Consider the following 267,099-nt stretch of genomic DNA (forward strand, 5'->3'; position numbering starts at 1 on the left):
ATCCAAACATGTACAAGAATCATCATATGGTGAGTGTCCGCCTTTTATTTCCAATATCATTCAAGCAGTTAACTTATCAACGTCTGAGGTCTATCTTGCCTGTGACCAAATAAACCAATGACCAATAACATGTTTGAGGGCCTAAATCTGTGTGATTGTGATCAGACACCTGTAACTACCTTAAAATATTGTTAACATTTGTTTGCACTCACGGCTAGTTAAAAGGCAGGAGAAGTGTGGTTTTCTGTAGATACAGTACGTTCTTTGGTGTAACAGAACTAGACACGGGAAAAGATCCAGCCCTCTCCGTCCATTATTTCATATTGGCAGCCTAAAAAAGAACAGGGTAGGATACAATTGCAGAAAAGTTACTTAACCAAGGAAATATGCATACAATTTATTATTTAAGAACTATTCATGAACCATTTGTTCAACAGTCCCATTTGGGCTGTGCACAGGAACGCAGACAGCTTTCCCAGAGCCCAGGAGGGGGGGACAGCTGGTACTGCTGTCCCAGGCCCCACCAGTCAAGGGGCCAGGTCTCCCTGCTGGCCACTTAAGGCCAAGTCCCCGCTGGCGCTGAGCGCGCTCATGCTTGGAGAGCGCTCCAACCATGAGCGCCAGGTGTCCTATTGTATGCGGGTGCGGGGGAGGGGGGAAAGGGGGAGGGAGCGGGGGGAAGGGGGAGGGAGCAGAGGGAGGGGGGGCATTACGGGCCAGCTGAGCGCGCGGCAAGTATACATTTTTTGTTTATGTAAGCGCACGAGCGCCGCGCGCACTGCGTGAGCAGGGACTTACATATATCTATATATGTACGTCTCCTCCGCAAGCGCCGCCCACTCAGCGCTAGCGGGGACTTAGCCTTACACTCTCTGCAAGCAAGCCCGACCCTCCCCTTTCTTATCTGCTGGTCCCTCCCCTTTCTTGGCTGCCGCTTTCCTCCTGCAGGACAGAAGTGTCCTCTGAGTTGCTCAGCCCCGCCCATCTGTCCCTCTCTTCTCCAGCTTCTTTGCCGGGCCTCTGCGGGCCTGCTGGGTTCCACCTTGCGCTGGCCATGCTGCTCCAGCAGGCCCATCCAAGGGCCCCAGGTAAGCCCACATGCCCCAAGCCCCCCTTATAACACTCTGCCAGGCACCTTACTCTCCCCATTGGGGGAGGCGCTTATGTGTGTGTGTGTGTGTGTGTGGTCTTATGTGTGTGTGTGCTTATTTGTGTGTGTATGTGTGTGTGTGTAGGGGGGCTTATTTGTGTGTTTGTGTGTGTGTAGGGGGCTTGTGTGTTTGTAGGGGGCTTGTGTGTGTAAGGGACTTGTGTGTGTTTGTGTGGAGGGGGGCTTCTATGTGTGTGGAGGGGGGCTTGTGTTTGTGTGTGTGTAGGTGGGCTTTTGTGTGTGTGTGTGTGTGTGTGTAGGGGGGCTTATTTGTGTGGTTGTGTGTGTGCAGGGGGCTTGTGTGTGTGTGTGTGTTTGTATGAAAGGGGCTTCTGTTTGTGTGTGTGTGCGGAGGGGTGCTTGTGTTTGTTTGTGTGTAGGGGGCTTGTGTGTGTAGGTTGGCTTGTGTGTGTGTGTGTGTGTGTGTGTGTGTGTGTAGAGGGGGTATTATTTGTGTGTGTGTTTTTATTGGGGAGGGGGGTTATTGAGAGTGAGGAAGGGGCAAGAAATACATGGGGAGAGGGACAGGTTGGGGGAGGTGTGAGGGTGTGTGAGAGGGGGGAAGGGTGATGTGGGGGTGTAAGAGGGGGTGAGAGCAAGGAGGTTTGAGAGAAGGGGGGGTTCTGACAAGGCCGCCGACATGTGGGTGGGGGACCCCGATGGAAACTTTAGTCCTGGGCCCTGGGAAAGCTGTCTGCGGCCCTGGCCCCACCCCACAACCCACCCCCAATCTCAGCAGCCTTGCGAGACCCCCACTCTATCTCTCAAACTCCCATCTCTCCCTCCCTCCCTCCCTCCCTCTCTTCTCTCATCCCCTTTTCCACGCCATACACCTCTCTCCCATGCCCGTACCTCTCTCTCAGCTCTCACTGGTGCCCCCACGTCTCTCCCCCGCATACAAATAATAATCCTTCTCCCCATACACATAATGACCCACTCCCCCATATACTTAATACCCCCCTCCCCATATACTTAATACCCCCCTCCCCATACACATAATACTCTCCTCCCCAATATACATAATATCCCCCTCCGCATAAAATAAATACACACAACCTCCACATCACTCACACTCACACACAACAAACCTCTGTGCCTTGCCAGACAGCCCCCCCTCCCCCCCAACTTCTAGCGCCTTCACCGGAGGCCAGACTCAGCCAGGAAGAGAGCCCTGCTGCAGGGGGGGAAAGCTGGGGCCTGACAGCCGGACGTGTATATTAGTCTTGCTGCCGAGCTTGCGGCAGTTGGGACCCGGCAGCTGACCCAGCCCAGGACAATTGTTCTGGTTCTCCCCTCTGTTGGCGGCTCTGGCTGTGGAAAGGATATTATAAAGCATGGAAAATATTGAAAATGATAGAGTTTAGACACGCATAATGGTCTGTGAAGTGCTTATGTTTCAAAAGCTGGACGTCGACAAGTCAGTCGTGCTATAGCATAACGAGTAGAGATAGAGAGACGAAACGCGTCAGAGTTCGCTCTGTGGCAGATTTTTTTGTGTACTAATAAACTAACCTTTATTTTTATTGCGTGGTGATCTATTCATACCCCGGCGGCAGCAGTGAACCGCCTTTCTACTCTCTATCTCTACTCGTTATACCTTCGGCTAGAGCACGCTGACTTCCTCTTCCGGTTTAAGGTTCACCGACGTCATCTCTGACCGGAGTCCCAGCGAGTCAAGACCGTGAGTGCTTGTTCTATTTTTGCTCCCTTCCCCTACCTCGGCAGTGAGGATCCTTATCCGTGGGTGACACTAGGTGTAGGAGGGCAGTGGCGGAGGGTAGCGGTATACTTAGCCTGTGGTTCCTCAGTTCAGGGGACACGGTGGTATTACTGCTATCTATTCCTCCTTACCACATCTAGCCCCTACCCGTAGATAGTCACGTGGCACGGCTCTAGAGGTGTGTCTTTCTATACGACATTATTCATTAAGGGACTTTAAACGGAAGAGTGTTTCATTTTATTTTAGTGTGCAATATGCTTCTGGACTTTGTGTAGGACTTGCCTGTATCCAATTGGTAGCACCAGTTTTTTCTCGAAGTGATTCTAGGACATTTGCGGTGCTATAGCATAAGACCTTTCCCTGTGCTGGAAGACACATTACAGCTGCAAGTTGTCTCTTGGCATTAACACTGCCTAGTAAGTAAATTAATATTAAAATATACTAAAATACTGTAAATAGTAAATGTGGGCCTTATGTAAGCTGAACTGTTTAATCTTTACTCATATATTGGCTAGGACTTACTCCTGTTCACTATTTGTTTGTTATCACTGGCTGTTCTCTATGAACACTCTTTGTTTAATTCTATTTGTGTTCTCTTTCAGGAAAAATCTTTGTTGTGCTTCAGTTGGCCTTAGGAATTGTGGCTGTGATCACTTCAACTGCATTCAATGAGATTTATCAAGCTACATTGGATTGGTTCAGTGGATTCTGCTTTATTATGATCTGCATCCTTTCCTTCTTCAGTCTTATTCTCATCAGGTAACCACCGGGGCTGTATAGAATCTGTAATATATATGTAGCCCCTTTTCCCCCGTGTCTAGGGAAACTATGTGTAGTGCTTACCTGATTGGCTCACAGGAGGCCTGATCCTCCACTGCAGGAAGCCTGGGGTGTACCTGATACTATCTGGTGACAGCACCTCCACCTGGGAGGGATCCCAGTGCAATTGAATAGCCCCTTCCCAGGAACACACAGCAAGAAATAATTACTATATACACACAGTGATATAATAACTGATCTTTACTGGTAACATTTACTGATAACACAAAATCATACAGGCCGCGCACGGCTGTACCCAAACAGTGCCCCCACTGTCCAACCACCACCATATACACACCCCAGTGAGGTTCCCCCAAAGTACTTAGGTGTCCTTGGCACCTTACCGTCCACAGAGCTGATCCCACCCCGAAGTGTGCTGTAGCACTACACACAGAATGTGTATGTGGTCGTTGGTGCACATGTTGAGATGGATACCTGCTGGGCACTCCAGCACCCGGGTACCGCCGACTGATGACAGGACCCATCTGATCCAACGAAGACATCCGCCTCTGGTTGGGGTGAACTCCCCTTTGAGGAGTGTCTCACCTTTGAGAGTCTCTCACTTGTGGTGGTGTCCTGGTCACAGACCACAGGCCGCACGTCACTGCATGGTATCTTTGCTGTGTCCCTGACACTATTGGGCTAATGGGGAAATGTCCCTATCTGAGGGGCCTTTCCCTGAAGCATCCACAAGCTAATGGTGAGTCGGGGCCTAGCTGGGGCCTGAAGGGGGAGTAGGCCTAGTCACCTGAGACACTACCCTACCCTCTTCTGTCCAGTTCCCGACTGAAGCATGGCTGCCAGTGCTCCAAATATATCTCTTTCTGTCAGGGGAATCCTCGCAGCCCTATTGGCTGTTCAGTGCCCATGTGCTTGCAGCCCCAGTGGCAGTTCCCCTGCGGATACTAACAGAACATGGCCACCGCTTCTACCTGCCACTGCGCATGCGCCCGGTACTCGTAATGGCCACCGCAACCCTCCTACCGCGCTGCACATGCACGAGAATTGTGCTGCGCATGCCCAATGACAAAATGGCAGCGCCCTGCACTCGGGCCGCCCCGGAGCCTCCGGAGCACCGGAGCGCTCCCTGCACTGCCCGCATCCCACTGCAACCTCCCTGACAAGCCGGCAGTTCCCCCGCCTAGACCAGAGGTAAGCAGGGAACCATGGGGACCAGAGGGGACCCAGTGGGACCTGGCTACATATATCAAAATCCTTATTGTTCTGTGATTACAGCTACATTTACAATTGATTAAAAAACATAAATACCTGTAATAATAGTTTTAGCTTTTTTAAATGTATAGTCATTCTCTTTTGCACAGACATTTGTAACTATAGCCAGGGAGATCTGATTAACTGTTTTGTGTAATAAACCTATAATTTCCCCATATGTAAGCCTTTTCCTAATTGGTCAGAAATATACAAGGTTAAACCTATTGTTTAATGAAAGCACCGGGAAGTGGCATTCTATGGAAAAACAATATATATAGGTATAGCCTGGCCTTCCGGCAGCTATTTCTTTTTCTGGGCCTTTCCTCTGCCAGTCCTGTTAGTACAGGCCACTGGGGGCACGTTGCTTCATCAAACAAACAACCATAGAACATAAAGGTAAACTACCTGGTGCAAGGGAGAAAAACACAGCATAAATACACAAATAATCAGCAAGGATTATATAAAGCCCCCTGTAATTGCACTCTTGATAGGTGACATTGTAAGGAAAATGTCATCTCACAGGAGGCCACTAAATAGCCTATTCCCTAGATAGGGTAAGCCGCAAAGGTCACACTCAAATGAAAATAAAGAATATTTTAATAAACAATATAAAAACTGACGAGACACCATAAAAATGCATAAAAATGCATGGACTAAAATCCCCAAATGTGTGGAGGTACGAAAATGGGCTGAGAACTAACTGTGTCCAAAGCCACACGTGTAAACTGACAGCAACTGTGCAATCCCACACAAAATGTGTGTGAGTGTATGCAAACTATATAATATATGATACACAGCAGTAAAGGATGGTAAGTGCTGAGAATGAACTCAGTATACTATGTATACTTTGTAACTGAAAGGAATCGGCGTTCTTCACGCTCCCCACACAGAGCACTCTCTCCCCGCAGGGAGCCCCTGGACACACAAAACAATCCTGCCTTACCGGCTTCCACGGCTCCTCGCCCCTGCTGCCGTCGCGGGATCACTCCCCTCGGCAATTCCTCTGCACAGCGCCGCGCGCGCCCACGCCCTCCTGCACACACACCTGCACCATCCACTGGCTCGGCTCACGCGCGTACACGAGTTACGGAGCACGCTCAGTCTGCACACTCTTCTTCCCGTCCCCTGGACCTCAGGCTCCGCCCCCGCACACTGCACGGGCATACTCAGGTTACCAACAAGACTCACCTGGCCTGTTATGCCTGCACCAATCTGCAGTGTCTCCCTGTAGCTCTTCCTGTCCCGCCTCCATTCCTAATTGGACCGTCCTGCTTTATCTAGCTCCACTCTGCTCTCAGTCTTTGCTCGACATAGTCTCTGTATGGAAGTACTTCTGGATTCTCTCAGTGTTTTCACAGGTTCTGACGCAGCTTGTACGACTACCCCCTCTGGCTCTCAATCTCGGCACTCCTTGGACAACGCTCACTCTGGTAACCCCTTGAACATGGCTTGGACTACGACCTATCTCCACTCTCCACTCCCTGACTTCGGCAAGGCATCCTTCACTCTATCTCTACAACCGGTACCGGCAAGTATTGTCTACCTTACTACACCTGGCCTGACAACGCTTCATACCACACTCTGGACACGCTCCCTTTGCTGCGGGTGCGTGTATTACCACTTCCCCCTTCAGCTCAGGGGACGGGTCTGGTCTGCGGGCAGCACCGGCGTAACAGTAACCTCCGTGAGGTAATATACAACCTGATACTGGGTGTCCTGCGTGTAACGTGCCGACAGCTGAAGCCCTGGAAAGTATCCGGAGCTATTCGTGCCTCCTACCACAAGCCACGTGGATGTCAGTGTAATGACGTCACGCGTACCCCGACGAACGTTTCGCGCGTCACAGCGCGCTTTCTCAAGGGGGAGGAGTAAATGCATAGTATGGTCAGACCTTAAATACCCTCCCTGAAGGGGAGAGGCGGATAACACATGCCTGAAAACATGTAGAGAAGCATCGTAGGGAAACACATAAAAAGGTAGATTTGTAGGCGGTCACTGCGTAGATAGGAACTCAGCCAGAGATGAGAGTTAAAATCAGCCTGATTTAGACATGGTGCTGGACATCACAGAGAGACTCCTATCCTCTGACGCGTTTCGTCCCGTGTAGGAACGATAACACAAAACAGCATATGATCATTCTAATAATAATAAAAATAAAATGAATTTCCTTCAAATGAAACAAGAAAGCGCAGAAGAAGACCACCTCCGATGCCTGCAGCCCACTGGAACTGCCCCCGCAGTCTCTTATTCCATATGCTGTGGAGCTGCTTCCCTGGGCTCAACTCTTTTAAATGGAGCTGAACTCTATGTCAGCCCTGGGAAGCAGCTCTACAGCATGTTGAATAAGTGCTATAAAGAGAGTTTCACTAACGGTTAATAAAGGAAAACATTGACGCTATCTGCAAATATTGCTACTAAAGGCCAATGGTAAAGCAGTGAAACGCGTTTTTTTACCGCTGAGATACATTGGTGATAATTTTACATTATTCATGCTATTCACTGAAGTTCGAAACCCGCCTCACTTACCCAATGGTTGCACTAAGCCTATCTTAACTATATATAATGGCTACAATATACAGCCAAGATAACACAAAACAACCTTGAGTGTAGTAGGTGATACAAATGAAAAAACATAAACATTTTATTATATTTTACCATAAAACCCCTTAGTAGCCAAACTGGCCACTACAGTAGGCAGCGTCAACCCATACCTAGCTTGATAAAGTACCTGCTGTTACGAAACGCGTAGGAGAGCACTATACCTCCTTTTTAATATGTTTTCTTAATAAACTACTTTTCATTCCTATTTTTTGACGCCGACGCCCTTTGGCTGCGCACTGCTCTCTTGTTGTTCAATACCTAGCTGGGTCTTTAGGTCTTCTAATGAGTTAATACAGTCTCTGCTCTAACATCCCTAACATGAAACGAATATGACTCTCCTATAATGGCATATAAACCATGGCATTACCATGGGGGTGAGCCATATTAAAATTGTAAAATATTGTTTAACAGTTTTTCATGGTTTAGTTATATTTATTGCTAGAGGTTGTGTTTAATGTTAACTCCTTTGGTCCTACTTGGGCCCACAAGGCATAGACTGTATAGTATAGGTAGCCCCTCTGGCATCACAGGTGGTAACACAATGCTGCCAGAGGATACTGTCATGATTATTATTACATTACCCCGTGGTACAAAAGTCCGATATTTGGGTGAAGATTGTTATCGTTAATGGAAGAAATTTCAAAGACTACTGCAGATCTCCTTCATTATTTCCAAACAATCCCATTATTTGCTTATTCTAATATACCTATTATTATCACTGATTTAAAAACTGTCAGTGAATCCTGGTTAAGGTCAGAGAAATTCTTCATCTCATTGGTATTATATTCTCTCCACTCCAGTGTTGCAGCCTGCAAGCAATACTCAAGAATTGATTACACCGGGATGCCCACGAATAATTGACCAGCATGAAGGACCTATATTTCATGTTATGTTATCATCAACGTGCTCTCTCTGGTTTAGTTAGTTAGTCTATTTTGTAAAACATATTTGCATTTTAAATATGTTGCACACTCTTGCAGCATGAGGATCTTTATGAATGGACCAAATCCATGCTATCTAATACCCCCTTTCCTAGGCCAGTGCAAGGGTATTCCGTGCCCTAGGCCAGGGTTGAACAAACTGGGGGGCGCAAGATTTTTCAGGGGGGGCATGGCAGTCACAGGGCCCCGCACTTCCCAGAGGCATTTCAATTAAATATCAGTGGAGCGTGCGAGGCCTCTGTAACTTCCCTTACCTTGGATTCCAGCGGCATGTCGTTACCATGGCAACTTGACGTCACATGACCCGCAGTGTCATTTGACACAGAGCTAATGTAAGGGGGGGTGAACAGGGGGGGCGGCAGCAGGGAGGGGACACAGGGGGAAAAGTTTGCGCACCACTGTCCTGGGCAAAGCTTCAGCCTTGCCCCCCCACCCCCACCAATTAACTTTCAGAATAAAAATTCTAACTGAACAATTCCTGACACTTTCTCTCCCCCACTTGCCCAACACTCTCCACCACTCTCCCGACACTCTCTCCCCCATTCTCCCTGACACTCTCTCTCCCCCATGTTCTCTCTCCCAACTCTCCCCTATGCTCTCTCTCCCCCACTCTCTCAACACTCAAGAGTGCATCCCTGACACTCTCCCCAATTCTCCCTGACAAAATTCTCTCCCCCATATTCTCTTGCCAATGCTCACTCTCCCCACTCTCTATCCTCCCCACTGACATTCTTTTCCACCACTGACACTCTCTCCCCTCCCCACCCCCACTGACACTCTCTCTCCCACCCACAGGCACTCTCTTCCCCCCACTGACACTCTCCACCCACTGATACAATCTCTCTACTCCCACTGACACATACCAGAACAGAAGAGATGTACTGTGACAATCGCCCCTCTTTTGTAGCGCTGACGTCTGTCTGGGTTAATTATACAAATAACAGGATCATACAAAGTATTACGTTGCTTAACCCAGGCTTCTGCCTGCTTTATTTTCATCCCAGTTAGGGACTGCAGCTTTAACATGTGTAGACAGGAGGCACTCAGCTATTAACCTTCAGCGGTTTACTCATATCAGTGTTATAATATTTCACACACTGTTACTTGTAGAAACATAAATAAATCATATAAACAAAATCCTATCCCATTCAGGGATCTAACTACACAGCAGAATCAGCCTCTCTAACTTCTGCTGGGCCAATTAACCTGGTTCCCTTGCTTAAAACAATGTCCTCTCATTTAGGGTCACAAGATACAGCATACAGTCTTTAGACACAGCAATAAACATTTGTTTGTCTTATCTGTTCGTGGTGGGAACTCGGTCCCCAGTGTCCAGGCAAATCTTCTGGTACTGCGATACTTGAAGGGGGCGTCCTCCCCGAACTGGATGCAGGGGAGCAGCGACACCCCCAGCCTCCAGGCTCTAAAAAGAGAGACTGAAAAGCAAACCTCTCTGCTCTAAATACCTGTTCTAGTGATTAGGAGAGCAGGTGAGGGAGAACTAGACACATTGTAAACTGTGGTCTGGATTTTCCATCCACCAGCCTGAGTAAATGTGAAGCTGTGGAATGGATCATTTTGCACTATTCCTGCACTTTCTGACCTAAAATGGGGCAGAAACCTGCCTAACATCTTTGGAGTACGTCACAATACACATACACACACACATACACACAACAGGACAGAACAGAACACAGACACACAGGACTCATTTCTCTCCAGTCCATTCTGCTTCCTCCTTTCCTTGGCCTTTCCCCCAGGCACCTGACTGGCTGCTTTACCCAGCACCAGCCAATTAGGATGGAGGAAACTGCCCAGCCCCCTGACAACGGCCCTGCTTTTTCCCTGCTTGGGTAATCCCCAACCCGGTTAGGAAACGGCATTAGGCAAATTAGACAGCTGCCGTCACTCACCTTTTTTCCACTCTAGGTGGCCACCTAGTTCGCCTAATGGTTAAAACGGTCCTGCCATGAACATCCACACCCCTTAACCTTAATACAGTAGACCCAGTTGTGTGACTGGATGCTTGTTTGTCCTTATTTGGTATCTCATTCTGTTTGTATGATACACATAGCTCTGTACCCCCCCCCACCCCCCTGTGGAATATGTTGGTGCTTTACAAATAAAGAAATGAAAAGTTCAGTCCGCGCTCTGGCTCTTTAAACTTGGAGTGTTGGTCCCTCTCAGTTCTTTTGCTGCTTCTGTGTTTATGAGGTGTCTCCCCCACCTCCAAATGTGGTCTCCACCGGAACCCCGATGGTGATACCAATATCAGCAAAACAAGAAAAAACACAAAAGCGCACCAAGATGAGAGATAGATATTGTATTAGCAACAAATAATAAAATTAGTAACTTACATATAAAATTTCTTTAATGATCCCCGATTCTGGTGTCTATCACAGGAGTAGGGCATCACATAGGACGTATGAAGGGTAATCTCAGTTCTGAGAGATCAGACCCGCGCGCTGGGGCTGTCTCTGTTCACTCTCCTGTCCTCCACGTGTGGTAGCGTTTTTGATAGCATAGAAACGATCGGAAATAAGCAGGAACGGTACACTTGAGTGTGTACTGGTGGTGGGTAGTGGTGTTTTCTTGTTTTGCTTTACAAATAAACAATGATAAAAAAAATATATTCACAGTATTGTTTATACGGTGTAAAATATCAAATGAATGTACTTTAATAAATAACATTAAAGGAGGATGGATCTAGCCTTATGTTTTTTTCCCGCCTTTGTGCATCAGTGATCACACTATAATGGAAGTAGAGGCTGAGAAGCTCTATTACTGGGGTTTGGAGTCTTAAAACATTTTGTGCTTTGGTTTTGCAAAACCCCGTTGGTTGAGCCTTTCTTGAGTGTTGACTTGTATTTCGTTTGGATATGAAAATTAATTCCGGAGTTCTACTGGGACATCCAAAAGTTAACATTTCAAACCAGAAAACCATGTCCACTATTTACATAAGCTCACCTACAGTATATACTAATCATAGAGGCTGTGGTTGCTGCTTAAAGCTGCCGATTAACATTATTTTTGTGATGGCTTCTATTGTTTTACTTATTCTATTCTCTTTGAAAAACGTTACTTGACAGAGCAGAGTGTAACAAAAAAGGCTCTTGCTTAGTTACTGTGGTACCTCAGTTACAGAATGTCGGCATGATATACATACAGTATGTAGCCTGAGTAACCTTCCCCCGGAAGAACTGGGTTAAAAAATACAATCAATTTCCTGCAGCTCTGGGCAAGGAGCAGCCATGGACAGCCGTAGCGGCTGAATTGCCACTCTGAATTTCTGCAGGTATTGGTCACCAACAATCCCCTGTTGTGGGGATATTTGTAAGATAACCTAAAAAAGAAAAGGCAGCACAGAAAACACCCAAATCACATTTTACAGATTTAATAATAAACCAATATCAGTGAGTAAAAAAATGCACTCAGAAGCAGTGCATGTGAAATTCGCATACTGTATACAAAAGCAGTCTTAAGTCACATGGTGAGCCAGACTGCATACAGCGTATAGCAAGTCCTAGAACTTTGCTACAGGTGGTGTGACATCACAATGTCACAAAGCATTGAAGCAAATGCTGCCAACAAATCACTTAACAGTTTCAGACTGGGCAATCTGATGGTAGTAACCCAACCCCCACCCCTGCTAATGTGGTAAGCCACACCCCTCCCGCTTTTGCAAATTAGGTGCGTAGGCCCAAATTCACTAGGCCCTGCCACCTCACTACCTCCTTCCAGGGAACAGGTGTTAACACAGGTTCTAAACCAGGTAAATATAAAGATACAGCACACATACATTTGTATAAGCAGTGTATTATTACATTTATTCCATCATAAATAAGTTCGCACAACATTTTGGGGGGAGAGACCTTTCATCGGGTGTCAATAATACAGTAACAAAACAAATAAATAAATAGACATGTGCAGTAGGCGCATCTCAGAAACTGGATGGACATCATTCTTAATTGGATAACTAACCACGTGATTGAATGTAGTACTAAACTAGACATAATATTTATCGTGGGGGGACCTGTTGGTAGACAAGTTACAATAATCCAGACTGGAAAGGCAAAAGTAATGCAGTGGAGTTTTAGCAGTAGGATGGCGCCGGAAATGGAGGATCTTGACAGATCTTGTGTGTGTGTGTATATGATGCATGTGTGGGTGTATGGTGTATGCATAGATATGAGGCATGTGTAGGTTTATGGTGTATGTGTATATATGTATACAGGCAAACCCCGCATTAACATACGCAATGGGACCGGAGCATGTATGTAAAGTGAAAATGTACTTAAAGTGAAGCACTCCCTTTTTCCCACTTATCGATGCATGTACTGTACTGCAATTGTCATATACGTGCATAACTGATGTAAATAACGCATGTGTAATAGGCTTTATAGTCTCCCCGCTTGTGCACAGCTTCGGTACATGTAGGGAGCCAGTATTGCTGTTCAGGACGTGCTGACAGGCGCATGCGCGAGCTGCCGTTTGCCTATTGAGCGAAATGTACTTACTCGCGTGTGTACTTAAAGTGAGTGTCCTTAAAGCGGGGTATGCCTGTACATGATTCATGAATGTATCTACAATGTATCTACACATCATACAACTGTATGATGTGTAGATACAGTGGCGAGAAAAAGTTTGTGAATCGCAATGATAATTATGGAAATTCCATAGTATTTCCCTGATAACCTTCTTAATTCAAAACCAGTCTATTCTTAAATATCCAATAGAGTTTATATTAACCAATTCCATGTCTTTTGAAAGAAAATTATGTATGAATTAGACAAACATTGAGTAATTAAGAGTCATGGTTATGGTATGTTAAAAAGTACGTGAACCCCTGGGATTATCAGAAAAATTAAAGGGGATAATTAGAATCAGGTGTTTAAATAATTAGGTAGATCTTCAGGTGTGAGTTTGGGAGGCCCCACCCTATAGAAATATCAGAAATTTTGTGAGTTTGGTCTTTATCCTACATATGTGTGGAAACACGTCAAGCCTCGATCATAAGAAATCTCTGAGGATCTTAGTAAAGTAGTTATTGATGCTCATCAGTCTAAAAAGGATTATAAAACCATTTCTAAGGACTTACTGTAGGGCTCCACCCATTGTCCACCAATCCACTGTCAGACAAATGGAGACATTTCAAGACCACAGTCACTGTACCCAGGAGCGGTCGTTCTAACAAAGTCTCTCCAAGAACAAACCAGTAAATCATCCAAAAATAAGTTCACTGTTGAGAGTGTCACAAGTGTTTACTGTACGGTGACTCTGTGACTGTTTTGTTTGTGAAGTGATAAGAGAGCAATCTTGTAGTATCTCTGAACTGCTTTCAAATATTTTTGTATATCTTTCGAATTAACTTCTGTTGTTGCAAGTTTCAGCAATGGCCACTTGTGTGTTTGGTTTCTATTTTAGTCTAATGATAGAGCTGTTACATAATAGCAGTGGCTGGCTGATCTACAACTGCTGTCAGCCAGACACACTCTGTTATTGTTGCATCTGCTCACTACTACTAAACAATGTACCTGGTAACTGCCTAACTGGCACTATACAATGTATATTGTGGCTCTTCAAGTACATTCCTATGATCAGGACTAAGGCTGCATCCATAGGGGGGAAAGCAGTGCTGAGCAGCGCTGTCGCTGAGGCTCGCCTGCTGAAGCCTGAGGATTTCATGGACAAGCAGGCGAGCCAGCGTGCGCGATCGGGAGGCGGGGGGAGGCATGGCAGTGACGTCGCTGGGCCAATAGCCCGCGACGCACCGACGTCTCAAAATAGGCAATAGGCAATAAAAATGAGCAATACATAACTCCCCCAAAACCATCACACTACACCTCAAATACACTTCCACCACCACAAATAATTTAAAGTGTTACCCTCAGGGGTCCTTGGTCCCCTGATACTAGAAAAATATGGAATTAACAGAAAAACCCAATGTAGAAAATGTGTACAAAATGCGGTTAATCTCATCAAAAAGGTACTAGGTTTAATTAGAGCCCACAGACATTACTTAATACATTTTAGATTTAATATAACGAAAAGTGAACAGTGCTTGTTACAGAAAAGAAAGGTTACACAAACATACAATATTTATATTCATTAACTAAAATGGAATTAAACAGTGACCTATATGTTACCAATGAACCGAGGAGAAACTAGAAGGGGAGAGTGGGGAAGCTGCTCCCGGCAAATCCTGATGGGGGCATTAAATCCCCCGTGGCACTTGTGTAGCAGTGCTGATTGAGCTGTCAGTCAGCGCTGCACCCGGTCACAGCATGCCCGATCCTGCTTCATTACCACGACATCATGATCAGATGCTGTCATCCGCTGCAGCGCTGACTGACAGGTGTGTTAATGTAGTATCGGTCGGTGAGGAGGGAGGAGGAGGTAAAGCAGGGAGCAGACAGCAGACTCTGCTCGACCCTCCTCTCCATTATGTCAGGGGGAGGGTAGGAGTGGCTGTGAACTATGGGGTGTGTGTCAGAGTACTGTGGGTCAGTATGCTGTGTGTCTGTGCTGTGTGTGTCAGTATGCTGTGTGTCATGTGTAAGTATGCTTTGTCTGTGTTGTGTCACTGTATGCTATGTGTAAGTATGCTCTGTGTCTGTGCTGTGTGTGTAAGTATTGTGTGGCTGTGCTATGTGTGTAAGTATACTGTGTCTGTGCTGTGTCAGTGTGTGTAAGTATACTGTCTGGGGTGTGTGCAAGTGTGCTGTGTGTCAGTGTGCTATGCTTAGTGTATAGCTGTGTCAGTGTGCTGGGAGTGTTCTCATCTTAGATTAATTTAAATTTTTGGTTCTTTAACCCATGCTGTGCTGATGTAACGGACGTGCTCGCCACAAACGGGGACCGGACCGAGGGGCTTAGGTAGGGATGTGAATAAACCGACCTTAGACCACGAAGCCGGTTCTGGATTGCGCAGTTCGTAGTCAATCGTAGCCTGTTCAGGGTTGAAGAAGGCAGGGTAATCCATGGAGAAGCCGGGGTCAGAGTTGGAGACGTCAGAGTAGTCGATATCCAGGCTGGGGTTCGGCAACTGGTAGGTGGGTGTGAAGCACTTCAGCGCAGCAGCTGAAGCATGGGAATGGCCTCTGCGCGAGGAGCGGGAGCAGCCCATGATTAAGGTCTCTGCATGGGGTGAATGTAGCAGCTCTCGGGAACAAGGCAAGACTTGCACTGGGGATCCAGCGCTTCAGTACAGGAACCAGGAAGCAGACCTCTGCCTGGGGTGAATGCAGCAAGTCTCAGGAACAAGGCAAGACAAGCACTGGGGATCCAGCGCTTCAGTACAGGAACCAGGAAGCAGACCTCTGCCTGGGATGAATGCAGCAGGTCTCAGGAACAAGGTTAAGGCAGGAGTGTCTATGGCAAACACAGTTACATCCAAGGGAATCTTGGTTTATGCTCAGCAATGAGGGAAAGGGAGAGCCCAGTATAAGAAGAGCAGATAGCCAATCCCAAGACGGGTGTGTAGGAATTCCTCCAATGCCAGAGCAGGGAGACAGAGCTGCAGTGATTGCAAGCACAGGTGATAGTGCTTGCAAATCCAAGGGAAGGTCTGTCTGAGAGCTCACCAACTCTGCAAAAGTGAGCTCCAGCCAAAACCAGGAACAGATTCCTTACAGCTGAAAAGCTGTGTAATACAGCAGGCATACGCTTATTGGGGTCCATTGGTAAAATGGATAAGATGTCAAGTTTGCTCATTTACATATCATTACCCAGAATCCCTGGGTGCAATGGAAGCACTATTTGCTAAGAGATAATGGGGAACAACAGAATTGCAGACCTGTCTGAGACATGCAAATGCACCACAAGTGGTATTTTTATTTACAGTACATTTTGGTACTCAAACTAATCCTTTTTCAACTCAAAACATTGCCTCGTGTCAAAGGACAGGCTAACCTTTTGTGGATATATCATATCTCCGACTCATCAATCTTTGGTGACATTTATGATGTTACTAGAGAATGATTTGAATAAAATACCTTATAGCTCTCTCCCTGTAACCACTAGAACAATGCTACCCACATCATCACATTCGGATGAGGTTGCCGAAGGCATAGAAATCTGTTTTGACAGGGCCACTTCTAATTTTGAGAGGGAAACACCATCTCTGATATATGCAACACAGACACATACCCTCTTCACATTTAATATTGTTTCACATGCGTAATTTTGCCTGTCACATATCTATATATTATATCATTTTGAATAGCTTCAGATGTAATTATCTTACATTATGTAAATCTGCAACAATATGAATAGTGTCCTTTCTGACCCCTCTGTCTGCTGGCCAGAGACAGGCCCAGAAATATACAACCTGTGTTTGAAACCCGCATTGACAGTTCTGGGGCAGATCTGTCAAGTCAGCTCTATGTCAACATACTTCTCCTTTTTATTGTTTTATTGGCTCATAAACACATACACTGTGACACCCAGGATACCCCTACAGGGGACAGGGAAAAATAGTTATTTATACAATGAAAGTTAACCCATCGGTTGCTGTATTGTACACACAACTTAATCTCTTCATGGTGCTTATCGTGACAGGGGAAGATGACACGTGTATAAATGTAAAAATATGACAATGGTCTATAAAATAGCATATATTTGTAAGGAAGTTTAAATGTGAAGTCAAAAGTAATCATATATGAGTAAATGTACATATAGTTTTATTTCATGGCTAAATAGTTTTCACTCTTGTCTGCTTGTCAAGGGAAGAGATTCAGACAAATAATGATTACTTTAAAAATAATGAAATATATTTATATGACTGTGCAGGCATTAAGCAATTTTGTGTTGGGGCAGGTATCTCACTACATGAATGGACTAAGTGTAAAGCCTTTCTTTGAGACCAGATGGGTTTAGTGTGTCTAAATATCCACTGAGCCTTCTTTCGTGGAAGTTTATGATCAAGATTACCCTGTGATAGTGTTTGTGAGAGGATCAAAGCTGTTAATTTTGAATGGACTTCACATGTTCTATGACACACCGGCATAGTTGCCCGATTGTCTTGCCAACATATTTGAGTCCATATATACATTTTAACAGGTACACAACCCCAGTTTTTTTACAGTTTTTATTTATTTATTATTTATTTATTTTTTTACAGTTTTTGAAGTGTCTAATAGTGAATTGCTTAGTATCATCAAGGTTATTAAATGATCTACTAGGTTCTGTGAAGGGACTGGCCTTACAGGTATTGCAGGTATTACAGGTATTGCATTTAGAAGATCCCAATGTACGTGTCATTTTTTGTTGTTTTGTATTGGAAGTGTTCTTTTGTAATTTAGTCCTTTAAATTGCAAGGCCATGGAAAAATTAACCGCCATCCTTAACCAAACCATCCCAAAATGTCATAAGATTTGGGATCCCTGGATTAACGCCTCTTAATAACAAGAACAAGTCCAAAGGTAGAACCCAGGAGAAGCGACACCCCGACATCAGAAGGAAATGCCCCCTCCACCCAGATCTAGTATTGACGCCCATGATGTAAAAAGGGATTATGATGTAAATCCCCCAAATTCCTTAACCGAATGTTGATATCCATACTGTACATCTATCCAATTACTGTATTGACTCTCCCCCACCCCTCCCCATCTCTTCATTCTGTAACACCCCCTCCCCCCAGATAAAACAGTACAAAAATGTAAGTTTATAAATTACAGGGCCATCTACTAGCAATTGATGGTTTAGGTCCACTTTCAAATTCTGATCAGCAAAATGTAAGTTCCAATATTTGTTTGATTTCGAGCCACCATTTTTATAAGTTCCAATGCATCCTATATCATTTGATTCCTGTTTAGGATGGTTTTTAGCCAGAAGAGATTCTATGTAGTTTGAATTCTTCAGTGTTCGAACAATTTCTCTGTAGACTTACACCCAGGACATACTTGAAAACGAGAGGTAACTCTCAATGTACTACTTCCTGGTAAAACATTTTTATAAATAAATAAATAAAATAAATATTGACCTTTTGAAATATCTGAATCTATAAATGTTGGTTGTTTGTTCTGAGCCAATAATAAATTGTTGGTAGCCATCTTCTTCCTAAATATAATGGTATTAATGCCACCATTCTTATCTTCACAGTACTTATTTTTAAATTCGGAAAGGTTATATTATCATTACTTATTTCAGATGTTAACCTCAAATTAAGAGAATTACAATTTAGAGTCTAAACAAATTCTTTGAGGAGATAGACTAAGCCATTCCAAATCAACAGAATGTTGTCAATAAATCTAAACCATACTATTGAACACAACCTGATCCTCCAACCAACCCAGGTACAAGTTGGCATTTGTTTGGGCACATGCTATGCCCATGTCTGTTCCTTGGGTTTGGTGTTAGGACTTTGCACTTAAGGTAAAATAATTGTGTGTCAATAAAAATTATAGTAACTGCAATACAAAATCACTATGTTTGTCAAGTTGTAAGCTTTGATTTTGTAGGAAATATTGACATGCTTTGGTACGATGAGTGCAGTATGAATAATACTAGTATACAAATATGCAACATCTAGGCTTGCCAGATAAATATTTTTTATCAATAGATATTCAATTTCATCTTTTCACATTTTCTTTTGGGTCTTTCATATACTATAGGACAACAAGCTGATGGCTTGAATTTTCTTTCACATAGTTTTGAGTCTTTCGAATGACAATGATGCCATCTTACTCAAATCACATCTAGTTCTTTATGTAGGTGATCATTTTTCAAGATATTGAGTGACAAACTCTACAAACAGTTCTCTCAATGGAGCGAAACATAGGTAGGGCAAACTATTATCTTTGTAACGGCTTCAGTCCTAGGTTTAGTTGGAACTGGCCCTTATGTAGCTGCTACAGCACATCTTTGTTCCTGGAAAACTTATTTCTGGACTTGGTAATTGGCTACACCAGTTCCAGGGCTTTAAATAGCAATCTGTTCCTGTGCCTTGTTCCTGTTCTCCTGGATTCCCCGTTGTCGACTCCAGCCTGTGACTCCAACTTTGCACCCCTGCCGCCTGTATAGACCCCAGCCTATTATCCTGACCTTGCTTCTTTGCAGCTATCCTTGACCTGCATGCCTGCATCCTGACTAGGATTTACTCTAACAAGACTGTCCCCTAGCTCTGGTCGGTGATTATATACCCCTACCTCAGCTCTGCAGGTCCGCTTCCTACCGGAGACGACCACCGTTATATTGTTATAGCCAGGGCTACCAAAAGATTTCCTGGTGTCCAGGATTAGAGCCCTTGCGATTCCCCCCCCCCCCTCACACCTCCTTGCTCTTCCCCTCTTCCACCCCCCCCTTTCCCCATGTATTTCTCTCCAGTCTCTGTCACTCTTCCCCCCTCTCGCTCTACCACCTGCCTCCTCTCTATCTTCCTCACTCCCACTCTTACACAACCCTCTCCTCTCACACTCTCCCCCCATTTACTATCACTCAATTACCCCCTCTTACTCAATCCCACTCCCTCATTCCCCCCCTCATCACACTCATTCCCTCCTCCCCCCTAGCCACACACACACAAACGTTTCCCCATCACACATATACACACACCTTTCCCCCTCACACACACATAATCCTCCCCCAATACCCACACAATCCCCTCCACAATATACACACAATAATACCCACCCACACAACACACACACACAATAATATCCACTAACACAATACACACACAATAACACCCGCCCAAAATACACACAATAACACCCTCCACAATACACACAATAAACCCCCACCCCCAAATAGAAACAACACACATTTACTTTGGTGTGGGTGGTACCCCGGGTTTCCCCAGCTGCTTCAGGCCTCTCTCCGACACCATGGCTCTGCCTCCTGCTGGTGCATGCCGGAAGCTGGGCCCAGATTTCGGCAGGAGAAAGAGGCACGCCCGGCAGGTGGCCCGGCATGGGAGAAATGCCCGCAACAGCTAGGGAGATCCGGGTCTGGTGGCTGTCAGGGCCTCCTGCAGCCTCTGTGCCCAGGGACACTTTCCCCGGCTCTGCCCCCGTTAGCAGCCCTGGTTGTAGCAGTGACATTGCAGACATGTGCGAAACGGAGACAGCAGCAGACAGCGTATGCAACTATGTTTACTCAGTATCAAACTCTACTGTCTGAGAAGTGTTTACATATTCTCTAGTACAGCAATCCGTTTTAACAACGTAATATTCGTTGACTCAGTATTATAGCAGCAATACTACATTCTCCCCTTTTTTCCCTTCTTATCTGTATATGTGAAGCATGTGACGATGTATAATTCTACATTCTTACCTAAGCTGGCAATTGTTTGGTGCTCCTGTTATAAATGTGCCAATATCCTGATTGTGTGCCTAACATAATGCCCACTTCAGTCAGTGTAACTCAGCAGCTACAATCTATTCTTATATTACTAAGGTAACATTATCTATAGTTACAGTTTACAGCTCAAAATGCTGTAAATATTGTCAACAAATTATTACAAACAGGAAAGTGTTGCAAATATCTTGCACTGCTGGGGAGGTGGGCTAAAGCCTGCTATAGAAATCAAAGGATGCTTTAAAACTCATCATAAATTTCATTAAACTATTTTTTTTAAATGCAGTAAGTATGATCTAATACTACAGAACAGATTTATAGTTATAGAAAAAAAACATACAATGTCACATATTTTGCTGGTTTAACTGGATAGCTGTGGAGAGACAAGGATTCTATTTTGAGACTGCTTGGCTGGAATTTAGACCACTCTCTACTGTTAGCTTTAGCCCTGATCATAGGAATATCCCAGAAGAGTCACAAGGTACATTGTATAGTGCCAGTTGGTATTAGTTAGCAGATGCAACAACACAGTGTGTCTGGCTGTCTGCAGTTATAGATCAGCCATCCACTGCTATTATGTAACAGCTCTATTATTAGACTGAAATAAAAACATTGAGGACTGTTTTGACTGGTATAGAGGAGCCGGATTAAAAAGTAATAAAGATTATATATGCTATTTCAATTTGTTTCTCAGTTTAAACTGAGTTTTTTTTAAATCACGTTTTCACAAATTTGTTGCAGTAAATAAGATTTAAAACAAGTTTTGCCGGTTTCACAATAGTCGTCAATATTCACACTTTTACACTTATCACAAAAACATTACCAGATCCTGCAACATTTCCAACATGAAAGAGAAGCTTCCAAGCAAATGATACCTCCTCAGGAGACTCTGGAACACGTGCAATCTACTATATACCAAGATCACATGACCAATATTTGTTACAAAATGCAAATACAATGATTGTTTATACATACAAACATACATACATACATATATATATATATATATATATATATATATATATATATATATATACATACATATATATACATATATATATATATATATATATATATATATATATATATATATATATATATATATATATATATATAGAGGTATCAGTACCGTGTTAGCCGAGCTTCAATAATCAAAAAATAAATAGATGATACCGTTCTGTGGCTAACGAAATGCTTTTATTTGTGCGAGCTTTCGAGATACACTGATCTCTTCTTCCGGCGATGTTACAATGAATGAAGCAAGGATAACTTAAAAACAGTGTCTCTTGGAATGTTATCTGTGCTTCTCCTTCCCCCGGTGTGGATGTGTTTTATAGAGGTGTCAAAGGGTAACTGAAAGCAAGTGAAGAAAGAGTGTGTATGTGTATCAGTGTGAATAAAAATGAATGGAGAGCCCACAGTATAAACAGTGCTCTACACAAGGTGTGTATGGAGTGAGAGGGATATAAATGGTGTGGGTGGGTGTGGAAATGTGAGAGTTTGTAGCACAACTAAAAGTGTGTGTGGATACTATGTGGTCCCTATTGGTGTATATGGATGGAAAAATAAGGAGTATTAGTATGTGTGAGAGACAGCTGTGTGTGCATACATATAGCACAGTATGTACAGACATGGCCTTTAGCGCTCATGGGAAGAGAGTTCGCTAGTGTCAGTAATGACTCATAAAATTTCGATCTCTGTTTAGGCCACTGCTAAGTGTCCCGAACAGTTGCATAAATTTGTATTCATGCAACCGTCTCTCTTTCGGGGTTTTAAGATTACCTTTGAGTATGGCAACCCTCAGATCGTTCATCTTATGGCCAGAGTCAGAGAAATGTTCGCCAACAGGACTGTCTCTTGTTCCGCGTGTGATGCTGTGGCGATGCAGGTTCATTCTCTTGTTTAGCCCCTGTCCTGTCTCACCTATGTAGTAGCAGCCCCCTGGGCATTTCATGCACATGATGAGGTACACGACATTGCTGGAGGAACAGGTGAACCCTCCTCTGATTTTGTATTCCCGATTCTTGTGTGGTGTTTGTATTGTGTCCGCTGTGTAGAGCATTGCGCAGGTTTTGCATCTTGGGTCCTGGCATGGTTTTGTCCCGCATTCAGTTGTACTGCTGAATACTTTACTCCTCACCATAATATTCTTGAGATTATGGGGTTGTCTGTATGATAATAAGGGTGCTTCAGGGAAGACCTGTTGCAGTCTTGTATCTTCCTGGAGGATGGGTTGTAGTTTCCTGGCATTCTTGCGTAGGTCTCCTAGGTGTGGGTTATATGTGACCACCAAAGGAACCCTGTCGCTTGTCTCCTTCTGTTTGTATTCAAGGAGATCACTTCTTGGTATTCTGGTGGCTTTGTGAATTTGCTGGTCTACAATTCTGTGGTTATACACTGGCGACACACTTTATTCGAGCTCGGCTAGTCCCACGAATTCGGGTATACCCGGGTGTATTGAGGTTTGTGACTGTTTTCTGCCCGAGTGCATTGAGGTATTTTCCAGGCAGGGATTGAAGCATTTTATTCCCACTGGCTGCAATACTGCACAGTATATATATATATACTGCATTACAATTCATGAATTTATGCCATCTGGTAGACACGCGAAGCATTGCAGCCTATTAAATCCTAATCATTATCATTTAACAGATCAGCCGCCCGTCAGCCAGGCATGAACCCAGGCTGGGAAGGCAAACGCAACGGGGCTTGTCAGAGGTGAGGAGCGGCGCATTCCAGGTATCTGCCAGGCACATACTGGGTATTTGCTCGAATAAAGTGTGTCGGTGCAGTATCCACGGTTTATATAGTCTGATCTCAAGGCTTTAATCCGCTGGTCTCTGTCTGCTGTGTCGGAGCATATCCGGTTGTATCGTATGGCTTGACTGTAGATGGTTGCATGTTTGGTGTGTGTCGGGTGGAAGCTGTTGTCCCTCAAATAGCTGGCTCTGTCTGTAGGTTTGCGGTATACAGAAGTCTGTAGTTGGTTGTTCTTTATAGTAATGGTGGTGTCTAGAAAATGTACTTCATCCGGGGAATGGGTGAGTTTGAGGTTGATGGTCGGGTGGAAAGTATTGAAGTTGTCATAGAACTGTAGGAGGTCCTGTTCGCCAGAGGTCCAAATCAGGAGGATGTCATCGATGTAGCGAAGGTATGTAAGGGGTTTCAAGTGACAGGTGGACAGAAAGTCACTTTCCAGTTTTGCGCAGAACAGATTGGCATACTCCCTACAGGAACACTACTAGCAACTATGGATGTAGAGTCACTTTATACAAACATCCCCCACGAGGATGGGATTTCAGCCTGCAGATACTTTCTGGGATCGCAGGAGCCACTAACAGAGACAGTGACTAAATGCATTGAATTTATTCTGACCCATAACTACTTTACATTTGGAAATGACACATACCTCCAGACAACCGGGACCGCTATGGGTACTCGGATGGCGCCACAGTATGCCAATCTGTTCTGCGCAAAACTGGAAAGTGACTTTCTGTCCACCTGTCACTTGAAACCCCTTACATACCTTCGCTACATCGATGACATCCTCCTGATTTGGACCTCTGGCGAACAGGACCTCCTACAGTTCTATGACAACTTCAATACTTTCCACCCGACCATCAACCTCAAACTCACCCATTCCCCGGATGAAGTACATTTTCTAGACACCACCATTACTATAAAGAACAACCAACTACAGACTTCTGTATAAGTTATCCTTGCTTCATTCATTGTAACATCGCCGGAAGAAGAGATCAGTGTATCTCGAAAGCTCGCACAAATAAAAGCATTTCGTTAGCCACAGAACGGTATCATCTATTTATTTTTTTATATATATATATATATATATGTACTGTATATATATATATATGTATGTTTGTATGTACAAACAATCATTGTATTTGCATACTATATATATATATACATACATACACACACACACACACACACACACACACACACAATTAACGTGGTATTAAAATCACCAATAACCAGCTGATAATTATCAGAGAAGTTGGCAATCTCCCAGATGCTTTAATTAGCTGAAGGTTCTGAGCTTGAACCACTAGCAGAGATAGGTACAAAAGGTGCAGCTAAAATGATTAGGTACCGGACATTTTTAAAAAATGGTACCGTACCTGATCAATACAATAGGTACAACTGGAATGTATGTGTAGCCAGGTCCCCCCTTGCGCACTCACCCCCCTCCTTCTGTCACGCGAGCCGCGAGTTGTTTAGGGTTGCCGGGGACGTGGTCGGGCCGGTTGCCGGGGACGCGAGCGGGCCGGTTGCCGGGGACGCGATCGGGCCGGTTGCCGAGGCCGCGTTCGCGTTGCTGGGGTCTCGGCGGTACGCGGAGCAGGGCACCGCCATTGTAAGATGCGCTGCGCATGTGCAGGGTGCAGGAGCACCGGGAGGACTCCAGGGAGATCGCGCATGCGCGAGAGGGGGGAGGAAAAAGCCCGCAAAGCCCTAGCCTATCAGGGAAGGCTCTTGAAGAGGACTACAAGTCCCATGAGCCTCAGCAGCACCCCCTGTGACGCCAGGGAGCCAATAGGGCTGCAGAAGCTCCCTGCTTGCAGAGAATGGATACAATTCGCGGGGTTATTGCAGAGGGCAGTTGGTGACTGGAGCAGCTAGGGGAAGGAGGTAGGGTGCAGGTGTCAGTGACTCTATGCACTAGGCCAGTAATCCCCTAGGCCCCAGATAGCCCTGAATCATCCTAGCTGAGTATTGTAGGGACAGGCCCTAGGTTAGGGACCCTGCCCCATTATCTATTTGCTAGTAGTGAATCAAGACTATTGAGCGGTGGCTGAGAGAGAGTTGGACTGTTTCCAGAAGGGGATCGCCCCTGTGGGATCCTCCAGTAGTGGATCCGGATATCGTGCCAGAGATCGCCTGGATCCTTTGAGAAGTTCGCTGCAGGTCCGAGTACTGGAGTGCTCGGCAGGTAACCCATATCCACACGTGCACCAACAAGGCCTATCATCAGACATAGTGGCTGCGCAGTCACACACACACACTTGTATGTGCTTTGGGAGTGCGAGACATTTGGGTTGGGTTTACTGGACACGGGGTGGGATCACTCTGTAAAGGTGTAGCGTCTGCCGTGAAGCATAAGGTGGTAGCGTCCGCCGTGACGCATAAAGTGTGGACACCCGCCGTGGTGCAAAATAGCGTAAGCGTCCTGCGTGACGCGGTAAGTGTCTCCTCTAGAGAGGGACACAGGTTATATAAGATGATGTTGTTATATGTTGGCACTGCATGCTAGTAAATGGTATTAGTTAATATATGTCATTGCGTATTGGTTATTTGTATATGTCCTGCGAGGAACTACTCCCCCTCTGGTGGGAGCCATCGCAGGTGGAGGCGCTGCACTGAGTACCGTAATACTAGTAATATAAGTGCCCCAGGTTCCCCGTGGCAGAAGCTCAGCTCTCCTGCGAGCCAACAGGTAAAGCACTACACACTGGGTAACGCTGTATGTTCTACTCACCCCGATATATATACATATGCGATTGGGTGGGGTGGAATACCTGTTACATTTGGAGGCGCTGCTGAAATTCAGACCTGGGGTGCCCTATTCAAAACAGTATCACCAAAGATCAACACCATGGTAATTCCCTCACGTCAAGAGGTCCACGCGTGGGCTACCACTGTTCGTGAACCACCTAGACACATTGTGGCCGTAGGGAACGTCCCAGCGTTAGTGGCGGAACCTGACATCCGGGACTCACTGAGAAAGCTCTTAGGGCCAGCTATAGTATGGTGCCGTGGCAGGGTGTTCGACTCTACTCATCATAGGAGTGCACTACTATTCACTGTGGGGAGGGACATATGCCTCGAGACGGCCCCGCACACCCTAGCAGCCCACGAGTGCCCGCCCGAAGGATACCCCCTTATATACTCGGACTTAATTATCACCTCTATGCCGACGACACACAAATATACTTTTCAACACCTGACCTTACACCTGCTGTACAAACCAAAGTTTCTGAATGTCTCTCTGCTATATCATCCTGGATGGCCCTCCGACGCCTTAAACTCAACATGGCTAAAACAGAGCTCCTCATACTTCCTCCCAAACCTGGCCCTACTACCTCCTTCCACATTACTGTTGGAACTACAATCATTCACCCAGTAGCCCAAGCACGCTGCCTAGGGGTCACATTCGACTCCTCTCTCACATTCGCCCCTCACATTCAAAACATTTCTAAAACTTGTCGCTTTTTCCTCCGCAATATAACTAAGATACGCCCTTTCCTCTGTTGCTCGACTGCTAAAACTCTGACTCAGGCCCTCATTCTCTCCCGTCTTGATTACTGTAACCTCCTGCTGTCCGGCCTTCCTGCCTCTCACCTGTCTCCCCTACAATCTATCCTAAATGCTGCTGCCAGAATCACTCTACTCTTTCCTAGATCTGTCTCAGCATCTCCCCTCATGAAATCCCTCTCCTGGCTTCCGATCAAATCCCGCATCTCACACTCAATTCTTCTCCTCACTTTTAAAGCTTTACATTCTTCTGCCCCTCCTTACATCTCATCCCTAATTTCTCGGTATGCACCATCCAGACTCTTGCGTTCTTCTCAAGGATGTCTTCTTTCTACCCCCTTTGTATCTAAAGCCCTCTCCCGCCTTAAACCTTTTTCACTGACTGCCCCACACCTCTGGAATGCCCTTCCCCTCAGTACCCGACTAGCACCCTCTCTATCCACCTTTAAGACCCACCTTAAGACACACTTGCTTAATGAAGCATATGAATAGCACTGTGGATATTCTAAACATGATACATAAAGCTTGGCCCCCTGCAGACGCACTTACCAGAACTCCCTCCTACTGTCTCTGTACGTTCTCCCTACCTACCAATTAGACTGTAAGCTCCTTGGGGCAGGGACTCCTCTTCCGAAATGTTACTTTTATGTCTAAAGCACTTATTCCCATGATCTGTTATTTATATTATCTGTTATTTATTTGATTACCACATGTATTACTACTGTGAAGCGCTATGTACACTAATGGCGCTATATAAATAAAGACATACAATACAATACAATACTTACCAGTGATAAGGGAAATGTTTTCTCTGAACGCCTTCCCCCAGGATCCAGGCGAACCGTCCACCAGTACTTGGACACCACTGGCACCAAGGTCCAGTACTCCAAACCGGGTGGACCGTCCCCAACCCAAAGTCTCCTTTACCCCAAGCGCCCTCCTGGAAGCCAATAGTTGGGCTGACAGTCCTCCCTCTCCACCCGACACCGTACCCCACGAGACAAACCCCAGGCCTATCAGAGAGAGAGCAACGAACGAAGGTTCCATAATGGGGGTGACGCTACCCCAATTCGTAGAAGCCCTCACCATGGCATCCCAGTCTCAAGGCTACCGGAAACTTAAGGCCTTCTTGGGAGTACTTCCAATACCCCAGGGGGAGGAAAGAATAGACCTTTGGAGGGAGAATGCAATAAAAGTAGTAGAGGAGTGGTCTTGTACTGATACTGTAAAGCGGCAGCGTATCATGGAGTGTCTCAGACCTCCTGCGTCTACCATGTTATCCATCCACAGGGAGCAACACCCAGAGTTGACGGCGTTGGAAATGGTGGCGTTCCTGTTGGAAGCGTACGGACTAGCAGAAGACGAAGAAGCGCTCTTGACGAAGTACTACAATCTCTACTAGCAGGAGGGGGAAGACTTGTCGGTTTTTATCCACCGCCGCAGCAAAATAATGGACGGGGGCCCCTGTAAGTTCACTGAATTGCTGCGCCAAGTGAAAATGCAGGAAGCTCATGTTATGCTACACTCTACCGCTAAACCTAAGAACCCCTCCGCCTCCAAGGGAAAGGGTTCTATGGAAAAGAAGGAAGAGTCTGCTGCCCCGTCCAAGGGGTACAAGCCACGGACCCCCGACAAACCGCCTTACCCAGCCACGGGACGCCCGGAGCACCGCGAGGTTGTGTGCTATAACTGCGGAAAGAAGGGTCACATCCTCCGTAACTGTCCAGAAAGAGAAGGTCACTCCGAGGAGCACCCTCCTGATAGAGGGAAATCAGCCCGATCAATGGTCAGCAGTGTACTCATGACCGAACCTGACACCGAACCCCCTCACACGGACCCCAGTGATGATGCCTCCAACCGGGCAGCCTATAGCCCCGTGGGCCCCGCAGCCATCGTGCGGGTGCTAATAGAAGGGATCTATGCGTCGGCCTTGCTGGACACGGGATCACAAGTGACCATCATATACCGTCCGTTCTATGACCAGCACCTCCGACACTGCCCCCTGAGGACAGCCGATCATATGAAAGTAAGGGGGTTGAGTAATGAAGACTACCCCATCGAGGGAGTTGTAAGGGTGCAAGTGGAAATAACACAACTGAACACTGGCAAGAGACACCCCATGCATATAACTGCCTTGGTCTGTCCGAAGCCACAAGATCAGTATAAGTACCCGATCATCTTGGGCACCAACGCTGATATAGTACAAGAGGTGATCCGAACGTATCTGAAAGAGACCAACGAGTTGTCACTAGCCACCTCTCCCCTAGATCCAGTTCTACGAGAAGAGTGTCAACGGGTATATGCCCTGGAACGACACAGAGATCTCTACAACCGTCAAAGTGGACTGACAACCATATTACCAGGGGGAGTGCAAAAGATGGCCGTCTGGTGTTGTTATCCCGAACGAGATGAGAGCGACCAGCTGTTTTCTCTGGAGAGTACGCCTGAAGAAGAAGAGGTACAGAGAGGGTATAGGGTATTACCTGAAGTGAGGGAATGGACGGCCAAGATCCCTCTACGAACCCACGTGTATGTGCAGAACCTCTCCCCCTTTCCAATGGAATTTGATGCCAACCAGAAGTTGGGTGGCATATATCCGGTCAGTCCTGTAGACGCAACGTCTCAGGTGAATGCGGCAGCAGTGAGTGAATGGTTGGCCGGGCTGGACTTCAACTTCAGCGAGTCGACGTTGCCCGCCGAATGGAAAGAATGACTGATCACCCGGTTGAATAAACGATGGAATGTATTCTCCACGAGTGAGATGGATGTGGGTTGTAGTCGCAGCGCCCAACATACCATTCGACTGAGTGATGCCACCCCGTTCCGGGAACGCTCTCGTCGCATCGCCCCGCGGGATGTGGACGACGTGAGGAACGCCATACAAGACATGGAAACCACTGGGATTTTGACAGAATCTCGAGGGCCCTACACTTCCCCCATAGTGGTGGTGCGGAAAAAGAACGGATCCGTGCGACTGTGTGTAGACTATCAAACTCTGAACAATCGTACGATACCGGATCAGTACACCCTACCGCGCATTGAAGAGATCCTGAATGCTCTGAATGGAAGCCAATGGTTCAGCGTGCTCGATCTACGATCCGGATACTATCAGGTTCCTATGAATGCAGAGGATCAAGAGAAGACAGCCTTCGTCTGCCCCCTTGGGTTCTACCAATTCACACGCATGCCCCAAGGTATATGCGGGGCCCCTGCTACCTTCCAGCGACTGATGGAGAAGACAATCGGGGACCTGAGCCCCCGGGAGTGTCTTGTATACCTGGACGACATCATTGTCTTCGGGAGAAGTCTGGAGGAGCATGAAGAAAGACTGTTTAAAGTAATAGACCATCTCGAGAAGGAGGGATTGAAGTTGTCCCTAGACAAGTGCCGGTTCTGTCAACCCTCGGTGACCTACGTGGGGCACATCGTGTCGGCTCAAGGGATCGCCACCGACCCAGCCAAGGTGGAAGCGGTTGTGAACTGGCCGCGCCCCGAGAATGTCACCGAACTACGATCCTTCCTGGGGTTCAGTGGGTATTACCGTCGCTTCGTAGAAGGGTACTCTAGTAGAGCGAAACCCCTAAACAATCTGTTGAAGATATACCCCAATGAAACCGGAAGAAAGGCGGTATCCGCCCGCCAACCGTTTGGTGATAAATGGACGTCTGAGTGCGATCAAGCCTTCCTGAAGTTGAAGAAGTGTCTGACCGAAGCGCCGGTGCTTGCGTATGCAGATCCCGAACAACCATATGTTCTGCATGTGGATGCCAGTCTCAATGGACTGGGTGCCGTCCTGCACCAGAAACATCCGGAGGGCCTTCGGCCTGTCGCCTACATTAGTCGCAATCTGACCCCCAGCGAACAACGGTATCCCGTTCACAAATTGGAGTTTCTGGCCCTCAAGTGGGCGATCACCGAGAAGCTTCACGACTACCTTTATGGGGTAGCTTGAGGTAAGGACGGATAACAATCCCCTCACGTACATCAATACGTCGGCCAAATTAGATGCAGCAGGACACCGATGGCTGGCCGCCCTCAACAATTACAACTTCTCCATGAAGTACAAGCCGGGACACCTGAATGTCGGAGCGGACGCCCTCTCCCGACGACCCGGGCTAAGTGCTATTCCAGATGACGAGGAATGGGAAGAACTGCCCGGGCCCGCCGTGCGAGCTATGTGTAGCATGGCCGCCATCATCGACGACCAAGTGGCGTTCTCAGAATTAAGAGTGGTCGATTCATTGGGATGTCGGTCGCAGGCTATCCCAGCCGCCTACTGTGACCCAAAGGGGATGAACATCACGCATGACAAGGTGTTGCGGTGGAAAGATCTAGTGAACTATCAACTACAAGATCCTGTTGTGAGTACCATCAGACAAACCATCGCAAAGAAGAACCCAGCCCTTCTGAAGCGTGCACCAAATGACTTAGTGGCTTTGCTCATGCGTGAATGGGACAAATTCGAGATAGACAACTGCTTACTCTATCGGGTGGTGCCCTACCACAACCACCCAGATAGGCGACAACTGATCCTCCCTAAGAACTTGCAATACATGGTGTTGAAGTCCCTGCATGACGAGCATGGACATCTCGGTATAGAGAAGACCTTTGGGTTGGTCAGAGACCGCTTTTTCTGGCCCAAAATGCGAGAGGCCGTAGAACGCAACTGTCGCGACTGTACTAGGTGTATCCAGCGCAAGACTCTGCCCACCAGAGCAGCGCCTATGGGCCATCTAAAAAGTTCTGGCCCCATGGACCTGGTGTGTATGGATTTTCTATGCATTGAGCCTGATAGTCGAGGAATATCCAACGTGCTGGTCATCACAGACCATTACACCCGGTATGCCCAGGCCTTCCCCACTAAAGACCAGAAAGCCATCACAGTGGCAAAAATATTATGGGAAAAGTATTTTGTGCACTACGGCCTTCCCAACCGCCTTCATTCCGATCAAGGGCGGGACTTTGAGAGCATATTGATCAGAGAACTGCTCAAAATGCTGAACATTGCAAAATCACGAACGACCCCGTATCATCCTGAAGGTGATGCGCTGCCAGAACGATTCAATCGAACCTTACTGGACATGCTCGGGACTCTACAGAGCGCGCAAAAATCTGAATGGAGTCGACATGTGGAGGGCCTAGTACATGCGTATAATTGCACCAGACACGAGTCAACAGGATTCTTCCCATACTTCCTCATGTTTGGGCGAGAGGCCAGACTGCCAGTGGATGTTAGAGTCTCGACGGATGGGATACATAATGCTACTCATTTCAAATACATACAAAGACTTAAAGACAGTTTACAGCAGGCCTATCAACAAGCTGAAAAGTCCACAGCTAAGCTGAATGCAGGAAACAAACGGCGATATGATCATAAGGTCAAATATCGGGAACTTCGTCCTGGGGATGCTGTGTTGCTTCGCAATCTCGGAGTCCCGGGAAAACACAAATTGGCCGACCGATGGAGAGACGGCGTGTATGAAATCGAATCCCAGATGCCTGGCCTCCCGGTCTATCGCATCAAAGACACTGACAGCCGGGTAAAGGTATGGCACCGCAATCATCTTCTCCCCATTCCACAAGTGGAAGATGAAGAGACAGAGATATTGGCCACACCTCTCAACGGTGAGCCCGACTTATCAGAGTTGAGTCAAGAGACTGTTAATAACGAGACTCACTCTGAAACTCCTGAAGATCCTATGGAAGGACCCTCTCAAAGGACTGCTCCACAGAAGGGGCATCTCCCGGAGGAGCTAGGGGTAAAGGGCCCCGTAGGCCAACGCCTACTAAGGTGGCACCAACAGGCCAGCCTTTGGATCCACAGAGCCAGAGCTTTGTGCCTCACAGAGACTGTACAGAGACAATTCTCCCCTCAAGGGAAGAGGCTGAGCCTCAGGACTGTGTTTACTACTCCCCCGAGGGAGTTGCAGAAGAACAGCTCCATAGGAGCCAAAGAGTCAGGTACCCTCCAAATCGGGTAACCTATGATCAAGTTGGGGCACCCCATTATGAGGCTCAGCAGTGGGCTCGCAGCAAAGTACAGTCAGTTATTGTGATGTTCAGTGAAATGTACAATCTGATGTAGAGCTGAATATAGTGAAATCACAGTTGGTTGTTGAAATTTTCATTATATAATTATGTTACGTCATTTTCATTATATAACTTTTGAATATAGTTGTATTGCATGGTGTCCCAAGCGAGGACGTTGGGGATTTTACCAGGGGGAGGATGTAGCCATGTCCCCCCTTGCGCACTCACCCCCCTCCTTCTGTCACGCGAGCCACGAGTTGTTTAGGGTTGCCGGGGACGCGAGCGGGCCGGTTGCCGGGGACACGATCGGGCCGGTTGCCGAGGCCGCGTTCGCGTTGCTGGGGTCTCGGCGGTACGCGGAGCAGGGCGCCACCATTGTAAGATGCGCTGCGCATGCGCAGGGTGCAGGAGCGCCGGGAGGACTCCAGGGAGATCGCGCATGCGCGAGAGGGGGGAGGAAAAAGCCCGTGAAGCCCTAGCCTATCAGGGAAGGCTCTTGAAGAGGACTACAAGTCCCATGAGCCTCAGCAGTACCCCCTGTGACGCCAGGGAGCCAATAGGGCTGCAGGAGCTCCCTGCTTGCAGAGAATGGATACAATTCGCTGGGTTTTTGCAGAGGGCAGTTGGTGACTGGAGCAGCTAGGGGAAGGAGGTAGGGTGCAGGAGTCAGTGACTCTATGCACTAGGCCAGTAATCCCCTAGGCACCAGATAGCCCTGAGTCATCCTAGCTGAGTATTGTAGGGACAGGCCCTAGGTTAGGGACCCTGCCCCATTATCTATTTGCTAGTAGTGAATCAAGACTATTGAGCGGTGGCTGAGAGAGAGTTGGACTGTTTCCAGAAGGGGATCGCCCCTGTGGGATCCTCCAGTAGTGGATCCGGATATCGTGCCAGAGATCGCCTGGATCCTTTGAGAAGTTCGCTGCAGGTCCGAGTACTGGAGTGCTCGGCAGGTAACCCATATCCACACGTGCACCAACAAGGCCTATCATCAGACATAGTGGCTGCGCAGTCACACACACACACTTGTATGTGCTTTGGGAGTGCGAGACATTTGGGTTGGGTTTACTGGACACGGGGTGGGATCACTCTGTAAAGGTGTAGCGTCTGCCGTGACGCATAAGGTGGTAGCGTCCGCCGTGACGCATAAAGTGTGGACACCCGCCGTGGTGCAAAATAGCGTAAGCATCCTGCATGACGCGGTAAGTGTCTCCTCTAGAGAGGGACACAGGTTATATAAGATGATGTTGTTATATGTTGGCACTGCATGCTAGTAAATGGTATTAGTTAATATATGTCATTGCGTATTGGTTATTTGTATATGTCCTGCGAGGAACTACTCCCCCTCTGGTGGGAGCCATCGCAGGTGGAGGCGCTGCACTGAGTACCGTAATACTAGTAATATCAGTGCCCCAGGTTCCCCGTGGCGGAAGCTCAGCTCTCCTGCGAGCCAACAGGTAAAGCACTACACACTGGGTAACGCTGCATGTTCTACTCACCCCGATATATATACATATGCGATTGGGTGGGGTGGAATACCTGTTACATATGCATTACCAATCATAACCAGAACCTGGTCACCCCCCAGCCTGCACCTAATACCCTTGAACATAATTTAAATACCTTATATGTTGTTTGTTGAACAGTAAATTAGATGATAGTGGGCAGCAGAAACCACACAGAAACAAAATGGCAGATATGGGAAATGTCTGTGTAACTATACGTTATAGTTCCTTTAAAGAACTGGAACTTTACCATATTTATTTATAATATGTTTTGCCAGGAAGTAATACATTGGGAGTTACCTCTCGTTTTCAAGTATGTCCTGGGCACTGAGTTATTATAACAATACATGGTTACATTAAATGAACACGGTTATACCGTAGATTATATTTAAAGACATTTCATGAACATTAAAACATAATATATCTTATAAGCATATGTAACACTTAGAGGAGACCAGATTAAAATGTGAGACAGCTTTAGTCTTGAAAGAATTTAGACCAGTGGCGGCTTTGAGAGTCTCGGGTAAATTGTTCCAGTTTCGGTAAGAGGAGGAGTGGCAGATACTTTGTTGAGCCTTGGGACCATGAACAGTCTTTTGGAGTCAGATCTCAGATGATAAGTTCATGTGGAAGGGGTGAGGAGCTTGGTCAGATAGATGGGTAGCTTGCCCAGAAAGTATTTGAAGGATAGACAGGAAAAGGGAATTTTGTGTCTAGACTCAACTGATAGCCAATTTTAGCATTTTGTTGTGATGTGTGTTGTAGTTACATTGTAGGAGAAAGCTGTACATTGAGTTGTAGAGGGTGTCTAGTTTGCTATGGTGGGTTTGGGGTGCTGTATCATATACTATGTTCCCATAGTCGATAATTGGCATTAGCGTCTGCTGTGCGATGCGTTTTCTGACCAGCAGACTCAAGGAGCATTTTTTCTATAAAGTACACCTAGTTTGGCATAGGTTTGGATATCAGGGTATGTATGTATGTATGTCTTTATTTATATAGAGCCATTAATGTACCTAGCACTTCACAGCAGTAATACACGTGACAATCATATAAATAACAAATAATCCAAATAACACATAAAGGGAAGAAGTGCTTCAGATGTAAAAGTAACACTTAGGAAAAGGAGTCCCTGCTCCGAAGAGCTTACAATCTAATTGGTTGGTAGGAAGAACGTACAGAGACAGTAGGAGGGCTTTCTGGTACGTCCGTCTGCAAGGGGCCAAGGTTAAGAATATCAATGTGCAACCCAAATTTTAAATGGGAGTCAAACCATATGTCCAGACAGATAGGGAAAATGCTGCACTCCTTAAATTATAACCAAATAGATACAGTTACCGGTGCTCCAATGTTTGTACGAAAGCCTGTGATCAGTCCTGGATAGATGATAAACGGAACAAAGGGCACAACGGATTTAAAATATCCAAACTCATTTGTTGGCTCAATAAATGAGTTTGGATATTCTAAATCCATTGTGCCCTTTGTTCCTTTTATCAGTCAAACCATATGCCCAGATATTTAAAACTAGTGATAGGGGCTAGAATGGTATTAAACTGTATTTGTAGTCTACATATGTAGTGTCCTGCAGCCAAAGGGCATTCCCTCCGCAACCTGACACCACAAAGCAAAGCATGTGGTATGTTTTAACCCATTGAATCATCTATAACCCCCTGTTTAAAAGAATCACCCCGACCCTGTCTGTATTATTGATTTCTGGTATGTTTAGAATAGCAAACTTGATTAGTTAATTGTGTGCTTTTAATTGTCCAGCTTGTAACAGGCAGATGTATTGGGGGGAGGTCACATAACTGTTTAGATGTATAAATTTGAAAGCAGTTAAGGGACAGCATAGCAGGGTAGCATAGCATCTTAAGAGTGTTGCATTTTAAAGTGAGAATCTTTAAGAGAATATGTAGTTAAACTTTAGTTGGACTGGAGACTGGATCCTACTGCAAACTCTTCTAGATTAGGCCAGGTCCCCACCACAGCACAGCCCCTCTGAGGCAGGACCCAGTGGCTGTGTCACGTGCTCGGTGGGCAGCCAAAGGAAGGGCAGATATGCCCTGCCATGGCCGCGCCCCCCATCATGACCCCCGCCCCCACGCATCCCATAACTCATCTACAGACCGCAGATCGCGGCTGTAATGTGTGCACATGCCGCCAGGCCACCAGGCGCACATGCAGCAGAGAGCACTGGGGCCGTAGCCTAAGTCAGGAGAATGTGAGCTCAGGCACACTATTATCCCACACCTGTTAGCCTGCTCATTAACCCCCCTGTACACTTTATTTACTGCAGCCTTTCCCAACAGTTGTCTGCACACAACTGCCCTCTCCAATCACCCCCAAACCCCTCTGCAATCCCTGAACAGACCCTAGCATTGCAAATGCAGCACACTTTCCGTGGCGAGTAATAGGTACATATCTGCTATCTACTCAATGCCCCCCGCCCCCCCAACTTGGTTAAAAGCTTCATACAAAGTTACCTACATTTGTGATAATAAACCTTCTACTTATCTCAACTCTGTTCTTTATTGTGACCCCATGGAAATGTTACTCTCACTCTATCCAATACAAACTCTCCCTCCTGGTCCACACATAATATCATCATACCCCTGGACTACTCAAAAGCTTTGCGTTATCTACCGAATGTTGGTGGAGAACTCTGAAAACCAGCACACCAACCACCGCTCATTCTATAGGCAAACATCACAAATTTACAACTTGCAAACTTCTCAAAATTTATTTATACTGTTACTCTATCAACCTTTAAGACCCAACTCAAAACACCACCTGCTGAAGGAAGCATATGAGTAGCTCTATGAGTGATAGTTTTACAATGTATACATAAACCTTGGCCCCTTCAGACGCACTTACCAGAACGCCCTCCTACTGTCCTCTGTACGTTTTTCCTACCAACCAATTAGATTGTAAGCTCTTCGGAGCAGGGACCTCCCTTTCCAAATGTTACTGTTATGTCTGAAGCACTTCTCCCTTAATGTGTTTTTTTATATTATTTTTTATCTATATGATTGTCATGTGTATTACTGCTGTGAAGTGCTATGTATATTAATGGCATTATATAAATAAAGACATACATACATACGCGCTTTAGCAGGTAATATTGAATTTAACCCAGGTCCCCTGTTTTCAACAATGTCCCATAATCATGAGAATACCCCTTTCAAATTCCAAAAATAACTATCTGTCGCCCATATAAATATTCATAGTCTATTGCCCAAACTGGATGAACTAAGGGCATGGTGCCTTATGCATAAGCCCAAAGCCATCATTCTCACAGAAACATGGCTAACTCCTAAAACCCTTAATGCAAATATCGCCATTCAGGCATACCCTATTTCTAGGGTGACCATTCGTCCCATTTTTGCCGGGACAGTCCCGGTTTTTGCTGGGCTGTCCCGGTTGTCCGTCCATCCCGGGAATGTCCCGGTTTTTCTCCCTGCTGCGCGGGGGAGTCGGCGACGATACGTGGGGGGAGTGAGCGGCGTCGGCGTTGGCGCTGAGGAGGAGGAGGATGCGGCAGCCGGGTAGTATTTTTTTCATGTTAGAATGCCGGGTGGGGGGGGGGGGGAGGGGTGAGCTTGAGCTTAGAGAGAAGAAGCAGGGGATTGGTTGGAGGTCAGAGGATCTCGGGGGTGGGGCTTAGTACCGGGTGGAGTGAGATGCTTCTCAGTGAGAGAGAGGTATGTGTGTGTGTCCTGTCTGTATCCTGTATGTGTTTGTGTGCTGTCTGTCTGTGTGTGTGTGTCCTGTCTGTATCCTGTATGTGTTTGTGTGCTGTCTGTCTGTCTGTGTGTGTGTGTCCTGTCTGTATCCTGTATGTGTTTGTGTGCTGTCTGTCTGTGTGTGTGCTATCTGTCTATGTGTGTGTCTCTTGTCTGTCTGTGTGTGTCTCTTGTCTGTCTGTGTGTGTCTCTTGTCTGTCTGTGTGTGTGTCATAGGAGGAGCTGAGGGGAAGGTATGAGGAGGAGAAGATATGAGGAGGGGGAGATATGAGGAGCTGAGGGGAAGGTATGAGGAGGGGGGAGATATGAGGAGCTGAGGGGAAGGTATGAGGAGGGGAGATATGACGAGCTGAGGGGAAGGTATGAGGAGGGGGAGATATGACGAGCTGAGGGGAAGGTATGAGGAGGGGGAGATATGAGGGGGAAGGTATGAGGAGCTGAGGGGAAGGTATGAGGAGGGGAGGGAAAGGTATGAGGGGAGGGGCAGGTATGAGGAGTGGAGGGGTATGAGGAAGGATGGGGCAGGGATGGGGCAGGGATGGGGCAGGAATGGGGAGGATGGGGCAGGAATGGGGAGGAATGGGGCAGGAATGGGGAGGGATGGGGCAGGAATGGGGAAGGATGGGGAAGGTATGAGGAGGGATGGGGAAGGTATGAGGAGGGGAGATATAAGGAGGGGAGAGAGGTTAGGTATGAGGAAAGGATGGGGAGGGAGAGGTATGAGGAGAGGAGGTATATGGGGAGGTATGAGGGGAGGAGAAGAGGGGGAGGTATAAGGAGAGGGGGAAGTATGAGGGGGCAGATATGAGGAGAGGAGGGGGCTTTGTGTGTTTGTCACTGTGTGTGTGTCACTGTGTGTGCACGTATATTGGGGAGGGAGGTTGTGTGGGGAGGGGAGAAAATACATGGGGGTGGGGGTGTAAGAGAGAGGGGGGAAGGAATGGGTGACTAGGGAGTGTGAGGTTGCGTGAGAGTGAGGAGGTGTGTGAGAAGGGAGGGTTCTCGCAAGGCCGCCGAAATGTGGGTAGAGGGCCCCGGTGAAAACGTTCTTCCTGGGCCCCAGGAAAGCTGTCTGTGGCCCTGCATGGCAGTGATGTCACTGACTGCCACGAGGAGAGCAAGAGACCCTATTTTGCAAAGTGTAAGGTCAGGAAGGTCACATTTTTAAAAGTCTTAATTTTAATTAATGCCTACATTTTTTTATTTAATTTATGTCAATTAATTATTTATTTAATTTTAATTTGTTAATTATTTTAATTTTAATTAATGTCTTCATTATTTATATACACACAAACACACACTGCAGGGCCCACCTCCTATACACACAGACAGATACTGCAGCCCCCACCAACGGGACACATTATGGTGCAGAGGCATCACGTGATGCCACATTGTCATGGCAACATGTCACCGCCTGACGTCAGTGTCTCGTTGTCATGGCACTGGGGTGCGTCACGTGATGTAATTTGTTTTATAAATAAAAAAAATTTGTGTACCCAGTTTTTCATTTTGAAAATCTGGTCACCCTATCTATTTCTATTTAAGACTAGCTGAGAGACCCGGCGTTGCCCGGGATGTAAATGCGTAATAGCAGAGGGGGGGGGGAAAGGGGAGCAGAGGGGGGGGGGGAAAGGGAAGCGGAGGGGGGGGGAAAGGGGAGCGGAGGGGGGGGAAAGGGGAGCGGAGGGAAAGGGGAGCGGAGGGGGGGGGAAGGGGGAGCGGAGGGGGGGGGAAGGGGGAGCGGAGGTGGGGGGAAGGGGGAGCGGAGGGGGGGGGAAGGGGGAGCGGAGGGGGGGGGGAGGGGGAGCGGAGGGGGGGGGAAGGGGGAGCGGAGGGGGGGGAAGGGGGAGCGGAGGGGGGGGAAGGGGGAGCGGAGGGGGGGAAGGGGGAGCGGAGGGGGGGGAGGGGGAGCGGAGGGGGGGAAGGGGGAGCGGAGGGGGGGAAGGGGGAGCGGAGGGGGGGGAGGGGGAGCAGAGGGGGGAAGGGGGAGCGGAGGGGGGGAAGGGGGAGCGGAGGGGGGGGAAGGGGGAGCGGAGGGGGGGGAAGGTGGAGCGGAGGGGGGGAAGGGGGAGCGGAGAGGGGGGAAGGGGGAGCGGAGGGGGGGGAAGGGGGAGCGGAGGGGGGGAAGGGGGAGCGGAGGGGGGGAAGGGGAGCAGAGGGGAGGAAGGGGGAGTGGGGGGGAAAGGGGAGGGGGGAGAAGGGGGGAAAGGGGAGGGAGGAAAAGGGAGGGGGGAAAGGGGAGTGGGGGGGGAAGGGGAGTGGGGGGGGAAAGGGGAGTGGGGGGAAAAGGGGAGTGGGGGGGAAGGGGAGTGGGGGGGGAAGGGGAGTGGGGGGGGAAAGGGGAGTGGGGGGGAAAGGGGAGTGGGAGGGGAAGGGAGTGTGGGGAGAAGGGGAGTGGGGGGGAAGGGGAGTGGGGGGAAGGGGAGGGGGGAAGGGGAGTGGGGGGGAAAGGGGAGTGGGGGGGGAAAGGGGAGTGGGGGGGGAAGGGGAGTGGGGGGGGGGGTGGGGGAGAAGGGGAGGGAAGGGGAGTGGGGGGGAAGGGGAGTGGTGGGGGAATGGGAGTGGGGGGGAAAGGGGAGTGGGGGGGAAAAGGGAGTGGGGGGGGAAGGGGAGTGGGGGGGGAAGGGGAGCGGGGGGGAAGGGCAGTGGGGGGGAGTGGGGGGGGGGAAGGGGAGCGGGGGGAAGGGCAGTGGTGGGGGAGTGGGGGGGGAAAGGGGAGTGGGGGGGGTGGAGAGCAGGGGGCATATGTATTGTCATAATTTATGTATCTGCATGCCCTCTCCCCCCCGTCCGAGCGTCCGTTCCCCCGCTGTCTCGGCGGCTGGCCGCTCCTCCTTCTTGGTTCCCCGATGGCTTGGGGCTCGCTCTTCGCTCCCCCATTCCCGTGACTCAGGGCTCGCTCCCCCGTTCCCCGTGACTCGGGGCTCGCTCCCCCGTTCCCCGTGACTCGGGGCTCGTTCCCCTGTTCCCCGTGACTCGGGGCTCGCTCCCCCGTTCCCCGTGACTCGGGGCTCGCTCCCCTGTGATGCGCTCCCCCGTTCCCTGTGACGCGCTCCCCTGTTCCCCGTGACGCGCTCCCCCGTTCCCCGTGATACGCTCCCCCGTTCCCCGTGATGCGCTCCCCCCCTGCGATCGCTTTGTCCCCCGATGTGTCGGACTGAGGCGCGTGCAGGCGGCGGCAGGAAGCACGTGCATGTGTGGGCCTGGGGCCTGGCCTGTGTGGGCCTGTGGCGTGAGGCTGAAATGGGTGAGTTACTGGGGCCATCAGTTGAGGCGGGACGCGCAGTTGTGTGACTTACCTGGGCGGGCGGTGTGTGTGTGTGTCGGGAGTGACGGCCACCGGGAGGGGGGAAGGTGCGAGGCCTGTAGTGACGGCCACCGGGAGGGGGGAAGGTGAGCTGCGGTCCAGGTGACGGGGGAGAGTGACGGCCACCGGGAGGGGGGAAGGTGAGCTGCAAGGGGGCCTCAAGCAGTGGTGTGAGTGTGTGAGGCCAATGAGAGGTGTGCGGGGGCGGCCGGTGATTGTGTGAGGCCAATGAGAGGTGTACGGGGGCGGGCGGGCCAAGGGACCAATGAGATTGCCGCTAGGGACAGGGAACACAGTACAGACAGAGAAACATACAATGCTTTCAGAAATATATAGTAAGATAGGTCAAAGAGAGGAGGAGGGGTGTTATTTTATATTGAAGACACCTTACAATTTATGCTGCTAAATTGCCCCCCAAGCCCACCCTCTTTTGAAATCCTAGTTGGCAAAATGTGCCTCCTATTTTCTAAGCCCAATACTATTGCTGGCATTTACCGCCCTCCTAAAGCCCCACTATAATCCCTGACTGAAATCACCCAGTTTCTTGGCTCAATTTCCTCTCTGAGTGAGAAGAGTGAGCTGTTAGTTCTTGAGCTTGACCAGTACAATTGGCTTGACCCTAAAAACAACTAAATCCAGGTACAACTAAGTCACTTAACCTAACCCAACTAATTTCCCAACCCCATTCACAAACCTGAAATCTCACAACCATTCCTTGCTAGACTGGATTCTCTCCTCTAGTCCCAGCAGAACCAATCCTCTGGTATCCTACCTGACATTTTCAGTGACCACGCAATAGTGTACTGTGTAAGAAAAATCAGACCACCCCAATGAAGCCCTAAAGTTCTCATCACGAGAGCATTTAGAAACTTTAACCCACAACAGTTTCTGGCTGATCTTACCAACTCCCCTTAATCGTCTTAATTCCTGACCCCGATTCTGCGCTCAATTATTTCCAATCAGAGTTCTTAAAACTCTGTGATACCCATGCTGAAGAGAAGATTACAGAAGTGATCTTCAAATTAAAACTAAGCAGCTAATGTGGACCTTAACTACTGCAATCAAAGTTCCTATGGCTTAGGCTAAGGCCCCGCTTCCTGCGTCAGTGCACTGCAGACAGGCGGGGCGCTGACAGACACAGACCGCGATATGCGGTCTGTAGGGAGCGGGACCCGGAGGGGGAGGTGGGCGGGAGTGGGAGGTTTGAGTGGGAGGGGGGGCATGGCTTGAGCGGAAGGACCCGCTACTCCCCCCCCTCCCTCCCTCCACGGGCTCGGGCTGGCACTCATACACACACGCAGACACACACGCAGACACACACACACTCAGGCACACACACACAGACACACACACAGACAGAGGCAGGCACTCACACACTCAGACACAAACACGCAGGCACTCTCTCACACACACACACACGCATGCAAGCAGGCACTCAAACTCATACACACACACACACACACACAGGGGCAGGCACCCACGCACTCAGGCACACACATACACAAACACAGGTAGGCACTCAGACACACACATACACACACACAGACAGGCACTCACACTGCTTTCCCCCCACAATCCTCCCCGCTCCCCGAAGCCTCTCCTCCTCCCGAAGCCTCCCCTCCTCATTGGCTCACAGCCACACCACGTGACGCGTCAATGCTAGGGATCACCATTCTCTTGTAACCCGTAGCGGCTGACGCGTCACAGCATGTAGTGAGCTGTGCAGCCAGGGGGGACCGGGACCGGCTCGGGAGGATTCCCCTGCTGGTGGGGAACTCGCGTGTGGCCGCCCGCGCTGCTGGGCGCACCAGGTCCCAGGCCTTAGTGTCCCAGCCATTGCCAAACCGCTTGCCTCCCTAATCAACTCTATTCTGTCTGCAGTCCATATCCCTTAGACCTGGAAAACTGCCAGAGTTGTCCCGATCTTCAAAAGTGGGGACAAAAGCAGTGTCTCAAACTACAGGCAAATCTCTCTCCTCCCAATACTATCCAAAGGCAGGGGAAATGTGTTCATTCCAATTGAGCGATTACTATACCAAGAACAATTTCCCTAGTCAATTCCAATCTGGCTTTCGCGAAACACTCCGCAATAACTACCCAACTAAAAGTTTGCATTGAAATCCAGTGTGCAATGGAACTGGGACAACTTACTGGTGCAATATTCCTAGATTTTGCAAAGGCTTTTGATACTGTTGATCATGCTATCTTGCTAAACACACTTCAATGCTCTAGAATAGGGAAACATGCTTTAAACTGGTGTAGCAGGGTTCCCCCTGGGCCCCCCTTACCTCCGCTAAGCGGGGGGTCCCCGCACTGTGCCGGGGAGCTGCGGGGGTGAACGAGTCGCCGGGGGCTCCTGGCGGCATCTACTGTCAGGCGACGCCATCTTGTATGCATCCGCACATGCGTGGAAGCTCCAGGAGTTAAGGCGGCCATATTGGGGTTGGCGCTGGTGTTTGTGCATGCGTGGGAGCATGCGCAGAGGTTCACGCGAAGCAGCGGCCATTACAGATTGTCAGGATCGCCTAGACCTCCTGCTTAGCCATAGTTCTTCTTTGTCCACTGGGTGTGCTGCTGTCTTCTGTTTCCTCTGGGTTCCTCTGTCTGCCTGTCTGTCTTCTTGTTGCTTCTGTCTCTGTCCTTTATAGCTCTGCTTCCTGTCTGTTGTTTTTGCCTTTGCTTCAAGTCAGACTCCTATCACATGCCTCTGTCTTTGATCCTGATCTGTTATGTACCTGTACCTGTATTATAGTCTGTTCACAGTAAAGGCCCTTGCTAGTAATCTGGCTTGTCCCTGTTTGTTCCTTGCTCCCCGGTCTCAGTCCCTGCTCCCCGGTCTCAGTCCCTGCTCCCCGGTTTCAGTCCCTGCTCCCCGGTCTCAGTCCCTGCTCCCCGGTCTCAGTCCCTGCTCCCGGACCTGTCCTGCCCCGCCTGTCCTGTTCCAGTCTCCTTGTTGCCGACCTCTGCTTGTTACCTGACTTCGCTACCTGCCGCCTGCCTCGGACCCCTGCTTGTTACCTGACTTCGCTACCTGCCGCCTGCCTCGGACCCCTGCTTGTGACCCCTACTACGCTCGTGCTGTTCCGGCCACCGAGATCCTACCCGCCACAGGAGTCTCCCGTGACAGAAAGCAAAGGCCACTTCTGGATCTCGCTGGAACAGATTCTTCTTCTGCCTGCACCCTTTCCTGCCTGCTGCAGCAGACCACATCCGCATGGTTGAAGATAAGTACTTTCGTTTCTTTTTTGGAAATCCAAGTTGGGATTTTGAAAGGGTTTTTGTTGTTGCTGCTAAGTGTTCTGCAAGAATTATTGCGTTCATAACGAAAAAACATTTTTGCTGAGACTAGAACTGTTGCTGCAGAGACTAGTGCACTTTTCTTTGTGATTTTTCTTTTGTGCAGTGCCTGGGTTAACCCTTGCAGTACCTGGTGCCACCTTTTAGATTCTGACTTTTCATTCCCTGGACAAGGCTTGTCTCTGCATCACTGGTTGGACCACTGCTGTTCACAGGGTTCCCATTTCAAAAGACAAGAGTGCTTCTATTATTTTGTTACTGCATACTGTGATTTTTCCTGCAATCTGTTGTTTTTCATATGATTGGTTCTAAGATTTCAGGTTTACCTGCAAGTTCCCCTAAAGTTTGTTTCTCTGCAACATATGATATCCCTACGCCTGATATCAAAGGTTTCAGAGTTAACTGCAGGGTTCTCTGTCTGATATTCCTATGTCCGATGTCAAAAGTTTCAGATCTAACTACAAGTTTTCGCTGTAATAGTTTCCTACTGTCTATGATATTTCTATGCCTGGTTTCTAAAGATTCAGATGTAACTGCAGGTTCTCTCGGTCTGTATGATATCCCTACGCCTGATTTCTAAAGTTTCAGATATAACTACAGGTTTCTCTGTCTATGTTTTTTCCATGCATTTATAAATCTCTGTGACTGATGCTAAAGTCTCAAAAGGTCAGCTCTCCTATCTTGTGTCTCTCTGTGTCTAATATTCCTGTTGTTCATTCTAATGCGTTAACAAAACTCCTTCCCAGGTTTTAAGCCCGCCCCTCCCCACCACCCTAGTTTGCAAGTGCCTCATTCTGCTGGATATAGACCCACTGTGGTCTTTCTCCCTCCTAATAGAGATAAATGAGAATCTTAATCCTAATAGAGGTATATTAGTATTTTATCTGGTAGTGTTAGGACTTGCGAACAGGTGTCTGCCTTGACGTGGCTCGCAAGCTTACAACGCTTTGGCCAAAGAGTTAAACTAAATGACCCTATTTCAAGAGAATATATAAGTATTTTACTGTGTATTTCTGTCATGTTGGATGTAGCATTGGGCTTCTCTGTCGTCTATTGTTCATTCTAATGCTTCTGTTTTAAAAACACATTTCCTCTTTACTGGTTTCTTGGAAAGTGTGGTTTCCCCATGTCTGAAATTATGGCTCCCACTCAAACAGTCTTGAGCAGTAAATGTGAACTCAGTACCACTGATTCTTCAGAACTTCTCAAAGCAAGGAAGAAGAAGAAGAAGAAAAAGAAGGGAGGCATTACTGTGGAAGTTGCAGAAGGAATTAAGAATGAAAATTTAACCTCAGAGTCTTTATTTGATGAAAGAGATATGCTGCAGCTTAAGGCAACTCACAGACGTATCCCAAGAATAGTGGAAGAGAAGAAAGATGCCCCTACTCAGATGCTTCAAGCTGCACAGAAAGCGATTGATTGTCTTTATGGACGTTTAGATAAAGAGCAAGAAACTAATTCTGCACTACAGAGCTGTCTATCCTCAGCAATTGCTAAGTGTGTTCTCCAGGAAAAAGAAAAGCACCAGTTGGAGAGTGACCTGGATGTCATGTCAGGTGAGCTGGAGAAGGCATATGCTGATGCTGATGAAAATCGGCGCCTCGCTTCTAAAAGTAACGAATTCCTGGAAAGTTCTATGAAGGAAATTGACAGGCTAAATACAGAGCTTAAAGTCTCCCAGGAGGACATTTGTTACTTCAAAAAAGAGATGGAAGTCGATCGGGAGGAGAGATGCTACTTGAAAACAGAGATACGTTCGATGAGAGACGCCTCCGAAGAGTTAAATAGTAGGTTTGAAACTATAAACCAAATGAGTAAGAACTTCTCTGTCCAAGCCAGTGAAGGAGATAAAAGACTCCATGAATCAGAAGAGGAGAACAGACTATTGATAGAAGAAAAGTCAAGGATGCAATTAGCGCTGGAAAAAGCAGAGGGTGACTGGGAAAAAGAAAAATATCAGTTGGAGAATGACAGGTTGATCTTGTCAGGTAAGCTGGAGAAGGCCTACGCTGATTCTGCCCAGTACCAGACTTTCATGGCTCAAGTTGACGCAGCACTGGAAGCATCTCAGAAAGAGGTTCACAGGCTTACTACAGAGCTGGAAGCCTCTAAGGAGAAGAGTTGCCACTTCAACACAGAACTATGTTCATTGAGAGAAATCTTCGAAGGGTTAAATATCAGTTTTGAAACTGTAACCCAAGAGTGCAAGAATCTCTATGTCCAAGTCAGTGAAGGAGATAAGAAACTCCATAAATTAGGAGAGGAGAAGAAACAGTTGGCCCAGGAAAAGTTAGATGTGCAGACAGCACTGCAGAATGCAGAGAGAGTGCTGCAAGAAGAACGTGTCTCCCTGGAGCGGCGCACACAAGCAGAAAATATGCTGCAGAGTCAGCTGTGAGAACTGCGTACACATCTGCAGGACACCAAGGAGAAATGGGTGAATGCTGAAGAAAAGCAGCGAGTTCTGCAGGAAGAAAGTTTCCAGACTGCCTACAAAATAAAGATGCTGCAAGATTATTTGAGTACCCAGTGTGTCCCCAAAGAACAGCATGAGGAGCTGAAGGCCACACTGAGCATAACCAGAGCCTCGCTGGAGGAAGAGCTAAAGCTAGCAGCTGAACACACATCTCAGCAACTCACAGCGCTACAGGCGCAGATCGCTGAGCTCAAGACACAGCTTGCCAAAAAGGAGAAGAGAGAGAAGGTGTCCGTCTGTCAAGTGGCTGGCCTGACACAGCGCTATGAGGTCAAAATGGCCGATGCCTGCAAATTATTGGACCACACAGCCCGTGATAAGGTCCGGCTGCAGCTGGAGCTGGACAATGCCCGGGAGGAGTACCGGCAGCTGCAGATCAGAAATGAAGAAGATTTAAGCTTTACTCTGAGTCAGCTGGGAGATATGGAGTCGCGACTCAACTCCAAAGAAGCCGAACTGACAACTGCATTGAATGTGAAAAGAAGTGCAGAAGGACAGCTTCAAGAGCTGAAAAATCAAATAGCTGGTCTTACTGAGATTTTAGGTGATACCACGAAACTGCAGTCACAAAAGGAGACCATGGAGCGTGAATTCTGTGTCCCCACTGACTCATGTAGAAAGGCTGCACCCGTCTTTGATGCCCACGTTTCTGATGTCTCTGCCCCTGCATTTGGGTTGAACGCACCCATTCGGAGGTTCCTTGCAGCACCCAATGTACCTGTGGAGTACCCTCTGCTCGCTGACAAACCACCAGAGGTGGGTCACCTTGAGTCCTCTTTTCATCAAGGCCTCGAGGAAGAGCCTGGAGGATCGTCCGGAGAACGCTCTTGAGAGGGGGGAGTAATGTCAGGATCGCCTAGACCTCCTGCTTAGCCATAGTTCTTCTTTGTCCACTGGGTGTGCTGCTGTCTTCTGTTTCCTCTGGGTTCCTCTGTCTGCCTGTCTGTCTTCTTGTTGCTCCTGTCTCTGTCCTTTATAGCTCTGCTTCCTGTCTGTTGTTTTTGCCTTTGCTTCAAGTCAGACTTCTATCACATGCCTCTGTCTTTGATCCTGATCTGTTATTTACCTGTACCTGTATTATAGTCTGTTCACAGTAAAGGCCCTTGCTAGTAATCTGGCTTGTCCCTGTTTGTTCCTTGCTCCCCGGTCTCAGTCCCTGCTCCCCGGTCTCAGTCCCTGCTCCCCGGTCTCAGTCCCTGCTCCCCGGTCTCAGTCCCTGCTCCCCAGTCTCAGTCCCTGCTCCCGGACCTGTCCTGCCCCGCCTGTCCTGTTCCAGTCTCCTCGTTGCCGACCTCTGCTTGTTACCTGACTTCGCTACCTGCCGCCTGCCTCGGACCCCTGCTTGTTACCTGACTTCGCTACCTGCCACCTGCTTCGGACCCCTGCTTGTGACCCCTACTACGCTTGTGCTGTTCCAGCCACCGAGATCCTACCCGCCACAGGAGTCTCCCATGACACAGGTTCATGCATGCGTGATAGAGCTTGCGGCGGCCATTACAATGTCACACATGCACAGTTGTGATCGCGCACGCGGCCCCAATAGAAAAGAGGTCTGCAAAGGACTATAACACCCAGCAGCCACTGGGGCTGCTAAACCACCGGATGCCAGGGAGCCGATAGGCTTAGAGACTTCCCTGCAGACTGTTGGGCATTACACCAGGCTAGTGAATCAGAGCTGGGAGCAGGTTAGGGAAGGGTGTGGGTAGGGAGCTGTAGCCCCTTCACTAGGCCAGGTTACCCCCCTAGGCTCCAGATAGGCCCTGAGTCATATTCTAGATTGTGGCTGCTGCAGGGAAGGCCCCTTCAGTTACGGACCTTTACCCTTTATTAGTGTGTAAGTTCAGGGACATAGTTCATCTGCTGTGCAGCCCTGATTATCGTGTCTGGACGCAGACCATCACTCAAGATAGAGACTATCTTCCTGGTGGGATTTTCTGGCGGGATGCCACCCCACGCGGAGGCGGAGTAATCGTGGATCAAACTTTCGGATCGATCAACCAAGTACAGAATCTGCGCGTCTGGGTGTGGACAAATCCGGCAGGTACTATCAAGTCACCAAGTGCACCAACTACACACTCCTCATATTAATGGGCAGCACTGTTCCACACTTGGGTGGGGCTGTGGGACTTTTGAGACACTTGGGTGCTTGGTGGTGGGGTTGAGGCCCAGTGAGGCCAGGTTAAAGGGTGACACTACTGTGATGCTATAGATGTTATATTGTGATGTGTTATAATCTAGTTGCATATAGTAAACTGTTTTATCCATACCCTGGTGTAAGTACTTACTGTATGTGGTTCCTGTGTCAGGGGTTATTCTACACACTAGAATCCCTGCACAGGTGTAGGCACTGTAAGCAGTACGTTCCAGGATATACCCCAGGCTCCCACTGAGCCTAACAGGTAATGCACCATACACCTGGTAACATATTTACATTTTCCCACATGGTCCCTATCTGCGATTGTGGGGGTTGGGGGAGAATATGTGTTACACTGGTTTAATTCCTACCTATCATGTAGATCCCAATATGGGTCTATCTGAGGCTCTAACTCCAACCACTTGAATATCACCTGTGGTGTCCCACAAGGTTCTGGGCCCCCTAGTCTTCTCAGTCTTTATTAATGATTTACCTACAGCTTGTAAGGGAGCCACAATAAACATGTATGCAGATGACACAGTCCTATATGCACACAGCCATAGCCTTTCTGACCTTAAACACGTACTTCAATATGATTTTTTTGAGACTTGAAAATTGGATTTCCCAAAACAAACTTTTTTTTAGCTCTGACAAGACTTTAATAATGGTATTTGGGACCGGCTAAATTTCCAAAGCTACCAATGACAGAGCTTCAGATCAGAACCAGCTCTAATACCATCCTAGCTCCTGTTACTAGTTTTAAATATCTGGGCATATGGTTTGACTCCCATTTAACATTTGGGATGCACATTGATACCCTGACATCCAAAACCTATGCCAAACTAGATGTACTTTATAGGAACAAATCCTCCCTAAGCCCGCTGGTCAGAAAGCGCATCGCACAGCAGACGCAAATGCCAATTATCGACTATGGGGACATAGTATATGGCAGCAGTGCGCAAACTGGGGGGCGCAACCCCCAGGGGGGGCGCGAGACTGCTGACGGGGGGTGCGGGGTTTACAGAGACCCCGCACGCTTCCCGAAGGCACTTAAATTAAGTGCCGGGGGAGCTGCAGGGCCTCTGTAAACCTAACTTACCGTGGCTCCGGCGGCTTACTCCCTGCGTCGCCATGGCAACGCGGCATCAAAATGCTATGGCAACGTGACGTCATTACGCCGGAGCGCGGGTAAGTTGGGGTTGGGGGGGGCGCGGGAGTGACGGGACAGCCGGCAGGGGGGCGCAGGGAAAAAAGTTTGCGCCCCCCTGGTATATGGTACAGCACCCCAAACTCACCTTGGCAAACTAGACACCCTCTATAATTCAATATGCTGCTTTGTCCTCCAATGTAACTACAACACACATCAATGCGAAATGCTCAAAGAACTAGATTGGTCATCACTTGAGTCTAGGCGCAAAGTTCATCTTTCCTGTCTTTCCTTCAAATACATTCTGGGCAAGCTACCCGCCTATTTGAACAAGCTCCTCACCCCTACCACATACAGCACTTATCACCTGAGATCTGACACCAAACGATTGTTCGCAGTCCCAAGGATCAACAAAGTATCCGACCGCTCCTCCTTCTCTTACCGTGCATCCCACACATGGAACAATCTATCTGAGACTCTCAAAGCTGCCACCAGTCTAAGTTCTTTCAAAACTAAAGCTGTCTCAAATTTTAATCTGGTCTGTAACTGTTACATACGCCTAAAAGATAAAATATATTAAACTGCTCATGCAATATCTTTATACATAATGTATAACCCTCTTCACTTAATGTAATCTTGTATTTGTAACCATGAATCTGTTACAACTCTGTGCCCAATACATACTTGAAAATGAGAGGTAACTCTCAATATATTACTACTTCCTGGTAAAAGATAATAAATAAAATAAATAAATAAAGGGCATTACCCTTGACCCCTCGTCCAAGACTGAGGAAAGGAGAAGAGTACAGGAAGTTTTGTGCAAGGACAGGAAGGGATAGGATGTGCAGGAACAGAGCTAATTTACACTGTATGTCTATGTACTGTATGTCTTTGTACTGAAGTAAATAAAATAGAGATAGTTAATACTACTGTGTACCAACTCATCATTGTACATACACACACGGCAGCACAACAGGACAATATGGAAGTGCATAGAGATTTTAAATTATATAGGAGTGGCAAAAATTTCAATTTGTTTTCCGACTTAAATAATTCCTTCTACATGTATACCATTAGGGGGAGGAAGGGATTTATTATATTTACTCCCCAATGAAAAAGTCCTTCCACTTACTGTACTTTCCACAAGTGAGAAACAAAAAGCAGAACTGCATGCCTGTTGCAATCAAGTTTCCCAAACCTTTGTGTCATTCTTCCTGTAGAGTTTTCCATTATAAGATCATGAAAATAGTGGCACATCTGATCTGCTGACAAATGTCTCCTATTGTACGTGCATCTCCTGAACATCTTGTAAAGACAATCACTTATTTAGCTGCAGCTGAAATATGGCTGTTCAAAGGATCAATACTGTATTTCCAAGGACCAAACTCATGGCAGAGATGTTTAAGGGGTTACATCTGGCGATTGGTGCCTTTTTTCTTTTAACAAAAACCTGACATCTATAAATAAGTATTTGAAAAATATATTTTAAGTTAGTTTATAAACATGATGAGCTACAGTAAGACTTAGGACGGTTTTGATTTCCTCTGGCTACTCCCTATTGTCTGATGTCACTGTGTGTTCAGCAAGGCCTTGCAACTGTCACCCTCCCCATATCTTTATTGGCTGACAGATAAGGACAGGGTGGCATAAGAGTAAAGAAAACAAATGTTTGGCAAATACTCTTCAGAGGCTCATGTAATTTGGAATTAATTTCCAGAGCAACAAAAGGAGAGCAAAACCTTTGTTTATTGCACAGTTAGAATAGATTAAAGACGTTTGTAAGATTCTTAAATTGTTTACAAAACGTCTCGTGGCCATACTACATGGTATAACACCTTTAATTTTTCTTACGGGAATCCCTTTGCAGCTACCTTAAGTTTATTGGGTCCAGTCATACCCATGGATGGCCCAATCCCTGCTGAGATGTTCTGAGCAGAGAGGCAGAAATGGTAAGATGAAGAAGATTCTCCAGGAGACATGTTTGAGATCAAGTCAATACCATCCACAACCCGATCCAAGTTCACTATTTGAATATCCCAGCTCTATAGACTAATGAGGACTTCTACTGTATGTTCATTTGGACTGGCCTATCCACCCTTGTTCATTACTGCTAATACTATATACCACAATAGATTTCAACCACACTATCTTGAAAAAGAAAGTATTGTCTATGTATAATCTTAATTTAGTGTGCGCTATGGTACCGACTAATATCCATAACGAGGGGCATTGAAGATACCATATACCCTTAACCATGGTGATGGTGAGGACCTGGATTGAGCCTGTAGTTGCAGGAGTCCAGGTTGGCAGCTCTTTCTACGACACTGGGCTGCTGATGGTGGTGAAGAATAATTATAATCACACTAACTCCTCTTCTAACAGCTCCAGTGAGGATGCACTACAGAAAGCCATCTCAAACTTCTACATCAGCTACAACCTGATTATGGGGTTAACCCCTCTGCTGTCTGCGTATATTCTAGCAAAAATTGGTGACAAAAAGAACAGGAAGATCCCTATATGTGTGCCTCTGAGTGGGTACCTGATATCCAGGTTGCTTCTGCTTTTCGTGATTCTTCTGGACTGGCCAATAGAGGTGATGTACGGCTCTGCTGCCTTGAATGGTTTAACTGGTTGGTTCACAACTTACTGGTCCGGTGTCATGGTCTGGGTATCACTGGGCTGCTCTGACAAAAGAAGGTCTCTACAACTCATTATCATTGAACTGGTTCATGGGTTGGCTGGTTTCATTGGCAGCTTGGCATCTGGTCATATCTTCATCCATTTAAAAATTGCACACCATCAGGGTGCTGTTCTGGTCTCCTGTAGCATTACCTGCTATGCCTTCTGCCTCCTGTATAGCATTTTTGTTTTGAGAATACCTAATTCAGAAGAAGTCATCAGGGAAAATCTACATGAACCCATCAACTCAGAGTATACAGAACACAGCAGATTGTTTGGTGACAAGTCTGATAAAAACTCAACAGTCAACACATCTGATGCTCACATACCTCCATCCAATGTTATCATTATTCTGTTTGCCAGCGCAATCCTATACAATATTGCTTCTACTGCAGCTGAAGATGTGATTAATGTGTATGTGCTAAAGAAACCTTTAAGCTGGGGTCCAGTGGATATTGGTTACGGCAATGCTGCCGGCTACATGATTTACATCACCAGCTTCCTAGGGGTTTATGTTTTCTCCAAGTGTTTGGGTGATATAACCATGATCATTATTGGAATGGTGTCATTCTGCGCTGGGATTCTGATAATGGCCTTTGTGCGCTGGACTTTCCTGTACTTCATTGGTAAGTAAATACAAATCAATAATTCAGTAAGCAGTCATTTAATACTATACTGTGTATTTAGTTTTGTGAGTGAAAAACACACCTTTGCATTAATAACAACTTTTTTTTCATACAGAGATTTTCTCCCAATGCACTTCACAATTACAGTAATGTGCACGTTACACAGCACTGTCAATAGGATTTCTACAGACACAGTTCCTGCCCAGATGAGTTTACAATCAATGTTTTTGCTGCCTGAGGCGCAGGGAGATAAATTGACCTGCCCAAGGTCACAAGACACAGCTACAGGGAATTGAACCAGGTTCCCCTGATTCAAACCCAGGATTTTTTAATATAATCAGTGGCTTTACTCACTGAGCCACTCCTTCTCCCTATTAAACACAGTTATTAAACACCGTTATTAAACACCGTTATTAAACACCGTTATTAAACACCGTTTTTAAACACCGTCTTTAAACACCGTCTTTAAACATTTTAAACAAATAGGTAAAAAAAATTAAAAATAAACTATCCGGCGTCACATATGCTGATCTAGTAGATCTTAAAGGTTATTAATTAAACATTACTCTTTGTTTTCACCCCTCCCTGTAACACCTTGCTGTCTCTTGTCCCCTCTTTCCCACCTAACTCTCTCCATCATGCCCTGCTCCTCATTGCACTCTCTCCTCCCCACTCTTTGCACTCCCTGCCTTACTGTATCTGCTCCTCTCTGTGCACACTACACTCCCTCCTCTCCTATTAACTCATCTGTCTCCTCCTCTTCTTGCTTCTCTCTCTCTCTCTCTCTCCTTCCCTACTTTGCCGTTTCTCTTCCCCTCCTTGTTGTCTTCCTCTCTGTCTCTTTCTGACTCCTCCTCTCCTTGCTTGTCTCCCCTCCCCTCATTACTGTCAATCTTTCTGTCTCCTCCCCACTTGCTCCTGTCCTTGAAGATAGATAGATAGATAGATAGATAGATAGATAGATAGATAGATAGATAGATAGATAGATAGATAGATAGATCTTTCAGAATGTTTGTCTGTGTGTCTGTGTGGCAAGTCAGCCACTAGGTTTTGTACCTTGTAGGCTATATATCTGGCACGTGACATCATACTTGTGACATCATAATGAATTGCAGGCATCCTTATCCATATATATACTGTATAGATTTACCAGAAGAAAAAGCAGTAACTGAGAAGGAATTTGCAAAGTAATTCAACAAGTACACAGACATAATTTTTACTGTATAGATTTATTGTGCAAACAAACTGAAGTTTTCAAATGAACTGTATAATGTGTAGTGTGCCATGCATTTTTCATATTATATTACTTAAAGTATATCACTTTCTTGTTTACTGTTAACATTAGTTAGCATTTGAATAGCTTTGGATTTATATTAAAGTCTTAAATAAAACCTGTATTTATTCTTCTATGACATGAGATACAACAAACAAGGAATAAATCACATCTTTAAAGCCTGAAAGGGATCCATTACAAAACCCCCAGTTGCAACAGGAAACTTTAGGATATATGTTTTCAGGGCCACATTTGGGCATTTTTATGACTTTAGTTACATTTTTTTAAATATCCAAACCATATCCCCCAAAAATGTGTTTCTTCCAAACCAAAACACTAAAATGCTAAAGAACCAAAACGGCATACAAAACCAAAACACCTGTGTAGCCCTCTTACCCCTTTATGGGAAGAGTCTACGGGTGCTGATATTACCTGTTGGCTCACAGAGACCTGAGCCTCCGCCACTGAGAGCCTTGGGTACACCTGAGCTACTAGATGACATCGCCTCCACCTGTACGGGCTCCTTATTGTTGGGGATAACCCCGTGCAGGAACAAATAATAGTACCACACAACATATAACAATAACCTTTACTAATATGATATGCAAGCAGTCCTATACTGTAACAGGGTTAACAATATGAAAAACCCCTTCCCCCTAGAGGTACTAGGGCTCCTGCACCCGGGTATTGCAGAATATACAGGGAACCGTCCGGTCCAATGTCGTCATCCGCCACCGCGTGGGGTAAATTCCGGCGTGGATAACATCACCATATGTATAGTTTCTGTGTCCTTTGTGGCATTCTGACTCCGGAACCCACCTTGCAGGGCTGTGCTGCGTAGCACTGTGTCCCTGACTACCAAATAGGTAATGGGGCAGCATCCCTACCTAAGGGCCTGTCCCTAAAGCAATCACTGCTCTACTAGTGAGTTGGGGCCTAACTGGAGCCTGGGGGACACAGTCTGGCCTCGCCCAGAGGAGTACCACGCCCTGGACACTACTTGACCCTTTGTTGTCCCTCTTCCAACTGGCCTGCTCCTCACAGTGCGCAAAATGTATCTCTCCCTGTGCAAGGGAATCCGGCCGCGCTATTGGCTCCCTGACATCATGTGTTCTTCGCCCCTATGCATTATGGGGCATGTAGTTCCCCATGCAGAGCCTATCAGCAATGGCCGCCACTTCTCCCGATCCCAGCGGAGGTAGGGAACGGACAGAGGAACCCAGGCCACACCTGTAACACACTTGCCCCCCCCCCCCCCAATCACAGATAGGGACCATGTGGGGAAATCTACATGCATTATCAGGTGTGGTGCATTACCTGTCAGGCTCACAGGATGCCTGAGCCTCTGCTAATGGGAACCTGGGGTGTATCCTGGAACTTACAGCGCCTCCACCTGTGCAGGATCCTAGAGTGTAGAATAACCCTGACACAGGAACCACATACAGTAACCACTTGCACCAGAGTATGGATAAAACAGTTTACTATATGCACACAGAAGCATATAACAATATAACCATATGACAATAATGTCACCCTGTAACACTGGGCCTCACAGGGCCATAACCCCACACCTTATTCCCCAACCCGGTGTCCCAAGAGTCCCAAGCCCACCCAAGTGTGTGACAGCGCAGACCACTAGTTTGAGTAGGTGGTTGGTGCACGTGTTGTGAAGAAGGTACCTGCCAGATGTGTCCACACCTGGGAGCGCTGAAAGGAATACAGAGTGGATCCGCTGATCCCATGATGAATCCACCTCCGCGTGGGGTGGTATCCCTCCTGATGGTCCCCACCTTGAAGATAGTCTCTATCTCGAGTGGTGTCTGATCCCAGATACGATGATCAGGGCTGCGCAGCAGTTGAACTGTGTCCCTGAACTTAGCAAAAAACTAAAGGGGGCATGACCTTGTAGCAACCACAATCTGGGTTATAGGATACGGGGACTAACTGGGGCCTACGGGGGTAACCTGGCCCAGTGCAGGGGCTATACACCAATTATTTTTAGAGCCAAAACCAGTACACCAGTAAAAGTGCCCACCCGTACCCGTAAAGTGCCCACCATAATCTGGTGTGCTGATGTTTCTCTTTTTGCGCTTCGATATGCTTCCTGATGCTGACTAACCTCCAACACCAACTAAAGTATATGACCATGCTCCCCACTTTGAAATATGATGCTGGCACTCTGTGGTTTTACTCGTTTCCCTCAATACATCGAGAATCCCCCAAAAATATATATATTTATTTTTACTTTTTTGTCTACAGTATATCACAATACAGTATAATTTGTTTTGCTGTTAAAGGTATTTATAATAAAATATGTTCAGATAATTAAAACATTTCCTCCTACATTTTCCATTTAATTACATTAATAATGACTTTTTTTCCTTATAACTATTTCTTATTTCTAGCTCGGGCTGTGATGATGTTCTCTCTAATCCCAGCACCAGCCATCAGGTCTGTGATATCCAAACATATTCACAGGTCAGCGTATGGTGAGTGACAGCTTTCCATTTTGTATCTTAGCTAAGAAATTAATTTAACAAAACCCTCTGTACCTTAAAATCACAGGAGACACTGCTGCTAAAAAAAGCTTTCAGGTGTAGACAATAAAATGTGACTACCATGTAAATACAAGATCATTACAAGTGACATCCCCAGTGCCCATTGGGGTGCGAGTCATTGAAATATACTTTGCATATCTCATTAACATATCTAGCCTCTCTTTGACTGAGTTATCACTCCTGTTGGGCCACAGCCCTCGTTCATACATTACCAAATAGCTATGTTATTTTCTCACTCTTTACTCACTCATACCGATCAGTCCTTATAACCACATCTTGTTTAATATTCCGTTCCTGCTTTCTATATTCCTTTCCAGGCAAAGTCTTTGTCGTGCTTCAGCTGGCCATAGACATTGCGGGCGTGAGTTTTTCAGCAGGATTCAATAAAGTATATCAAGCTACACTAGATTGGTTCAGTGGATTCTGTTTCATTTTGTGTTGCATCTTTGGTTTACTCAGCATTATTCCTGTCAGGTAAGCACAGAGATGGTGTGTAACACCAGTGTACAGCAGAATAACATTTCTTATTTGTAAACAGCAAAAACATGCAAATTGTTTCTAGAAAACAATAATTAAGTAATAATCCCCTCAGAACAGGGCATTACTGGCAATAATGCCCTGTTCTGAGGGGATTATTACTATTATAGGCTAAATGTAGGCTTTTTTTTAATTTTTCATAAAAAAGATACATTTTTGAAGTCATTGATTTTTATCAGTGTATATACCTGTGTAGGAAAAAGAAGTAAAGTAGAAGATGAGAAGGCTGAGGGGCTTGAGAGAGAGGTTTAGGGGGGGAAGAGAGGTGTGAGGGGGAGAGAGGTGAAGGAGGGGGGTGGGAGAGAGGTGAAGGAGGGGGGAAAGAGAGAAGTGGTGAGGGATAAGAGAGAGGTGAGGGGGGAAGAGTGAGGTGAGGGGGTGAAGAGTGAGGTGAGGGGGGGAAGAGTGAGGTGAGGGGGGAAGAGAGTGAAGGGGGGAAGAGAGGTGAGGGGGGGAAGAGGTGAGGGGGGAAGAGAGGTGAGGGGGGGAAGAGAGGTGGAGGAGGGGGGAAAGAGAAGTGGTGGTGGGGGAAGAGAGGTGAGGGGGGGGAAGAGAGGTGAGGGGGGAAGAGAGAGGTGAGGGGGGAGAGAGGTGAGGGGGGAGTGAGGGGGGGAGAAAGAGGTGAGGGGGAGAGAGAGGTGAGGGAGAAAGAGAGAGGTGAGGGCGAGAGAGAGAGGTGAGGGGGGGAGAGTGAGGTGAGGGAGGAGAGAGAGGTGAGGGGGGAGAGAGAGAGAGGTGAGGGGGAGAGAGAGGTGAGGGAGGGAGAGAGAGGTGAGGGGGAGATAGAGAGGTGAGGGGGGAGACAGAGAGGTGAGGGGGGAGAAAAGGGATGAGGGGGAGAATTGGGGGGAATGGAGGGGGAGAGGTGGATGGAGGGGGGATGTGGGAGAGAAGTGGGGGGACTGTGATATTAACTACAACTAAATCAAAAGAAATACAAATTACCTTACAGTAGCACAGGCAATAGATGTGGTTAGAAACATTACTTTGTTGCAAGCAACAAAGTTACCAGTTGGGACACACAGCTTCTGACAGCACTAGCAGCTGTGTGAGAAAGGGGGAGAGAGGGGGGAGAGGCTGCCTGTTCAGTGTGCTCAGTGAGGAGGAGCAGAGGTGCTGCAGTTGACATTTAAACTTGCCAGGTTTTTTCTCAGCGGGAGCCCCTGCATCTCTGCTTTGAGGTGAGTTGGCAAGTTGTCAAAAATTCCGGCCATTACTGAATGAATAATGCCCGGAATTTTGACCAATCAGAGGGCAGGGATTTCAGTAATGCCCAGAATTTTACTGCTTTAGCCTATAATAAATGGTATAGACTCTCTGTTTCACAAAAAAAAACATGGATAGAATTGTACGTGATATCGAATAAAATAATTGTTGCTACTGCAGATGTCTAAATGTACTGTATGTGCTGTATGTACTGTATGTACTGTATGTACTGTATGTACACACGTTGAAGAGGCTTAAAATAGTAGAAATAAAACTTTTAAAACTAGCATGCTTCTCTAGGAGAAAAATATGACAGATGGGATCAGCCTCACTCTGGTGTCCAACAAGAAGTCACAACGTTATTGGCTTTCTATTAGGCCATATCAGATTTGTACTAATTTATCTGCAACTAACCTGGAGTTTGGAGAGTGGATCAATTGAAGTTAAGGAAAAGAAAAATGGAGTAGATTACATTGCTTAAATAAGTATCTTTTTCAAATGCTGGTCATACTCTCTTGATCCCTATTTGTACTCTGCCCATAAAAACTATTTAATATGATGCAAAACAAGAAGGACAAATATTATTAACTGCTGTACTTTTCATAAAGATAAAGACCTTAAGATTGTTCAGTAAGGCTGCCTCATAATATGCACGTTCTGCAGTTCTAAATGTATGTTATTGTTCATTGATGCTTTACCATGTCATTTCTCTCTCGTCTTCAGTATTGCAGTCTGGAAGCAATGGGTACCAGAAAGGCACCAGAGACCGCAGGATGCTCAAGAATGAATAAACAGCCAAAAAGACATATCATCTGATTTTGTCATCAATGTCTTCTGTAGTGTTTCAGGTAGAGAAGGGCAAAATCTCTGCCGGTTTCCAATTCCTGCCTCGGATCGTCCGTTTCCTTTTAGCCGCGGATTTTTTTGGATTAGTCTCTAAATGGTAGATTCATTTTCTCTATTACTGAAAATCCAGCCGACGGATTCGATAGCCGATCCAGAAAACCGGATTCCACAAACAGAGCTCCAATCTGGCAGCAGGAGTATGCAGTACATTGGGGTACAGCCTAAAGTATAAGCTGGTGGTATGGGCTGCTGCTCTAGTATTATAGATCACACACACATTTATACATTATTTACTTAATAAAGCTTGTAGCTTAACCATTAACCTGTGACTGACTGGACAGCCCCTGTCTGTGTGTGTCCAGTCCACTACGTGGGCTGAGGTCTGGGCTCCTTTACTGTTTGCAGTGCTGGTGGTGGATGGGTGGGTGGCTGGAAAGTGGGACTCAGGAAGGAGAACTGTGCTTCTTCCACCTGTCAGTGCCAGACAAGTATATTGTAGCAGATCCTCTGAGTCTTTCTGACCATTGGCTAGCTATTAGCAAGCCCAGTATAGCTCTAGCATATATGAAGCGAACTTAACAAATAATACCAATATGTCTAAGAGTAATGCCAGCGAGTTGTTGGAAGAAACGTTTTGAAAAGTTAAATCAGTAAATGGTGGTGCTGTTGGTACACAAGTAGAGTGACTGATTCAGTCTCTCTCGTCTCTTACAGACAGGTGCCGCTCGGTAGGATTCACACAGCGTGAGTCCCATTCAAACGCAGGGATCCCCGCTGTGTATTGTATTGTATGTCTTTATTTATATAGCGCCATAAATGTACATAGCGCTTCACAGTAGTAATACATATCATATAAATAACAAATAATATAAATAACAGATCATGGGAATAAGTGCTTCAGACATACTGTAAAAGTAACATTAAGGAAGGAGTCCCTGCTCCGAGGAGCTTACAATCTAATTGGTACAGTAGGTAGGGGGAACGTACAGAGACAGTAGGAGGAAATTCTAGTAAGTGCGTCTGCAGGGGGCCAAGCTTTATGTATCATGTGTCCATGATTATCCAGTGCTATTCATATGCTTCTTTAAGCAGATGTGTCTTAAGGTGGGTCTTAAAGGTGGATAGCGAGGGGTCTAGTCGGGTATTGAGGGGAAGGGCATTCCAGAGGTGTGGGGCAGAAAGTGAGAAAGGTTTAAGGCGGGAGAGAGCTTTAGATACAAAGGGGGTAGAAAGAAAACATCCTTGAGAAGAACGCAAGAGTCGGGATGGTGCATAGCGAGAAATTAGGGCTGAGATGTGAGGAGGGGCAGAAGAATGTAAAGCTTTAAAAGTGAGCAGGAGAATTGAGTGTGAGATACATGATTTAATCAAAAGCCAGGAGAGGGATTTCAGGAGGGGAGATGCGGAGACAGATTTAGGAAAGAGTAGAGTGATTCTGGCAGCAGCGTTTAGGATAGATTGTAGGGGAGACAGGTGAGAGGTAGGAAGGCCGGACAGCAGGAGGTTGCAGTAATCGAGACGTGAGAGAATGAGGGCCTGAGTCAGAGTTTTAGCAGTTGAGTAACAGAGGAAAGGGCGTATCTTAGTGATATTGCGGAGGAAAAAGCGACAAGTTTTAGAAACGTTTTGAATATGAGAGGAGAATGAGAGGAATCAAGTGTAACCCCTAGGCAGTGTGCTTGGGCTACTGGGTGAATTATCGTATTTCCAATAGCAATGTGGAAGGAGGTAGTAGGGCCAGGTTTGGGAGGAAGTATAAGGAGCTCTGTTTTTGCCATGTTAAGTTTCAGTCGGCGGATGGCCATCCAGGATGATATTGCAGAGAGGCATTCAGAAACTTTCGTCTGAATAGCCGGTGTAAGGTCAGGGGTTGAAAGGTAAATTTGTGTGTTGTCAGCATAGAGGTGATATTTAAACCCAAAAGATGTGATTAGGTCACCTAGAGTGAGTGTGTAAAGAGAAAAGAGAAGGGGTCCCAGGACAGAGCCCTGGGGTACCCCCACAGAGAGATCAATAGAGGTGGAGGAGGTGTTAGCAGAAGAGACACTGAAAGTACGCTGGGAGAGGTAAGAGGAGATCCAGGATAAAGCTTTGTTCCGAATGCCAAGAGTATGGAGAATGTGAAGGAGAAGAGGGTGGTCCACGGTGTTGAATGCTGCAGAGAGGTCGAGTAATATGAGCAGAGTGTAATGACCTCTGTCTTTGGCAGCATGGAGGTCGTCAGTTATTTTAGTGAGGGCTGTTTCAGTAGAGTGAGCAGTGCGGAAACCAGATTGTAGAGGGTCTAGGACAGAATAGGTGTTGAGAAAGTGTAGCAATTGAGAGAATACAAGACGTTCAAGGAGTTTGGAGGCAAAAGGCAGGAGGGAGACAGGTCGATAGTTAGAAGGACAGGTAGGGTCAAGCTTGCTGTTTTTGAGTAATGGTATAACGGTTGCATGCTTGAAGGATGATGGAAAGGTACCAGAGTAGAGGGAAGAGTTAAAGATCTGTGTGAGCATAGGGATTATAGAAGGAGCAAGAGGTTTTAGGAGATGGGAGGGAATGGGGTCAAGTGGGCAAGTGGTAGAGGGAGAAGAGGAGATCAGCAGTGACACATCCTCCTCCGAGATAGCGGAAAAGGAGTCAAGAAAGGCAGTTGGGAAGCATTGTGGGATGGGAGGAGGCAACAGATGAGATGTTCTGCCGTATGGATTCCACCTTTTCTTTAAAAAAAGTCAGCAAAGTCCTGAGGTGAGATGGAGGAAGAAGAGGAGGCAGCTGAGGGTGGTCTGAGTAGAGTCAAAGACAGAAAAGAGACGACGTGGGTTAGACTTGTGTGTGTTGATTAGTGATGAAAAGTAGGTTAGTTTAGCCTGAGAGATTGCAGAGTTGAAACAAGATAGCATAAATTTGCAGTGAAGGAAGTCTGCGAGAGTGTGAGATTTCCTCCAGAGGCGTTCAGAGGAACGAGTGGAGGAACGCAGCATGCGTGTGTGGTAGTTTAGCCAGGGTCTGGGGTTAGAAGGGCGAGGACGGCAGAGAGAAAGCGGGGCATGAAGATCAAGAGAGGAAGATAAGGCAGAGTTGTAGTTCCTGACCAGGTTGTCAGGGTCTGAAGCAGAACTGAGAGAGGAGAGGGAGGAGCGTAGAGTGGAATCAAGAGCTGGTAGGTTAATAGAGCGCAGGTTTCTGCAAAAACGAGGGCGAGATGGAGATGGAGATGGAGAGAAGCGAGAGAGAGAAAATGAGATGAGGTGATGGTCAGAGAGAGGAAAAGGGGAAATGGAGAAATCGGAGAGAGAGAAGTTTTTAGTGAAAACCAGGTCTAGGTAGTGTCCATCCTTGTGGGTGCTGGCTTCAGTCCACTGTTGAAGGCCAAAAGAAGAGGTTAGAGAAAGAAAACGGGAAGCCCAAGGGAGAGAGGGGTCATCAATGTGGCAATTGAAGTCCCCATGGAGAAGAACAGGCGATAGATGACCGCCACATGGACCGGGAGAGGAGAGAAGATCTGGACAGTGTGAGCCTCAAAGGAGGGAAAAGCAAGAGATGGAGGAATAGGAAAGGTTCCGTAGCGGCAGAGAGAGGAGAGCAGGAGCCCCACGCCTCCACCCCTGCCATCAGGGCGCGGAGTGTGGGAGAAGGAAAGGCCACCATAAGAGAGGGCAGCTGTGTTACTTCCTGATGGGCCATTAAGTCACCCTAACTGCACTGCACGGTGCGGCTTAGGTTTAATTGCGGGGAGCGCTAGGCTGAAGCGACAGAATTGGGGACTGCATCTGTAACTCCGCTTTGGAGCTATAACTAATACATCTTAAACACAAACAATTCTGTGCTCAACTTAAAGTGCCAGATAAAATGTTAGTGAAAAGTTCACAAGTCTTCTAAGGCCGGGTTCCTTGGCTCTTCTGGGTCCTTCCAAGAGACCTCAAAATATATTAAAGACAGGAAAAAAACACAATACGGCCTTCTTTAGAAAAATTAAAAAATATACTGTATTGTGAGCCACAATAGCCCCAATTCTCACTTACATCTTAAGTCAAATCAATGCAGCATCTGAGAGGTATAGACAGGAGAAAAATCTGTATACTGTAGTCACCACCAGAACAGCTTATTGGTGAGTCAGACATTCCAGGGGAGTAGAACTCCTATGGAGTGCTGCAGTGGTTGGCACACGGCGGAGCTCCAGGCGCTTGCGTCCACATATGTTCCACTGTTCTTTTCCGGATTTTTTTGTAGCGTCTGATGTCACTGGTGACACTTTGCAACAGACTTGCGTCTCCTCGCACCTCCTCAGAAAGGAAAACAGCTCCCGTGTCATGTAAGCCAATAGGAAATCACAAGGGATGAACTTGAGGCTTCCTGTAGGCCCACAGGCCTGACAGAACTTTTAAACCCGGCAGCACCTACGGAGGTAAGTATCTCGTGAAGCAGGGGGTCCCTGGAGCTGAAATCAACGTGCTTCAGCTGCGGAGACTTCCTGCTTCAAGCCTATTTAAGGGCTTAATATGAACTGAACTGGTAGAGAGAACCCTGAGCAAAAAAAAGTAACTTTTTTATGGGAGATTATACAGTACTTGCAATTTAGCAGTTTGTTTGCCAAATAACACACAGCTTTACACTTGTAGCCCTCTTTCCCCTTTACTAAAGAGACTACCAGTACTGCCGTTACCTGTGGGCTCATAGAAGGCCGAATTCTCAGCCACTGGGAGCTCGGGGTGATCGGATGTCCACTTCGGTGCAGCGCCTCCATCTGATAGGGATCCGGATGCAGCAGGATAAGCCCATTCCAGGAACAGTACCAGTAATACACACACGTCTGTGTATATAATAACAACCTTTACTACACACCATCAACAGTAGCCTGTACCACACAGTATAACAACCCCCAACTCTGTACCACCAATGCGTGTCCCCAAAGTACATTAGGTGCTAGGCACCAATACCCTGATGTCCTTTTCCCCAGTGTCCGGGCCCACCCAAGAGTGTAGGGAGTAGCGCTGCCCCGTGGGTTGTTGGTGCACTTTGTGGGGTACCTGCCGAGTACACCAGTATTCGGTGCAGCGATGGGGATCCGCTGATCCAGCAACATCAGCGTCCGTGATGGCGTCGCCTCTGCTTTGGGTGGTCACCGGTAGGAGGGTCCCACCTTTTAAGATTCTCTGTACGTAGCTGGTCTAGTCACAGGCCGCGAATCACCGCGCAGCATCTTTACTGTGTCCCTGATACTAAACAGTAAGAAGGGGGAAGTGTCCATATCTAAGGTGCCTTCCTTGAAGCAACCACAAACTACACATGAGCCGGGGCCTAGCTGGGGCCTAAGGGAACAAACTAGGCCTAGCCTCAGAGCCACAGGCTCCTGAGACACTACCTACTTGTCTGGCTCCCTTCTCCAACTGGCATGGTCCCAAACTCAACTTTAAACAAAAATGTGGAGACACCAGTGCACAAAAAAGAAGCACACCAGAGATATCTGGGATATATGCTAATTTAGATTTGCAAAGCATACTGTATATCCCAGGTATCTCAGGTGTACTCTTTTTCTGTGCACAGGTGTCTCTCCACATATTGTTTAAAGGTGAGTTTGGGGTGGTATGTACTATATAGTCATTGGGACTCTAGTAAAACAGGACTCCATCCCTCCATCTTTCAGCACCTGGAGGGGAGTAATGCCACCGACAGACAAGGTGAGTCATGTTATTTGAAGGCAACACGAGGCAGTTCTAACTTAACATGGCGTTAAGCCTATATAGAGTGGCCATTTGTTTTTGCATATGTAACAGTTTCTCCCCCCAACCCCCCCCCCCCCCCAATAGCAGATAGGGACAGGTGTGGGAAATCTATATGCATTACCAGGTGTGGTGCTTTAACTGTCAGGCTCACAGGAGGCCTGGACCTCCACCAGTTGAGAGCCTGGGGTGTATCCTCTGGAACAATACTCACAATATACAGTGCCTCCACCTGTGCAGGATTCTAGTGTGTAGAATGACCCCTGACACAGGACACACATATAGTAACCACATACACCAGGTTATGGTTAAACAGTTTACTACATGCAGATAAGAACAACATATACATTAGCAACAACAACCTTAGTGTCACCCCTGTAACACCGGGCCTCATTGGCCGTAACCCCACAATATATATTCCAGAGTCCCAAGTGTCCCAGGAGTCCCCCTCCCACCCAGGTGTGGGACAGCGCTGCCCACTAAGATGAGATGAGGGTTGGTGCACTTGGTGTATGATGCAGGTACCTGCCGGGTGTGTCCACATCCGGGCGCGCAGATGAGCTGGACTTGAGATCCCTTGATCCAGAAGGGTGATTCCTCCGTCATGATCTGCCTCTGCGTGGGATGGCTCCGCATGGAGTGATCCACCTTTGCAATGTCTCTTATCTCTGCTAGTCAGCAGAGAGTGATTCACCTTTAACAACCATGGCCAGGATATACACACTTCCTGGCTGAACCCTCACTGTAATGCTGCTAATGCCACTGTAATGCCCTTTCCCTATCTTAGGGGGCGTCCCTGTAGCAGCCACAAGCTGAGGGTGAGTTGGGCCTAGCTGGGGCCTAAGGGGAGACTTCTGGCCTAGTGCAGAGGCTACTTGCCTCCCTGCACATATACACCCTCCCCTCTCTGTGTCCCAGCTCCAACTGATTTCCTGGGCTAGTGCGCAACAATGTATCCCTTCAGGGGAAGCTGTAAGCCCTATTGGCTGCTTTGGCATCACATGCCCCTATCGCTGCTGGGAGTTGTAGTCCCCCATGGGCCTCTTTCTCATTGGGGCTGCGTGCGCTATGTATACTGCGCATGAGCAGCTGTGGGACATCCCTGCAGTATGGAGCGCCAGGTCTGTCACTTCTCACTCTTAGTAATGGCCGCCGCATCGCTTCTGCGCATGCGCGAGCCTCCGCGCATGCGCGAGCACATCCATGCAGAGGGAGCCGCCAGCCAGCCCGTCGCCACCCACAACTACCCCTGCCACGGTGAAGGTAAGGGAGAGGGAGACAGGGATGTGGGGAGCCAGAGGGGATCTGGCTACACATATAATTAGCTTTGTGGATATGCATTGACCTGAGAGAAATTATTTTGATAACGTGTCGTTATTGGCACTAAATTAACAGACATTGTTGGATCTGGACCTATGTTGCTTATTGAACAGTAAATTAGATGACAGTGGGCATCAGAAACCACACGGAATCAAAATGGCAGATATGGGAAATGTCTGTGTAACTATATGTAGCCTTTATACCCCTGGGGTACTGCAACTACGCGTGCTGCTATCACCTGTGAGGCTAACAAGAGGCCTGAGCCTCCGCCACTGGGAGCCTGGGGTGTACTTATACATGGTGCAGCGCCTCCACTGGCGAGTGATCCCAACGTGGTGGGAGTGTTCCCTCACCAGAACCAACATACACAGTAAATACACTCACAGTTGAATAAGAACAGTATTTACTAAGCATAATAATAATAACCTCTTTACGTAGACATCAGTGCATCATTTCCCTTGTTCATCATGGTACCACCCCACATGTCAATCATGCAATATTCTCAGTCCGTTCTGTAGCAATGTGCTTGGGCACTTAACCCCTGAGTGTCCACAAAAAATAGTGTACGTGTGAGATATGGCGCTTCCCTGTGTTGGGGCCCGGTGGTGCACTTAATATACCTCCTTGGTCATAGTCCTGACCAGGATAATCCTCAGTAATTAGCAACTCTGCAACGTGGTTCCGCGGTGCGACACGCTGCTCTTTGAAGGAATGATTCCACCGTCTGACTCCTCTGGGGAGGGATCCCCAGCGGATGATCCTTTGAGAACAGTCTGTGCTATTCAGTTCAGATCTCCTTTCAGCTATCAAGCTGCACTGGCATTCAGGCAATCTCTCTCTATTGCTACAGTGGAAAGAGTCCCTGTCATAAGGCCTTTCCCTATATCAAGCACATAGAACACTTCTACCGTGGCTCAGGGAACTAACTGGGCCCTGGGGGATTACCTCTGGCCTAGTCCCTGGAGCACTGCTCCGTGGACACAATCTGCACCTTCAGGTTCCTGGTCTTGACTCCCCATTTCCTGTCCCAGCAGGCAGTAGTCTTTCCTCCCTTCAGAAGCAATCCAGACATCCCATTGGCAACCGAGTGTCACTTGGCAGCTTCTCCCTAAGCATCATGGGAGTTGTAGTTTCTTTGCTGCCTGATTAATATTGGGACCTCGTGCGCATAGGACACTGCGCATGCGCAACTCTAATGGCCACCACGGTGTGCCCTTCGCATGCCTTACCAGCAAGGACCCCTATCTTGCAATCGCCACTTCTGCGCATGCGTGGCTTTTCACGCTTGTGCGCGCACACACAACATGGCGGCGCCCTGCGGAGGAAGCCGCCGGCGACACCATCGCCCTGCCAGCACATCCCCACATATTGAGGGTAAGGAGGGTTAAAACAGGGGCGCGGGGGGACCGGAGGGGACTTGGCTACATCTACGTTATAGTTATTTTAAAGAGAGATAAAACGTTACTATATAGAAGTGCATAGATATTTTAGATAAATTAGAACAGAAATTTAAATTTTCCTCCACTAAAATAATTCACTCTACAAGTATACCACTAGGAGGAGTGAGGGATTTACATATAGTCCATTCGGAAAAGTTCCTTCCATTTACATACCACAAGTGAGAAAAATAAGACAGAACTGCATCTGGCTTTTTCAAACAGTTTCACAATCCTTTGTGTCATTCTTCCTGCAGAGATTTCCGTTCTTAAGATCATGAAAATAATGGCACATCTGATCTACTGGCAAATGTCTCCTATTGTACGTGCATCTCCTGAACATCTGGAAGTGAGTACTTTGATTTGATTATAAATACAATCGTTAAATGTAGCTACAGCTGACACTTTAAGACGTTCCTGCATAAAGTTGCAATGCTTCCTAGGATCAAACTCACACAGTGACATCTGGGTGATTAGTGCCTTTCTTTTAACCAAAATCATATTTTTAAGTTAGTTTGTAAACACTATCACCTAAAACTTGGGAGGGCTTTGATTTCCTCTGGCTACAAACTATTGTCTGATGCTAGTGTGTTTTCATGTATTTACTGTACAAAGTCAGAGCACACACTATCCCCTTCCCTTATTTTTTACTGGCCGTCCGACAAGAACAGGGAGGGATAAGGTGCAACAAAACACATGACTCTACTCTTCAGAAGCACTTAAGAAATCCAAGTGTGAAAGAAAGAAAGAAAGGAGCCCTATTTTTGTTTCTTTGGAAGAGTATATTAAGGAAGTTTATTAGATACTTAATTTTTTTTACAAAAGATTGTATTTTTGGTCAGTTATGTGGGATTGCATCTTTAGTCATTTTTTAAGGATCCATTTTCAGCCAACTTAAGTTTATTGGGTCCAATCTTACCCATAGATGTCCCCCTCCATCCTGAGATGTTCTGAGCAGAGGGGCAGAAAGGGTAAGAGAAGAAGCTTCACCAGGAGACTTGATTGAGATCAAGTCAATACCGTCCACTACCCAACCTACGTTCATTACGACTGGTCTGTCTACCCTTGTTCATTACTGCTAATATTATATATCCCAATATGTTTGAACCACACTATCTGGAAAAAGACAGAACTTTCTCCCCATAATCTTCATTAAGTGCACGCTATCTAAGGTACTGACCGATATCCATATCAATGGGCATTGAAGACACCATATACCCTTAACCATGGTGATGGTGAGGACCTGGATTGAGCCTGTAGTTGCAGGAGTCCAGGTTGGCAGCTCTTTCTACGACACTGGGCTGCTGATGGTGGTGAAGAATAATTATAATCACACTAACTCCTCTTCTAACAGCTCCAGTGAGGATGCACTACAGAAAGCCATCTCAAACTTCTATATCATCTACAACCTGATTATGGGGTTAACCCCTTTGCTGTCTGCATATATTCTGGCAAACATTGGTGACAAAAAGAACAGGAAGATCCCTATATGTGTGCCTCTCGGTGGGTACCTGATATCCAGGTTGGTTCTGCTTTTTGTGATTCTTCTGGACTGGCCAATAGAGGTGATGTATGGCTCTGCTGCCTTGAATGGCTTAACTGGTTGGTTCACAACTTACTGGGCTGGTGTCATGGTCTGGGCATCACTGGGCTGCTCTGAGAAGAGAAGGTCTCTTCAACTCATTATCGTTGAACTGGTTTATGGGTTGGCTGGGTTCATTGGCAGCTTGGTGTCTGGTCATATCTTCATTCCTTCAAAAATTACACACCATCCGGGTGCTGTTCTGGTCTCCTTTAGCATTGGCTGCTATGCCTTCTGCCTCCTGTACAGCATTTTTGTTTTGAAAATATCTAATTCAGAAGAAACATGCACTAGTCCAAGTAAAGATGAACACAAAGCAATCAGGGAAAACCTACATGAACCCATCAACTCAGAGTATACAGAACACAGCAGATTGTTAGGTGACAAGCCTGATGGAAGCTCAGCAGTCAACACATATGATGTTCATACAACCATACCTTCATCCAATGTTATCATCATTATTCTGTTTGCCAGCGCTGTCCTGTACAATGTTGCTTCTAATGCAGCTGAAGATGTGATTACTGTGTATGTGCTAAAGAAACCTTTAAGCTGGGGTCCAGTGGATATTGGTTACGGCAACGCTGCCGGCTACATGATTTACATCACCAGCTTACTAGGGGTTTATGTTTTCTCCAAGTGTTGTGGGGATCTATCCATGATCATTATTGGAATGGTGTCATTCTGCGCTGGGATTCTGATAATGGCCTTTGTGCGCTGGACTTTCCTGTACTACATTGGTAAGTAAATACAAATCAATTATTCAGTAAGCATGCTCTGCATTTGATACCGTATATTAGTGTATTTTTGTGAAAAATAAGCACAATTTTGCATTGAACACCAGCTATAAACATTGTAAACTAATAAGTTAAATCAATTGAAGTAAATGTATCAGAAGATAAAGCAATAACTGGGATGGAATTTCCAATTAGTCATTTAATAAGCAGACAAACAATTCTTACTTTATGCACTTGTGCAAAGAAACTGTCGTTTGCCAATATATACAGTATGTACAGTATGGTGTTCCATGCTTTTTGCATTTTATCTTACTTATAGTGTATCCTTTTATTATTTATTGTTAATATTAGTTAGTTAGAAATCAAAAGCTATTCTAGTGCTAAGTCTCAAATAAAATCTGTCTGTATCCTTCTCTGACATGAGATACAACAAACCAGAAACAAATCATGTGACTGAATTATAGAGAGTAAAAAAAAAAACATACTGTTTTTCATTTTTTAAAATGTAATGTGGGTGAGTGCTGGAACTCTAGTTGATATATAGTGGGAAAATGTTGCACACCAATAATCAAAAATAAATATAAGATAATGATACCGGTGCTCTCTAACTCAATGAGGGAAGGCTCGCTGCAATCCAGGTTCAGGATAAACAAAAAAAGAAGGGTAGAGGCGTCACGGATTTTATAAATGCAATAATTTGTTGAAGCCAAAATAAAGTGTCCAACGTTTCAGCTGTCACAGCAGCCTTAGTCAAGGAGTGGCACTCCTCCACAGCCAAAACGTTGGACACTTTATTTGGCTTCAATAAATTTATTGCATTTAGAAAATCCGTGGAGTCTCTACTCTTCCTTATTTGTATGGAAGATATATGCATACGTGTGTTATTATCCAAATGGCAACTAACATTCAAAAATAAATAATAAAAAAAAACACATAACTGTCCAATACATTTTTATATACAAGAATGTGTATGCAGTCTTTATTTTCCCCATCATATACTCATTTCCCCCAATAGCAACCTGCTTGTGAATCTTTAGACTCAATGTAATTAACAATTACAATGGATCATATGTACAAACACATTTACTTTGCGGATATAAACAGAGTTTATCAGTCTATTCAATAAAGACTGGCAGCAGAACTGGTTTCATACACGGAAAGTTTTGGAACATAAATTATACCAATTTTTAAAGTTCAATTTTCTGTTAAGGGAAAAAAGAAAAAAAAAAGGAAAACCGCAGCACACCAGGTTATATCAAAACATCCTTCTCTTGTATTACTGATGAGTTACATTACAATATGGTGTTCCAGTATATTCTGAAGTTCCAATTCCAATGGGACCCAAACATTGAAAATTGAAACACCAACAGCAGGAGTATGCAAACCGCGAATTTGATCTAATCACGTTAGTAGCGTGAGGAATACAATAATAGTAATACGTAACAATATTTTTTTCTTACTGATGGAGCCAGACTTGCTGTCCTCGTGGCCGCAGAGAAAAATGCGGAGACCTTCCGGGCCCGTCTGTTGCCTTTCAGCGACCACAAAGTCAGCAAGTCTTGTGGCCCGGAAGGATTAATGCTGCAAGTCTTGCGGCCCGGAAGGCTCCCTCAGGGCTGGAGATCTGTGGCCGCACTGCAGCCGCATTGGCACAGTGAAAATCGCAGCACATTGGACAGGGAATCTGGCTACGTCTGTATAGAGGGTTGACAGTGTATGCAGTTTTGCAGGCGTAACGAGTCTCACAGAGCAAACAATCTTATTCTGGTGTCTAAGGCACAGGGAAATACAGAGCCAACACTGGGCATGAACCATGCTCCCTTGCTTTAAAGTCAGTGTAACTGTTTTCAGAGTCAGTGCCTTTACTTACTGAGCCATGCCAGCAGCCACACAAACATCAATATAATCTAATGTTCACATATCAAAGGTTATCAGGATGATCAATTATGAAGCCTGCGTGATCACTATTTGTTGGGTCATGCAAGGCTATATATATGTTTGTTCGTTGATTTTATTAGTTGCCTCCGTTATTACGTGAGCATTTGTTGATCTTTATGTTTGTATTTCTCATGCTACTAACACAATATGAGGTGTCTGCTGGGTCTCAGTTCAGATATTTTAACATTGGAATTCCGGGCCGTGATTTGGATACTCGCAGCCTTCGTGTTTGTGTTTCCATTTTGTCACTTTTGTGCTGTATCTCTTGCACACGGTTTAGCGGTGGTGGGTTTTATAAGGTGAGTGCCTTTGTGTCAGCTGCACCCTGAGGAAGGTCCCGATGGCACTGAAACATTGGAAGGTACTGACTCCTCTTTGTGTAATGTAACATATCAATAATACAAGTGGACGATTTTTTAACAAAATCTGGTGTGCTGCTGTTTCCGTTTACGTGCCATAACATGCTTCGTGGTGCTGACTAACTCAACACCAATTAAAGTACATGGTCATGCACCCCACTTTGAAATATGATGCTGGCACCCTGTGGTTTTGCTTGGCTGCCTTTATACAGAGAAACCCAATACTGTATAATTTATTTTGCATTAAATGGTATTTATAATCAAATGTGTTCTGATTATTAAAACAGTTCCACCTACAGTTTACATTTAATTACATTAATAATTACTTTTTTTCCTTAACTGTTTATTATTTCTAGCTCGGGCTGTGATGATGTTCTCTTTTATCCCAACACCAGCCATCAGGTCTGTGATATCCAAACATATTCACGGGTCATCTTATGGTGAGTGACAGCTTTTCATTTAGCATCCTATTAGATCAGCTAAAGCATCAACATTAACAAACTCTCTGTACTATACCTTAAACTCACAGGAGATACTGCTGCTAAAATGAGATTTCAGGTGTAGACAACAAAATGTGACTACAGTACCATGTAAATACAAGTTCTGAACATCAGAATTTTCCCATTACGTATTTTCATATACCGACTTCCACACAAGGGAGATGCAACTACAATTATTACAAGCGTCTAAAGATCTTGATTTTAATGAAATGCAATGTTGACCCAAAACATACTGTAGGCTGTTGTAACTGTGCTTATAAAGAAAGGAAATACAACACAATAAAGAAGCGCTCTAAAAATATGTGATATATATCTTAGTCTAAACTAAATAGATTAGTGATAGGGAGCTGCTTGAAGAAAAAGAACAGTTCCCAGTTCTTTGATTGGAGAGTCTATTCAGGGGTATCAGCGCACCTCCAAGAAATGAAGCAGAGAAAAGCAAAAGATGGTGAAGTACAGTATGTCTTAGCAATTCCATGTATACATAGACTGGTGAGATATGCACTTACTTCTAAGTGCCTGTACTCAGGCATGTAAAGGTTTCTTTTGTAGCTTGATAATCGGGTATAGATGAGCAGAAACCTTGCAGTCAAATTTATGTATAAAAACACATGCAGGTTTACACGGAGTAAATGGTAAAGGGACACTAGTTGCAGGCGCGCGGACTCTGTCTCCTGACAGCGACTTTCGCCGTTCCAGCCGGCGTCTTTCATCACTTCCGGTGGTCCTCTGCGCTCTCAGAAACTGGTCCCCACGGCAACCCTACGCGTTTCGATGGGGCGAAAGTGGGGTCACCGCCCCTGTTCAAACATTAGCAAATAGCAATATTGTTTTTTCACTCTTGTATTGTTTCACACTCTTTTCTCACTCGTACTGACCAGTCCTTATAACCACACCTTGTTTAATTGAAGCTTTCTATATTCCTTTCCAGGCAAAGTCTTTGTCGTGCTTCAGCTGGCCATAGACATTCTGAGCGTGAGTTTTTCAGCAGGATTCAATAAAGTATATCAAGCTACACTAGATTGGTTCAGTGGATTCTGTTTCATTTTGTGTTGCATCATTGGTTTACTCAGCATTATTCCTGTCAGGTAAGCACAGAGATGGTGTGTAACACCAGTGTACAGCAGAATAACATTTCTTATTGGTAAACAGCAAAAACATGCATGTTATTTTATTGCAGACATAATAAATTGTGTACACAGTGTTAGTTTCACAAGAATATCTGCGACAAAGACACAGGGAAGCTATGTAGGTGATACAGCTTACAAAATAGATGCAACTGCAGCTGTTTACAGTATATGTACAGTTGCAAGAAAAAGTTTGTGAACCCCAATGATAAGTATGTAGATACCACAGTCTAACCTTCTTGAATAAAAACCAGCCTTTTCTTACATTTTCAATAGGGTTTATAATAACCAATTCCATGTCTTTTGAAGAAAAAAAAAAGTTATATAAATTAGACAAACAATAAGTAATTAAGAGTCATTGTATGTGTAAATAATTCGGTAGATCTTCAGGTGTTAGTTTGGGAGGTCCCACCCTATATCAAGATCAGAAACTTAGTGAGCTTAGTTTACGCCATACAGGTGTGGGGAAACACGTCATGCTACGATAAAAATAAATCTCTGAGAATCTCAGAAAAGCAATTATTTATGCTCATCAGTCTCAAAAGGGTCCCAAAAACCATTTCTAAAGATTTGAGGCTCCACCAATCCACTGTCAGACAAATGGAGAAAGTTCAAGACCACAGTCACTCTACCTATGAGCGGTCATCCTACCAAAATCTCTCAAAGAACAAACCGGCAAATCTTCCAAGAAGTTACAAAGAACCCCAGAGTAACATCCAAGGATCTGCCGGCCACTTTCGCCTTGGCTAATGTGAGTGTTCATGACTCAACTATCAGAAAATGACTGAACAAAAATGGTGTTCATGGAAGGATAGCCAGGAGAAAACCACTGTTCTCTAAAAACCATTGCTGCCTCTCTGAAGTTCGCCAAAGAGCACATAGATGATCTACAAGACTTCTGGAATAATGTTCTCTGGACAGACGAGTCAAAGGTAGAACTTTTTGGCCTCAATGAGAAATGTTATGTTTGGCGAAAATTAAAACTGCGTTCGAACAGCAGAACCTCATTCCAACCATCAAGCATGCTTGTGGGAGTGTGATGGTTTGGGGCTGCTTTGCTGTCTCAGGACCTGGACGGCTTGCCATCATTGACACAGCCATAAATTCTGCATTGTATCAGAAGATTCTAGAGGAGAATGTCAGGCCATCCGTCCGTGAGCTGAAGCTGAAGTGAAAGTGGGTCATGCAGCAAGACAATGATCCTAAACATACAAGCAGATCTACAAAAGAATATCTATAGAAGAATAAATTCTGTGTTTTTAGAATGGCTTGTCAAAGTCTGGACCTAAACCTCATCGAAATATTGTGGCAGGACGTGAAGTGAGCTGTCCATGCAAGGAAGCCCTCAAATGTCACTGAATTAAAGCAGTTCTGTAAGGAAGAATAGGCCAAAATTCCTCAAACCGATGTGAGATACTGACCAGCAGTTACAGGAAATGCTTAGTTGAAGTCATTGCTGCTTAACGAGGGTGCCAGCAGGTACTGAATCTAAAAGGTTAACATCCTTTTTTACATATGGATATTGAATGTTGAATCATTTGTGGATAAATAAATGTTGAAAAAGTATCCTGTTTTTGTGTAATTTGTTTAATCACATTATCTTTATCTATTATTAGGACTTAGGACTTAGATTAAGATCTAATAATAATATTAATAATAATAGCATGTTTTTGTATAGCGCTGCTAGTTATACATAGCGCTTTACAGAGACATTTTGCAGGCACAGGTCCCTGCCCCATGGAGCTTACAATCTATATTTTTGGTGCCTGAGGCACACGGAGATAAAGTGACTTGCCCAAGGTCACAAGGAGCCGACACCAGGAAGAAGGAGCAGAGCCACAGAGGGTTTGATTACTGTCTTCATTTGCTTTTCCCATTAACCTTTCATTGACTGTTGTGGACTCCTGGTGCCTCTTTGCAAGCTGCTTTCTTGCAAGCTGTGTTCAGCCTTTACTGTACCATTGCCCACAGTTTCTTGTGGTACTTGAACTACTGGCATTGACTTGAGTGGATTCTTGCTGCCCTGCTATTAGCTGTTTAGCTGTATTTAGCCTACACTGTATGTTTGCTATCTATTTTCAGGGGTGTCTGATTTGACCAGTTATAGGGGAAGGGAGGCTTAGGGAAGTACCTCTTGGTCTTTTGGACCAGGGGGAATGGGCCAGATGAAGAGGTAGTCCCTCGAAATGTTGCTCCCCCTAGCATACTTTCCGTTCTCCGTTTTGTGTATATTCCTTGTGTATATTCATGTTTTTTCCCCTTTTGGTGGAATCCATACGTCAGAACATCTCCTCTGTCTCTTCCTCCCATCCTACACCTCTTCCTAACTCTCCTCCTTCCTTCCTTGACTCTTTTTCCACTGTCTCAGAGGAGGATGTGTCGCTGTTGATCGCCTCTTCTCCCTCTACCACTTGCCCTCTTGACCCCATTCCCTCCCATCTCCTAAAACCTCTTGCTCCTACTATAATCCCTATGCTCACACATATTTTTAACTCCTCCCTCTGCTCTGGAACCTTTCCATCCTCCTTCAAACATGCAACAGTCATACCATTACGCAAAAACAGCAAGCTTGACCCTCCCTGTCTTTCTAACTATCGACCTGTCTCCCTCCTGCCTTTTACCTCTAAACTCCTTGAACGTCTTGTATTCTCTCGCTTGCTCCATTTTCTCAACACCTATTCTCTCCTAGACCCTCTACAATCTGGCTTCCGCACTGCTCACTCCACGGAAACAGCCCTCACTAAAATAACTGATGACCTCCATGCTACCAAAGACAGAGGTCATTACATTCTGCTCATATTACTCGACCTCTCTGCAGCATTTGACACTGTGGACCACCCTCTTCTCCTTCACATTCTCCATACTCCTGCTATTCGGAACAAAGCTCTATCCTGGATCTCATCCTACCTCTCCCATCGTACTTTCAGTGTCTCTTCTGCTAACACCTCCTCCACCTCTATTGATCTCTCTGTGGGGGTACTCCAGGGCTCTGTCCTGGGACCTCTTCTCTTTTCTCTGTACACACTCTCTCTAGGTGACCTAATAACATCTTTTGGGTTTAATTATCGCCTCTATGCTGATGACACACAAATATACTTTTCAACACCCGACCTTACACCTGCTGTACAAACCAAAGTTTCTGAATGTCTCTCTGCTATATCATCCTGGATGGCCCTCCGCCGCCTTAAACTCAACATCGCTAAAACAGAGCTCCTCATACTTCCTCCCAAACCTGGACCTACTACCTCCTTCCACATTACTGTTGGAACTACGATCGTACACCCAGTAGCCCAAGCACGCTGCCTAGGGGTCACACTCGACTCCTCTCTCACATTCGCCCCTCACATTCAAAACATTTCTAAAACCTGTCGATTTTTCCTCCACAATATAACTAAGATACGCCCTTTCCTCTGTTGCTCGACTGCTAAAACTCTGACTCAGGCCCTCATTCTCTCCCGTCTTGATTACTGTAACTTCCTGCTGTCCGGCCTTCCTGCCTCTCACCTGTCTCCCCTACAATCTATCCTAAACGCTGCTGCCAGAATCACTCTACTCTTTCCTAGATCTGTCTCAGCATCTCCCCTCATGAAATCCCTCTCCTGGCATCCGATCAAATCCCGCATCTCACACTCCATTCTTCTCCTCACTTTTAAAGCTTTACACTCTTCTGCCCCTCCTCACATCTCGTTATGCACCATCCAGACTCTTGCGTTCTTCTCAAGGATGTCTTCTTTCTACCCCCTTTGTATCTAAAGCCCTCTCCCGCCTTAAACCATTTTCACTGACTGCCCCACACCTCGGGAATGCCCTTCCCCTCAGTACCCGACTAGCACCCTCTCTATCCACCTTTAAGTCCCACCTTAAGACACACTTGCTTAAAGAAGCATATGAATAGCACTGTGAATATTCTGAACACACGATACATAAAGCTTGGCCCCCTGCAGACGCACTTACCAGTACTCCCTCCTACTGTCTCTGTACGTTCTCCCTACCTACCAATTAGACTGTAAGCTCTGCGGGGTAGGGACTCCTCTTCCTTAATGTTACTTTTATGTCTAAAGCACTTCTTCCCATGCTCTGTTATTTATTTGATTACCACATGTATTACTACTGTGGAGCGCTATGTACATTAATGGCGCTATATAAATAAAGACATACAATACAATACAATAGAACACCAAGTCAGTGGCAGATTCATCAAGCGCCTTGACTGGCTAGTGCACCCGATCTGGCATTCCAGTCAATAGGAGTTAACGCCAAATTGAGGGCACTTGATGAATCTACCACATAGCGGGGACTAAAAATAAAAACAGAAATGTTCCTTTGCAGCAAGTAGATATTCAGGATGGTTCAAATTAAATGCAGGCTTCAAAAACAACAACAAAAGAATACACACACACACATATATATACTTCAGTATTAGGTGATACCTTTTTTATTTGGACTAACAATTTATGTCATAGGACAAGCTTTCAAGAGTTCTCCTCTCTTCCTCATGTCAGCAATACTGGTTTACGAAGAAATCTATGGCTAAAACAGAGGTTTGGAGAGCAGAAAAAAACAGAGATTTAGATAAGGTAGGTGAGAAAGGGATGTTTGAAGAAAGTGACAAGTAACAGCATGGAGGGGGAAGGGGATGCTCTGGGGGGGGGAGTTGTGGATAAGAACATTGGCAGAGAAGCAGACAGGATCATTACAAACAATTGTGATAGTGTGTGAGAAACCCCATATCTGCATTAAGTCCTCTTGTTTTGGTGTCAAACAGTCTTATCATTCTGAGTTCAAATGTATTCCGTTCTTGGGTGTGTTTAAACATTCCATTGAAAACATTTGTGCAACGCCTCCAGTGATAGCAGGCTACAGGGTTACTGGAGACAGTGCCCACCATGACAGTCTTCTCTTGAATACCCCTACCCAGTAGACTGTAGGCTCAGGCAGGGGTATATAAAACAGGATCCTTTATTGGCAGCCACTGCAGTAGTTATTACAGTGAATGCATAAGGTTTTATGATAGGTCCCAGACCTCTGGATGGTACCGGCCTTCTCACAGTCTAGAGGCCTGGCACTCTGTTCAGATCTTTGGCTGCAGTCAGGCCCAGGAGGGAGAGAGTGACCTGGACTGCATGTCTCTACCTCAGGAGTGGGAGACCTGGACAGAATATAATTTAGAACACTTCCTCCCTAAGGCACAGAAGGGGAGGACACAAGGTCTGCACCATGATTGGCTACACACAGACCCAGTTCATCTCCACCCTTGTCGCTCAGAGAAGCAGCATGGTGGGGGGGGGGGGGGGCGGGTAAACTCCACAGGATAGCCTGTAGCTACTAGGACTTATGTGACAGGAGGCAGAAAGTATAACCTGGAGCAGCCATGGCAACACATCCATACATACATATACACTGTACACACATACATATATACATATACACTGTACACACATACATACATATACACTGTACACACATACATACATACATACAGATACACTGTACATACATACATACATATACACTGTACACACATACATACATATACACTGCACACACATACATACATATACACTGCACACACATACATACATATACACTGTACACACATACATACATATACACTGTACACACATACATACATATACACTGTACACACATACATACATACATACAGATACACTGTACATACATATACACTGTACATACAGCAGCGGCAGCTCTTATTCGAGCAAAAGCCGCTGGCTGTATGTGGCTGGGAAGCGGGTAGCCGCGGCGCGTGGCGGCGCACTGTGACGTCACAGTCACATGCGCGCCCGGCTTCCCCGTCTTCCCCGGCTTCCCCAGGCTTCCCCGACACCCCTGGAGATGACATTAAGGTAAGCGGGGGTTCGGGGAAGCAGAGTGGCAGAGCAGAAGGGGTACAGGGGTCCGGAAGCATGTGTAAATTGCGCGCGATGGAGGAGGGGGGGTGAGTGGGGGAACGCGGCGGCGCGCGTGCATTACTGGCGGCAGCTGGGGCAGATCCCGGCATGCCGCCGGTATTTAGTTCAATAAGATATGTCGCTACTGTACATACATACATATACACTGTACACACATACATACATATACACTGCACACACATACATACATATACACTGTACACACATACATACATATACACTGTACACACATACATATATACATATACATACAGATACACTGTACACACATACATACATATACATATACACTGTACACACATACATACATACATATACACTGTACACACATACATACATATACACTGTACACACATACATACATACATACATATACACTGTACACACATACATACATACATATACACTGTACACACATACATACATACATATACACAGTACACACATACATACACATACATATACACTGTACACACATACATACATACATATACACTGTACATACATACATACATATACACTGTACACACATACATACATACATATACACTGCACACACATACATACATATACACTGTACACATATACATACATATACACTGTACACACATACATATATACATATACATACAGATACACTGTACACACATACATACATATACATATACACTGTACACACATACATACATACATATACACTGTACACACATACATACATATACACTGTACACACATACATACATATACACTGTACACACATACATACATACATACATATACACTGTACACACATACATACATATACACTGTACACACATACATACATACATACATATACACAGTACACACATACATACACATACACACTGTACACACATACATACATACATATACACTGTACACACATACATATACACTGTACACACATACATACATATACACTGTACACACATACATACATACATATACACTGTACACACATACATACATACATATACACTGTACATACATACATACATATACACTGTACACACATACATATACACTGTACACACATACATACATATACACTGTACACACATACATACATACATATACACTGTACACACATACATACATACATATACACTGTACACACATACATACATATACACTGTACACACATACATACATACATATACACTGTACATACATACATACATAAACACACTGTGGGGCCTGTATGAAAATAGGTTTGACTAAAACTGTTGAGAACTGTATACTGTATTTCCAGCTTAGTAATCTATTTCCTCCACACCAGGTGCAGTGTAGCCATCTGAGGTCTATTTTTGTCATATACAGTACTGTAGGTGGAAAATGCATTGAGTTCCATTGGTATTCATTTGTCTTCTACCCCTCCTGGAACAGCACAAACATGCCTTGTCATCACTGTTGCAAAAACATCAAGAGGAAAAAAAGACGGGCATCGGCTTTTGCTGTCCCAGGAAAAGCAGATTCCATAGAAATTAGCGATGCATATCAAGGCTCCCAGTGTCATAAATGACACCAAAACAGAAGAAAATAATGATATGTTAATTATTATAATACATTGCATTTAGCAAAGTTTTAGTAGTGTTAAAGGCTATATTTTATATCGTATTTAGGCCCATGGTTACCAAGCAGCCTTCTGCAATAGGACCAGAAAGGGTCTAACGGCAAAGGACTACTAAGTAAATGTGGCCCTTAATGTTTTCATCTGGAGCAGTCAGTGGTCAACGTGTCATTATAAAGGAAGTGGTGAGATTTTGCTGGAATGCAGAAAAGGGCAAGACATTTGTAAACATAAAACCACAGAGGGGAATGTTTTTTTTGTAAAATAGATTTGGTTTATTTAAAAAAAAATAAAAAAAAAAAAAAAAAATGGAGTTTTATGTCAGGCTAAACTAAACCGTGGAAATTATGCTAATCTATGAGAGCAATATGGCCGATGGGTTCAGCCTCACTCTGGTGGCCAATAAGAAGTCACAACGTTATTGGCTTTCTATTGGGTGACCTCACAGCCATATGGATTTGCAGTAATTTACTGGAACAATTGCCTTGTTAAGCTGCAACTGCTGCACCCCTGGAGCTTGGAGTCCTGTGGTTCAAATAAAGTTTAATATAAAGTAAAAGTTGACCGGCTCAGATTGCTGAAACAAGTACTTGTGGAAACTACTGAACACACTCGCTTGATCCCTATTTGTACTCTAACCCTAAAACAGAGTCCAACATAGCACAAAGCAAAACAAGAAGGGACAATATTGTTCACTCCTTTACTCTAGGTATTTTCCAAAACGATATAACGGGCTAAGACTTTTGAGCAAGGCTGCATCATAATATAAACGTGCTGTAGATCCAAATGTGTTTTGTTGTTGATGCCTGCTTTAAAAAATTCAAAGCATTTATTTTCTCTTCAGTTCATTGTGACTATTTTCTCTTCAGTTCATTGTGACTATTTTCTCTTGTCTTCAGTATTGCAGCTTGCAAGCAGTGTTCAGGAAGGTATCAGAATCTGCGGGATGCTCAAGAATGAACAGCCTAAAGGACATATTACAGTATATACTGTATAATCTGACTTTGTCATCCATATCTGCTGTAGTGTTTTAAGTCATTTACATATTTAACGAGACAAACTTTTAGTGAAATATGCCGTGCAGTTTCAGTATGTGTAGTTATACTTAAATTCTTTTTTTTAAAAATTGTTTTCTCATTGTACGACATGAAATGTTATGTGTATATCTACCTGAAGTGCAATAATAAAAACAAAAGAAAAGTTATACTTCCTGTTAATAAAGCACATGCAATCGGTTGAAAATAAATTTTACTAAGAGACATTCACATACCTGATTAAAGCAGCAATACTACATTCCCGACTTTTTTCTCCTTCGTAAATGTAAAGCATGTGACAATATATAATTCTACATTCTAACCTAAGCTGGCAATTGTTTGCTGCTCCTGTTATACATCTGTAAACATCCTGATTGTGTGCCTAACAAAATGGCCGCCTTTCAGTTTCAATCCATCCTTCAGTCAGTATAACTCAGCAGCTACAGTACAATGTTTCCAGATATTACTAAGTATTCTGTAGCCACAGGGTTATACAGTATGCTACTGTAGATATAAGTATGGCCAGATAGCTGAACTCATCCTCCTTTGATAGTACAACAAGTCCTTTTGTCTTTTCTTATCTGAATTGAGGTAGTTACAGAAATGAAAAGGTTCTTGTGGGTGTAGTTGTGTGGGTAGAGAGTGCTTCTCTATGTGAAGTGCTTCTGTATCAAGGGACAGTCAAACGGATTGCTTTGCAAGGGAGTAGGTAAAAATGGTAGTACTCACTCAGCCTGCATGGGATGAAAAGGAAGTATGTCACAATTGTCACACAGGAATAGCCTGAGGACCAAACTACCTGTGAATACAGACAGGGGAGTATGGAAACTTGACACCCTCTACAATTCAATATGCCGTTTTGTTCTCCAATGCAACTACAACACACATCACTGCGAAATGCTCAAAGAACTAGATTGGTCATCACTTGAGTCTAGGCGCAAAGTTCATCTCTCCTGTCTTGCCTTCAAATACTTTCTGGGCAAGCTACCCGTCTATCTGAACAAGCTCCTCACCCCTAACACATGCAGCACTTATCATCTGAGATCTGACTCCAAAAAATTGTTCATAGTCCCAAGGTTCAGCAAAGTATCCGGTCGTTCCTCCTTCTCTTACCGTGCACCCCAAAACTGGAACAATCTACCGGAGACTCTCACAGGCGCCACCCGTCAAAGTTCTTTCAAAACTAAAGCTGTTTAACCTTTTGATCTGGTCTGTAACTGTTACATACGCCTATAATATTTATTATATCTAGCTGTGCATGCTATGTCTTGTATATAATGTATACCCTGATCACTTAAGTAACTGTATTTGTAACCATGTATTATTTGTCATCTTAACTCTATGCCCAGGACATACTTGAAAACGATAGGTAACTCTCAATGTATTACTTCCTGGTAAAACATTTGATAAATAAATAAATTTAAGGTAATAGCCCTAATAGCTTAATAGGTACAGTCTTAAAAATGAGAATTCACGCGGCTCACCATTGTTTTTGTTTCTTTGCATTTTTTTCCTACCCGTTAGTAATCTTTTTACCCCTTCTAATGCTGTTTTTATTTCTAAATCTGATGCTTTGTTCATGCGAGATAGGAGTTTGCAACATGGTGGTTAGAATGGCACTCTCCCCAGTGCAGGCTAAAGGTTACCATGGTATCAGAATCTGTAGATTAAACAGCAATACTACATACTCTGCCCCCCCCATTCTTATTGTTATATGTACAACATGTGACCATGTATAATTCTACATTCTCCTGTTATAAATATGGCAAAATCCTGATTGTGTGACTAACATAATGGCCGACTTCAGTCTGTGTAACTCAGCAGCTACAATGTATAATTGCAAGGTAATATTATGTATTGTTTATTTAACTGTTAACAGCTCAAACTGCTGGGAACATTGGCAACAAATTATGACAAACAGGAAGTATGTTACAAAGATCTTGCACTGCTTGTGAGGTGGGCTAGAACCTGCTATAGAAATCAAGGGATGCTCAATATATTAAAATTCATTAAGAAAGGCTTTTTTAAGAGTTAAATAATAGTATTTTTTTAGTCACTATTATCTAATACTACAGAACTAATTTATTTTAAAAAATTCACATGGTTTGTCACTTTAAGAACTGACACTTGATAAACTTGAAGTAGTAGGAAACCCTCTTCACCCAGAATCTTGCCTTGTTTGACAGTCTTGTGATTTCATGTCAATAAATTAAAAATCAGTGGGGAAAAAGTAAGTGTCACTTACAGTTATGTAGTTATTCTGGATCCAGCATTGGTCAGTTCCAGTAGCACAACCAAGGGGGGTGCAAGGGTGCATGTGTACCCCCCAAGAAGTTCATATATTGGAGCAGGGCGGCAGAGGAAGACGATGGCACATGGGAGGTCCCCTCCCACCTCTATAGGGAGTTGCAGTCCAACTCTTAATGCAATGCACCCACTTACCCCCTTCTACAGTCATTGTCCCTCTCTCTCTGACACCTCTCCTGCACCCACTTACTCCCTCTTCTGCAGCCACTGCCCCTTTCTCTCTGCCCTCTGCCCCCTCTCCTTCAACTGTGTCCCCATCTGTCTCTCTCACTCATGCAACCACTTCCCCTCTACCCCTCTATTATAACTTCCCGAATCCAGTGCCATTCTTTCTTTTCCCACTGCCCCTCTCTTCCTCCTCCCACTCTGTGTCTCTCCATTCTGCAACCACTGTCCTCTGTCTCTGCACCCTCTCGCTCATGCACCCAGTGCCCCTCTCTGCCTGCCCCCTGCAGCAACTGCCCCCTATACCCACAGCCCTCTTTCTCACTCCTGTGCCCACTGCCCCTCTCTATCTGCTCCCTGCACCGACTGCCCCTCTCCCTGCACCCCCTTCCCCTGTCTCTCTTCTGCACCCACAGCCCCCCACCTCTCTCTCTCCCTGCCTCCTCATCAACTAACCTCTCTAGGCCATACACACACAAATATTTTATTTTTATTAGATATAAATATAATTGAAAAAATAAATGGATAACAACAAATTAAAATAAATATTTTAAATCTGTATAACAAGATAGACAGTGTTACGCCGGTGCTGCCCGCAGACCAGACTTGTCCCCTGAGCTGAAGGGGGAAGTGGTAATACACGCACCCGTAGCAAAGGGAGCGTGTCCGGCGTGTAGTATAAAGTGTTGCCAGGCCAGGTGTAGTAAGGTAGACAATACTTGCCGGTACCGGTTGTAGAGATAGAATGAAGAATGCCTTGCCGAGGTCAAGGAGTGGAGAGCGGAGATAGGTTGTAGTCCAAGCCGGGTTCGAGGGGTATCAGAGTGAGCGTTGTCCAAGGAGTGCCGAGATCGAGAGCCAGAGGGGGTAGTCGTACGAGCCGTGTCAGAACCTGTGAAAACACTAAGAGAATCCAGAAGTACTTCCATGCAGAGACTATGTCGAGCAAAGACTGAGAGCAGAGAGGAGCTAGATAAAGCAGGAAGGTCCAATTAGGAATGGAGGCGGGACAGGAAGAGCTACAGGGAGACACTGCAGATTGGTGCAGGCATAACAGGCCAGGTGAGACTTGTTGGTAACCTGAGTATGCCCGTGCGGCTTGCGGGGGCGGAGCCTGACGTCCGGGGGACGGGAAGAAGAGTGTGCAGAACGAGCGCGCTCCGTAACGCGTGTATGCGTGTGGACCGAGCCAGTGGATGGTGCAGGTGTGCGCGCGGGAGGGCGTGGGCGCGCCCGGCACTGAGTGGAGGAATCGCCAAAGGAAGTGAGTGCTCTGTGTGGGGAGCGCGGAGAACGCCGATTCCTGACAGTACCCCCCTCTTCAGGAACGGCCTCAGGACGGTCCATGAACGGTTTCTCTGGAAACTTTTTCCTGAAGGACTTAAGAAGGGCCGGGGCATGAATGTCCTTTAAAGGTACCCAGGATCTCTCTTCAGGGCCAAAGCCCTTCCACTGCACCAAGAACTGGAGCTGGCCCCTGGATAAGCGAGAATCCAAAAGAGAGTGAACTTCATATTCCTCGTTATTTTGGACAGTAATGGGGTCCGGGTTATGAGCCTGATCCGGAAAGAAGTGACTGGTGATGAATGGTTTTAAGAGGGACACATGAAAGACATTGGGAATCTTCATACTGTGTGCTAGTTGGAGCCGGAAAGCCACAGGATTGATTTGTTCACAAATAGGGAAGGGACCCAGGAACTTAGGTGCCAATTTTAGAGATGGTACCTTGAGGCGAATATTCTTAGAGGAGAGCCATACCAAATCCCCTGGCTTGTAACTGGGCGCCGAACAACGACGACGATCGGCCTGTAGTTTTGATCTGCGGGAGGAGTCGAGAAGGGTAGACTGAATCCTAGACCATGCGGTTTGGAGGGCAGAAATGCGTTCATCTACGGCTGGAACTCCAGAAGGGATGTTGGAGATGGGTAGGCAGGGGGGGTGGAACCCATAATTTATAAAGAAGGGCGACTCCCGGGTGGCTTCGTTTTTTGCAGAATTGACAGCGTACTCCGCCCAAGGAAGGAGTTGAGCCCAATCATCCTGGGAATCGGATATGAAACATCTCAGGTATTTCTCCAGGGATTGATTGATTCTCTCTGTTTGTCCATTGGACTGTGGATGATAAGCGTAAGAGAAAGAAGAAGAGATGCCCAATCTCTTCGTGAAAGCTCTCCAAAATTTGGATACGAACTGAGAACCTCTGTCAGAAACAATGGACGAAGGGATCCCATGAATCCGGAAAATCTGCTCCGTATAGATATCAGCAAGGGCGGGGGATGTGGGTAATCCCTTAAATGGAATAAAATGGGACATCTTTGAGAACCTGTCCACGACCACCAAGATAGTGTTCATTCCTCTGGACCTGGGCAACTCCACGATGAAGTCCATCGAAATGTGGGACCAGGGGCGGTCGGGAACTGGAAGAGGTAACAGAAAACCCTGAGGCTTTTGACGGAGAGTCTTGCTTTGAGCGCACGTGGGACAGGTGCGGGTAAACTCCAGAATATCTTGAGACATCCTTGGCCACCAGAAATTCCGACGAATGAGATCAGTAGTCTTCTTAAAACCTGGATGACCTGCAGATATAGAGGAGTGACCCCATGACAGGACCTCTGGAACAAATTTGGAAGGTACGAAGAGTTTGTTGTCGGGAACGACCAAGTCCTTGGGAATGCGTCTCTGGGAGTGCAAAATCTTGTCGAGATTCTTGAAAGTAGACGTGGCGAGAATCCTCTCTTGTGGAAGGATGGTCTCCAAAGGTTCCTCTGGTCTCTCTTCAGAAGAATGTATTCGGGAGAGTGCGTCTGCCTTTACGTTCTTGGTCCCGGGGATATAAGAAAGGTGAAAATCGAACCGAGAAAAAAAAAGAGCCCAACGAGCCTGTCGTGGACCAAGGCGTTGAGCGTTTTCTATGTAAAGAAGGTTCTTGTGGTCCGTGAGAATAGTAAACGGCTCTTCCGACCCCTCCAGCAGGTGTCTCCACTCTTGAAGAGCCATCTTCACGGCCAGAGGTTCCCTGTTACCCACGTCATAGTTCCTCTCGGCAGATGAGAATTTCTTGGAAAAATATGCACAGGGATGTAACTTATCTTGAGGCGTGGGTCTCTGAGAATGCAGCGCTGGGGCTGTTCTATCAGAAGCGTCGACCTCCAGGACGAAATTAAGTTCAATGTTGGGATGACGGAGAATAGGTGCAGATATAAAAGCTTCCTTGAGTGTCTTGAAGGCGGAGATGGCCTCGGATGACCAAGCAGAAGGATCAGCTCTTTTTTTGGTGAGCGCAGTGAGAGGTGCCACAATGGTAGAAAAACTCTGTATAAACTTACGATAGTAATTAGCGAACCCTAAAAAACGTTGTTTGGCCTTGAGAGTATTGGGTCTTGGCCATTCAGTGACTGCTTGAAGTTTACCGGCATCCATCATAAAACCTTCATCGGAAATGATGTACCCCAGGAACGGAGTAGAGGTCTGACGAAAGGTGCCCTTCTCCAGTTTGGTGTACAAATGGTGTTCACGGAGACGGGAAAGGACGTAGGAGGTATGGCGTATATGGTCCTGGAGATCTTTGGAAAAAATCAGGATATCATCCAAGTATGTTTGCGAAGGTACCCGGGCGCTATCTCTCTTTGTTATATCTAATGTGCAGAAGTATAAAAAGAATGGTGTAATACTGCCTGTAAATGGTTTTCGGGTGGTATCCTCTTGTGACTCGAAACCCCAGCAGGATCTATCCAGGACCCTTATAGTTAATGAATACAAAAAAGATGGGGGAGCACAATGGTCGGAAACAGGCAGTGTTATATAACTAATAGTTACTTTTTTTCTAAGGTGAAGCAAATGTAACCTGAGTAGGTGTGGTAGCTCAGGTGTCTAATGTCTAATTGGGAGGGTGGACACACATGAGTGTATGTGTGTTGGTGTAAAAGTGGAATAAAGGTATATAAGACTTACACGGCCTTGTGTAAGCCCAGTCGCATCAGAGTTTCTTTAGGAGTCCCGTGTGCTTCTGATGAGGCTTTTCTTCTTGCGATGCTGGTTCTTCTTCTTGTTTTGCAGTCCACTTCCTTCTTTGGTTCACAGTGCCGCTCCAGGGGAAATTTCCTCTCGTGTAAACAAAAAGGAGGATAGGGTTAACACATATAATTGTACACACGTCAATGAGGGGGGGGGGATGGTGTGTTTATAAACCACCAAGATTTGTATTATATAATATAGTTTAGCACTCACACGGGCTAGTGTGAGTGTAATCCTATCTTGGTATCTTGTTCTAAAGAAGTTGCCCAAATCAATATCAGGTAATGAAAGGGTAGGGTATGAAGGTATTAATTCTCTACAGAGGAGGCAGAGGTGAAGTTGCAGCTCTCCATCCGGACGCGGAAGAGAGAGACCCCCTACAACTATACACCACACTGCCTACCCCTTGCATTCACTTTCCACAGAATCGTTTGTATTCTGAGTTTGTTTCTGTTTTTATTTTTTATTAAAGATAGTTTTTACCCCCCAGACATTAGTGTCTTTTATTTGTTAAACCCCATCTTCACCATCGGTGACTACTGGAACAAAAGAACAAGATACCGCTAGAAGTGTGTACTCACACTGGCCCGTGTGAGTATTGTGATATATTTATTATTAATACCTTCATACCCTACCCTTTCATTACCTGATATTGATTTGGGCAACTTCTTTAGAACAAGATACCAAGATAGGATTACACTCACACTAGCCCGTGTGAGTGCTAAACTATATTATATAATACAAATCTTGGTGGTTTATAAACACACCATCCCCCCCCCCCTCATTGACGTGTGTACAATTATATGTGTTAACCCTATCCTCCTTTTTGTTTACACGAGAGGAAATTTCCCCTGGAGCGGCACTGTGAACCAAAGAAGGAAGTGGACTGCAAAACAAGAAGAAGAACCAGCATCGCAAGAAGAAAAGCCTCATCAGAAGCACACGGGACTCCTAAAGAAACTCTGATGCGACTGGGCTTACACAAGGCCGTGTAAGTCTTATATACCTTTATTCCACTTTTACACCAACACACATACACTCATGTGTGTCCACCCTCCCAATTAGACATTAGACACCTGAGCTACCACACCTACTCAGGTTACATTTGCTTCACCTTAGAAAAAAAGTAACTATTAGTTATATAACACTGCCTGTTTCCGACCATTGTGCTCCCCCATCTTTTTTGTATCATCCAAGTATACTATAACAAAAATATTGAGTACCTTACGAAAGACGTCGTTGATGAAATCCTGGAAGACAGCGGAAGCATTACATAAGCCGAAGGGCATTACAAGATACTCGTAGTGTCCGCAACGCGTGTTGAAGGCCGTCTTCCATTCATCCCCCTTCCTGATGCGGACCAAGTTATAGGCACCACGGAGATCCAACTTGGAAAAAATCTTGGCCCCCTGTAATTTATCGAACAGTTCGGTAATAAGGGGGAGGGGGTAACGATTTTTAACAGTTATGCGGTTCAAACCCCTGTAATCGATGCAAGGCCTCAACGACCCGTCCTTTTTCTTGACGAAGAAAAACCAAGCCCTGCTGGGGAAGTGGAGTGACGAATAAAGCCTTTCTTGAGATTCTCCTGGATATATTCATCCATAGCATGAGATTCTGGTAACGACAAGGGGTAGGTCTTGGACTTGGGTAGGGAGTAACCTGGAACCAGATCGATCGGACAATCGTAAGTCCTGTGTGGCGGCAAAAGGTCTGACTGTACCTTATTGAAAACGTCCCGGAATTGGTGGTAAACAGAAGGTAGAATAACCTCAGGAACAGAGGTATTGGCCAGCAGTCGAGGCGGAAGTATGGCCGGTGGAGATGGCTCCTCTGACCTTGACCTCCAAGTAATAGGGTCTTGGGATGTCCAGTTGATGAGAAGATTGTGCTTCTGCCACCAAGGTAAGCCGAGAGTGACTGGAGTTCCGGGAGCGTGGATTACATCAAAGGCCAAGGTCTCCTTGTGGGAGTGAGAGGAAAGGGTGATGGGGCAAGTCTCCAAGGAAATGTATGCCGGGGTGAGCGGACGGTCGTCGATCCCAACCAAGGCAACGGGAGACTTCTTCCTAACGAGTGGAATCTGGTTCTGTTTAGAGAAGGTTTGGTCCATTAAATTTCCTCCCACGCGGGAGTTAATAAATGCCGCAGTGGAGGTGCGGAAGGTAGGACCTGAGAGAGAAACGGGAATGGTCAATTTTTTGGGAAGTTCCTTCCTGGAAAGGGGACAAGGAGATTTAGCACCCAGGGAGTGCCCCTTCGTACTCACTGGGTTCGGTCGTTTCCCGGGCGTAGTGGACATTCGCGGACCAGATGCTCGGAGGATCCGCAGTAATAACATAATCCACCGGCTTGGCGAGCTTGCTGTATCGGTGTCCAGGAACGCTTGACTCCAAGTTGCATCGGCTCAGGAGCCTCCAGAGCGGGTAGCGGGGAGACGGCAGGTCCTGGGGTTGGAGAGAATCTGGGAGAAGGAGCACGGAAGGGCATAAATCGGGGAAGCTGGCGCTGGACGCGGCGTACCTGAAGGCGCTGATCCACTCGATTCGCTTGGGAGATGAGTTCCTCCAGAAGCCCTGGCCTGGGTTGTGAGGCGAGCTCGTCCTTCACAGAATCCGTTAAGCCTCGCCAGAAGACGGAGACCAAAGCCTCCTGGCCCCATCGTGTCTCAGCTGCTATGGTCCTGAACTCCAAGGCGTACTGGGCCACGGAATGACGTCCCTGTGAAAGCTCAAGCAAAGAGTCAGAGGCAGTTTCTTGGCGTGCCGGGGTATCGAAGACCTGTCGAAAGTCTCGTCTAAAGGCCGCGTAGTCGCGGGTGATATCGGGACGTAGTTCCCAAATTGGGGAGGCCCATGCCAGCGCTTTCCCTGTAAGCAGGCTGTAGACATACGCCACTTTCTTGCGACCAGTGGAATACTGCTGCGGAGCCATCTCAACTGGATCTCGCATTGATTGAGGAAACCGCAGCAGGCATGCGGATCCCCCGCATGCGGTTTAGGTGCCTGGATCTTCGGGCCCGAGGTCGCAGCGGATACTGGTTCTGGCGACAGTGGCGGTGCGGCAACAGGTGGTGCCTGAAATTAAATGTCCTGTACCTGTTGAGTGAGAAGAGCCATTTGGTCCGTTAGGGCCTGGACTTGTTGATACATGGCCGTCATCATGGAGGCCATGTCAGTCTGGTCTGCGTCTTGTGGGCTCGACATAATGTTACGCCGGTGCTGCCCGCAGACCAGACTCGTCCCCTGAGCTGAAGGGGGAAGTGGTAATACACGCACCTGCAGCAAAGGGAGCAAGTCCGGAGTGTGGTATAAAGTGTTGCCAGGCCAAGTGTAGTAATGTAGACAATACTTGCCGGTACCGGTTGTAGAGATAGAGTGAAGAATGCCTTGCCGAGGTCAAGGAGTGGAGAGCGGAGATAGGTTGTAGTCCAAGCCGGGTTCGAGGGGTATCAGAGTGAGCGTTGTCCAAGGAGTGCCGAGATCGAGAGCCAGAGGGGGTAGTCGTACGAGCCGTGTCAGAACCTGTGAAAACACTAAGAGAATCCTGAAGTACTTCCATGCAGAGACTATGTCGAGCAAAGACTGAGAGCAGAGAGGAGCTAGATAAAGCAGGAAGGTCCAATTAGGAACGGACGCGGGACAGGAAGCGCTACAGGGAGACACTGCAGATTGGTGCAGGCATAACAGGCCAGGTGAGACTTGTTGGGAAAACAAAAAAAGGGACTTGCGCTCATATGTGGTCTGTGATAGAATTAGTGACTTATGAATAAAATATACAATACAACCTTAATGGGTGAGGTTTTGTGCTGCTGGTCAGTGGGAATGGCTCAAACACCAGGCTACATGGAAACAAAAAAAGAACAGCGCAAAAAAACCATTGTGTAGTATAATAAAATAATTATTTATAGTGTAAGGGTGAGTATTGCACGTACATCAACAAAAAGGGTTAATAGCATGACATGTTAGGGACATGTTACCACTCGGCAGGCACAGCAGGATACAGACACCGGTTACTGGACGTCCTCCCTCAGAATGCTGGTATCCGGTTTCGGAGTAAGCAGCTCAGCGTTGGGGAACCTTCCCGCGCCTTCACGGAGCCCTCAGCAGTTATTCTCAAGGGTTGATCGCCACGCTTCTTCCGGGTTGGTCCACGCCGGAATTGGATCCTTAACGTCAAACCTGTCGCAGTATGTGGATTTTTTCTAGAAACCGTGGTGATGACATCACCACAGTTTCTAGAAAAAATCCACATACTGCGACAGGTTTGACGTTAAGGATCCAATTCCGGCGTGGACCAACCCGGAAGAAGCGTGGCGATCAACCTTTGAGAATAACTGCTGAGGGCTCCGTGAAGGCGCGGGAAGGTTCCCCAACGCTGAGCTGCTTACTCCGAAACCGGATACCAGCATTCTGAGGGAGGACGTCCAGTAACTGGTGTCTGTATCCTGCTGTGCCTGCCGAGTGGTAACATGTCCCTAACATGTCATGCTATTAACCCTTTTTGTTGATGTACGTGCAATACTCACCCTTACACTATAAATAATTATTTTATTATACTACACAATGGTTTTTTTGCGCTGTTCTTTTTTTGTTTCCATGGAGACTTGTTGGGAACCTGAGTATGCCCGTGCGGCTTGCGGGGGCGGAGCCTGAGGTCCGGGGTGTCAGGAATCTGCGTTCTCCACGCTCCTCACACAGAGCACTCCCTCCCCGCAGGGAGCCCCTGGACACACAAAACAATCCTGCCTTACCGGCCTCCACGGCTCCCAGCCCCTGCCGCCGTCGCGGGATCACTCCCCTTGGCGATTCCTCTGTACATCGCCGCGCGCGCCCACGCCCTCCTGCACGTACACCTGCACCATCCACTGGTTCGGTTCACGCGCGTACACGAGTTACGGAGCAAGCTCAGTTTGCACACTCTTCTTCCCGTCCCCCGGACCTCAGGCTCCGCCCCCGCACACTGCACGAGCATACTCAGGTTACCAACAAGACTCACCTGGCCTGTTATGCCTGCACCAATCTGCAGTGTCTCCCTGTAGCTCTTCCTGTCTATTAAAAATCGTTACTCCCTTCCCCTTATTACCGAACTGTTCGATAAATTACAGGGGGCCAAGATTTTTTCCAAGTTGGATTTGCGTAGTGCCTATAACCTGGTGCACATCAGGAAGGGGGATGAATGGAAGACGGCCTTCAACACGCGTAGTGGACACTACGAATATCTGGTAATGCCTTTCGGCTTATGTAATGCTCCCGCTGTCTTCCAGGATTTCATCAACGACGTCTTTCGTAAGGTACTCAATATTTTTGTTATTGTATACTTGGATGATATCCTGATTTTTTCCAAAGATCTCCAGGACCACATACGCCACACCTCCTACGTCCTTTCCCATCTCCGGGAACACCATTTGTACGCCAAACTGGAGAAGTGCACCTTTCATACGACCTCTACTCCGTTCCTGGGGTACATCATTTCCGATGAGGGGTTTATGATGGACTCCGGTAAACTTCAAGCAGTCACTGAATGGCCAAGACCCAACTCTCTCAAGGCCATACAACGTTTTTTAGGGTTCGCTAATTATTATCGTAAGTTTATACGGAGTTTTTCCACCATTGTGGGACCCCTTGCTGCGCTCACCAAAAAAGGAGCTGATCCTTCTGCTTGGTCATCCGAGGCCATCTCCGCCTTCGAGACACTCAAGGAAGCCTTTATATCCGCACTTATTCTCCGTCATCCCGACATTGAACTTCCCTTCGTCCTGGAGGTCGACGCTTCTGATTGCGGCGCTGGTGCCGTTCTTTCTCAGAGACCCACGCCCCAAGATAAGTTACATCCCTGTGCATATTTTTCCAAGAAATTCTCGTCTGCCGAGAGGAACTATGACGTGGGTAACAGGGAACCTCTGGCCGTGAAGATGGCTCTTCAAGAGTGGAGACACCTGCTGGAGGGGTCGAAAGAGCCGTTTACTATCCTCACGGACCACAAGAACCTTCTTTACATAGAGAACACTCGACGCCTTGGTCCACGACAGGCTCGTTGGGCCCTTTTTTTTTCCCGATTCGATTTTCACCTTTCCTATATCCCCGGGACCAAGAACGTTAAGGCAGACGCACTCTCCCGAATACATTCTTCTGAAGAGAGGCCAGAGGAATCTTTGGAGACTATCCTTCCGCATGAGAGGATTCTCGCCACGTCTTCTTTTAAGAATCTCAACAAGATTTTGCACTCCCAGAGACGCATTCCCAAGGACTTGGTCGTTCCCGACAATAAACTCTTTGTGCCTTCCAAATTTGTTCCAGAGGTCCTGTCTTGGGGTCACTCCTCTATATCTGCAGGTCATCCAGGTTTTAAGAAGACTACTGATCTCATTCGTCGGAATTTCTGGTGGCCAAGGATGTCTCAAGATATTCTGGAGTTTACCCGCGCCTGTCCCACGTGCGCTCAAAGCAAGACTCTCCGTCAAAAGCCTCAGGGTTTTCTGTTACCCCTTCCAGTTCCCGACCGCCCCTGGTCCCACATTTCGATGGACTTCATCGTGGAGTTGCCCAGGTCCAGAGGAATGAACACTATCTTGGTGGTCGTGGACAGGTTCTCAAAGATGTCCCATTTCATTCCACTTAAAGGATTACCCACCTCCCCAGCCCTTGCTGATATCTATACGGAGCAGATTTTCCGGATTCATGGGATCCCTTCGTCCATTGTTTCTGACAGAGGTTCTCAGTTCGTATCCAAATTTTGGAGAGCTTTCACGAAGAGATTGGGCATCTCTTCTTCTTTCTCTTCCGCCTATCATCCTCAGTCCAATGGACAAACGGAGAGAATCAATCAATCCCTGGAGAAGTACCTGAGATGTTTCATATCCGATTTCCAGGATGATTGGGCTCAACTCCTCTCTTGGGCAGGGTATGCCGTCAATTCTGCCAAAAACGAAGCCACCCGGGAGTCGCCCTTCTTTATAAATTATGGGTTCCACCCTCCCTATCTTCCCATCCCCAACATTCCTTCTGGAGTACCAGCCAAAGATGAACGCATTTCTTCCCTCCAAACCGCATGGTCCAGGATTCAGTCTACCCTTCTCAACTCCTCCCGCAGATCGAAACTACAGGCCGATCGTCGTCGTCGTTTGGCGCCCAGTTACAAACCAGGGGACTTGGTATGGCTCTCCTCTAAGAATATCCACCTCAAGGTACCATCTCCTAAACTGGCACCCAAGTTCCTGGGTCCTTTCCCTATTTGTGAACAAATCAATCCCGTGGCATTCCGGCTCCAACTACCACCCAGTATGAAGATTCCCAATGTTTTTCATGTGTCCCTCTTAAAACTATTTATCTCCAGTCACTTCTTTCCGGATCAGACTCGTAAACCGGATCCCATTACTGTACAAAATAACGAGGAATACGAGGTTCACTCTCTTTTGGATTCTCGCCTATCCAGGGGTCAGCTCCAGTTCTTGGTGCAGTGGAAGGGCTTTGGCCCTGAAGAGAGATCCTGGGTTTCTTCAAAGGACATTCATGCCCCGGCTCTTCTAAAGTCCTACAGGAAAAAGTTTCCAGAGAAACCGATCTTGGACCGTCCTGAGGCCGTGTCCATGAAGAGGGGGGTACTGTCAGGAATCGGCGTTCTCCACGCTCCTCACACAGAGCACTCCCTCCCCGCAGGGAGCCCCTGGACACACAAAACATTCCTGCCTTACCGGCCTCCACGGCTCCCCGCCCCTGTCGCCGTCGCGGGATCACTCCCCTCGGCGATTCCTCTGTACATCGCCGCGCGCCCACGCCCTCCTGCACGCACACCTGCACCATCCACTGGTTCGGTTCACGCGCGTACACGAGTTACGGAGCAAGATCAGTTTGCACACTCTTCTTCCCGCCCCCCGGACCTCAGGCTCCGCCCCCGCACACTGCACGAGCATACTCAGGTTACCAACAAGACTCACCTGGCCTGTTATGCCTGCACCAATCTGCAGTGTCTCCCTGTAGCTCTTCCTGTCCCGCCTCCGTTCCTAATTGGACCTTCCTGCTTTATCTAGCTCCTCTCTGCTCTCAGTCTTTGCTCGCCATAATCTCTGTATGGAAGTACCCTCTCTGGCTCTCGATCTCGGCACTCCTTGGACAACGCTCACTCTGGTAACCCCTTGAACACGGCTTGGACTACGACCTATCTCCACTCTCCACTCCCTGACCTTGGCAAGGCATTCATCACTCTATCTCTACAACCGGTACCGGCAAGTATTGTCTACCTTACTACACCTGGCCCGGCAACGCTTCATACCACACTCCGGACACGCTCCCTTTGCTGCGGGTGCGTGTATTACCACTTCCCCCTTCAGCTCAGGGGACGGGTCTGGTCTGCGGGCAGCACCGGCGTAACACGGGGGACGGGAAGAACAGTGTGCAGAACGAGCACGCTCCGTAACGCGAGTACGCGCGTGGACCGAGCCAGTGGATGGTGCAGGTGTGCGCGCGGGAGGGCGCGGGAGGGCGCGGGCGCGGGAGGGCGCGGGCGCGCCCGGCGCTGAGCGGAGGAATCGCCGAAGGAAGTGAGTGCTCTGTGTGGGGAGCGCGGAGAACGCAGATTCCTGACAGACAGTGGGCGCTAACAATGGAGTGCCAATCTTAGAGAAAGGTGTACTGATAGACTAAGAATATACAAAGATGGGGATGATACCAGTGGATACCAGTCCTGATAGGAGGATATAAACAGTAGTGACAAACACAGAACTATACAAATCTGGAGGACATCAAATACAGTTCTGCATATATAAAAAAATCAAATAGGCAAATAATCAAATATATTCAAAAAATCTGAGTGTCTGTTATTTGCAGATAAAGATAGGTCAACAATGCATATAAAAATCCATATAACAATTCATAAATGAAGCATCCAGGTCATGAGGTAGCTGCAGCTCCTAGAAAGGAAGTCCTCCACTTCCTGGTATGCAAAAGAAAATATCTAGGAAAGGAAAGCAAGAATACAAAACACACTTAGGTCGCACTACATACAAACAGTTTATTGCAATATGACACAAATATAACACTACGCAATATAAAACAGAATCAAAGCTTATCTGTTTAGAGTGCTGGGGACCTTGGAGGGTCTGTGTGGAATGGTGTGTCCTCCCAGAAATGAACGCTACTTGCTACAATGCCACAGGCTGGACTGGCTGCACAGCTATGGATTCTCACTCAAGACAAACTTGGATCCCACGCATTTTGCAAAACACAGTTGCTTCATATATATATGAAACTGCCGGTTCTGAGCCAGTTGACAGGGAAAATTTGTACCCATCTCTCAGGCTTCTCATGTGGCATATTCCCCCTGTTCGCTGCGATTTGACGAGTTGGCGGTGAGTTTTCCAGGGTAGCGAGTTGTCCCTCACATTTTAGTACAAAACAGAATGTACTGTACATTATTTTACATTGCATTGACTGCTGATTGTTGCAGGGGACAACTCCTTGTAGTCGACCCAAATACAGTTTCGCATACATGATATTTTCTGCAATTAAAGCAGGGACAGATAAGAAGGCAACTATATGAGATCTATGACAATATCACTGACAAGTATGAATACTTCAAAAATTCACCAAACCCTCGTTGTTTGAATAATTCTGTATGACATAATCTGACTGTGAATGATTGCTTAATTAGAACACCATGTTCCGGATCGAAAGGAGGTTTCTGGTCACTGCACTCATCTTTTGCGGTTATGTTTGATCGCGGCAACTTTAAACGGCGAAAGATCGGGACCAGCACATTGAATAATCATACTTCCCGAGCCAGTCCCTCCAATGTGTCACCACCTGCTTACCAGCTTTAGCCTGGTTCCATATTGACATGCATGCGCAAAAATGCTATTACACGCATAGGCTTTTCAACCAGGCTTCACAGCCAGCGACACGCATGCGCAGCACACTGCTACTGTATGTGCGATTATTAATATTGAATATTCTCTTACACGCAAAGACATCCCAGAGCCAGCAAGTTCGAAGCAGAAAAATAAAAGAACATTGTAAATTTTGTATTATTAATTTTTACTTTATTATCGTGTGCTAATAAAACATTCCATTCTCTAAAAATACTTTTTGCTGTGTTCACGTTTTTACTCTTTATATTTCAATTAAATACACTTGAAATACATACAGTACTGTACATCTGTGTGATATCGGATCGTGTGCACATGAACGGGAATAAGTGACAGGTTGCATTGCAGTTAGATTTCTGTTGCACCTGCACTAGGCCAGAGGCACCCTGTTAGGCCACAGCTAGGCCCCAACTCCCCTTTCAGCTTGTGGTTGCTGCAGGGACAGGCCCAGTAGATAGGGACACTGCCCTTGTAGCACCAGTGATAGGGATTCTGCCAGTACGCGGCTGCGCTGGCTTTAGCTGATCCGGGACCAGATCACCCATCTAACCTAAGAGACATTCTGCATGATGGTACAATCCACGTGGGACCCACCCACCGTAGAGGCAGAGGCTTTGCGGGTACATCCCTGGATCCGGGGATCTCATTATTGCAACATCAGCGCACCCGGGTGTGGGACCCCCTGGCAGGTACCTCATCTATTCACGTGAACCAACCATACACTTTAGTGGGCAGCGCTGTACCACACGTTTGGGTGGGACTAGTTACTCGTGGACACCAGGGTGTTTGGGTGCCCGACGGCCCCTAGGTACTTTGGGGATTGTGTATCCAGTGTGGGGCACAAAAGGGGTTGGAGGGTTCGGTCGTGCGTGACCAGGTGGTGGTGGTGTATATATATGTATGGCTCTGTGTAGTAAAACTGTTATATTTACCTAACATGTGTTTTATTGCATGGGGTTCCTGTACGGGGTTATCTTACATAGTAGGATCCCATACAGGTGGAGGTGCTACCGATTGTCAACTCAGGTGCACCCCAGGCTCCCAGCAGCAGAGGCTCAGACATCCTGTGAGCCACAGGTATCGCACCACACACACCGTACCCACACATCTCCCAGGAGGTGGGAGAAAGTGCACTACAGTACATGTATATATCTGTGTTTTATATTAATGTATGGTTGTGTAGCAGGGTACTTCCCCCTTACCTCCGTAGGGAGCCAGTTATGTGACTCGGGGGAATCAGGGAAAGTTGCGGTGGCCATCTTGTGGTTGGCGCCACGTGTTAGGTATGGGCTATTTGTAGTGTGGCGGCGGCCATGTTGTGGTTGGTGCCGCCGGAATGGGAGGGCCTAAGTCCAGGATTTCCTCCACGGGTCTGTGGACCGTTTGTGACAGTTGCAGGTCTCAGAGTTCTGAGACCTGTGTGACAGTTGAACTGGAGCCTGCAGGAGTGAGGAAGTGTAAAGGGAGCAGGAAAACTCCTGGACTAGGCCTAAGATGTACACCCCTAGGCCCCAGGCAGTCCCCTCACTGTAGTGAAGTGTACAGGGCCAGCCATATCATTAGGGTTCTCCCCGTAGTGAGGGATCGCAGCAGAGCAGGATCCAAGCGGCAGAGGAGTTCTTCAGCAGCAGCAGCAGCAGCAGCAGCAGCAGCAGCAGCAGCAGCAGCAGCAGCAGCCTCGTGCAGCATCCAGGTGTGAGGCGTGAGGGGCTGCTGTTGGAGACCATGCTCCGTGAGAACCCGTTGCTGACCGCAGCTTGTCTGGGGTACTTACTGGTTAGGCCCCAACTAGGAAGGTACCTGTGCACCAACGTAAGCCAGGAGGGTAGCGCTGCCCTCATACACACATTGAGAAGGGTTGTATGCTGGACACCAGGGTATAGGTGCCCAAGCACCCCATTGGGGCTAGCTACCCCAGGGCGTTCTACTGTTATTATTGTTGTTATTGTGTATTGTGTATTGTGGGAACTACTGTGGGACCACAGAAGTAAAAGAGTTATTATATAATCCTATTGTGTTTTATTATTGAGGTATACCATAAATGTACGTGTTCCTATGAAGAGCCACCTTGCTCTCCAGGATCCTAAAAGGTGGAGGCACTGCACCAGAGAGAGAGAGAGAGAGAGAGAACACACCATCACCCCAGGCTCCCCATGAGCGGCGGCTCAGGCCTCCTGTAAGTTAAACAGGTAGCACCAGTATCGTAATTACCACTATTTCCCATAAGGACATGGAGAGGTTGTTACAGTTAGATAGGATGAATTGTATTGTATTGTTTTGTTAGGCCTGTAATAAGTACAAATCTTTTAAGGAAGTATTATTAGTACGACCGTGTAATTGTTATATTTTGTTTGCTGTTCTAATAAATTCCTTTTTATTTGATTGAAGCCGTGTCTATCGTGTCTATAACTCTCATAAGACAGGGAATACATGTGTAAATGTGTATCCTATTAGAATACATATCTACACATCCATTTCCTTAAGTAATAGTTTTGCCAGAATTATTTTATTAATTCTTGTAAGCCAGCAATACTTTTATAGATAGCTGACTAATAAATACATCTGTATTTCTATTTCTGGATAGGGCTAAATTGATAGTTTTTCTAGTTAATTTGTGTATGCTAGAGATACTCATATATAGATGGCTATGTTATAAATGCATCTATATTTATATTTCTGGATAAGGCTAAACATTAATCGGTAACACTGGGCATATATGCAGATGGTAAAGATGTGTGTCAGGAACTTTGTAGTTATTAAACAAAACAGTCTTTATTCATACTATTGTCAGGTACAACTCTTCCTCAGCTGCATAATTGCAATCCTGAGAATGCACATCGCTTTAACATTGAATGGGTTTCTTTCATTCATGTCGTGGTTAAGCATGCATCTTGTGATATTCTCAATCCCTATCTTTCCAGGGCTCCAACAGGAGATCCACTTCCTTGCTGTGGTAGGATAGGGGGTCATAACTCTGTATCCAACCCAGCTCACCTCACATACTGTACTGGGGTAGTAGGGGGTGATTCCTAATACGTGTGTAACCCTTTTACCATACTCACCCTTACGTGAGATTGGGGGTTTGCTCCTTGCTGGTTACCCTTAGGTGGTTTTAGGCTGTGACCTGTTGGTGAACAGGAGGGCTGAGGGCTCCGCGGTGGTGTGGGAAGAGCCAGGACAGGAACAGGAGGGACAGATTACCTTGATCTTTCTTTGGTACAGCGCCTCCAGCCAGTGAGGATCCCCTGTAGATCTTCAGGGGTTGGACCCCCACTGACACTCCTTCATCCAGAGACAGGAACACACACACACAGCATGTCTTTTCAGTTGCTTTATTCACAGGCAGCTCCAATACAGAGAAACAGGATTCACAGGTGTCTCATTCCTCCTCTGCCTACTTCTCTCCATATTCTCTCACTCTGAGCTCTGCCTAAACAGCCTGATATCTCTTCCCTCCCCATCCAGAAATGGGGGGAAGGGAGAGACGGTTTTCTCTGCTATCTTCTCTCTAACTCTCCTTCAACTAACTAACTCACTGACAATTTAGGAGGATGTCCCAATTTGAATATCTTTGGGGAGTGTCTCTGACTGACGCATAGCAAGCCAGAGCCGGACACAGATTGACCTACACACATCAGGGGGCGTTCCAACCAATATCCATCCCTCAGATTGACATCCTCAGAGTTGCTAGGCCTGCCCTTGAATACTGATACATTATTCAAGGCTGAAATACACACACAGGCCTAAGAAAGGAATTAACCTTTCCCCTGCCTGCACTAACAGATCTGACAGAGGAAAGGCCCAGAAAAAGTAACTGCCGGGAGGCTATGTTACATGTGTAAGGCCATTCAATGTTAAAGCGATGTGCATGTTTAGTCTTTCAGGATCCTACTTAAGGTACTCCAACATCCTCACTTCTGATGATCCTGACTGCAGATTAGTCTCAGTTCCACAGATAGAGCCACCCTTCAAGGACACAGATCTCCCTTGTTGAAGCCTGTACTTCTCCAGCTTCCTTTACTTGGGGCCTGACTTTAACGGACACGTGCCTGATCTGGAAAACAATAAAGGGGACTCCTACCCCAACTTAACTATTTACAATTCAGATCCTTCCCTAATCTCTCCTCCCAGGATATGACAGTTGGAATTCTTTTTATCTGCTATAGATCACCTCTCTCTCACCCCGTCTCTATGCAGAAAAGGGGCAGAGCTAAACCCCTGCCTGGTTATTGGCAAGCACCTTATCAAGAGGCAGTTGTTTAGTATCGAGCTCATTTAACCCATATAGTATCTCCAACATGGGGTGTTTACACATATAATACGTTTTTTAACTAATTATTTGGAATGAGACTAACTGTTATGAAATGTTCTCTCACTTGAATATTTCTTCTACATTGATTGATATTACTAGATATTGATGCAGCCAGATTTACGGTTTGCGCTGCTGGATTCTGACCGCACCACCCGGCAGTGGGAAATCTCTCTCCGTCAGGGTTTCATGCCCCTTTTCAAATAACTTCCTATAGCATATCCCAAAAACTATTTCTATTAGTGGTACTTCTAATGTCTTCTAATGGATGTCAATAATTCAAATCACCCATAATAATGAAACATGACCCAGTTTTGCTGCCTTCTCCATTTGCAAAAGTAGTTTGACTTCCTCAATCTCACACATATTTGGTGGTTTATAAACTATAGAATACACACGAGAAAAATAACCCCTAGCGATGCACTCTCCTTCCACTGATATTGAAAATAAATACATTTTAATTACATGTCCAAGAAAAACACTCAAAGATACTTATACTTTAAAACCATCAATAATGAGCGCCTATGTGTTTTACCATATATGTACAACAGACGACAGAGAAGCCCAATGCTACATCCAACATGACAAAAATACACAGTAAAATACTTATATATTCTCTTGAAAAAGGGTCATTTTGTTTAACCCTTTGGCCAAAGCATTGTAATCTTGCGAGCCACGACAAGGCAGACCCTGTTCGCAAGTCCTAACACTACCAGATAAAATACTAGTATACCTCTATTAGTAAGCTTACAATGCTTTGGCCAAAGGGTTAAACTAAATGACCCTTTTTCAAGAGGATATATAAGTATTTTACTGTGTATTTTTGTCATGTTGGATGTAGCATTGGGCTTCTCTGTCGTCTGTTGTATACATATGCCACGCTCAATAGCACTCTTTTTTGACACTTATATACATATATATATTTTGTGGGGGCTCAGGGGTTCTCAAAAAGAGCTTGCTGGGGTTTTGTGCTTTGTTTACCATATATGAAAAGAAAATATATATGTAGCGCAGTTTTAACCACCCTATGGGAGATATGGCGGCTACTGTGTGTGTGCTTTACCTGTAGCTCACAGGAGGCCTGAACCTCCGCTGCTGGGAGCCTGGGATGTGCCTGATCTGTCTGGTGACAGCGACTCCACCTGTGCGGGATCTTACAATGTTGGATAACCCCATCACAGGACCCAATGCAATAATACACACACAGCTAAAGATAACAGTTTACTGCATGCATATGAAAAAGGAACAAAAATATAACACCCAAACCAAATAAGCCACGCACGGCCGTAACACCAGTTTCTTCCAACACAATGTCCACACGGATGAGATATCCCCACCCAAAGTACTGATATGCCCCATGGTACCTAACCACCCTAGTGTCCACAAGAGTTGGTGCACTTGTGGTGTAGGTGTGATACCTGCCAGTACTCCAGCACCCGGTAGCGCCGATTGAAGATAAAGGGGCCATCCGGTCCCATTGCCATCAGCGATGAGCCCGCCTCCCCGTGGGGTGGTGTCCAGCTGGAGGGTCCCACCATCAAAGAGTCTCTTATCTGTGGGGTTATCTGGTCCCAGACCACCGGATTTCCAGTTCGCTGCCGCATCCTGGCTGTCTCTCACACTTGGCACTACAGGGGCAGTGTCCCTATCTAATGGCCTGTCCATGCAGAAACCCCAAGCTTAAGGGAGTCGAGGACTGGCTGGGGCCTATGGGGGTCTCTGGCCTAGTGCAGGGGTCACAGACACCCCTACACCCACACACCCTACCCTTTCCTTGTCCCAGCTCCGGGTGCTGATTAGAGTGCGAAATGTAACAATCTCTGTGCAGGGGAAAAGGCTGCAACCCTATTGGCTGTCTTGACTCACATGCCCGGCAGCCCCTGTGCATCCTGGGGCTTGCAGTTCCTGTCTAGCACCTCTCTGTACTGGCCGTAGCTGTGACACTATTCTGCCCATGCGCGAACGGTACAGCACATGCGCACACATTATCAAGATGGCGGCACCCCGCTGACGTCATTACCCAACAGCCATTTCATTCCTGAGACGGAACTTCTTTGGGGTAGACGGGTCACTGCAAACGTCAACTACTTAACTTTCGTTGCCATGGAAACCTCCAAACAATTCGTCAGCGGGATGTCAGTAACGCAAATAATCCTGTAAATTAATTGACCAGTCGAGTTTTATCCCACCTATTTCAGCAATGCCCATCACAAAATTTGCTCATATTTAGCCATTCTACTGTAACAAGCTCCCCAAACCACAGTTTGTGCTATTGTTTTTGATGTTATACGATCTGTTAGTTGCACTGCTCACCCCTCCTACCATGACTCATAACCATTTCTAGTTTCTGTCTATTCCAGTACTTCTGGTCAAAGTGCAAGTAGCAGTTCTTGGCATGAAAATATGTTTTGCTTTTTTTTTCATATAATGTGCTTACAAAACAGTACATACCAAAGCACTGACACAAATTAGAAGTCACATATTGAGAAATGCAATTAATACAACAGAAGGGATAACAACAAGTATATGCAGTATACTGCATATTATTGCTTGTAAATTGAACTACTGAGGAGATATATATTGGTGAAAAGCAGGGTTGCAGACCTGTGACTGCTCACAAGTGATATTTGAATAAATATTTGTAAATAGGTATTCCGGTTTTTAATGTTTTATTTTTATTTTAATTTTATTAAAAAAAAACAAAAAAAAAAAACAGGTAAAGTTGGGGTTATAGAATATTTGTATTGTCGTGCTGAATTGACTGCACTAATGGACATTAATCATAGTTTGTCAATGAAAGGTCTTGGTGCTCTTGAACAACAAGTACTGTGGTGAATCATCCTATGATTTAACCATTTTCCATACTCTCTCTAGAGCAGGGGTGCGCAAACTGGGGGGCGGGAGCGGTTGCATAGGTCCCGCGCTCTTCCCAGGGCATTTAAATTACATGCCGGGGGATTGCGTGAGGCCTCTGCAACACTCTACTTACCGTGGTTCAGATGCTCTGACACGTCACCATGGCAATGTGGCGTCAAATGATGCCACGGGATCATGTGGCGTCAAATGACGCCATGGGTCACGTGACCTCAGAGCGTCATGTGACGCAGCTACCAGGTAGGAGAGGGGGGGGGGCAGCACGAGCTCCAGAGCAGGCAGACAGGGGACGCAGCAGGAAAAAAAGTTTGCGCGCCCCTGCTCTAGAGTACACCACAGTACTTGGTCCTTTATATTTTATTTCCCATTCGCTACAATTGGTATGGGTTTTCACGAATCTGTCCCAAAGATTTTATGCATCCACTACTCTAAAAAGTAAGTTCTCCCGTTCCCCACGGGCCTAGCTAAAGCACCCACGCGCCTGCTTTCATTTTTTTATTTATACCTTGAATGTTTGAAAATGTTTAACGTATCTTCCTTCTCAATGTTTAAATTGTAGTTCTTGAATCTTCGCTTACAAACTCCAAATACAGTTTCTGGTTTCCATAGGCTATACCTTGCATTTATTTGTTACCTCAGCTCAGTATTGGCCAACTAGAGTCCTCAAGTGCCAACACCCGCTCAGGTTTTAAGGATATCCCTGCTTCTGCACAAGTGGCTCAATCGTTGACCACGTTACCTGTGCTGAAGCGATATCCTTAAAACCGGACCTGTTGCTGGCCCTTGAGGACTGGAGTTGGCCACCCATATCTTGGCTAATAAACCAGTGTTGGAACGTTTATTCTCTCCCCTCATTCTCAGCAACTTGTTACCATGCAGTATCAGATAAGCCCATGGCATTGAATCTGCTATATACTCCCACACTTACACTTAGCAGTCCATTTCCATGTTGCTGATCTGGGGCTAGGAAACAAAAGCATCCAACAAAGCTACATAATAAATGAGGTTGAAAAAATAAAAAAAAAAAGAGACATACGTCCATCAAGTTCAACCTATACTAAATTTAGGCAGGTTCAGGTACTTATCCTATATCCGTACTTACAATATATTGATCCAGATGAAGGCAAAAAAAAAAAAAAAACAGTGAAATATCATCCAATGATATCTCATAAGGGGAAAAATAACGACAATCAGATTACTCCCTGGATCAACATCCTTCCCATGGTTACTTATTTGGTATATCCCTGTATACCTTTCCATAAAGATGTCCAACTTTTTTTGAAGATAACTATTGTATCTGCCACCTCAGTCTCCATGGGTAATGAATTCCACATTTTAACTGCCCTTACTGTAAAGAATCCTTTCCTTTGTTGCTGGTGAAATCTCCTTTCCGCCAACCTTAAGGGATGCCCCTGTGTCCTCTGCACTGGAGGTAGGACTGAATTACTTGAAAACTGCAGACTATAAGTTTTCCCCAAAAGGGATCTCACCCAGCCCCCAGCACCACCAATGAATACATGAAGGCAGAGAGGGCTCAGTAAGGATGGAAGGTTGTACATATTATTGCTGTACACTTGCTTCATGTGCACACTAGACTAACAGTGGAGCTGCTAGTAGCTAGTGCTGCTTCAGGTATTTTTGCTGCAAAATTACTCATGGATAGGCATGCATAATGAGGAAAAATAACAAGCCGCTTTTAATATATTTTTTTTTAATTAAAAAAGTCAAAGATATTTATTTCAATTTATTTTTGTACTGACTTTCAAAAACATTAACAAAAAACATCTCAGTCAGGTGTTCCCTTTGATACACTTCATGTAAGGCCCCAATGTAAACGCAACATTTCCCCTCAAACCTGGCTCCATGTGCAGATACAATACGCTGCATTTTTAACTTCGAACTAAAAAATAATAACATTTGAGGAGGGAGTATTCCATGCCACGTTTACCAATACAGTTCATGCGAACATCATGGTCCCCCTATGAAGACACACAGGGAAAACTTGGACTGCACACAAAACGCTCAGAAAGTCTCCACTAACATATAGGCAGAGCGGCAAAAATTACGTCACCTGCAATTTATTTAGAAAAAGAAGGAGAAATATTGTATATAAACCAAGTATTTCTGGAAAGAAAAAAACAACTTCAAGGAATGCTGTATCATGTGAGATATTGCAATGGCACCGAACATGTTTTCTTAAATCATTAACTGTCCTTTTCTCTTAGTGTTTTGAAAGCCAAAAGTGTGGCTCATCCAGATGCCAGTGGTTGGTGGGTGTGTTTTCCACTACAAACTTAGGCCTCGCTTCACAGCTCCGTTAGAACGCTTGTTCATGGTGGAATAAAGCAGTCCATCAACAAAGTGAATATAGTCAGAGAAATGAAAAAGCCAAGTGTGGGAACGAGGGAGGGGATACATTTGGCGTCTTTTCGATGCATTGCATTATAACAAATGTAAGTGAAGATTCTTCAACTTGTCAATCACACAGCATGGTGCACTGTGCATTGGCAGCATCGGTAAACTTGTACTTGGTGAAGTCTCGGTGCAAAGGAACGCTCACTTGGGTTCCTGTTTGTCTTGCAGCAGTGGTATTATGGACTCCCACGCTGTAAGGCACTATTGAGGAAGAGGAAAAATAAAAAATATATTTTTACAAAGAATTATGAATACAAACTTCTGCTAAAATTTGGTGTTGAGTTAGTGTCTGCCATCATATCTAACTATATATTTATATGTATCCATATATATACACACACTGTATATAATGCGATTGTACCCAAACAATACAAAGCTGAAACCTTGAGAAGGCTCTAAGTGGTTGAATGTTACATCTTTTAGTAGTGAGGGAATAGGAACAGAGCTGGCACTTAGGGGCAGGGGCTGGCTCGAAAATTTTAGCCCATGGAGTAAGCCCAACCAACTGGCTCAGGAACCAGGCACCCCACATATCAAACATAGATGCACGCTAAACGCATGTACAATAAGCAAGCTCTGTACACATGCAAACGCCCAATAAACAAACACCAGACATACATACCATATACATATGTACGCAAATCAGAAACGCGTAACACACGCTAACATACCAAATAAACAAATCAGATGCACACACACACACACACACACAAAATTGCGCTCAAAGTCTCCAAGGTAAATAGCGGTTAAATGAAGAAACATCTATATAAAAATATATTTATGGTTACCGTGAGACAATGCAGTCTTGTTAATACCACGGATTTTAAAATGAGTCACTAGTCCAACAAAGTAAAGGTGGTTAGTGCATTAAGAAGCAGAATGGGGACCAATGAAGTCCTGCTGCTCAGATAGTGTTTTGATGTCACTGGGAGATTTGTCTAGAAGATCAGAAGCGTTTTTGTGCAATAAGTAATTTATTGGATTAAAAATGGAAGCTCACTGTTAGGACCAGTATGTCAGGCCAGAGTCTGCACTCATGTTAAGCTTCCATTTTGTATGGTCATAACTAGTTAAGATTCTGTAGTCAGCCTTTTTGCTGAAATATAATTCATAAATGCACTCAGTTTCTCTGCTAAATTGCATTTCATTCTTCCTGGCCAGGATATTACTCGATACTTTTGTGTGGTCAATTTCCTGGTGTTTTAGTAGAATATAATAGAATGGTTCTCTGCAAGAAGCAAGGTAGTGAAAAAGTTGCTAAGACTCAAGGTCTCTTTTGATAACAGACAATGAATAAGCTATGTATTTAGACAATTGCTTGTATTGAGAAAAGACACGTCTCAAAAGTCACGCCACTAATATGTCCTGCCCCTAAATCACGCCTCTAATCAAAGCTACGCCCAAGACACACCTAGTATACGCCCAGGACACGCCTATGATACGCCTCTAACCAATATCTTTTTTTATTCTGTATAAAAACCATTACCCTATGAGTAATAAATTGAGACAAAGGATTTGAAACCTGGCGTGCGTTACGTTTCATTTTGTTCGTCTCCCAGGCCTGAAAAGTTCATCAAAAATCGGAGATAACAGTGGCAGGGCGTGAAAAATTTCTCCGGGAAAGTCTGCTGCACAATGGTGCAGATTGTGTATCCAGTCACAAGGCTTCAGTTTTCTTGGCAGAGGAAAGGCTCCTCTCAGTTCTGAAGCATAGGCGAGGAAATTAGGTCTTCCTTCACTCACAATGTTTTTTTATTGTAAAAGAGCATGCAAAGGTTTCTAACCAAGAAACGCATGTAAAAGGTGTCTAACCTTTACATCTACTTTAACAATGAAGTGTGAGTTTATTTTCTAATCCTTTGTGTACCCAATTAATCAATCCCTTATTCTGCAATCAGAAGTGGTTTTGCACTTTTATCTTCTAAATATACATGCACCCTCCCACCCCCAAATATACACACACCCTTGCCATACACGTGCATCATCATATACACACACATCCCAGATGCATGCATCATGTACACGCAGAGCCATGGGCCAGGCCGGCCCGCATTTACAGCAAAGCAGCGGTCCGCGTTCCTGCAAATAGGACCGGCCCGGGGGGCATTTTCCCCATTGCCCAGCCCGCTTTGGGGATTACTCAGAGACAATAGTGCAGATTGGGCACCATCTCTGTGAAATTCCCATTCAAGTGTGTGCGCTGTCATGACCCAATTGCCACTATTGCACTTTAATGAATAACCCCCTTAGTTTTAAACCTCAAAAGTACTCTGGAACAAAATTAAACAATGGTAGTGCAATGTGGAGCATTTAAATCTAGGGGATTGTCACCTTCTTTACAAAAATCAGCAAGAAGTGTGTTGAAATATATATTTTTAAGATTGTTTCTCAATATGATCTGCAGACATGGCAAGGGTGGGATTTCCTCTGGCTACTCCCTTTTGTGTGGTGCCACGTAGGGAAGATAATGACATTGTTTAGTTGATTCGGGTTTTTTTTGCAAACCAACAGGGATTCCTCAATTTCAAAAGCATATTATATTTGTGCTTAACGTTTGTTTGGATTCTTCCCAATCTATACAATATTTTGTTGGTCTACCAATTGTCTGTGAGTAAACCATGTATGCGAGATAGATATCAATATCTATCTCATCAGCCCTCTTCCATCCACTGCTGGACCGAGGCTTCAATGTTTTCCAGGTACAGTGGTTGCAAACACACAAACACTATCTGCTGCACTGATACTCAACCCCTGGATAAGACAGCATACTAGAAAAAAATAAAAATAACCTAAGAAATACCTTTCCTTACCACTAACTTTATAATCATCCATATTTATTTGTAAACTAGCTGATATACCCGGCGTTGCCCGGGATTAAAAATAAAAGTGTGTGAGAATGTGTGTCTGTATGAGTAAGTGTGAGTCTGTATGAGTAAGTGTGTGTGTCTGTATGAGGGAGAGTGTGTGCCTATATGAAAGTGTGTGCGAGAAAGTATGTGTGTGTGTGTCTGCATGAGGGAGAGTGTGTGTGCCTTTATCAAAGCATAGTAACCCCAAAGTCTGTTGGGATGTCTCCCTCCCCCTCCCCCAAAGTCTGCCTGCTATAGATCCTGTGTTTGGAAGTGCCCGGTTGGGTTTTGCCCCTGCTATGGTTTCACTCTGCGGTTGGAGCTTGGCCACGTTTGGCTGATTCTTCTGACTTACAGAACCGGTTTTGGGAGTTGTGGGGACCTGGCACAGGTGTGGGGAATCTGATCTGTAACTTACAGTCTCATAGTGTTACTCTGAGCATGCAAATACCAACCTGTGCTACAGCAAGTCAAGGTTAACACCTCACTGCTCTGCCTGTTGCTGCTCTGCCTGTTGTTGCTCTGCCTGTTGTTCAGACACACTACTATTCTGCCTGCAGTGTCATCTCAGGCGTGCCCAGCTGAAGGAAGAGGCACAGGGGTTCTGTGCATCCCAGTGCCCCCTGTCTGTGTGCTGGCTTACAGTGACAGCCTGCAACAGTCATCCAGGGTGAGATGGGGAGGAGGGGGGCACCCTAGCCACAGCCTCTTCTGTGCAGTTTTTTTTTTTTAATTATAATGTTTTATTAATAACAGAGGATAACTAACAAACAAAACAAATATTCTATTCTGCTCACCCATTACATAAGTAGGATATAAATCAAGGTGCAATAGAGGAAAATTACATATGCATAGTTTAACAAATTGGTCCCAAAGGGATCAAGAAAAAGACCCTCCAATTGCATGCACTCTATGATAGTGTATGGTTGATAAAGGTAAGTAATAGGAGTAAATAATATGGCTCTTACCGGATAAGTAGTGTCTTGATAAAATCAAAAATAATAAAACTTTATTACATCAAAATTCATATATGTGACAATGTGAGAAAAGAATATAAAACATTTGTTTTAAAATCCCGTAGAGGAGCAGCAGTATGGGGTTTCTTAATACCGAAAATTAGTAGGCAATTAAAGTTTATATATTTTTAACCTAATAGGTTAGATTAAGTATCTAACTTAACATATGATTAAGTATTTAACTTAACATTTGAGCTTTATTGCTATCTGGTATAAAGAATATACAATTGAGTCACTTTGATCTTGGCACCAATACAGTGCCAATATTATCCTGAACTGCAACTAAGGATATTCCCAGATTCCAATAGGATATAACAGTTGTCTGCTGATGTCGCAGTAGTATTGGGATATAACCTATTAGGTTAAAAATATATAAACTTTAATTGCCTACTAATTTTCGGTATTAAGAAACCCCATACTGCTGCTCCTCTACGGGATTTTAAAACAAATGTTTTATATTCTTTTCTCACATTGTCACATATATGAATTTTGATGTAATAAAGTTTTATTATTTTTGATTTTATCAAGACCCTACTTATCCGGTAAGAGCCATATTTACTCCTATTACTTACCTTTATCAACCATACACTATCATAGAGTGCATGCAATTGGAGGGTCTTTTTCTTGATCCCTTTGGGACCAATTTGTTAAACTATGCATTAATAACAGAGGAGTCAGTTTATGCAGATGCCATGTCCAGCACCGAGGAGCAAGGCGAGAGCTCCCCCGGAGAGAGGTAAGACCCTTGGGAGGGAGCAAGGCACCTTTGTATAGGGGGACCCTGACCTACATCTGTGTAAACTGTTATATTTTAATATTACTGCAGGGTGGAGCGTAGCAGCTGTTATAGATCCTCACACCGCTGTTTAACAGGGAGACGACCTGCTGGGGTCTGCGCAGAGAGCTTACACATATTTACCAAATCCATTGGCTGCAAAACTGAAGGTCCCCCCCCAAAAAACAGCACCTGATTTGTAGGGGAAACACCCCAGTGCTTCATTGTTTCCCTTTTCTTGGATAAATCAGGTGTTGTTTTTTTGGCCTCAGTTTTCCAGCAGGCAACATACTCGTCCCCTGATGGATTCTAAACAGAGGCAAATTAGTGACTGAGAAACACCCACCAGTAACCTCCTCATGCCTGTGTGTGTACAGTTTGAATGTGTGCATGCCTGTGTGTGTACAGTTTGAATGTGTGCATGCCTATGTGTGTACAGTTTGAATGTGTGCATGCCTGTGTGTGTACAGTTTGAATGTGTGCATGCCTGTGTGTGTACAGTTTGAATGTGTGCATGTCTGTGTGTGTACAGTTTGAATGTGTGCATGCCTGTGTGTGTATGGTCAGGTCAGCAGCGGGATCACACTTCCCCCTCCCTGGGATAGCTACTCACAGCAGGGGGGTCTGGTCCAGACCAGACGGTAGCGAGGTGGAATTGGATCCTGTAGTGTCTGGGGGAGAGAGGGGATCCAGTGCAGTGGTATCACGAACAGGGGAAGCGGCAGATGGAGGCGTTGCTGTGGCAGTTGGATATGTGAGGTCATAGAACCACGCAGGTCAATAAGAGGAAAGGGGAGGTGGGGCCGGGCCACGGACCAATCTGATTGTCCAGAGGTTGAGTGACAGATCAACGGACCAATCAGATTGCCCATAAGCACAGCAAACAAACAACGTTTTCAGCAAACAAACAACGTTTTAATTTTTATAGATATAAAGTACTACAGTAGATAAGAAAAATATTATTGTTAGATGTGATAGTTGGTAAAGGGCTGCTCTGCCATCTGCTGGACATCTACAGCAATATTCAAAGTAATAGCCAATTCAATAATTAAACTAATCCTAAAAAAACAAAGTAAAAAAAAAACCTGACCATTGAATGCTTCCAAAGCAAAATCTAGCACAGCAACCAGACACACTGATGTATGCATTTCAATGGTTCGGTTACCATACAGAATTGTTGTTCATACAGCAATATGGAAGCACCATTCTCCTTCACCTTCTCATAGTACTGGCTGTTCTTCTCGGCCATCCCCATGAGCAGCTGTCGGAAGTCCTGCCTCTTGTTATTCTGCCACCTCTCCATGTCTGCCTTCAAGTCAGCATTGAAGCACTCCACCTTGTCCTGGCATTTCTCTACCTCTGTTGGGACCTGCGAGGCAAGATTAGTGCAGTCAAACAGATAAACAAAAGCAGCTATGTAGATGCAGGTACACTGGTCAAATCTTAATGCCGGTACAGTATAGATATACAGAACACCCCTACTTCTTTCTATTTACAAACTCACTCATTTTTTTTCCATTTTATTTACACATACAGTTTAACATTCTTTGTTTAGCTAAAGGTGGTTAAAAAATTTTTTATTAAGAAAGGTTTTGCCATATGTTTTAGAGCCTAAATATTGTATTCATTTTCCAAAAATATGGCTCAGAAAGCTTTGCCCGATTGTGTAATAAACTGAACTCTTGTTTTTGTGACGTTCGCCACATTACCACACATTTACAAACTAAAATTCTTTGTGTCTTGCCTAATTGGATCCAGGAAAAGTGAAAAAAAATAATAAAAAATAATAATGGGGGACATAAAAAAAAAAATGCATTGAACAGAGGTAATTAAATACTAAGGGACATATTTACTAAGTGTTGCTATTGCACAACACACCTTCCAGAGCAAGAAGACCCTGTGTGGCCCATTAACTTAAATGATGCTGGAAGGTGTTGTATGGAACAGCACTGTTTGTTAAGGCCCATATTTACTAATCAGTGTTAATCCATAAACCACTACATGGTCCATTAGCCAACTCAAAAGCTGAACACGATCTGTCCGGCAGGCAGGCGAAGACTTCGACCTCTCCCGTGCGAGTCACCAGCGATGTCCCGATCACTACATTGCTCTGAGGAGGGGGTCCACATGATCGCAATGTGTCAGAGGGGTACACTGCACAAAGATTAGGTATTCTGCCTTATTGCTGCCCCATTAGAGGAACTGAAGGATATTTTTGGGAATAAGCGGTACGCTTCTTGACCCAGATAGTATGTTCCTTGGCATTTACCAAGGCACAATGATTTTAAAGCCTAGTTTAGAAACATTAGCCCTTTGAATAAACACTGTGCACTGTCAAACAGAGACGTTTTTCCATTTATAGACACACGTTTCCTCTTTTTTTTTTTAATTTATTTTTAGTAAATCCGTCCCACACAGGACTTGATTGAATTGTAAATCGGTTTAATCTTGGAAATGTTTGCATACATTACAACCCTGTCATTTACTGTGGCTCATATTGCCCGTACATCTTGTATATACAAATTATATTTTCTCCATATAGTTACATAGATGAGGTTGAAAAAAGACATGCGTCCATCAAGTTCAACCTATGCTAAATGTAGACAACAGATACTTTATCCTATATCTATACTTACTTATTGATCCAGAGGAAGGCAAACAAAAAATCCCAGTGACATATCATCCAATGATATCTCATAAGGGAAAAATAAATTCCTTCCTGACTCCAATAATCGGCAATCAGATTACTCCCTGGATCAACATCCTTCCCATGTATACTTATTTGGTATATCCCTGTATACCTTTCCTTCTAAAAAGATGTCCAACTTCTTTTGAACAAATCTATTGTATCTGGCATCACAGTCTCTATTGGTAATAAATTCCACATTTTAACTGCCCTTACTGTCAAGAATTGTTGAAATAATATTGCTGAAATGAACATACTGTTGAAATGGACTGGGGGTGTCTCTGGAGAAGGATTGATGGCGATGTTCTGCTTCCATTTTGTCTGTTATGTCTTTAGGCTGCGTTTATAGTACTGGCTACAGCAACGCTACCCGTGACGTCACACGTCGCTGTAGTAAAAACGTGCACACTGGTGTGCCTTGTTGGCGGCAAGGGGCTCTGTGATTGGCTGCTGCGGCTGTCTCTGTAAATCTCAAATTCTTTCGACTACAGCTATTTTGGCAACTGTGACGTCACACGTCGCCATCGCGCCCACTATGGCCGGTCGCTACTGACTAGATTGAGTTGCTTTGCGGCTGCAAGCCGTCGCTGAAGCCAGTACTATAAACACAGCCTAAGTGTCCATTTTGTGTGTAAGAATGTGTGTGTGGTGTGAGCGAGATTTACTCACAGTAGAATTACAACTGTGCCAGTAGTAACGCCCACATTCCTGGTATCAAGAAGTACTTGATTCCTATAGAGAGCTGTTTTAATCCAGTTTTAACCAGGTTTTAATGATCTGTAAGATAATTGGTAGACTAGGACAGAAAAGAATCCTGATCATGTGGAACAAAAAGAAACACCCTAATTAAAACATAATTTTTATTAAGTAACTTTAAAATAAACTGTTCGGGAACCACATAGACAGAACACAAACTGTACTAAAAACAATTAAAAGAACCGAAGAGGTATGGGGCTGAAGTGCTAGTATTACAGTGTTATATATATCTGTTTACTAGACTTAGTGTATCACACAAATGGTCTGGGTATAACTACTAGACTAGAGTGTATCCTGAATAGACAAAGTATAGACTAGATACATTTCTGTATATACACCTTTAGGCTAAATAGTGGATGGAGGTAAGCACTCAACTTGTTGCCTAAATGTATAGTCTCACTACGGCAAACCAAGGGGTGCTAATGAATCCTAAACGAACCTAACCCAGCTGGGTAAGGTTCCTAGGATTGCCAATTATAAGTCCAAATTAAAATGTATAAATCCCCACCATTAGGCTGTAAGTGTACTGTCTACAGCTCAAAAGCTACGGGAGCTGCCCAGGTTAGTATAACTCTGACAGCCCCACACACGCTGATATTAGCCAAAGGAACAGATTATAACCAACAGGATTAGTGTACCCTGAAAGTCTGAGTACTGTTGCTGCCCATGGACGCAGTCTACGAAGCACTCAGACTGGAGCATGGTGACGTCAGACGTACCCTACGTACGTTTCACCGTAACTGGCTTCGTCGGGGGTGGGTTCCAAGAGCTCCTTTAACGTTTTTATGCGCAAGCGTTGCCATAGTTACAAAACGCTTGCGCTCTGGTTATGATTCCTCTCCAATCATAGCGCTTCTAATGGTGACGCTCCCCCATGAGGGAGGGGGGAGAAAGAGAGGGTCGGAGGGAAGAACCTCCTATATGTAACTAGGACAGCCTCTCTGCGCTGGATAGTTAAACTCAAGGTGAGTGTAGTGCTGACATAAGGATTCCTAATAAATTGATCAAACCGAGTTGTGTGGATTTATTTAACCGCTGCTGATGTTTATTTCCCCTTAGGAACAGCATTATACATGAGCCATGTACAAAGGGGAGTAAGTTATATAGGTATGTTTAGCCCACTACAGTAAAATAAATCCCAGGAATAGGATTCATATTTACTCCTGAGTTAAGTTGATGGGGTGTTCAGAGAAGGAGGTGTTAATCAGATCATTCTCAATCCTGCACTATATCTGTCTATATGCTGTGTGTAGCTTAGATAGGGAGACATACAAAAGGAGTAGCAATGGGGTCATAGAAATGGAGTATTTAAAAACACTTCATTTAACCCATCAGGGGTTAAGGTGGATAATGTAAATATCCATCTAGACTCCTTTTGGAGTAATTTTTTGTCCCAATCCCAACCTCTAATGGTGGGTAGGACCCTATAAATTCCCTGAAATGTCAGTGAGTTGGTATTCCCCTGGTGATGTTCCCTGACGTGTCTAGAGACTGCAGTTTCCAAACATTTTTTGATACACTGGCGACACACTTTATTCGAGCTCGGCTAGTCCCACGAATTCGGGTATACCCGGGTATATTGAGGTTTGTGACTGTTTTCTGCCCGAGTGCATTGAGTTATTTTCCATGCAGGGATTGAAGCATTTTATTCCCGCTGGCTGCAATACTGCACAGTATATATATATATACTGCATTACAATTCATGAATTTATGCCATCTGGTAGACACGCGAAGCATTGCAGCCTATTAAATCCTAATCATTATCATTTAACAGATCAGCCGCCCGTCAGCCAGGCATGAACCCAGGCTGGGAAGGCAAACGCAACGGGGCTTGTCAGAGGTGAGGAGCGGCGCATTCCAGGTATCTGCCAGGTACATACTGGGTATTTGCTCGAATAAAGTGTGTCGGTGCAGTAGAGCCTACATGCTCCAGTATGCGGCGGCGAAATTCCCTGCCAGTTTTGCCCACATACTGGATGCCACAGCAGCAGGTGATCAGATAAATTAGTTTAGTTGTTTTACAGTTGAAAAAACCTTTTATGTGATATTCTTTACCATTATTCGAAAAGGTTTTGCTGGTTTTGATAAATTGACAGGCCTTGCAGGACCCGCATTTGTGGGTTCCTTGTGGTTTGGGTGGAAGCCATGTTGTTTGAAATTCATTTTTAGGTTTGGTGAAGTGGCAGTGGACCAGGACATCTTTGAGATTCCTGAATCGTCTGCTCACCATGGATGGCTCGTTATTTAACGCTTCTTGTACATCTGGGTCCTGGAGTAATATATGCCAGTGTTTGTTGTATATATCCTTTATTTTATTCCATTGTGCACTGTATGTGCCTATGAACCGTACGAGTTTTTTATCATCAATCTTGTTTTTGCACTGTAAGAGTGATTCTCTTGGAGTCATGAGTGCTCTATGATAGGCCTTCTTGATCGTTTTGCGGCTATAGCCCCGTTGGTTGGTTTAGAATAAGGGAATAGTTATTATATTCTGCCTAGTAACCTATGTATATAAAGCCTGCTTGGGCCCTCACCTGGCAGAGAGTCTTATTGACTTTTGAATGTGTATGATCATACAATATGCTGTAGGCAATAAACTACTCATTATCTAAGAACCTGAGTTTGATCTTGTATATTTGGGTGTGCAAACGATGACAGAATCTTTTCCTTTGTTGCTGGTGAAATCTCTTTTCCTCCAAACTTAAGGGATGACCCCGAGTCCTCTGTACAGTCTATGGGATAGTTATTTTGAAACCTCCTTGTATTGTCCCTGAATATATTTGTATATAGTTATCATATCCCCTCTAGACGTCTCTTTTCTAATGTAAATAAATCTAATTTAGATAGCCTCTCCTCATAAGTTAGATTGTCCATCCCCTTTATTAATTTGGTGGCTCTTCTTTGCACTGTCTCTCTAGTTCCATTATGTCTTTTCTAAGGAGTGGTGTCCAAAATTGTACTCCATATTCAAGGTGTGGTCTTACTAATTCTTTATAAAGGGGCATCCTTATGTTTACTTTCCTTCCATCCATTGCCTGTTTAATGCAAGATATCTTGTTTGACTTTGCAGCTACTGCATGACTTTGGGCACTCCTAAATCCTTCTCCATCAAGTAATTCACAATTTATCCCCATTTATTCTTGCATCCCAAATGCAAACCTCATCTGCCATTTACCTGCCCAAGTTTCAAGTCTCTCTAAGTCCTTCTGGAGAAAAATTACACCCTCCTCTGATTCTAGTACCTTACGCAATTTTGTATCATCAGCAAAGATGGAGACGTTGCTCTCGATGCCAACCTCAAGATCATTAATAAATAAGTTAAAAAGCAGGGGTCCCAGTACCGATTAATGTGGTACTCCACTCACAACCTTAGCCCAACCTGAAAAAGTTCAATTTATGACAACCCTCTGTTGTCTGTCCTTTAACCAGTTTTCAATCAAGGTCCATATATTTTTACTGAGTCCAATTTGCTTTATTTTGTACACCAACCTCGTGTGGTACCGTATCAAAAGCCTTTGCAAAAGTAGACCCCATCAACTGCATTACCCTGGTCTAAATTCCTACTTACCTCCTCAAAGAAACAAATAAGGTTAGTTTGGCATGATCTATCCTTCATAAATCTATTACTAATAATTTTGTTTTCCATTAGGTATTCCTGAATATAATCCCATATTAAACCTTAAAGTAGCTTTCACACTATTGAAGTCAGTCTTACAGGTCTGTAATTCCCCAGTTGTGATCTAGCTCCCTTTTTAAATATATGCACCACATCTGCTTTACGCCAATTTTGTGGTACTGAGCCTGTGGAAATGGAGTCCTTGAATATTAAATGTAATGGTTTGGCTATTACTGAACTTAACTCCTTAAGAACTCTTGGATGTATGTCAGTCATCGGGGCCAGGTGCCTTGTTTACTTTAATTTTATCAAGCCGCCCATGAACTTCTTCCTCAGTTAACCAATTGTTCATTAATATGGAGGTTGTGGCTTCCTCCTGCGGCACTACTATTGAACTTGATTCTTCCCTGGTAAACACAGAGGCAAATAATTTGTTTACTACCCCTGCTTTTCCCTTATCTCCAATAATCTGCCTGCCCATCTCACTCTGAAAGGGTCCTATATTTTCTTCTCTCATTTTTTGCTATTAAGGTACTTAAATAACTTTTTAGGGTTGATCTTACTTTCTATTGCAATCCTTTTTTCATTATCCATTTTTGCTAATTTGATTGCCCTTTTGCAATTTTTGTTTCATTCCTTATAATTCTGAAACGATGTCTCTGTCCCTTCTGACAAAGAATCTAAACGTCTGCCTCTTCTTTTCCATTTCCTCTCCTACCTGTTTATTTAGCCACATTGTTTTTGACTTATTTCTTTTGTACTTATTACCCAAGGGTATACACTGATAAGTGTGCTTTCCAAACAATGTTTTAAAGACTGACCATTTATCTCCCACATGTTTTCCTGCAAAAACATTATATTCCTTGTAGATTAGTCCTCTGCCTTTCTAAAGTTTAAGGTCTTTGTTGAATCCAAGTAATCTGTTTTTTGATATTTTAAATAAATTGAGACCATATTATGATCACTGATACCCAAATGTTCCAGGACTTGAATATTTGTTATTACTTCTACATTGTTTGATATGACCAAATCCAGTATTGCCCCTCTCCTGGCTGGTTACTAAATAATTTGGGTCATGTAATTGTCTTTAAGTACCCCCAAAAACCTGTTTCCTTTTGTTGTAACGCTAATCTCATTGCCCCAGTCTATGTCTGGATAATTAAAATCCCCCATTATGCAAACATGACCTAGTTTTGATGCCTTCTCCATTTGCAAAAGTATTTTAGCTTCCTCAATCTCACAGATATTTGGTGGTTTATAGCATATTCCCACAAACATTTTCTTTGTACTTTTACCTCCACTGCTAATTTCTATTCACAAGGTCTCCACATTTTCATCATTCCCTTCAGAAAAAGGGAATAACCCTCCCAATTAACTGTCCAGTCATGAGCTTCATCCCACCATGTTTCAGTAATGCCTATGATCATACTGCTCCCTTGCAGCTATTAATTCAAGCTCCCCCATTTTATCTGTCAGGCTTCTTGCATTAGCAATCATGCATTTAAGTTTTTTTCAGCCGGTACTATTATCTTATCTTCTCCTTCCTTCCTGCACCAACTTGGTTGCTGCTTGTCAAACTTGCACTTGCCCCCATTGCTATTGCCTCATCTATTCTATTTAGTTCATTATCTGTTTCCTTCCCCTCCCCCCTCCATCCTAGTTTAAAATCTCCTCCAACTTTTTAACATTCTCCCCCTAGCACAGAAGATTCCTCTTCATTGAGGTGCAATCCACCCCTAGAATAAAGATTGCACCTCTCAGAAAAGGAGTCCCAGTGCTCTAAAAACCCCGAACACTCCCTCCTACACCACTTTCTTAGCCAAGCATTAACCTCCCTAATCTCTGACTGTCTCCCTGCGGTAGTGCATGGCACTGTAGTATTTCAGAAAATATTACCTTGGAGGTCCTTGCCTTAAGCTTTTGGCCTAGATCCCTGAAATCATTTTTTAGGATCCTCCATCTTTCTCTAACTTTGACATTGGTGCCAACATGTACCAAGACCGCTGGGTCAATCCCAGCACCTCCCAACAATCTTCTAGTATGACCGTACCAGATTGGTGCAAATACATGTTCTTATTACCTTAAGCCTTTCCCAGCCAGAGGGCCCAGCAATTCATTAGAGAGAAATGCATTGCTGGCCCCTTTTGTGGGACTGCAGCTACAGAAGTCGCTTGAACACATATGACCCATATTTATAAAACAATGACAAGTAATAACCTCTCCAGGTGCCGGAAGATACTCTAAACTAAAGCCTATTCAAGTGAATGGGCTCCATGGTGTTTTCCAGGCACTGGAAAGCCTCATGCCATAGCACCATTTAGTAGTATGTATGGTCTACTGTATACACTGTAAAAACACTTCAAGTCCACAGTATAAGCTAAATAGGAGGGCATAATTGACATGCTACCCACAAGACTGGTCAATACTCCGTGCGTATTGACCAGCATTGCATCGCCTCTGGCCTCCAACTCCCCCACCCTGTTCATTGCCAGTTAATGTCCGATCCGGAGGTGATAATTACCGAAATTATTAACAAATACAGGCATACCCCGCTTTAAGTACACTCACTTTAAGTACACTCGCGAGTAAGTACATATCGCCCAATAGGCAAACGGCAGCTCACGCATGCGCCTGTCAGCACGTTCTGAACAGCAATACCGGCTCCCTACCTGTACCGAAGCTGTGCGCAAGCGGGGAGACTATAGAGCCTGTTACAAATGCGTTATTTACATCAGTTATGCACATATATGATGATTGCAGTACAGTACATGCATCGATAAGTGGGAAAAAGGGAGTGCTTCACTTTAAGTACATTTTCGCTTTACATACATGCTCCGGTCCCATTGCGTACGTTAATGTGGGGTGTGCCTGTACATTTTTACTCCAATGCAACAACTTTCTACCTTCGTAGGGGTGCCGAGTGCAAGGAAAGGTTCATGATCTAAAGCAGTTAGGACAGCAATGCATTACATAACACCGCAAAGTATATAGGAAAATATCGAGGAGAGCACTTAGAACAGGACAGGCATTAACCAAAAAGGCAAGCACCTGTGCATTGCCCTTTGACCCTTAAACTGTAGCTTTGAAGTTGCAAATTGTGTCTGCGTAAGAATTCTTCAACTACACCCCAAGTCAGAAAAAGTCCAGAATGATCTGCCGCACAATGACCGTCACATTAATTCAGCACCTTGCTCAGTTTATTATGCAGAGACATACACAAAGCACCGCGTTACGGGGGATCTGAGCCTCCGTCACATGCAGGCGGCTGTGCTTAATGTATCTGCGCTTAAAATGCTAGGCACCTGTTTAACGATTTCAAAAGTAAACATCGTCAAAGTCACTGTCAATACCCCTCTGCTCACATTCGCTAGCAAGCAAAACAAAAAACAAGCAAACAATGGTACCGTGTCTCACCCCAGAACGTGATGAATTCATTACAGATTAGAGAAAGCCATTGGCACCATATGTTGGAAATGGGTTATGCAATATTTATGTTCTAAAAGCAGGAAGCGAGAGGCTTCCTAAAACAAAACCCATTTTTCTTTTAATAAAAAAAGAGGGGCCATAAAGAGTAGTACAAATGTAGTGCCACTGTGCACTTGTGAATAATGATACCCCGTGCCTCCCTCCTCCTCGCCTGTACCATCACACTTTGACCATTGCCCTTTGCGTTTGTCTGTGCTGCTCACCCCTGTCCGCTCTTCTCGTTTCAGTGCTGCAGCTTCTAATTTGGCTTCATACTCTGCTTGTACTTGATCCCTTTTCTTCAGTACATTCTAGGAAACCCAAAGCAAAGAAGTCTGTGATTAGCAGATTGACACCATCACCAGCATCCTGCTCTGCGTATAAAGCAGGGGTGGCAACGCCAGTCCTCAAGGGCCACCAACAGGTCAGGTTGTAAGGATATCCTTACTTTAGCACAGGTGGCTCTGTCAGAATGAGTAGTCAGAACTAGTAGGATCCCATCAAATCGAGCTACATATATTTGTAGTAAGCAAGCCAAATAATATTCAATTACAGCATTAAATACTCTAATAGTAATAAAGAGTGTCACTCCTCTTTAGAAGGTAACGAGCTGCGACTTGTAATTATACATGCAGCCATCACTACATTCTTATGCACTTATTTACCTTTTCTTTACATTACCTGGTCATTTAACAAAAAAGGGAAACGGTCGGCCTCTATATTGCCTTTAAAGCATAATTTCTGTATATAATGATCTTATACAGCATGAAAAGTATAGGGGATCAAATCAAACAAAAATAGTAACTTCCCATTGCATGCGTGTATGTATGCACCGATTTCGGAAGAAGTTGGTGGGCATAGAAATGTCAGCCGAAAGAAAATCACGTTATGCACACCACTACATAAAATATAACTTTTAATACATTAATTAAAACTTGAACCAAAATAACTAATAATGGTCATTGATTATTTAAGTACTCATTTTAGAGACACAGGTCCAATGATATTGGCTAAACTAGCATTAAAGATGCTGATTAAAGTGTCCCAATAAAATGCACTGTATGAGGGCAATACTTGTAACTGCCAGTTACCTATATAATTCACGGAATTAAAGTAAGAGGTGTTGATAAAATACACGCTACTTGTGGATGAATCCTAGACTGGAGGCACCAGGCTAGATTAGTGCATATCAGGTGGGATAGTTTATCCACTGCAAACGGGTCAATTATAAAGCTCCATACAAGTATGGTGCATCCACAATACCTAGTCCACCTCATCAGTAACGGGAATGCTTGTAAATAGGGAGTATAATCAGATGTACAGGTTATATATAATAACTTGGCGGCAGCTCCCAGATGCCATATACTGATGCTGCGATACAGTATAGGAAGCTTGAGAGGAGTATCGCAGCATCAGTACATGCCGTCCCTTACCATTCGTTTCAATGCAGCTGCATCAAATCTTGTGTTAAATAGTTTTGACGCAATGCTGCACATCAACTGGAGCAGTAACGCCTGCTACACCTGTATATGAGACACACACATTCTGAAAACGTGGTACAAGGAGGTTTCGCTTAACATAAATAGGTTCTCCAAACTACAGATATTCTATAGTACCACCGATTTCATATATTTCTTAAATCAATCACGAGTCATACACTAACACTATAGGAGTCCTACTATTTTACCTTCATGGACTCAGAGTAGAGGATATACTCCCTCAGCACAGGCAAGAAGTCCTCTGTCATATCTTCTGTCAGCTCCTCCAGTGCGGTGCTGCAGTTGCCGATGCAGGCAGACACTCCTTCTAGCGGCTCACTCAGCTCCCCTTCTAACCCGCTCCAAGTGGAGTAGACAGGACCGTACTCTCGAAGCTCCACTAGGTATTCTAGCACAACGCAGAAAGCACATAGAATGAGTCTTTGCAGCGATCAAGGCCATGAGCTAGAATATAATGTTTATAAATGAATGGATTCTATAGAACTCTATGGACATATGTCTTTTTTTTTTAGACCTCAGCTACTATGTAACATGCCACACAGAATCTCTCTGTGCACGGCATTTCCTTTTCTTCACTCCCAAAGTACACATGGTCTTGGCTTTCCTCTGGAAGCTCTTTAGTTTCCAAATCATTTTATTTGTCTACTTTCCCTGCTTCTCCATGATGGGAAAATTAGCGGGGATCCAAAATGTATGGAGCCAGTCATACAGGAAGTGTATGTGTTTGTCAATACTCATGATCGCCTATTGGCCCGCGTGACTGGGACATTTAAACCGAGAGAGATAATGCCCCCCCCCTTCCAAGGTAAGTTCAAAAGGTGCAGTTCTGTATATTACAAACAAACTAAAAGGGACAGTTTTCTGGGTTAAATTTAGCTGATCAACCGCTTAAAAACTAATTTTAATAAAAATTGAGTATATATAAAAAAAAAAAAAAAACACGCACAACCCCATTTTTATGCTAATCTGCTGATGTTTGGAAGAGTTTAGAAGTCATTAGTGTACATGATAGGCTTTGGCAGTCAATTTGTTTTGCTTATGAATAAAAACAGCAATTTATAATTTTCTGGAAGGGTCTTGAAATAAGATTTGGAAGGTACTGTGCGACGGCGAAGTCTTGTCCTCTAGTTCTGTATTTACCCAGAAGTTTCCACTGCTGGTATTTCATAAAAAAGGGACTGATTCCATAAACTCTATTCAAGTCAATGGGAGCTTTTGGCAGATCGCTCTGCGATTGGTCGCTTCTTAATTTATATAAATCAGTCGCAAAAACTGACCTAGTGGACAAGTCATTTTAATATGGGCAGTTCTTGGATTCTCACTAGTTATTCTTTTATTTATTTCAGAGCGTTTTGTAACACACATATAAAATAAGTAAACTGTAGCTGGGTCAGCCCAAGTGACAAGATACTTCTGTTTTTGATGACCACAAAAAGCATGTCAAAGATCTTACATATAGTGTACAAGAGAATAACAGAGGACATACCCACTTCCTCCTTGATAACACGCTGTGCTATTCTGTCAATTGTGCCAAGTTTTAGTGCAAATGTGTCCAAGTATTCAGTGATGGACGCAAACTCTGTCGGACGACTTCTCAGCTTGTAACCACTTGTCACGTACCGCACAGACTCTCCCATCTTGGAAAGCAGAGTGATCACCTGCTTTTTATGGCTACTCAGATCCTATGACAGAGAAGACACTATTTTCATGAATAGGATTGTGTTGATACATAGGGATCACTTTTTTTTTTTTTTTTTTTTAAACATATTTGAGGGCTGTCTTTTCCATTTATTTTCCCATTTGCAATTTATTTCATTTCAGTGGATAAAAAATAAGTTGCATTCACCCAAAAAACAATATCCCCACAAAGTAATCCCTTTAGCTGTGTGATAGATGCTCCTATGTCATGTAACGCGGGTTAACAAAAAAGGAAAAAAGGGTAGCCACCCGTATTCAGAGCCAACATGGTAGCGTTTTGGAAAGGTTTGAAGTACATAGCTATATTTAGTATGCTTATTAAACATATAAATAGACGTGAGGCCTTTTGGATCTATGAACTGAAGACCTTGTCCCCCAATGGTCTCAATATAGATTTTGAATTGGGTTCTTTTGTAGGTAAATAGATTGGTCTGGTGATATCTGTTAGGAGAGAGTCAGTTACTGCGTCATTGACTAGTGCAACACCTGCTGAATTAAGAGTAAAGGGATTTTGTGTAGCAATCGAGTATACCCATGGGGAGAGTTTGAATATCTTCATATCAATGTTGGTTTATTTAATATGCATATGACATATCTAGGACTTGTTCCTACCATGCGAGTTTAAGCCTTGCTGTCTGTAAGTAGGGCTCCAATTTTTGTGTCCCAGATGACCTGCGGTCCTTTGTCTTGGCATAGTTCTTCTTTTTAATAAATAGTTGTTTTAATTGTCGCTAGGATTCTTAATTGTCTGTATATATTAGTGCTTTACTGCTCACCCTACAGTGTTGCGCTATGATTTTTGTTTGTTTGTGTTTATTTCTTTGCATGGTCTGTCGAGCAAGTGTGCGGATCCTTTGAGGATTAATCCTTTTACCTTAAGAAACAATATTTGATGGATTACTTTGGGTGGAGTTTGTGAGAGCCTACTGCAGGTTTCTACTTCAGCTGTATTATCTGATCAATATAAACCATATTAAAGCTTTGAGAGCGTAATATTTAGATGATGTTCTATGGGAGGTGCATCACCACTTTGCATAGAGTTATAGATGAAAGATTTCCTGGGGAGTGGCTCAGTGAGTAAAGACACTGACTGGCACTGAGAGTTTGAAGTGGGTGAGCCTGGTTCATATCCCAGTGTCGGTTCCTTGTAACCTTGAGCAAGTCACTTTATCTCCCTGTGTCTCAGGCACCAAAAAAAAATCCTAGATTGTAAGGTCCACAGGGCAGGGACCTGTGCCTGCAAAAATGTCTCTGTAAAGCGCTGTGTACAACTAGCAGCGCTATATAAGAACATGCTATTATTATTAGTGTTATTATTATTAGTGTTCTTGTCCTCCCACTTATCTCCTCTGCCCCTTCTAGGTTTCCTACAATCAAAATGTTGTAACCTTGGCTGTGAGAAAGACGCTGAAATGCTCATTAAAGGAGAGGACAGGGTGATCTGCAATTCTTTTCAGGGACTTGTCCAAAGCCCTTCTCCTGGTCTCCACAAACTCTTCAGAAAACCGGTCAACCACTCCCTTCACCACAAATTTCTCAGGAAGAGGCTACATTGAATTAAACAAAAAAAGACAAAACATATCAAATAAGAGCGTATGTGCATACAAGTTTAACAAAAATAAAGGATTCCACTGAGCTATTGCCCAGCGATTTTAGCAAGTTCTTGTCAACCATTCTTGCCAGTGTCCATTGTTACAAAATAGCAAACATCATCCTTCTTCTAATATAATTATAACATAAAATCGTAGTTCACTGTTAACATGGTTACCCTGCAAGTGTCTTTAAACTGTGCTCATGTGTAAAGTTTTATTTTCCTCCCAATGTGACCTATATTGTAGAAGGAAAGGCCCATAGCCTGCAGGAGTGTGCTCATATTGCAACTTCTACTGTTTGCGCACACTTTCTACTGCCCACCTGGGTGCACAGCTTCCTATGCAGACTATGTGAGGCCTTATCAGAAAGAAAGAAAAATGTATCCTCTATCTCAGGGGTGTTCAACTCCAGTCTTCAAGACCCTCCAACAGGTCACACCCCCCCCCCCTCCCTGCCATGGAGTGAGCAGCAGTGCCGTCCGGTGCCAGCTCAGGGACTCCCCAGCTCCCTCCTCTTCTCTCAGAGAGGAATTTGGATACCAGCACCGACAGTAGGCAGGAGAGGAGGGAGCGCGGGCCCAAAGCGCGGGCCCAAAGGCAAACAGCCTTGCTCACCTTGCCCTAAGGCCGGACCATTTTCTTCTCAGATAAGGTTCTCTGAGGTCTACTTACAGTATGTCAGTATGTCCCACATTTAAATGGTTAAAAGCTCACTCCATAGCATCTCCCACTCTCAGGGGAACTTGCTTGCTTGCAGTTTGATTGTGACAAATCTAATACCGAGTGCTTTTCCTGGTAATGTACAGGTTAATAAGAGCTTCAATCAGACTTAGAACTATGCAACTAATTTTGACAGATTTATTATAAATCATTCTTCCTGGTAATGCACAGGTTATTAAGAATTTATATTAGTGTTAGGTACCCTTGAGATGTGGTCTGCCGTGTAGTGGCTCAAGGGCTTACAACACTTTGGCCAAAATGTTAAACTAAAAGACCATTTTATTTAATAGATATCTATACATACAGGCATACCCCAGTTTAAGGACACTCACTTTAAGTACACTCGCGAGTAAGTACATATCGTTCAATAGGCAAATGGCAGCTCGCGCATGCGCCTGTCAGCATGTCCTGAACAGCAATACCAGCTCCCTACCTGTACCAAAGCTGTGCGCAAGCGGGGAGACTATAGAGCCTGTTACACATGCGTTATTTACATCAGTTATGCACGTATATGACAATTGCAGTACAGTACATGCATCGATAAGTGGGGAAAAGGTAGTGCTTCACTTTAAGTACATTTTCGCTTTACATACATGCTCCGGTCCCATTGTGTACGTTAATGCGGGGTATGCCTGTATATATTTAGACACTGTACCGTGTATAAGTTTCACTGAATGTGCACTGAGCTCAGTGTTTCATGTTCTGTCTCTGGTTTTAAATATATATTGCCATGCTCAGTTGCACTCCTCGGTGACACTTATATGCTTATATATAGATGTTGTGGTTATTTTGGGGGTTCAATAGGAGCTTGTAGGTGTCCTGTATGTAGAACAATAGATTATGTACAGTAGGAAAGCAGCTCTAACCCGTTCACTGCAAGAGGAGGCTGCAACCTATTGTTTAGAACGCATTAGTTGTGCAAGACATTACAGACCCATCTGCCAACAATGAAGTTAACAAGGTCACACTTGAAACACGCTCCAAAGTCCCCAAATCAGTCTAGTTATAACATGCTTTGTATGCAGCGACAGAATAGGCAAAGAATGGTGGGTAGCCGTGTTGGTCCTTTTTTCCCATGTAGTAACAAAGGAGGGAGAGGGAGTAGGTGGTATACCTTAATAATATAACATATTGGACCAACAACAAGAAGTTGAAATGTTACAAGCTTTCGAACCTCTCAGGTCCCTCATCAGGTCTGGCAGTAATACAGATACACAATATTATATACAGTGTATGTAAGAGGGACATCTGGTTACAATGGATGTAGACCAGAAGGAAGTGTGAAATAAGCTGAGGTAGAAGCAGATAGCCTGGTGTGAAAATTTACAGAAGAGACATACTGTAGAAGGATTTTGAAATGCAAAGGCAGCATAGACATTAAGGAGACTTGAGAGGGAGCGAGTGGGACAAGACAGTGAATGTGAAAAAATGTCTATCGAATAAAAACCACAATAACTATTTTATGTCTGGTGATCAATATAAAGAATGATGTTGTCAGGGAATAGTGCAAATGTGCATATGTACACACACATACAACCAGGGCCGACAAGAGGAGGATGGGGTGGGGGGAGGGGGCGGGACAAATTACCGGCACCCGGTGGTCCAGAAGGGGGCCTGACTATGTAGCATGGTATCATTATGTGCCACTTCTTGCTGCCACCCTCCTTCTGAACAGCAGTGTCAAATGAGGTCATGTTACCATGGCAACGCAACGTCACCGACGTCCGCTGCGTCATTTGACGCTGTGGTTCAGAAGGAGGGCGGCAGCAAGGAGGCAGGCGCCACAGTTAAATGCGGGAGAGAAAAGAGCTGCTGGGGGGCCTGGAAATTTTTTGTCACTAGAAATTAGACAGAGCAGGGGTGCTCAGCCCCAGTCCTCGCGCCCCCCCTACCCAGTTTCCGGCATCAAATGACGATGTGAGGTCATGGCGACACGTTGCCGTAAGCCATCAGAGAGAAGGTAAGCGAGTTACAGAGGCCTCGCATGCTCCCCGGCATTTAATTTAAATGCTTTGGGGACGAGCTCAGGACCTCTACAACCTCCAGGACCCCCCCAAAAAATTATCGCGCCCCCCAGTTTGCGCATCCGTGGGATAGAGGGAGAGAGAGAGAGAGAGAGCACACACACACACACACACACACACAGATATAGACATATACACACGCATGTAAACTGGCACATGTATATGTACATTTATAAACAGACAAACATACATACACACACACAAATATACATGTGTGTGTATATATACACACATATATACAGTGTTCGACAAACCTATACATTTGCTCGCCCCGGACGAGTGGATTTAACCCCCGGGCGAGTAAATATTGGCCCAAGCAGCACACGTTTGGTACTAGGTGGCGAGTAGATTTTTTTGTGTGGCGAGTAGATTTTTTGGTGATTTGTCAACCACTGCATATATACATATACATATATAAACATAAACATATACATATACACACACACACACACACACAATTTCTGCCATACCTGTTGAAGGATCCCGAGAGGTTCGAAAGTTTGTAACATTTCAACAACTTGTTGGTCCAATAAAAGGTATCATACCCCCTACTCCCTCTCCCTCCTTTGTTACATATGCAGTAACAGGAAAGCATAAATACATACACATACAGTATGTATATAAATAATTAATGGATTCTGTATTTGGGCCAGTTGGCAGCACAAAAGTGTTCGCTTACAACCTACGGGAATGAAGTGGGTGGGCTGGGTTTCTTCAAGTTTGTTCCTTAGCCAATCAAAGTCCTGATACCGTCGGCGCACAGAGTACTCCGGCAAGTCGAATTCTGCTCTGGTGGTCTGAAAGGCAGAGACAGGGACAAATGTGAGCAAAAAAACAAAGTCTTACTGCTGCAAAAACTGGGCCAAAATTAACTGTACCATACCACAGTACTTATGCAAGTAAAAAATGCCACTGTATCCTACAGGACCAGCTTCCTTGATAAATCTAGTACGATGTCTTTGCTCTAGTTTGCCCCAGTTTTACAGCCAGGAGAATGTTATGCAAAGTGCTTTAAGAGAGCAGTGCCAACGTTTGGGATTTTAAGAAATGCTAAAGCTTTGGGGAAAAGCTTTTGTTTATTCTCTAAAAATAAAGAGGGAAGACTTTGTTAAAAAAAAAAAAAAAAAAAAGTTTAATGTATCGGTTTAATAAAAAGTTCTCAGAAATAATAGATGGGGTACACCTTTATTCATCATGCTATACCTCAGCTGTGGGCTCATGTATGAACCTTTGTCATTAAAGCAGCATCATGTTCAATTTATTTTTATTTTTTTTACATTTCATACGCACCCGAACAAGGTGTTTTCAAAGGATAGAACAGGCTTCTTTTAAGCTTAAGCTGCCCTGTGACCCCGTTCAACTATGGTTCTGCAATACCGGCATGGAGCAGAAAGTGTAAAGAACCGAACAGTAAAACCCCATTACAACAGAATACTTTCTCCGACGCATACAGAGTGCGTTTTACAGGTTACACCTGGACTTTGTTGGTTCTGGCAATTTCAGGATATAACCCGGCTGCCCCTCACTGCTAGCAAACGAAGGAATCAGAGTGAAGCTGCTATGACAACGCCATTGCAGGCAGCCATTTTCTCTACCTGAAAGGCCAGAAGCATCAAAATGAAACATTTCCGAAACCACGGCATTGCAAATGGTAAAAATCTGTGGGTCGGCTGTGCTATGAAAACTTGGCACCAGTCTCCGCTCACCACTATATCATGTCACAAATAACAGGTTGTAGCTGGGAACACCATACAGATTGTAGCATAATTACAATGTATTATGTGCTACCCAAAAGAAATATTTTTTTAATCGGGGATACAAGAGCTGTACATGTATTGTTCTGCAAGGAAGAGAGGGTTTCTGTTTCGCCTTATACTATAAAGTTGGCTCCTGGATGGTTTGCTGTGCACGACACAACAGTGGGTTTGGCAAGAATAATGTAAACGTTTGGAAACTGCCATGTCAGACTGTCTGCCTGCAGAGAAGAAAACCAGATTCTCCATTTGAGGCACGGGATACCACGGACAACAAGTCTTGGTCATTTACTGGACCAGCCGCAGCATGTATGAAATAAACCAGGCTGAGCAGAGGGGCTGTAATCATTAGTAAAAGTGCATTCACTGCCTATTTTGTTGGGTGTGTGTAGAATGATTACCATTTCATTCCATAGTGATCCATTAAATGAGCAATGTGTCCTAGGACCAACGTATACTAATGCAAGGGACATTTAAAGAAGTAGCTCCATGTTTTCTTTTTTTTTTTTTACACATTTATTTCCATCTCCCCTTTGTCCCCCACCCTTTTTTTTTTTTTTTTTTTTTTACATTGACGTCATTTAGCTCTGGGAACCACCTGCTACTCTCCCATGTAAAAAACAAAATATATATTTATTTCTCCTCCAAGATGTGACAGCAATTATCCTTTAGTTTGTTAGCATGATGAAATGAGACTTGTTGAGCAGCCAGAAACAGCTGAATCCCAGGAGTTTGCTCAGGCAAAGCCCCATCCCTCTCACTTCTCTTATCTTTATGGACTCTTTAATAAATATAGGACAGGATCAAGTTTGAGGAAAGCTTCCCCAATCACAGGCCCAGATGAAAAAGCATTCATGTTTGATTTCCAAAAGAAACAAAAAAGCAGTACAATATTAACTTTAAGCATGGTAACATTTAAGGAACCCATGTACATACCTCAATTATTTACAAAACGTTTTGTTTCTAGGTCAGCTATCAGAGATTGTACCTTTAACTAAATATGTACAATAATACATTTGAAGTACAAATAATTAACAGAATTTATACGGGTTCTTTTGAGAGTCTGTAATTTGTTCCAAAACATTTTTATGTATATACATATGCATTTTTATGTATATACATATGCATGTATGTACATATGTATATATGTATATACATATGTCTTTATTTATATAGCGCCATTAAATGTACATAGTGCTTTACAGCAGTAATACACGTGACAATCATATCTAACAAATAATACAAATAACACAAAGGGGAGAAGTACTTCAGACATAAAAGTAACATTTAGGAAAAGGAGTCCCTGCTCTGAAGAGCTTACAATCGAATTGGTTGGTAGGAAGGACGTACAGAGACAGGAGGGCGTTCTGGTAAGTGAGTCTGCAAGGGACCAAGGTTTATGTATGCGGTGTAAAAGTATCACTCAGATCTACTCATATGCTTCCTTAAGCAGGTGTGTTTTCAGTTTGGTCTTAAAGGTTGATAGAGAGGGTGCTAGTCGGATATTGAGGGGAAGGGCATTCAGGTGTGGGGCAGTCAGTGAGAAAGGTTTAAGGCGGGAGAGGGCTTTAGATACAATAAGGGTAGAGAGAAGACATCCTTGAGCAGAATGCAAGTGTCGGGATGGTGTATAGCGAGAAATTAGGGCTGAGATGTAAGGAGGGGAAGAAGAGTGTAAAGCTTTAAAAGTGAGGAGGAGAATTGAGAGCGAGATGCAGGATTTGATAGGAAGCCAGGAGAGATTTCAGCAGAAGCTGCTGAGACAGATTTAGGAAAGAGTAGAGTGATTCTGGCAGCAGCATTTAGGATAGATTGTAGGGGACACAGGTGAGAGGCAGGAAGGCCGAACAACCGGAGGTTACAATAGTCGAGACGGGAGAGAATGAGGGTCTGTGCCAGAGTTTTTGCAGTCGAGCAACAGAGGAAAGGGCGTATCTTTGTAATACTGCGGAGGAAAACCCCCCACAGGTTGTAGCTACCTTTTTAATGTGAGAGGAGAATGCGAGAGAGGAGTCGAGTGTGACCCCTAGGCAGCATACTTTGGCTACTGGGTGAATGGGTGATAGTACTGTACTTCCAACAGTAATGTGGAAGGAGGTAGTAGGGTCAGGTTTGGGAGGAAGTATGAGGAGCTCTGTTTTTGCCATGTTACTGCAAGTTGAAGTCGTTGGAGGGCCATCCAGGATGATATAACAGACAGATCAAAAAAAAAAAAAAACTTGTCTGTACAGCAGGTGTAAGGTCAGCGGTTGAAAAGTGTGTGTCATTAGCATAGAGGTGATATTTGAACCCAAGAGATGTAATTAGGTCACCTAGAGAGAGTGTGCAAAGGAAAGAGTAGAGGTCCCAGGACAGAGCCCTGGGGTACCCAAACACAGGGATCGATAGAGGAGAAGGAGTTGTCAGCAAAAGAGACACAAAGTACGATGGGAGTGGTAAGGCCTCGGTCCCGCTGCGCTCGTTGGCGCGGGCGGCCATGTCGCGAGTTCCCCACCAGCAGGAGAATCCTCGCGAGCCGGTTCCGGTCCCCCCTGGCGGCACAGCTGACTACACGCTGTGGCGCGTCAGCCGCTATGGGACACAAGAAAATGGTGTTCCCTAGCGTTGACGCGTCACGTGGTGTGGCTGTGAGCCAATGGGGAGGGGAGGCTTCGGGAGGAGGAGGCGCTTCGGGGAGCAGGGAGGAGTGTGGAGTGAAAGCAGGTGAGTGCCTGTCTGTGTGTGTGCCTGAGTGCGTGAGTGCCTGCCTCTGTCTGTGCCTGAGTGCGTGAGTGCCTGCCTCTGTCTGTGTGTGCGCCTGAGTGCGTGAGTGCCTGCCTCTGTCTGTGTGTGCGCGTGAGTGCGTGAGTGCGCCTGCGCCTGCATCTGCGCCTGCGTCTGTGTGTGTTTTACTTACCCTCAGCAGCTCCAGCCCGAGTCCGTGGAGGGAGGGAGGGGGGGAAAGTAGCGGGTCCCTCTGCTCAAGCCACGCCCCCCCTCCCTGTCAAACCTCCCACTCCCGCCCACCTCCCGCTCCCTACAGACCGCATATCGCGGTCTGTGTAGTGTCAGCGCACCGCCTGTCTGCAGTGCGGGCGCGCTGACTCTGGGAGCGGGGCCTTAGCCTAAGAGGTGATTCAGGATAAAGCTTTGCTCTGAATACCAAGAGTATAGAGAATGTGAAGGAGAAGAGGTTGGCCCAGTCTCAAACGCTGCAGAGAGGTCAAGTAATATGAGCAGAGTGTAATGACCTCTGTCTTTGGCAGCATGGTTGTGGTTTATTGTAGCTTTATAAAGATGACTGTAGTGAAAAAATGATGCTCCATTTAAGAAATAAATATATATGAACAATGATAAAAGTAAATTATAAAAAGTAAACATGTCGTACTTAACAAGTAATATATGTTTACTCCGACTAAATTAATGAGCCCCCTTGCCTTGCAGTTAAGAAGGTAACAATGCATGAAACTGGAACAAAATTCTGGTAGCTAAGCGGTTTAATAAAGTTAAATTATTTCATAGAGCACTTTTCTTTGAATGGGACTCACAGTGCATCACAATTAAATTATATAGTGTGCGGTACGCTGCACAGAGGAATTTTATAGACAGTCCCTGCCCTGACGAGTTTACAATCTATGTTTTTGGTGCCTGAGGCACAGGGAAATAAAAGTGACTTCCCCAAGGTCACAGGGAGTGGTCATCGGTTCCCCCCGATTTAAACAAACACTGTGTCAGTGTTATAGATTCAGTGCCAATTCTAAAAATATATTAGGATTTTCCCCCAATGTGCTTTAATGGTGCAGTCCCTATAAAGACGAAGGGGTTGTATCTGTATGGCTAATACCTTTTTGAACCAAAATTGGACACCAAAGTATTTCTAAATAATTAACTAACATTAGTTTGTAAACATGGGGAGCTGAGGCTAGGGAAGTGTTTCATTTCCTCTGGCTGCTGCCTTTGTCTGATGGTAATGTGTGTTCAGCAAGAGTTTGCAAAACTCCCTTCTTTCTGCACCCGATATCTTTATTTTATTTATAAAATGTTTTACCAGGAAGTAATACATGGGTGCGCAATCTTTCCGTGCTGCGTCCCCCTTCCTGCTTCCCTCCCTTATCTTCTCTCCGGCGTCAAATGATGCCACGGGATCACATGACATCACGTTGCCATGCCAGCGGGACTTCATATGACCCCGCGGTGTCATTTGATGACGCGTTGCTGAAGAGAAGGCAAGTGAAGTTGCAGAGGCCTCACATGATACCCCGGCATTAATTTAATGCCTTGGGGGAAGAGCGCGGGCCTCTGCAACCGCCGCACCCCCACCCCCTGAACAATCTTGCACCCCCCCAGTTTGGGCACCATTGAAGTAATACATAGTGTTACCTCTCGTTTTCAAGTATGTCCTGGGCACAGTGTTATGATAACAGATACATGGTTACAAATACATGGTTACATTAAGTGAACAGGGTTATACATTATGTATAAAGACATTGCATGCACAGTTTCACATATTTTATCTTCTACACGTATGTAACAGTTACAGACCAGATTAAAATGTGAGAGTTTAAGTTTTGAAAGAACTTAGATTTGGGGTGGCTGTGAGAGTTTTCAGTAGATTTTTCTAGGTGTGAGGTGCACAGTAAGAGAAGGAGGAGCGGCCGGATACTTTGTTGAACCATGGGACTGAGAACATTCTTTTGGAGTCAGAACTCAGATGATAGGTGCTGCATGTGTTAGGGGTGAGGAGCTTGTTCAGATAGACGGGTAGCTTACCCAGAAAGTATATGAAAGTAAGAAAGGAAAGATGAACTTTGTGTCTAGACTCAAGTGATGACCAGTCTAGTTCTTTGAGCATTTCGCAGTGATGTGTGTTGTAGTTGCATTGGAGGACAAAGCGGCATATTGCATTGTAGAGGGGTCAAGTTTGTCAAGGTGGGTTTGGGGTGGTGTACCATATACTATGCCCCCATAGTCTATAATTGGCATTAGCATCTGCGGTGCGATGCACTTTCTGACTAGCGGGCTTAGAGAGGATTTGTTCCTATAAAGTACACCTAGCTTGGCATAGGTTTTAGATGTCAGGGTATCAATGTGCAACCCAAATGTTAAATGGGAGTCAAACCATATGCCCAGATATTTAAAACTAGTCACAGGGGCTAGGGTGGTATTAGAGTTGGTTCTGATATGAAGCTCTGGCATTGGTAGCTTTAGAAATGTAGCCTTGGTCCCTCTTTGCTCTCTGATGAGAATAGTGGGAGCTTAGGGTAAAGAAACACTTGACCAAAACGTCCCCATTAAGAGGCCCCTGAGAAATGCATTTTGTGCCCAATAGACAATGAAAATATTGAATGGTTACTTTTGTTTAAAATTCGTTTAGAATTTTTGGGGGGATGGTGAGGTACATACAGTATGAGCACCTGCAAAGTAGACCTTTGTCAATGCTTGTTATTAAGCTTTAGAAATCTCACATGCAAATAACTTCCATACTAGTATCAATATCTGCAAAAGAAGAAGATCTACATACAACGCACATTCTTTTTTTTGATCTGCAAGTTGAAGATGAAGGGATATGGGCTGAAGGAATAGCTTGGTCGTAATGTCACTGTCTTTGAAGTGGGTGAACAAACCCAATGTCAGCTCTCTTAATTAACTTCTTTACAGCTCATACAGACAAGGTGCAATAGAAAAAAAATTTTTTTAAAACATTTCAGGCAAATGGTGTGTGTCTTTTCCTTGTTTTCAAACTAAAACAGTTTCTTTACAGTGACAGAGCAATACATTACAATTTAACCAGAATCAGCTCTTTTTTTACCCCAGACTCTGTTGGATAGGATACCACCTGAGTCACCCCAGAGAGAGAGTCTTCCCACTATGCTTCCCCTTCACTACTCCTGCCCACTAAACCAGTGTGGAAAAGACAGACAACTTCAAAGACCAGGAGTTAGTCAGCACCTCCCCCCTGCATCTCTGCTCTGGGTATCTGTTTGCTGTGCAGCTGTATAACTTTACCTCAGACTCTTGGACACAACACAGAGTCGCCCCAAAGGCAGCGAAAGAGTGTTGGCTGTTTGCTGAGGTTACTGCTGCTCTGTTACAATACTACACACACCAACCATCTCATCCCCCCGGTACCCTATGTTTCCACATACAAATCCTTATAGAGTGTAAGCTCCTTGGGACAGGGCTCTCCTTACCTACTGTAACAATGTATGTTAACGTTTATTATCTTAATGAGAACATAATATTGCTTTACTTTTACAGTATATGACCATCTGATGAACCCCAATCAATATTGGATATATCCAAACTTTCACAAGGTCGCAGACCATGCAAACTGTGCAGTTTTTTGGGCACCAAAAAAATGTGTGGCTTACTTATTTTGCAAGTGGTTCACCAACCATTGCGTCAATGTGTATTCTTATTCATTTAATGTCAACTCTATAAGTAAACTCAATAAGTAAACATGGGATGGATGTTGATCCAGGGAGTAAACTGATTACCAATTCTTGGAGTCGGGAGGAATTTATTTTTCCCCTTATGAGATATATCATCCAATGATGTCACTGGGGATTTTTGTTTGCCTTCCTTTGGATCAATATACTGTAAGTAAGGATATAGGATAGAGTATCTGTCGTCTAAATTCAGCATAAGTTGAACTTGATGGACGTATGTCTTTCTTCAACCTCATCTGTAACTATGTAACTCCCATCTAGAACCCGAGAAGGCTTTGACATACCTAGGAAATATGTCCATTTGACTATGAAAAAAACTATATTCAATTGGTTGGAATTAGGATAATTCCCTGGAATCTCAGGTATGTTCACAGGCATCTTCCCGACATTTTGTATAGAGTAGTAATTTAGGAGGTACTGTATATATAAAAATAAAACGTAAATGGGTACTCTTCCTCCTCCCAATGTACACTGATTTCATGCTTGGCGAATGGCTTACAAATTCTGACTGAGCTGCGTTTTCTTGGCGAAACTGAATTGATGATGGAAATGTGTGATCTCTGTGAAATTTTTAGCTCCTTCTAGTTGTGCAAAATGTTTCACAACGAATTAAATGGGGGGGGGGGGAATAAAAAAAATTAAAAAAAATGGTGACTGCACGTTCGATAGTTTCACACATCTCACATATATAATTAATTTTTTACCAGGGCTTAAAAAAAGATTGAGTGGAAAAAACGCGCTACGCAAGGCATTGTGGGGTGTGACTTCGGGAAGCAGAGCAGTGATTGACAAATTGCCTCCCGCAATAAACCAGTGCTGATAATGTTTTTTTGCACTCTGATTATTGCATCTCCTATGGAATGTGTCATTATGCTCTTTGGAGTTACACGTGTGAGTCTACATTTGAAATCTACTGAACACTCCTGTAAAATTACCACACAAGTATTAAAAGTGCACACACCATGTTACATACCTCAGTGTTTTCACATATTTGCATCTCCACTATAATGTATGCTGGTAAGCTGGCCTGGGGTTTTATTTACATGGCGTAGGGTTGATGGACAGCTTGTATACTTTGCGGCATTGGCTCGATAGATTTTTTAGTTTTTTTTTAACAGATAAATAGATTTGTCCCTCCATCTTATTTTTGTGTGTGTTGGATCCATGTGCATCTTTTATGGGTGTTTGAGTGAATACCAAAAATCTATTATTTTTTTGGCAGTCTGGACCACATCTGTGATTATCTGAATTTGCCTCATTGCACGGAGTGCTACATCATGTTTTCTTAGTTGCAGCAGTTAAAGTAATATCCTACATGTGTTTTTTGTTTTTTAATAAATCAGTTCTGTACTATGAGCAAATACTCTCTAGCAGTGCACCAATTGTATCCAGTAACTGCCCAATCAAATCATATTCCAGGAACTACATTGCCCAAAATGCTGTGCAAGAACTGAATTAAATAACCAGAGCAAGCAATCGATTACAGGAGAACGGATCGATCTGCAGATTAGCTAATCACTTGTCAGTGTGCAGATTGTATTGATGCACATATTGAAGGGGGAAAAAAAACAAATATATATATATATATATATATATATTTTTTTTTATTTTTTTTAAACGGCAGCTTGAACGGCAGCTTGAACTGCAGCTTTAAATACCCTTCAGTTTAAAGTGGCAGTGTCACTAAATAGACATTGTCCACAGAAAGCACAAAATGGATTAGCAGAGTAAGTGTAATGTCAGACTTGTCCTGAGATGCAGTCTGGGTTTATCCGGGACTCCCCTACTTCTCATCTTATATTCGATCCATTCTACTAACTCTGCTAATCCATTTTGTGCTTTCTTTGGACATAGTCTATTTAGTAACAATGTCACTTTAAACTAGAGGGTATTTAAAGCAGCCGTCCATGCTGACATTCTTTTTTTGTTTTTTTTCCCCCTTAATATGTGCATCAATAAAATCCACACAATGAGAAGTAATTAGTCAAGTTGCAGATCAATCCGTTCTTCTGTGATCCAGCTTTAAACATCTGGTTTGTCACTCCATCTTATTAGAACCCCTGATGAAGCGCTGTGCGCAGTGTGAAATGCGTTAGGCTATTTTTTGTGTGTGTGTTGGATCCATTTGCACTTTATATTTTCTCCCGCGATGGATCGGCAAAGATCCTGCTTCCCAGGGCACCAAATATGGCCGCCTATTTCAAAAGAGGAAGTGCTGTGGTTTCCTAAATAGTTGCTATAGCAACTCGAGGAAGCTTCATATATTCAAATTAATAACAACATAAAGAGCAGGTGAGGGAAAATTACACAAGTATTATCTAATATTACAACAGATTATAATATATATATATATGTAATTTTGAAGGTAATGCTTCTTTAAGATATAATTAAGAGAAGCTATTGATGTTTTCCAGGCTCATGTATGTGCTACTTTTCAAACTCTACTGTTAATGGGTTTTGAGGCTCTGCAGACAAGTGTGACATTTTATCAGGTCCTCATCACCAGCTATCAGATGCTGTATAAGTTTTGTCTGCAATGGAAAGCTAAGGGGAGCCCTGGCCAGACAGTAAAAAAATTAAAAAAACACATCGCTAGATTATGAGCGGCTTATTCCTTTGCCGTTTTGCCCATGCAATCATTTTTAATAATAGCAGATCAAGTACAAAATAAATAAGAATCAAGGTTTAAGAGATTTTTTTCTTTTTTCTTTTTACGAAATACTGTATAGTTGAAAGGTGGAAAGTATAATCCCACAAGACTCACAAATATAGCAGGAAATGTTTCTTATTCTCAATGTTTATGATCATAAAAAAAAAATGTAAATGCTGAAAAAAATACATGACTAGCACTCTCAGGATTTGCAAAAACAGAAATGCTCATTACTATGCACCCAGGTATTACACCATAGTTGTGAGTGGACACTTCTCTAACTATTAAATACGGTGTATAAGAATAGTATCTGTATATCTAGTTCAGTGTTTTTTAACCAGGATTCCTAGGAGTCCTATAGTTTCCCGGGCATCCCTAAAGGGTTCCCTGTAATTTTAAGGTCATTTTAAAATTGCAACAAATAAGAAAGAATTTACAATGCATCTGATGTCAAACGCGCTGTTAGAGCACATTGGGGTTCCTCCGAATCTCATAGGGTTCTTTGACCAAAAAATGTTTGGAAACCACGGATTTAGAGACTTTACATGTGTAACGGATTTTCTGGACCTTCCTGAACCACCCAATCTCACATTGGCCTCTGTGGTCTATCCAGACCCCATTACATGGTCGTGTCTGGTGGTGCACCTGTTGGCAACAGGACTCCTGAGTCTCCCGCATGATGGTGTTTGGGGATTGTCACTCCAGACAGGCAGCTGAGGTAGTGTGTGTGCGAGTCCTACCTATATCCAGTGCAGCGCCTCCACCTCATCAGGATCCCTGCGTCCGCATGGGGATGGTCCTGATGAGGAACTCCTCTGTGGTGCCTTCCTCTGCAGAGTAATTCCAGACTCATACATGAGGGTATCTTTTATCAAGGACATCTTTATTGATCTTGTATGGGCAAGCTGCCCCTCACAGCTAGCAGCTCAGCCGCTCATCTCTCTGCTGCACTCCTTTAGGAAGGTTCCTTCTCCTCTAAGAGTTGCACCTCTCCCCTCAAGGAGATTCACCAGCTTGTGTCTCTGCTTTGAGCTGCACAGACTCACAGCTCTTGCAACAGACACTGCAACACTGTTGCAGACCTCCACATGCTTCTCACTGAACAGAGTCAGAACACCAACAGGACTGAACTACTAACTTTAGGCAGTTCTGTGTCTTATATCACCTCCAGAAAACAGACACCCTCTGTGTCACTGAGTGGACACAAAGCATGTTGTCACTTCCTTTGGGACATATGACACCTCACCAGGGTTTGAGGTCAAACCTCCATGATTGTTGCTGGCAATCCTGCATACTTACCAGGTTTACTGCCAGCATGAGAAAGAGATATGTACACCAATTTTACACATGTCACAGATTTTTCAGTGAGTCTCACGCTTTTTAGCATTAGCAGTCTCAGAGTTCACTGAAGTCTAGCTGATAAAAATCAGTACAATTCCATTGACACAATTTTCAGCATAAAACCACTGAATTGAGTCCTTGCAGGCTCATGTGTCAGAGTCAACACCTTTTCATTGGGTAGATTCAATGTGCATATTTATGGATTCTACAATTCTTATTGATCAGTTTCCAAACATTCAACAACAACGATTATATATGTGCTAAAAAGGGAATGAGACACTTTTCGGGTTACTATATTGTGTATTCTGAGATTGTGAAGCTGTGCAATACATGTGTGCACATTCGGTTCTATTCAACTTGAGGGCTCAGTTCTGAGGATAGAATGACAAGGCTCCCAAACTTGTGCAGAATCAAGCACCATGGGCAGGGATTTTGTTACACCAGTTTTACACGACTACTACAGCAAATAAAAAGGGAAAAATACTGGGTCAATTCACAATAAAGTAGAGGGACATATTCAACAGTGGGCCCCAAACTTATTTATTTTGGCCTGGTGCTTCAATCTAGCCTGCTGCTGGCAGAGAGGACATCACCTACAATGCCCCATAATGCCACAGACATGCCCACATGTGCTTCTTCACTGCCACTACCCGAGCATCCGCAGTGGTTGACATTTGCATACATAAATCAGATGTAGTAGTATGCATAGTAAAGGCAATGTACATAGCACAATACACACGGTTACTTTGTTTACCTTGGTCGTCACCCGGTAGGTTATGTAGGTTTCCATAGTGCACACGTGTTTTTTGGGGTCATCAACCGTAACAAAGAGGTCCCTTGTCTCACCATCCAAGTCATCGTCCAGCTGCAGCCTGTTAAGAAGTGAGGAGGACGACGCTGGGCTGGACGTGTCAACAGGAGTACCATTGGGCAAACTCAGGTCCTACAGAGAAAGAAGATAAAAAGAACACTGTCTTCTGAGGAAGAAGGTGGGGGAGGAGGGCACAGCACTGGGGTAACATACAAACAGCTGCACTGTTAAACTAACAGCAAGAGCATCAATTTCGAATCCCTTTTAGCATTCATTCACTGTATGAAGATTACTGGTATTAAATTGCATTGATTACAATCAATTAGATTGTCAGCTCTTCAGAGCAGGGACTCATCTTCCGAAATGTTACTTTTATGTCTGAAGCACTTATTCCCATGATCTGTTATTTGTATTGTTATGTATACGATTGTCACGTGTATTACTACTGTGAAGCGCTATGTACATTAATGGCGCTATATAAATAAAGACATACATACATACATACTGGTATTGACACAACATCCAAAGTTGCGCTAGATTTATTTTACCCCCTCTGTAGTGTGCATACTGTATACATAAGTGTGTGTATGTATACATATATACTATGTATATATGTGTGTACACACACACATGGTGTATCCTGTGTATATATGTGTGTATATACTGTGTATGTATACACACACACACACACACACACACACACGACTGTTGTGTTCACTGTTGGAGAGAGAATGTGTCACCTGTACCACCCTTGGAGGAATAGCGGTCAGTCACCACTCTGCTCTCAGAGTTTGAGCGGACCTCTGCACATGGCCGTCGACAGAGGAAGGGGGGGAGGGGGCGGGAGCCTGGGCTCACCGGCTGCAGGGGGCACAGCCAACCAGAGCTGGAAGTCAGGTCAGGACCAAGATACGCGTCCGCCTCCTGTGCAGGCCCTGCACCATATGTTGGGCCCAACTGATCGGCGCAGCACCAGAAGCTTCCTCAGAAAGGTGAAGTATCTGTGGTAGGGGGGGGTTACATATGGGGGGAGGCAGAGAGGGAGGAAGGAGAGGATGGGGAGATAGGGTATGAGAGATAGGAGCGGGGGGTCACGTAAGGCTGCCAACACTGGGGGGCCCCCTAGTGGAAACTGTAGTCCTGGGCCCCAGTAAAGCTGTCTGCAACCCTGGCTCTGCCGCCCACAATGTATTGAGTAGCAAGGCATTATGGGACTTGAACTCGGAGAAGTGACTGGGTGTAAGAGCGCAGTCTGTTTGTGTACTCTGCAGATGGAAGCCTCGTGTATAAATATGGATGAGGCTAATTTAGTGGGGCTCCAGGAATTCTATAGGCGTCTGATGCCAATACATGCATTAATGCGACCCCTGCTTATTTTCCTTAAGTGATTGAGGAAGTGGTTTAGGTGCTGTTAACGGAAGAGGAGTTAATTGGTCAAATAGAGCAACAACAGCTTTGGATGTTTGCATCTCTAACAAACATTTTCCTGTGTTTGCCTATTAAGCCTGCCAGCTGTGCAGTGCTGTTAACCTCTTAACTTATGAGATTGTCACCAGAGATAACAAATGTAATGGACAAATCTGTTACTTTCTAAGCAATGGAAATGCATTACAGCAGAAATATGCCAATTCCATAAAGCACTAATTCAAGGTTGTACATGAGCTTCTGAAACCATAGTCGGAAAAATCCTTTTTTTTTTTTATAGTTCCATTGACAACCCATTGACAACAGGTTTGCTACTCCACAGTGGTTAACTCGATAGTCGAGCTTAAAGTCAGATGACGAACAACTATTTTCCCAACTTGCCGCAGTTGTTTAATAGAAAACAATGATGTCCTTCTGACTGCAGCTTCCCACCAGGGTGCCAGTCACTGTGATGCCTGGACTACACCAGACACTAACGGGGCCAATTCTCTCAATGGCAGCAACCTCCTCCGGTGCATTCACAAAATGATGCTGCAAATTTGTCAAAATAATACATTTTCTTCTGTCAGTGACATTTTCTGACTATGTAAACGGGGCCAGAAAGTTTGTTTTCACATTTCAGCTATACGTTGTTCATTGAATCAAAACCGTGCAACCCTTTGTCGACAAGCCTCATTGCACAGTTCGTTTATCATACATGTTGTCATAGAAAGCAGGAAGTCAATCATCTTTTAGGAAAGAGATTTCTGTTTAGATTTAGCATTCAAAATCCCTGATCATAATTTGCAACGAACACAGTGAAATTTATGGTTACTAGACTGTTTAGTAAACCCACACAGGGATTCCCATGGAACCAGATGAAATATATGTGTACACACACACACACACACAATATTGTGATATAGAGATACACATACACCTTATCGGGAGTAATAATCGTCTATATATGTACGTATAAAAAACACACGCTTAGATTCTTCAGGGAATTTTTTATTAACTTAGACAGAACTGCACTCTTGCTGCCAAGCCAAAAACAATTGGCGCGAGCAGGGGCAGTACAGGCTGAAAAGTTTGCGCACCCCTGCCCTACAACACTAGCATGTTTCTAGTTTTCAGCAATGCAAGCCAGTTTTTTCCCTAAACTTTTAAGGGGTACACGACTTCTACTTGGCAAGTTACAGTTGTTATTTTATTTTAATTCAGTTTTGTCGTCATTCATACAAAACAACTTCTTATGGTGTATATTTAATAGATTTGCTAATTGTATAATTTAATAGATTTGCTGATTGACGGCCAACATTCTTAAAACCATGCAATTACCATGGGATGCACAATAGATTGTATTGTTGTTAAGGATAAGTTTGGGTAGCTAGCTCTTGTCTAGTTTTTCCTGAAGTTGTATTGATGAAGCTACATCAGAAACACCTATGAATGCCCAAGGGTGGTCAATTTTAAAATATCCAGCAAATACTTCTCCAGAATAAAGAACTACTGGAGCATGTCACAATGAAACGTGAGCAGAATGAAAAAGGCATCAGCCTTGAATTATGTTTTTTTTTTGGACCTGGGAAGTGAAACTGCACATTTAATATTATTATTATTATTATTATTATTACTTTACAATTTTCAAGGTCAGAAGTGGCGGGCACTGGGCATTGCACCAACATCATCCACTTCGAGGGCAGTGGTATTACCCCTGAGCCAGTCCAAAAACAGTACCTTTAGCAAATGAATGAAATATATACACAAGTGGATGGCAAACATGTCAATCCTTGAATGCAGAACGTGAAAGTAAACAGACTGACGGCAGAATATAGAAATAAAAGGATTAACCCCATTACTGCTGTCAGAGCCAGAACACGCTGGAAGAAAAGTAAAGTAGTTACCCAATTATCGATGGAAGGGTAAGAACTACGTTATGACCTGAATGAAGAGAGAAAAAACAACTTGCGCAAAATGTGCACTATGCAATTGCGATGTCGCGCGCGGCAGGGAGGCGTGGCCATGATGTCACGTAAGCGGTTCGCCCTTATTGGCTGAGCCGGGTATGTGACCCGGCCGTCGCACGACAAACACAGAATTGTTTGTCTGGCCGAGAATCGCGGTTGCGCGCTCTATGGGCGTTCTCAGAGAAGAGGTCTGTTAACGCCGTCGCTACCACTATAAAATCGCGGCCTACGGAGGTAAAAACTCATTTTATCATTAGGCCAGAAGCAATTTGCCTGCGTCGGCTAATAAAAGAACTCGTGGCCTGCAGACTACAGTTATGTGGTTGAACCTTAGAAGACACTTGCAGAGTCACATATTAGGAGACAAGCGGAAGCTCAGTATGTGGCTTATCAGGAGTCTCAATATTAACCAGACTGAGAAGTGAAAAGAAAGCGTTTGCAAAAGTATTTCCTTACGTCAAGCTGCAGAATATCAATATCATTTTTAAAGCTGCAATCCTTCACAAATATTAAACGTGAAGAACATGAAAAGTAAAGCCCTCGTTATTTATTTATTGGAGCTAGCAAAGCCGTTAGCATATTTTTTTACATAAATTTTATTGAACTGAAAAAAAAAAAGAAAAAAAAATTGCTAAATATAAATGGTGGCATGAATAAATAATTCTGTAACAACAGATATTTTGTTTATCAATGAACACCCTGGTGACTGGAAATGTATGTTCCCCCTTCAAAACAGGTTGAAAACAACCACACTATGGGGGTGAAATGGCAATCATTTTTCTATTGCCAAAAAACTAAATATTACAAGCGTATTGCTCTAGATTTCATCTTAAAAAAAAAAAAAAAAAAGGCATAAGAACATTTGAAATGTGAAATTAACATAGGAAGTGTGTTTTCAAAATAGGATGTACCAATGTATGTCACACTGTACCTGTCAATTTCTTATCCGCTGAGCAACTGACAGTGTTTTATGTAATTTGATTTGCAATTCATCAGGCGCTGCACTAAAGATGGCAAGAGAGAACTGCAGTGGAAACAATGTGCAAGGGTAAGGAAAGCCATGGGAGGGTAAGTACACACGCAACATACAAGAACATCCATGTGTAGGAGAGGAGGAAACAATAGGTCTTTCTTTCCTTTTACCCTTTATGAACCACAACTTCCACGGGCCAGTATGGGAATGGGAAAATGTTGCATGGCTGTACGTGTTGCTAACTCGGCTGGGACCACCCAACAGGTACAGTTAAGTACTTGGTGGCCGTCATACATTTTAACCCTTACATTGCCCTGATGACGTCCCCAGTATCTCATGGGCCCTGGAACGCCAAAGGCCATTATGATGTGCCAGGTACGTCATGCTGAAATGCTGGTTTTCCTGGGGCTGACTGGGAAGACCACTCCAATAGAGCGGTCAGTCCGATCGAAATGGAAGTGGAAGCCCCCTCCCCTCTACCGTTTCCTTCAGCTGGGGGGAGTGGCAGTCGTGTGTTCACTGCTGAAGCGATCACATGACTGGGAATGCAGGAGGTCTCTGGATTATTTACTAGGTGTAATATTCTGCGAGAATAGCTCCATTGGTTCTTTCCTACTCATATTGGTTGAAGCTCAGAACCGTCACCCGGTGACACTTTCAACAGTAAAATACAACGCTCATCCAATTCTAATGTACATATAGCAGTTCTGTCTCCAGTTCAGCATTCATGTTTGTCTGTTGCCTTAGCAACCCCTTTTCCCCACCACCATGACGACCAATCCCTGGAAGCCAAGGTAAGAGAGTTAGAGGCTTTGTGCGGTCCCCCCACATTTAATTTAAATGGCTTGGGGACGAGCGCGGGACCTCTGTAACTGCCGCACCCCCCTGGAAAAACTCACGTCCCCCTGTATTACAGGTTTGAAGCACAGGGTCTCCGGAGCTGAACTGTTAATTTCAGTTCCAGGGACCCCTTGCTTCCAGAGATACTTACCTCCTTAGGGGGTGCAGGAATCTCGGTGAAGTTTAAATGTCCCGGTCAAGTAGGCCAATAGGAAGCCGCAAAGGATGACATCATGGCTTCCTACTGGCCTGTGGGACATTCAAGTCATTTTGTTAGGCCCACAAGCTCCATGGCTGCATAGATACCAGCAGCCCCTACGGAGGCAAGTATCTATGAAAGCAGGGGGTCCCCGGAGCTGAAATTACCACAGTTCAGCTCCGGAGACCCCTTGCTTGCATCCTGTAATTTATTTTATTTATTTTAATTTGTGCAATGCTACATGTTTTGCTGCATGAAGGTGCCTTTAGAAGAAGCACTCATTTGCTTGCATGCTTCTGTAGCCATAATCCATGGAATTCCATGGTTCGGGAAGAATTGTAACAGTAAAACCTTGAGTGGTTTTCAATCTCTTTTCTCATTATTGCAGTACTGCCGTCATATCCTGAACCCTCAGACAGCTGTAGGCCACAATCCTTTTAACGTGTTTTCTTTTGGCCTGGCTTCAAGTCATCCACAAGAAAAAAAAGCTCTGGGGATACTTTCATGGGAGAAGGAGCAGCTCAGCGATTCAAGACACCGATTTTGAAGCAGGGGAACCTGGCTCCACTCTCGGTGTCAGCACCTTGTTACTTTGGGGAAGTCACTTTAACGCCCTGTGCCTCAGTCACCAAAAACATAGATTGTAAGCTCCTCAGGGACTGTCTATATAAAATTCCTTTGTGCTGCATACCGCAAACTATACTATAATTGTGAAGCGCAGCGAGTCCCATTGGGAGAAAAGCGCTATATGAAAGTGGTTTGTTATTTAATGTTTTTCCCCGAAATGTTCGTGCAAAATTTCCATCAGAATGTCAAACAATTAGTTATCAAGTTTACCGAATGTCCTTCATTGACAGAGGAATTAAAGTGTACGTATTTTCATGTACCAAATGTTGGCGTATCTAAGTGTTCCACACAAAATTAGAAGTATGACAAAATTCCCTATGTGATTTCAAATAGAGGCACATCGGTCTCTGAATCAAATACACTTTTTTTTACTTGTATTAGCTATATCGAGGTTTCAGTGTATTAATAAACCATCATCATGCCCTGCATTTTTATTTGATTCAAAGACTCATGTGCCACACTAATTTAAATGTTGTGGGATACGTGTCTGCAATGACAGAGAGCCTGGCAAAATACCTTGGATGAGGCATGCATCTTTACATTTCCTATATGCCCTATTGGTTTTAGCAGGTATGCTTTTCCAGTGATGGACATTTGTTAGAAAGCATCGCAGCTGTGTGCATACCGAGATTTGGAGTAAGAGAAGGTGAACAAAATCGAGCTTTTTCATGCCAAGTGTTTGGCTTCAATGCTGGAGAGGCCAAATTACACATTCAACTGTAAAGTGGCTGCGAGCAATTATTTTAAGGCCTCTCCTACAGGAGAGAATCGAGTCCACAGCTAAATCAGAACAGATTCATTCATCAAAAAACAAACCTACAAGATACAAAGAAAAAAATTAAACCAATAATGATACTTGATATGTAAGGGGGTATCTCTTCACAGAGCTGTTAAACAAATGTAGCCAGGTTCCCCTTTGCGCTTCCATGGCGCTTACCTCCTGCGGGGGAGATTTGCTGGTGTCGGAAGGCGTTAGCGTGGTGAGCCGGGTTGTTGCAGCGCACCCGGCTAGCGGGGGCCGCCATTGTGAATGCGTGCGCATGTGCAGTGGTTACGCATGCGCAGATAGAGTTCGGGAGCTGCGGCGGCCATTACAAAGTTGCGCATGCGCAGTACGATCGCGCACGCGGCCCAAATTCATTAGTAGCCTCCGCGGGACTACAATTCCCATGAGGCCTAGGGAGAAGTGCACCAGGTGCCCCAGAGCGGCCAATGAGAGCCCGGGATTCCCGGCAGCAGGGAATGGATACTTTTCGCGGGCTTGGGAGTGAGGCAGTTGGAGCAGGGAGCTGGGTAAGTGAGGGTGCAGGGGAGCAGTAGCCCCTTGCACTAGGCCAGTCACCCCCATAGGCCCCAGATAAAGATTACCCTTGCCCCAGCTTGTGGTTGCTTCAGGGACAGTCCTTAAGGAAGGAGATCTGCCCCTTTAGCTATTTGGTTAACCCAAGAAAGCACTTAGTGGCCCGCAGCCTGATTACTGGGTCTGGGCTCAGACCCCACTCCGGATAGAGACTATCTTTCTGGAGGACCCTGCCACGCAGTGACTGCGGCCTGCCGGCTGCCCACAGATCCAACTCAAGGTATAGACGTTACGGTTCATGGTGATATTATCCACGCCGGAAATTCACCCCACGCGTAGGAGGACGTCGCATCGGATCCGGTGGATCCAATACAGTTAGTTATATTGCGGCACCCGTGGGCTGGAGCCCCGGGCAAGTACCTATAGTAGTGCACTAACACTTCAAGGGATAGCGCCATCTCTAACACATTGGGTGGGTTTGGACATAAGGGACATCAGGGAATTGGTGCCCAGCACCCAAGTACTTTGGGGAATATCTATGCTGATGTGTGCACCAGGTGCACCGCTATGTGTATGGTTATATGCATTATTCAGTGTGGTACAGGGTACCAAAGTTATTAGTTATAGTAAAACAGTTGCTAGCATATATTGTGTACCTGTATTACTATTGTTGTTCCTGTAAGAGGACCATCCCACTCTGGTGGGAATCCTTACAGGTGGAGGCGCTGTTTTCGAATAATCAGGTAACCCCAGGCTCCCAGCGGCGGAGGTTCAGGCCTTCTGCGAGCCTATCAGGTAACACACCACACCCGGTAACACAAGTGTATTGCTACATATGGTCCCCATCTGCGATAGGGGGGGGGAGGCAAAAGGTGTTACACACAGAAAAAGTAACGCTGCACATGGCTTATATACCATTTAAAGGCCTAGACAAAGCAGAAATCCAAGCGTTTTGTTTTTCAGATTAGTTGAAGCAGGGGGTCTCCGGAGACTTACCCCATTCATTTCAGTTTCCCCTGCTTCTGGAGACAGAACCTCAGTAGGGGTTGCGGGTAGCCACTCCGCTAGCAGTGTTCCTATTATTGCAGAGTTTCAAAACTGTCCCGACCCTGCTGGCCAATAGGAAGCCGTGACGTCATTCGGTGCGCTTCCTAGTGGACCATGTGCCGCGGAAGCTTTAAACATCACGGAGGTAATTATCTCCTGAAGCAAGGGGTCCCGGAACTGAAAATAATGGGGTTCAGCTCCGGAGACCCCTTACTTGAACCCTGTGTTTAAAAATGTAAAATGGCATGAATCGCTCCTTTAGTGTTGAGCTTTAGCTATCCTCAACACACACACTGAGAAGGTATCCTAAGGCCTAGCTCCATTTCGCAAATCTCAAATTGTGCTGGGTACAACACTTAAGCTCTTGATCTTTTTTAAAAAAAGGAGCGGAAAACCACGACAATTAACTTGGCACTATGTACATACACCATACACTTTTACATCATGCTTATTTTCTTTAAAAGAGGACATTCCCAATGAAAGAATAAATAAAAAGCACTGAACAAGAGGAAACATCAATAATGTCCCTAATACAATTGTACATCTTTACTGTACAAAAGGTCTGTCGATATTTTTTTAATCTTAGATGACAAATAGGAGGCAAGGAGGCTACAAAACAGCACAGTAATATTTTAATAACATTTATTTTGCCTTAATCTCCCTTATTTTTAAAGTACAGCGTTTGTTATATGTGGTCTCATGACAATGTCCAAGTCAATAGAAAAATTTAACTGGAATGGTTTATATTTGATAACCAATATACGTTTTCTCCAATAATGTTTTATACCAATTTTGAAATAACTATTAAAGGGGCAAGGAAGGTGATCGCTTTTGTTTGCAAAGGGGACTATATCTGCAAAGAGGCTAATAGAATTGTTCCACAAAAGATATATTAAAAGCAGCAAAATGTGAAAAACACTTATAGCCTCGGTCCTCCCTGCTCCCCTGTCTGACCCTACCTCTGGCTGCAGCTGCGTCTGGAAGCGTAGGCGACCCAGTCACCGGAGGCTACGGCTGCAATAGCGCATGCGTGAAATGCCACGCATGTGCAGTGTAGGTGCGCGAGGCGGCCATAGCAGTCATAGGTTCCGCGGGGACTACAGCCTCCAGAAGGCTATGGGGCTGCTTCATCACATGGGCCAGCAGAGTCAATAAACTGCCAGGATTCCCTGCTTCCATAAATAGATACATTGCACGCGCTAGAAGCACGCCAGTCGGAGCTGGGGTGTGTAGGTGCAGGGCGTCTGTGACCCCTGCACTAGGCCATAGACCCCCCTAGGGCCCAGCTAGGCCACAACTCCTCAGTATATGGTCACTGCAGGGACAGGCCCAGTAGTTAGGGACACTGCCCCTGTAGCACCAATGTGAGGGACACAGCCAGGACGCGGAGGCGAACTGGCGATCCGGTGGTCTAGGACCAGATTACTCTACAGATCAGAGACTATCTTCAATGATGAAACCATCCACGTGGGAGGTCACCCCACGTGGAGGTGGACGTCATCATTGACAACAACCACCGCTGGATCAGTGGATCCTATCCTTCCGTTGTGACGCTCCCAGGTGCTGGAGTACCCGGCAGGTATCAACAAGTGCACCAACTTTACACACGGTAGTTGTGGTCAGCACTCTCACACATTTGGGTTGGTTGCGGCTTGTGGACACCAGGGTGGTTGGGTGCCCAAGGGCCTTCAGAGTTTTGGGGGCTAATCCATCAGGTGTGGACATTGAGGTTTTTTTTTTTATATAAAAATCAGTTCTGTACTATGAGGATACTTGTAGCATTGTTTTTTTTTTTGTTTGTTTTTTAAACAACTCTGAATGACATTTTTATTGTATTATAATGTAACATGTATTTTTTGTTTCTATACCAACCATTTACAAAATCACATCTCCCTCTTCTGAAACAGGCTCAGGCACACCCCTTTTTGAACCCTGCGTTCTCTCTAGCAGTGCACCAATTGTATCTAGTGACTGCCTGGTCACATGATCTTCCCCCAGAGAACTTTGCATGTTTGGTCCTCTTCTGCTGCACTGACATTTATTGAACCCCCGAGCCAAATCTTTGACGATCGATCACAGGAGAACGGATCGATCGGCAACTTAGCTAATTACTTATTGTGTGGATTGTATTGATGAATATATTAAAAAGGAACAAAATAAAATAAAAAACGGCAGCATGGACTGCTGTTTTAATTTCAGTGCTTCTCCAAAAGTTACAACTATCTGAGGTCTTCAGACAAAAAAAAAGTGAAAGTAAATTCAATTTGTACAATTTTTTTTGTTTGTTTCTGTTAATTGGGAGTGGAACTTTAAAAAAATAAAATAAATACATTTTGTTGTGGAAAACCGGTTTGTTAAACATTATCAAACTTCTGTTGCTTTCACCTGTGAAACCAAACAGCCGTGAACCAAGTTAGAACCATGGAAAGTTCGCTCTGTTAAAGTGTTAAGTATTACGTGGAAAAAAAAACAATGTCAAAATATAATAATACTGGTGCATGCAATAAATAAATGTGCGATTCTATCCAATTGTTCATTATTGTTCCAACTTTGTTTCTATTGCATTACTTTACATTCCCTTAGGCTGCGCCCATAGACACTTCGCCTGTGCGGAGGCGCGCAGAGGCTGAGGGAAAGCGGGTGCTTTCCCTGGCCATGGTACGCGCGTCTAGGGGCGTGCTGGTTCTCCCTCATTGGGCGAAACCGCTCACGTGACCGGCCGTCCCGCCAAGAAATCAGTTTCCACTGATTTCTTGCACATCGCGCGCCCCCTCCTGTGCGCACCCGCATGCCGTATAGACGCGATAACTGCCTTTAGGCAGACTGATCGCTCAGCGTGCGGACGCATCCACGCGGTCGTCCATACCATGGAAGCAGCCTAATAACAAAAGGGGCTTGGACCAAAAGCTCAGCCACGTATACATTAAAGCAGCAAAAGCAAAACACGTGACATTTTATGTGTTAAAATCAATTCTGTAGTATTAGAAAGTACTCATTTAAGAGTTGAATTAAAAAAAAATCACTATGGAGTAATGATATAAGTGTATAGGATTACATGGAAAGAGGTGTAGAGAGGTATGCAGATTTGAAAGAGAACTATAGATCCACAAAGCAAAGGGACTTATTTCCATATGTGCCGATAGCACATTGAAAATTTACTTTTATTTGCGAATAGAAAATTCTAGAATAGAATTTAAAAAAAAAATAATAATAATAATTTGCAGATTAGATCTAATAAAAACAGAAAACTTGAGTCTGACTCATTAGGAGTACTCAATGTCTCCACTTCAATTAGCTTCCCTCTAGTCCACAGGATAAAACCTATATGTCTTCAACCATAAGAAACTGCCAAAATGATCTATAGTACATTATAATGAAGAAGTGCAGCGTGCATTATGACCTGTTCCCATGACCTTTCTGTGTCGGTCCCAATAACAATCATTCCACAATATAAATTCTTACAGAACAACTGGGACTATGGCTACATGCAAGCACAATTATTTAGCAATGGACTTACAAGTTAATCGTTACTTGCTGTATCAACAGTCTGGTCAAAATAATAGCCTGGCCCTTCAACTCTGATAAAAAAAATACATAGCCTATGGAAGCAACCTGGGACATCTTCCAGAAGAAGCTAATGCAGAAGATAGGGGAAAGCGATTTCTTCATTTAAAAAAAAAACAAAAATGAGCTGTGGAAGATTTAGATGTAAATAACATATGGGATATGGTCTCTGAGCTACCTACCGGACTGCTGTGCTGCCGAGGTAGGGATCCCCTATTGTCACTGCCTTCCAGTAGTCACTCCCCCTCTGCCGCTTGTCCCTCCCCCCACCCCACATCCTCCTTGTCCCCTCCCCCCACTGCCCCCTTTTGTGTGTCCCCACACACTCTCCCTCGTGTTAGCCCCTCTTCCCCCTCACACTTGTACTCGGTCAGTTTATACAATGTATTGGTGTAAAGTGCCGTCTGGTTATATATTCTGGGTTGGTGTATACACTGACACAGTATAACCTGACAACTATACAGGGAATATAACCAGACTGTATTGGCGCTTTGTGCGACTGTAGTTTGCTCTGGCGGCACATCATTCATACTCCACCACCAAATAAAAAATGCCACCGTCCTGGCTATGCCACATGTTATAGTTTTTATAGATCCCCATGATGAGATGGGGCACTTACATGTCACTCACTTTAAGTTAGCCAGGCACAAGGGAGACACACAGACTTGGGCTGCGTCCCCCAGACCGCGCTCATGCTTGAGTGGTGATGTCACCAAGCATGAGCATTCGGGTGTCCAGCAACTTTTCCTGTAACCAGGGGGGGGGGGGGAGCGGGAGGCGTGGCCAAAACACTGACTGGTGCCGATTGGCTGAGCTCATGTGACCCCTCAAAGTCAATTAAATGTGTCTCTGCAAGCGCTCACGAGCGTGAGTGTGGACGGCCAAATTTAAATTGATTGTGCTGACCATGCCAAGTGCGGTCAGCGGCAGCGTGGACGCGGCCTTACTAAATGCAGAACAGCAGATAGAAAGCAAGAAAGCACACACACACACACACACGTTAAAACTGCTGTTAAATCTACTTCTCATTGCATTTTAAGTAAGTTTTTGGACCAGGAAATATGACGATGACGATGCCACCGCCACCACCACCACCACCGATGATGCCACCACCACCACCACGATGATGCCACCGCCACCACCCATTTAGGGTTTGGACCAGGAAATCTGAAATTTGAAAGTGGAAACACTGCTCAGGGCCCCGAGGAGAGGATTGACAATCACTGTTTATAGAATCCCAACTCTTGGTAAACACAGCCCTTAATCCATCACAGAAAATATTCTGAAAATGTACTTTACGGATTTACTCAAAGAAATATTTTTGCACCTCGTTTATCTCATTTTTTTACATTTCATTTTAAACTAATGTAATCTGCATTAATCCTTCAGGTGCCCCAAGACGCAGCAACCACCTTATGAGGCCTGGCCCTGCAGTGCTACCAGAGTGCTTGTTCTCCAACGGAAATGATGTTACACGATCAGTAAGACCGCGCTTATAGTGCCGTCCACTCTGCGGTCGCTGGACAAAATCACATTGACTTCCAGCGACCGCGACCAATCCGTCGCATCGCGCTTACTCTAAGCGCACGCGAAGGCTTCAATACATTTGTTTTGAAGCGACGTCGCGTTGCTGTCGACGGCATGAAGCACAGCCTAATGCAGGGAGATGGGAGAGCACTGTGTTGGCACGGTCCCTCCGGCACCCAAAAGGTTAAATAGTTGGGGGGGGGGGAGAAACAGAAACAGCTATATTTAAAAAAAATAGACCTACTGAAAAGCAGTAGTCATTGGATGCATTATTTATTGCACTCAAACCCCCAGATACACCCAGCTGTGTTATGGGTTAACACACACCACTGTCCAGATGCATTTCCTGTACAGGAGGGCCCCGGGTATACGGGGGGTTTCGTTCCAGGGGCCCGCCGTATAGTGAAAATCGCCGGAAAGCGGATCCGGCGATTTTAAGTTGTTTGCATGCGCAAATCTGCATTTTTGCCGGTCTGCGCGCGCAAACTACAGTATGCGCGCGTAACCTACAGTCTGCGCTTGCGCGCCGGGCGCAACCGCCCATTCTGCGCATGCGCGACTGGGGATCCAAGATGGCGGCCCTCTTCTCGGTGCCGCCATATGGGCGGATCGCCGAAAAGCGGGGCCCTGCTGTACCTGCAAAAGAGCTTGAAGAATTACCCCAAGATGTTCATACAGTAGTTGTACTGAAAATGGAGCACTTTTTCTTTGTATTTAGATACTTGGCAACCAGAAGCCCCCTAAAAGTCTGAACCTATTAGGTCTATTACCTTAAAGGAGAAATGCAAAGCCAGTTTCTCCTCTCCCCCTCCTCCCCCATACAGGATTGAAGCAGCAGATCTCCGAAGCTGAACCCTGTTAATTTCATCTCTGGGACGCCCTGCTTCAATCCTGTATATAAAAAAAATGGGAGGAAAAAACGGCTTGGATCGCCTCTTTGATTTCATGTTGATTTGCTTTCTGCAGGGACACACATACACACATACACACATACACACATACACACATACACACATACACACATACACACATACACACATACACACATACACACATACACACAAATAAATGTTAAAAAAAAAAGTGCTTAATTAAGCAGGTAAACAGAAATGAAGCTGGTTAGGTGACCTAAATACAGTCCAGCAGAAAGCAAGACATAAAACTTCTAATTACAAAATGTACTAGATGAAACCTCCCACACATATCTTAAACCATGGAGTGATAGGGCAGCAGATTTATAAGGTACCTCCTATGAGTGTTGTGCAACCGAAACCAAATATGAAAATAAGCCAGAGCAGGTGGACAGACACCAAGCGGTATTGCAACTGCATCATTTGTTATACATTTAAGAGCAGATACATTCTCTGAACCACATCAGTATCACTAAGAAGTTAAAGCAGCAATGCACCCCACCCACAGAGGCCTATAGGAGTTCAACTCATAACAGGAGTATCGTGCCACGCTCTTTAAAAATTAAAAATTAATTATATACACTTAAAAAAAGCAAAACATGTCAAATCTTATATGGTTTTTTTTTTTGTTTTTTTTAAATAAATCAGTTCTGTAGTATTAGATACTTACTGTATTTTTTAAAAGTTATTATACTCTTAATTCCATTTGTAATCAGTTTTAAAGCATCCTTTGATTTCTATAGCAGGTTTTAACCCACTTCCCAAGCAGTGCAAGATATTTGCAACACTTATTTATAAAATGTTTTACCAGGAAGTAATACATTGAGAGTTACCCCTCATTTTCAAATATGTCCTGGGCACAGAGTTATAATGACAAATGGTTACAAATACATAGTTACAATGAGTGAAAAGGGCTATACAGTACATTATATACAAACATTGCATACACAGTTAACTTTCCGTTTTTGATCATTTGTTGTCAATATTCCCAGCAGTTTGAGCTGTAACCCGTAACAATAGATACTTTTACCTTCGTGATATAAGGATGCACTTTAGCTGCTGGGTTACACTGACTGAAGTCGGCCATTATGTTAGCCACACAATCAGGATTTTGCCATATTTATAACAGGAGAATGAAAAATTATACATGGTCACATGTTGTACATATAACAATAAGAGGGGGGGGAGCAGGATACCATGGAAACCTGTAGCCTGCTCTGGGGAAAGCGCGATTCTAACAGACACTTAATGTTGCAAACTCCTCTCTCTCCGTGTGGACTTCCGTTTTAAAATCAGCTTTTCTGGTAATCTATTTTTATTGGACGATCATATTAAAGATATAGATTGTCTGTTGGGGTTGGTAATACATTACATGTCAGCCTACGTTGCTTTCCTCCCAGCAAACTCGTCTATCTACAGTTTTAACAAGCTGTATGCATACATTTATTTAATTTAGCCACGGCTGGTTCTGGCTATACTTCTGCCAACCCCCCATCCCCCTTCCCCCTGTTATGTATGTCCTGGTAGCTGCAGGCTGTGGCCGGCTATCATCTTGGGTTTTCCCCCATCCTCAGGCAGCCTCCCTGAGTGACAGGGGTGGAGGTGGAACTTGGTCTGTGTGCAGTCAATCCGGGTGCAGACCTTGTGCCTTCCCCCCTCTGAACAAGGGAGGAAGCCATTCCAAATTATAGTGAGTCCAAGTCTCTCCCTCAAGGGAGTGAGACATCGCTCAGCCCCCTCAGGTGGGCTGAAGAGAATACCAAGCAGGCTTGGGAGGCCTCAAATTCTGCCAGGAGGCATAGGCACCATCCAGAAGCCTGGGGGCGTGAGAAAGCATGCTACCTCTGTTGTATAACATCCGCAGTGGAGGAATAAAGAAGCCCTTTTGTTTTATCTACCCCTGCCTAAGTGTCCGTCTATTGAGTAGGGGTATGAGAGCTATGTTTCACAGTGGGGACTGTCTCCAGTACACCTGGAGCCTGCTGTGAATGGAGGCGTTGCACCAGATACAAATCCAGCCTGAAGACAACCGAAAGCCTGTCCTGTTTCCCCATACCAACGTGGACCCTCAGCATCTCCTGGAACCTAACAGGTATGAAGCACCACATCACCGGTAGCAAAGGCCAGATCTCCAGGGGGGGTGGAGGGGGAGGGAAGAGGAGCAGCGTTGTGATATTAGTCAACAAAAAAGAACAATGAACGGGGGCAGAAGCTCAGGGCTAGTTTTAAAAAAAATAAAGAAGTCTGCCTGCCTACTATAATTCAGCTGGAGGTGCTATGATCCGGCATTGATACCGCAAGATGCATACAACTGTACAAAAACCATACTGGATCAGCACGCAAAAAAGTGAAGAAAGAAAATTGAAGTACTTGCGTCTTTCTTTTGGCCTCAACAAGTTTCTTCTGTAATATATCAGGGAGGGGGGGGGGGGGGGAAAGCAGCAATACAGGGGGGGGGGAAAAGCAGCACACAGGGAAAGGAAAAGTAATTTACTTTTTGAGTGCTGATCCAGTATGGTTTTTCAATGCTACAGTAAAACACAAAAACATGGTTACGCTAATGGTAAAAAGCGGATTCTTTAGTTGGCTAGGCCTGAGTACCACAATTATCAAATCTAAGTCTCGGACTGAATGAACCTTTAACAAGAACAGCAACTATAGAATAGAAAAATAACTACTAGCAACACAAATCTGGAGACCCATTTGATCAACCATTAGAATAAACATGGGAAAACAGCAACGTGGAAAAGACTGAAACGAGGCAAACATAAGAAAATACTGTGTGAAAATATTTTATTCTATTTATAAAATATGATTTTTAATCCCATGACCACTTGTATTTTTATCTTTCCAGAAAAGTTTGGTAGGGCGAGTTTACTTTTAAAGCCTTAGGTTGGGGCCATGATGCCTTCGCCCGTGCGGAGGTGTGTGGAGGCTGGGAAGTGACCCGCGTGAAGCGGGTGCTTTCCCTGGCCATGGTGGACGGGCCGTGGGGTGCGTTCCTAGGGGCGTCACGGAGCTGGTTCACCCACATTGGGCGAACCGCTCACGTGACCGACCTGTCGCGCCAAGAAATCAGTTTCAATTGATTTATTGCGCAACGCGCGCCCCCTCTCGCTTACGCCCACACGCCGCATGGACACAATCACTCTCTTAAGGCAATCTGATCGCTCAGCGTGCGGACGCCTCCACATGGTTTGCGACACCATGGCCCCAGCCTTAGGCAGCGTCCATGCTGATTGCGCCGAGATCCGTGCAGTGTTGCGTGATGGGGGTGTGGCGAGGGCGTGCCCGTGAGCGGTCACCCTCATTGGCTGAACCGCGTATATGACCCCAGCATCCCTCAGACAAAAAAGTTAGTCTCCGCACGCATCGCTCCTACTCACGCTCATGTGTGCGCGCAGTATGGACGCTCCAATGTATTTACATTGTTTTGATTGCGCAGCTCGCAAGCACGTGATCAAAACAAGTGAATTAAATTGTTATTCCCAAGCTGCGCGCACGCACGCGATGCTTGGCAAGACAAATATTTTTCTATTTGTCGCGCTTGCCCTGGTCACGTGCGTGGTTCAGCCAATGAGGGCAAATCGCTCACGTGATGTCAGAGGCACACGCCTCCCCTACGCCCAAGTAGCTGGCCAGGAATCGCCCGATCAGCATGAGTGCCCGACGCCTGCGCGCTCGCTTCTACCCTGAACGTGGCCTTAATCTATATACTCTGAGCGGCCGACCACCCTGTTATTCAAAAAGCGCCCACTGAAGTCAAAGGGAGTCTTCAGGTCGATAACAGTCGAAACGGACAAGATTGAATTAATCTTGCTGTAAATTCATTTTCAGAAACACTTGGGCATTTGTTAAAGGCTAAATCTGCGTACTTACAAAAACATGCAATAAGTTAAGTATGTTTCAATGACAATGTTTGCATATGCATTAGTGGAAAGTCCTTTAAAATTAAGAAATGCACCACTTTAATTAAAAAATAAATAATAAAAACACATAGCCATACTCTTTGATATTGAGATACAAGACCAGAAATGTTGATTCCTTTCAACCATGTTCACAATATAATTAATAAACATCAAGTATTGTAAGCGAGTAAGAGTGGATTTTTAGGCAGCATCTGAAGAAGCCAGAACGAGCCTCAATTAGTGCTTCGGTGTCAACACTGATAAAATAGTGAAATGAAAACAGGAGGTTAAAGTAGCAATACTACTTGTTAATGTTTCTTCTTTTTTTATTACTGTTAAATGTGAAGCATGTGACCATGTATAATTCTACATTCTTACCCAAGCTGGCAATCAGGTGGGGCTCCTGTTATAAATCCTGATTGTGTGCCTAACATAATGGCTGCTTCAGTCTGTGTAACTCAGCAGCTACATTGAATCCTTATATTATTAAGGTAACATTATCTATTGTTACAGTTACATCTGAAATTTCTGGGTACTTTGGCAACAAATTATCCCAAACACGAAAGTGTTACAACGATCTTGCACTGCTTGGGAGGTGGGTTAAAGCAGCAGTCCAAGCTGCCATTTGTTTTTTTTTAAATTTATGCATTCATTTTTCGTTTTAATATGTGAATCAATACAATCCACACAATGATAACTAATTAGCTAAGTTGAAGATCTATCCGTTCTCCTGTGATCAAACAGCGACGATTTGGGTACGGGGGTTCACTAAATTGCGGTCAGTGCAGAAGAAGAGGACCAAAGATGCAAAGTTCTGTTGGGAAGATCTTGTGACCAGGCAGTCACTAGATACAATTGGTGCTATGTTAGAGAGGGTTCAAAAAGGGGTGTGCCCGAGCCTGTTTCAAAAGAGGAAGGGGACATGGCTTTGTAAATGGTTGCTATAGAAAGAAAAAAACATGCTTGTTACATTATAAGACATTAAAAAAAAATGTAATTTAGAGGGTTTTTTTTTACATTTTTAAATGCTACAAGTATTTTTCCATAGTACAGAACATATTTGTTTTTAAAAACCACACATGTAGGATATTGCTTGGTCTGTAGCTTTAGAGCCTGCAATATAAAATCAAAAGATGCTTTAAATAAAATAAAATAAAAAAACTAATTTAGGACATTGAGTCACTATTATCTAATACTACATAACTGATTTATGAAGACTTCATACATGACATATAGCTCGTTTTAAATTAACGTTGAGGCCCTGCGTTGCATACCTGATACCATTTAAAATTAAGATAGAATTGTTTGTATTTTTTTAAATTTAGAACTAAAGTTAGTAAATATCATTTTTTTGGTGTATTATTTATGTGTGAAAATAAAACATTCCGTTAACCTAATCCATTCTGCGTCAAATATATTTTTGCTTGAAACACAAATTCTGCGCTAGCAATGTAAATATACTTTTCAGGGTTTGGGACACTTTTTTCCTTTTTTGGGGGCCGAACAGTAACGTTGGTTTTTTTAGTACACAAGTCCCCGAAGTGTTCGTTTAAAGAGCACACACATCTTTCTGCCGTCTCCAACACTGCAGATTTAGTTATCATTCTGTAGAAGTCAGTGAGATATTCTATAGTGCCTTATTGCTCCAATAGCCTCATGTCAACTTTTTATAAACCCAAATATCATGTGCAGTCCCCATTTTCTCAGATCAGATGTGAATTATTGCCCTTGATCCGGCCTTAGCTGACACCGACTTGAATAGCAGTTAACAGCGGATGGTATACGACAGCGGTGCGCAAACTGGGGGGCGTGTCCCCCAGGGGGGGCTGGAGATTTTGCTGGGGGGGCGCGGATGGTTACAGGGGCCCCGCGCTCTTCCTCACGGCATTTAAATTAAATGCCGGGGAAGGCGTGAGGCCTCTGTAACTTACTTACCTGCTGCCAGTCGGGTCTTCAGCGACGTGTCACCATGGCAACGCAGCATCAAATGACGCCGTAGGGTCATGGCATGACGTCACATGACCCCCGCACGCCAGAAAGGAAGGTGGGGAGGGGGACGTGAGCACCAGGGGGAGTAGGCAGGGGGGCGCGGCACCAATAGTTTGCGCACCCCAGGTGTACGATACCCTACATTAGCCCTTAATGAATCTGTCCCTATGTTCTGCACCATTCAGGCCTAACTAAATCATCATAATACTTCTTATATATGTCCATAGGATCTCCTAAAAAGGCACTGTTAAATATCACCCCCCAACCCACAATCACTTGCATATTAGACAACTAGTGCTTTTAAATCTTTTCGGTTTTATTACCTTTAACAGTATCAAAAGCCCCTATTCAATATGCTGTGAAACCATCTTATTCAGGTAAGGGGCGCATAAAGTCCCAATTAAAACGAATGCATCCTAGCAAGTGGAAGACGGCTTCAAAGAATACTGATTTGGGGCAGAATATGCATTTCAGATTGTTGCACTGTATAGGGAAGGAAGGCAGCAATAGGTGTTTGCCATTTAAAGCTTCCAAACTAATTCTGGTTCCTTGCACACTGTACTGGTTATGAGGATTGCTCCTTAACCCTTCCGCCGCGGAGCAATGCATTGCTGGCCCCTTTGGTAGTAAAAATGGTTCATATCTATAAGTCAGCAGCAGAGCAAGGTGTCACAATTACCATAGGGTTTGCATTGATAATTGTGAAATGCCACCTCTTTGGAGAACTAAAAACAAATTAAACATTCAATTGAAAAAGTGAGACTACAAAAGCAGAGACGTATTGTGTCACTTCTGCTCTTTTCATCGCGTGTTATACTAACTTAACGATTCCATGCCACATTTACACATGTTACCCCATCTGTATGTATGCCCCAGTTATTACCATTACCACCTCTACGTTTACCCCAGACACAGATGTTGTCCCCTGTGCATATACCCCAGAAGCAATTGTCACCCGTGTGCATATACTCAGAGGGAGTATGTAACTCATAACACATCATACTCAGTGGTGATGCCACTCCTCTCACCTTGTCTGCAATGCTGGTGGGCTCAGTGTGGGGCAGGTCTGGACTTGGAGTGCCACTGGTTACTGCCCCCTCACCACCTGCAGCCTCCTCTTCTGCCCCAGGGGAGCAGCTCAGGGGGTGCTTGATGTCATGAAGAGATTTCTGCCCAGAGGAGGGCAAAAACTTTGGGGTACTTGAGCCTGACATACTCAGGGAGGTAGATTTAAAAAAAAAAAAAAGTTGCAGACACCAAACTGACCTTAATAAGCCAGGGCCATTGACAGACAGGTAGCTGCATACATAGCAAGAGGTGGGTGGAGTGTATATATAGGGAGAGGATCAATGCAGGGGTCACACACAGATTTACAGAGAGGGGATCAGGGATTATTTGTGCTGCAAGAATGAAATGCAAAAGGTGTGAGGTGGATATAGAGAATGCAGCTCCAACCCCTTTTTGCTCCCCTCTTGTAGCTGCTAATATTAAAGGTCCAGCTCCTTCCACATCATCCTCCTGCCACCTTCTCTTTCTTCCTTGAATGAATTGAAATATTGGTTGGGGGGGGGTGGGGGTTGTATTCTTCACTCCTGATCTCTTGCACCCTCCCTCTTTGTGTGTGGCTTGTTGATCCAGGAGTGAAGAAGAGCAGCCTCTGTCATCCAAACCCCTTTCTTTCTGCCTTCCGCTACCCTTCCTTTTCCTCAGTTCCTCTATGCAAAATAATAATAATAGAAATAAGGGTGGATGCGGTCCAAATGACCAGAGGGAAGCAGGAACAGCTGTAACACTTCAGGCTTTTTTTTTCTTCTCGTGACTCCTCCTGTTTCTCTTTCTCTCTCTTTTTTTTCCCCCTCCGTCCTGATTTTACCCTCCTCCTCATCTATCCCTCCCACTCTCTGTGACTAACAGGAAGTTAACCCTCAAGCCAGTGTTGCAGGAAGTGTTTGCCTCATACATGTCATTGAGCCTGAACAGTGCTCCTCTGATGCAAAGCAGGCTGGTCGCAAGCCTTGCTTAAGATCTGAAGTACAATAATATTTTACTACAAATTCATACAGTTTGTCCATGAAATAAATAAAAAAACACTTTGTTTAGCATATAGAAGTAGCTGTGTTAGTCCGGCTGCGATAGTGCAGAGTAAATTAGTGCATTAGGTGATAGCTTTTTTTTTTAATGTCAACTAACAAAAGATATTATAGGACAAGCTTAGAGAGTTCGTCTCTATTCCTCAGGTTAAGCAATACATAGCTTATATAACAATGTTAATTAAGGTACAGCTCCCTAAATTTTATGGGTGCTAGTTATTATATAATGCATGTTTATTTCTTTTAGATTGTTATTGCATTATCATTTGGCACATTACTTCTTTAACGTATTTTTTTTTAAATAATTGTAGCCAGGACTGGTTCTTGGCTACCAATCTGCCCTCACTGGCAGTAAGCCCTGGTAAGAGCAGGCCTGCCAGTGCCTATCATGGGTTTTCCCCACTCCCCGCATTGCCCTTGAGTGACGGGAGGAGGTGGAACCAGGCTTGGGTACACCCAATCCTGGGTCAGACCTGGTGCCCTTCCCCTGGCTGTACTTAAGAAGGAGTGGCTCAGTGAGTAAAGACACTGACTGGCACTGAGTTTGAAGCAGGGTTTTGAAGGACTGGCACTGAGTTTGAAGTTTCAGCTCCTTGTGATCTTGGGCAAGTCACTTTATCTCCCTGTGCCTCAGGCACCAAAAACATAGATTGTAAGCTCCACGGGGCAGGGACATGTGTCTGCAAAATGTCTCTGTAAAGTGCTGCGTAAAACTAGCAGCACTGTACAAGAACATGCTATTATTATTATTATTATTATTAATTCCCCAAATTTAATCAGTGCCTTTCCCCACTTGAGAGGGGCAGGTCACACACAGGTTGCCTGAATATTGGCCTTCCCTGTTCCTTTTCCCCTTGGGGGAGAGTGAGTGTGCACCTTTCCCCTGATCCTGATAGAGGATCAGGGAAGGGCAAGGACTGCTGCGGGGGCCCTTGACCCGTAGTGCAGGTCCAGGGACAATCCTACAGCTGGATACAACACCAGAGACTGCATAGGGCAGAGGCCTGCTGTGACTGCATTGATCTGAACAGAATAAACCATTCCAGTTATTATACCTCCTGCCTGGTGTGTGATCTTTTTTGGAAAGGAGAGGGGACTGTGTTCTATCGTAGGAGATCGCCTCCATACATCTGGAGCCTGCGGCAGATGTAGGCGCTGTACCACCTAGAGATCTATGTCGGGTATGTACCCCAGAAGCTTGACCTGTGTCCCCACAAACATCAGCGCACAACTCAGCCCTCCTGCTTGCCAACAGGTAGCATGCATCACACACGCTGTAATGGCAGAATCTCCCATTTGGTGGGCGAAACACTGTTACATTTGGAGGCTCTGCTGAGATCAGCGACAGGACAGGCTTTCAGCGACGCAAGGCTGGAAGTTACAAGGTACACTTCCAGAGCAAGTGCTGATGAGAAAGGGAGGCTAGGTGTAGTGTCCAGTGATCTGCAGCCTACGCTGATCCACAGGGTGAACTGTGTGAGGTAAAAGACTATTGCTGTTTTTAGTCACCCTGAGGCCTGATATAGTTGCCAGGAGCCAGGAGGAAGGAAGGAGACTAGTGTTTGTCTGGAATCACCGGGGTGGTGTTAAATTACTGTGACGGGAATGTCAAAGGAGGGGTGCCTGTCGTATTCAGGTGCCTTTACCTCTCCGCCTGAAGAGCTCCACCAGATACTACTAGTCGTCGACACACAGTGAACCACAGAGTCCTTGTGATGGAACGTGAACGAGTGCAGCGTACCGGAGAGAGCTTTGCTAGCCTGGTGTCAGGAATCAGGGCACACGCCGCCCTCGGCACTGCCCTTCCTTACCTGTACCGCTGGCTGCGGTCTCCTCCGCCCCTGCTCGGCATCGCGGGCTGTTCCTCCGCCCCCCCGCGGCTCTCACGCTCTCACGCATGCCGCCAACGCTACTGCTGGACACGCCCGCTTCTCTTAAAGGGCGCGCGCCTCTCAACTTAATTTATTCACTGCACCGGCCGTGTAGCTCCGCCCCCCGGCCGTCCCAGCTCTCAGGGTCACGTCCTCCTACTGTTCACCTGCAGCAAACCAGGTCATTAACCCCTGCCCTATCACAAAGGGCTCCTGGGCGCGCCTCTGCCCCTGCCCCTTCCTCCCATTGGCCCTCCTCACTTTATTACATCTGTGATTCCTCTCCAACCTCGCTCTGCATAGTTCGTCTGCCTAGTGCTGTTGGATACTGTGCCTAGCTCTCTCTGTTTCAGCTTTGTTACCGAACCGGCTTGTCTTCCTACCCTCTCTGGCTCTACGACCTCGGCTTCCACTCGTCCACGCTTACCTCTTGGGCCCCCTCAAACTCGGCACTTGGACCTCTACTATCCGGAACTCTGTTACCCTCGACCTTGGCTTCGGACCCTACTACGGCTCCTTCTCTATGCCCGGATCTGGCAAGTAACACTACCAACCCTGGTACCCCTGGTCTTGACCATGCTACCAAATCCACACTCCGGGCACGCTCTCACTACTGCGGTTGCGTGGTTACTCACTCTCCACCTCAATATTGGGGGTTAGTCTGGTCTGCGGGCAGAACAGCGTGACACCTGGGGTATAATCTACTCTTGGTAGACAGCTAACCATGTGCTGCGGAGACCTAGGAGGAACGGATTCCTGCCGGAATCGCGACACCCACGTGGACGTACTTCCGGTGCGGGACCTGAACTTGTACCGGATCTCGCGAGACCCTCCAGCGATGACATCACTACCAATGCGACCACCAGGGCGGACAAGGAATGGCCGATTCCCACTCTGGTGAGTACCACTTCAGTGCCTCTCCCCACTTGAGAGAGGCAGGTCACACACAGGTTGCCTGAATACTGGTCTTCCCTGTTCCTCTTCCCTTTAGGGGAGAGTCAGTGTGCACCTTTCCCCTGATCCTGGAGGATCAGGGAAAAGCAAGGACTGCTGCGGGAGTGTGAGGATTCGCCATCCTGGCGGTCGCAGACTGTCGCCTCACTTCAACAAGCCATCCGTGATGGATACCCAGCATGCACGGTTTCTTGGTCCCAGTACGCGCGCGCGGATCTTGCGCACTCTGTATAATCTCCCGCTGATTCAGACCCCACCCCCATCACTGTCACACGACGTGGACGTTCTGCCAGCCTCCCTGCTGATGCAAGAGTCAGGCCCCGCCCTCTGACCTCCGTGACGGGCGCGGGTCGGCACGCGACTGGCTCCGCCCCCTCTGGTCCCAGGAATTGGCGTGGGAGTGATGCGCGCTCTAAACTCCGCCCCCTGGCCTCCGTGACGCACGCAGGACGGCACGCGAGCAGTTCACCCTCAACCCTGATTAGGCTGCATCATAGGACACACCTATGTGCACCAGCAGCCAATCAACTCTCACTTCCTGGTTCCTCCCTGGCTGGCTATTGGAGGCTCCTCCTATATATACCCTGACTGCAGTCAGTCATTTCTGAGCATAGTTATTGTGACGCCGTGCCTTGCCACGTCCTTGTTGCTGAATCCTGCCTTGCCTTGTATGCTGTTTAACCTCTTGTTGCCTGAACCCTGCTAGCTCCTTGGACTCCGCTTCTCTCTACTCCTGATCCGGCTTGTACGACGATTCTCCCGTCTCCAGTCCTGACCTTGGCTAAGTACTCCAACAATCCAACATTCTCCTATCCTGAACCTGGCTACGTACCCCGACTATCCGTTACTCTCCAATCCTGAATCTGGCTGAATTACGACGATCCGAAACTCTCCACTCCTGAACTTGGCAAGTACCTTAACCATTCTCCAATCTATAACCCTGACCTGGCTTGAATGACTACTCTACATCCTAGACGCGCCCGCGTGGCTGTGGGTCGGCGTTATCCAATCCCCTACCTCAGCACCGCGGTCGCGCTTCATTTGTGGTGAGCTATGCGTTACAGGGGGCCCTTGACCCGTAGTGCAGGTCCAGGGACCATCCTACAGCTGGATATAACACCAGAGACTGCATAGGGCAGTGGCCTGCTGTGACTGCATTGAGCTGAACAGAATAAACTGTTCCAGTTATTATACCTCCTGGCTGGTGTGTGATCTTCCTGGGAAAGGAGAGGGGGATTGTGTTCATACATCCGGCGGCAGAAGGAGGCGCTGTACCACTAGAGATCTATGTCGGGGTATGTACCCCAGAAGCTTGTCCTGTGTCCCCACAAACATCGGCGCACCACTCAGCCCTCCTGCTTACCAACAGCTAGCATGCGCCACACACGCTGTAATGGTAGAATCTCCCACCGTTACATAATGATTATTTATTTTACTTCAGTACATTGTTTCACATTGAAAAAAAAGAAAGGTTGATTTCACTTGCTTACAATGTCATATTTATGACATGTAATTAAAAAATATATTTATGACCGCTTCTTAACACTTATATTATAATAGTATACATTTCTATTATTGCTTCGTTAATAAGTCAGTTTCTTACTTGTAATGAGAGGAACACAAAACAGCGCTCCACCTGATTATGGTGTGCGACTGATTAGTGTGTGGTGACACCCAGTGCCTACTTAAATATCAATGTTTAAAAAATATATATATGAAATAATGCATCAATTAACAATACTACCGAAAGTATGAAAATATAAACGTCACATCCAAAGTCTCAAATCTGTATCGAATTGTGATTTTCATTTGATAGTTCCTGCTGCCCAGAAAACTCACAGATTCAAATTCCATAGAAAAGAAGATGCTTGAAAAATAGTGCTCCTTGGTACAGATACTCAGAACAGGATATCCATGATATACAGAAAAATGAGAAAAGGACAGATAGCAGTCCCTTAGCCTTATGCGTGGGGCCGTCATGACCGGGGGGCAACGCTCACCTTTACCTCCTTGGCGCTCCCTTGCTGCTCTCTTTCCCACCTCCCCGTGAGAGATACGTGGTGAACAAAAGAAGAAGACCAAAAAGTATTAGAATATACTGGCCCCAAACTTTTGCTGCTGCTCAACTGAGAGAGGATCTTCCCTGAATCTGCATATGATAGGTAGAGGCAGGATGTCAGTGAGCGCACAAAGAGAGACTATAAAAACATTAGTAACGTGTCTGTGATGACTCCTTACAAACATATATAATGATTGCAATGACGAAAATAGGGAAAAGGGGAACAGAATGGGGTAATGATAAATATTCGAATGAAACACTCACACGGCCATGTGTGAGTGGCCTACGCATATGTTGCAAAGTTGGATAACTCTGTTACGGCATATACTTCCACTTTATATTAGCCGGTGGATGCAGCGTGGGAAAAGGGTATAGGATGAATAAAATAGTATTTAAATCAAACACTCACACGGCCATGTGTGAGGGGCCTGCATATATGTTGCAGAGTTGGGATTACTGTGTTACAGCATGCACTTCTACTTGTATGATTAGGCTCCAGACTCCTCGGTTTCCTCCGTGTAGGTCTCAGAAGTGAAGAGACAACAGAAATTTGTGCCAGAAAATGGAGGATATGGGGTACATATATATATGTAACCCTCCCCCCCCCCCATCTCACATAGGGTATTCTAGGGAATGTACTGCTCTGGTTACATCCTACAGTGTGGTGCATACCTGCTGGCAACAGGGGGCCAGAGTCTCCCGCGATGGCATGGGGGATAACAGGACAGGCTTCTGGGGTTGTGCCCCAATCCGAATTACAGGTGCAGCGCCTCCATCTTGTGCAGCCCCCAGTTGTATAGGGTGAAGTATTCGCAAAATAACTCGTTCCCCTCCTCCCAATATACTTCAATTACAGGCAGGAGGTATAGGTAAAATACAGCAGCCTCTTTATTTGTCTTCACTATTCAGCAGCATAGATAATACAGCAGGTCTTCTCCTTTAGGATGTCCCTGAACACATGTTTTATTTGGGACTGTTTTTTTATTCCTTCGCCATTTCTTGCTATAGTGGTAAATCATGCCCATATTATATGGGCATGATGTACCCACTGTACCAATGAATGGGTGAAGGGTGGGGGTCGTTGCCTGGGGAGGGTGCTTAGGCCTCCAGGGTGGGTAGTGGGAGAGGGTCAGTTAAATCTGCAGTTCAGGCAATATCCTGCATGTGTGTTTTTTTTAATAAATCAGTTCTGTAGTAAGAAAAAATACTTTTAGCATTTTCTGTTTTAATAAAAACAACTTTGAAAGACCAATTTTCTTGTATTCTATTTTAACAAGCATGCTTATTCCTATAGCAACGATTTACATTCCCCATATTTAAAGATGTCGCCAAACTTTGTCGATCAATAGACGGAGAACGAATTGGCCGGCAGCTATGCAGTTTAGGTAATTAGATATTGCCCACATGAAACTATTGAAGTAAATAAATAAATAAATAAATGACTGAACTGCAGCTTTAACCCCTTAATTACTATAGAGGTTACTAACCGCTAAAGTGATTAAGGGGATAGAGGACATTAGATTGTCTTTTTTTTTATTGTTCTGTATTGTTTGTGGCACCGGAGGACATGGATGGTGATGAGGATGAGGACGGTGATGAGGATGAGGACGGTCTTCATCGTGGCAGCCAGGCAGGGGTTAGGGCAACATTTATTTACTTTATTTATGCTGCTTAATGTATTTTAAATGGGCAAATGCACTATTATCCATATCTGGATAACAGTAATTTTGCCCATTATTGTACTGTATGTGCTAGGGGGCGGGTGGGGGGGAGAGGGGTGTATTTATTTAAAAGTATTGGCCTTTGTGGTTTTTTTGGGCACAGCATTGGTACCGCAGGCCAGCAGGGATCCCCGGACTCCCACTGGGATCACCCGAGGGCCCCAGACTCCCGCGGGGATCTCCCAAGGGCCCATTGACACCTGCAGAGATCACCCAGGGACATCCACCAGCCTGTTGTATCAATGCGGTGCTGAAAAAAAGGTAAACAAAGATTTTCTGACTGTTTCCATTTCTTTTGCGCCAGCTTTTAGCTGGTGAAAAGAAATGCTGAGTTTTTAAAGTGCAATACACTTATCACTGCTTAGTGAATCGCGCTGACTGGCAAAAAAACAGCGCGTTTTCCTTGAAAAATGCCTTTTAAGAGCGATACTGCAGTGTTATCACTACTTTGTGAATCGCGCGACATGCAGTATCGGTCTTAAAAGCCACTTATCGCTCGTAAAAGGTCTTTTCACTGCTTAGTGCGTAGCCCCCTTATTATTTTATTAGGTAACAAGATTTGTTCAGTCCCTCCCACTTTTGAGCCCTGGTTATTAGGAAAAGAGTCAATGATAATGCAGAGATAGGAAGTAGGTTGTAAAACAGCCTGAACATTAGGATATAATGTTTACATTGTCAGAGTAAACGTTAAAAAATGGTTTAAAAATACTATCATTGCATGATAAAATTATAAATTTGTAAGGCATCAAATATATAGTCACCAACTAAAGTCTATTGGGGATGTTACAGTGTTTAGGTGTGCAAACAATTAAGATGTTCTCCTCCTAATGAGTTTGAATAGATGGCTATGCCTGTGACACAATAATCATACAATGTAGAATAAAGAAACAACATCAGAAATTAAATTAGAAGCGTAAACTCTGAAAGGCCCCGATTCACAAAGCTCAGTTAAGTCACTTGACGTGACGTTATTCTAACTTAACATCATGTTAAAACTAACAGTATCTTCAAAGGATAGTAACATAGCTTTAAGTCATGTTTTTTCTTGTAAAGAGCAAAGGGTAAACTATAATGGACATGCAAATTATATGAAAATGGGGCGTCATCATAATATCGCATATCCACGAATGTTTCAAGTTAGTTATAGCTAAACTTGATGTTACTGTCACTTGAAATAAGGTCTTTATAGGGTCTGGACGAGTGCTCAGTACTATCACATTTAAAGAACAGCGTTTTTACTGGGCGTTAGTTGACTTTCCTCTCTTTGTCAAGTTGCGCTAAAGCCCTATTCCAGGATCTGGATAGGAGTAGCGCTAAAACATACTTAAAACAAATATATATATTCACCGCACTTCCCCGTGTAAGCAGTATGCTGCTGGTGAAAAGCCATGGCCATGTATTGGCCATACATATGTGAAAAAACAAAGTGAATCCCTGCGCTTCTCCCATTGGGCTAACAATAAATGGGTAAATAAATATACATAGTGTAACCTAAGTCTGTAAGACAAATGAGACTTTTGGTTACATCCTTTGATCAAATAATGACAAGCCTGCTAACCAACTTCAAGGTAAGTCTCAGTAGCAGGTCCCTATGCTAACTGCATACAAATGTTATGTGAAATATACCCTGAAGGGGTTAATAAACTAAGCATAAGCTTATGTAACTTAGTGCAGTTAAAAACTGGTATATACCAGTTAAGATACTTGCATGTGGGTGGCCAATTTACAAAAGGAGCAGTCACCGTTGTTACAGAAACATTCCCGGCACCCATCCTCGTTTGCGTTTTCCAGCCGCCCTCTTATCAGGCACGTCAAAACAGCAAAGTTCATACTACCCAACGGACTCAACGATTCTATCATACACGGACACAACAAAAAGGATACGGCCCCGGCCTTCGTCGGCCAGAGTCCATATGACGGCGAGCAATTTTCTTTGCCCCCAGTACTTTCTTTGATGGAGACAGCAGTTACGGGTGAAGGCTCACAGTGCTTGCTCCCCCTGGTGGAATCTGAAGGAGGGGCAGCACACTCTTTCATTGAGTGACTCTGGCTCGGCACAGAGTTATTCAGTTGGCGGGGGCGGGGCTTAGGATTTCCCGCCAAGCTCGGACAGTCTGCAACATTTTCCCGCGCGGCCGGGAAATCAGCACGTGACTTCTTCATGGCGAACAAAAATAGCACAATTTAGAAAAAAATGAAAACAGGGCACCCCAGGTCACTCTCAGCAGCGCCTCCAAATGTAACGGGTATTCCCCCCCCCAATCGCAGATTACACTGTGGGAGCGGAGAAACATACGGTGTTACCATAGGTGTGGTGCATTACCTGTTGGCTCACAGGAGGGCTGAGCTTCCGCCACAGGGAACCTGGGGTAATTATACTAGGGGTGATCACTTACAACATCTTCTCGGTACAGCGCCTCCACCTGCGATGGCTCCCACCAGAGGGGGAGTGGTTCCTCGCAGGACAATCACAATAATAATCACTTACACGACAGCATGTATATTAACTATATGACTTTACTAACACACATATCACACTTTACATAACATCATAACCTTATCACCTCAGGCCCAATGTCTGGCGTTCCCACCCAGTGTCCTGTAGTCCCCCACACCCAATGTCCCGTACTCCTACGGAGGTCGTGGGTGACTGCGCAGTCACTATGAACTTATAGGCCTGTTGGTGCACATATAATTCAGAGGTACCTTCCGAGCACTCCGATGCTCGGGCCTGCAACACTCTTCTCAAAGGGTCAGACGTGCGATGCATCCGTCTGATCCTATCCAGGTACTTCTCCAGGAACCCCAACGAGGGTCCCACCGTCTCACGGTAACAGCAACCGAATCACGGGAACAGCAACCGCCGCTATCCCTATCTATCCCTAACTAACCCTAACGTGACAGGAACCCTAACCTAGGGCCTGTCCCTGATGAACCGCAACCTGGGGTGGCTTGGGGAAATCTCCTAGGGCCTGCGGAGTACTAACCTGCCCCACTCCCCTAGCTACCCAAGTCCCTAATCCTCCCTAACATCTAGCTACTCGCTACTCCTAACAGCCTGCAGCAGACACACAGCTCTCACCGTCAGCCTGCAGACTTTCACACACGCTGCACACACTGCGCCCAGCACATGCAGCAACAACACACAGCAACCAATCCTACATACACCATACACTGGAGAGGGAGAGTCTATCTGGGGCCTAAGGGGTTAAGCTTCTGCCTACTCCCCTAACGAGGCCCAGTCCTGACTCCCACTAACAACTGACTAACCTGAGTGACAGGGTCCCTTACTCTAGGGCATCCCCGGCAACACTCACTATATGGGATAACTAGAGCTATCTTGGGCCAAGGGGGTGCTGGCTAGTACAGGGGATCCCTCTCTCCCGTACCCTACCTCCTTCCCTTGTCTGCCTCCTTGCTCTACTTCTTCCTGACTGCCTAACGTGCTGCAACTGACAAAAACCCTGTCTGCACACAACATTGTTGCAACTCTGCAGCATGAGAATCTGCCAGCTCTATTGGCTTCAATGCTGCCTGTGACAAGGGTGAAAGTGCAGTCCCCAGAGGCTGCTGGGAATTGTAGTCCTTGGCAAAGCTCTTTTCTATGGGGACCGCGTGCGCGATCTTTACTGCGCATGGGCGAAGCTCGCGCCAAAACCAAGAGGGCGGTGCCCGCCGGGAGAAGTCGCCGTCCCCTTCCCCCACTGCCACAGGGGTAAGGCAGGGGGCAAAGGAAAATCAGGGGAACCGGGGGTGACCCCCTTACACTCTCCCCCTGGTGAAAATCCAACGCCCTCGCTTGGGGAACGACATACCTTGACATAAGTTTACACACTGAAAAATGGCATGGCATAATTGGTACACTTTCACACAATGAAAAATTACAGGGCATATCACACCAATTAATACCCGAGACTGGCTGAGACCATGTGTGGGGTGCCCCGAACTGAACATGTGAGGGTACCTCACTTTTGCGCCCGTGAGCCTCCCCCAGCAAAATCTCCTGTTGAGCACGCTCTGGGGAAACAGTCACTGGCTCTTCGCTACTTCCTCCCCCTGGTGGAAGGAGTAGCACAACGTCTTTTAAGCAGGCCTTTACCCGGTCATCCGCGGCTTGGATGCGGTAGACCAGGAGGCCAGGACCTTTCCCGCGGTCCACTACCTGAGGAATGGGGCGCTCGTTTTTGGGCTTAAAGGAGGCCAGTCTCCCTGGATCTCTCTCCACAGTCTTTGTCCCCATATTTTTGTGAGGCTTCCACTGAGAAGCTAGCACGGGACAATGTCTCGGTTTCACCTGGCAGGGGGGAAAGAGTAGACACCTTACCCCTGCGGTGATTCACGGTGGCCAACAGGTCCTCGGGGACGCTGTCAGTTCCCACCTTGGCGGTATCGGGACCTGTCCCCAATTCTTCTGGGACAGTCCACTCACTGACTCGAACTTCGGGAGCGTTGGATCCCAGTCCTGGGACCACTTGCGTCGGAGCACACGGGCTCACACTCCGCTCAGGAACCGTAGCTTTGGCCTTCTTCATGGCCACCTCCATCGGAATCGGTGGGGAACAAGGGGGTTCCTTACCACTCTGCTGGCTGACGATGGGCTTCCCTTCTTCCGGAAGGATCGACGGTAGACACTGGTCCACTCTCTTCTCTGGACAGCTACCTTCCAATGAGGACACCTCCACCAGGACGCGATGCAGAGGGGAGCCCTTCGCCCGGGCGACCAGACTTAAGGAGCCATCGTGCTCCGCGGTCACCTGGAGGCTCACCCCCAACACCCCTGGGGCAGTCGACTCACCCTTGTCGTCTGTAGGTACTGGTCCCAAGCCTAGGACCGATGGTACCTCTGTAGTAGGTCGGACTGACCATTGTAGGGCACACGGGCCCACAGCAGGGTCCGCAACATCGGGACACACTTCCTCTAGGGCACACGGGCCCACAGCAGGCTCTGCATTCGCCGAGATAGTGTGTTCATTGGTGTCACTAAAGTGGTCCGCCGGCAGGCGCATCACCACAAGTGACGGGTCGCTGGATTCACTAGAAGAAGGTGGGGGTATATACACCTTACCCTGTGATTCCTCTGTGTCACTGCTGGGGTGGTTCGCCGGTCGGCGCATCGCCACCGATGGGAATTCAACCTTGTCCGCTGGCAACATCATGATCGGATCCTCCGCCAACGTGTTGCTCGGCTCCAGGATGGGCTGATCCGGGTTCTGTGGTTCCTGCTCAGGAACCAGGTCTAGAAGGTTCACTTGGGCGCACTGGCCCTCCGAAATGTCTATGAGAAGGGTAGATGGGTTAGTTATACTGACCGGCTCTTCAGGCTGGGGCACAATAGGTTTTAAGAACCAGGCACCGCAATCTTCACATTGAGGCTCCCACGCCAATGCCGCTCTAGAACAGTCACATGTGGGGCTAAAATACTGTATGCTCAGTTCTCCATCCACGGTGCCGGTCTTGAAATCCAGCGGTAGCTGAAATAGGTCGGCTCCTTGGACATAAGCTTTTTGCAGGCATGTGCACATTAATGTAAGGGCTTTCACTCCTGGCGCGTGCCAGGCCACATACACATTGGGGTGTACTCCCTTACAGTCTGTTTCATCACCCTTATCAGGAAACCAAGAGTCTATTTCATTTATGTCGGCCACAGTGCCCTCTTCCTCGGACTGTTCTGTAACCGCCAACGGCACGGGTTGCAGAGTCGGTATCCTGCAGCAGCCACATATGCGTCCCCAGGCCAATTTACAAAAGGAGCAGTCACCGTTGTTACAGAAACATTCCCGGCACCCATCCTCGTTTGCGTTTTCCAGCCGCCCTCTTATCAGGCACGTCAAAACAGCAAAGTTCATACTACCCAACGGACTCAACGATTCTATCATACACGGACACAACAAAAAGGATACGGCCCCGGCCTTCGTCGGCCAGAGTCCATATGACGGCGAGCAATTTTCTTTGCCCCCAGTACTTTCTTTGATGGAGACAGCAGTTACGGGTGAAGGCTCACAGTGCTTGCTCCCCCTGGTGGAATCTGAAGGAGGGGCAGCACACTCTTTCATTGAGTGACTCTGGCTCGGCACAGAGTTATTCAGTTGGCGGGGGCGGGGCTTAGGATTTCCCGCCAAGCTCGGACAGTCTGCAACATTTTCCCGCGCGGCCGGGAAATCAGCACGTGACTTCTTCATGGCGAACAAAAATAGCACAATTTAGAAAAAAATGAAAACAGGGCACCCCAGGTCACTCTCAGCAGCGCCTCCAAATGTAACGGGTATTCCCCCCCCCAATCGCAGATTACACTGTGGGAGCGGAGAAACATACGGTGTTACCAAAGGTGTGGTGCATTACCTGTTGGCTCACAGGAGGGCTGAGCTTCCGCCACGGGGAACCTGGGGTAATTATACTAGGGGTGATCACTTACAACATCTTCTCGGTACAGCGCCTCCACCTGCGATGGCTCCCACCAGAGGGGGAGTGGTTCCTCGCAGGACAATCACAATAATAATCACTTACACGACAGCATGTATATTAACTATATGACTTTACTAACACACATATCACACTTTACATAACATCATAACCTTATCACCTCAGGCCCAATGTCTGGCGTTCCCACCCAGTGTCCTGTAGTCCCCCACACCCAATGTCCCGTACTCCTACGGAGGTCGTGGGTGACTGCGCAGTCACTATGAACTAATAGGCCTGTTGGTGCACATATAATTCAGAGGTACCTTCCGAGCACTCCGATGCTCGGGCCTGCAACACTCTTCTCAAAGCGTCAGACGTGCGATGCATCCGTCTGATCCTATCCAGGTACTTCTCCAGGAACCCCAACGAGGGTCCCACCGTCTCACGGTAACAGCAACCGAATCACGGGAACAGCAACCACTGCTATCCCTATCTATCCCTAACTAACCCTAACGTGACAGGAACCCTAACCTAGGGCCTGTCCCTGATGAACCGCAACCTGGGGTGGCTTGGGGAAATCTCCTAGGGCCTGCGGAGTACTAACCTGCCCCACTCCCCTAGCTACCCAAGTCCCTAATCCTCCCTAACATCTAGCTACTCGCTACTCCTAACAGCCTGCAGCAGACACACAGCTCTCACCGTCAGCCTGCAGACTTTCACACACGCTGCACACACTGCGCCCAGCACATGCAGCAACAACACACAGCAACCAATCCTACATACACCATACACTGGAGAGGGAGAGTCTATCTGGGGCCTAAGGGGTTAAGCTTCTGCCTACTCCCCTAACGAGGCCCAGTCCTGACTCCCACTAACAACTGACTAACCTGAGTGACAGGGTCCCTTACTCTAGGGCATCCCTGGCAACACTCACTATATGGGATAACTAGAGCTATCTTGGGCCAAGGGGGTGCTGGCTAGTACAGGGGATCCCTCTCTCCCGTACCCTACCTCCTTCCCTTGTCTGCCTCCTTGCTCTGCTTCTTCCTGACTGCCTAACGTGCTGCAACTGACAAAAACCCTGTCTGCACACAACATTGTTGCAACTCTGCAGCATGAGAATCTGCCAGCTCTATTGGCTTCAATGCTGCCTGTGACAAGGGTGAAAGTGCAGTCCCCAGAGGCTGCTGGGAATTGTAGTCCTTGGCAAAGCTCTTTTCTATGGGGACCGCGTGCGCGATCTTTACTGCGCATGGGCGAAGCTCGCGCCAAAACCAAGAGGGCGGTGCCCGCCGGGAGAAGTCGCCGTCCCCTTCCCCCACTGCCACAGGGGTAAGGCAGGGGGCAAAGGAAAATCAGGGGAACCGGGGGTGACCCCCTTACACTTTCCCCCTGGTGAAAATCCAACGCCCTCGCTTGGGGAACGACATACCTTGACATAAGTTTACACACTGAAAAATGGCATGGCATAATTGGTACACTTTCACACAATGAAAAATTACAGGGCATATCACACCAATTAATACCCGAGACTGGCTGAGACCATGTGTGGGGTGCCCCGAACTGAACATGTGAGGGTACCTCACTTTTGCGCCCGTGAGCCTCCCCCAGCAAAATCTCCTGTTGAGCACGCTCTGGGGAAACAGTCACTGGCTCTTCGCTACTTCCTCCCCCTGGTGGAAGGAGTAGCACAACGTCTTTTAAGCAGGCCTTTACCCGGTCATCCGCGGCTTGGATGCGGTAGACCAGGAGGCCAGGACCTTTCCCGCGGTCCACTACCTGAGGAATGGGGCGCTCGTTTTTGGGCTTAAAGGAGGCCAGTCTCCCTGGATCTCTCTCCACACAGTCTTTGTCCCCATATTTTTGTGAGGCTTCCACTGAGAAGCTAGCACGGGACAATGTCTCGGTTTCACCTGGCAGGGGGGAAAGAGTAGACACCTTACCCCTGCGGTGATTCACGGTGGCCAACAGGTCCTCGGGGACGCTGTCAGTTCCCACCTTGGCGGTATCGGGACCTGTCCCCAATTCTTCTGGGACAGTCCACTCACTGACTCGAACTTCGGGAGCGTTGGATCCCAGTCCTGGGACCACTTGCGTCGGAGCACACGGGCTCACACTCCGCTCAGGAACCGTAGCTTTGGCCTTCTTCATGGCCACCTCCATCGGAATCGGTGGGGAACAAGGGGGTTCCTTACCACTCTGCTGGCTGACGATGGGCTTCCCTTCTTCCGGAAGGATCGACGGTAGACACTGGTCCACTCTCTTCTCTGGACAGCTACCTTCCAATGAGGACACCTCCACCAGGACGCGATGCAGAGGGGAGCCCTTCGCCCGGGCGACCAGACTTAAGGAGCCATCGTGCTCCGCGGTCACCTGGAGGCTCACCCCCAACACCCCTGGGGCAGTCGACTCACCCTTGTCGTCTGTAGGTACTGGTCCCAAGCCTAGGACCGATGGTACCTCTGTAGTAGGTCGGACTGACCATTGTAGGGCACACGGGCCCACAGCAGGGTCCGCAACATCGGGACACACTTCCTCTAGGGCACACGGGCCCACAGCAGGCTCTGCATTCGCCGAGATAGTGTGTTCATTGGTGTCACTAAAGTGGTCCGCCGGCAGGCGCATCACCACAAGTGACGGGTCGCTGGATTCACTAGAAGAAGGTGGGGGTATATACACCTTACCCTGTGATTCCTCTGTGTCACTGCTGGGGTGGTTCGCCGGTCGGCGCATCGCCACCGATGGGAATTCAACCTTGTCCGCTGGCAACATCATGATCGGATCCTCCGCCAACGTGTTGCTCGGCTCCAGGATGGGCTGATCCGGGTTCTGTGGTTCCTGCTCAGGAACCAGGTCTAGAAGGTTCACTTGGGCGCACTGGCCCTCCGAAATGTCTATGAGAAGGGTAGATGGGTTAGTTATACTGACCGGCTCTTCAGGCTGGGGCACAATAGGTTTTAAGAACCAGGCACCGCAATCTTCACATTGAGGCTCCCACGCCAATGCCGCTCTAGAACAGTCACATGTGGGGCTAAAATACTGTATGCTCAGTTCTCCATCCACGGTGCCGGTCTTGAAATCCAGCGGTAGCTGAAATAGGTCGGCTCCTTGGACATAAGCTTTTTGCAGGCATGTGCACATTAATGTAAGGGCTTTCACTCCTGGCGCGTGCCAGGCCACATACACATTGGGGTGTACTCCCTTACAGTCTGTTTCATCACCCTTATCAGGAAACCAAGAGTCTATTTCATTTATGTCGGCCACAGTGCCCTCTTCCTCGGACTGTTCTGTAACCGCCAACGGCACGGGTTGCAGAGTCGGTATCCTGCAGCAGCCACATATGCGTACCCAGGCCAATTTACAAAAGGAGCAGTCACCGTTGTTACAGAAACATTCCCGGCACCCATCCTCGTTTGCGTTTTCCAGCCGCCCTCTTATCAGGCACGTCAAAACAGCAAAGTTCATACTACCCAACGGACTCAACGATTCTATCATACACGGACACAACAAAAAGGATACGGCCCCGGCCTTCGTCGGCCAGAGTCCATATGACGGCGAGCAATTTTCTTTGCCCCCAGTACTTTCTTTGATGGAGACAGCAGTTACGGGTGAAGGCTCACAGTGCTTGCTCCCCCTGGTGGAATCTGAAGGAGGGGCAGCACACTCTTTCATTGAGTGACTCTGGCTCGGCACAGAGTTATTCAGTTGGCGGGGGCGGGGCTTAGGATTTCCCGCCAAGCTCGGACAGTCTGCAACATTTTCCCGCGCGGCCGGGAAATCAGCACGTGACTTCTTCATGGCGAACAAAAATAGCACAATTTAGAAAAAAATGAAAACAGGGCACCCCAGGTCACTCTCAGCAGCGCCTCCAAATGTAACGGGTATTCCCCCCCCCAATCGCAGATTACACTGTGGGAGCGGAGAAACATACGGTGTTACCAAAGGTGTGGTGCATTACCTGTTGGCTCACAGGAGGGCTGAGCTTCCGCCACGGGGAACCTGGGGTAATTATACTAGGGGTGATCACTTACAACATCTTCTCGGTACAGCGCCTCCACCTGCGATGGCTCCCACCAGAGGGGGAGTGGTTCCTCGCAGGACAATCACAATAATAATCACTTACACGACAGCATGTATATTAACTATATGACTTTACTAACACACATATCACACTTTACATAACATCATAACCTTATCACCTCAGGCCCAATGTCTGGCGTTCCCACCCAGTGTCCTGTAGTCCCCCACACCCAATGTCCCGTACTCCTACGGAGGTCGTGGGTGACTGCGCAGTCACTATGAACTAATAGGCCTGTTGGTGCACATATAATTCAGAGGTACCTTCCGAGCACTCCGATGCTCGGGCCTGCAACACTCTTCTCAAAGCGTCAGACGTGCGATGCATCCGTCTGATCCTATCCAGGTACTTCTCCAGGAACCCCAACGAGGGTCCCACCGTCTCACGGTAACAGCAACCGAATCACGGGAACAGCAACCACTGCTATCCCTATCTATCCCTAACTAACCCTAACGTGACAGGAACCCTAACCTAGGGCCTGTCCCTGATGAACCGCAACCTGGGGTGGCTTGGGGAAATCTCCTAGGGCCTGCGGAGTACTAACCTGCCCCACTCCCCTAGCTACCCAAGTCCCTAATCCTCCCTAACATCTAGCTACTCGCTACTCCTAACAGCCTGCAGCAGACACACAGCTCTCACCGTCAGCCTGCAGACTTTCACACACGCTGCACACACTGCGCCCAGCACATGCAGCAACAACACACAGCAACCAATCCTACATACACCATACACTGGAGAGGGAGAGTCTATCTGGGGCCTAAGGGGTTAAGCTTCTGCCTACTCCCCTAACGAGGCCCAGTCCTGACTCCCACTAACAACTGACTAACCTGAGTGACAGGGTCCCTTACTCTAGGGCATCCCTGGCAACACTCACTATATGGGATAACTAGAGCTATCTTGGGCCAAGGGGGTGCTGGCTAGTACAGGGGATCCCTCTCTCCCGTACCCTACCTCCTTCCCTTGTCTGCCTCCTTGCTCTGCTTCTTCCTGACTGCCTAACGTGCTGCAACTGACAAAAACCCTGTCTGCACACAACATTGTTGCAACTCTGCAGCATGAGAATCTGCCAGCTCTATTGGCTTCAATGCTGCCTGTGACAAGGGTGAAAGTGCAGTCCCCAGAGGCTGCTGGGAATTGTAGTCCTTGGCAAAGCTCTTTTCTATGGGGACCGCGTGCGCGATCTTTACTGCGCATGGGCGAAGCTCGCGCCAAAACCAAGAGGGCGGTGCCCGCCGGGAGAAGTCGCCGTCCCCTTCCCCCACTGCCACAGGGGTAAGGCAGGGGGCAAAGGAAAATCAGGGGAACCGGGGGTGACCCCCTTACACTTTCCCCCTGGTGAAAATCCAACGCCCTCGCTTGGGGAACGACATACCTTGACATAAGTTTACACACTGAAAAATGGCATGGCATAATTGGTACACTTTCACACAATGAAAAATTACAGGGCATATCACACCAATTAATACCCGAGACTGGCTGAGACCATGTGTGGGGTGCCCCGAACTGAACATGTGAGGGTACCTCACTTTTGCGCCCGTGAGCCTCCCCCAGCAAAATCTCCTGTTGAGCACGCTCTGGGGAAACAGTCACTGGCTCTTCGCTACTTCCTCCCCCTGGTGGAAGGAGTAGCACAACGTCTTTTAAGCAGGCCTTTACCCGGTCATCCGCGGCTTGGATGCGGTAGACCAGGAGGCCAGGACCTTTCCCGCGGTCCACTACCTGAGGAATGGGGCGCTCGTTTTTGGGCTTAAAGGAGGCCAGTCTCCCTGGATCTCTCTCCACACAGTCTTTGTCCCCATATTTTTGTGAGGCTTCCACTGAGAAGCTAGCACGGGACAATGTCTCGGTTTCACCTGGCAGGGGGGAAAGAGTAGACACCTTACCCCTGCGGTGATTCACGGTGGCCAACAGGTCCTCGGGGACGCTGTCAGTTCCCACCTTGGCGGTATCGGGACCTGTCCCCAATTCTTCTGGGACAGTCCACTCACTGACTCGAACTTCGGGAGCGTTGGATCCCAGTCCTGGGACCACTTGCGTCGGAGCACACGGGCTCACACTCCGCTCAGGAACCGTAGCTTTGGCCTTCTTCATGGCCACCTCCATCGGAATCGGTGGGGAACAAGGGGGTTCCTTACCACTCTGCTGGCTGACGATGGGCTTCCCTTCTTCCGGAAGGATCGACGGTAGACACTGGTCCACTCTCTTCTCTGGACAGCTACCTTCCAATGAGGACACCTCCACCAGGACGCGATGCAGAGGGGAGCCCTTCGCCCGGGCGACCAGACTTAAGGAGCCATCGTGCTCCGCGGTCACCTGGAGGCTCACCCCCAACACCCCTGGGGCAGTCGACTCACCCTTGTCGTCTGTAGGTACTGGTCCCAAGCCTAGGACCGATGGTACCTCTGTAGTAGGTCGGACTGACCATTGTAGGGCACACGGGCCCACAGCAGGGTCCGCAACATCGGGACACACTTCCTCTAGGGCACACGGGCCCACAGCAGGCTCTGCATTCGCCGAGATAGTGTGTTCATTGGTGTCACTAAAGTGGTCCGCCGGCAGGCGCATCACCACAAGTGACGGGTCGCTGGATTCACTAGAAGAAGGTGGGGGTATATACACCTTACCCTGTGATTCCTCTGTGTCACTGCTGGGGTGGTTCGCCGGTCGGCGCATCGCCACCGATGGGAATTCAACCTTGTCCGCTGGCAACATCATGATCGGATCCTCCGCCAACGTGTTGCTCGGCTCCAGGATGGGCTGATCCGGGTTCTGTGGTTCCTGCTCAGGAACCAGGTCTAGAAGGTTCACTTGGGCGCACTGGCCCTCCGAAATGTCTATGAGAAGGGTAGATGGGTTAGTTATACTGACCGGCTCTTCAGGCTGGGGCACAATAGGTTTTAAGAACCAGGCACCGCAATCTTCACATTGAGGCTCCCACGCCAATGCCGCTCTAGAACAGTCACATGTGGGGCTAAAATACTGTATGCTCAGTTCTCCATCCACGGTGCCGGTCTTGAAATCCAGCGGTAGCTGAAATAGGTCGGCTCCTTGGACATAAGCTTTTTGCAGGCATGTGCACATTAATGTAAGGGCTTTCACTCCTGGCGCGTGCCAGGCCACATACACATTGGGGTGTACTCCCTTACAGTCTGTTTCATCACCCTTATCAGGAAACCAAGAGTCTATTTCATTTATGTCGGCCACAGTGCCCTCTTCCTCGGACTGTTCTGTAACCGCCAACGGCACGGGTTGCAGAGTCGGTATCCTGCAGCAGCCACATATGCGTCCCCAGGCCAATTTACAAAAGGAGCAGTCACCGTTGTTACAGAAACATTCCCGGCACCCATCCTCGTTTGCGTTTTCCAGCCGCCCTCTTATCAGGCACGTCAAAACAGCAAAGTTCATACTACCCAACGGACTCAACGATTCTATCATACACGGACACAACAAAAAGGATACGGCCCCGGCCTTCGTCGGCCAGAGTCCATATGACGGCGAGCAATTTTCTTTGCCCCCAGTACTTTCTTTGATGGAGACAGCAGTTACGGGTGAAGGCTCACAGTGCTTGCTCCCCCTGGTGGAATCTGAAGGAGGGGCAGCACACTCTTTCATTGAGTGACTCTGGCTCGGCACAGAGTTATTCAGTTGGCGGGGGCGGGGCTTAGGATTTCCCGCCAAGCTCGGACAGTCTGCAACATTTTCCCGCGCGGCCGGGAAATCAGCACGTGACTTCTTCATGGCGAACAAAAATAGCACAATTTAGAAAAAAATGAAAACAGGGCACCCCAGGTCACTCTCAGCAGCGCCTCCAAATGTAACGGGTATTCCCCCCCCCAATCGCAGATTACACTGTGGGAGCGGAGAAACATACGGTGTTACCAAAGGTGTGGTGCATTACCTGTTGGCTCACAGGAGGGCTGAGCTTCCGCCACGGGGAACCTGGGGTAATTATACTAGGGGTGATCACTTACAACATCTTCTCGGTACAGCGCCTCCACCTGCGATGGCTCCCACCAGAGGGGGAGTGGTTCCTCGCAGGACAATCACAATAATAATCACTTACACGACAGCATGTATATTAACTATATGACTTTACTAACACACATATCACACTTTACATAACATCATAACCTTATCACCTCAGGCCCAATGTCTGGCGTTCCCACCCAGTGTCCTGTAGTCCCCCACACCCAATGTCCCGTACTCCTACGGAGGTCGTGGGTGACTGCGCAGTCACTATGAACTAATAGGCCTGTTGGTGCACATATAATTCAGAGGTACCTTCCGAGCACTCCGATGCTCGGGCCTGCAACACTCTTCTCAAAGCGTCAGACGTGCGATGCATCCGTCTGATCCTATCCAGGTACTTCTCCAGGAACCCCAACGAGGGTCCCACCGTCTCACGGTAACAGCAACCGAATCACGGGAACAGCAACCACTGCTATCCCTATCTATCCCTAACTAACCCTAACGTGACAGGAACCCTAACCTAGGGCCTGTCCCTGATGAACCGCAACCTGGGGTGGCTTGGGGAAATCTCCTAGGGCCTGCGGAGTACTAACCTGCCCCACTCCCCTAGCTACCCAAGTCCCTAATCCTCCCTAACATCTAGCTACTCGCTACTCCTAACAGCCTGCAGCAGACACACAGCTCTCACCGTCAGCCTGCAGACTTTCACACACGCTGCACACACTGCGCCCAGCACATGCAGCAACAACACACAGCAACCAATCCTACATACACCATACACTGGAGACGGAGAGTCTATCTGGGGCCTAAGGGGTTAAGCTTCTGCCTACTCCCCTAACGAGGCCCAGTCCTGACTCCCACTAACAACTGACTAACCTGAGTGACAGGGTCCCTTACTCTAGGGCATCCCTGGCAACACTCACTATATGGGATAACTAGAGCTATCTTGGGCCAAGGGGGTGCTGGCTAGTACAGGGGATCCCTCTCTCCCGTACCCTACCTCCTTCCCTTGTCTGCCTCCTTGCTCTGCTTCTTCCTGACTGCCTAACGTGCTGCAACTGACAAAAACCCTGTCTGCACACAACATTGTTGCAACTCTGCAGCATGAGAATCTGCCAGCTCTATTGGCTTCAATGCTGCCTGTGACAAGGGTGAAAGTGCAGTCCCCAGAGGCTGCTGGGAATTGTAGTCCTTGGCAAAGCTCTTTTCTATGGGGACCGCGTGCGCGATCTTTACTGCGCATGGGCGAAGCTCGCGCCAAAACCAAGAGGGCGGTGCCCGCCGGGAGAAGTCGCCGTCCCCTTCCCCCACTGCCACAGGGGTAAGGCAGGGGGCAAAGGAAAATCAGGGGAAAGGGGGGTGACCCCCTTACACATGTATGCAAGTAAAGTGAAAAGTGAATTTACAGGGACCTTACTGGGAGATTATATATAGAGACAAACAAGGTGATGGTAGAATCACCCAAAAGAACCCTATTTGCTTCACTCAGTCCGGTAGTATAGGGTCTAATAACACAATTGTTTAGTAGGTATGTGATTAACTGGAAACCAGGTACAGATAACCCATAGTAACCGTTCCCATCACTGTAGGATACCAATAAAAGCCAAAAATTGACCAAAATAATACAATTTTATTTGTATTATAACATTGACACAAGAACAATAAAGGTGAACATATATATACAGTGCTAGGGGTAAAAACCTCCCCAATTAAAAAAGTAGGTGGGTGCTAATTAATACATCCACGCATATGTCTGTGTTATCAATAAACTTATATTCGCGCGTGTATAGCAAGCCCCGGATGAAGCACTAGAATAATGACCTATTATCAATGCAGGTCATGAAAGGGTAACAATGTATAGGACACGGTTAGGAGATTATATACCTTGAAAAGGCGGGACTAACCTCCCACAAGCTGCTCAATAAGCAGTTACATGTTGATAGGATAAATACTTTAATCACACCCTAATAGTGGTGCCCACTGGAAACGTGCTGCTAGGGATTTAATTCAGCCCAACTGAAAATGTAAAACAAATATATATATTCACCGCGCTTCTCCGTGTAAGGAGCATGCTACTGGTGAAAAGATTGGCCATACATATGTGAAAAAACAAAGTGAATCCCTGCACTTTTCCCATTGGGCTAACAATAAATGGGGAAATAAATATACATAGTGAAACCTAAGTCTGTAAGACAAAGGAGAGTTTTGGTTACATCCCTTTGATCAAATAATGACAAGCCTGCTAACCAATATCAAGTACTCCTCCTCCCCTGATGAAGCGTAACCCTACGTGAAACGGCCGTCGGGAAGTAACGTCACTAGCTGACGTCATCTGAGGTGGCGACATCCCCGCGATCCAAAGACCCTAGTGAAGACAGGCTTGTATATACAGCTGAGCTGTATAAGAGATACACTGGCAATGATCCGCCGAGATCACAGATCTTACTATTGGGCATAATGCATTGTCATTTCAGCTAGAATAGGACTTATACAGGTCCTAGATGTATATAGTCACTCTATTTTTGACCCGATATACTGACCCACGATACAGTTCTGTTATATGTGACAAGTAACCACAGGTTGTATCCATTACAATTTACCTAACACATTGATTGTATATACGAACTGGACGCAGTGGTACTGCTATTCAAATTTGTATGCAGCACAGACAACAGAGTATACCAGCTGCACACTATACATAGATATACAGCCTGTTGTTTATTTACAACCTAGGGGATTTTTCTAAGGATCTCATTACTAGTTCGGTAAACAATAGATTATACCGACAGGGATGTCTGTGAGTCAGCAGGACATATGTTGACTTGGATATATTCCTGATATATTTTTTGATCACAATAGCCACCTCCGTTTTGAGGGATTTTAAAAGTATGAATGTTATGTTTGTGTTTTTAAATAATTAACTAAATAAAAATTTATTATTTTTCTGATTGGACCTGGTGGGACTCAAAGGGTTACTTAATCCCTATATACATTGCAATGCAGGTAATTTGACCCTGTCAGATCATTGTTATCTAACTCTACTTTATTTGGCATGAGTGCTTTTGTTTCTTTGGGGATTCTTTTCTGATCCTCTCTGGATCATATCTGTAATTATAAACCAATATCAAGGTAAGACTCAATAGCATGTCCCTATGCTAAATGTATACAAATGTTATGTGAAATATACCCTAAGGCAGGCCTGCACAACTCCAGTCCTCGAGGGCCGCAAACAGGCCAGGTTTTCAGGATATCCCTACTTCAGCACAGCTGGCTCAATTAGTAGCTCAGTCATACTGAGCCACTAATTGAGCCAGCTGTGCTGAAGTAGTGATATCCTGAAAACCTGGCCTGTTTGCGGCCCTCGAGGACTGGAGTTGTGCAGGCCTGCCCTAAGGGTTTGGTGTACGCATGGCAAACCGCGTCATCCGACGGCGACGTACACAGCGGGTCTGTGATTGTGCCAGCAGGACACGTGGAAGCGGCGTCCGAGGTCTGAAGAGACCTGTGAAGTCCCTCTCCTGCTCTTTACCATGGAGGTTTACTGCAGCTGTTGCTGCTGAATGCTTGTTACAGTACCTTCCACATTGTTGTGAGTAGGATTCCCGATTTTACCCTCCGGAAGAGATCACCATTAGCCTGTGTTTATCCTATATTATGTTTTAATGAATTGTGTATTATATTTATTAAATGTCACCAGTATATTCTTAGCTATTCTGTGTTATATGTTATTAATTGTTGTGTGTAGGTTTATGTATTATCTGGTTTATTTATTTAGTGTTGCACTATAATTTCTTTTTTGTATCCCCACATGTCATGAGACATCTATCAAGACTTATGTGATCATGTCTGGATTCTAAGGGCTAGACTGTCATTGGGTCAGTGATCTCCACAAACGAAGCGCGACCGCGGTGCTGAGGTAAGGAATTGAGTAGCGCCAACCCATAGCCACGAGGGCGTGCCTAGAATGTAGATTGGTCGTGCAAGCCAGGTCAGGAGTACAGACGTAAGAGTAGTATAGGGTACTTGCCAGATCAGGATTGGAGAGTATCGGATCGTCGGGGTACGTAGCCAAGTTCAGGATTGGAGAGTATCGGATCGTCGGGGTACGTAGCCAGGTTCAGGATTGGAGAGTAGCAGATCATCAGGGTGCGTAGCCAGGTTCAGAATTGGTGACTGGAGGAAGGTAAGTATATATCCGGATCAGGAGTAGAGAGATGCGGAGTCCAAGGTACGTAACAGGATCAGGCAGCGGCAGTATCAACAGGCAGGGCAAACGATACAGGAACAGGATGTAGCAAGGTAGGGCGTCACACAAGACTATGCTCAGCAATGAGTGTCTGGAGCAAGAGGGAGATCCTCCAATGAAGAGTCAGGGTGGAACCAGGAAACCGAATCCTTTAGGCTGCTGGTGCACACAGGTGTGCCCTATGATGCAGCCTGATCAGGAATGGAGGCGGGGCAGAGCACGCGCTGACCTGCGCGCATCACTGAGATCAGGGGACGGAGACCGGAGCGCAAGTCACTCCCACGCCGGTCCTGTCCATCACCATGATGGGGGCGGAGACTGGGGCATGAGTCAGAGGAGGCTGGATGAGCGCACTCGCCGCGCGTCGGAGCGGGGAGTGGAGGTGGAGCCCGCAGGCAGGCAGACAGGCCGCGCAAGGTCCGCGCGCGCATAACGGGCCGTGAGACTGCGCATCATGGGTGTCCGTGAAAGCAGGTGTTTCCAGGTGAGGGGACGGTATCTCCAGCCACCAGGATGGCGGATCCTCACACAGGGCATAGAAAGGATTTAAGGCCTGGAAGCAGGATATGCAGACAGGCCACAGGAACAATGAAGCTTTAATGCTGGGGATCCCGTGCTTCAGCACAGGAATGGGAAGGCCCAAGGTAGGTCAAGCAGAGGTGCTTGTAGCAAGCACAAGTTACCATGAAGACAGGAATTATGCTCAGCAACTTCCTGGGGGGGAAGGGCTGACCCTAAATAGCATAGACAGCAATAGGGGCAGAGCTGCATAGAGGGCAGCATCAAGCAGACTGCACTGTAAGTCCAGAACCAGGTGATTCCAATAGCTATTCACAGAGAGCTTTGCCTGGAACCTCTATAGCCCTGTAAGGGTGAGTTCCAGCCAAACCCAGGACCGGATTCCCTTACACTTTTGAGTCTATGATATTGACCAAAAGGTATGTTCTCTATCCACTTATTTAGATGGCAGCTGGATGGAAAAAAATAAAATTATTGTTATCCACCTCTTTAAAGCTCCTATTGAACCCCCAAAATAACCACAACATATATATAAGCATATGAGTGTCACAGAGGAGTGCTACTGAGCATGGCAATATATATTCATTCTTCCTGGTATTACACAGGTTATTAAGAATTTATATTAGTGTTAGGGACCCTTGAGAATGTGGTCTGCCGTGCAGTGGCTCAGGGGCTTACAACAATTTGGCCAAAATGTTAAGCTAAAAGACCATTTTATTTAATAGATATTTATACATATATATTTAGGCACTGTACCGTGTATGAGTTTCACTGGATGTGCACTGAGCTCTGTCTGTGTTTTATGTTCTGTCTCTGGTTTTAAATATATATTGCCATGCTCAGTAGCACTCCTCTGTGACACTCATATGCTTATATATATGTTGTGGTTATTTTGGGGGTTCAATAGGAGCTTGTTAGGTGTCCAGTATCTATATATCTACGCCATATGATCAGGTTCGCGACAAAGCCCACCCATGACCAAATGTGGTCCTCCTCCCACATGCTCATGAATAAATTGGCGTAGCTAGGCGCGAACCTGGTCCCCATAGCCGTCACACATAACTGGAGAAAAAATACTCCTTCGAACCAAAATAAATTTCTCTTTAAAATAAATTCGATATAATCTATAAGAAATGTAATTTGAGATTGAGGCATATTGCCACTAACTTCCAAAACTCTTGAAATGGCCTTACATCCACCTATATGTTGTATTGAAGTATATAATGCAGTAACATCAGTGGTTACTAGATAATATCCTTGCTTCCATTCTAATGTATCTAACATAAGTAAAACATAATTCGTATCTTTTAGATGTGATTCTTTGTTTTTCACATGATCTTGAAAAAATCTTGAAGAAAACTAGGTTCCCCTACTTCAAACTCAGTGCCAGTCAGTGTCTTTACTCACTGAGCCAGGTGTTTGGTTATTTTTTCCAAAGGAGGATCGTAGCATTACGCCTCTATATCCCTGCACACATACACAGATCCATGTACACACAGATCCATGTAATTTATGTATATCTTCATTTATATAGCGCCCACAGTGTATTCAGTTCTTAACAAAAGAGACAATACAGGGAATTATAATACCATAAGTGCAACAAACAAAGTCAGACAATAGGAAAGAAAATTCCTGCCCCGGAGAGCCTACAATCTAAATGGTATGTTTGGAGACTTACAGAGACAGCAGGTGAGGGAATAAGTGCAGTAGATGGCAGTGTTTCGCCATAATGGTTTGTATGAGCGACTGAGGGTGTGGGACAGTAATCATGATTGAAGGCGATTTTACTAATCCATGTAAACAAACAGATACAGATCCATTAACACAAACAGATACTGCAGCTACCACACTCTCAAAACGACATCCAGGCAAACTGACCTAGAGCCCCTGCCAAGCTGTATTTGCACTAAGCATATGCAAACTAACCAATAGTCCCATCCATCTCAGACTAGTGAGTTCTTCATTCAATTTGAATAAAACCCTGGTGATTCATTTGCAGTGTAAATTAGGCTCTTGCAATGGAGTCTACTGCCTTTTGCCAGTGTCATTTTAACTTGGAGCAAGCCAATAAAGTGGCCATTTGTCTAAAAGTGCAATCGCTTGTAGGTGACAGGAAAACAACATTTTATAAAGAGATTAACAATCTAATTGGCTTCCTTAAACAGCGCTGCAGAGAGTCTCTGCATGTCTCCTGATGGTTGGCGTGACGCGCCAGGGAGAGGAGCAGGCGCGGCCCGGGTGAGCTGGTTGTGCTGCCTGTTGCAGCCGCGTGCATCTTCAGCCTCCTGGCGTTACGTGCAATGGGGGCGTGGCCCAGGAGTGACCCTGACACTTTGTTGTTGGTACATGGGGTGGGTGAAGCTTGTAGTTTCCCCAGGGTGGGTGTTTAGGCCTTGCGGGAGGATGGCAGTAGAAGTTAACCCCTTCATTACCTTAGCGGTTACAACTGCTAAGGTAATGAAGGGGTTAACAGCTAGCGCTACCCTGCCGCAAGGCCTAAACACCACCCTGGGGTAACTACAAGCTTCACCCAACCCCTGAACCAACAACAGGAATGGATAAAAATGCTATTAACCAAAGATTTAGCGCTTTCTCCCTGTTGCAGGGTACATGCAAACACACACGTGGGTTCTCTTGATAAGGCTTCTTTATTGAGCCTTAAAAATATACAGCACACAAAAAAAATAGCTTCTCTTCAGCATACAAAAACAAAATAGCTTCTCTTCAGCAGATAAAAACAAAATAGCTTCTCTTCAGCATAGAAAACAAGGCAGCTTCTCTTCAGCATGCAGGACACACACAGTTCATCACACATGTACTTTGAAAAACAGACCTTATAGCAGTAAGCTCTTCAGTATTTCAGTCCTGTCTCCTGACCAGCTAGCTTGCATGTGTGTACAGCCTGGGGGTTTTAAAACACCTTGATTATGCAGCTGGGGTCAGACTAATTAAGCAGCCCTTCTCAACTGAAACTTAACCTCGTCACTGCTGCACTGCAAGCCTAAACATAGGTTTGCCAGGTATATGGCTGGTGACGTTCATTCACCCTGTCACACCCCCATTGAAAAATAACATTACAGTGCAATACATTAAAATAAATCCAACCCACCTCTACCCCAACCCCAACACATACAGTACTGTAGTGGGCAAAATTACTATTATCCAGATATGGATAATAGTGCATTTGTCCATTAAAAATAAAACCAGCCAGCATAAAGTAAATAAAAGTTCTACTTACCCCTGCCAGGATGAAGGCCATCCTCATCTTCCCCTCCACCCCCCGTCCTTTCTGTCCTCCGGAACGGAAAAAAACAAACTAATGGCCACTAACCCCTTAATCACCTTAGCGGTTAGTAACCACTATAGTAATTGAGGGGTTAACCCCCCTACCCACCCTGGAGGCCTAACCACCCTGCCCCCGTGGCAACTACCCCCATCCTCTACTCATTGATTGGCACAGTGGTGCACCATGTCCTTATAATATGGGCATAATTTGCCACTATGGCAGTCAATGGGCAACCTAAAAAAAAAAAAAAAAGAACAAAAAAAAATATACACAAGTAAAAAAAAAAACAAGCAACAAAAATACACAAGAATGGAAAAAAAAAGATAGAGAAGAATCCCCTAATGCGGCACTGAGAGACACCCTAAAGTGTATAAAACTTAAACTTTTAATAGTTAGGTTAAAATATAAGTGTTTGGGACATAACGATAAACAAACAAATATAATATAAAAACGGAGAGTGAATACGAGAGCGTAAAAGTGCTTAGAAGTAATATAAAGCCAGAAGTGGTGAAAAGTACGACGGGTACGTTTGACGTTAGCTAACGAGCTATGTCGGCTTATCGGAGAGGCGAGGGCATCCTGGTAGTCAGAGCGTTTCGGAGACTGCAGTCCTAACTATTAAAAGTTTAAGTTTTATACACTGTAGGGTGTCTCTCAGTGCCGCATTAGGGGATTCTTCTCTATCTTAGTCATTACCCTAAAATCACCACAGAAAGTAGAGCAGCGACACCAGGAACGTATGGAATTCTTCCACATCACATATCTTTATTATTCTTCATTATAGTGTCAGAAACATAGTGAGCAATGCTCCCATGATGCCTAATAGTTTCAGCAATGGACTTTAAGAATATCCAATATCCAATGATTGACACCAGAGCGATAACATAAATAACATAACATAAATCTTGATGCCTCAATCCCTGTATTTATCAAAAAAATAAGTCTTCTTCCTCCATTCAGATCGGACAGCTGGAACAGCATGGAATGGACAGACTGGCACAAAATCACATGCTGGGTCCGAAAATGGCAATAGGACACAAAAGTGCACCCTGGTTAATGGGCCATTCTTGGAATATGTGAAAATAGGGGGAGGGGGGAGTGGATGGACTGGGCGCTTCCCAAGTAATAATTGATAAATAGTGTTATAGGTGAAACACAGAATAAACACAAATGCACCTTACACCAAAAAAGTGAATAATAAATAAAAGTGTATATCGCAGCTCAACTTCCTCTGGTGGGACAGTTCCAAGTCCCAGGATGTGGAGTTTTCTTTGCTTGGAGGTGAGGAGGAGCGCAGGAAAATGTATTATTTTTCTGCGCTCCTCCTCACCTCCAAGCAATGAAAACTCCCCATTCTTGGAATGTCACAAAGGCACACAGAGGTTTATTCTATCTAATTGTGCTTGTGTTATATTAGCAATTGTTATTACAATGGACCATTATGTTAAATAAATACTTATTGCCCACGTCGGTACTATCTGTACCGTATCTGTAACGTATCTGCACTGTACGGTATCTGTCTGTAAATTAATACTTATAATGCCAGTCAGTACTATCACATTTTAATGAATACCACCTAAGAGCAATGGCAGATAAAGAATTGACTGAGAACCATATGCAATTATGTACATAGTAACTGTCTGTGCATTTGTCTGTGCTTGTTTTCACCTATTGCCATGCTACACACTACGTGCTTTATTGGTTCATCTCTACCCCTATGGCCTAAACAAATTCTGTTTGAACCCAAACATGTCAAGAATTAGATTGCAGGCAAGGAGCCGGAACTCTCCTCCAACTTTATCTACTATATATTTTGGAAAGTTGTTTATCTCTTCGCTATGCATTTGGACACCTCTTAAGATATCATAACCACATTTTGCATGATGGATCCTGAGATCAAGGAGCAGGTTTTTGACTATGTTTGGATACAATTCACAAATGAAATCAGCAATGACATAACTGGTGACACCACATATGACATCACAAATTACATGATCCCATCACACAACCTTTAAGCTACCACTTCATCTTGGTCACTCTCAAAAATCCAATTGGCAACATCAGCAAAAATACAGGAGCAGCCAATGTTCTTCAAGCGTGCAAGGTCATTGTCACGGTAGACCAGACCTAATTCACGTCGAATATACTGGGCACTGATTGAACAGGACAAAATGATAAAATAAACTGAAGATTTATTCCCTTTCGGGCAAACATAACACTGTAACACAAATGACACTTAGAAATAACACTTTCGGTAAAATAACAGGGTAAAGTATCCAAGAATGACACTGGCTAGCAATTCTCCCATGCTGGATTAGAGTCACGAATCACCAACTACGAACAGCGAACACTCTACAACACTGGGGTTGGGGCAACCTGCCTCTTTATAGGGTTTGAATTCCCATCACAAACAGGCAAGGAACTCTGGGAGGAAGCAAGAGTGCCCCCCCCCCCCCTGGCAACACCAAGTCTAGGGTTGAATGGCTGGGCATTGTCTAACCCATAGGAGGGGTTGATGGCAGATACTTAATGTTATCTGGCCCATCTTCACTCCTTATGGCTCTGCAGCTTGATAGTCCTGGATATCTCCAGACACCTTGGCAACAAAGCCACTGGATGCCCTTTGAAGAAAGGGACTCTCAAAGCTCCCAGCTCATCCTCAATGCACATTTTTCTGCAGGCACCTCACCTGATTAAATCAGAGGCCCCTCCATACAAATGTAACACACATGCAAATCCCATTACAAGTCTGCTATCTGAGAAATTAGTATATACAGTCACATAATCCCCTGAACACTTTGCAGGGCTGACTCCCAAATTACATCACAGTGCTTACCCATAGATCACAAAACACTTTACCTCATTTGCCTGCTTAACTAGACTTGGGAATTGAATTCACAGGGAATAAAAGTGCTTTGGAATACACATACATAGTACATTATACATTAATCCTTTCTCTTCCCACACGAATTAGGGGTAACTAGACGGGTATAACCCCTTTATTACAGGCCAGATTACCCTTGATCGTCACAGCCATTGTTTGGGATGGGAGTACAATGTCCCACAAACACACATAAGACGCTCTCCATCTAACACTTAAGGACCTCAGAGGCAATTCAACTATTATGGGTGGAGTTGTTGTTTTTTTTAGCAGGGAATTTCACATTAAGATATTATAAAATGTAATAATCCATTTATAAAATTCAGTATTTAAAGTTTCATAGAATTCCTGAGCTATGCTGGGTACTTTCAGCTAGTATGTATGTATATATTGTGACAGAGTCACTATCTCTATATGCTGGAGTAGTGCAGCTAGTGTGCTTCCCAGCAAGCAGCCAGTTAAATTGAGGCTAGATGCAGATGGAGCTAATTAATCAGACCTTAATTAACAAGGGATTTAAGGCAGGAAGGAAGCTGCCACAAAGAGATATTGTTTTTCTCCAAAGAGAGGGGAAGAGATACTTTTTCCATATCAGGAAAGACCCTGGTTGCTCTGCTTCCCCAGTCCTGCAGGACGCAGGGACCAGCTGGGACTCACCCCCAGACAGAGGATTGCCATGAGGGCCAACAGGCTGCTGGACAGAGCAGATATACTAGAAACCGGTGTTCCAATCCTGCTGAGAGATCTACCTGGAGACCCTAGGAGGAATTCCCCAACAACAGTCAGATAAGGACTATATATTTTCATTACAGACGTGCGCAGTCCAGGAATATCTTAACAGTTTAGGAGTTCTCCCTTTCTGTTCATTGTCTGTCCACCGGGTGTCTTGTCTCTGCCTGCCTTACAGTCTCCTGTTTCCTGCACCTCTTTGCCTTTGTTTTTTTGTGTCCAGGCTCCTTCTACTTCTGCCCCTGATCTGTTTCCGTTTTGTTCCTGTGGAGTTCTGGTAACATTATTAAAGTAGAAGTGGAGTTGTGAGGCGGTGCATCTGCTACGCGGGAAAAATTGAACCGGACTGCTGTCTACCAGCACATAAAAGAGCAGCAAGGGGAGAAAACCTCTTACGCATTTCACGCAGACAACTTGTAACGATGCTCGTCTCAAATCAAGAAGCGGACCCACAGGGCTGAGGTAGGGATGCAAATAAACCGACCACAATCCAGGGACAGAGTCCTGTAAGAGTATGCGTAGTCGCTAGGGAAGCAGGGGTCAGGGCTGGCGGGAGAGTTGCAAAGTGCAGGAGACAGGCAGAGGTCACGGCTGGCGGCAGAGGTGCAAAGTCGAGGAGGCAAGCGGAGGTCAGGCGGAAGGAAACAGAGTCAGGGTCACGGTCTGGGGTCAGCAACAGGAACTCAAACAGGCAAGAGGATAAGGCGTAACTGCAAAAGACCGACAGGAGCTGCAAACACACAGAACTTTGCTCGCCGACTCCCTATGGTAACTGCAGCCTTATAAAGCAGGCTGCCAGTACCCAAAATGACCACAGAGAGCAGAAAGGGCAGGAGAGACAGTAAACCCGAACCACAGTGAAAACCCGGCACGGATCGAGCAGAATCCTTTATCAAAGAGTAGTAGTAACATTATTAAAGGCCCTTCCTATTGAACCAGCTTGCCTCCGTCTGTTTCCTTCTCCCTGGTCCCAGTTCCTGCTCCCCTTCCCTGTTCCTGCTTCCCTACCCTGTTCCTGCCTTCCTGCTGCTGACCCCTACCTGGACCTGACTACAATCCCTGCTGCCTGCCATCGACTTCAGCATGTGAACCCAGTGATCCTTGCATTCCCTGCTGTTCCAGGCATCAAGGTCATCTCTGCTCCTGGAGTCCTTTGACACATAGTTTTGTATGTTTTCCTTTGACACTGGCTTTGCTGGCCAGCCAGGTAGATAGGACCTGATGTATAGTCAGTCTCTCAAAGGGGAGGAGGGTTTTATTTTATGGTTTGGCTTTCTTAAAGGGACAGTGTGCCTTATGTCTTGTTGTTGTAAGAATAAACCACTGCAGTTACAGCTTAAACCACTGTCTAAAAGTCTAACTGACCATGCCGCAAGGCTGTCCTGCCTGATATATATATATCTTTATTTTACTATACCTCAGACTTTGATCTGGGGGCCTAAGTTCGTATATGTATGTTAGCCGCTACATGTGCGTGGGGCCCGTAAAAAGGGGGCACTACACCAGTATAGATATAACAGATTTATGAATAGGACAAATAGCTATAACAAACAGGTAATCAGTAACCATGTGATCCTTAGGATTAGGATCAATACATACAAAGTACAGATCAAATCATAACATCACAGTTCACCCAAGTGCTGCGCATGTATGTGTGTTATAGTCACTGTAATAGGCCTCCCAATCCTGGGTGATTAGGCCATTCTGTGTGGTACCGATACCCATGTTGGAGCTTGTGTTTCTCCCTACTTCTTTGTTAATTTTATTTTCAATCCTCCAGGCCTCTCTCCCTTCTTTATCCTATCAACCCCCTTTCCTTCTCTCACCCCTCTCTCCTTCTCCCTCTCTTTGCCCCCCCCCCCCTCCTCTTTCAACTCCATAACTACCCTCTCCAGGCCCATAACTCCTTCCTCCCGGTCCCATATTTCCTCACCCCTCAGAGACCACAGTGCGCTGGGGGGGGGGGGGGAGGGGAGGATTAAGGGGGACGGACATGCTCCTTTCATTTGTCCTAGGCCCCTACATTTATGTTGGCGGCCCTGAAGGGGATACAGTGTTGATGAGATATATGTGTAATGAAGTTGCACTCTTTGATATCGGAATTATCCTGTTACATTGTGGGCTCATTTGCATATCATTACCCAGAATCCCTGCTTCAGTTATGCTAAGACTTCAATTATCTTCCCACAATTTAAATCTAGGATTCTGTCACAAAGATGTGAAACAATAACAACTGGTGACCAACATACTATACAAATAAAGCTGATGAAGGTGATAAAGTCCTCAAAGGATATAACCAATCAGAGTCCTTGTGATGAATAAAGAAGAGTCTTTTCTTCCTGTTGAGTTTCCACTATGACGTGAAACTTCTCTTAATGTAAATTATGGTCCTGATTGAAGAGACAAAATCAGGGACAGGGCATTGCGCACTATTGTACAGCAAATGAATTCCCTTCCCAACGAATGTCCCAAATGATGCCTACTTACTAGAAATAGGAATAAATTACACAGTGGAGAGAATCTGTAAGATGAACCGTCTGAGAAATGGATTGCGCAATAACGTTTATTGTACAACCTCCATATACAGAAACATACTCACAATGTTCCTGTTAGTTAAAAGCATTGAATCAGAAGTGCCACAAAGGTTAGGGACCCCCACACGATATCTCCCGGTATCTCACAGTCCTCCTGATGTTTCGTGTGTTCGGTACATACAATATGCGCCCCACGTGACTCCGCCCCGTAGTGATGACTTCAGTATGACGGCCTGATCATCTGACCGGCACTTCAATATTGGCTCCTCCCTACACGTTTCGTGACAGGGATTCGTCACTTCCTCATTGATCAAGATAAAGAGAGTTTTATGGAAGAATGGAATTTTATTTTAGATCAATGTTCAGTAAGTCTTATACAAGTATTGATTAAACAAAGGACTTTGACTTTAGAGGTCATTGATAGTGAAATCAATAAGATGAAAGAACAGTTAGAACCTTTTATGGAATTAAAAGAATACAAAGAGTTAGAGGATAAAGCAATTTCAAGAATGGAGAAATTACACAAAGAAACCAAAATATCTAAAAAATTTGCTCGTGATAAAAAAGATTACGAGGAAAATAAACAACGTAATTGGAAAAATGATCAGAATACTGTAAGTAATGTCTCAGTTGAAAATGAGACTGATGCAGTTACAACAGTAACGAAAAATAGAAAAACATCTCAAACAAATACTGAACAGCCAATACAAAAAAGTAAGGCAGTAAAACAGCAAGGTACAAATAAAAAGATTTTTAAAAAAGAAAAAAAGAGTATAAAAACTATGTGTAGCCCTGTTTCCTATTGAATACAGTACGCTACCAATGCTGTGTAACCTGTTGGCTCGCAGGGACTGAGCCTCCGCCACGGAGAGCCTGGGGCAGCTTGTATGAATACGGATAAACTCTTACTTGGTGCAGCGCCTCCACCTGCGATGGCTCCCAGCAGAGTAAAAGTTGTTCCTCGCAGGACAATAATATATCACACACACACAGTTACTGCGTCTCGCAGGACGCGACCCCTTCACCGTGTACCCACACCGTGTCCAGTTCCCACACTCAATATTGCCCCACCCCCAAAGTGAGGTATATGTGTGTGACTGCGCAGCCACTCTGTTCGGATATGAATATATGTATATAGTTGGTGCACTTGATGATGTTACCTGCCGAGTGCTCCAGCGCTTGGGCCTGCCAAAGAACTTCACAAAGGATCAGACGACTAATGACTTCCAGGAATACCTTCCGGGGCGATCCCCCCGGTTGGCTGCTACTGTGCGGCCGAAGTCTGAGCCCAGACCTCTGGTATGATAGTGCAACAGTCTATGAATGTACAACTCTCCTGCTGATGCTAAGGGGCTGTGTCCTATCTGATGGCCAGTCCCTACTTCCGCTTCACTCTACGGGGACTCAGGGCCTAACTGGGCCGGGGTATGTGGCCTAGTGTAGGGGCTGTTGGCCTCCCTACACGTAGCGCTCCTCTTCCTTCCTTCTCCCGCTCGGTTCTGCCCGGCGTGCTCCCCTGAGCAACCTTCTAAACCTTCCTCCCGCTATTCCAGCCGCCCTAAAGGCTCCCTGGCGTCACCTGGTCTCGCTATGGCTGCTGGGACTCGTAGTCCCGTACACTCCACCCTATAGGAGCATCTCCTCTTTCGTGGGCTCTTGCAACCTCTTACTGCGCACTCGCAACCTCTGCTCCCTCACCACCTCCACGGCTCACCGCGCATGCGTGAACACCAACATGGCGGCGCCCTATACTCGGGTCACTGCGGAGCCTCCGATGTACCGAAGCACTCCCTGCACAATGCAACCTTCCTATGCTTCCCCGCATACATAGATAAGGTTATGCCTGGGGAACCTGGCTACATCCTCCCCCCTGTGGACTCCAACCTCCCCGCTTGGAATACTAGAACAACAACTACACAACGTTTATATAATAAAAATGCGTGAATACGTACAACGATACATCTCACACTCTATATAAGGTTATACATTTCACTGAACATAACGATAACTGACTTTACTCGATTACGAGCCCACTGCTGAGCTTTATAATGGGGTGCCCCGAACTGATCATAGGTCATCCTCATTGGAGGCTGCCCAACTCTCTGGCTCCGTCATAATTGTTCTTCGGTCACTCCCTCGGGAGAATGACTATTATAGTCCTGAGGCTCAGCCTCTTCCCTGGTGGAGGTTACAGTCTCTACATGATCATTGGAAGGCACAAAATATGGACTCTGTGGGTCCAAAGTAGAATTCTCGAGAGCCACCATATTTGGCGTTTGTTCACCGAGCTCTTTTCCCGTAGCTCCTCCGGGAGATGCTCGTCGCGTCTGAGGTCCCCTTTGAGGGGGTCTGTGACAGGGTAAATAAAAGCCACCAGCTATATGCCTGGCAGACCTATGTTTAGTCTGCAGTGCAGCAGTGACTAGGTTAACTTCAGCTGGGAACCTCAGGACAATTAGTTGGATCCCAGCTGCCTAATCAAGGTGTGTTAAAAACCCCAGGCTGTAGACACATGCTGGCTAGCTGTTCAGGAGAGAGGAGATTACTGATAGAAGGTCTGTCTATTGTATGCTATCTGAAGCAGGAAAATCTCCTGAAACTCTGGAGAGAGAACAGCTTGATACAAGGTCTGTTAGCAAAGTACATGGTTTATGAACTGTCTGTCTCCAGCATGGAAAAGAGTAGCTGCCTTATTTTTACTCTGTCTGCTAAAGAGAAACTGTTTTGTCTGCTGAAGAAAAATACATTTTTCTTTTGTTCGCTGACGAAAAGCTATTTTTGTTTTGTGTGCTGTATAAATTAAGGCTAAATAAATAAGCCTTATCCAAAGAACCTGCGTGTGTAGTTGCATTTACCCTGCAACAGGGTCCCTCCTGGGGGTCTTCATAGGCCGTATTATTGTCAGTCTCTTGACCACCCTCAACCGAGTTCGTTTTTCCATCCAACGGAGTGGCTGGTATTTCGGGCTCATCCTCTCCCACTTGCGGAATAGGAAGCAAATGGTTTCTGTGCCATACCTTTACCCGGCCCTCCGAGTCCTTGATACGATAGACCGGGAGGCCAGGCATCTGTGATTCTACTTCATAGACTCCTTCTCTCCACCGGTCAGCCAGCTTGTGTTTTCCCGGTACTCCCAAGTTACGGAGAAGTACCGCATCTCCAGGTTGAATGTCCCGATGTTTAACTTTGTGGTCATAGCGTTTCTTGTTACCAGCATTCAGCTTTTCCGTAGATCTTTCAGCTTGCTGATAGGCCTGTTGCAGGTTCTCTTGTAGTCTCTGCACATATTTGAAATGCGTGGCGTTATGAACCCCATCAGTGGAGACCCTCAACCGTATGTCTACCGGCAGTCGGGCTTCTCTCCCGAACATCAGAAAGTAGGGCGAAAATCTGGTAGATTCGTGTCTGGTACAGTTGTATGCGTGTACTAGCGTTTTCCACATGTCTACTCCACTCATCTTTTGCATTCCCATTAAGGTTCCCAGCATGTCCAGTAACGTGCGATTGAACCGTTCGGGCAGGGCATCCCCTTCAGGGTGGTACGGGGTGGTTCGTGATTTGGTGATGTGTATGATCTTTAGTAATTCCCGGATAAGTTTGCTCTCAAAGTCTCTGCCCTGATCAGAATGTAGTCGGTGGGGTAGCCCATAATGTATGAAGTATTTTTCCCAAAGCACCTTGGCTACCGTGATGGCTTTTTGGTCTTTTGTCGGAAAGGCTTGCGCATACTGCGTGTAATGGTCTGTGATGACCAGCACATTGCCGATTCCCCGGCTATCCGGTTCAATACACAGGAAGTCCATGCATACTAAGTCCATGGGACCCGTACTTTTCAGATGACCCATTGGGGCGGCTTTGGTGGGAAGTGTTTTGCGTTGGATGCATCGGCTACACCGTCGACAATGCTGCTCCACAGCCTCCCTCATTTTTGGCCGGAAGAACCGATCTCTCACCAGTCCAAAGGTTTTGTCGATGCCCAAATGGCCATGTTCGTCATGTAATGACCGTAACACCAAATATTGTAGCATTTTAGGTAGGACCAGCTGCCTCCTACTTGGATGATTATGATACTCCACAACCCGGTATAATAAATTGTCCCGTATTTCGAACTTATCTGCTTCTCGCATCAGAATACCCCCCACACCGCGAGGGGCATGTTTGAGTAGATCGGTACGGTTTCTCTGGATAGCGTGGCGGATGGCACCGGCTATTGGGTCACGAACCTGGTAACGCACCATATCTTTCCAGGATATGATCTTGTCAGGGGTGATGTGCATGCCAAGGCTCAACAAAGTATCCGGACATTCCTCCTTCTCCTTCCGTGCACCCCAAAACTGGAACAACTTACCAAAGACTCTCACATCCACCACCAGTTTAAGTTCTTTCAAATCTAAGGCTGTCTCACATTTTAACCTGGTCTGTAACTGTTTCATACGCTCATCTTATACTATATAATTGAAAGCACTGTATGCCTGCCTGCCTGCCTGCCTGGATGTCCGGTGTCCCTAGGGGAAATCTCATTGGTCCCTTGGCCCGCCCCCGCACACCTCTCATTGGCCTGAGGCGGAGTGACGGGCCAAAGGACACACAGGGACACAAACACACACACAGGGACACAAACACACACACAGGGACACACACACACACACAGGGACACACACACACACACAGAGTAGGGGGGGGTGTACATTAGCAGCATGTATAACCCGGGGGTGGGGCTCACATACCCGCCGGTCCCGGAGCCTCCGCCTCTTCCTCCCCGAACATCAGCCTCCACACCCGCGCGCACCTCCTCCTCTCCCCGTGTCTCCCTGTTTCCCCCCTCCTCACCACCTCCCCCCCTTCCCACCTCCTCCCCCCCCCTTCCCACCTCATTGGTCCCTTGGCCCGCCCCCACACACCTCTCATTGGCCTGAGGCGGAGTGACGGGCCAAAGGACACACAGGGACACAAACACACACACACACACACACACACGTATACACACACACGTATACACACACGTATATACACACACACGTATACACACACACACACACACACACAAACACACGTATACACAAACACACACACGTATATACACACACACACGTATACACAAACACACACACGTATACACAAACACACACACACGTAGACACACACACACATAGACACACACACACACACACGTAGACACACACACACACGTACACACACACGCATGTAGACACACACATGTACACGTAGACACACACACACATGTACACGTACACACACACACATGTACACGTAGACACGTACACATGTACACGTATACTCACACACATGTACACGTACACACACACGTGGAGACATACACACACACGTATACACTCACACACGTATACACACACACGTATACACATACAGGTATACATACACATAATGTATACACTGTGACAAACGGCTTACTCCGGGGCTCCGCCGTCTGTCCGGGACTGTTAGAACACGGTCTTTTAGGGTAGGTTAAATGATGAGACGTCACGTACTGTTCCTTTAAACAGGCTATGCCTGGTTTATTCAGTCCCAGGCACTGAGACTGCCACAGTTTAAACAGAAAACAAAGCCAAACAAAAAAGCTGCTCGTCTGAGCGATAACTTAAACTTAGATGTCCCTGACTCAGAGTTGGAAGTGGCTTGTCCACTTCCACCAACAAAATAAGTACCTTTGCAGTCTTTAGACAAACTAACAGAATGAATGAAGCGATTTGGGAAAGAGGCTTTCTCACCCCTCTGCAGTTCAGCAGCCTTCCAGGCTCTTGGGCGGGGCCCAGAGGAAACAGGTCTTATATACCTGAACTCTAATCAGCATGACAGGTGACAGAAAACAGGCAGCAGACAAACTGTGGAATGGAGTGCCTGTACCACGAGGCTGCCCTGTTCAGCTTAGACAGGACAGAAACTGTTCAGTATCCTGGGAGCCCTGTATATGGAGTTTATTACCAACCCCTGGTTTCTGTCACATATCCTCCCCCCCAGCTCAGACCTCGAGGGGTGAGCGACCATGGATATTAGGGAGTGCATCCTTGACAACCCGTCGGCATTGCCATGTTTGTGCCCCGACCTGTGTTCCACAGAAAATTTAAAGGGCTGTAGGCTTAGGAACCACCTGGTCACCCTAGCGTTCTTCTCCCTATTTTGACACATCCAGGTAAGGGGTGCATGATCTGTGACCAATCGGAACTTTCTCCCCAACAGATAATACTTGAGTGTCTCTACAGCCCACTTTATTGCGAGACACTCTTTCTCGACTATGGAGTAATTTTTCTCCTGGGGATTTAGTTTCCTACTTAAATAAAGGATGGGGTGCTCCTCCCCTTGAGACTCCTGGGAGAGTACCGCCCCCAGCCCTACCTCAGATGCGTCGGTTTGGACTACGAACTCTTTGGAGAAGTCAGGTGTGACCAACACTGGTTGGGCACAGAGAGCTTCTTTCAGGCTTCTAAAGGCCTGTTCGGCTTCGGGGGACCACTTTACCATTAGCGGTCCTCTTGCTTTTGTGAGGTCGGTTAGTGGGGTTGCCTTAGTTGCAAAATTGGGAATAAACCTCCTATAGTAGCCAATTAACCCCAAAAAGGTCCTTACTTGTTTTTTTGTGACTGGCCTTGGCCAATTTTGTATCGCCTCTACTTTGAGTGTTTGTGGTTTTAAAATTTTATCCATCATTCTTTGGAATGTGGCGGGAGCTCCATGTAAGCCAAAAGGCAGCACCTTATATTGAAAGAGGCCGTCTGGGGTTGAGAAGGCTGTTTTTTCTTTTGCCCTTTCTGTGAGGGGAACCTGCCAGTACCCTTTTGTTAGGTCTAGGGTTGTGAGATATCGGGCTTTGCCCAGTCTCTCTACAAGTTCATCCACCCTGGGCATAGGATAAGTATCAAATTTTGACACCGCGTTTAGTTTCCGGTAGTCATTACAAAACCTTGTTGTACCGTCTGGCTTTGGGACTAAAACTATAGGGCTGTTCCACCCACTTTGGGATTCCTCAATTACGCCTAGTTTTAGCATTTTTTTAACCTCTAAACTTATAGCCTCTCTCTTGGCCTCTGGGATTCGGTACGGTTTAAGGTTAACTCGGACCCCCGGTTCAGAGACTATGTCATGTTTAATTACGTTAGTTTTACCTGGCTGTGTAGAGAAGATTTCTTTGTTCCTTCTCACTAAACTCTGGACCTCTCGTTTCTGATGCACGGACAGTGTTTCAGCTATGCTAACCTCTGGGTCAGTTTCTTGATTCTCTGACGGACCTGGGGGTACTAGGGTTAACAAGACCTCTCTATCTTTCCAGGGCTTGAGTAGGTTTATATGGTAAATTTGCTCAGGTTTCCTCCTACCTGGCTGCCTTACCCTATAATTTACTTCTCCCACTCTTTCCAAGACCTCATATGGCCCATGCCATTTAGCAAGGAATTTACTCTCCACGGTGGGAACCAGAACTAGTACCCTATCACCTGGAAAAAAAATTCTGACCCTAGCACCCTTATTATACGTATTCCTTTGTGCTTCTTGAGCTTTCTCCATGTGTTCCCTCACTATGGGTAGGACTGCAGCAATGCGGTCCTGCATTTGGGCAACATGCTCTATTACACTTCTGTAAGGGGTAACCTCGTGTTCCCAAGTTTCTTTGGCTATATCCAGTAAGCCCCTTGGATGTCGGCCATACAATAGTTCAAACGGGGAGAAGCCTGTGGATGACTGGGGAACTTCCCTAATGGCAAATAACAGGTATGGTAACAAACAGTCCCAGTTTTTCCCATCCTTATCGACCGCCCGGCGTAACATGCTCTTTAAGGTTTTATTGAACCTTTCCACTAAACCATCTGTTTGTGGATGATAGACTGAGGTTCTGAGATGCTTGATTTTTAGGAGTTTACATAGCTCTTTTGTTACTTGGGACATAAATGGTGTTCCCTGGTCAGATAAGATCTCTTTAGGAATTCCGACCCGGGAAAACAGAAGTACTAACTCTTTTGCTATGTTTTTAGCAGAGGTGCTACGTAGGGGAACTGCCTCCGGATATCGGGTAGCATAATCTAATATTACCAATATATGCTGATGTCCCCTAGCAGACTTTATTAGGGGTCCTACTAGATCCATAGCAATCCGGTCAAATGGTACCTCTATTATGGGAAGGGGTACCAATGGGCTGCGGTATGCTTTGAACGGGGCGGTGATCTGACATTCTGGGCATGAGGAACAATAGTTTGTAATTTCTGCCAGAACCCCAGGCCAATAAAAGCTTCGGAGAACCTTTTCTTTTGTCTTTTCCACCCCTAGGTGTCCCCCCAATGGATGACTATGTGCGAGGTGTAATACTACGTTACGGAATGTCCGTGGTACCAACAATTGTTTAGTTGTAACTGATTTTCTTTTATCAACCCGATATACTAGGTCGTTCTCTACCTCGAAGTAGGGGTAAGCAAGTGACCTATCTGGTTGGCCATGAGTACTATTCTGGTCCCGTATATTTCCCCTTGCTACCGCTAATGTGGGGTCCTCCCTCTGGGCCTTCTTAAAACTCCCAGGACTGACCTCTAGGTCAGCGAGGGTCTTATCCTGTACTGGGGTGGTAAGTGCCTGATCAACATCTTGATTTGGGGTATTCCCTACCAAAGTAGTGATGGGGAAGGGAATTTCACAGCACTCCTCCTTTTCCCCCTTCTTATTTGGGCCCTCGTCAACCTCCATTTCTGAAAAAGGGAAAGGATTTGTTTCTTCTAACACTTCGTTATGGTCTGCTATTGAACTCTGGGCGCTATTCTGAGCTGGGGACCACATTTTTAGAAAATGGGGAAAGTCGGTCCCTATTAACACATCATGTGCCAGTTTGGGTACAACACCCACCTTGAAATCTAAAGAACCAAATTCTGTTTAAAAAAAAACATCAACAGTGGAATATTCATGATTATCCCCATGTATACAACAAATTGCCACTCTTTGTGAACTGTTTACCTGTTTCTTCTTAATGGGCAATAGGTATTCGGACACTAGTGTGACCATACTCCCAGAGTCAAGAAGTGCCCGAACCCTCTTACCATTAACCTTTACAAATGCCCACAGATGGTTATTCAAGGGGTCCTCTGGGCTAGGGCCCATACATTGGGACAACAGCGAATAAGGTTCCACGCTGTTGCATTGCATGGGCTCATCATTTAGTGGGCAGATTTTTGCTGTGTGGCCCCTCTCATGACAATTTACACATTTAGGTACATAGTCTGTGTCCCACTTAGAGCCTTTTCCCGGCTCCCCATGTTGGCTATTGCCCTTAGTGTGCGAACCACTGTTGCTGGAGCGGCGTGAAGGTGGTCGCCGCTCTTCAGCGCCCCTTAACCCCGGTACCCTTTTACCGTCTCTGGAAGAGTCCTGGAACCTCGGGTAGTGGGGTTGCTCCACGACTGTGGGTTGCGGGTGCTCTTCTGCTGCACTGTACCTTTCTACAAGGGCCACAAGCTCATCCGCATTGTGGGGGTCACTCCGACTGACCCAACGGCGTAAGGCAGAGGGAAGTTTCCTCAAGAACTGGTCCATGACCAACCGTTCCACGATGTGGCTTGCTGAGTTGATCTCGGGTTGTAGCCACTTCCGGGCGAGGTGGATGAGGTCATACATCTGGCTTCGGGTGGCTTTATCCATCGTGAAGGACCATGCGTGAAACCTTTGGGCACGAACAGCCGTGGTTACGCCGAGGCGGGCGAGGATCTCGAACTTCAATTTTGCATAGACGTTAGCTTCGGCTGGCTCTAGATCAAAGTAAGCCTTCTGGGGTTCGCCGCTTAGGAAGGGTGCGATTAGACCAGCCCACTCAGCTTCTGGCCATCCCTCTCTCTGTGCCGTGCGTTCAAACGTGAGAAGATAGGCTTCCACATCATCCGAGGGTCCCATCTTCTGAAGGTAGTGGCTTGCCCTGGTCATTTTCGGAACTGGGGCTGCCTCTGCCAGTGGAAGGTTACTGATAGTCCCCCTCAGGATCTCGAGTTCCTGCTGTAAGCCCTGAGCGAACCGCTTTTGCTCCTCTCTCAGCAGGCGGTTTGTCTCTTGCTGGTTTGCATTAGTCTCTTGCTGGGCTATTAACAGCTGTCGCTGGGTTTCACTCGCCTGTTGCTGGGCTTCATTCGCGTCTTTCTGGACAGCGACATTGCGTACCAGCGCACTCACCACGTCTTCCATCTTGTTTGGAGAGAGAGAAAAAAAAACCTTCTTTTTTTTTTTTTTTTTTTTTAAAGTTCTTTAACCCCCAGACCTTTCAGTGTTCTGCCCGCATTCTCCACCATATGTGACAAACGGCTTACTCCGGGGCTCCGCCGTCTGTCCGGGACTGTTAGAACACGGTCTTTTAGGGTAGGTTAAATGATGAGACGTCACGTACTGTTCCTTTAAACAGGCTATGCCTGGTTTATTCAGTCCCAGGCACTGAGACTGCCACAGTTTAAACAGAAAACAAAGCCAAACAAAAAAGCTGCTCGTCTGAGCGATAACTTAAACTTAGATGTCCCTGACTCAGAGTTGGAAGTGGCTTGTCCACTTCCACCAACAAAATAAGTACCTTTGCAGTCTTTAGACAAACTAACAGAATGAATGAAGCGATTTGGGAAAGAGGCTTTCTCACCCCTCTGCAGTTCAGCAGCCTTCCAGGCTCTTGGGCGGGGCCCAGAGGAAACAGGAAACAGGTCTTATATACCTGAACTCTAATCAGCATGACAGGTGACAGAAAACAGGCAGCAGACAAACTGTGGAATGGAGTGCCTGTACCACGAGGCTGCCCTGTTCAGCTTAGACAGGACAGAAACTGTTCAGTATCCTGGGAGCCCTGTATATGGAGTTTATTACCAACCCCTGGTTTCTGTCACAACACACACACACATGTATACACACACACATGTATACACACACACACATGTATACACACACGTGTATACACACACACGTGTATACACACACATGTGTACACACACATGTATACACACACACGTGTATACACACACATGTGTATACACACACATGTATACACACACACACACGTGTATACACACGTGTATACACACACAAACATGTTGTATACACACAATATATACATACACACAATGTATACATACACACATGTATACATACACACACATGTATACACACACACATGTATACACACACATGTATACACACACACGTACACATACACACACACACACACATGTATACACACACACACACACACACACATATACAATGTATACACACAAACATGTATACACACACACACTATCCCCAGCACCACCACATCAGCACACCGGTATCCCATGCCCCCCCAGCACACTGGCATTCTCGGCTCCCCGCCATTCCCAGCCCCCATCAACACGATCAGCACCCACACATCGCCACCTTTGCACCTCCCCCATCGGCACACCCACATCCGCACCCCCACATCAGCACCAAACCCTCCCAAATCAGCACACCGATACAATCACCATCAGTACAGCCACAGCAGCACTACCACCGCACATGGGCCGTGTGGACCACTCCCCACCCAAATGCCACACCCACACCACAAACATCCCGGGCAACGCCAGGGCTCTCAGCTAGTAATATATATTTTCTTTAACTGTGCACGCAATGTCTTGTATATAATATATACCCTGTTCATTTATGTAACTGTACTTGTAACCATGTATTATTTGTTTTACTCTGTGCCCAGGACATACTTGAAAACGAGAGGTAACTCTCAATGTATTACTTCCTGGTAAAATATTTTATAAATAAATAAATAAATGCCGCTGGGGTCCCGGTATGCAGCCGGGATGGCTTGGGACGCACACCCTAGAGAATCTGCCACCCTTAATTCAGAAAATGCGACTTGATCATTAACTATGGCTGCGGTGCAGCACAGAGCCCGCATCCCGGGACCAGGGATTTCTTCCCATTGGTCATCGTCGGGGGTGGCGACCAGTCCCGGTCTTCTGGACAGTGCATCGGCTCCCACATTCAGAGGGCCCGGTTTGTATTTCAAGGTGAAATTGTAGTTGAAGAGGGCGGCCAATCAACGATGCCCAGCCGCATCCAGTTAAGCTGAAGTCATGATATACGTGAGGGGGTTATTGTCCGTTCGCACCTCGAAGGTGATTCCATAGAGGTAGTCATGAAGCTTGTCTACGATGGCCCACTTTAAAGCGAGAAACTCGAGCTTATGCACGAGATAGTTTTGCTCACTGGGCGTCAGACTGCGACTGATGTAGGCTACTGGTCGTAATCCCTCTGGGTGTTTCTGATTCTGGACTGCCCCTAGTCCACTGAGACTAGTGTCCACATGTAGGATATAGGGTTGCTCGGGGTCGGCATAGGCTAATACCGGGGCAGCCGTCAGACTCTGTTTCAGATCCAGGAAGGCCTGCTCGCACTCTGTAGTCCACTTGTCCCCAAAGGACTGTCGTGCAGAGGTCGCCATTCGTCCCGTGTCTTCTGGATATATTTTGAGAAGACTGTTGAGGGCCTTGGCCCGACGAGAATATCCCTCCACAAATCTACGATAGTATCCGCAGAACCCCAAGAAAGAGCGCAATTGTACCACATTATCGGGTCGTGGCCAGCTTACTACGGCTTCTATCTTGGCGGGGTCGGTGGCTATCCCCTCGGCGGACACGATGTGTCCTACATAGGTCACTGAGGTCCTACAGAATCGGCATTTATCCAAGGACAACTTGAGTCCCTCTTGGGCGAGACGATCGAGCACCTTCAGGAGTCTGGTCTCATGTTCCTCCAGTGTTCTGCCGAAGACGATGATGTCGTCCAGATACACCAGACATTCTCTGGTGTTCAAGTCCCCCAAGGTTTTTTCCATCAGTTGCTGAAAGGTGGCTGGCGCTCCACAAATGCCCTGTGGCATGCGAGTGAATTGATAGAATCCCAATGGACAGATGAAGGCAGTCTTCTCTTGGTCCGCAGGGCTCATGGGCACCTGGTAGTACCCGGACCTTAGGTCCAACACAAGGAACCATTAACTTCCATTGAGGGCATTTAGGATTTCTTCTATGCGGGGGAGATTATACTTGTCAGGAATCGTGCGATTATTCAGGGTCCTGTAATATACACACAGCCTCACAATCCCATTCTTTTTCCTCACCACCACGATGGGGGACGCGTAGGGGCTCTTTGACTCCATGACGATCCCTGCCTCCTCCATCTCGTGAATCACGGCCAGTACATCATCGACGTCCCTAGGGGCGATACGCTGTGAGCGCTCATGAAAGGGGGTCGTGTCATTCATCCGAATGGTGTGCTGGGCACTGCGACTGCACCCCACATCCATTTCCCCTGTAGAGAAGACGTCACGCCTGTCTTCTAACTGGCCCCGTAATCTCTCTCTCCACTCCTCGGGCAGCCCGGACGACCCTAGGTCGAATTCTAGCCCTTATGGGGAGCATCCAGCTCGGGCGACTTTGACATGAACGGGCTCATCAACGAGACTGACCGGGTAGATCCGACCCAATTTTTGTCCCGCATCTATAGCCATGGTGAAGGGGGATAGGTTCTGCACCAACACATAGATGCGACGAGGAATGGGAGCGGGCCAATCCCGAAACTCAGGAACTATTCGGTATCCTCTTCGAGCGTCTTCTTACGGAGTGCTCTCCAATGAGAAGAGATGCTCGGTGTCTTCACGCTTGGCATATGAGCACCAGGCCGGCATTCTCTGTGCTGCTCCCTGCAGAATTTCCGTTAAGCCGGCTCTGCCTCAGAACAACATCCGTAGCTCTCGGGGACCGAGGCTGGGGGGTCCTTGCCCACCTGAACAAGCTGCAGTTGGAGACTGGACATGGGCAATTCATTTGTCTCTTGCAAGTAGGCCCGGATAACAGCCTGTACGATGTCTGCATTGGTCCCCAGAATGATCGGGTACTTAGGCATGTCCTTGGGTTCCGGGCACACGAGGACTTCTACGTTCATGGGGTGTGATTTCCCGGTGTTGAGCTGCTGAATCTCCAGAGACACCGTCTCAATGCCATCGATAGGGTAGTCTTCATTGCTCAGGCCCCTCACTTTTATATGTTCGGCCAACTTCAGGGGTTTGTTCTGGAGATGTTGATCGTAGAACCCTCGATAGATAATGGTCACTTGTGACCCTGTGTCCAGAAAGGCTGAGGAGTAGATGCCATCCACTAATACGTGTATGAGGGCCACTGGTCCCACCCGATTGTTCCAGTCTCCAGAACAGTCACTATCTCTGGGGGGAATCGGAGTGAGGTCATTGGGATTTCGGGGTTCGGGGGAAGCCGGCGCATCCACAGCCTAACCGTCGGCAGCATACACTCCTCAGACCATGGCATGGGACGTGAACATCTTGGGGGAGGGACTCCGGTCACGAGATTCTCCCATTCGGCAGTCATAAGATATATGCCCCTTCTTCCCGCACTTGTAGCATGACAGATCACGGGCGGCGTACGACGGTTGTAGGGAGGAGACGTCCTCCCCGAGTACTTCGGCCGCTCGGCCACAGGTTTGTCCGGAGGATCCTCCTTCTTCTCGCTAGTTCCCTTACTCTTGGGGTTGGAGACCCCTTTAGCTTTCGGCGAGGAGTGAAGCATTAGATGAGCCTCGTGCTCCTTGACTTACCAGCTTCTTCGGACGCACTGGACCCCGGATAACTGAATCCTGACCGGCAACTGCCGGTGTCACTGGCCGGGTAATTGGCAGAGGCGGAAGTATGACAATCTTCGCCGAGCACATCAGTGAGTATGTCCCGGAGTGGGTAGACAAAAGGGCTCCCGCCAGGTGGGGAATTGGGTAGCTGTAGGTATTGGGGAACAGAGGGCTCCAGTACCACTAAATCTCTATGACAATCAACTAGCAGGGTGTTCCACTTGGCGTCTTGGTCTATGAGGACATCCACCAGGCGGGCTTTGGAGAAACCTGGCAGTTGTCTTAGTGCCGTTTGTAATGTCTCTAAGGGCAAGGCCATAGGAACTTGACTCACGGCCACCACGCGGCGGGCGTTTGCATCTGCTGCACCCATTCGCGCATGCTCTGACGCGAGGGGAGAGTCATTCTGAACAGGTGGCTGGGTGAATTTAGAATTGGGGCACCCCAGGTCTGATCTCAGCAGCGCCTCCAAATGTAGCCCTGTTTCCTATTGAATACAGTACGCTACCAATGCTGTGTAACCTGTTGGCTCGCAGGGACTGAGCCTCCGCCACGGAGAGCCTGGGGCAGCTTGTATGAATACGGATAACCTCTTACTTGGTGCAGCGCCTCCACCTGCGATGGCTCCCAGCAGAGTGGAAGTTGTTCCTCGCAGGACAATAATATATCACACACACACACACAGCATATAAAAGTAACCAATGACTTTACTAACGCAACCAAAACCTTGCATATCATCAACAGGTGTCCCTCCCTAGAGGAGACACTATACTACTGCGTCTCGCATGATGCGACCCCTTCACCGTGTCCAGTTCCCACACTCAATATTGCCCCACCCCCAAAGTGAGGTATATGTGTGTGACTGCGCAGCCACTATGTTCGGATATGAATATATGTATAAAGTTGGTGCACTTGATGATGTTACCTGCCGAGCGCTCCAGCGCTCGGGCTTGCCAAAGAACTTCACAAAGGATCAGACGACGAATGATTCCAGGAATACCTTCCGGGGCGATCCCACCCGGTTGGCTGCTACTGTGCGGCCGAGGTCTGAGCCCAGACCTCTGGTATGATAGTGCAACAGTCTCTGAATGTACAACTCTCCTGCTGATGCTAAGGGGCTGTGTCCTATCTGATGGCCAGTCCCTATTTCCACTTCACTCTACAGGGACTCAGGGCCTAACTGGGCCGGGGTATGTGGCCTAGTGTAGGGGCTGTTGGCCTCCCTACACGTAGCGCTCCTCTTCCTTCCTCCTCCTGCTCAGTTCTGCCTGGCGTGCTCCCCTGCGCAACCTTCTAAACCTTCCTCCCGCTATTCCAGCTGCCCTATAGGCTCCCTGGCGTCACCTGGTCCCGCTATGGCTGCTGGGACTCGTATCCCATACACTCCACCCTATAAGAGCAGCTCCTCTTTCGCAGGCTCTTGCAACCTCTTACTGCGCACGTGTGACCTCTGCTCCCTCACCACCTCCACGGCTCACCGCGCATGCGCGAACGCCAACATGGTGGCGCCCTATACTCGGGTCACTGCGGAGCCTCCGATGTCCCGAAGCACTCCCTGCACAATGCAACCTTCCTATGCTTCCCCGCATACGGAGATAAGGGTAAGCCTGGGGAACCTGGCTACATATGAAAAAGATGGAATAAGACATGACTCTTTTAAACAACAAGATTGTGATAGAGATCAGGTTTTTAGAAGTTATAGAGAAAGATCACCAATATGGAGGCCTACTGAGAGAGAAGATAGATTTCAGAACATAATAAAAGATTAATTCCTTTTTTAGAGTCACGCAGGGGCCACAAACCTTTTCAGGAAAACAAATGGGACAACAGGACCCTGCGAGGGTGGCAGGATCCCAGAAGAGTAGAATGGAAAAGGTCAAGAGCAGACGACTCCGAGGGAAAAGAGGAGGAAAAAGAAAAAAGATCAAATGCAGGGAGACTGGTAAAAAAACAGAGTGTTTTTAACATTAGCAGTTACCCATTAACAGAGGTGGAAAGTAAAGTTCTAGAGAATGGGCTAAATTTTGCACCCGTTCAGGGACCCAATGTTTAAACTATATATTGATATTCACAAATATGTAAGAAAATTGACACTTAAAAAATATTTTGTCAAGGACGCCATTACTCGATCTGTAGGCACGAGTAATCCACCTGTTATTACAGGCGGTAAACCACCTCTCACTCCATTCAAGAACCCCTCCACTTTTTACCCGAAAGCATGTAAGGGTAATTTCATAGACACATTTGCAGAAATGGTAATTGGTGATTTAGAGACCCTGAGTGAGGATTTTAGGTGTAACAAACTGAATCTAACCAAAGTCGAAAAAGAGGCTGTTAAGTCACTAGCAAACAATAATCAAATAGTGATTAAATCCGCAGACAAGGGATGTGGGATAGTTGTAATGGTCAGAAGTTATTATCAGGGTGAATCTCAAATAATTTTGGGTGATAGGAAGACATACAATTTGTTAGATCACAATCCTACCATTGAGTATGGAAATGTATTATCCAGCTGGTTAGATAAAGGGTTTGGGGATGGAGTAATTAGTAAAAAAGGAATTGGAATTTTTGATTATTAAACAACCTAAAGTTCCCCTTTTTTACTTCATCCCCAAGATTCATAAAGATCTCCAGAGACCCCCGGGAAGACCCATCATCTCAGGGATTGGTTCATTGTCATTAAATCTGTCCCAATTTGTGGACCATTTATTGCAAAAATATGTGGTACAAATACCATCCCACCTCAAAGATACTCTGCATGTGTTACAAACCATCCAAAACCTTGATTGGGATGAAGGTTTGATTTGGGTCACATTTGACGTAGTGTCACTGTACACGATTATTGACCATTCTATGGGTTTGAAGGCCATTTAGTGGGCACTAGATTTGGATATTGATATACAACCCTTGGTGAAAACTTTTCTTCTGGAGGCCATCAAGTACATTCTTGCCCATAACTATTTTTGTTATGAGGGCAGGTTCTACCTCCAGACGTGTGGCACTGCGATGGGTACCAGGTTTGCACCAAGTTATGCAAACATATTTATGGGTATGTGGGAAAATAATCACATCTGGAACCACAACCCATTTGGTGCAAACCTGGTACTTTGGAAACGCTACATCGATGATGTGCTGTGCGTCTGGAGGGGCATCATTGAAGAATTAGAAGCTTTTAAAACCTACCTCAATGTGAACGATTATAATATCAAGTTCACATTTAATAGTAGCCCTCAATCCATTATTTTTTTGGATCTATCTTTGTATATTGTTAATAACACCATACAAACTAAAACGTATTACAAGGAAACTAATGCAAATACTTATGTGTTGGCATCCAGCCATCATTATCCGAAATGGATTAAAAATATCCCCAAGGGACAAGCATTAAGGGTTAAACGGAACTGTTCCCAACAAGAGATCTTTGAAGACCAAATTAAAGACCTAGGTGTAAAGTTTATGGAAAGGAAATACAATAAAAGAGTGGTTCAGAATGCCATTGATTTGGCGAGTAAGACAGATAGGATCACACTGATCCATCCAAAAAGGAAGGTTCCTACCTGGCCTGTTAAGGAATTCCTTCAGTTTATTACCCAATTCAATGGCATGTCTCAAGATATCTCTAGAATCTTTAATAAACATTGGGGAATTCTACAGAGAGACCCCATTCTAAATTTCATAATACCCACCAAACCTCAAATTGTTTATAAGAGGGCGCAAAATCTTAAATCCCAATTAGCACCTAGTTGCCCGAGGAAAAATTCAGGATCAGGCTCTTGTATGTGGCTTGGAGATCTTAAGGGATATCACATTTGTAAAAAAATGCATTGGGGTGTAATTATGGGCGGAAATGTAAAGAGTTCAAATCTAATGTAACAGGTAAAGTTTATGACATCAAAACCTTTATTAATTGTAAATCCAGTTTTTGTGTCTATCTGCTGGAGTGTCCTTGTGGATTACAGTACGTACAGTAGGCAGGACAGGGAGACCCCTCAAAAGAAGATTTGCAGAACATGTATATAATATTAAGAGGGGTCTAGAGACCCACAGTGTGTCCAATCATTTCAAGATTTATCATGATATGAAACCAGATGGGCTTGTCTGTATTGGTATAGATTGCCCCAAAGTCAATGCAAGAGGAGGTGATAGAATACAGATGATCTCTCAAAAAGAGAGCTTCTTGATTTACACCTTAAAAACCCTCTCCCCTAAGGGATTAAACATTGACTTTGATTTGACATATTTTCTTTAACTTCGTTCTAGAATTTTTTCTGAACCTTTTTCTGAAATTTTTCTGGCACCAAAAAAAAAATTCTAAAGTTTTTTTCTGAAGTTTTTGTGAATTTTCTGTTATTCCAATTTTTATATTATTTTTTATACATTATTTTATGTATTTTATGGTGTTCACATTAATATATTGTATTCACCTTCTCATTTATAGTGTTAATGGTAGGTCTTAGTGTGTTTGTTAACCCCACTGATGACGTCATCATGGCGCCACCAGTCCACTCACCTAGACAGCTATTATATTGTTTGGCCTTTTAAGGGTTAAATTATAAGGTATTTAAGACATGGGATTGTTACTGGCTCCACAATCCCGAGGAAGTGACGAATCCCTGTCACGAAACACGTAGGGAGGAGCCAATATTGAAGTGCCGGTCAGGTGATCAGGCCGTCATACTGACGTCATCACTACGGGCCGCAGTTGCGGAGTCACGTGGGTCGCATATTGTGTGTACCGAACACACGAGACACCAGGAGGACTGTGAGATACCGGGAGATATCGTGTGGGGTCCCTAACCTTTGCGGCACTTCTGATTCAATGCTTTTAACTAACAGGAACATTGTGAGTATGTTTCTGTATATGGAGGTTGTACAATAAAATTTTTAACGTTATTGCGCAATCCATTTCTCTCTTTATCCCATGATATTGAGATTTATACTGCCTGTGGACAAAGACCGTTTTGAAGATCCAGCTGAACCAGGGATGTTGCGTGGGGTTCGTGCAGCTCTGGAGAAGACAGGACTCAGACGGTTCATCTTACAGATTCTCTCCACTGTGTGATTTATTCCTATTTCTAGTAAGTAGGCATCATTTGGGACATTCGTTGGGAAGGGAATTCATTTGCTGTACAATAGTGCGCAATGCCCTGTCCCTGCTTTTGTCTCTTCAATCAGGACCATAATTTACATGAAGAGAAGTTTCACGTCATAGTGGAAACTCAACAAGAAGAAAAGACTCTTCTTTATTCATCACAAGGACTCTGATTGGTTATATCCTTTGAGGACTTTATCACCTTCATCATCTTTATATGTATAGTATGTTGGTCACCAGTTGTTATTGTTTCACATCTTTGTGATTCACTTTCTAGCGCCAGGGTCATTCACCTACATTTGTATTTCACTCATCCAGTCGGAGACCACATTGAGATGGTCTCCACTTTAGGGATCTAGGCAGCCCATTTGTTTAATTATTAACATTTATTATTTTCATTCACTGTGCACTGCATTGTTATATCTTTGATTGAGCGCTACATATAGTATTTTCACTTTTGTAGGATATCTGTCAAATGGAAACTCACCCTTTTCAGGATGTAAAATAGCCTTTCCCACTTTGTATGTGGTTTACGAAATGAAGTTGGAATGCTCCTCTAGCAAGGGTCTTAATAGTGGTGGTCACTATGTGATGTGTCCTCGGTAAGAAAAAATAGCACAAATAGTGTAACTCTGTATAAAATCACAACTATATTGGATACGATATTGCACTTACATAAGTCACAGAAGTATTAGGCACGTAATAATTATAGGTGAGTGGCTCGATCCATTTCTCCCCTGTCTCGGTCTGTGTCTCTCTGTCCTGTTTGCCGGGCTCCCGGTGAGCATCACCTCACATCCGGTGGTGGGCCGCTTCACTTCCGGTGCCTCCGGAATCGGGATTGTGGAGAATGGACTGCGCTTGCCTTGGTGATGTCATAGTTGCGACGCGGCCGAGCGACGTGCACTGCAGGCAGCCGGAGACAGGGAGGCGTGGCCGTGAGCGGTTCGCCCTCATTTGCTGAACTGCTCACGTGACGCGGCCGTCACCTGAAGAAAACAAAATCCCACGTGTTCTCTGGTAAAGCAGTAAAAGGCAGCGCACTGCCAAAAAACACAGGAGGCTCACTTGTACAATAAAAGGTTTATTCCATAAGGGGATCACACATCACCCCTAGACAGCTTCAAAAACCACACCAACGCGTTTCGGGCCATGTACACCTTGATAAAGGGCAGATGGCCGGAAACGCGTTGGTGTGGTGGTTTTTGAAGCGGTCTAGGAATGATGTGTGATCCCCTTATGGAGTAAACCTTTTATTGTACAAGTGAACCTCCTCCTGCGTTTTTTGGCAGTGCGCTGCCCTTTTCTGCTTTACCTGCTCTTTGTTATCTTGCTGGTGGATCTGCACGCCTTTTAAGAAGGAACCGCAATAGGACCGCACTAGAGGATGAAGCTGAACAGTGAGTTACCCTTGTGGGCTTATGCTTTCACTTATTAGGTTTACGGGACAATTTATGTACTATATTATTGTGTCAGTGTACACTAGGTACTAGTCCCTGTCCCCAATAGGGATTATATATTTATCACTAACCTCAGTGCAGAGGTCCATTCGGATATACTCATATATACACACATATGCATATGGGACTGATCTGTTTCTGATGCGCCGGCCACCTACATCTCACGTCTGTTCTCTGGTCTGCAACCCTGCAGTTCGTGTCTGCGCGCGCGTCGTGCTTGGTAAGTAAACGTTCATTGGATTGTAGAAATTTGATTTTGAGTGGCGCAGTAGCACAGTGCTGCTGGCTGCTTTGGGTATAATCACGGCCTTAGAGATAATGGGGAAAGACGGGTTGCATATCTGAGACGTGAATGTACTCACTAGTGATATTTCTATTTGCTGCTACATTGACACTTTTACTTCCCAACTCCCTGATTACACAGCCGGATGCTTTCTACTATCCACAAACCTCAGGGTTTATGTCATGCATGGTGACCTGCAAAAGTAATCTTATTGTGCTTGATTTACATAATTTCTCATTGTTTTCTGTTGAACAATGGGTGAAAGCAAATTGAATCTCAATTTAGAAAGGCGAATAGAAGATGCATGATCTAGGAGAGATAGTCAATTTAAATGATTTTTCTTTAAAAAGCAAATGTAAGTGTTTCTAATAGTTATGTAAGATAAATAGTTACATAAATACAAATACTTAAAGGTTCCTTAATATTTACAGAACAAAAATGCTTTGCCAACAATCCCTTGTCCCTATGTGCATGTCTGTGGGAGGTGAGGTGAAAAGAGCTCTCTCAGTGTCACATTTACAGCACAGCAACCTCTCATACCCCAGCCTGTCTGCTACTGGGCATAACGACAACAGGATGTCACACTACGCATGCGCGGAGCGCACACGTCGCCGCCAATAGCAAGCCCTAGTGACACGCCCACAGAGATGACGTTTCAATATGCCGGCAACGCGAGAATGGCGACATATGTAAGCGTTAGCGGCCATCTTGGTTGAGGGTAACCGAAATAATGGACAGACGCGAACAACAAAAAAATCACCAAGGGAATGAAACGGCGACCACACAGAAAAAGGATGGCAAGGCTAAGAACACAGAGGTGTCGTCACGCTCCATTTCACATAGCCACAACACCGCTGTAAAGTATGTTCCCTCCATAGAAGACGAAACCGTAAAAGGGACGAATTCATGATGGCCGCCGCAGCAGTATTAGCGTCACTCTCCTGTTGCTTAGCAACCAAGTGACTGCCACTTTCAACGCGAACCAGAGGCTGAGCAAGATGGCGGCGCCTCTTCCTCTTCCTCCTCCTGCTCCTTCTCCTTCTCCAGCGGCTGCGGGTAACACAGACTGATAGACGTGTGTTTATACATGCACTGGCTGCTGCTGCTGAATATATATATATATATATATTTATTTTATGTTCGTGTTATTCTTAATATTAGTATTAATTATTCTTAATAGTTATTGCAAAACAAATACCAGGGCGCTAGAAAATATAAATATATAAAGTAAATATAATGAAATGAGTGTAAGAAATATATACAGTATAAACTGGAGTAGACATGGTGTCACTAGCACCTAAAAAAGAATGATTGTCTTTCATATTACCATTTCAAAATAGGATGACACCTTCCAGTCAGCAGCAACGAGTTTGTCTTTCTGTGTATGATCATTATTAACGTCTAGCAATAATATTTGTATTTTCGTTTTAATTGTGACCTCAATTTTTAGCCCCCAAAATATGTTATGTCCCTTTTACTATTGTTGTTCTGTTATCAGAGCATGACATCACTTTGTGTGTGAATGCGTATTATACATATACTACAGTTCTGATCTATTATAATCAGTCCCACATGGAAATTTTACTGTATGTTCATTTGCATGAATACCTACTCTTAGTCTCAAACCAGCATAGCCAGCACAACCAACCTCACACTGATGTCTGTGAGTGGGTTTACTGGCTTTGCATCTCACCCCAGCATATGCATTAAAGCTGTGTTTAAAGCAGCATGCATTGGCTTAAGAGTTGCTTGTGTAATATGAGCTTGAGACAAAAGGTGGCACTGTGTGCTCATTTGCATGTCATTTCCCAGAATTCCTTGCTGCAGTGGAAGTGCTGTGTGCTGGGCGATAATGGTGAAAGACAGGGTTGCAAACCTGTCTAATACATGCAAATGAACATACAGTAATATTTCCATTTGCTATATGCTTCACTTTGGAGGGTTTTTGTCACTTTTTTTTACCCACCATCTGTTACTGTCTATACTCTGCCACACGCTCTCCCACTTACACACACACTCCCACTTACACACAAACACTGCTCGTCTCAAGCAGGAAGCAGACCCACAGGGCTGAGGTAGGAAGGTGAAAGAACCGACCTGAGCCGAGGGACAGAGTCCTGATATAGTAGTGAGCTGAAGGTCAGGGCTGGCAGCAGAGCTGCGTAGTTGGTGTGGATGCAGAGGTTGAGGCAGGCTAAAATCAAAGGTTAGTCGAGGTACTTGCAATGTTCAGGCAGGCTGAAGACAAGGGTAATCCAGGTACGCGAGCCGGGTCTGGTAACGTGAGAGACAAAAAGCATATAAACGCGTTGCATGAACACAGCAGGAAACTGTAACTTTGCTCGGCAACTTCCTGCTAACAGGGTTGTCTTTTTAAAGGAAGCTGCCAGGAGCAAAAATGGACGATCCAGCCACAGAGGGCGAGCAAGAGCAAAATCCCGAACCAGAATGTAATTTGGCAAACCTCGCACACACTTTCCTACTTGCACACACGCACTCTCCCACTTATACATACACCCTGCTGAGAGTACCCGCGCACTTTTACCCAATCCTTCCTCTCCGTCCTATCAGCCAGAACTTGCCGCGACTTCCTGCGCCAGAAGGAGCAGGGAGAGGAAAGATAGCAGTGACTGGGCGGCTGCCGCAGCTGTGCTTGGAAACCGCCGTCACTGCTATATGGGGCGCCGCTGCCTGGCCTGGGACAGCTGGGAGAGTTGTCCCAGCTCTCCCTCCCTGGCGGCCGTGAAACCCCAGAGTCTGGTTGAAAATCACTGTTCTAGATAATCTAATGCAGCTGATCGAGTTGTAATTGACCTAAAATCCCTGCTGCCGTCAATGCCCTGGACAAAAATGCCCGAGACTAGAATTACCCTTATAAGATGGTGTTTGTGTTTTGCTTATTAATAGCCATTTACTTGAATGGAGTTTAATGAGCAAGAATATATTGCACTTTTGTGAATATGCCCGTGTATGTAGACTTGTTAAATTAGTGGGGGTGGTCAGTATCTTATGAAACAATACAATACATCTTTTCTGTTGACAGAATTTACGTTTTACCGAAGTACATTTTGGAATACAGTAATTGTAATAATATATTCTTCTATAGCGCTGACCGTGCACGCAGTCCTGTACATAGGATTTTTCAAGCACAACTAGTCCTTGTCTCGAAGAGCTTACAATCTAATTATCGGTGCCTGAAGCACGGAAGTAAAGTGACCTGTCCAAGGTCACATGGTGCTGACACTGAGATTTGAACTAGGTTCATCGGCAGTGACAATGCCAAGGAGCAAAGGGTGACTTTGTGTTATGGCCAATCCAGGGAACTTTTCTCTTAATGCTTCATAGATGCAACAAAAGATCTTTCCTGTACGGTCCTTGGTAAAACCATAACTAGTGAAGTGAAAAGGAACCTAGATGATTTTGAAGATGGAACAGAAAGAGAGTGAACATTCATTGAGTGGATACGTTTATCAATGTTTTACAAACATACTGACATATGTTATGTCTATGTAGCTAGGTCCCCCGATTCCGTTGCTGGCCCCCCTCCTCGGCACACTCACCGGGGCGGTAGGGAGGTTAGAGCCGCTCGTGGGGAGGTGCGGGGGCGTGTGCGCGCATAGCGCGGCTCGGGTAGAGGCGGCCGGTTGCCGGGGACGCGATCGGGCCGTTGCTAGGGCCGCGGTCGCGTCGTTAGGATCCCGGCGGCTAGAGGAGCAGGGCGCCGCCATTGAAAGATAGCTCGCGCATGCGCAGTTAGAGCAGGTGCCGGGAGATCTCCAGACAGCTCGCGCATGCGCAGTTAGGAACCCGCGATGCCCTAGCCTGTTAGGGAAGGCTATAGAGAGGGACTACCGATCCCAGGGGCCTCTGCGCGCCCCACGTGATGCCAGGGAGCCAATAGGGCACAGTGACTCCCTGCAGGAGCAAAGAGATACAATTTGCAGGGTTTTGAGAGACTGGCAGTTGGTGACCGGAGCAGCTAGGGGAAGGAGGTAGGGTGCAGGAGTCAGTGACTCCCTGCACTAGGCCAGCAATCCCCCTAGGCCCCAGATAGCCCTGAGTCACCCTAGTGGAGTGTTGTAGGGACAGGCCCTAGGTTAGGGACTCTGCCCCATTAGCTATTTGATAGTAGGGAACAAAGAACATTGCCTGTCTTGCTGAGAGAGAGCTGGACTATTATCAGGGTGGGATCGCCCCTGATGGATCATCCTACGGTGGATCCGGATATTGTGCAGGAGTTCGTCTTGACCCTTTGCGAAGTCATTGCAGGTCCGGGCACTGGAGTGCTCGGCAGGTAACCCATAACATCAAGTGCACCAACAAGGCCTATCACCAGACATAGTGGCTGCGCAGTCACACACACACACATCTGTATCAGACTTGGTGGGCCGAGACATTGGGTGGGGTTATCGGACACTGGGTGGGATCATTCAGTGACAGTGTTAGCGTCCGCCGTGGCGCATAAAGTGTTAGCGTCCGCCGTGACGCATAAAGTGTTGGCGTCCGCCGTGGCGCATAAAGTGTTGGCGTCCGCCGTGGCGCAAGATAGCGTTAGCATTGTGAGAGATGCAGTAGTAAGTGTCTCCTCTAGAGAGGGACACCTGTTAGAATGGTACTGATGTGATGTATTGCCTTGCATGTCAGTAAACGTTATTGGTTATCATACAGAGTATGTGATTATTGTGATTGTCCTGCGAGGAACCACTCCCCCTCTTGTGGGAGCCATCGCAGGTGGAGGCGCTGCACCGAGTAAGTGGTTACTCATTAGTATAATATATTGCCCCAGGTTCCCCGTGGCGGAAACTCAGCCCTCCTGCAAGCCAACAGGTAAAGCACCACACCTGGTAACATTGTATGTCCTTTGCACCCATACTATAATCTGCGATTGGGTGGGGGAATACCCGTTACATTTTGGAGGCGCTGCTGAGATCTTGTCCTGGGGTGCCCTGTTTCATTTTTTTTTAAATTGTCCAATTCATATTTTTCGTCATGTCCGTGCCGTCGAAGCAAGACGTCCATGACTGGGCCTTAGCGCGCCGCGTGTCCCCCAGGCGCGTGGTTGCAGTGGCGGGAATATCCAAGGATACAGGACACCCCGCCGTACGCACCCAAGTACGGGATTGTCCGGGACTGGCTACGGCCCGGATGATAGACTATAAACTTGATGCTGACGACCGAGGAATCACATACCTCATGGCCACAGAATATGGCATATGCTCAAAGACTAGTCCTCATGTATTGAACCTGCCCGAGCCCTCAGCAGAGGAAGGTATCATGATCTATCCTGACCCCCAGACTTCTGAAGAAGCATCGGCCCCTACTGAACCCATCGCGAGCCACTGGACCCTCAGTACCCCCCACGGATCAGGCCCCCTCAGAATCTCCTTGACCCCGAGCGGTATTGGGGGAAACAGCAGCTGGGCAGGGAGCCCACCCACCTCACCTACTCCTGATAGACGGTCCGGCGGCGGGCCTTCAAACATGCCTAGTGTAGGAGCTGGACTCAGTAGTGGCGACCTTTCCTTGAATCTACTCGCCTCCCAATTAGTAGAAGCTGTCACCATCTCGACCCAAGCCCAGCACTACCGGAAGCTAAAGGCTTTTTCTGGGATTCTGCCGACTCCGGCGGGAGAGGAAGGGATCGAGGCCCGGAGGGAACATATGCTCCCAGCCATAGCGGAGTGGTCGTGTTCTGAAGCCAGCAAAAGATAGAGACTGGTCGAGTGCCTCCGAGGCCCCGCCGCCCGGCTGGTACGGACTATTATCTGGACTATTTGAACTGGAACGTGGAAGGAGAAGTTACTGCACAAGAACTAGTGGAAATGCTAATTCAGTCCTTTGCCCGAAAAGACGACGAGGATGAGCTAATGGCCCAGTTCAAAGCTCTTCGCTAAAAGGAAGGACAGTATTTATCTGCCTTCGTCTGCGATCTACAGCTGTCCCTTGGGACTCTTCTGGACAAACATATCATTTCTGCGGCCGAGGCAGATCGATACCGACTCAAACAGTTACTCAAGGGGTCGCTACCTGATCACAACATAGCTATAATGATGCGGGCTGCACCGACCGCTGTAGTACCCCCCAAATACGGGAAATTGATGGCGTACATCAGAAACCATGAAGTGCAGCGACATTTCCATGAATCAAAGAAACCCAAAGCTACCATCAAAAATGACCCTGTGGTTTCTGCTGCCCCGAAGGGTAAGAAATCTTACGCCCCAGAGGAAGAAGCGACACACAAGTCGCCTACCAGGGAAAGTCGTGTTCCTGAGAGGTCATCCCCCGCGTACAAGGGGCGTCCTGAGCGTCATGAAGTAGTTTGCTACAACTGCGGGAAGAAGGTCCACGTCTCTTACAACTGTCCGGAGAGGGAGGACTCTCCAGAAGAAAAACCGCCCGACAGAAGAAACCCAGCCCGGTCGATGGTATGCCTAGTACAAACTGCCGAGTCGGGCTCGGAAACCCCTTCGGGAGCCAGCGATGTTCCTGTTGACGCCAGCCCCGGGGATGAGGCCTCCACCCGGGAAGCCCTTAGCCAAGTAGGTCCCGCGGCTATCGTACGGGTGTTACTGGAAGGGATCTATGCGGCGGCCCTACTGGACACGGGATCACAAGTGACCATCATATACCGCCCGATCTACGACCAGCACCTCAGACACTGCCCCCTGAGAGCGGCCGATCATGTGAAAGTACGAGGGTTAAGCAATGAAGACTACCCCATCGATGGGATTGTAAGGGTGGAAATAGAAATACCCCAGCTGAACACCGGCAAGAGACACCCCATGCATGTGGCAGCCCTGGTCTGTCCGGAGCCCCAAGACCAGTACAAGTATCCGATCATCTTGGACACCAACGCTGATATAGTACAAGCGGTGATCCGAGCGTATCTGAAAGAGACTAACGAATTGCCGCTAGCCACCTCTCACCTAGATCCGGTCCTACGAGAAGAGTGCAAACGGGTATATGCCCTGGAGCGCCATGGGGATCTCTACAACCGTCAACGCGGACTGACAACCATATTACCAGGGGGAGTGCAAAAGATGGCCGTCTGGTGTTGTTATCCCGAACGAGATGAGGACGACCAGTTGTTCTCTCTGGAGAGTACGCCTGAAGAAGAAGAGGTTCAGAGAGGGTATAGGGTACTACCTGAAGTGAGGGACCCACGTGTATGTGCAGAATCTCTCCCCCTTTCCGATCGAATTTGATGCCGACCAGAAGTTGGGTTGCATATATCCGGTCAGCCCCATAGAGAACACGCCTCAGGTGAAGGCGGCGGCCGTGGATGAGCGGTTAGGCGATCTGGACTTCAACTTCGGTGAGTCGACGCTGTCCACCAAGTGGAAAGAACGGCTGACAACCCAGCTACTCCAACGGCGACATGTGTTCTCCACGAGTGAGATGGATGTGGGGTGCAGTCGCAGTGCCCAACATACCATTCGAATGAGTGATGCCACCCTGTTCCGAGAGCGCTCTCGTCGCATTGCCCCGCGGGATGTGGACGACGTGAGGAACGTCATTCAAGATATGGAAACTGCAGGGATTTTGACGGAGTCTCGGGTCCCTATGCGTCACCCATAGTGGTGGTGCGGAAAAAGAACGGGTCCGTACGACTGTGTGTCGACTATCGAACTCTGAACAATCGTACGATACCGGATCAATACAACCTCCCGCGCATTGAGGAGATCCTGATTCTCTGAATGGCAGCCAATGGTTCAGCGTGCTCGATCTACGATCTGGGTACTATCAGGTACCTATGAATGCCGAGGATCAAGAGAAGACAGCCTTCGTCTGCCCCCTTGGGTTCTACCAGTTGACCCGTATGCCTCAAGGTATATGCGGGGCCCCGGCTACCTTCCAGAGACTGATGGAGAAGACTATCGGAGACATGAGCCCTCGAGAGTGTCTTGTATACCTGGATGACATCATTGTCTTCGGGAGAACTCTGGAGGAGCATGAAGACAGGTTGCTCAAAGTAATAGACCGTCTTGGGAAAGAAGGGCTGAAGTTGTCCCTAGACAAGTGCCGGTTTTGTCACATCTCGGTGACCTACGTTGGGCACATCGTATCGGCTCAAGGGATTGCCACTGACCCAACCAAGGTAGAAGCGGTCGTGAAATGGCCGCGTCCCGAGAATGTCACAGAACTACGATCCTTCCTGGGGTTCTGTGGGTACTACCGTCGCTTTGTGGAAGGGTACTCTAGTAGAGCTAAACCCCTGAATAATCTGCTGAAGATATACCCCACAGAAACCGGAAAAAAGACTGTATCGGCTCGCCAACCGTTTGGTGATAGATGGACGTCTGAGTGTGAACAGACCTTCATGAAATTGAAGAAATGTCTGACTGAAGCGCCGGTGCTTGCATATGCTGACCCCGAACAAACATACGTTCTGCATGTGGATGCCAGCCTCAATGGATTGGGTGCCGTCCTGCACCAGAAGCACCCTGAGGGCCTCCGGCCTGTCGCCTACATCAGCCGCAGTCTGACACCCAGTGAGCAGAGATACCCCGTCCACAAGTTGGAGTTCCTGGCTCTCAAGTGGACGATCACCGAGAAGCTCCATGATTACCTTTACGGGGTTACGTTTGAGGTAAGGACGGATAACAATCCTCTCACGTACATCAATACGTCGGCCAAACTAGATGCAGCAGGCCACAGATGGCAGGCTGCCCTCAGCAACTACAGCTTCTCCATGAAGTAAAAGCCGGGACCATTGAATATTGGAGCGGACGCTCTCTCCCGACAGCCAGGACTACTTGCTACTCCAGATGATGAGGAATGGGAAGAACTTCCAGGACACGGAGTGCGAGCTATGTGTAGAACTGCCGCCATCGTCAACGACCAAGTGGCCTTCTCAGAATTACGAGTGGCCGATTCATTGGGATGCCAGTCGCAGGCTGTCCCAGCCGCCTACTGTGACCCAAAGGGGATGCACATCACACATGACAAGGTGTTACGGTGGAAAGATTTGGTAGACTATCAAATACGAGATCCTGTTGTCAGTATCATCCGACAAGCCGTTGTAAGGACGAACCCAGCTCTTCTGAAGCGTGCTCCAAATAACTTAGTGGCTTTGCTCATGCAGGAATGGGACAAATTCGAAATAGACAATTGCTTACTCTATCGGGTGGTGCAATATCACAACCATCCGGATAGGCGACAACTAGTCCTCCCTAAGAACTTACAATACCTAGTGTTGAGGTCCCTACATGATGATCATGGACATTTTGGGATAGAAAAGACCTTTGGGTTGGTTCGAGATCGCTTTTTCTGGCCCAAAATGCGAGAGACCGTCGAATGCCACTGTCGCCGCTGTACCAGGTGTATACAACGCAAGACCCTGCCTACCCGAGCAGCCCCCATGGGCCATCTAAAAAGTTCTGGCCCCATGGACCTTGTGTGTATGGACTTTCTGTGCATTGAGCCTGATAGCCGGGGAATATGCAACGTGTTGGTCATCACGGACCATTACACCCGATATGCCCAGGCCTTCCCCACGAAAGATCAGAAAGCCATCACAGTTGCAAAAATATTGTGGGAGAAGTACTTCGTGCACCAAGGTCTCCCCAACCGCCTTCACTCCAACCAAGGGCGAGACTTTGAGAGCACCTTGATCAGAGAACTACTCAAAATGCTGAACATCACCAAGTCTCGAACGACCCCGTGCCACCCCGAAGGAGATGCACTGCCCGAGCGCTTTAATCGAACCTTACTGGACATGCTCGGAACACTACTGAGTGCTCAGAAAACTGAATGGAGTCGACACGTGGAGGCCCTGGTGCATGCGTACAATTGCACCAGGCACGAGTCAACGGGATTCTCCCCATACTTCCTCATGTTTGGGCGAGAGGCGAGACTGCCAGTGGATGTACGTCTTAGAGTCTCGACGGATGGGATACACAATGCTACCCATTTCAAATACGTGCAAAGACTTAAAGATAGTTTACAGCAGGCCTATCAACAAGCTGAGAAGGCTACAGCTAAGTTGGACGCTGGAAATAAAAGACGATACGACCATAATGTCAAATATCGGGAACTCCGTCCTGGGGACGCTGTGTTGCTTAGAAATCTGGGAGTCCCGGGAAAACACAAGTTAGCTGACCGATGGAGAGATTGGGTTGTATGAAATAGACCGGGAGGCCAGGCATCTGAGACTCTATCGCATCAAAGACACTGAAGGCCGGGTAAAGGTATGGCACCGAAATCATCTCCTTCCCATCCTACAAGTAGGAGATGAGGACGCAGAGATACTGGCCACACCGCTCAACTGTGAGTCCGACGTACCAGAGATGGGTCAAGAAACTGCCCATAACGAAACCCCCTCTGAAACGCCTGAAGATCCTATGGAAGGACCCTCTCAAAGGGACTACCCTACGGATGGGGCATCTCCCGGAGGAGCTACGGGTAAAGGGCCCCGTAGGCCAATGCCTACTAAGGTGGCACTAACAGGCCAGCCTTTGGATGTACAGAGCCCGTGCTTTGTGCCTAACAGAGACTGTTCAGAGACATTTCTCCCCTCAAGGGAAGAGGCTGAGCCTCAGGACTGTGTTTATTATCCCCCAGAGGGAGTTGTGGAAGAACAGCTTCGCTGGAGTCAAAGAGTCAGATACCCTCCAACTCGGGTTACCTATGATCAAATTGGGGCACCCCATTATGAGGCTCAGCAGTGGGCTCGTAGCACAGTGCAGTCTGTCATTGTGATGTTCACTGAAATGTGCAATCTGATCTAGAGATAAGTAAGATTGTATGTGGTTGTTGCGTTTTTTATTATATAAGTAGTGTTGTGCATTTTTATTATATAACTTCTGTACATAGTTATATGGAGTCGTGTCCCAAGCGAGGACGTTGGGGGTTTTACCAGGGTGGGATGTAGATAGGTCCCCCGATTCCGTTGCTGGCCCCCCTCCTCGGGACACTTACCGGGGCGGTAGGGAGGTTAGAGCCGCTCGTGGGGAGGTGCGGGGGCGTGTGCGCGCATAGCGCGGCTCAGGTAGAGGTGGCCGGTTGCCGGGGACACGATCGGGCCGTTGCTAGGGCCGCGGTCGGGTCGTTAGGGTCCCGGCGGCTAGGGGAGCAGGGCGCCGCCATTGAAAGATAGCTCGCGCATGCGCAGTTAGAGCAGGTGCCGGGAGAACTCCAGACAGCTCGCGGATGCGCAGTTAGGAACCCGCGAAGCCCTAGCCTGTTAGGGACGGCTATAGAGAGGGGATACCGATCCCAGGAGCCTCTGCGCGCCCCACGTGATGCCAGGGAGCCAATAGGGCACAGTGACTCCCTGCAGGAGCAAAGAGATACAATTTGCGGGGTTTTGAGAGACTGGCAGTTGGTGACCGGAGCAGCTAGGGGAAGGAGGTAGGGTGCAGGAGTCAGTGACTCCCTGCACTAGGCCAGCAATCCCCCTAGGCCCCAGATAGCCCTGAGTCACCCTAGTGGAGTGTTGTAGGGACAGGCCCTAGGTTAGGGACTCTGCCCCATTAGCTATTTGATTGTAGGGAACAAAGAACATTGCCTGTCTTGCTGAGAGAGAGCTGGACTATTATCAGGGTGGGATCGCCCCTGATGGATCATCCTACGGTGGATCCGGATATCGTCCAGGAGTTCGTCTTGACCCTTTGCGAAGTCGTTGCAGGTCCGGGCACTGGAGTGCTCGGCAGGTAACCCATAACATCAAGTGCACCAACAAGGCCTATCACCAGACATAGTGGCAGCGCAGTCACACACACACATCTGTATCAGACTTGGTGGGCTGAGACATTGGGTGGGGTTATCTGACACTGGGTGGGATCATTCAGTGACAGTGTTAGCGTCCGCCGTGGCGCATAAAGTGTTGGCGTCCGCCGTGGCGCATAAAGTGTTGGCGTCCGCCGTGGCGCAAGATAGCGTTAGCATTGTGAGAGATGCAGTAGTAAGTGTCTCCTCTAGAGAGGGACACCTGTTAGAATGGTACTGATGTGATGTATTGCCTTGCATGTCAGTAAACGTTATTGGTTATCATACAGAGTATGTGATTATTGTGATTGTCCTGCGAGGAACCACTCCCCCTCTTGTGGGAGCCATCGCAGGTGGAGGCGCTGCACCGAGTAAGTGGTTACTCATTAGTATAATATATTGCCCCAGGTTCCCCGTGGCGGAAACTCAGCCCTCCTGCGAGCCAACAGGTAAAGCACCACACCTGGTAACATTGTATGTCCTTTGCACCCATACTATAATCTGCGATTGGGTGGGGGAATACCCGTTACATCTGTATTTGGTATATTATACAAGTTGGCATCTATTCATGGTTCAATTAACTCAGAAAAAGAAAGTCTAAACAAGGTTACTCTTTATGTTTATCAGGAGCTCTCAAGATTTTAAAAAAAAATGGTCAAATAACCTGCATAAGTCAAATGTAACAAATAAGCATTATAGCAGAATGTCAAGAACGCAAGTTCTTTTATGAGTTGACTAGCGAAATATGTCAGTTTGCAATGTCATTAAAATTCTTCTGTTTCAATTCTACACCCTCTTAGATAGCACTCGGCTGTAAGAGCAATGTGTTTTTTCCATGTTCTTACAACCCTCTTTACGTGCATCCATTAGCATCTGTGTTTCAGTACCATTACCTATGCCTACTTCATGTAAGCAAAAATATATATACAGTTTATCTTGGCAGATTATTTCTTAATGGATTTTACCCGGAAGCTGCTGTATGTTTATCTCGTTTTCTGAAAATAGCATATCCTGCTTTCGAGGGTCCTGTGAGAAAGAACTATGTGTACATAGTGACGTGATAAACATTAGCGAAATCTGCGAGATAAAAGGTCAGCTCTGCCTATTGGTGACATACCAAGGTACTGCGGTAACCTGTGGCATGACAAAGATAGAACCAGATTAGTTTAATGGTAAATGGTTACATTATTTTGATGATTTGAAGTCCAAATATGTGCATATTTTCTATAAGTTCAACTTTCCAATGGTTATGTGAATGTGTTTCTATTCCATAGGTTTCCCAAACAAAAACAGAGTTGCAATTTTAGCAGAACTAGACAAGGAGAAGAGGAAATTACTTCTGCAAAATCAATCTTCAACCAACAATCCAGGAGCCAGGTACAGAACTGCATAAATGTTTCACTTTGAGTGAACAAGACAGGCTTTGTTCTAGTTGGTAGTTGGTAATACAATTAAAGCAGAAATACTACGTACTACATCACTACTAATAATAAATATATATATATATATATATATATATATATATATATATATATATATATATATATATATATATATCATTTAAATACACATTTTGCTGCAATACCACTGGGACAATAACAGTGAGAAATCTTACATCTCTGGGGTGAGAGAGATCAATTTAGGAGAGGACCCATTGACTTATTCCTCCAAATAGATTAACCTGTACTCTATGTGAGGGAGATTCCTGTGAATGCGCCTGATACCTGGGAAATATGTACATTTTAATCATTTGAGTTTATTTTACGTATTTAAATTTGCATATTTCCCAGTATTTCATGTACAGTATTCACAGGTATCTCACCATATGGAGTGACTTTCTGATCTGTAAACTTGCATCTTAATGAAAAGCCCATAAATATATAATTTTGTGAATTGACCTAATTTGCAGAACGCATGGAATTGCATAGACGGGCTTCAATTTTCTGACTATTTCGACATGGATTAAGAGGAGTTGCAAATCCGTGTGAAAATGGCTATTTCCTACGTAAAAATAATTACACTTTTTAGTGTACCTTTAGTCCAAAACATGAGACGGCCTCAACCAGTACAAGATAAATCAGAATTAGTCAAAGCCTACACTAGGCCTTTAATCTTTACAATGCATAGGATAAATATTGTGTCTCATATCTGTATGTTTAAAATCAGTGGAGTATATGGGTAAACAAAACCGATCTTACAACTTTTTACGTTTTAACAGTATCGCTCTTGCAAGGCCAAGCGTGAACAAGGATTTCCGTGACCATGCAGAGCAACAGCACATAGCAGCTCAACAGAAGGCTGCACTTCAGGCAAGTCCCTCATGATGGAAATCTATACTCCCTCCACAGAATATGTACACGCTGCACTGATAAATTGTCACGCTACAGCTCAATAATCCTTGCAGTTTTGCCGGATCGTGGCTATGCCACTTTGCAGAAAAAGGCTGTACAAGTTGTGAGGAGAAACTGGGCTCTCCACACACAAGCTGTGGATTACAGCTAGATTAGAGCAAAACAAGAAAAAAAATCCCATTCAAAACAATAGAATAGACCAGCATTTCCCAAATGGTGGGTCGCGACCCGGCACCGGGCCACGGCACCAAAATTGCCGGGTCGCAGCGAGGCTGGCCGCGCGGTGTCTCCTCCCCCCCCCCCCCCCCCCCCGCCGCTCAAGTTAAAAAAAATGGCGGCGATTCCCCCCACACGCATGCGCAGGGCAAGCAGGCCCGCTCCCTTCCTCCCCCCCGCTCCCAACGTGGGACGGAGGAGGAAGTACCAGCTCCTCTGCGGCCCGCACGTTATGTGGGACGGAGGGGGAAGTACAAGCGCCTACTGCAGCCCGCTTCCCCCCGCGGCCAGCTTCCCGAGCTCACCTCCCGTGGCACCCCCTCCCGAGCCCACCTCTTGTGCCCCCAAGCCCACCTCCCGTCCCGGGCAGCAGGGGATATCGGGGGCAGCAGGGGAAACCGTCCGGCGGCAAGGTAAGTCACCCCACCCAGTCGCTGTCACCCATCCAGGCACTGTCTCCCACCCACCCAGTCACTGTCACCAAGTCACTGTCTCCCACCCACCCAGTCACTGTCACCCACCCACCCAGTCACTGTCACCCACCCACCGTCTCCCACCCAGTCACTCACCCACCGTCTCCCACACACCCACCCAGTCACTGCCACCCACCCAAGTGTCCCAGTCCCCCCCCCTCTCACCCACCCAGTCCCCCCCGAGTCCCCCCCTCCCACCCACCCACCCAGTCCCCCCCTCCCACCCACGCAATCCCAGTCCCCCCCTCCCACCCTGCTCCCACCCACCCAGTCCCTGGCCCCCCCTCCCACCCACCCAGTCCCTGGCCCCCCCTCCCACCCACCCAGTCCCTGGCCCACCCTCCCACCCAGTCCCTGGCCCCCCCCTCCCACCCACCCAGTCCCTGCCTCCCACCCACCCAGTCCCTGCCCCCCCCCCTCCCACCCACCCAGTCCCTGCCCCCCAGAGTCCCACCCACCCAGTCCCTGCCCCCCAGAGTCCCACCCACCCAGTCCCTGGCCCCCCCTCCAGTCACTCACATCCGTCATTGCCTGTAATTCACTGTTTGTGTCTGTGTGCGTATAGGCGAGAGTGAGTGTGTGTGTGTGTGTGTGTGTGTGTATCAGTGGCTGTGTGTGTGTGTGTGTATGTATCTGTATCAGTGTCTGTGTGTTTGTGTATCTGTATCAGTGTGTGTGTGTGTGTGTGTATATCAGTGTGTGTGTGTGTATCAGTATCAGTGTTTGTGTGTATCAGTATCAGTGTGTGTGTGTGTATCAGTGTGTGTGTGTATCAGTATCAGTGTCTGTGTGTGTGTATCAGTGTCTGTGTGTGTGTATCAGTGTCTGTGTGTGTGTATCAGTGTCTCTGTGTGTGTATCAGTGTTTGTGTGTGTGTAGCAGTGCCTCTGTGTGTGTATCAGTGTGTGTGTGTGTGTGTGTGTGTGTAGCAGTGTCTCTGTGTGGCTGCGTGTGTGTCAGTGGCTGCGTGTGTGTGTCAGTGGCTGCGTGTGTGTGTATCAGTGGCTGTGTGTGTGTATCTGTGTGTGTGTGTCAGTGGCTGCGTTTGTCAGTGGCTACGTGTCTGTCAGTGGATGTGTGTGTGTGTGTGTGTGTGTGTGTGTGTATCAGTGGCTGTGTGTGTGTGTATCAGTGGCTGTGTGTGTGTGTATCAGTGGCTGTGTGTGTATCAGTGGCTGTGTGTGTGTGTGTATCAGTGGCTGTGTGTGTGTCTGTGCAGGCCCTATAGGCCAGTATAGGCGATAACATTTTTAGTGGGTCACGAAGGAGAAGTTCAAAAATAACAGGGTCACGGAAAAAAAAGTTTGGGAAACCCTGGAATAGACTATTTATTAATTGAACTAATAAGTGTGAACTAAGCTTTTTGCCAAAAGATGTAGAGACGGTTGGATGGCAGCTTTATAGTTTCAATACCTGAATGTCGCAAACTTTTACGTTTATTCTGGACACTTTCACATTCATGAACCAAAAACTCACAAATGTTTACAAACAGTTCACACCAGTTTTGGGAAAAGTTCCTGCTTATTTTGACATTTTTTTTAAAACAATATTACAAAACCAATAGCGCTCCGGCGAAGCCGAAACAGGAAAAATGTTTAAAGCCAGAACCAAAAGTGAAAGGATACAACCTTGGTAGATATTGGTATGAATACTGTGCAATTATTGAAATCTCTAAACTATCAATTTTTAACAGTACTGTGTGTGTGTGTGTGTGTGTGTCTCTCCATATATATATATATATATATATATATATATATATATATATATATACTTTAATGATAGTTTGATTACATTATTACTATGGAAATCAAATGTTTTAGCTCACTGTCACTGTTTTAGCTCACTGTCTTAGCACTGTGTTTTTTTTACACCACAGCACGCGCATGCACATTCATCGGGATACTTCATAACCCAAGACTCTGCTTTTGGAAACCTGATTCTCCCAGTCATACCACGTCTTGATGCTGAGTAACAACATGCAGTGCCCTGCAAGTTTTCTTATGAACTGCTGAAAATGTCTCCGTATGCACACTTTAAACTGTCTACAAGCAGGCTATGTTAAGGATTGTAGATATATTTTGTACATTTAATGTTTTGGTATTGTTTATATATTCAACTTATTTCTAAAAACAATTTTCTATGTGGACTGCATTTTTTAAACCAAACATCTTGTACCAAAGTATCAATTACAGAGAAGACGAAGCGGAAACTGTTGCGGGTCTTGTAACGTTGAGTCAGCTGAGATTGTAACTGGTGCAGGTTGTTTAATGGCAATTCTTAAATGTGTAAATAAATATCTTTTGTTTACAATTTTCTTGTCCCTTTTTCCCTTTTTATATTTACTTTCTGTATTTAATATCCTGAGTTTTCAGCAAGCAAATGTGCCAGATTAACTGAACCTTTAAAGCTCTTGTGAATCAGACTTGATTGTGTCTGCATAAAGTACAGACACAATCTGTACTCATTTTAGCTCCAGGGACCCCTTGGATACCAAGATACTTACAGTTTCTGTGTCTGTACACTTCCTGATCTTTTAAAGATGGCGCCCACAATCATCCAGTAGGAAACCACAATGTCATTTGTTGTGGCTTCCTGTTGGACCTTAGTTGGCAGCCACTTTGTTTTCATGGGATGGGATCGAAAAGCAAGTACCTAATAATTATCCCAGGAACCATGGGTCACCAGAGCTGCAAATACTGTAGAGCAGTTCAGCTCGGGGGGGAACCCCTGCCTTGCTGGTTTCAATCCTGTTAAATCAATTTCCAAAATAAAACTAAGCACTTCATATACTGCTTTAATCTTTGGAGAGCCCTTGTACAGACCTGGTATTGCACTGGCACACCAGAGGCTCTATTGATGTACCAATATCATGGCAAAAATGCTTGTTTTGTAGTGGAGATTGGGCAGGCTACTCCGTGAAGACCCCACCACTTCCATTTAATACAATCCGGGGGAGGGGGCAGTCACATGATACAAATGCTAGATGTCTGGTGCCATCGGACCTCAGGCACTGAAACTAAATTAGCAATCCCGTATCTTGGGGGGATATAACATTGTTTAGCCTACCTATTATCTTTCATTTGAATGCTGCTGCTGCTGCTGCTGCTGCTGCTGCTGCTGTTTGCAAGTATGATTTTATTTAAAAATAAAAAAAGTGACCACACTGGAAATGAACAGTAATTGCCATCATAACCCCTAATACCACTGAGGGGGGGAGGGGTGTGTGTGTGTGTGTGTGTGTAAAACACAAAATAGATAAGGCGTCTATATGCACATATTATTGAAAGTAGAATAATCGAAAAATGATAAATGTTTATACAACCATACAATGATGATGAACACAAAATCCTTGGGTAATTCAATGAAGATGGTGGTTCAAGGGCATGAAAGACAAAAAGAAAAAACATACATAGTGCAATACTATTAAAAATAACACTTTATGCTAATATGTAAGAAAGAGTTAAATCAACATGTATTAAACATATCGAATTGGAATAGAAATTCAGCGCTCGTGCTACAGATGTGTTGTTTGCTGGAAGCACTGATCCCTTTGCAGCATTGATGTGGAGCGTCTCCCCAACTAACTCCTAAAACAAGGTGAACCCTATACAGGAGACACCTTGTGAAACAACAAGAAAAAATGCACACAATGCGCACCAGGGATTAGATATAATACACAAAATATTTATTACAACAAAGGTAATTACCCAAAAATAAATTAAAAGAAAGCATAAACCGAGAGGATCCAACCCCACCTCAGTACATATGCACTCACTAGGGGTTTAACAACAATGAACCCACACAAAAAAAACATGAAAAGATCTCTCTAAATAGACTAGATCTAAACAGACGGCATACAAAATAAAAATAAAAAATACATTGATGCCCAGGATCGTGGATGAGGTGATAACCAAGATTGATGCTAGTAGCACGACTGAACAGATGCCTAAGACCTGAAACGGGGAGGTGGGAACTTGAAACGTCAGGAGGACTCCTGACGAAGCACGTAGTGTGAAACGCGTAGAGGTTACGACAGGTCACTCTGCGCGTGTGCTGTTGGGCTGAGGCGGGTCTTGCGGGGAGTCTGAGCGGTGGTAACATCCCTGCGGTTGGCGTGGTCCGGACCCTTGTACGCGTACCAGCGGGACCCGTTCGCATCTCCTGTGTAAGTTCCCGCCTCCCCATTTCATTTCTTAGGAATCTGTTCAGTCGTGCTACTAGCTTCAATCTTGGTTATCACCTCATCCACGATCCTGGGCATCAATGTCTTTTTTATTTTGTATGCTGTCTGTTTAGATCTAGTCTTTTTAGAGAGATCTTTTCATGTTTTTTTTGTGTGGGTTCATTGTTGTTAAACCCCTAGTGAGTGCATATGTACTGAGGTGGGGTCGGAACCTCTCGGTTTATGCTTTATTTTATTTTTGGGTAATTACCTTTGTTTTAATAAATATTTTGTGTATTATATCTAATCCCTGGTGTGCATTGTGTGCATTTTTTCTTGATGTATTAAACATATACCTAATACTGATTAGAAGACAACATACAACATAAACAACTATAGAAGCCTCAAAGAATGCACAAAGGTGAAGAATACTGAATAAAAAATACGCATTTATTAAAACAATGGTTAAATGACAGCTATTAATAGCAATATAGAGCAATAAATGCCCATAAATCTCTCAGCTGCTTTACACAAATTCCCACTTACTAGATGGAAAAAGGTTGTAGGCAGTGGATAGGATTAGAGAGCATCCCCTCTCGTTAGTGGCACATTTACTGCAGGGCAACTGCTGACGTCTGTAGTCTGCGGATCCCCACTGGTTGTCCCGTCTGGTATAAATACCGGTTTGGATGGTCTCCTTGTATTGGCTGGTGCAGGAGTCGGCAATGAGACCGATGGTCCCCTCTCACAACCCCTCCCTTGGACTTAATCGTGGATGTGGATTATATAGAAATTCGTGCTCTTGTTTTGTCAGAACTTCTTTGTCAAGACCTTGATCTAAAAAATTGAGTAATCTCTGTTGATATTGTGCGGTAGGGTTATGGGGGAGGGGTTGGTAAGTGGATCGGTCACTCAAAATATGGAGGGATTCTTAAATTTACTTTCACTAGTAGTCCTCAATTGATTGAATTCTTAGATTTGGCTATTTTTGTCTCACAAAATGTTATTCACACTCAAACGTTCTTTAAGAAAGTTCAAGATAATAATTATTTAAGGGCTGGTAGCCACCACAACCCAACTTGGATTAACAGCATCCCCAAAGGCCAATTTATTAGACTGATGCGCAACAGTTCCACAAATGAGTCATTTAAGATCCAGGCACACGAATTGAAAAATAAATTCTTAGACAGAAAATACCCTCTACGCAAACTAGATGTCACTATAATGGAAGTGGAAACAATGGACAGAAATTAATTATTGAAATACAAAGTTAAACCAGATAATACAATGGCTGAAGTGCCTTTTATTACACAATTCAATCAAATGGCACCAGCAATACACAGAATTCTGCAAAAACATTGGCCGATCCTTAAAAATGATAAAGATCTGGCCAAAATTTTACCTGCCCAACCTAAAATTATTTTCACCAAAGCATCTAACATTGGAAACAGATTAGCACCAAGTTGCCCACTAACACGTTCTATTAAACCTAAAAATGTCATTAGTCAAGGATATAATATTTGTAATAGATGCATAGCCTGCACTTTTAGTTGTGCAAGTACATTTATTTACTTCCAATGTCACATCGAGATCTTACAAGATCTTGTCTCACATCAGCTGTAACAGTACATTTGTCATCTATCTTCTAGAGTGTCCCTGCGGTCTGCAGTGGGGGTATGGGTATGACCACAAGAAGTGTTAAAAGACGGCTATACGAACACAATATCAAACGGGGTTTGATGACACATAGCGTGTCGAGTCATTTCCTTCAGACACACCAACAAAATCCAAGGGGGCTCATTTGCAAAGCCATTGAGGTACCTACACAACCCTGGCGAGGAGGTAACCCAGTTAACCACCTTTCCAGACGTGAATCTTTTTGGATTTATGAACTTCGCACGCTAACCCCATTAGGACTGAATGTTGAATTCGATCTCAAGTATTTTTGAGGGGATACCTAGTACTGTGGTCTCTGCCGCCTCCTTTTTTCTCCTATTCATCCTATATGGTTTAGGTCTTTTGTCTGTAATACCAGTTCTCTATATACAAGTGATAGTAACCCCTATATATTACTGCATCAATTGATTAGGTATGCACTTTAGGTATGTAATAAATCCCCCCCCCCCCCCCACTTAATTTTAAGCCAATGGCTGTGTCATAGTAATGGTACAATATAAATACTTGGAGAACATTTTAGACTCTTTATGCAATATGAAGTTGTTATAAATAATTGATAGTCATTGATTAAACAATATATAGAATATTGATCACCAACTCTTTATATTGCTTGTTTTATATAGGTACCAAGTAGTTTATATATTTCACATTTTTTATTATTATTATTGTATTTACTGAGTATTATATTCTGTTCATTAGTGGTGTTGTGTTTAATATTATTTTTATGTATTAAGTTTATTTGTTTGTTGATGCCTCCAGATCTTTTATTATACCAAATATTAGTTTTCAATATGATTGCGCATGTGCAAGAAATTTCAGGTGAAATGACTTAATTAACACTCAGGACTATTTAAAAATGGACACTGCAAATCAATTTCATCACCCCCTGACAAAGAAACCTAGACTTTCGAAACGCGTAGGGTATGCTTTTTATTTGTCTCAGCAGCCCCCGTTTTATATTTGCACATTTCTCTACAAGCTAAGGAGCTCTGCAATAGTCCCAGACCGGAACCGGCTTTTTTTGTTGTGAAGTCTATAAGGTTAAAAATTGTATCTGTCAGTTTTGTTCCCTTCAGGGACTGAAAAGGTTAAAGCAATGTGTGTCAGCTTTATTCTGCTCAGGGATTTAAATAGTGACATATTTCAGCTTCAAGTTTTAGACCAGTTGTCTTAATACTGTATGTCATCTACACAAGAAGTAAGTCCACCAAGCCTTATATGACCCCATTAAATAGCTGTTGCTCAGCAGTAAAATGTTTTACAGAAAAGGCATTTTTAAAGGTTACATGTAAATTTAGATGTGTCATCTATATATGGGAACTCAGTTTGTAACAGATGTAATGAACTGACAACGGCTTTATGTATAAAAGACCGCTCCGTCCACATATTAAATCAGTTGTAAGAAACCAGTACCCCTTATGTTCTTGTCTTCTTGCACTCCGGGCTCGTAACAATCATATCTGAGACCAGAAGCATATACCAGTGCCGTGAGGAAAAGCTCCCCAGGTCGAGTGTGTGTGTGTGTGTAAAGTTGCCTGCCCCAGGTCTGATCAGGAAATGGACCTATCAATTTGGTGTCAGAAAAGTGGGAATTGCACAGAAAAGGTGAGTAAAACGTATTTTATGGTTTCTCACCTTTTCTCTGCGAGTCTAAAGAATCTAAATTTTATAGGGCAGAAGAATCGAGGGTTTAAATCCCTGATTTATATAACAAAGGGTTGAAGTCCTTGTTGTTTAATTGAAACGGGCTGTATATGGTGTCTCAGATATGATGGTAATTTAGGTTAAGATAAGATAATAATTGTTTAAGTTAAGATAAGAATTACATACGCATAAAGTATTAAGATTTTTTTTCTGTATAAATTTATTATGGCCACGTCTGGAGGTAAGCCAGATGTTATTAAAGTATAAAACTAACCTTATTGTATGTTGTTCAGATAAAATTCCTTTATAATTTGTTTATGGGATTATAGGTATATGAAGAAATGTACTGTAGTATGAGTTAAAAATAACCCTTATGGATGGAAAGTGTTGCTAACTGAAATTTTTACAATTTTTTAAATGTATATCTATCCCCTGCCCCTATGGTATCGGGACAATTATTACCTCCATATGTTGCCCCCATTTACCCCAGTGTTCCCATTCTCAAACCCCCTGAGCCCTTAACCCTTTCTGGGTCACAGGCACTGAGGCATTCTTCAACTAAGAAGTTTTTATGACTTCACTAAGAACCCGACTGAACAGCCCCTAAACCACTCACTATTGAAATGCCTTTTACTCAGAGGAGATGGACCCTAGGCAGAATTAACCTCTGTTAGGGACTGTTCACGGGACGGGGAACAGACCAGGGCATGAATGCAGTGTGGGACAGGGATGTACAGGTTCCTCAATTAACACTCAGGCACAGCAACAAAGCTGGGAAGATAAAAGGTTTTTCTTTTGACAATCTGTCCCCCTCAGTTAGGCAAAAAGTTATGTTGAAGAAAAGGAGAGTGTTGGGGAAATAAGATAACTCCAAATTACATTAATTACAAGGAAAATGAAGGGACTGTATCTAAATATTAAGTCAGTTGTCCCTCTCCTCCCTGCATGTATAGCAGCTGTAGCCCCCACCTTTTTTGCTCCAGTTATTTTTACACAAGGCATAGGAATGTTGTAGACAAAGATCGTGAAGAAGAGGGGGAAAAAAGTTGAATTAATAATATTTTCCCGTCTGGATTGAAAAGTTCAGGGAGTCTTATGTATTGCAAAGTTGAGTGGAAACCAAGATTATAACAGGTATAGGTTTCTTTTTCCCTCAGAATGTTTTATTACATTTTTAAGTATAAATATGGCAAAAAGGTTGATTGATTGAGTAATCCCTGTGTGTGTGCTTGTAAGAATCTGAGTGAAATCTATCCATGTGAAAGTTTTATGTGCATTGAATAATAAGAATACCGGTTTATTGTATGTATATAAAATTATTATTCAGGTACTTGCAAGTGCTTCTAATTGAAGAATATAATTAATTGCTCATGTTGAAATTTAATTTTTAAAGGTGTACACCCCCACTATAATATAAACTAATTAACACTGGGTAGAGGAGAGTTTGGGTATCTGTGGAGAGAAAGAAGTATAAAGAAAGGACGAATTACAGTCCGGTTACTGGAAAAATAAGGATGTTTATCGTACTGGCCAGGCGATTTATTTCCTTAACCAGAATTACAATTCTTTTTCTCTAAATTTCCACAGATAAAATCAGGTGAATATGTTATATAGAAATAACAGACATAATATATTCTAGACACAAAGCTGACTAGAAGCTCAGTATTTTTAAATTAGTTCTAAAGAAAAGTTAATTACGATATAGGGAAAGAGAAGGATATCTTTATTAATTTAGTTTGCAGGATCAAACTGTTTTGTTTACCTATTTTGTAGAATAGGTGAGAAAATATGTGTTTTTGTTGTTTTTGTAAAAGCTGGTTGAATATGTGAGAGAAGTGTAAAATTCTGTTTGCTTGGTGTCTGTGCTCTGTGTTTTTTTTGTGTGTAACTAGTAGCTATAAACTGTTTAAAGTATATGTTAAGTCTATAATTTTTTGTTTAACAAAAATCCAGTTTTAATTTTTGAATACAAGTAAAATTATCCTGTATCGGGCTGAGCGAGGAGCTTCATAGTTTGAGCGGTCCCAAATTGTATTTCAGTGTATATTAAACTCCAGTAATTAACAGTTTTTTTTCTGTTCCGAGGTTTTGGCAGGATGCCCAGAAAGTTATTTCAGCTTGTTATATGGCTGGAGATGGACAGACCGTTGTAAAATGACTAATGTAGTGTTCAAATGAAGAGAGAACAGAAACCTAGAATGGGCACTCTAAACACCTGGTGGGTGGGTAATGAATGGGTTAAAACGTAAATCTTTATTATCCGTGTAAAATAATGGGGATTAAAACGAATATTAAACGCTCAGATCCTATAGTATGAACACTTAATGTAATGTTCTGGATCACTGATGAACTGCATAGAATCACTAAACTAGTGTCTTGCAGTGTGAACAAGTGGATAAAGTAACCACTAGTCCAATGTAACCAGAACAACTAAAAAACTCTGGTGCTGAGGTACGTATAAATGTGCAGAACCTGGAATAGCAGTAAAACAACGGACAAGGGAAATGGACCCTAGCCAGGTCTGCCAGTGTACTAGAGGGCACAAAGGGTGGCTGAATGTATGAACACGCTGCACTCGCTAGCAGACACTGCCACCAGCTGACTCGCAAGTAGGCGATGAGTCATGCACGTGCGCACGTTTTGCGTTGCCACGCCTCCTCAAAACAAATACAAGGAGGAGGGTTCTATATGGAATTATTTTTCTGCAAAGTTGATCAAATATTTAATATTTCATCATTTTTAACCATCTTTTTCTCTCAAATGTGTCCCACCTTTAAATCTGTGTCTATAAGTTTTTTATGCTACAGGTTGTTCATTCAGAAATGCATGATAGAGGATCCAGTTAGCTTCCCTAAACATCACTATAGCCAGACAGTGCTATCTCGCGACAGAGCGCGCCCACTATCCAGTACTGGGTAGACTTCCGGTTCCGGTTTAGGAACACTGTGGTGATCCACAGTGGGAAAGAACAAGTCTGGGCAGGGGTAGTGACGGTGAAAGTAACGGACAAGCGTGGGATCCTCGTCGTGTATGCAGCTATACCTGATTGTAAGTTTTTTATTGTACAGTGTACTAAATAAAGTGAATGTTTGTTTAAAACCCTTTTTTTTCTTTTTCTCTGCGCTCCAACTTTTTTGTAATTTTTGAGTAACTATTGGCCCGGCTGATCACCGGAGAGTGGAGGAGCTGCGGGAGAAGAAATCTACCCTGAGAGACACCTAGAAAAAAACGGACGAGCACAGCCTCCATTTTGGGAACTGTGTTCATTCAGAAAACCAGATGTTATTTTGTGTTTTAAATGTTGCTGTCAGAAGACTATAGCAGATTATATTTATATTCAGTAAGGTTTGGGGATTTTTTAATGTAAATTTTATACCCAAAGCTTTCAGGTTAGTTTTGCTATACATCAAGCTATTAAGGTTATGTTTTAAATACTGTTATCCTTTGTGTGATATTGTTCACATGTTTATAAGATGTGAACAAAAGGAGGTGTATTATTGCTGTCTTGTCTAACAGAAATACATTTTTCTCATGGGTAGACCAATGGTCACCCCAGGTACATTGTAGATTTAATATTGTATGATTATGCTCCAAACAGACGATTTTAATCAGTGTCTGTTGTGTGAAACTAATGCAATTGTTTGTGTCTCATGTCCAGGTGCAGTCTTTCCAATTAGATGAAGATAAAGGTGACTGGCTCAAGCATATTCTACGCAAAAGTGCTTTTCATCTAAAATGGAGAAGTCCATTCCAGATTCTACCCCGTCAGAGTATTTTTCCTGGATCCATGTTACACAAGTGCACCTACAGCCGCTTCAAATTAAACCTCAACACAGAAGGGAAGGCCTAAAGACACAGCTATTTTCAGTTGGTGTTTTGGGTCATAATAAAACCCGGCACTAACCAAAGAAGGAGAAAAGTTCATAGGCAGAAATCTGGACCTCAATATATGAACTTTGAACTTTTTAATAATTTTGTTACAGGTTTTATTATTTTAATTACAATGTTTATTCTATTAGGTTTATATAAGTGGTGTCCACAGGAAGACGATTGGGTAGTAACAGGAATATTTTGTTTAATAATATTTCTTTTGTTTTATTGTCCTGTATATAGCATATATGTACACCTTTTTGTTATGTAATGGAATCCTGGTAAACAAAGCCCACATCTTATTTGCAATGTAACCCAATGTACTATCCATACCCAATAGGTTGCACCCCAGGAACACGAGAATTATATTTAACCACTTGGGAAAAGGACAATATGTTATAAGATATTTGTAGAACTATATATATAAGAAATTGGTTACGAAGGGAGTAGAAATACGAGTTTGCCCTAGGGAAGTTATTGACTCTGTGATAGAAGGATAGATAAAGTATTATCCTGCAACTAGACCATGTTATGTTATTTGGGAAAAGTGGTTCCAGTGATTAAAGGTAGAGATGAGAGATGGGATTTATTGGGACTTGGTGGTTAGATTATTTCGCTGGGAGCGAAGCTAGTGAATGTTTTTGTATGTGTGTCTGTCTTACTCATTACTCTCTATGTATGTGTTACGTACAATAAACTCTGATCCCCCTCCACCAAAGCTATGCCACTTTTTGGTGATGAAGATGTCAGCAGTCCCCCAGAAGAAGAGACCGAAGAAGGAATCAACTGGGCCGATACAATGGCCAGAAAGGAATCAAATTATACACTATGGGACTATTTGTTTCGTCCGGCAGGACTATCATATGGTTTACTGTTCTTTAAATAGACTGTCGCTTAAAGGATAAATGGGGGCTGAGAAGATTGGATGTGAGGAAGGTGGGGAGGTCACCCAAGGGCGTGTGTCAACCACAAGGAAAGGATCACAAGTCAATCTTTTGACCATGGCAGCCATTTTGTCTGTTCCGATATTCTGAGTAAATGTAGTATGTAAGATGTATGTGTTGTGCAGTCGCTCCTAGGAAATATTAACCCCCACCAACCCCCACTTATTCTCAGAAATAGAATTTGCCCGCTTTTCAAATAATGTCCACCCCACCTAAGCAAAGAATACGAAATCGAAAGGCATTAATCATTAAAAGTAGCTCAGTTAAGAGAGTTGCGGGAGGTCTAATAACCTTTTTAGGAATGTATGATTTATATGCAAAATTAGATTTTTTAGTAGTCAATATAGATGCCATTTTTAACGATACTAAAGACACTATTTTAACGCTCAGTAGCAAATAGCAACAAATTAAAGCAACAGTATTGCAAAATTGTATGGCATTAGATTATCTGCTGGCAGCACAAGGAGGGGTTTGTAAGTTAGTGGGTAAAGAATGTTGTGCTTATATTGACAACCAATCAAAAAGCATACACCATGATATGGAAACTCTAGCAGAAATTCAATCTAGAATGCGAGAGGAACCAAAATGGTTCGATTGAACCTTTGGTCTTGGGAATTGGCTAGGTGCATTGGGAATGAAAATTCTTTACGGTATTATGATAATTGCATGTTTATTACTCTGTGTGTATGTATTAATCCAGATGGCTAAAAGTGTACTGTAATCAGCTCTATTTTTGCCAAAACAAAAATGAAAGCTGTTTCTGCTTCTAGCTCTACAGTTATGTATATATCTCCCACAATGAGATCAAGAAATACCAATACTCTTGGTACTCGTCAACCACCCATATATTCATCTCTGATTATCAAACGAGATACCTAAAAGAGATAGGTTTCTGCAAGGTTTATACCTTGGAGTTTTTCCTCTACCGAGTGGTATGCAGAAGAATAAATGGGACTGGTCAACTGAATTGTTCTTCCAGAACAAAAGAAGGACTTGTAAGGTTAAAAATTGTATCTGTCAGTTTTGTTCCCTTCAGGGACTGAAAAGGTTAAAGCAATGTGTGTCAACTTTATTCTGCTCAAGGATTTAAATAGTGACATATTTCAGCTTCAAGTTTTAGACCAGTTGTCTTAATATGTCATCTACACGAGAAGTAAGACCACCAAGCCTTATATGACCCCATTAAATAGCTGTTGCTCAGCAGTAAAATGTTTTACAGAAAAGTCATTTTTAAAGGTTACATGTAAATTTAGATGTGTGATCTATATATGGGAACTCAGTTTGCAACAGATGTAATGAATTGACAACGGCTTTATGTATAAAAGACCGCTCCGTCCACATATTAAATCAGTTGTAAGAAACCAGTACCCCTTGTGTTCCTGTCTTCTTGCACTCCGGGCTCGTAACAATCATATCTGAGACCAGAAGCATATAGCAGGGCCGTGGAAAAGCTCCCCGGGTTGAGTGTGTGTGTGTAAAGACCTATGCCAAACTAGGGGTACTTTACAGGAACAAATCCTCCCTAAGTCTCCTGGTCAGAAAGCGCATCGCACAGCAGATGCTAATGCCAATTATTGACTATGGAGACATAGTATATGGCTCGGCACCTCAAACTCACCTTAGCAAACTTGACACCCTCTACAATTCAATTTGTCGTTTTGTTCTCCAATGCAACTACAACACACATCACTGCGATATGCTCAAAGAACTAGATTGGTCATCACTAGAGTCTAGGCGCAAAGTTCACCTTTCCTATCTTGCCTTTAAATTCTTCATGGGCAAGCTACCCAGCTACCTGAACAAGCTCCTCACCCCTACCACATGCAGCACTTATCACCTGAGATCAGACTCCAAAAGACTGTTCATGGTCCCAAGGCTCAACAAAGTATCCGGACGTTCCTCCTTCTCCTACCGTGCACCCCAAAACTGGAACAACCTACCAGAGACTCTCACATCCAGCACGAGTTTAAGTTCTTTCAAATCTAAGGCTGTCTCACATTTTAATCTGGTCTGTGACTGTTTCATACGGCCATAATATATATATTTTCTTTAACTGTGCACGCAATGTCTTGTATATAATGTATACCCTGTTCATTTATGTAACTGTATTTGTAACCAAGTATTATTTGTTTTACTCTGTGCCCAGGACATACTTGAAAACGAGAGGTAACTCTCAATGTATTACTTCCTGGTAAAATATTTTATAAATAAATAAATAAAGTTGCCTGCCCCAGGTCTGATCAGGAAAATGGACCTATCAAAGTCATTGAAGTCTCGCGAGACGCGAGCACAGGCGGTGTGTCTCACACAGAGGACGGACAGATTTCGGCCAGGTTGTGAGAGGAGAGACGTGAGGACTGGCTTTGAATCTCCCACAGAGGACGGATAGACCTTGGCGCTTGCCGCTACCCATCCCAAGTTGTGAGAGGGGACCATCGGTCTCATTGCCGACTCCTGCACCAGCCAATACAAGGAGACCATCCGAACCGGTATTTATACCAGACGGGACAACCAGTGGAGATCCGCAGAATACAGACGTCAGCAGTTGCCCTGCAGTAGATGTGCCACCAATGAGAGGGGATGCTCTCTAATCCTATCCACTGCCTACAACCTTTTTCCATCTAGTAAGTGGGAATTGCATCTAAAGCAGCTGAGAGATTTATGGGCATTTTTGCTCTATATTGCTATTAATAGCTCTCATTTAACCATTGTTTTAATAATGTGTTTTTTGAAGTGAAACTTCTTTTGTGGCACCTCATTCCTAATGGGACAAAAATGGATTGTGGGGATAGAAAATTAAACGGATGTGACGTCAAAGTGCTGACGTCACAGTGCTGGCAGTTGAGGCCAGGCTGTGTTCTGGCAAATCATATGCGGCGGCGCCGCTTCTAACCATCTTTGCTCCCCCCCAAACGGTCCCCCCCACCCGCTCAACATTTACTCGCCGCCGCAGCTCCTAACGAGCTCTGCTCCCCCCACCCGCAGACATGCGGCGGCGGCGGCGGCGCTAGCCCTCAAAATTTAATTGCAGCCACTCCCTGCTGACCTCCCTCGGCCGAGGCATGGAACGGGGGGGGGGGGGGGGGGTAGAGTGAGCTGCGTTCCCCACAGCACCATCAGAAGGGGATCGCTGCAGCGCTCCCCTCGAAGCCAGCTCCCGCTGACGATGACGCGCTGCCCCCCTTCCCCCGCCGACACTGCCTCTGCCCACGCAGCACTTCCGGAGGGGGGGGGGCCCTTTATTAAGGTACCTGCCTGGTGCGGCCGCGTCTCGCCGGGGGGTGGGGGGGAGGAGAGACTCAGGCAGAGCCGCCGCGGGTCCGCAGCTCTGCCTGTCTGTGAGGGGGGGGGGGGAGGAGAGACTCAGGCAGAGCCGCCGCGGGTCTGCAGCTCTGCCTGTCTGTAAGGGGGTGTGAGGGGAGGAGGAGAGTCTCAGGCAGAGCCGCCGCGGGTCCGCAGCTCTGCCTGTCTGTAAGGGGGTGTGAGGGGAGGAGGAGAGTCTCAGGCAGAGCCACCACGGGTCCGCAGCTCTGCCTGTCTGTGAGGGGGGGGGGGGTGTGAGGGGGGGGTGTGAGGGGAGGAGGAGAGTCTCAGGCAGAGCCGCCGCGGGTCCGCAGCTCTGCCTGTCTTTGAGGGGGGGAAGTCAGGAGAGAGGGGGCAGGACACAGAAAGAGAGACACACATACACTGACAGACACACACACATACATATACACACACACACACACACACACACTGACTGACACACATACACACACACTGACTGACACACACACACACACACACTGACTGACACACATACACACACACTGACTGACACACATGCACACACACTGACTGACATACATGCACACACACTGACACACATACACACACACTGACTGACACACACACCCACACACACACACACACACACACTGACTGACACATACACACACACACTGACTGACACACATAGACACACACACATTGACTTACACACACACACACACACACACACTGAATGACACACATACACACACACACACACACACACACACTGACTGACACACATATACACACACACACACACACACTGACTGACACACACACATACACACACACACACTGACTGACACACATACACACACACTGACTGACACACACACATACACACACTGACTGACACACATACACATACACACACACACTGACACACATATGCACGCACACTGACTGACACACATACACTCACTGACTGACACACATACACTCACTGACTGACACACATACACTCACTGACTGACACACATACACTCACTGACTGACACACATACACACACTGACTGACACACATACACACACTGACTGACACACATACACACACTGACCGACACAGAGAGACATTCACACAACACAGAGAGAGAGACATACACTGACACACACACACATTGACTGACACACACACACACACACACACACACACACACACACACACACACTGACTGACACACACACACACACACACACACACACACACACACACTGACTGACACACATGCACACACTGACTGACACACATGCACACACTGACACACACACTGACTGACACACACACACACACTGACTGATACGCACGCACACTGACACACATACACACACTGACCGACACAGAGAGACATTCACACAACACAGAGAGAGACATACTGACTGACACACACACTCACTCACTGACTGACACACACACACACACATTGACTGACACACTGACTGACACACATGCACACACTGACTGACACACATGCACACACTGACTTACACACATGCACACACTGACTGACACACATGAACACACTGACTGACACACATGAACACACTGACTGACACACATGAACACACTGACTGACACACATGAACACACTGACTGACACACATACACACACTGACTGACACACATACATAATCTCTGACTGACACACATATATACACAAACATACATACATACTCTCTGACACAAATACATACTCTCTGACTGACACACATACATACTCTCTGACTGAAACACATACATAGTCACTGACTGACACATACACTGACTGACACATGTGTGCCGAACACGCGCGTTATAAGTCAATTTCTGTGACAAAAGTCAAAGAAGTTTCACTTACTATGCGCGTGCACAGCACACACAGCTTTTTTTTTATTCAGTATTCATCACCTCTTTGCATTCTTTGAGGCTTGTATAGTTGTTTTTGTTGTATGTTGTCTTCTAATCAGTATTAGGTATATGTTTAATACATGTTGATTTCACTCTTGCTTACATATTAGCATAAGTGTTATTTTTAATAGTATTGCACTATGTATGTTTTTTCTTTTTGTCTTTCATGCCCTTGAACCACCATCTTCATTAGATGACCCAAGGATTTTGTGTTCATCATCATTGTATGGTTGTATAAACATTTAATTATCATTTTTCAATTATTCTTCTGTCAATAATATGTGCATATAATGTAGGGGCCGTATCTATTTTGTGTTACAAGCTTTTTGCAGTGACCTGGTGGTCAGTGTTAGATTTGGCAGCCACCCTCAATTTACAGTTTGATATTTTCTTTTTAACATATGTATTATTTATGATAATTGTTTTAGCGCTACCTATTTCTGTTCACTGTGTGTGTATATATATATATATATATATATATATATATATATATATATATATATATATATATATTTATATATATATATCTGTACTGTGTTAGCCGAGCGTAATAATCAAAAATGAATAGACAATACCGTTCTGTGGCTAACTAAAGGCTTTTATTTGTGCGAGCTTTCGAGATAAACTGATCTCTTCTTCCAGCATGTTACAATGGATAAACCAAGAAAGGTTTTTACTTAAACAGTGCATCCTGGAATGTATCTGACTGAAGCCTATCCCTCCCCCCTGTGCAGTATGCGATTTATGACTTAAGGTGTTAAATGGTCCCCGAATGTGTGAGTAAATATAAATTTATAAAGCGCCCACAGTGTATACAGCGCTTTACAAAAGGTGTGTCTGATTGTGTATACCAGTGTATATCAATGATGTGGGTAGGTGTAGAAATGTATGAGGGTGTTGCATTACTATTAGTGTGTGTAGATACTATGTAGTCCCTATTGGTATATAGGGATATAATATACATAATTTTCTTTCCTTTTTTATTTTATTTATTTTTTAAACAAGGGCAATTGCTTGATTTCTGAAGATAAGTTTATGCACATTGAAATGCATAAGCTGAATATGTGAAGTGGGCATTGAATAAAACTTATTTTCTGTCCCTTTTGTCATATTTGTTTTTAGTAATTTGTCCTGTTGCTGTTTTAATGATCGATTTGCAAGTGCTTCTTTTCAAAGCTCTGGGAATGTATTTGCCTCACACAAAATGTAGCTGCAGCATTGGAGCTATTTCAGAAGATGAGAGACTTGCTGTAATAGTGGATAAATCAAGTTACGCCTTACAGTAGATCAAACAAACATTTTTAAGAAAAATGCTTTACAGGGCTAAATGTGCTTGTCTGAAATCTGTTTACATTGAATTTTAATTAAATACAAAAATGTGGGGAAGTCTGTAGAATTTAAAGCAGTGAAAAAAAGTAACAAGTTACACTGTTAGTTATTTGTCCAAAGAAACCAGTTAAATTAAGATTATGTATGTCTTTATTTATATAGCGCTTCACAGTAGTAATACACGTGACCATCATATTTGAATTTTACTAGGTCAATAGTAATCAAAGAACTTGCATGTAAGAGGGTACAGGTAAACAGGGGCCCTGATAATAGTACAATACGGACACTGCACTATAATGTACTGTATGTAGCGTGAAACCTGAAGGTCAAAGCTAAGCCGACCCTGGATCATCCTGCCGGGAAAGTCCATCAGCATTGCCGTGCTCGCTCCATTTTTTGTGCTGCTACGGTAAAGTCATATTTTTGGAGGGTCAGACTCCACCGCATCAGCTTGGCGTTATCCCCTGACATTCACTGCAACCAGCTCAGGGGTTTGTGTTCAGTAATGACCGTAAACGGGCGGTCCATACTATAGCCAGGCACTTTCTCAACCGTACAATAAACAGCCTCCCGCTATAATAACTTGTGGCTCAGGTACGCAATTGGGTGTTCAACTCCATCGGCACCCACCTGACTCAACACTGCACCCATGCCAAAGTTAGAGGCATCAGTTTGAATCAGGAACCATTTATCATAGTTGAGAGCTGCTAGGATTGGAGTGCATGCCAGAGCAGCATTGAGAGCTGAGAAGGCCCTCTCACACTCCGGTGACCAGGTTACCATGTGAGGGAGCCTCTTTTTAGTCAGGTCAGTCAAGGGTTTGGCCACAGCACTGTAATTGAGAATTCTACTATCTTGTAAGAAGAATCAGTTCTTATGCCTTGAAAGTCCTGAATATTCTTTCTTCACCATATTGGCTTCTTCTCTTTATTTTTAGATATATTAAACTTCATCCTCTACAGTTGGACATTTGGACTATTTATTTACACCAGTGTTTATTATTTTAAACACATTGTATTGGTTTGCAGTGTTTGTTATTTGTATATAGATATAGGTACACACACATATATGCATTTAGATATCTTTATCTACCTTTAAACCTGAGATAAGCAGCCCTGTCCCTGTACTATCCCCTCCACTGCCTCAACTCTGGCCCCCAGCAAAACCAAAAATTATGCCATTGTTGGCAAGTTCCCCTAGGCACTGTAATTTTAACCTCAACTTGACCTTGACAGCTCATAGAAGCTAAAGCCCTCTAAATACCTTCTTATAAGGTTACATTCAAAATATTAAACTGCATATCAGATAAAAGAACCCTGTCGAGTCTATACAGGCCACCATCCACACCATAAGTCTAATAGCAAAGCAACTACGACTTCTAACAATGTCTGACACTGCCTTTTTTGTTGTTGTTGCAGGAATGCTGCACATATTTATAGTACCAGCCATTTTAACCTTAGATTATGCTCCAGACAAACAAAGGACACTTCAGGAAAGAAGCCTCATAACTGTGAAACATCTGTTTTTGATTTTCACGTTAAACTCTACCGACTTCAAGAGTTCAATCTCGCCCATTAGAGATGTATAAAACGAACGGATCTTTCCCTTTTTTGTTCAAACTTTACAAATCGTTTGCAAAACCTGCTACTACAGATGCAGCGGCCGTTATTGAAACACTTCACGCGTTGTATACCTCGGAATACCCATGTCATGGCGCGGGATTTCTTCCAACCGTACCGACTTAAGATGCGAGTGCAAGCGAGTGCAGAAGATGGCATTATAGTGTTCTGGCTTTTAAACACCTGAAATTGACACAGTAGCGCAGTACTGTACACATTACAATTCATTCATTTCATGGCATTTAATTGCACACAATCCATGAAATTCAAACAAAGCAACCGCGATCAACACGTGTGCCTGGGGCAATTGGCGTCGTTAATGCCGCGTGGAGTACAGCAGCGCACACGAGAACGGCGCCGTGATTTGTTCGAATAACGGCCGCTGTATCTGTATTTCGATCAAACTCTTGTAGCCAAAAGGTCTTACGAAATAGCCCAAATTGAAATTCAACATTCACTATTTCGCTTTTTCAAAGTCGCGAAATAGCAGCCGCTCGACCCTTCAAATTTTTTTTTTAAGTTTAAACAAATCTAAAGTATGCAAAAGTAATCTGAATTAATCAAATATACAATGCTCATTAACGTTTTAGCATTAGACGAACTTGTTGCAAACTTTTGAATGGAAGCAAACTTTTTTGCCAAACCAAAAGGGGTGAAATTTGCAAAGTTTGCTAAAGCATGCAAAAAGTTTGCACATCATTTCACCCAATCATTTCCCCCAATTCACCTGGTACTTGCATAACTCATGGAAGATTACATCCCACCAGAGATCACTGTGGCCTCACCAGTGAATTCTAACCTCTGCGGACAAACCCCGGTGCCTTCTGTACGCATCATTTCATCTGACAAACCTAACCTCCCAGGCCATTCTTACACCCTGGTACCAGCTCCCCAATATTCAGTATTCCAAGAAAGGCAAGCATGAACACTGCCCTACCAAAAATGACACGTGACGACAGAGCTGACATGTTATTGCCATGGCGGCGGCCAGCACATACTGGTAGAGGGTACTTATGGAGGGTTGATATTGCCCATTCCTTAGTGAGTCTTTGATGAAGGTCCCATGAGGAATGAAACGTTGCAATATGTCAACATTCAAAAAATCAACTCCAATGCATTCAAAAGTGTTGTACCAGGCTTTGCACTATATCTTCAAAACTAGAAGGACAAACAAGGGAATCAACTCCTCAAGCATTTTGGGTGTGATTGTGCAACGATTGTCCTGTTTTAAAAAAAACTTTCACAGACACCTTCGTCACATCCACTTCCCCCAAAGCTTACAGAAAAAAACGTCTACCCAGAGCCGACACTGACCAGCCAAGCTCATTTGCCTGCACAATAATAGATAGATCTGAAGGACCACCATATTGTCTTTTTAAAGCACACCAATTTCCCCCTCCTAGCCTGGACGTACGAGCCTTGGCCACGCCGCCTCTGAACCATCTTCCAAAAAGTACGCAACTGCAAATGAGATAAGTTATCAAATTTTTAGCTCCAAAATAAATGTTGTACTGTAAACAGCGAAGGACAAAAAGGCTGCCTTAAATTCACTAAAGGAGGTGAGTGTGTCGAAAAATGTATTAATGGCTAACGCTCAATCCTGACAAGACGGAACTAATGATTATAGTTTGGGCAATTCGCCTGAGTATGGAACATGGTGTTTGTGAGCTGCCCCTAATTAATGGTGTGCAGCCGTTACCCGAGTCCCACGCTAATTGTATTAATAAGTAGAATCCCGCAAGATAATATCACAGTGAGGCTCAAAGTATTCAGAAGTATCCATCTCTAGTATTTCCTAGCTATTAGGCTTAAATATCAGGTTTAAAGCTACATAGTTAAATATTTGAACTAGATAGTGTGTAATTCAAATAAGCCTCAGACCCCCAATCGTGGGCTGGTATTGCTCTCCCTCTCTGCCTCAAGGCAGCTCATCGTGGCATGTGACATTACACGTCATGTCTCAGACCCAACGTATGTTTCACTGATTTTTTTTAGCTTCTTCTGGAGTGAAGTTGAAAAAATAACTAGAAGAACTATGTCCTAATTGTGCTCCACTATATATATATATATATATATATATATATATATATATATATTCATCCTATTTTTCAATACTTTTTCTCCTCTGTACACCCTACAACTCGTAATTACGCAACAATCTATATTGACATAATCACATGGTTTATTGTTCGGCATTGTGAGTGATGTTCATTAGAAGCATTTGTCAGCAAATTGTTACTTGATTTGTCTGTACCTACTTACCTGTGCTCATACAGGTAACCTTGCCGGTTGTGCTTACTACACAGGCTCTTATTATTAGAGTTACACTTTCATAGCACAACCCCCCCTTTTCTAGGCATTTTTAACACTCACTTTGTACCAATCTGGTCCGATACATTTTATTCCATTATATACCTATTAAATGTGGTTTTAATTTACTCATACCCATATTTCACTGCATATAGGACCAGATTTTTTGTCTTTGACTATATATCTCTTATTAGACAGGGCACTCTCCCCTCACAGATCCTGAGTGCAATATCAAGGGACTTATCCGGGAGGTAGTGCCTTTGCTCCACCCGGTGTTTCTTTCTTTCTCAGCGATAACACAGCACTCATGTTGTCACGCCAGCAAATAACAGTCTTTTTGGAAAGTAGCTGTCCCCACATTTAAATAGGAAAACTGTAATAATGGTAGGTTATGCACCAGCCCACTGCCAAACCACGAGTCCGGCCAACTTCCAGCACACCAAGAGTCGTGTGAAAATTCTCCAAAACCCACGGAAACTGCTTCATCTGTGAAAAGTTCAATAGAACTGCTGAATTGGGGCACATGCCACCATGTTGACCGCGCTGGTTCCTGAGATACTTATCAGTAAACGTGATGCGTGCATAAGATGTTGTGCATTTCATTGTACTGGGAGCAGGGACTCACTTGCCTTTAGTACTAGTATATATTCACGTAATTTTGTATGCTTTAGTGTTATTACCTATCACACCAATTGCACAGCGATGTGTAGTATATTGACATATTACAAATCATAATGGTAATCATAGAGAAGCAGAGGAATAATTATGCACTGAACTTTCTATGCATTATTTTCTAGACACAGGTGGTAAACACTCACCTGATATCCCCTGGAACTTACAAGGGGCGGTTGCCACTTCAAAGGCCAGGCAGGAAAACGTAATGATAACAACAGCAATATTTATAATAACAATATAGCACTTTTCCATTCCAAATCACAGTACAGTTACAGATGCAGCAGCCGTTAAGGCATCACGGCGCCGTTTTCGTGTGCGCTGCTGTCCTCCACAAGGCATGAACGCGGCCAATCACCCCGGGCACATGTGTTTATCGCGGTTGCTTTGTTTGAATTTAATGGATTGTGTGCAATTATATGCCATGAAATGAATAAATTGTAATGTATACAGTACTGTGCAACTGTGTCAATTTCAGGTGTTTAAAAGCCAGAACACTAAAATGCCATTTTATGGACTCGTCTGCACTCGCGATACGGTTGGAAGTAATCCCGCGCCGTCACATGGGTATTCCGAGGTATAAACTGCGTGATTTCGTAAAATTATGGCCGCTGCATCTGTATACTTAGGTTTAACAACATTACTCATTACTCTGGCATTGCAGCCAAGGAATGTCATTCAAGGCATTAAGTATTAAGCACTAACACATTAATGGCTAAGCCATGCTCTCTTATAGCTACAGTATGTATGTAAGCATTTTCGGTCTGCATGGTTAACCTTTGTGTACTTAAGTGTTATGTTCCATTAAAACCATCTTATGTGACGTAGGATGTGCTCACCTTATAAACAGCACATTAGCCCTTCAGAAGCTAAGAAGCTATATAAAACAAGATCAGTGGATATCATCTGTACTATTTGGAGCATCGGTCTTTGGAGTGTATTCTCTGCTTGTTCTTATATAAAACAAGAGAAGCAAAATAGGGCAAAGGAGGACGAGATTCAGAATAAGATGAAAACTTTGTTAATAATGACCGCAGTTATTATTTTTCTATTCTGGCTTACAGGTAAGTTCTTCTTTGATAAACAATACTTTGTGTGTTAGAAAGTTATTATATCAACACATATTTTCTCTCTAATTCTAACTTTAGCCCTACAGTGAGTTACTTTAGGTTAGTCTTAATGAACAACAGTAATATGTGTTTTTGCTTTACAACCAACGAGATTCTTAGTGTCTGGTGCTAAGAAGTTCTGCATATCAGTCTGCATAGTATAATACTGTATGTTTTTCACATAACAGAAGATTCTCATACTGGAATTCAGCTATAAAGAATGTTAGTCAGAGTCTCTTAACAAGCTGCTGCTTGGTTTAGAATCAGGTGTTGATGCAGGTTGTGATACCATTTAGCGGACCAACATAATAGTTCTTCATAGATATAGATAACTGCACATGAGCTACAGTATCAAGCCTCACTGATAAAATGGAGGAGCTTGAATTAATAGCTACAAGGGAGCAGTATTATATCATAGGCATTAATGAACCATGGTGGGATGAAACTCATGACTCGGCAGTTAATGTAGAGGGTTTTTCCTTTTTTCTGAGGGAGCGAGCAAATAGAAGAGGTGGTGGACTATGTTAATATGTTAAACCAGATTTAAAATCTATTATAAGGAAAGATGTTCATGAATTCAATGATGAAAATATAGAGATTTTGCTGACAGAAATTAGCAGTAGAGGTAAAAGTACAAGGAAAATGTTTGTAGAGAAATGCTATAAACCACCAAATATCTGGGAAATTGAGGCAGCCAAAATAGTTTTGCAAATTGAAAAGGCAACAAAACAAGGTCATGTTTGCACAATGGGTGATTTTAATTATCCAGACATAGACTGGAGCAATGAGATTTGCATTCCAACTAAAGGAAACAGGGTTTTGGGGGTGCTTAAAGACAAGTACATGACCCAAATTATTCAGGAACCAACCAGGAAAGGGGCATACTAGATCTGGTAATATCAAACAATGTTGAAGTAATAACAAATATTAAACTAAGGGAACATTTGAGAAACAGAGATCATAACATGGTCTCATTTGAAATGAATGCTCAAAACCAATATTCTACGGGTTCAACAAAGACTTTACATTTTAGAAAGGCAGATTTTACATATTGTTACACAGTTATATAGTAGATGAGGTTGAAAAAAGACATACGTCCATCAAGTTTAACCTATGCTAAATTTAGACGACAGATAGTTTATCCTATATTCACACTTACAGTATATTGATCCAGAGGAAGGCAAACAAAAAACCCCAGTGAAATATCATCCAATGCTATCTCATATGGGGAAAAATAAATTCCTTCCTGACTCCAAGAATTGGCAATCAGATTACTCCCTCAATCAATATCCTTCCCATGTTTACTTATTAGGTATATCCCTGTATACCTTTCCTTTCTAAAAAGATGTCCAACCTTTTTTTAACATATCTATTGTATCTGCCATCACAGTCTCCATGGGTAATGTACACATTTTAACTGCCCTTGCTGTAAAGAACACTTTCCTTTGTTGCTGCTGAAATCTCCTTTCCTCCAACCTTAAGGGATGACCCTGTGTCCTTTGTACTGCCCTTGTGATGAAGACTTCTTTTGAAAGCTCCTTTTACTGTCACCAAATATATATTTGTATATAGTTATCATATCCCCTCTTAGATGCCTCTTTTCTAATGTAAACATTCTAATTTTGCTAGTCTCTCTTCATAAATCAGATTATATATCCCCTTTATTAATGTGGTGTCTCTTCTCTGGACTTTCTCTAGTTCCATAATGTCTTTTCTAAGGAGTGGTGCCCAAAATTGTACTTCATATTCAAGGTGTGGTCTTACTAATGCTTTACAAAAGGGGCATAATTATGTTTACTTCCATCCCATCCATTGCCTGTTTAATGCAAGATAAGATCTTGTTTGCCTTTGCAGCTACTGCATGACTTTGGGCACTATTGCTAAGCCTGCTGTCTACAAGCACTCCTAAATCCTTCTCCATTAAGGATTCCCCTAATTTATCTCCATTGAATTTGCAAGTCGCCTGTTTATTCTTCTTTTCCAAATGTATAACCTTACATTTATCTGTATTAAACCTCATCTGCCATTTACCTGCCCAAGTTTCCAGTCTCTACAAGTCCTCCTGAAGAGAATTTGCATCCTGCTCTGATTCTACTACCTTACTCAATTTAGTGTCATCAGCAAAGATGGAGACTTTGCTCTCTATGCCAACCTCATGGTCATTAATAAACAAGTTAAAAAAGCAGGGTCCCAGTGCCAATCCCTGAGGTACTCCACCCACAACTTTAGCCCAACTTGAAAAAGTTCCATTTATGACAACTCTATGTTGTCTGTCCTTCAACCAATTTTCAATCCAGGTGCAAAATGATAACAGACTAATGAATAATCTACAATACAAGGAATACATTGGAATTAAGTTTTTGCTGGAAAAATGTGGAAGATAAATGAGCAGTCTTTAAAACATTGTTAGAGGAGCACTCCTATCAGTGTATATCTTAGGGTCATAAATATAAAAGAAACAAGTCTAAACCAATGTGGCTAAATAAACAGTTGCAGGAGGAAATGAAAAGGAAGAGGCAGATGTTTAGATTCTTACAGTCTGAAGTGACGGAGGCCTCATATCAGAATAATAAAGCATGTAATAAAAGTTGAAAGTAAGATAAACCCCCAAAAGTCCTTTAAGTACCTTAACAACAAAAATATTTAAAAAGAGAATAAAGGACCCTTTCAGTGTGAGATGGGCAGGCAAATTATTGCAGATAAGGAAAAAAGCAGAGGTATGAAATCAATTATTTGCCTTTATATTTACCAGGGATGAGTCAATTGCAAAAATAGTGCAGCCTCTATATTACCAAACAATTGGTTACAGAGTAAGAAGTGCATAGGGGTTTGATAAATTAAAGTAAATAAAGCATTTGGCCCATATGGCATCCATCCATGAGTTCTTAAGGAGCTTAGTTCAGTAATAGCCAAACCATTACATTTAAAATTCAAGGACTCAATTTCCACAGGTTCAGTACCACAAGATTGGTGTAAAGCAGATGTGGTGTCTATATTTAAAAGCGGGAAATCACAGACCTGTAAGTGTGACAATAGTGAGGAAAATACTGGAAGGTTAAGTACGGGATAATATTCAGGAATACCTCATGGAAAACAAAATCATTAGTAATAGTCAGCATGGATGTACAGATGCAGCGGCCGCTATTCGAACATTTCACGCGTTGTATACAGTACCTCGGAATACACATGTCATGGCGCATGATTTCTTCCAACCTGACCGCCTTAAGACGCGACTGCAGAAAATGGCATTTTAGTGTTTTGGTTTTGAAACACCTGAAATTGACACAGTAGCACAGTACTGTACACATTACAATTCATTCATTTCATTGCACACAAAGAAACAGAATCCATGAAATTCAAACAAAGCAACCGCGATAAACACGGGTGCTGGTGTTATTGGTGGCGTGAATGCCGCGTGGAATACAGCAGAGCACACGAAAACGGCTCCGTGATTTGTTCGAATAACGGCCGCTGCATCT

The 267,099-nt window shown here is 45.4% G+C and overlaps 5 protein-coding genes across 14 annotated transcripts in view; 4 read left to right on the forward strand and 1 right to left on the reverse strand.

Moving 5' to 3' along the window:
• The window catches only part of LOC142491334 (solute carrier family 46 member 2-like), a 17,210-nt gene extending 6,188 nt beyond the window's left edge, over nt 1-11,022 (forward strand). Inside the window, exons 2-4 of the mRNA XM_075593749.1 lie at nt 1-29; nt 3,473-3,629; nt 8,303-11,022. The exon at nt 1-29 is cut by the window's left edge and continues 55 nt beyond it. Of these exons, the coding sequence (XP_075449864.1) occupies nt 1-29; nt 3,473-3,629; nt 8,303-8,363 (247 nt within the window). The 3' untranslated portion in view covers nt 8,364-11,022. The remainder of the gene's footprint in view (nt 30-3,472; nt 3,630-8,302) is intronic.
• A 41,884-nt stretch (nt 11,023-52,906) lies between these two features.
• On the forward strand, nt 52,907-58,266 carry LOC142469467 (solute carrier family 46 member 2-like). Its single transcript, XM_075576268.1, has 3 exons — nt 52,907-53,957; nt 57,636-57,719; nt 58,106-58,266. The coding sequence occupies exons 1-3, from the start codon at nt 52,907-52,909 to the stop codon at nt 58,264-58,266; spliced, it is 1,296 nt and encodes a 431-aa protein (XP_075432383.1).
• A 10,799-nt stretch (nt 58,267-69,065) lies between these two features.
• LOC142491338 (solute carrier family 46 member 2-like) lies at nt 69,066-83,898 on the forward strand. Of its 7 annotated transcripts, none has more exons than XM_075593819.1 (6): nt 69,066-69,190; nt 70,196-71,160; nt 73,811-73,894; nt 74,886-74,929; nt 79,545-79,658; nt 83,505-83,898. In XM_075593819.1, the coding sequence occupies exons 2-6, from the start codon at nt 70,257-70,259 to the stop codon at nt 83,637-83,639; spliced, it is 1,281 nt and encodes a 426-aa protein (XP_075449934.1). In that variant the 5' UTR covers nt 69,066-69,190; nt 70,196-70,256; the 3' UTR covers nt 83,640-83,898. The 7 variants fall into 7 exon arrangements, with proteins under 7 accessions (XP_075449934.1, XP_075449889.1, XP_075449879.1 ...); XM_075593774.1 differs by having other exon boundaries at nt 69,102-69,190; nt 69,767-71,160; XM_075593764.1 differs by lacking the exon at nt 69,066-69,190 and having other exon boundaries at nt 69,206-71,160.
• Nucleotides 83,899-108,864: 24,966 nt separating this feature from the next.
• On the reverse strand, nt 108,865-224,917 carry SNX30 (sorting nexin family member 30). Of its 4 annotated transcripts, none has more exons than XM_075593844.1 (9): nt 224,879-224,917; nt 145,209-145,397; nt 132,968-133,078; nt 129,334-129,492; nt 127,734-127,929; nt 126,436-126,635; nt 124,973-125,059; nt 115,442-115,594; nt 108,865-109,786 (listed from the first exon to the last, which is right to left on the reverse strand). In XM_075593844.1, exons 1-9 carry the CDS (start codon nt 224,900-224,902, stop codon nt 109,727-109,729), a joined length of 1,179 nt encoding a protein of 392 aa, XP_075449959.1. In that variant the 5' UTR covers nt 224,903-224,917; the 3' UTR covers nt 108,865-109,726. The 4 variants fall into 4 exon arrangements, 3 of the variants coding, with proteins under 3 accessions (XP_075449959.1, XP_075449968.1, XP_075449949.1); XM_075593853.1 differs by lacking the exon at nt 224,879-224,917 and adding an exon at nt 224,127-224,872; XM_075593834.1 differs by lacking the exon at nt 224,879-224,917 and adding an exon at nt 166,553-167,360.
• Nucleotides 224,918-225,238: 321 nt separating this feature from the next.
• INIP (INTS3 and NABP interacting protein) lies at nt 225,239-241,397 on the forward strand. Its single transcript, XM_075593862.1, has 4 exons — nt 225,239-225,394; nt 237,322-237,424; nt 238,266-238,356; nt 240,964-241,397. Exons 1-4 carry the CDS (start codon nt 225,337-225,339, stop codon nt 241,057-241,059), a joined length of 348 nt encoding a protein of 115 aa, XP_075449977.1. The 5' UTR covers nt 225,239-225,336; the 3' UTR covers nt 241,060-241,397.
• The last annotated feature ends 25,702 nt before the right edge of the window (nt 241,398-267,099 follow it).

Source organism: Ascaphus truei, chromosome 1, assembly GCF_040206685.1.
Source record: "Ascaphus truei isolate aAscTru1 chromosome 1, aAscTru1.hap1, whole genome shotgun sequence".
Classification (NCBI taxonomy): domain Eukaryota; kingdom Metazoa; phylum Chordata; class Amphibia; order Anura; family Ascaphidae; genus Ascaphus; species Ascaphus truei.

Coding starts and splice junctions, on each gene's coding strand:
- LOC142469467 (XM_075576268.1), top strand. CDS start 52,907: ATGGTGATGGTGAGGACCTGGATTGAGCCTGTAGTTGCAGGAGTCCAG. Junction 53,958..57,635: donor GACTTTCCTGTACTTCATTG/GTAAGTAAATAC, acceptor TCTTATTTCTAG/CTCGGGCTGTGATGATGTTC. Junction 57,720..58,105: donor TATTCACAGGTCAGCGTATG/GTGAGTGACAGC, acceptor ATTCCTTTCCAG/GCAAAGTCTTTGTCGTGCTT.
- LOC142491338 (XM_075593774.1), top strand. CDS start 70,068: ATGGTGATGGTGAGGACCTGGATTGAGCCTGTAGTTGCAGGAGTCCAG. Junction 71,161..73,810: donor GACTTTCCTGTACTACATTG/GTAAGTAAATAC, acceptor TATTATTTCTAG/CTCGGGCTGTGATGATGTTC. Junction 74,930..79,544: donor TGGCCATAGACATTCTGAGC/GTGAGTTTTTCA, acceptor TTTATGTCATAG/GACAAGCTTTCAAGAGTTCT.
- SNX30 (XM_075593834.1), bottom strand. CDS start 166,738: ATGTCAGGCTCAAGTACCCCAAAGTTTTTGCCCTCCTCTGGGCAGAAA. Junction 127,930..129,333: donor GCGTCTTTCTCACAGCCAAG/GTTACAACATTT, acceptor TCTCTGTCATAG/GATCTGAGTAGCCATAAAAA. Junction 109,787..115,441: donor ACAGCCAGTACTATGAGAAG/GTGAAGGAGAAT, acceptor CTTCCTCAATAG/TGCCTTACAGCGTGGGAGTC.
- INIP (XM_075593862.1), top strand. CDS start 225,337: ATGGCGGCGCCTCTTCCTCTTCCTCCTCCTGCTCCTTCTCCTTCTCCA. Junction 237,425..238,265: donor ACCAACAATCCAGGAGCCAG/GTACAGAACTGC, acceptor ACGTTTTAACAG/TATCGCTCTTGCAAGGCCAA. Junction 238,357..240,963: donor AACAGAAGGCTGCACTTCAG/GCAAGTCCCTCA, acceptor TTTACACCACAG/CACGCGCATGCACATTCATC.